Source organism: Macaca fascicularis, chromosome 3 (genome assembly GCF_037993035.2).
Source record: "Macaca fascicularis isolate 582-1 chromosome 3, T2T-MFA8v1.1".
NCBI lineage: Eukaryota > Metazoa > Chordata > Mammalia > Primates > Cercopithecidae > Macaca > Macaca fascicularis.
Genome location: NC_088377.1, coordinates 159,152,086 through 159,405,000, shown reverse-complemented (window position 1 = coordinate 159,405,000; position 252,915 = coordinate 159,152,086). Strand labels below are relative to the sequence as shown.

General features: G+C 38.7%; 1 protein-coding gene across 11 annotated transcripts; it reads left to right on the top strand.

The window, feature by feature from the left end:
- The first annotated feature begins 89,724 nt into the window (after positions 1 to 89,724).
- Positions 89,725 to 252,560, top strand: CTTNBP2 (cortactin binding protein 2). Of its 11 annotated transcripts, none has more exons than XM_005550602.4 (24): positions 89,725 to 89,831; positions 101,512 to 101,619; positions 150,977 to 151,201; positions 170,135 to 171,625; positions 176,551 to 176,590; positions 178,536 to 178,739; positions 180,053 to 180,152; positions 182,428 to 182,578; positions 185,232 to 185,486; positions 196,057 to 196,174; positions 202,541 to 202,816; positions 205,290 to 205,385; positions 206,609 to 206,688; positions 217,163 to 217,249; positions 217,332 to 217,431; positions 228,244 to 228,396; positions 228,564 to 228,751; positions 235,026 to 235,204; positions 237,964 to 238,169; positions 238,493 to 238,678; positions 242,088 to 242,145; positions 243,598 to 243,730; positions 245,105 to 245,206; positions 251,425 to 252,560. In XM_005550602.4, the coding sequence occupies exons 1-24, from the start codon at positions 89,751 to 89,753 to the stop codon at positions 251,668 to 251,670; spliced, it is 4,863 nt and encodes a 1,620-aa protein (XP_005550659.3). In that variant the 5' UTR covers positions 89,725 to 89,750; the 3' UTR covers positions 251,671 to 252,560. The 11 variants fall into 11 exon arrangements, 8 of the variants coding, with proteins under 8 accessions (XP_005550659.3, XP_065398573.1, XP_005550656.3 ...); XM_074035862.1 differs by lacking the exon at positions 89,725 to 89,831 and adding an exon at positions 90,829 to 90,924; XM_065542501.1 differs by lacking the exon at positions 176,551 to 176,590.
- The last annotated feature ends 355 nt before the right edge of the window (positions 252,561 to 252,915 follow it).

The window sequence follows — 252,915 nt, the reverse complement described above, 5'->3', positions numbered from 1 at the left end:
CTACTACAAAATGATCAAAGTTTTAATTCACCAGAAAAAATATAACAATTCTATGCTTTTAACAACAATAACTTGAATTATATTGTACCACTGATAAAATACATTATATCATTAATAAACTAATTATACTATTAAGAAAATAAAATAAGTAAATGTAACTTGGCTGTCAAAAAATCAGTGGATCAATATTCATAAGTGAGACTGGCACCTAACTGCCTTTTCATATCATGCCTGTTTCTGATTTGGTCATCAAAGTTATTAAGCTTCATAAGATGAGTTGTAGAATGTTCTCACTTCCTCTATGCCAAATATAGAATTATGTCCCTCCAATGACTGGAAGAATTTATCTCTAAAAACACATGTGCATGATGTCTTCCTTCTGGAAACATTTTAAAAGATACTTATTTAATGACTTTGATAGTTACAAAGATACATTTTCTATTTCATCTTGAGTCAATTTTGATAAATTTTGTTACTCTATGAAAATATCCATTTCTTGAAAGTTTTCAAAATTTTTGGCATCAGAGCATTTTTTTTCTTTTATTTATGCAGTATCTGTAATTTTTCATTGTTTTAAGGATTCCTGTGAATCTTATCTCTTGTTTTCTTGATTATACTTCCCAGAGAGTTGTCTGTTTTTTGTCTCTTCAAAAACAAGCTTATTAATTTTCACTTTCTTCTTTTATGATAAAGCATTTAAATCGTAAAAGTCCTCATACATACCACTGACCTACCTCTCTAAATTTTTAAGTTACACTATTTTCTTCATTTTTAAATTTTTCCCTTTTTAATGTTTCTTTAAACCACGAGTTATTCAAATATATATATTTTTAATTTCCATTTTTTTTGTCCTGCACATGTATGCATGAATGTAAAATTTAAGTTTATTTCCTAATTTAATCTAGTTTGGGTCAGAGATGGAATTCTCTGCAAAATGAATTCTTTGGAGTTTACTCTGACTTGCTGTATAGCCTAAAACATTGTTATATTTTGGTAAATGTTTCAAAGTTTTGGTAAATGTTCCTTGTAACTTGAACTGGGTCCAGAGTTTTTTATGTTTTCATTAGATTAGTGTTCACTAAACCTCCTATATGATAATCACCCAAGGAATACAGCTTTCTGGGTCTCTTTCCTGGAGAGTCTCATTCAGTAGGTCTGGTATTAGGCCATTAGAGAGGTTTGGAAAATTTTGCAGTAGACTGAGCAATTTGATTGTTCTAGTCAAATTTTCTTTACTTGTACTGATTTGTGTCTGTTTGATCTATCATTTATTGAGGGAAATGTGTTCAAATCTTTCAGTTCAATGGTGGATTTTTTACTTTTTCTTTTATTGTTTTCATACATATATATACATATTTATACACACCTATGACAGGTATATTAAATTCTTCTGTTCTGTGTCCTCATTTTATAAAATATAGAAGAGAAAATAAAGATAATTATTTTAAAGTCTTAGGACAAATAAATGCAATAAAATTATTTTAAAGTCTTAGGACAAATAAATGGAAATATTTTAAAGTCTTGGAACAAATAAATGGTATGTAAATAAAATGCCTGGTCCATAGTAACTGCTCAATAGGTCATCACTAATATTTTCTGTAAGATCACTTTCAAAACTAAAATTATCTACACATATGTGCATGCAGTCCATCTATTTACAAACAGGCATAGTGTGTTTTATCCTTACATCAAACTGCCCATCAGAACTCTTCCCCATGAACATGTGAAGAACTGTTTCTCCTGGATTGAAATGAGAGATAATGCTCTTGCCTTTCCTCAGAACACACTACTAGAAGTGTATTTGTTGTGGTGATGTTCCCGAGGACATTGTCCTTTTTTTATTTATTTTTATTTTTTGTCAAGACGAGGTCTCCCTATGTTGCCCAAGCTGGTCTTAAACTTTAGGACTCAACCGATCCTCCCGCCATGCCCTCTCAAAATGCTGGGATTACAGGTGTGAGCCACCACACCTGGCCAGCACATTGTCCTTTACAGTCACTAGCGTCCCCAGTACAAAGACCTGTGGGAGAATAGGAGCTAACTGTTAAGTAGAAGCTGTGATTTTCCTAAGAATTTTCTATGCCTTTTTCGTGACATTCATATATAATGAAAACAATTTAATGGTCTGTTTTTATTGTTACTTTGTCAGTGGTAAAGTTCAGAACTAAGTGCGTTGTTCAGCTCTGGGAACTAAATAGAAATTTACAAGTTTCTTAGGCATAATATATTCTCTCTGACACTTTCCCTTAGCCCATTTACATCTCCTATGCTAATTTAGATTTTCCCTGTCCTATTGTTTTGTTGTGTGTGTGTTTGCTTTGCAAATTTATTACATGTATTTACTGTTAGCACCTAAAGTCTTTATGGAATAAACCAGAATATAAGCACATGCATAGAAACATAAATAATAAATACTTGTATAGATAGAAGCATGACTTTCTACATATGTATGAATGTAATTTAGAGACTAAATGGGGAAAATAGCTGACTCTAAGGCCTTCATGTCAGTATCAAAGACCCTCTACTAGAAAAGACAAATGAGAGAGATATTACACAAAATATTTATATTATTCAGAGAAAGAGAAAAGAAATGCCTTCCTTAATTCAGTGCTATACTGATATGATTATAGTTTATAGAGCAAGGTTTAAAAAGCACAGGATTTATGGATTTTCTACTTCTGTCAGTCTTGCTTCAACAGTCTTAGGAAAATTACATCACCTTTTGTATTGAAGGCTTCCTTATGACTCTGTGTTTAGTCAAAATGTCATTTTAAAAAGAAATGGCTTGTTTTCAAAGCAATATCTTGCTTGCATAAATTCGCCTGCCGGGAAAAAGAAGAAAAGCTTGTGTGCATTGGTAGAGTCAGCATTATTCTGGCAATTTCTCTAAATACATTTTTAGAGGACTGCGGAGCTTACTTCTCTTGTTCCAAGTCTAAGATACTCTCCTCCAAAATGTCCTAGTGCTGCTTATGGAGGCCCAGCTGTTCAGGGTGGTTTACTGGAAACATTTGTAAAACAATTAAAACTTTCTTCATGCCTGCTAACCTCCTGTCTTCTTAACATTAAAACTACCCTTTGTAATTTCCTTGTTTTTCTCACATTGACTGGATCTGAAGGGAACATTTATTTATGCCATAGCGAACACAGCTTAACTGGTATTTTGTCTGACAGAACAGCTTTGTTTATGTGCTTGTATAACCTCCTCTTCTGACAGCAGAACTTGGGGAGTTAGCCTTCTTAACAAACTGCCTATGCAATGCCAGCAGAAGACGTAGCAATTTTGTTATTACAAGAACACAACATTGGTTGAGGTTACTTCATTTTTCATTTATTGACTTAAGCAAAAATAACACAGTGTTAAAACCTGAGTATTATTTCAGAAATCAAGAGAGATCACACTCTAGCTAGCTTTCAAAATTAAAGACAATTATTTTACTTGGTAGTAATACCTTCAGGGCACTATAAATTTTCTTCAATTTCTTCATATGGTCCACAAAGACTGAGAAGGGTAATGATGCATGTCAGTCCTGGGGGAGGCTAGATAAACGTAGTTTAAGATTAAATTGTTTCCTAGCAAAACAAGAATCATTAGATTACAGCTTGCAGAATCAACCAATTATGCAGATATATGAATGGAACAGAAAAAGCAGTGGGCATTCTCCCCCAAATGGAAACAACTGTGGTTTTCAATTTTTGCTGAAAAGGGTCTTGATTTTAAAAGGAATAAAAAGTAAAAACCCTAATAACCAAATGAAAATTATGAAAGCAGGCATTGCTCTTCTTCAGGGACATAATGCTGTTTCAGATGTCTCTGGAATATTTCTGGGGAACAATATTCTGGTTTGAAAGTGCATTGTTAGGCTGTTACTCATCTTGTTTATAACTGCCCTCCCCTCTCCCAGGGAGTTCAGATGACTGTCCTAAGAACAAAAGAGAAGATGTACGACTCTTTTAAAATGACATCTCCTTACTTCCCCGTTATGCCCTAAAATATATGTTATACTCTCTTTTCTATATTTTGAGCAGAAAATTATTTAGAAGGAGTAAATGGTCTTTGAGCCCCTCCATGAATTAAGATTTGAAGTTTCACTGAGAGCCCCTTTGGTAGCCTTCCTCATGGCAAGCTGACAAAAGGTTGGGCAAGGGAGAAGGAGGAAGCCTCTAGGTTCTTCTAAAGAGTACAGGAGCTGACCTTACAGGCAGAGAGAAGAGCTGTGGGTTCATTTAGTCCCTGTTTTCCCCATAACTGCACTGCAAACTTGCTATCACATTTGTCATGTGGTTGATGAGTATCTGTCTTTATACCAAAGGTACTTAATAAAATTCTATAGAAAGACACATGACCCCGGAGACAGATTATATTAACTTAGGAGTCTGCGAGCTTGGCCAGGTCCTGACTGCTCCTGCGCAATCTTGAGCCTCAAATTCTCCAAACATAGCAAAACTAATCCTTACCAGCTGCTTACAAGGAAGGGAAAATCAAATTCACGAAGTAATTTGAACTTCTTGTTAACAGAAATCATCTATCAATGTGTATTACTCATTATGGAAAAAATAACCTGTCCACAATTTGCTTTCATTTTGCTTTTGATTAATTGTATGTATCATGCATTGTCAACCAGGACTCCACAAGGAAGTACAATTTGCATTACCTATGTTAATCAAAACTAATGGTTAACAGGAAGACAGATGTCTATGCAGAATTCAGAAAAAAACTTGCTGACTCTACTAGCATGATCTAATTTAAAGAAGGCAACAATTGCTCAATTTCCCTAAAATTTATAACTTCAAAGAGCTAGTGTATAAAGCAAACAAAAATGAGAAGTAAAGATGATAAAGGTGCAAAAATATATATATATATATGCATGAGGAAAAGTGAAAGAAATAAAATGTTTGCCAAGGGACATGCAGAATTGAGACTGACCTAATAAAAATTGTTTGCAGGCTTCTAATGATTCCATTCTTTAGGCCAGAGTTAAGTCACTCTGGGCTACTTTTTGTTGTTGTTATTTTCATCCCATGTCCATTCTTTTGATTAGATCCAAACCACCACCTTCAGTTTTCCACTTATGCACTCATTTCATATTATCTACTGTAAAAACTATCCTAGATGTTATGCAGGATAGAAAAATATACAAGACAGCCACCTGTTCTCAAAGAATCAAAGAATCCAGATTAAGACATAGACACAAATCGCTCCTACTTAAGGAAGTGTGATTTAAAAAAAAAAAAAAAAAAAAAAAAACTAATACAAGAGCACAGAGAAAGGAAAAAGATTTATATCCAGCCAGTGTGATCAGGGGAGCCTTTTGAAGAGTGTTCTATCTATGTGACTCATGATATTTCCCATTACTGCTTAAAAAAAGAGAAAACAAAAAGCACTCATTACCTCTTCTACAGATAAATTGAGTAATGCAGAAATTAAGATAAATTGGTATGACAACATCAAGGGTCGGACTATCTCTACGTCTTCCAAGCAGCAGAAAACAGAAACATTCTGTCCTCTTGGCTGGTTTCTATTTTGTGAAGTCAGTCTTCAAGCCCACTGGACATGTCTCAGTAAACAAGTGCTGCTTCTGGCACAGGGATTTGGGTTGCTTCCCTTTTAAATCTGAATGTTGAATGACTTCTTGCTTCCTACTGGATCTTGTTTGGGAGCTAACTTAAAAGGTTAATGTTCCTGGCCATCCGTAGTTATTGTTACTTAGGGTTGTGCTGGATGTCTAAATGACACAGTCAGTTTTTGCCTTTGATGGTGTGAGGGACGGGGACATGTAGCCACTAAGCATCTTAATGAGCATAAGATCTGATAAAGTCCCCCGGTGATAGTGAACTGAGATCGCATATCAAGTATCTAGAGAGTACAATTTTTCCCCCTTAAAAAGGTCTTTCTTACTTCTTTTTAAAAGGAAATACATGGCAAGATAAACAATTCAGTGCAATGATCTTTCTAGAGTAAAAATAACATGGTTTCTTTGGACTTTGTTCATATTCTCACTCATGTCAATAAACACGAGTTTACTGACTAAGAGATGGTGATCGGAAAGGTGCTGCTTAAGATGTCAAACAGACTGAGGAAATTATGAAACAAGGCTCATCACCATAACTATTCGAACAGGAATTTTTTTTCCCATGGAAAGGTTATTCGTCTTCTTTCTGAAGTTGATATTTCTTCTCTTTGATTGAGGAAAATAAGAAACTTCTGATAGCAATAAGGAGCTACTGTTTATAGAGTGCCTACTATGCTAAGCACTTTATATACTTCATTGAATTATTAGATCTACTGTACAACATTATCTTCATTTTACAGATGAGGAAATAGAGGCTCAGAGAATGAGTGTCTCAGTTGAGGGAATAAATGCAGCTAGTAAGTGTTGGAGGCACTACTTGAAACCTGTCTCAACACCTACACATGTTCCTGTAGGATGCCATGCCACAGAAACCCTACAGGGGAACAGCTATACCTGGAAGTTACCTTGCCAGGAAGAGCATTCTCCCAGGTCAAAACTCTGTTAGCATTGTCTTTTGCTAAGTGTTTGTAATGGGATAATGGGATTAAGATATGATCACGGAGAAACATAAATTAAAGAATCAAAGAAATCTGGGCACAGTGGCTCACACCTGTAATCGCAGAACGTTGGGAGGCCGAGGCAGGAGGATCACATAGGTCAGGAGTTCGAGACTAGCCTGGCCAACATGGCAAAACCCCGTCTCTACCAAAAATGTAAAAATTAGCCAAGTGTGGTGGCACATGCCTGTAATCCCAGCTACTCGGGAGGCTGAGGCAGGAGAATCACTTGAACCCAGGAGGTGGATGTTGCAGTGAGATGAAATTGAGCCACTGCACTCCAGCCTGGGTGACAGAGTAAGACTCTGTTTCAAAAAATAAAAATAATAAATGAAAAAAGAATCAAAGAAAATCAGGCCACCAAAAGTGGAAATAAAACCAAGGGAATGGCTTGTTAGCATACAATAACACTTAATTAGGTAGGAGGTATTGTACAGCATTTTTATGTTTTCATGTGCCTAAAATACATTGAAGTATAGTGTTTATGACCTCCTATATATTCCTGTGACCTTATATATTTACTCTGGAAGCCTTCCAGGACAAGCTGAAGAGCCTCAATATTTGTGATGTTTCTGAGGTGTTTGGCAAGGATGAAGTTCATGAGCAGGCTGTTTCAGCTGTCCTTGCTCTGCTGACCTGCTTTTGTTCTGACTGGCTTTCAAATTTCCAGCCTTGAGTTCCATCTTCTCCGTGGCAGATGTGTAATTTTACACAAATCACTTACCCATTTATGATTTCAACTTCTAAATTATAAAACAGAATGAAAATTGTCCTTCAAAGTTTTTGAAGCTCTAACATTTGATTAATTACAACTTAAAGTTCTCTTTACATTTTTATGGAACAGATATGTATGTATTAATTTCAGTTAAATAACGTTTTTAAAAATCATTAGTGAAATTTCAGCAGCCATAGAGTCACTATGAAGAATTTAAGAATTTGGTTATTTAAGAATAACCAATTTAAGAATTGGTTATTCATCAATTATCCAAAAATTAATTATTCAATGGATTTAAACTCAGTTTATTATTTTAAAATCAACTTGTATGACTACTAAAGATAAAATATTGTGTTAAAATTAAGGTACTGTTTTATGTCCATAGAGATTTTTCTGCATACACAAATCCACTTTTCTGAGGCTAAAAGATAGCACACTCTAAATTGCAATGTTATATATTTAGACTACATATAAAATATATTTTTTATATGGGCAATTAAGAAAAATAATATGAGAAAATCTTTATGTAAGGTTCTGCTTTTCATCCTACTGTCTTCCTTTCTATTGTATTTCACTTTTCCTTCTAAATGAAAATAAAATATTAATAATATCTTACACATGCATGATTTTTAAGGTTTGCAAAAACACTTTCATAGGCAGCAGAGTCACATCTTATATGGGGATTGTATTGTGAAGCCATTTCATAAGGTAAAAATCACATATGGATACAATTACCCATAGCCCATAAAGAATACCACACATAGTTTTATACAAACAGCCTTTTAAAATATACGTATGTATTAAGACAATATCTACAGAATAAAGAAAGTATAGTATACAACAAAGGATAGTTTGCAAAATTTATTTCTCAAAATATTAAATTGTATAAAAGAGGACATATAGTTATGTATTTTAATTTCATGGGAGAATGCACATTATTTGTATAACATAGATGCAAACATGATGCTATTCCACTGTGTAGCTCTTACAACATCCTTGTGAGCTAGAATTAGGATTTCCCTTTATAAAGAAAATAATGCTTGGAGTAGTTTTAAAACTTGTCCAAAGCCCCAAAACTCGTAAGCAGCAAAGCTAATTCAAACCTTCAGAACTGCAGGCCCAGCTGTCTTTCTGCTTCCTCATAATTGGCTCTGACTTTATGCTTCTCTCCTGCTGAAGTATCTAAAAATTTTTCAACTTTACTAAATTGAGCAGTGTTTTCAAAACAATTAGTTTTCCCAGATAAAGTTATCTTCTTCAATTCATTGATAGAATGGGAGGAAAATGCTATTATGTTTGATTTAAAAAGTATCTGTTAATTAAATGTAATCTGACCAGCTCATAAACTAATATTGTCAATCTGCTACTAAGCTGCTTTAAATGTATGAGACTTTATTGGGGAGAGGTTTTGTTGATAATATGTGCATTTTAAGAGAAAGTAGATATTTAACTGTCAATAAAAAGGTCACTATTTGTTTTTCCTTGACTCTGGCCCAGAAATACATTTTAAAGTTTCTAAGAGAATCTGTATCAGTCAATATAGGTAAGCTTTAGGGGTGAATATTGTACTGAAAGACTCAGGGGAATGATGAATTTTAGTCTGTCCAAAGACCAAGACTTGGGGTTACAGACCTTAACCTCATTCTCCAATTAACAGTCTGGATGTGAAACCAGATAGTTATAACCTAACCTCTTTAGCCATGTCTTCCACACAGGAACTAGCATAGTGGCAGATTTAGACATGTAGAATAAATAAATAATGCAGCTAGAAGTATATTAATGTGAAAGTTACAGATACATACCTTAACTGATTATGTATTCAAAATTAAGAAGTTGTGCTTATATAATTTTTCCTATTCTAATGTTGCTTTTCCAAAGCACAGAATAGTTGCTAGAAGTAAGCCCTTACCATCCTCTCAGCTCTTTCTCTTTTAAAATCTTTCTAAATGTTGAACTATACAAACACTTTTAGACTTGATCGTTACTTCATCCCCATTGTTCTTCAGAAGAGAAATTGAGGCCTCCCAATGTTAAATGATTTCCCCAGGAACATTTAGAACTGAGACTAGAATGAAATTTGTATTAATTCGTTGATATATGAAGAGGTACTGAGAACCTACTGCGTGCCAGGAATTTTTACACTTTTCACTACACTCACTACTGCTGTTTTCATGACAACAATCAGGTTGGAATACAGTTTTACTAGAAAATATGAAATAAGGCCTGGCACAGTGGCTCATGCCTGTAATCCTGACACTTTGGGAGGCCAAGGCAGGAAGACTGCTTGAGACCAGCAGTTCAAGACCAGCCTGGACAATGTGGTGAAATCCCATCTCTAAAAATATATGCAAAAAAAAAAAAAAATTAGCCAGTGTTGGTAGTGTGCACCTGTAATCCCAGCTACTTGGGAGGCTGAGGTGGGAGGCTTGCTTAAGCCCAGGAGTTTGAGGCTGCAGTGAGCCATGATTGTGTCACTGCACTCCAGCCTAGGTGACAGAGTGAGATGCTGACTCAATTAAAAAAAAAAAAAAAGAAACAAAACAATAGAAAAGAACATGTGACTGAAATAATAAGCTAATGATATTTGAATCCAGTATATGACAGATTTCAGATCTCAGTCAATGTGAGTCTTGCTAATGATGATTTTCAGGAAGACAGTTTGCAGAAGCTGCCTTCTAAGCTGCCTGGCTGAAGTAAGACAAAATAAGTGGTAAACAAAGAGATTTGGGGCAAGTAAGCCTTTATTGTCTCACTGTATATTTCCTTTAGAAGAAAAGAGTCATTTTCCCCAAAAATCGAGCACTAAAAGAAGAGAAAAATATGCAACAAGGCACAGGAATTATAGACTTTATCCTCCTAGTCATGGGCATGTCATCTGGGCAGCCACACAGGATCCAGTGCTTAGAAGGGCCCCACACATGATTTAATGCTCTCCAGTTGCCATCTTGGAATTCTTAATAAGTCCTTAACAAGGGGTCTCTGATTTCCATTTTTCACAGGATCATATAGTCTTCCTTGCCATTGCTTAGCGGGGTCTGTACAGCCTTGCTCGGCCACACCTCTGACTCTCCTCACCCTCTCCTGCTTTCTTTCCATTTGGGCGCCATTGCTAGGACCTGTTTCTTGTATCCGAACATATCCTTAATGTAGATCTGGTTTGTATAGTAAATTCTCCCTCTGATATTTAACCTCCAGTGGACTTATTTGGAAAAATGGGAGACTGTTATACAACTTGATTTTTCTTTTTAATAGACATGTGTTTGTATTAGTAAATACAAATCTGCTTTGTTTGTTTTTATAGCAGTAAAATCTATATGTAGCCCACATATCCCCACTGGGGGTCCCCTGGACCCCTAGAAATCTGGGTGAACTTAGTCCAAACCCCAGCTCCACAGTCCCGTGAGAGAAATTCCATGGTTTCTGCTAGTTCCTCTCCTGAATTCTCCAGGCTCCTCCGCTACCACGCATATGTCATCTGCACATGATACCTCTGTTTGCCATGTATTAGTCAGGATGAAGGTCTCAGCTGCTTCAACTTTTCCACAGGATATGTAATAATATGCATTTTGTGCTTCTTGTGTGTATTTTACTGAAGATTTGGAGATACCCAGGCTCAGGGGAGAAGTTCATATCAGGGATAGACGGTTCTCTCCAACCTATCTGATCTCTGTTCTCTTTCTCCTTCATCCTCCTTCTTTCTCCAAAGTAACAAGTAAATTTGTATTATTGTTTTGCATAGACATTTTCAACAGTATTAAGGTCTTGTCAGGGTCTCATACTCTACCTGAAGCACTTTCCCAATCAAATGTAGTTCCTATCCTAAGAGAAACGTTTATTACAACCCATTTTATAACAATAGTTTACATTGTTAGTAGCAGTTTTCAAAAAAAGGTAAAAATGCAGAGGCTTTTTTCTTATGATTTATACTTCATGATTTTTGGAATTTTTATACAAAAGAAAAAGTGGTATTAAAATCACCTATATTTTCCAAACTGGGCATGAATATATAGTCCAGATATTACTGCCTCATTCTGAAGTCCTTTGTTTTCCTTTTTTTCCTTTGTCTCTGAAAATATTTGTTAGTTATAAAAGAAAATTCTTTTCTAAGTTACAGAGAAACTTATTTTTTATTTTTTTTAAGTGTGAATAAAATACTGCATTTTTCAATCTCACAAGCTTGGTGGGAAAATATATTGAAGTTCAAAACAATATTAGAAAGCCCTTTACCTGTCAGTTTCCATCATAACATGTATACTAATTAAATATTTTTCATCAATGTTATATTTTGAAGAGATGCTTTCATCAGCTGGTAGCATATTTTTAATTTACTAACCACCATTGAACTGATTTATTTAGACCTCATTGATACTTACTACTTAATTACAAATAGACATGTGATAATATAGGGGTTTGATCTCATTACACAAATAGCCTTTCCAATGCAGTTGTTTAGGAGAATCAGGCAGTCTGCTGAGAGTCAGAATGCATGATTTACATATCTGTTCCCCATTAGCCAGTACTTCATGCATGGCCAGTCATTTCCTTCTCTTAATTGGAAACTAGCCAATTAGCCTATATATAATTAATTTGCATATCAAACAAATGAACTATTGAATGAAATGCTGTGTAATATAGTACCAATTAGGGTCAATTTTCTGGAGTAAACAAGCTCATAACCAGCCCCCTTCAGTTCCAAATAAAAGAGAAATACAATATTTTTAAATACTAAAAATATATGTTAACCTCACATCATATCTAAATACTAAAATGAATCATAGACCTAAAGTTATCAGACTTTTTGAAAAAGAAAATTTTTGTGACTTTAGGCTAGGCAAAGATTTCTTAGATACAACATTAAAACCATATCTATAAATGAAAAAAATAAGTAATTGGACTTCAGTGAATTTTAAATTCTGTTTTCTGAAAGACATTAAGAGAATGAAAAGACAAACCATACTTGGAGAAAAATATTTGCAAATCACATAGTTGATAATGTGCTAGTATGTAGAATGTAAGAGAACTCTAAAATCACAATAATAAAAAAACAACCCAACTTTTAAGAATTGGGCAAAAGATTTGAGCAGACATTTCCCACGCCCCCAAAAAAGTGTACAGAATGCACACAAGCACATGAAAAGATGCTCAACATCATCGATTATTAGAAAATGCAAGTTAAAACCACAGTGAGCTGCTCCCATGCACATATAAAAATGACTGAAATTAAAATGTGCCACTTATCTATGGCCCAAGCAGAAACCCTTCAAGATAATTATAACTGAAGCTGTACTGCAAGAGCGCTAAATATCTAGAGGTTGTGTACCCCCACAGTATAAAAACTCAAAACTCCTCACTCAGAGTTCTTAACTGGAGGTCTAAGTACCCCTACAAGATGTATGACTGGGCTTTGAAAGGCCCATAAACTTTCTAAGGGTATAAATAGAAGAGTGTGTGTATATGTGTATTTGTATTTCTTAGGGAAAAGGAAACAGGGATATCATCAAGTTTTCAATGGAGTAATTTAACAAAAACAGCAACAACAAAAAGTTTAAGAATCTACCCCAACCAATAGCTTAACTGGGCTAAACAACACAGAGAGCTCAATGAAGCACCGTGAAACCACTGGATAGGAAGAGGTGTAGGTAAAAATAAGCACCCTGGGAAGATAAACCCGTAACTGAAAATTATAAAGCATACAGGAAAATTTCTACTATGTGAGATAGTCAAAAGACCATATATTGGCAGAATTCACAAATGATAAAATATAACTAAGACAGCATTCCTCATTTAATACAAATGTTTAAATTTCTCAGAGAGATATTGCAGTAAATAGCATCCCAGAAACAGGAACATAAAGTTATCAAACAAGAGCAGAAATGCATGAAAATGGGCCAACTAGAAATCATACAAATGAAAAAAAAATAAAGTAGGAAGGATCTTAATAGATGAAATAAAGAGTAAACTAGACATATTCTTTAATACTGCACACTAAACTGTCTTAGAGTCTGCTTCTCAGGGAACACAACTTGTGACAGACAGCAATCACCAAACATGCCTGTTTGCTCAACTATCATAGAACATAAGGGAGATTGTGAGAAAGGACTACACTCAGAATAGTCAATGGGAAATAAAGAGAGAAGAGGAAGATAGAGCACATCAATTGCTAGGATACACTTCTCTCCCATTGGCCAAAATCTGCTCCACTGGGCAACAACACCTCAACACTACTAAGTCAGATAATTCAACCACTCTAGGTGGCCACTAAGGAAGGCAGATCCTTCTCTTGTTCAGTCTGCCCAGTACATAGGTACAGAGAGTTCTTGTCAAGCAGGAATTCACAAGGGGGCTCCTAAATGGTGGTGGCAACAGCAGCCAGAATTTCTGACCATAGGAATAGCATGATTGATTGATACTGTCACTCCAGTCAGAAAGAACAGCAAGTGACTGAATAGACAGGGTTAGAAAGAGATGGAATGGAAACTAAACTATGATTAGTACAATGAGTAGGAATGTGCCTATGCATATACTGTTCTTTCTGAACAATTATATGTTTATATATACAGTTATATATAGACCTAGTTATCTATTTATCCTAACATGAAGTACTTACATCTCCCAACCAATTGTGGGAGACGGAGAAAACAGAATAGTGAGAGTGGTAAGAATAATAGTAGTAAGAATGACAATAAATTGTGTACTTGTATAGTACTTTGCAGCTAACAAAAATGGAAAAAGATGCTTTCATACAGAAAGCATGTGAGATATTTTATTTCTATTCACCCCAAGGCATTTAAACTTATTATTTCTCTCAGCAAACAGGAGAATTTGATGACTGGGATAGATTTTCCCAGGCCAATGGAAAACTAGGAAGAAGCCATAGAAACCCAGATTTTGAAGACATTGGAAGGGAAACATAATCTAGCTACCTCATTTTACAAATTATGAAGCAGATCCACAGACAGAAAATGAGTTCTGTGTCAACTTTTGATTTAGGAGGAAATGATTATGAAAGAAGTGATTGTATTCGTGTTAAAATTAAGTGATGTCCTCATTAAAACTCCATCTCTTAGGACAGGACAGACATGGGTGGAGACTTACATTTGCTGAATACCTATTATGTTCTATGGATTTCACATTCATTATGTCCTCTAATTAACTTATTAATCTTCACAAAATCCTAGGAGGTAGATACCATTTTACTTATTAATTAAAAGGTTTAGTGGCCTGTACAAGGCCAGGTTAATAATTAGCTGCTTCTGGAATCAAATCCTGATTAAGAACCTCACACTGACTCCAGAGGCGAAGCAGTTAAAGAATACTGAAGCTAAGAACAATGAAATCATATTTTCATTTTAAAATGCTGTTTCCATTTCCCTTTCATTTTAAATGAGTTAGACACATCAAATATTATAGAACAATGGCTTGCTCCAAGTAAATAAATGTTCAATTTTATGTTTGAGTCAGTAAAATGCTGACATATATACAAGCAAAAACATTCAGGAGAGACATATTTCTAAATCTCCTCACCACTGCCTGACTCAGAGGTGCCAAAGTCCTCCTTCCTCAGTATCTCTCTGTGGAAAATGAGAGCATTCTGCTCCTGGTCTTTGGACTCTAAAAAACAGAACAAAACCCAACAAAACAAAAACCCACTACAGGCCTGCATTGTCTCCCCCATCTGCCCCTCAAGGCAAACCTTTAAAACATCCAAGAATAGAAAGACAAATAGGTAGTGGGCACAGATGCACTGAAATATGACCCAATTCAAACACAGGAAGTACAGTTGCTTCAGTGGGTTGGAGCAAGTCACAGTGAGCATTCTGACCCGTTTGCCTCTGGTGTTGAGATTAATTGGTGTACACTGGCCGGTGGCACTGCCCATGGGGAGCTTGGATACTATTGTTTAGTATTGTACAATTTAGTTATTGTACAGTTCAGATCTAATTCTTTGTATAAATTCTAGGAGTCACTCCTTCAGGGCACTGGTGCACTTCTTTTTCCAGAGGAAATGTGAAAAGAGAGAGTTAATAGGGTGAACTACAGCTTCACTGCTGCGGCTACTCAATTTATACTCATCATCTCCCTTCACATTGTCCATTCGAGATCTCCTTCACCTTCAGCTAGCATCTGTGCTGGTCTCAGTGGCTCACCCAGTGGCATGACTCAGTCCCGCATTTTTTAGAAATCTGAGCCCCTTGAGCATTGTACCCTTTGCAGACCATGGTTCTTGTCTAAAGAGACACTCAAGTGAATCATGTAAGAACAATTGTTTAGCGTAGTCATAACTCAGGTATTCCTTGGAAATCATGTAAGAACTATTGCTTAGCATAGTCATAGCTCAGGTATTCCTTGGAAAAAGGATGAAACGATAACTTTAGTTATGACTGTCTGATCACTCACAGGGAATAATTTTTCTCCTTGCTAACTCATTGGCATTTCCATTCCTTCCATCTCCCATCTCGTCTCTTTTTCTCTCATGCTTAATATGTATCGAGCACAGTTCTAAGTACTTCACATATAGTAACTTACTTAGTTCACACAACAACCCTGAGATAGGCCTATGTTATCCTCATTTTAGAGATTAGCAGTGGTGTGCAAATAAGTTAAATAAGTATCCTTAGTCACACAGTAAGTACATCTGGGGACCAAGATTTGACCCCATACAGCCTGCTCCAGAGTCCATGCCCGTAACCACAGATGCTATTCAGGTATCAGTTAAAATCATAAACTGCACATACTTCCTACTTCCCAGTCTTGGTTAACAATGTGCTTGTGTATTGAAAAAGGTCGCTAAAAATATTTGGCTCAATTCAAAGCACCTTAGTCAGCTTTTAGCTAATTTACAAGTCTGTAAGATAATTGTGGGTGATATTGCTAGTTCCAAACAGCACTGCTTTACTCTGGACTGAATTTCACTTGTGGCTGGCCCTGTGGACCTATTTGATTGACTGATTTATTCTTCATCTCCAGCCTGAAGCTCATCTGCAGACTTTCAGCACTCCCTGTTCCAGCCACACCACATAACCTGCTGCATGTTTCTGCCTCTGTGCTTGGCCTGTGCTATTCCCACTGCCCATAGTGCCCTTTTCTTCCTCCTGGACCTTGGAAACATATTTCCATCCTTCCAGCCCTACCGTGCCAGCCACTGGGGAGTGATGGTAACATTACAATAACTTACTTATGCATCCTTTGCCCCCTCCAGATTGAACTTCTCCAGAGGATATAGCAATGCTTTATTCTTTTAGTATCATTTCCCTATTTAATACCCTAGCACTTTGGGATGCTAAGGCAGGTGGATTGCCTGAGCTCAGAAGTTCGATACCAGCCTGGGCAACGTGGTGAAACCCCGTCTCTACTAAAATACAAAAAATTAGCTGGGCATGTTGGCCTGTGCCTGTAATCCCAGCTACTCAGGAGGCTGAGGCACAAGAATTGCTTGAACCCGGGCGGTGGATGTTGCAGTGAGCTAAGATGGAGCCACTGCACTCTGCACTCCAGCCTGGGCAACAGAGCAAGATTCTGTTTCCAAAAGAAAAAAGATTTAATACCTTAAAGACACCAGGTTAATGTATAAAAATTTTCCCACGATAATTTTAAATGTGATGAAAACCCTTTTGAAGGTGTCTGGCATTAAAACACATTAATAATTCCTTTTAGGAAAGAGTTGTCCTGAGTCGAGTTCATAATCCTCTTACTTTCACTGTAAGACCTTCAGCCTCTAAGGAAAGAAGCAGTGTGAGCAGAGAAATTAGCTGGGTTGTGATACACTCTCGAGTGACGTGTCAGCCACACCCACAGGAATCTTTGCAGCTTTGATGGCCCTCCAGAATGATGCCAGGTTGGACCATAGAGGCTGGATACTTTTTACTCCTTCATCAACCAGTCATTGGATGTAGGCTATCCTAAGAAGAGAGCATGGCATTGACAATGGCAAATGCTGAACAAAGGTGACATCCAGGGCTGTTTTCTGATAATAATCCCAGCAGGTAAGGGAATAAGTCTGCATCACTCCTGAAGAGGGAGGTGGAGGGCACATCAATGTGCCCCGGTACAGTTCAGATCTAATTCTTTGTATAAATTCTGGGAATCACTCCTTCAGGACACTAGTGCACTTCTTTTTCTGGAGGAAATTTAAAAAGAGAAAGTTAATAGGGTGAACTACAGCTCCACTGCTGCTGCTACTCAATTTATATTCATCATCTCCCTTCACATTGTCCATTCTAGATCTTCTTCACCTTCAGCTAGCATCTCTACTGGTCTCAGTGGCTCACCCAGTGGCATGACTCAGTCCTGCATCCTTTAGAAATCTGAGCTCCTTGAGCATTGTGCCCTTTGCAGACCATGGTTGCTGTCTAAAGAGACACTCAAGTGAATCATGTAAGAACAAAACATATTTCTTCCTGCCCTCATTGTGAAGCATTAGCCTAGTTAGGCTTCAGTTTCAGTTAACCCTGACAAGATGATTACTTCACAGTGCCCAGGTGGCAATATCAGTTAGAGTTCAGTGTGACTCTTGATGTGTCCTCTGGTAGAAGGGTTCCTCCTTTGGAACCAGGACCTCTAGACACATGGAGTTCACAGTTGTGGGGATGGGAAGCACAAACTCCTCAAATGGGTGCTGGGGAGCGATGGTAAACAAGCCACTCCTGCTTCTCCCTCCCAGCCCTTGCCCATGCATTCTACCTGTTGAGAACACAATCTCATATCATACTTGCTGGTTCAGAGTGTGCACTGTATCCTGGAGGATGGTCATCCATCCTCTGAGCTGGTGCTTCAGCAGGATAATCCTCTCAGCTGTGCCTTTAGCAGGGTGAGCCATTGCTCTTCTAGGTCGGCACCTGCTAGGTGGTGAAGTATGTGATATGGCCTCACCCTCACACCTTTTTTGCTGCAAAGTAGGTCCCTTGGTCTGATTCAGGGTTCTCTGGAATCTCATGCTGGTGGATCAAACACTTTGTAAGATCTTGGATAGGTCCTGTGAGCAGGAAAAAGAAACCTATACCAGGAATAGGTCTACTCTTGTCAAAATGAATCGCCAGCCCATCCAGACTGAAGGGGCGTAATGTAGTCGACTTGTCACCGAGTGGCTTATTTAGTGATGATGTTACAATAAAGACATAGAGTTGTTCTCTTTTGCTGGCACATTTGGCAATGGCAATAATAGATCAGCCAAGGTAAGCAGACGTGGATGCTATTGGGCCCATGTTGTTAGGCCCGGCTACCATGGCAACTCCACTCCTGTGCTCCTTTTGCCAGTGTTAGATGGCCAATGACAGTGGCTAGTTGGTGTCAACTGTCTGAGTTGTTTTTGGCTACCTGGCTGTGAAGTGCCTCTTCAGTGATGGGTACTTTCCAGTAGATATTGCATGTGACAGAAAAGTCTTCACATAATGTGCTCACTCCCATATATTCATCCACATGCCTCCTTGTTTCCAATCTTACAATCTTTCTCTTTCCAGACCCCTTATCAGCTGGCCAAAACATTTTCCACTGCCTGTGTGTTTTGTGCCCTTGCTGTAGTTCTCTTTGCTCATAAAGTTAATAATCTGTTGCACCAAACTGTGACCCATTGACCACACCCAAATCAGGCTACAAAGTAACCACCATCTGCTTCTGACTTACACCTACATGTTGAGCCATTCCATCTGTGAACCTCTTCTATCAGGTGAGCATGAGATGCCCCCGGCAGCTGTGAGAGTGAACTCAGGGGCCGGGCACAGTGGCTCACGCCTGTAATCTCAGCACTTTAGGAGGCCGAGGCAGGTGAATCACGAGGTCAGCAGTTCAAGACCAGCCTGACCACCATGGTGAAACCTCATCTCTACTAAAAATACAAAAAATTAGCTGGGCATGGTGGCGGGTACCTGTAATCCCGCTACTCAGAAGGTTGAGGCAGGAGAATTTATTGAACCCGAGAGGTGGAGGTCACAGTGAGCTGAGATTGCGCCACTGCACTCCAGCCTGGGTGACAGTGCGAGACACCATCTCAAAAAAAAAAAAAAAAAAAAAGAGTGAACTTCGGGGAGAGGCACTGGAACACATTGATGGGTGACATGGGGGTTCTGGGCCACCTGCTGTACAGCTTGCTTTTACACTCTGGTCTCGCTTGGGCTCAATTCAGGATGTATCATTTCTGTCTTAAGATAGATTGCTGTGGGACCTTTCTGAACCTTAGTAGGTTTGACAGGGTTCAGCTCATAATGACAATTCCAGCCATAGGATAACAATGCTCCATGATCAAGTGTTCCAACTCTACCCCATAGTATGACAGGAGCTGTTTCTGGATAAGTGTATAACTGTTCTCTGCACATGACATGGCATTAGGAGTCTGCATTGCCATTTCCATTGGGTCTTGTCATGAAAGGAATCATCAATCGTGGCCCCTTTCCCACAATTAATGTTGTTAAGACCATAGGGTCTGCTAACTTGCATGACCCTTATAGCAGGCCACTTGCCTATATCATCTGAAGAGCCCATTCCTACTCTGGGCCCCATTCAGCCCTGGCAGCCTCTCAGGTCCCCTGGAATGCAGGTCAGAGCAGTATGCCCAGGTTTAGGATATGCTGGTTCAGACTCTGAGCAGGCCTGTCAAACATAACCATTCTTTCTTTTTAGTGGGAGATGAAAGATACAATAATTTCTCCTTTATATGAAGGAAGTATTTTAGACCCCTGGATCCTAAAAATGTTACTGATGTAATAGGTCCTTGAAGTCTGTGTAGGGATTATCTTCCATCTGATAGGGTCAAAGCCTCCAAAATATTTGCCACTTTTTGTTTTTCTGGTCATATTAGAATGATGTCCTCAGTATACTGAACCAGTACAACGCTCTAGAGAATGTTCAGATGATCCAGATCTCTCTGGACTATATTATGAGGGCATAGGAGTTAACACAATCCTGGTACTAAATGTAAATGTATATTTTTATAAGTTGAGTTCCTTGGGAAGCAGACTGAGACAGATTAAGGTGCAGGAAGTTTATTAAGAAGCTATCTTGAGAAGGAATGAAAGCAAAGGCAGGCAAGGGGAGAAGTTGGGCTGTGATGAGCCATAACAAAGGCCTCAGCTGACTACATGGGACCTCTGGCATGGAGCTAGTCCTTAAAAGTTGTCTTGAATTCAGGCAAGGGGACCAGGACTTTATACTGCTGTTTCGAGAAGTCATTGGTTGAGGCTGCTCTGGGAAGTGCATGTTACCAGCATGAGGCATCTCTCTTCAGCCAAAGCAATTCCTGAAAAGGGCTAACAGCTTGTCTCCCAGCAGCAGTTCCTGTAGCTGAGCGAGTGATCCCATCATTCCCGAGGTGAGGCCTGAATGCTGCATCACAGAATCCACTAAGCTTTCCTTCCTTCCCTGCCTCACTCCTTCTTTCTTTTACTCTTAATTTCCTGGGGTTGCACCCCTATTAAAGCATTAGCATGCGAGTTTTTGCCTCAGGCTCTGTTTTCTAGAAGACTTGGGCTAAAAGAATAAAGAGTTGTATGTGTTTGTTTTGGCTTCTATTTCACAGCCTTAAATGAACATGTGGCAAAATGGAACTCTGTACAAAAATGGAATATATAGAATTAATACCCCCCCCACCAAACACACACACACACACACACACAGACTTAATGCAAGATGGATTTTGGGCCGAGACACTTGATTTCTAGTGGGGCTCAACTATTCCTAGATATTAGGAACATGGCTTGGTCTCTCAGATTTAGTTTCTGGTTTAATATAGTGAGCATAATAATGCCTGATCTTTCCAGCCCCCAAATAACATCAAGTCTGAAAGAATATAATGTATGTCAGAGCACTATGCACAATCACAAGATCCCTACTAACAAATTCTCTTCTCCCCCTCATATTCTCTAGCAAAGGTACGGAATGACGAAGCAGTGATGCCATGCTCCAAGGATCGTTGTCAGGACCTTATGGTGCAGGGACCTTATCCCTTAGAAATGTGTTGATACTAGAATAGCAGGAAGCTACTAATTCAAATGTCTCTCTTGTCCGCTGCCAAATTTCCTAACGCCCTACCACTGGACTCTGAGGTTCTTCTCTCTTGTGATCTCTCAATGAAAGCCACAACGTCATAGTGTTGCCCAAGTCCAAGCACCATTGCACTTAAATCTCAGAATGGGGCCTTGAAGGGTTAGGCTGGTAGACAGATCCCTGAGAATGAGACAGGCATCTTCTCTGTGAGGAAGAGAAAAGAATGGCAGGAGAGATACTGGGAATCAAGGCAATGAAAGGGGAAACTGAAATGTGAAGTCAGGGGAAAGATTTCACCTACTTCTTGATTTCAACAAGGTCTCATCCTGATTATACATAGGTCGAGATCTCTACCAAGGACCACAACAATATACAAGGCTGACACAGGATAGCTAAACCATAGCTGCACACTCCGGCCTATGGCCACTTGGCAGTCTACTCTTTCCATCTCCTTACCTCTGAAATCATCAATGGCTTCCCTCAGTGGGGCTTTCACAGGTCTCTCTTTTGACCTGTGTATGAGAGGGTGATGCTCACAATTATTAGAATAAAAATTTTAGTCCCTTACCTTGAACCCTACAATTAAAAAGACCTTCATCCTGACTAAGGACAGGAAATGAGAACATGACCCACTCTTGCTTAATTAGGCCCCTCTTTTTCTGCCAAGATTTAATTCTATAAGTCTTTTGAAATGCAGTATGTTAGAAATTAAATAACACAGAGTCCTCGAGTACTCTCAGGGGAGGAATGGAGAAAAGTCTTTGAAAAATAGCAAAAGTAATGGGAAAATAATTAAAGGAAACATCTCTGACATATTAAAACTAAAATAAACCATATACTATGACAGAAAATTATTTCCTATAGCCCTAGATGAAGGCTGAAAGGGGAGGTCCAGTCTGGACCTAGCGGGCTAGTCTGGGCTAGCTCAAATTGGAAACTCAGGGCCTTATTCCTCCTGACTTGAGGGCTCTAGGTGGCTGTCCCGCTCCTCAGTATCTGCCACTGAGCCTGCCACAGCACTAGTAGCAATTACTGGAATGTTGGGCACCGACCTACTTTCCAGTTTTGTGAACCAGTAAAGCTAATTTAGTGCTCTCTTTTCAATTGCACAGACTTCATTGATTTTTCAGATAGATCAATGCCAGCCACCCTAGACCTAGGCAGCATTGAACAGTCTCTAAGCAGTTATGCTGTGGTGAACTGAATTGCATAGACAACTACATATGTGCTTCTATAGTGTATCCTTTATTTGATCTATGCATTCACTCTGAAATGAAATATCTCTAGGCAAATCAACAGAGTTACAAGTGTCATTTATAATCCATCAACTGAAAGGAAATGGCAAGATGCCAAGGAGTCGAGCCTGGGGCCTGTCAGTTCTGGCCAAGTAGGTGGCTGCAAACTTCAGGTAATTTGAAGAACATCCAAATATTAATTCTGCTCAAATCAGAGAATCGTAAAATATTTTAAAAGGAAGGAACCATAGAAACGATAAGGTTCAGTGATCTTCAACTCTCAGGTAGGCTGTGGGGGTGGAACTGTTCACTGTAATCACTAGGGAGCTTTTTGAACATATAAACAGGCTACGTAGACCCTCCTGGCTCAATCTGAGAAAATATTAGAGTCTGGGAGGGTTGTGGGGTGGCCTCACAAGTGTTTTAGAAGTTTGTTGGGTAATTCTGATAAATGATTTCCCTCATCTACCTAAAGAACCCACTATTTTAGAGAAAGAAACCCCAGAGAGGTATGGTTTAGCAAAAACCACACATCTAGTAACATGTAGAACTGGGACTCCCTACCCAGATGTTCTGATTCTTAATCCAAAACTCCTTTTATAAATTTACTTCATTCTGCTTAGAACATAGTCTTTTGTTAAATTTAGGGACAGGCCAGGTGCAGTGGCTAACGCCTGTAATCCTAGCACTTTGGGAGGCCGAGGCAGGCAAATTGCCTGAGCTCAGGAGTTCGAGACCAGCCTGGGCAACATGGCGAAACCCTGTCTCTACTAAAAATGCAAAAAAAAAAAAAAAAAAAGCCTGGTGACGCACGCCTGTAGTCCCAGCTACTCAGGAGGCTGAGGTACAAGAATGGCTTGAGCCCGGGAGATGGAGGTGCAGTAAGCCAAGATTGCACCACTGAACTCCAGCCAGGGTGACAGAGAAAGACACTGTACAAAAAAAAAAAAAAAAATAGGGACTCTGTGCATTGAGTAACCATCTGTTCATCTGAAAAAATTGATTATAACATTCTTTCAAATATTAAGATTTTATATGCAAAGTGTGTTTCTTTAAAGCAGCATATAGTTGGATCCTTCTTTTAATGCACTCTGACAATCTCTACCTTATATTTGGAGTGGCTAGACTATTTGCATTTTATGTAATAATAATATAGTTGGGCTTAAATTTCCTACTTGCACTTACCATTTCAGTTTTTCTTCTGTTCCTGCCTTTTTAGGGGATAATGAAATTAATTAATTCATTTATCAGTTCTATTTTCTGTCTATTTCTTTCTATTTTCTATTTCTTTCTATTATTGGTTTGTTCTCTGTACCTCTTTGCTGCTGCTGTTGTCATTGTCATTGTTTTTTCATGGTTGTCTAGGGTTTAGGTACACATGGTTATTATTTCCACTTTAGAAAGTCAATTATCTTTTAAAGTAAAACATTTTAAGTAGAAAAAGTATTTTATATTTGCCTACATATTTTCAATTTTTAGTGCTTTTTCTTTCTTTATACAGATCCAAATTTTCTTCTGGTATCATTTTTCTTCTACCTGAAGGGCTTCCTTTCATGTTTCTTATGCTGCAGGCAGCAATGTGCTGGAGCCAGCTGACAGAAGTTTGCAGGAACATTGTGAGCATCTCTTCCATACTCTGTCTTCAGAAATGATAGGTTGTTAGCATAAAATTGGCCACTGAAGGAATATTTACAGCATGGAAATCACAAAATGCTACAAATCTAGATTTATTTTTCTGGAAAGCTACTTGTTAAACATTTATCATTACACAACTTAATATAGGCCTATTTGGTAATAGATTATCTCAGCTTTCATATATCTAAAAATGCCTTAATTTCATATAAATGTTTTGAAAAAAGTTTATGAGAAGTTTAAAAAAATAGCATAACTGTACATCATACTCAATTGCTAAAAACTACTAATGAAAGAAAACCTTTAAAGTTCACAAAGTAAAACAGATACATTACATATAGAGGAGCAGAGATAAAAATGATAGCAGACTTATCAGCAAAAACATTGTAAGCCTCAAGAAAATGGAATGATATCTTTAAATTACTGAAAGAGGTAAACTATCAATCTAGAGGTTTATACCTAGCAAAACATTCTTTTAAAAATGAAGGTGAAATAGGGACTTTTACATTTATAAAAACTGAGAAAGCATACTAATATCTAAGGAGGAATTCAGAAATAAGCTCGTGAATTTGACCTGTTGGTGGGGGTAGGACATCCAAAAGTCTGTGTACAGGAGGAACTGAGGTATCTTTTGGTAGAAAAGATATCTTAAGAAAAAAGGGAAGCAGATCCATCCAGTAATAAAGTGTAATGGTAATGGGGGAAGGGAGAGTGCTATTATATAAGTGAAATATAAAGTCATTTAGATTTTGCACAAAGCCAGGCCCTGAGGGGATTTATATATGAAGCCAATAATAAAAACACAGGCTTGACTGTAATTAAAAACTGAAAGATATGTTTTCCCAAAAATTCTGTGAGACTTTATGGAGTAATCAAGACCATGTTGACACTCTTTTAACAGACTGTTGCACCAGAAGAATTGAAAAACACTGTCCAAATTTACACCCATGTCATTATATCTAGATTTGTTTAAGAACGTGGAAAAGACTCATCTGGAAATCACCCAGAATATTAAAGGTATCTTTGCTGAGGGCTGAAATTCTGTATTAGCTGAGGGAGGGAAGTAAGTAAGAGCATTTTATTTGCTGTTGCCTTTTGTCATGAATGTGGCTTGCATCTTTTGAATTCTCCTCCCATTGCTTGGAGTCTATCCCTTATCATGTTTCACCTCTCTGGGGATAGAAGTCAGAAACTCTTTTTTAGCCTTTCTTTCAGCTTGTGTGCAAACAGTCAGATAAGCCATTGTGAAACTTTTATATAGAAAGGAACCAACTTGAGAAGCAGGTACCAAGAGTAATTCATTATCTGGAATGAATGACCACAGAGACAGGTGGCTAGCCAAGACAGCAGAGATGAAAATTCTGGAATCAAATGCCAGGTAGCAGTGAAGCAAGTTGTGTATCTGCACTAAGTAGCAGCAGCAGCAGGATCTCTGTTGGATTAACCTCAATGTGTGGTTTAGTCATTGTTCCTGGTTCCAGAGCTTCCAAGGCCCATTCTATAGACCTCTCAGAGAGTCTGTGAGTTGCCTAATATCCTTTAATAAATTCCTTCACTGTGTAAGCCAATGTGATAGGGTTCTGATGTTTTCATCTTAGATGACCAGCTGATACAATTGGTCATACTCATCCTGATACTCATGGTCATAATCAGTACCTCCTAAAGCATTCCAACCCTCTCTCATTCCCCCACAGTGCTAAATTTTTCAGGATTCTGACTTTGCATACTCACATGCAGTCAACTGGCAGGTAAGATATTTTTCCAATGTATTCCTGACATAGCTCCAAAGAGCCTTGTAAACCCCACAAGACCTCAACTTGGCAAAGATTGAGTATCTTTCCAGGGGCACTAGAGGAATATTGGATAAAAGGACTTATTCAGGCATATCTTCAGGAATCAGATTGTTTCATTTCCTCTCCTTAATGGAAAGAGGACCTTTGATGGGAATTGTATCATTCTCTTGTACACCAGGATACCTGGTGAAACCCCCATTCTCCAACATGAAGACTGCCGCAGGTACTTGGAAGAACAATTAATGTTTTGGTCATCTAAGCGGCCACCAACTATCTTTTCTACAATGTGCACTCCACAAAAACAGGAGAATAATTTATCAAAAAAGCAATCTGGAGTCCTCCCTACAGAGTAGGGAGGGGTTTTGACCAATCAAGGAATTGTATTGAAAAAATTTAGCTATTCAAGTTTATGATATGACTTACATTCCTCCTCTGTTTTTAGAAATATAAAAAGATGTCTTCTTCAACCTGCAAGTTTTTCTTATCATGTTGAAAATAAGTTTGTAATTGACCACGATTTTATATATGTAGTGGCACAATAACTGGAATTAACATCATTTTATCTTTTAATAGCTTTTATCTCCTAGTGCTCCTGAGATTGTCTTTCTGTGATCCTTCTCCCCTCCAGTTGCCCTCCTTCCCTTTTCCAGCACTCAGTAAACCTTCTGCCCTTCACTACATTAGTCTCTGGCAGGAGAGGAGCAGATGCCTTCATGCATACAAATGTGATTGATAATGCGTAACAACTAACTCTTTGACAGGTGTTTGCATTTCAACTTTAAGCCAAGAGGATGGATTGATATGAGAGTCTGCCTGTGGCTTTCTTGTCACTTCTGGATTTATGTCCCTTGTGAGGCAGCCGACCCTACTCACAGCTAGTACGCAGAGCAACACCATAGGTTGGCCCTGCCTGTCTACCTCAGAAGCTAAGTGTACATTTGCAGGTGTGCATTTCCTTCTCTATGGTTTTCTTACTAAGTAATGGGTACAAGAAGTACAAAAATTGAAAAACTATAAAAGCAAGTCTTAGAGGTCGTTATAATGCCTATGGGGTATGCTACTTTGTACACAATATGCTATTTCGTACACATGCACCTTGCTGTGATGTTATCTGCCTCCTGTAGGAACTAGACCTGCTGCAAGGAACATTCACCTTCAGGAGTGGTCTGATAGCTCTCGTTGGTGAGGCCATCGGGGTACTTAGTGATCAAGAAGGTGCACCAAACAGTGTCAGGAGCGGAGCCATTTCACCCTGTGACTCTAGGCATGCAAGAACAGTTATTTGCATTTGTTATATTGCCTAATAATTTCAAACACTCTCATATACAGCTGCTTTGGGAGGACAGCAGGAGAGGAACTTTTCCTATTTGGTAGGCAGGTTTCAGAGTTAAGGCAGTTACCCAGGTGACACATATAGGAATGCTAGAGAAGGAATTCAAACTGATTATAAATCTATCACTTTTTCTCCCACATCCTACCCTTTGTCATGCATCTCCCTTTCTCTCTTGTGTTTCTCCCCCCGCCGCCCCTCACACACACAGTATGAGAGACTGATGAATACCAAACTAGCCCTTGTACAAAGACTGTGTTTATAAGGATCTACAAAAATATCACACTGGCTTGGTAAGACAACAGAACTCCTTCTGCAGAGGGAAGAATTCAGCCCTTCATCCCACAAATATTTATTGATATCACCTATTTAATATGAGGCATTAAAAGAAGTACTGGGATACAATAGTACATGGAGTTGATAGGATCCCCACTTTCCTGGAGCTAATTTCACCATAAAGAAAATTAGAGCAGTTGATCATGTTATAGCAGCTAATGTTTAGGCTCATGTTTGCTTATGATCCTAACTGATTCCTTGTACCACTCACCCGTCACCCATCACATTCTGCCTTATGCTGTAATTTTCCTATTAAAAGCCTGTTTTCTAGCTCATTATCAATCCTACAGGGCAGAGGTCATAGATTTTTATAACCACCAAGTCAAGGGAGGGGAAGGGAGGATAATGTGTGAAAAATTCCATGGATAGCTCCCTGTGAAGGGAGTTGACGGCCATTGAATGAAATGTTAGTTTTTACTTCTAAATCATTCCACCTTGTCCCTCTAGAGTCATATGTTTTCTTTATGTAAAAAAATAAATAAATAAATAAAATAATAAATTAAAAAAAAAAAGTTGCCCACAAAAATATAGTGAGTTTGCCCCTTCAAAACATGTTTGGGTCTATCAAAATTGCTTGAGCAAAACATTAGAGTTACTCGTTTCATGTAGGCAAGACATAGATATCTAGCAACTACTATCTAAAGAAAGATGTCTGCATGCTTCACTGTGGTATATATGGTACAAACACCTGCATGTGCAGACTTCATTTCTCTGTAAGCAGGTGATAGTGAACGGTCCAGATGCTCCGTCATGAGGGAGGGCTAGCTTGCCTTCTGCATCTTTTCCTCCGCTCTCTTTCTGGCATCTGCCACATTTGTGTTCTATAACAAATTAGGAAATAATCTGATAGGAGTATTCTACACTCTAATATTTACATTCAACAAACATTTATGCATGTATACTATGTGCCAGCAGCCATGATACTGATCGCTTTTCATAAAAAGCTTCTAATCTGTAAGGGAGTTAGGAGACCTGCACACAAAAGTATACCTGGAAAGTTATTAAGAAAGTGACACGGAGGCACATAAGAAAGGGATGGGAACATTGTTAGAGGCAAGTAAATTGGGTAACTAATAGATAACTGATGAATTTTGTCAAACAATAATGTATAATTACACCATGTTTTAGGAACTTTGGAAGTTGCTGGGAATATGGAAGAAAATAAAATAAGCTAAGTCCTTGCCCTGATAAAATTTAAATTCTAGTGAAAGAGATAGGTAATAAATAAGCAAGGAAGTAACTAATGTCATAAGATATTTTGTTTCCAACCAACCCTAACATGTTCTCTATGCTACAGCCCTCCTGAATTACTAGTTATGCTACACGTGAGCCATCTTCATTTGCATCTCTCAGATGATGTGTCCTTACACACAAGGATTTCCTATACTTCTAGTTTGATTTAGATGGTTCCCTCCCACCCTTCAAGGCTCAGCTCAAAAGTCAATTGTCCATTCAAGCATTTCCTCGTAATTCCAGGAAAAGTCAACACTATCTCCTCTGGATTGCCATGACACTCAATACATTGGACCTTGATTTCTGCAGATGTAGCAATGAAGTGCAAGTATTTGCTTATATGCCTTTCTCCCATTAGACAAGAAGTCTCTCACAAGAAGGGGCCATGGGTAATTTATTCTTTCCACGCCTTGTGCCTAGAGATTACCTGCACATGGAGATGAACTATACCGTCAACCACAGTGACAACAGTGACACAAACTAAAAGTACCAACAATGCACTGGGCATTCTGTGAAGCAAGTGAATTCCAAACATTCCTCTGAGTTATATATTTTATTACTCTCTTTATTTTATAAATGAAAAAATTCAGACCCATGAAGGTTATGTGATTTGCCCAAGGCCAGAAAGCTGGTGAGGGATAAATACCTGATGAATGACTAAACAAATTGATTTTTAAGGTATTATTAACAAAGAACTCTGTGCACATGTCTGATCCACAAAACTTAGATATTCATAAGGCATAAGTATCTGCTCAAATCTTTTTTTAAATTTGAGAAATATTGATTATTATCATTAACATAGCTGCAAAATCCAGTTATATAGAATGTTCCATGAACCTGAACAACGTATACGATTTTAAAACTTAGAGAATAAATGATCCACATGAAGGACTTCTGATGCATATAATTTCCAGAGGAGCAACTGAAGATCTTAGCCTTTATTTTTTCTGGACACATATTTTCTCCAATTCTCCAATTTCTTGAAGATAGCTGTTAGAAGGAAATAAGGCAAGGGATTTAGGGGCAGTCATGAGACAAAAATAGAAACTTGCATTTTTTTAAAGCATGCAGTGTCTTTTTTTTCTTCCACAGCACAATGTACTATATCTGTGACCACATAGCTGATACTCATTACATCTGGGACAATCATCGTGAACACCGTGGCTCATTTTCGTAGTTTACACATAAAAGTTGAATCAGAAATATTGACATTGTCTGACTTACTCAATTTGCCTGTATCACAGAGGCCCAGGGTTCATTGGATTATTGTGCACTCTTGTGCTCATGAGCTTCAGTAGGGACAATAAAGACCAAGTCTGAACATGTTTATTCCCATTGGTCTGAAGTACTACACTCAATTTGTTTGTAGAAGTGTTGAGATCTGTATAGTAAGGATAGCATGAAAAGGTAGGATGTTCTTTTTTTTTTTTTTTTTTTTTTTTTTTTGCGACTGAGTTTCAATCGTTGCCCAGGCTGGAGTGCAATGGCATGATCTCGGTCCACTGCAACCTCTGCCTCCCAGGTTCAAGTGATTCTCCTTGCTTCAGCCTCCTGAGTAGCTGGGATCACAGGTGCCTGCTGCCACGCCTGGCTAATTTTTTGTATTTTTAGTAGAGATAGGGTTTTTGGCCATTTTGGCCAGGCTGGTCTCGAACTCCTAACCTCAGGTGATCCACCTGCCTCAGCCTCCCAAAGTGCTGGCATTACAGGCGTGAGCCACCACACCCAGCCGGATGTTCTTTTTAACAATGTCTTCCTGATATCTGTTTCTTTGCCACAAAATTATCTTTCATGACAGAAAGATGGAGAATAAATGAAATTTTGACCATTCTCTCCAGGGTCATTTTAATCAGCCTACTGCCTTAGTATTTACAATATCAACAGTATTCATTTTGAAAAGTTCCTTTCAGTCATCCTAAATAAATGAACCGTCAGAAATGCAATCAGGGATGATGAGCTTGGGTATTGTCAACAGCCATGCTTTCAATCTTGATATTTTTAAGAATATTCATATTTTTGAACTAGAAAAATATTACTTATTAGCAGTATTAAACTGGTTATCATTTCAAATTCATATAATTTTTCCTTTCAGCTAAAAACGTGAGGTAATAGTCAGGGACTGAGCCATCTCTTGGCAGAATGAGGACTGGCCACACAAGACAAAGAGGAATCCATTGTTCTGCCTTGGGTCCAACTTAAAATTAGTAAGAAAGGCCCTAACGAAGTGAAAGATTCTTAGAAGGGACATTTATGAGCCCCTATCAAATCAATAGAAGCCTCAAAGCATTCCTCTTTGTTTCAGACAAAGCCAGGACCTGTAAGTCAAGGGCCACGACTGTTGAGATTTTGCAACCTTCAGGAAATGTTTGTAAAATATGTTAGTTACATTTATTAGCCCCTGTTCGTTTCTTATTCTGAGTTGTGGTGAAACCCTTAAAACTAAATGGGAGGCATGAAGGACGCTGGAGGGCTATGGAAGAGCCTCCAAGGGTAAGTGATGGCAAGGAAAGAATGTGACTGAAATCTACAAGGCAGACCACCAGGAAGGGAGGCTGGAAACTCAAGCATGGGCTGATACTGTGGTCCACAGGTGGAATTTCTTCCTCAAGGAAGCCTCAGTTCTGCTCTTAAGGCCTTTCAACTGACTATATCAGGACTACATCAACTATTGAGGATAATCTACTTTACTTAAAATCAGCTGATTATACATATCAATCACATCTACAACATACCTTCAAAAAACACCTTGTTTAGTGTTTGATTGAATAGCTGGGTATTACGGCATAGCCAAGTTGACACACAAAATGTCCTTTGGTCGGGTACAATGGCTCACACCTGTAATCCCAGCACTTTGAGAGGCCAAGGAGGCTGGATCACTTGAGGTCAGGAGTTTGAGAACAGCCTGGCCAACATGGCAAAACCCTGTCTCTACTAAAAACACAAAAATGAGCCCGACGTGGTGGTGCACACCTGTAATCCCAGCTACTTGGGAGGCTGAGACCGGAGAATTGCTTGAACCCAGGAGGCAGAGGTTGTAGTGAGCTGAGATTGTGCCACTACACTCCAGCTCTGTTGCTCTAGGCAACAGAGCAAGACTCCGTCTCAAAAAAAAAAAAAAAAAGGGGGGGGGGCCTTCATAATGCACCCCTTGTCATCTTGGCACCCATACACATCTCCTTAAACCATACCTAACCTTCAAATAAAGATAATAACAAAGTCATCCTTCCACTTAACTTGATAAAATTATCCTGAATAAAACTGAAAACATAAAAATCTTTTTCCACAAGAGGATGCAAAGTCCTTGTGTGAAGTTCACTTTTCTCTTTGATATGCTGTTACTTAAATACAGTGAGGTAAAGTTAACTTATTAATATATCTTATGTTAGATGATAAGGGATATAGATACATATATATGTATGTTTCTTCTCTCCCTTATCTATATACATATATACACACATATGTATGTACATATACACATATATATATCCCTTATCTATATACCTATATATACATATATATATGTGTATAATCTCCTACTGGTTTTGTTTCTCTGGTGAGATGCTAATCCAGATTTTGGTGCAAGAGTAGCGTTCTGGTATTTAAAATGACAGTACATTTCCTGTAGCCTGATAAAATATATCTATTATTATACTTATGTATCTGAGAGCTTTAAACTACTTCCCTGTTTTTATGCAATCATTTTAAAAATTATGGCTAGATCTAATTTAGGTTGGTTGATCATTGAATCTAAATTCAAGAGAAGAAAGCAACATTAATTCCAAAGGAGAAATTTTATATTTAGAGGTGGAAGTATGAGGGGTATTTTATTATAATGTCCTTGTTATCAAAAAGTGTCTTTATTCGTGTGTGTGCTGCATTGAACAGCAGTGTCTCTCAAAGTTTGTCAACCGGAAAAAAAAAAGTTGAAACCTATTTTTCTTGAGGAAATTTCGAGATGTCATTAATAATTTATGATTGATAAAAGGTCTTGTTTGTTTGTTGATGATTTGAGCTCTCTTTAACAGTTTGTTTCAAAGGAACAAATACTTTGAATAATAATTACCTGGGTATGTTAAACTAAGCCAGGTGAGGAAAACACGGTGGTGTTTAATTGTCAATAGATTGATACAAGATTGGACCAACACTTGATGTGTATAATTTTAGTACATAGAGGTTTTGTGGGCTTTTTGAAGTTCAGTTTTTCTCTCCAAAAAAAAAATACCTAAAATTGTGGAAGTGCGTTTGGATACAGGCTGGAGGAATTTTGAGGACCATGATAGGAAAAAACCTAGGTGGTGGGGTGCAGCAGCTTATGCCTATAATCCCAGTACTTTGGGAGCCCAAGGCAGGCAGATCACTTGAGGTCAGGAGTTTGAGACCTGCCTGGCCAACATGGTGAAACCCCATCTCTACGTAATACAAACAATATGAAAATTAGCCGGGTGTGGTGGTGCATGCCTGTAGTCCCAGCTACTCGAGAGGCTGAGGTGGGAGAATCTCTTGAAACTGGAAAGTGAAGGTTGCAGTGAGCTGAGATCGAGCCACTGCACTCCAGCCTGGGCAACAGAGTGAGACTCTGTCTCAATAAAAAGAAAAAGAAAAAGAAAACAAAAGAAAAGAAAAGAAAAGAAAAGAAAGGAAAACCCAGATTATATTGAACAGACTATTGATAGAAATATGGATTTCAAAGATGACAATGGTGACGCTGAGAAGGAAGTGAAGAACATCATAGAGAAAGCTTTTATTGTCTTAGACAATACATACACAATCATAAACAGAATATTGGTTAAAAATATGAACATTAAAGGCACTGCTAGTGAAAACTCAGTCAGAAATGAAGAATGTATTATTAAAAGTTGGAGGAAAAGAAATGTTTGTTATATAGTGGCAGAAACTGTAAGTCCGAATTGTGTTCTATAGTTGTGTGGAAAGCATAACTTTTATGCAATGAACTTGGATATTTAGCTGAGATTTCCAAGAAAAGTGTTGACAATGTGACCTTGTTTCCTCTTGCTGCTTTTAGTAAAATGTGTGAGGAAAGAGAAATTTGAGGTAGGAACTATTAAGTAAAAAGGAACCAGCATTTGGTGATTTGAGAGGTACCCAGCCTATTCATATTGCAAAGGACGCTAAAATTAGGAAATTCACTGTTGAGAATACATGCTCTGGAGAGAATTCTAAGAGTTTACTCATGAATTCACTCAATCACTCAGAAAGAGCTAAGAATAGAGACAGGATTATCCAGGAAAGATCTGTGGAGTACCCTGCTCTCTAATGGCATAGATCTCCATAACATACACAGGAGATCCACAAGGTTTTTGATACTGTTGTATAAGCAGAAACCCTGCCAGCACCAACTGAAGGGAAGAGAGGTAGGGCAAGTGAAAAAGGACTGTTGGACTTTTGAAATTCTGTACTCAGGAAATGAGTTGATGGCGCTACTCAGCTTAAATTTGTTTAAACATGAGTCCTTCAGGAAAAAAAAAAAAAAAGGAAGGATAACTCTGAGTGCAGCAGCCTGAGTACAGAGGCAGAGGTCAGAGGTGTAGAATCAGAGACGAGAGCTATAGGGACAGAAGTCTGCAGAGTTTCTGAAGGTCCAGAGGACAGAGCCTTGAGCCCCAGAAACTGAACAGAACTTGCCCTGCTGGATTTCAAACTTGCTTGGGGTCAATTACCCCCTTTATTCCTTCTATTTTTTCCCTTTTGAAATGGGAATGTCTATTCTATGCCTGCCCCACCAATGTATTTTAGAAGCAGATAGCTTGTGTCCTAGTTTCACAAGTCCACCGATGGTTAGGAATTTTGCCTCTAGATCAATAATACTCACCCATACCTGACTGGAGGATTTAGATGACGACATTTGGAACTGTTTGAGCTGATAATAATTGGATAGGATTTTGAACCTAGAGTAGATACCATAATGGGTCAAGATGTTTGGAGGTATTGGAATGACATGAATGGATTTTGTACATACGAAAGATGTAAATTTGGAGGGGGCCAGAGAGTATAGTGTCGTTTGGGGTTAAATGGTGACTCCCCAAAAGTTATGCCCATACCATAATACCTGAAGTCTGGGAATGTGATTTTATTTGGAAGAAGTGTTTTTGCACATGTAATTAAGATCCACCTGATTCTCCAGATGTGACCTAAATTTATTGACAAGCATCCTTATAAGAGGCACACATAAGAGAGACAGAAAAGAGGAGGAGAGCATGTAAAGATGGAGACAAAATAGATGATGGCACCACAAACCCAGGAGTGTCAACAGCCACCAGAAGCTGGAAGAGGTAAAGAATGGGAGCCTCTTCCTAGAGCCCCTGGAGGGGATCAACCCTGCTGACCTTTTGATCTCAGACTTCTTGCCTTTGTAATTGTGACAGTGTACATTGTTGTTGCCTAGAGCCACCAAGCCTGTGGCAACTTGTTACAACAACCCTAGGAAACTAAAAAATCATTGCATAGTATAAAACGTGTAAGGGGTTCCCTGACGCAATTTTTCAATAACATTCTGGAATATACACAAAAGAGTGATTTCCTCTTTTCAGAAGTCACCTTGGATCTCAAAAGCATTATGCTAAGTAAAAGAAGCCAGGCTCACTTACAACATACTGTATGATTCCATTAAGGTAACAGTATGCATTTACTCTGGAGAAAGCTAGAAAAATTGTAGTGCAAGAAAAGAGATTAGTGGTTGTTAGGGGCTCAGGGAGGAGGGAAAGGATTCTCCACAGAGGGGTGCAAGGCATCTTGGAAACTGAGGATGATGAATGTGTTCCATATTTTGACCATGATGGTAGTTATACACTTGTATAAGTTGGTCAAAGCTTACAGAACTGTATGCCTACAAAGGGTATATATTACTGTCTGTACATTATACCTCAATAAACCTGACCTTAAAACTTATTACCTTCTGCTGTTATACACTTACATAACTCTTGTTTTAACTGCTTGTAGCAAGTAATTTGAAAACATATAAATGTAAGTCTCACATTGATATTTATATATAAGTGCAACAGACTTGGTTTTACATGAATTTTTTAGTTTTCTGATGTGAATCTACTTACTCTCAAAGGGCAATGATTTTCCTACCCTTGAGGATATACTAAGAAACATACACATATTCTGCCCTTAGTTCCTAAATAAGATTTTTAAAAAATGTTTTGCTAATTAAGTATATAACATCCAACAATGACTACTTTGTTTAGTTTAACTTCACAAAATTTTTTTTAGTATTTTATGTAGAAGGCACTATGCTAAGTGTAGGACTGGAAGTAAAAGTGGTTACAGAGAAAATTAAGGAACAATTCTTCAAAACTTAGGTGTATAAAATAAGAAGCAAGTAACTCTAAAAAAAAAAAAAGATTCAGGACAGGCATGGTGGCTCATGCCTGTAATCCCAGCACTTTGGGAGGCCGAGGTAGGCAGATCACTTGAGGTCAGGAGTTTGAAACCAACCTGGCCAAGGTGATGAAACCTTGTCTGTACTAAAAATACAAAAATTAGCTGGACGTGGTAGTGCACACCTGTAATCCCAGCTACTTGGGAAGCTGAGGCAGGAGAATTGCTTGAGCCCAGGAGGTGGAGGTTCCAGTGAGCCAAGATCGGGCCACTGCATTCCAGTCTGGGCAACAGAGTGAGACTCCATCTTAAAAATAAATAAATAAAATAAAATAAAAACAGATTCAAACGAAATGTTTTAGGGTCTTGGAAGAGAAAGCAATTATAACCAGTGAAAGTATCTCTTTTAAATAGGTGAAATGATTTTTAAAATGGATAATGTGTGATGTGAATTTCAATAAGAGGGGGCATTTCAGGTAGAAGGAACTGCTTGGGCAAAGGTGCAGAAATAGCAACATGCTCTGGGAGCAGTGAATAGTCTCTTTGACCAGAAATTAGAGTACATGCAGAGGAGCGAGAGAAAAACTGGACAGTGGATTTAAAATAGTGTTCTGCATGTCTTAAATGCCAAGTTGAGGCATTTATATTTAAGTAGGTGGTCAGTGGGGAGTTATTAATGCATCTATTTAGCATTTGAGAATTTGAAGAATCTGATAAATGCTATGAGTATATTTCTTTCAAAAAGCACACAGGTATATAAAATGTTGCACACCATTTCAGGAGGTTCAGACATCTGGATCTCCTCCAGATTCTCCCCTCCCTGGATTAAAAAATTTTTAAGAAGGAGCTTATATGAAGGGAACTATGATTTCATGTTATTTTGTTTCATTCCTCCATACATGATCAGAATGGAAAATTGGAGACAGTGACACAGCTTAAACTCCAGTTTGAGTTTAAAGGTGTGTACATTAGAATTACCTACAGGGCTTATAAAACATCAATATCCCCAAGTCCCACCTCAAATATACTGAAAGTCTCCAGTGGCGGGGCCATCTGAGATACATTTTTAAGTACCTACCTGACTGTGATGCACATTTAACTTAGAAAAATGCTGATTTTGTGATGAAGAGGGCATTGTAGTGGACAGCCGTGTCTTTTGACTTTCCAGCACCACATGGAAGGGACAGGAAGAACTAAAGCACAAAATTGTAAAAGATATTTTTTTCAACTCCACTGATTCTCAAGATAATCCTGCCATCAGTACCAATTTAGGCCAAGCATAGGAACATCTTCAGCTACAGTGTGTTAGACAGGACTGATTTTACCCTGGAGAAAGCTGTCTCCTTTACATTAGCCAGAACATTTAAGAGGAACATTAGCATCATATATTCATAGTGTTGAAAGCTACTGATGGGTCCCAGCAGACTAAGATAAACAGTAATCATCCTTAACCTTAAATGATCACCTGCCACAGCAGCCAGAGAAGCTTCTGCTCTGTGTCTTGATCTGAGAAAAAGATCCACAGTTACACTCACATATCAGTCAATCTTTCCAGGAAGGATTTTGCAAACTGGCAGTAATTGGCAAGGTCCTGGAAACAGTAGGGTCTGCTGCTTATCAGGATTTTATGGGATTCTGTTATCTTTTCATTTTTATAAAATAATCCATGACTGTATTCTTAAAAAATACTATTGATCCCTGACATTTTGTTTTTCTTCCGACATTCCACACATTCATTTCCAGTTAGGAAGACAACATTTTCTTCTAGTTTAATGATTTAATATTAAACTACCAAATCAATGTATTCTGCATCCTGATCATTTTTTAACCAAAAAAACAACAATATGTGTGAGAAATATGCTGATTAAGGAGTTAGCTGTTAAATGAAACTGCCATTTTCATTTTCTAGAAATTCCAAGCTTGCTCACTGAACATTTACATAGCAAGCACATATAATAGTGTCTGTACCTGAGTTTTCAGTTCATCTAACAATAGTCATAGTACCTGCATAAACAGCCATTTTTATTCTTCCTTGGGCATAGGAGAATGTATACATTTATTGTTTCAGAGTTCCTAGTACTTCTTATCCTCTTTTTAAGAAACGCTTCTTCTTTTGAAGAGCTCTTCCTTCCCCACTCTAGTCATAAGGATTTTTTTTAAGCTGTCAGTCACAGAACCCCACTCTGTCCTACACTAAATGAATTGTGTTATCTCACCTCATTAATGGGCCATCTGATTGACCTGAAAATGGACAGTCAGAGTTTCCTCCAAATATTTTTTTGAATTGGAGCTGGAGTAGGCAGGGAGAGCTTGATGGGAAGATGAAGAGTTCTGTCCTCTCTGATGAAGCTGAGAATGTCATTCTAGAGAGGCTAGCAACCATGTGCCCAGGCACACTGAGAAATCAGAAGTGTACAGTAATGAAACCATCTCACAGAAGCAGAGGTGGTTCTTAAGGAACTCTTTCAGTTCTAAGAACCACCCTAATATGCTTTAATACTATGCTATTTAATATCATAGCCAATGGCTACAAGCAGCTACTGAGCACTTGAAATATGACTAGTTCAAATTAAATTGTTCTGTATGTATGTGTAAAATATCACTCTATTTTAAGGACAGTATGAAAAAAGAATGTAAAATGTCTAATTAATTACAATGAATATATATTGAAATTATATTTTTATATACTATTTAAATAAACTAAATCTTAAAATTAATTCCACCTATTACATTTTATCTTTTTATGTGGCTTCTGGCAATTTTCATATTACATATGAATCTCAAATTTTATTTCTATTGAAACAGCACTACTCTCTGGTGAACTTGTGTTTTTTGTTTGTCTTTTTCTGTATTTGTTTAGCTACTTTGGGTGGGGTTTCTGCCTTTGGCAACCAACAGAGCCCTAATTGATGCCATAATTGGTAACAGGACCACAGGCATTGCTGGGGACAGATCCAAAATGTGGAATTGTCTGTGTCCAGGTGTAAAGAGGACAAGGAGGTTTCCTCCACTCTGAGTTAGAGAACTCAGTAGCAAAGCAGTTAGTTAATCATTGTTCATTGTTCATTGTTATGTGGATCCTGTGCCTATTCCCACTGAGTTTAGAACTTTATGGGACTTGGTAGAAAGAAAACAGGAATTTGGAAGTATTGGTTACTTCTCACCAACAAAAAGTACGGCTTCAATAAGGCATTGCAACAACAACAACAACAATAACAACAAAGGACCAAGCAGAGCCATCTAAAAGTGGAGCAGGAGAAAGACACAGCTCTACTCAAAAGGCCCTTTTCTGCTACTGGACATGCTCTGGATTGCAAAAGGCAACTCACTGGACCCAATTCCAGTAAATGTTCAACCAGAATGGAGAAACCAGATTCCCTAGATGTTTCCAAAGCACTTATACCTGGCAAACATCATTCTCCTTTCCCCAGATTATAAAGCATATTGGGAGTACCTGGGGCAGAGGGGTCCTTAACCTTGCCTCATCTCCAGTGCCATCATGCAGTCAGAGATCAAATCAAGTCCCATAAGGATGGGTAGCACCCCTGAAGAGTCACCAAGAAACCACAACCATGAAGGGGCAGAAGCCCAGATTCAAACATCTTGCTCTGACATCAGTTACTAGCAAAAGGAATTCCTAAACAAGCAACCCACTGGGATTTTAGGGAAGTTCTATTGTCACCATCATCACTCCCAAACAAATAAACAAAACACAAAACAACTCTGACTGAAAGAGATACAAGACAACTCATTGTTTAGGGCAATTTTTGAAGCTCTATATCACTGCCAACAGGAAATGCACAGCTAACAAGTTGTCAGTCCTATGGCAAAGATGCCTGACTGTCCACCAGAATTGTTTCCCTTCTTCAGGCACACTGCTAATCTCCCTTACACTTAGTTGTGGTCCTTTGACTATCTTCAATGGCATATGAGAAGAAGCGATGTCTCCCTCTTCCAGTCCTAGCCTATGAAAACTTTGCACACGTTCTTCATGCTCTTTCTCTCTTCTAGTTAACAGGACTTGAGAAGATCACCAGGTCAACTTTGTAAATCATGCATTGAAGGTGGTAAACGCTACAGCCTTCCTGGACTATGATGTAAGCAAGATATAAACTTCTGTTTTGCTGAATATTTACATGTTTGATGTCACAGCCCAACGAAATATATCTCCCAGAACATAAATCCTCCCAAATATCCTTGATGACCAAATCATGTAGGACACTGAGCAAATTAAACCTTTTTGGTAGATAACAGTCAAGCCAACCCAAAATGACTACCTACTAGATTATTTATTTCCATAAAGGGAAGTCTGCAAATAGAGGTAAATTGCTTACCTAGCAAGATAAAGATAGTGTCACTAGGGGCTGCTTCTCTGGCTCCTAATCCTAATTTTAATTTTTTTTTTTTTTTTTTTACCATAGGTTACTGGAGAGCAGGTGGAGTTTGATTTCATGAGTAAGTTCATTAGTGGTGACTTGTGAGATTTTTGGTGCACCCATCACCCAAGTATTAGACACTGCACCCAATTTGTAGTCTTTCATCCCTCACTCCTTTTCCACCCTTTCCTCTTGACTCCCCAAGGTTCACTGTGTCATTCTTATGCCTTTGCATCCTCATGACTTAGCTCCCACTTATGAGTGAGAACATAAGATGTTTGGTTTTCCATATCAGGGATACTTCACTTAGAATAATAGTCTCCAGTCTAATCTAGGTCACTGCAAATGCCATTAATTCATTCCCTTTTTATGGCTGAGTAGTATTCCATCATATATATATGTGTGTGTGTGTGTGTGTGTATATATATATACACACATATATATCTCTCTCATATATATGCCACAATTTCTTTATGTCCTCATTGGTTGATGGGCATTTGGGTTGGTTCCACATTTTTGCAATTGCAAATGTGCTGCCATAAACATATGTGTGCAATTATCTTTTTTGTATAATGACTTCTTTTCCTCTGGGTAGATACCCAGTAGTGAGATCGCTGGATCAAATGACAGTACTACTTTTAGGTGAGGAATCTCCGACTGTTTTCCATAGTGGTTGTACTAGTTTACATTCCCACAAGCTCTGTAGAAGTGTTCCCTTTTCACTGCATCCACACCAGCATCAATTATTTTTTAATTTTTTGACTATGGCCATTCTTGCAGGAGTAAAGTGGTATCGTATTGTGGTTTTGATTTGCATTTCCCTGATCACTAGTGATTCTGAGCATTTTTTCATATGTTTGTTGGACATTTGTATATCTTCTTTTAAGAATTGTCTCTTCATGTCCTTAGCCCACTTTTTGATGTAACTGTTTGCTTTTTCTTGCTCATTTGTTTGAGTTTGTTGTAGATTCTGGATATTAGTCCCTTTTCAGATGTATAGATTGTGAAGATTTTCTCCCACTCTGTGGGTTGTCTGTTTACTCTGCTGACTGTTCCTTTTGCCATGCAAAAGCTCTTTAGTTTAATTAAGTCCAAGCTATTTATCTTTGTTTTTATTGCATTTGCTTTTGGGTTCTTGGTCATGAAATCCTTGCCTAAGGCAATGTCTAGAAGAGTTTTTCCAATGTTATCTTCTAGAATTTTTATAGTTTCAGGTTTTAGATTTAAATCCTTGATCCATCTTGAATTGATTTTTGTATAAGGTGAGAGATGATGATCCGGTTTCATTCTTCTAAACATGGCTTGCCAATTGTCCCAGCACTATTTGTTGAATAGGTGGCCTTTCCCCACTTTATGTTTTCATTTGCTTTGTCGAAGATCAGTTGGCTATAAGTAATTGGGTTTATATCTGAGTTCTCTATTCTATTCCATTGGTCTATGTGCCTACTTTTATACCAGTACCATGCTGTTTTGGTGACTATGGTCTTACAGTATAATTTGAAATCAGATAATGTGATCCCTCCAAATTTGTTCTTTTTGCTTAGCCTTGCTGTGGCGATACAGGCTCCTTTTTGGCTCCATGTGATAATGGTGGTGGTATTTTTATGGGAATTGCATTGAATTTGTAGATTGCTTTTGGCAGTATGATCATTTTCACAATATTGATTCTATCCATCCATGGGCATGGAATGCATTTTCATTTGTTTGTATTGTCTATAATGTCTTTCAGCAGTGTTTTGTAGTTTTCCCTGTAGAGGTCTTTCACCTTCTTGGGTAGGTATATTCCTAAGAATTTTCTTTTCTTTCTTTGTTTCTTTCTTTTTTTTTTTTTTTTTTTTTTTTTTTTTTGCAGTTACTGTATTGAGTTCTTGATTTGATTCTCACCTTGATTGCTGTTAGTCTACAAAAGAGCTACTGATCTGTGTACATTAACTTTGTATCCAGAAATTTTGCTGAATTCATTTATCAGTTCTAGGAGCTTTTTGGAGGAGTCTTTAGGGTTGTCTAGGTATACAATCATATTATCAGCAAACACAAACACTTTGACTTCCTCTTTACCGATTTGGATGCCCTTTGTTTCTTTCTCTTATCTGATTACTCTGGCTAGGACTTCTAGTACAATGTTGAACAGGAGTGCTGAGAGTGGGCATCCTTGTCTTGTCCCCATTCTCAGAGTTGATGCTTTCAACTTCTCGCCATACAGAATGATGATAGCTGTGCATTTTTTATAAATGGCTTATATTACATTGAGGTCTGTCCCTTGTATGCTGATTTTGCCAAGAGTTTTAATCACGAAGGAATGCTGGATTTTGTTGAATGCTTTTTCTGCATCTATGGAGATGATAATGTGATTTTTGTTTTTGATTCTGTTTTTGTGATGTATCACATGTATTGACTTGTATATGTTAAACCATCCCTACATCCCTGGTATGAAACCCACATGATCATGGTAAATTGTCTTTTTGATATGTTGTTGGATTTGGTTAGGTAGTATTTTGTTAAGGAGTTTTGCATCCATGTTCATCAGAGATATTGGTCTGTGGGTTTCTGTTTTCGTTATGTCTTTCCTGGTTTTGAGATTAGGGTGATACTGGTCTCATAGAATGATTTAGGGAGGATTCCCTCTTTATCTGTCTTGTGGAATAGTGTCAGTAGGATTGGTTTCAATTCTTATTTGAATGTCTGGTAGAATTCTACTGTGAATCTATCTGGTCCCTTCTTTTTGTTGGTAATTTTTGTATTACCACTTCAATCTTACTGCTTATTATTGGTCTATTCAGGATATCTGTTTCTTCCTGATATAAGCTAGGAGCGTTGTATCTTTCCAGGAATTCATCTATCTCCTGTAGGTTTTCTTGTTTATGCACATAAAGGTGTTCATAGTAGCCTTGAATGATCTTTTGTATTTCTGTGGTGTCAGTTGTAATATCTCCTGTTTTGTTTGTAACTGAGCTTATTTGAATTTTCTCTCTTTTTTTCTTGGTTAATCTTGCTAATGATCTATCAGTGTTATTTATCTTTTCAAATAACCAGCTGTTTGTTTCATTTATCTTTTGTATTTTTTGCTATTACAATTTCATTAGTTCTGCTTTGATCTTGGTAATTTCCTTTCTTCTGCTGGGTTTGGGTTTGGTATGTTCTTGTTTCTCTAGTACCTTGAGGTGTGACCTTAGATTGTTTTTGTTCTTTCAGACTTTTTGATGTAGGGATTTAGGGCTATGAACTTTCCTCTTAGCATTGCCTTTGCTGTATCCCATAGGTTTTGAAAGGTTGTGTCACTATTGTTATGTGGTTCAAAGAAGTTTTTGATTTTCATCTTGATTTCATTGTTGATCATTCAGGAACAGGTTATTTAATTTCCACATTTCAATCAATCTGGAGTTTCAAATCAATTTGGAGTTGATTTCCAGTTTTATTCCACTGTGGTATAACAGGGTGCTTGATATCATTTTGATTTTCTTAAATGTATTGAGGCTCATCTTGTGGCCTATCATATGCTCTATCTTGGAGGAAGTTCCATGTGTTGTGGAATGCAATATAGATTCTGTGGTTGTTGGGTGGAATGTTCTGTAAATATCTTTTAAGTCAATTTGTTCCAGTATATAGTTTAAATCCATTATTTCTTTGTTGAATTTTTGTCTTGATGACCTGTCCAGTGTTGTCAGTGGGGTATTGAAATTCCCCACTATTATTGTGTTGCTGTCTATCTCATTTCTTAGGTCTAGCAGTAATTGTTTAATAAATTTGGAAGCTCCAGTGTTAGGTGCATATTTATTTAGGATTGTGATATATTTAGGATTTTATCATTATGTAATGTCCCTCTTTATCTTCTTAACTGCTGTTGCTTTAACGTTTGTTTTGTCTTACATAATAATAGCTATTCCTGCTCACTTTCGGTGTCCATTTGAATGTAATATCTTTTTCTATTCCTTTACCTTAAGTTTATGTGAGTCCTTATGTGTTAGGTGAGTCCCTTAAAGGCAGCAGATAGTTGGTTGTTGAGTTCTTATCCACTCTGCAATTCTATATCTTTTAAGTGCAGAATTTAGGACATTTACATTCAACATTAGTATTGAGATGTGAAGTACCATTCCATTCATCATGCTATTGGTTGCCTTGGATTTTTGTTTTTTGGAGTTTTTTAAATTGTATTTTTGTTTTATAGGTCCTGTGAGATTTATGCTTTAAAGAGATGCTGTTTTGATGTGTTTTCAGGATTTGTTTCAAGATTTAGAGCTCTTTTTAGCAGTTCTTATAGTGCTGACTTGGTAGTGGCAAATTCGCTCAGCATTTGTCTGAAAAAGACTGTATCTTTCCTTCATCTATGAAGCTTAGTTTAGCTAGATACAAAGTTCTTGTCTGATAATTTTGTGTTTAAGGAGGCTGAAGATAGGGCCCCAATCCTTTCTAGCTTGTAAGGTTTCTGCTGAGAAATCTGCTGTTAATCTGATAGATTTTCCTTTATAGGTTACCTGGTGCTTTTGTCTCACAGTTCTTAAGATGGTCTTAACTTTAGATAACTTAATGACAATGGGCCTATGCAATGATCTTCTTGTGATGAATTTCCCAAGTGTTCTTTGAGCTTCTTGTATTTGGATGTCTAGGTCACTAGCAAGGCCATGGAAATTTTTCTCAATTATTCCCCCAAATATGTTTTCCGAACTTTTAGATTTCTCTTCTTCTTCAGGAACGTCAATTATTCTTAGGTTTAGCCATCTGGCATAATCCCAGACTTCTTGGAGGCCTTGCTCATATTTTCTTGGTCTATTTTCTTTGTCTTTGTTGGATTGGGTTAATTTGAAGACCTTGTCATCGAGCTCTGAAGTTCTTTCTTCTCCTTATTCGAGTCTATTGCTGAGACTTTCCAGAGCATTTTGGCATTTCTCTAAGTGCATCCATTATTTCCTGAGGTGTTGATTGTTTCTTATTTATGCTATCTGCTTCATTGAAATGTCTCCCTTTACTTTTTGTATCTTTTTTGTTTGTTTGTTTCCTTAAATTGGGCTTCACCTTTATCAGGTGCCTCCCTGATTAGCTTAATAACTAAGCTTCTGAATTCTTTATCAGATAAATCAGGGATTTTTTCTTGGTTTGGATTCATTGCTGTTGAGCTACTCTGATTTTGGGGGGTGTTAAAGAACCCTGTTTGGTCATATTACCAGAGTTGGTTTTCTGGTTCATTCTCACTTGGATAGGCTGTGTCAGAGTGAAGGTTTAGGGCTCAAGGTTGCTGTTCAGATTCTTTTGTCCCACAGGATGTTCCCTTGATGTAGTACCCTCCCCCTTTTCCTAGGGATGTGTCTTCATGAGAGGTGATTGTTATCTCTCTTCTGGATCTAGCCACCCAGCAAGTCTACCAGGCTCCAGGTTAGTACTAGGGGATGTCTGCACAGAGTCCTGTGATGTGAACCATCTGTGGGTTTCTCAGCCATGGATCCCAGCACCTGCTCCAGTAGAGGTGGCAGGGGTGTAAAATGGGCTCTGTGAGGGTCCTTAGCTTTGGTCATTTAATGGACTATTTTTAATGGACTATTTTTGTGCTGGTTGGCCTCCTGCTGGCAGGTGGCGCTTTGAAGAGAGCATCAGCTGTAAGATGCTCTGAGAGAGCATCAGTATGGGGTGAAACAGGCAGTAGATGGGGCCTTAGATCTTCCAGGAGTATATGTCCCTTGTCTTCAGCTACCAGGGTGGGTAGCAAAGGACCATCAGGTGGGGCAGGGTTAGGCGTGTCTGAGTTCAGACTCTCCTTGTGCGGGTCTTGCTGTGGCTGGGTATTTGCGGTGTCTCCTGGGTCTTGCAGGAGCAATCCACTTCCTTCAGAGGGTCTGTATGTTCTCTCAGCTTTCCCAACTTATTCCTGCAGTCATTCTGGAGCAAAATTTCACTATGCAAGCCTCCACACATTGCTTTGTCCATCCGAGTGGGACCTGCAATCTAGTCCTGCCTCCCATTTACCATGATCCCCCCATGTAAAATATATTTTTTATTAAAAGCTTTTGTTAACCACTGTGTGATGGTTAATTTTATGTGTCAGCTTGATTGGGTTAAGGAATGCCAAGATAACTGGTAAAACATTATTTCTGGATGTGTTTGTGAAGGTGTTTCAGGAAGAGAATAGCATCTGAATCAGCAGACTGGGTAAGGAAGATCTGCTCCCACCAGTGTGGGTAGGCATCATCCAATCTGTTGAGAAGCTTGATAGGACAAAAAGGCAGAGGAAAGGTGAATTCTTTTCTCTTTCTTCTTAAGTTGAGACATCCATCTTCTCCTGCCTTTGGACATCTGAGCTTCTGGTTCTTGAGTCTTTAGACTACACCAGTGTTCACCCCCATCCATGTTCTCAGACCTTCAGCCTCAAACTGAGAGTTATATCATTAGTTCCCCTGGTTCTCAGGCCTTCAGACTCAGACTGTAATTACACCACCAACATCCCTGGTTGTCCAGTTTGCCAATAGTATATAGTGGGACTACTTGGCCTCCATCATCATTAAGCAAATTCCCAACGTAAATCTCCTCATATATATCATGTTGGTTCTCTTTCTCTAGAAAACACTGACTAATACACAAAGGTTTCTTCCACTGATTGGCATACTAGATGTGTTAAGGGTGGCTAAATTTCTTATTTGGAACATAAATAACAGGGATCACAAGAAGCCATATCAAGACCTGAGAAGAATGGACATTAAACAGATATCATGGGCTCAGAGGTGGCTACAATAACTGGGAAGAAATGTGGGTTGTGTTCCACTACAGAGAGAGTGAATGTATGTGTAATTGTAGGTGTAATCATTGCAATAGGTTAGAGGAGGGAATTTGGATAATTGTTTATAACTATAGGAGAATGTACTTCTATTTAGACATTAAGCTAGACAGAATCCAATCTTACGGGTCAAGATCCACATATAATTTCTAGACATCATCAAGAAACAACTTATGGTACACATGAAAGGACTAACCAAGGTTGAAGACAATATTTTTAGCAAATGTCCTTTTTTAAACGTTTTTTATTGTACCTGAGTACAATACATTGATATAATTATCTAGCTATATTCCAAAATGTTACAACATGTGGTAAGTTAGAACCAAATAAAACAAAAGATGGATCTATAGCACTCCTGTCAAACTAGTCTATTCAATGTTTTAAGGCATATTTGGAATACGATGAGGAAAATCACACTATCACCATTGACAAGAGATTATTGGAGGCATCAGCCTCTATTGGCCGCTATTTAATAGAACTACTTTCTGTTGCTTACATATTACATTAAATTTTTACAAAAGAGATGTATATCGTTCCAACTTAAAAACAGTTTATTATAGCACAATTATCATCAGAGATTCTAAAGAAAAACATCTTATAAAAAATTACTATAAACCCTAAAGATAATTAAAAGGATAAATAAGGGAATGCAAGAGCAACCCTATAACCATAAGCTTGACAATGCAGATGAAATGTGCCATTTCCTTGAAAGACACAAATTACCAAAACTCACTCAGGAAGAACTAGATAGCCTGAATAGTCATATTAATTAGAGAAATTTAATTCATAGCTGACAATCTTTCAAGAAAGAAAAACCCAGGTCCAGATTGTTTTCCTGATGAATTCTACTAAACATTTAAGAAGAAAAATGACCAACTACACATAATTTGCTCCAGAAAAAAGAAGAAACATTTCCCAACTCATTTTATGGAGCCAACATTGCCCTTTCTATACAACCAAGCACTCCCATTCCTACGTATTTACTCAAGTAAAATGAAAATCAGTGTTCACTTAAAATCTTACACCTGGGTGTTTATAGCATCTTCATTTGTAATCACCAAAAACTGGACACAATATGGATGTCCACCAACTGTTATGTTCATACAATGGAATACTACCAAATATGCAACATTATGGATGAATCTCAAACATATTATGCTAAGCAAAAAAAAAAAAAAAAATCAGTCTCAAAAGGCTAGATAGCATACAATTTCAGTAGTTTCCATGGGATTAGGGTGAGATTGGATACGACCATAAAGGGTGACCATAAGATAATGGGAAATGGAGTGGATAATCACATAGAGATTACCCAACTCTATGCATGTGTCAAAATTCATAGGACTGTATACCTAAAAAGTATGAATCTTACTATGTGTCAATTATATAAATCTCAACAAAAAGTATAAAGATTAATATATATAATTTAAAATATATTTAGGCCAAGTGCAGTGGCTCATGCCTGTAATCGAAGCACTTTGGGAGGCCAAGGTAGGCGGATCATTTTAGGTCAGGAGTTCAAGACCAGCCTGGCCAACATGGTGAAACCCTGTCTCTACTAAAAATACAAAAATTAGCTGGGTATGGTGGCATGTGCCTGTAGTCCCAGCTACTCCAGAGGATGAGGCAGGAGAATCGTTTGAACCTGGGTGGCAAAGGTTGCAATAAGCTGAGATCACACCACTTGTACTCCAACCTGGGCAACAAAGAAAGACTCCATTAAAAAAAAATATTAAATAAAAATTCAAAAACATCAATCAGTGTCATTGACCACCTTTGTAGTTTAGAGAAGACAAACCATACATCACCTAAGTAGTTGCAGACCAAATTTAATAAAATTCAGCAAATTTTTATCATATTTTTGTAAACTGGAAATAGAATAGAATTATATCAGCCTAAGAAAGAGCATCTACAAAAAGCATATCACAAGAATCCTACTGAATGGTGAACAGTCAAAATAGTTTATGTTAAGATCAGGGAAAATACAAAATACTCACTATCACCCCGCTTGTTGAACATTACACTATAGGTCTGGGCCAGTACAGATAGAGAAAAGCAAGAAAGAAGAAAAGGGTATAAGAAATGAAAGGTGTGTAACAATGAAGAAATTCCGAAGAAAATTAAAGCTATATCATTACAACTAGTAGAGATTAGTAAGGTTTACTAAATAAAAATGAATGCATTAAAGTCAAATGCATTTCTTATATATCAGCAGTAATCAGTAAGAAAAATATAATTTTTAAAAGTACATCATTCACAATAGCAACAAAACATAAAATACTGAGAAAAAAGATATAATTTTCTACAATTTTGTACCATATTTTTCTAGATACTTTATGTTTTGGTACAAAACTGTAAAATTTTATTGAAAATATAAAATATATATAAATAGATGGAAAATGAATATAATTCAGTTGAATAGGAAGACTCAACATAATCAATATGTCAATTTTTTCTTTCTTTTTTTTTTTTTTTTTTTGTTTTGTTTTTTTGAGATGAAGTCTCACTCTGTCACCCAGACTGAAGTGCAGTAGCAAGATCTAGGCTCCCTACAATCTCCACCTCCAGGGTTCAAGTGATTCTCCTGTCTCAGCCTCCAGAGTAGCTGAGATTACAGACACACATCACTATGCCCAGCAAATTTTTGTATTTTTTGTAGAGATGGGGTTTCGCCATGTTGGCAAGACTGGTCTTAAAATCCTGACCTCAAGTGATCTGCCCACCTTGGCCTCCCAAAGCACTGGGATTACAGGCATGAGCCTCTGGGCCCAGCCAAGATGTCAGCTGTTTTTAAATTTAGTCCAGATCCAATTTGGATTGCAATTCCAGTCCAAATCTCAATAGGATTTTTTTGTTGAAATTGACTGGCTTATTCTAATATGCATTTGAAAGGACAAAGGACAAAGAATAGCTAAACATTCCTAGAGAAGAAAAATAGAGCAAGGTGGGAAGACTTACCCTGTCAGTATAAAGATTTAGTATAAAGCTATAGTAGTTGTTAACATGATATTGCACCATGGTTGGAAAAAAATAGGCCAGAAACAAACCACAAATATATAAATCCTCTATTTGTGACAGAACAGACTTTGTACATCCGTGGAAAAAATTGATTATTTAATATGATAGTGCTGGAACAACAGATGAAAAAGTGAGATTGTATCCTCACCTCGTACTGTACACAAAAATCGGGGTGGATTAAAAACCTAAATGCACATAAGAATATGGTAAAAACTTTTAGAAGATCATTTAAAAATAATTTTATAACCTTAAGGTAGGGAAATATTTCTTAAATAAGATGAAAAAAGTCAAAATATATAGGAAGAAGATTGACAAATTTGACTGACTAATAATTAAGAACTTAGTTCATCAAAGGACACCAAAGAAAGGGAATAAAAAGACAAGCCACAAACTATGATAGATATTTTCAACACCTAAATCTGAAAAGAATTACCCAGAATATATCTTTGTTAAAAATTCATATAGAACAATAAGTAAAAGACAAGTAATCAACTGAAAAAAAAATGAGCAAAGGACTTTGACAGGCATGTCTCAACAGAAGAAATATAAGTGTCTTTTATGAAACATTTGTATTATATAATATACAAAAAAATCTGGATTATATTTGCATGTAATATATAAGAGTTATGTGTCCCATTAGGGAATTAAGACATGCAAATTAAAACTACAATAAGAATCCATTTCAAACCCACAAGATTGAAAAAATTTTAAAGTTGAACAATTCAATTTCGTTCTAATTTGCATCCAGATGTGGGGTTGTTGGATCTTATGGTGATTCTATTTCTATTTGATTTCTATTTTCTTGATGATTAGTGATGCTGAGCATATTTTCAGGTGCCTGTTGACCATTTGTATGTCTTCTTTTGAGAAATGTCTATTCAAGTCTTTTACCTGTTTTTTAATCAGATTATTTGCTTTTTTGCTATTGAGTTGTTTGGATTCCTTACATACTCTGTATATTAACCCCTCATCAGAATCAATATGTTGAGGGAATATCTCTACTCCCATGTTTATTGCAACACTATTCACAATAGTTAAGATATGGAATGAACCTATGTGCCCATCAACAGCTGGATGGATAAATAAAATGTGGTATATATACTCAATAAAATACTACGCAGCCATAAGAAAGAATGAAATCCTGTTGTTTGCCTCAACATGAATGAAGCTGGGGAGCATTATGCTAAGTGAAACAGACCAGGCACAGAAAGACAAAGACCATATGATATTACTCATATGTGTAATCTAAATAAATACATCTCTTAGAAGTAGAGAGTAGAATAGTGGTTACCGGAGGCTAGGGAGAGGAGAGGAAAGAGAATACAGAGAGACATTGAGCAACAGGTAAAATGGTAGCCAGATAGGAGAAATACGTTCTGGTGACTATGGTTAAAAATATTGTACTGTATATTTCAAAGCAGCTAGAAGAGAAGATTTTGAATGTTCTCATCACAAAAAACTGATAAATGCATGAGGTAATAAATATGCCAAGTACCCTGATTTTATTTTTATGCAATGTATACACGTATCAAACATCACACTGTAGCCCGTCAATATGTATAACTATTATGTGTCAATAAAAACAAAATTTTAAAAAGTTTAATAATTCCAAACCTTTATAAGGATACAGAGCCAGGAAAATTCTCACCCACTGCTAATGGTAACATGTTATAATTTACTAGAAAAAAAAGTATGGCATCACCTAGTATATTTGAATGTGCCTAGGGATCTGGACACCTTTTCTTTCCCTTTCTCTCTCTGACTCTTTTTTCCTCTCCCTTTCTCTTTTAAGCACACGCACACACTAAAGGGTGACATGTTTCTTTTAAACAAAGTATCAAATGCACACAATAGGTTTATGTGTGATTATTTTTTAATGATACAAAAATGCCATAAGAAAGAAATTTTTTTTTTTTTTTCCTATCACAGGAAGGCTGGGGCACAGACTTACGGGTAATGAATGATAGTGAGCATGTGGAAGCTGTTTGTAGACTGTGTGATCATTTATTTGGAATAACCAAAAGGCTTCTACCTTAGTATTCAAATCAGTGTTCGAATTCAACATCCAAATTCAGGTTTTCTTTTTATTTTTAGTAAAGCAGAGACCTAACCTGTAGGTGGAGGAAGTCAGGGGGAAAAATGACATTATCATTTTTGCAGCTATTTGTTGAGAAGTTACTATGTGCCAGGCCTGTGCCCAGGCTTATAGATGCTTAAGAATTTGTGCACACAGCTAGGAAGTGACAGAGTGAAACTACCAACTCAAACACTTTGTTTCCATAGGCTTCTCTACCCTTCTACATCTATCTAAAAGACAGTAACAGCATCCTAAAATAGGCTTGCCTTTATTTGTTTGTTTGTTTGTTTGTTTATTTATTTATTGAGACGGAGTTTCACTTGTGTTGCACAGGCTGGAGTACAACGGTGTGATCTCAGCTCACTGCAACCTCTGCCTCCCGAGTTCAAGTCATTCTCCTGCTCAGTCTCCCAAGTAGCTGGCATTACAGGCGCCGGGCACCTCGTCCAACAAATTTTTGTATTTTTAGTAGAGACGAGGTTTCACCACGTTGATCAGGCTGTTCTCGAATTCCTGACTTTAGGTGATTCGCCAGCCTTGGCCTCCCAAAGTGCTGGGATTACAGGCGTAAGCCACTGCGCCCAGGCTTGCCATTTCTCAAATAAACGAAAACGTCATAAAGATCCATGAAGTTGAAATTTGCATATAAGGTCTGTTTTTCCTTGTTTCTAGTATTTTTCAAGAAAAATTGCAGTTTATTAGTTGGGCCATAAAACTGTTGTGCCCAACTTTGTTGATTACACTACAAAGATTTATAGTACATGTTCGTATTATCTGTATTGAGTCTGAATGTATATCCTCCCAACTAAGATTGCAGTTCCAAATTGTATGAACATAGTTCCACAGCTGTCAAAAGCTTTTCTAAGACTTCACAGTTCGATGTCATAAATTGCCAGACAGCCTGCTTCTAGAGTTTAGATTATCTCTCTTTGAACTTTTATAATATCCAGTTTAAACAGTGGGGCTTTAGCTATGTAGCACAAAAATAATCTTGATAGACCTCAAATGCTATCACTGTCCTGTAATTTATCTACATTCTGCTCATCATCTAGGCATTTCTAAATATGTAGATTGATAACACAATATAAGAAATGTAGTTGGATGCTTTAAGCATCAACAAACTATGGTTAGTGGGTCAAACCTGGCCTGCTGCCTGTTTTTGTAAATAAAGTCTTGTTGGAACACAGTCACACTTATTTGTTTGCTTATTCTCTGTGTCTACTTTCACATTACAACAGCAGAATTGAATAGTTGCAATAGAGGCTGCAAAGCCTCTGCAAAGTCTAAAATACTTGCTATCTCTCAGGAAAAATTTGCCAATGCCACTTCATCTGAAATATCTCTGGTTTCTCAGGTTTCCCTTTGTTTTGTTTTGTTTTTTTTTTATTTCTCAATAATATCATGTAGATGGAGAAAACTTCCCTCCCTGCTGCCTTCATTTTCTTTGGAGCATCTAACCTCTCTGAACCAGTTATTACATCTTACAAACTGGAATCAACATCACTAGCTGTAAAAATAAATAAATAAATAAATAAATAAATAAATAAAATAAAATAAAATAAAATGCCTACTTTATAAAGTACATGTAAAAGGCAATGTGATAATAATGAGATACATGCAATTCTTATTAAACAGAGTGTGAGGTGATTCAAAACAGGCTGGAATAATTTTCCATCTCACAAATGTTACCCATGCTTTGGATGACACGGGCCACCAAGGATTGCAGGCAAGGTTGTGAAATCAGACCTGAGTTCCAGCCTTGGCTTTACCAGTTATAAGCTGTATGACTTACTCTCTGCCTGCATCCATTTCCTCCTCTGTTACTTGGAGATGATAATAATAGTATCCATTTCCATGCGTTGTTAAGAGGATTAAATCCTATTAAGACATCATGCTTAGCCTTGTGCCTGGCACATAGTAAGTCCTCACACCCTGCAATTGGCCACTTTAGAAGGGAACTGAAGAGACTTAAAGGAATGCATGAAGAAGGGAAGAAAGAATTATTACCAGAAGAATGTGGGCATTTTTCTGCTTTATTGCCTTACATTTCAATTTCCAGAATTAAAAAAATTAGAAACAAGAGCAAATGCTTCAAATATGAGATGCCTTCATAACTCAAATTATTTAGAAACTTGAACATTTGCTTATTAATCTGAGTAAATGGAATTTGTAAAACCATGAATGTCTTGCTCATGCTTAGGGCTGATTTCAAACTTCATGGATATGAATGCATCCTCAATGCATGTGTAAACATAAGCAAGGGCTGATTTCATAAGCTCAGGAACCATATTTACTTTCAACTAGAAAAGAGCTCTTGCTTGGAAAATTGGCCTGAAAACCCATTACTGCAGTGGATTCATTTTCATTTATTTCCCAACAGGTAATGGAGTTTATTTGGAGGAGTGAGGGATAGTGCTTCTCTGAGGTTGGGTATTGTCTCATTTACATGCAAATATATTTATCTTCATCTTAGGAAAAAATATGAGCATGCTCTATAAAGTCTGTCATGCACCCAGAATTTAATTAATGATGTGTCTATGCAGAATCAAGATGAAAAGCTGAAATGAAAAAAAGTTTATGCAAGTATATTTGGCATCACATAGTTTCAAACCTTCAATTGTTTTGTAATTTCATTCATTTGTTCATTCAGTTATCTTTCGATTTAATGAACATTTGTTGAGTTCCTACTATATGTTAGACCCTTGTATGTGACAGACACATAGATGGAAAACCGTAACTTTTCCTCCAAGAAGGCTACAATGTAATAGACAGAAGCAAACAGAAAGGATCCTTCCTGTTCTGATGAAAGTAAGGCTTAAGTACAATGACAGCCTGTATGCCCAGGGACAAAAAGGAAGCTTCACAGACAGATAGTTCCTAAACAATCCTTGAGAAATGAGCAGACATATGCTGAGGGCATGCCAGCCAAGGAACAGAATGCGCCACATCTAGCGGTGTGCAGACAGTGGAGTGTTTGAGGCACTAGAAGTGGCCCAATTTTGGCAGAATATAAAGTGTTAAGTGGGACGGGCTAAAGGTACAAAGAACAGGTGAAAGTGGAGGCTGGATAGAGTCTTGATCATGGAAGACTTTGTCAAGCAAAGCACTGTAGATTTCATCTGAAGAGAATAAGAAGTCACTGCAGAATTTTGGGCTGGAGAGGGAGTAATCAGATTTTCACACTGCAAAATTGCAGCAGCTTTGTGGAGATAATGAGATAAGGCTAAAAGTGGAACAATCAGAAAATGCCCTATTATGTCAAATGGGCAAACAATGCCATTTGCATGGGCGTGAGTCATTCCAGTGACCATGGAAACAGATATGGGGGACTGAAATGAGAATTATTTAGGAGATGAAATCAATGGAGCACAGAGATTGACAAGATGCAGGATTTAAAGGAAAAATTGTAATCTGAGATGATACCCTCGTCTCTGGCTTGGGCAGTGGGATTAAGTGTCATTTATAAGACAAGAAATTCAGGAAGGCATTTATGGAAGCAGGGTGTGAGATTATTGTAGATGATGAATTCTAGCTGGACCACCACTGCTGTGGATTATCTAAGCAGAGTTGCCTGGTAAACAAACAGAAATAAACATTTGAGGCTCAAGAAAGAGATGTGGGCCAGGGGTGGTGGCTCACTCCTGTAATCCCAGCACTTTGGGAGGCCGAGGCAGGAGGATCACGAGGTCAGGACATCAAGACCGGAGAATGGCATGAACCTGAGAGGCGGAGCTTGCAGTGAGCCGAGATCGCGCCACTGCACTCCAGCCTGGGCGACACAGCAAGACTCTGTCTCAAAAAAAAAAAAGAAAAGAAAAGAAAAAGAAGAAAGAAAGAAAGAGATCTGGACCAAAGTTCTAACCCTGGGAGCTATGGACATTTAAGTGACATTTGATGTTGCAGGTATGAATGAATGCATGCAAGGAAAGTGTACTGCAAGAACAGAAGAAGAACTAAAACGGAAAACTGAAAGGATTCGGCGGCCCCCACCTACCAATACAGTGGAGAGAGAGCAAGATACTTGATTGTGAAGAGAAGATCCGGGGGAACAAAGAATGAGAAGAGGCTTATTGTGGAAAGGAGAGAAAGAAAGAATGAATGAATGATGGGAGAGAAAAATGGAAAGGGAGAGGTTGAAGGCTAGGAAACAACAGCTATTTATTAAAGTCCTATGCATTTTGTTTAACTCTTTAAAAAAATAGATACACTCAATTTAAAAATAAACATTTTCATGGAAAAAAGTGGTGGGTGGTTCTACCTGATGTTAAATAATTATATAGAGTGGATTCTCACTTTTAACTGGAATTTTTTGCCTGATATAAATAGCATTTTTAAGTTAATTTTCATATGAGGTAGTGAAAAAACTAGAGTTGATTTACTAAACACCAGGAGCATTCGAACAGTAGAGTCTCCTTCAGTTGAGAAGGAAACAAATGTGTTCTTTCTGAAGCTCATAAACTCTTTTTATGGAACACAAGATCCATCATAACCTTGTTAATGCATGATGAACTTGCTTTCAATTGAGGATTATCCTTTAATGAAGTGTGTTGTTTAATGTGTGTGGGATGCTTACCTAACACCAGAGGCAAGGTCTTCAAGAAGCAACTCTACAAGCCACAATCTTCTAAGAGAAAAGCTTTCTCAGGGAACCTAGTTTTTCAGATACACTGCTGCTGCTGTTGCTGCTGCTACTTCAAGCAGCTCAATGCTGGTCTTGTTCTTGGAGCAGAAGTGCCCAGTGTACAAAGCAAAGGACAGAAGCCATGGCTAATGACTCTCTCCCCTGGGGCCAGGCCTCGATAGTTTCAAGACCCTAAGATGAGTTTGAGCCAGCAATGAATGGGTTATGGTAGGTAGTAGAAGAAATCAAGGGAAGCAGTACACAGAGAAAAAAACCTATAATTCTCACAGATCAGGAAGAGGACACAGGATGTAGCTGAAAGAGAGGGGGAGGATGAGAGATCCAAGCAGAGAACATTTAGCCATTCAACCAGCAGTTACCAGAAAACTATTGAGTTAAATAATTTGCCTAATATCAAATAAATACAACTGCCTAAGACACATCTCCTAGTATAGAGAATATAAACAATCTACCCTCAGAAAATATGTGTAAAATTTTAAGTAGCAATGCATTTATATATTGTTCAATATACTATATATATTACCTGGCCAACCCAACAAAAACCAGATTGTCTATTAACTAAAGGTCTACACTTATTTTAAAATATTCTTGATGAGCTTAGTATTTCTGTTAATACTTATCTATATTACCTCATGCATTCTATCAGTAAGTGCAAAAACACTTCACCACAAATAATGGCTGCTTCTAATTTAAATCAAATTGAATGACTATCTCCAACTAAAATCTCTTCATATGTATGTTATTCATGAAAGATTTAATAAAGATTTTAAAAGATTTCCAAATCACAACCTGGTTAATATTATACCTCACGGTAGGTAAAAACATTTTTTATTGTAGGAGCAGAAAAATAAAATGTCAACCAAAATGGAGATCCTACTGTTTCTTTTTAAGCCTGATTGAATTAAATTTTTGAAAAATTGAATTCAAAGATGTGAGGAGAATATGAGAAATCTTTAGACGTTAAGGCTAGGTCTGAAGCAATATAAGAATCAAATTTATATTCCAGTTATATATTTTTGGAGGGCAGATAGCATATATTATCTCAGTACCTAGAAAAGCAGAAGCAACTAAAATGGCAACTGAGGTTTTCTAGACCTGGGGAAACTAATTTGAATGATTCACATCTATTTTTCTGAAAGCTTGGTCATCAAAACAGAAAGGATAAAAGGTCTTTGCCATCTTCTTCTGAACATCCTGTGCTTCTGCAATAAATCATATCATTAAGACATTTCTCTTATTCATACTCTGACAATTTGAGTATGCCAAGAAAATCGCTCTAATCAATGGGAAAACTGGAAATCGCAATAATATTAAGGGTAAAGATGTAGGTTACATATACCTCTATCTTCTCACAGATTTATCAGACTAAGGATACAAAATGAAAAATATTCAATTAGGGGCATGTGTTGTATTTTAATTCTCATCAAAGGTCACCCAACCAATTTACAATGCCAGCATGTCTTGTTTATTAATTACCTGGACATTATTTTGAGTATGTCAAACAGCCTTCTCGCCCTTTCTTATTCAACTCAGACAGCGCTGGGTGGGGAACTTCTCTAGCCTCATTTATTTATTTGTGTTTTAGCATGAATGTTTGCTCTTTTCCCAAATATGCCTGTCTCCACCTCTCCCTCTACAACACACGGCCTAATAGTGCATTTCAGGTCCATTATTAGAGAATCTCCTTTATTGGAAACCACAATTTCAAGAGTAAGGGGTTAGAGCTAAGTGTATTAGGATGATCCCAAACACTGACTAACACAGTGTATCTGGTTGAATATGACCCCCATAAGTTGCTCTTGGTCTTGGAAAGACAAATAGCTGAATTTTTTAAAAGAAAAAGAGAAGAGTAGCAAAGAGAAGAAAGAAAAAATACAAATGAAAGAATGAACAAAGACAAGAGGAATGTCCGTGCTCACAGAGCAGCAATACTGAAAAATTCTGAAATTGAATTTATAGCACGATAACTGCAAGTATTGTTATACAACATGAAACATTTTGGGTTAGCATATTACTTGTGCCAAGGGCAATATCTGGTGCTATGTTTAAGTCATAACTAGTGGAGAATTACAGAGTTGTCTCGGTCTAAAAGAAATTAGCTTCCTTGTAAAGAAACCAGTCCTTTTGCAGACAAAAAATGCCTAACTCTGTAATAGAAGGATCCCAATTCAACCTCAATTAACCCTCCTCCTTGGTCAGCTGTCCAAAACAACCAAATACTGCTGAAATCTTACATATTCTATAACTACTTCAAGTAGGTTTTTATTGTACCTAATGCAATTAGAATCATTTTTAAAAATTTGTATTCTTACCAGTAAGTTGAAAATAGTATTGACAATACTATTTCCACTGGACTTTCTGGGCTCACTCTATCTCTTTAGACTGGGCTTCTTTGCGTCTGCTATTTTCTCACCAGATGCCCACATTTCTTGGCTTGCAAGACCCTCTGTTTCACCTATGTTGGTTGGTTTCTAATGACACAAGTTATTGGCACGATATCTAAACCTCCTTTGAGGAGGTTAAATGTGGTACCTCTTACCACATTTAAACAGATCAAAGAAATTGGGTGAGTCCAAGGTCAATGTGATAATTTTGGTTTTTCTTAATATTGACAAATTTCATTTGTGCAGCACTTCACAGCTTACATAGTAATTCTTCATGCATGATCTCATTTGTGCCTCACAGCGACCCAGTAAGAGAAACACTATCATGCCCATTTTCCTTACGTGAACTTTGAGGTTCAGAAAGGGATGTAAGCTGCCCAAATTCACAAAATCAGTAAGTGGAAAAGCCTTCATTCAAATCTACAACTCTCAGTCCTTTCTTCCTCCCAGCAAAGTTGGCCTCACTGAACAATGAGGCCAGATAACCAGATAAGACTTGTTCCTGGGTTACCTAAGTTGCTGAAATCATAGGAGCGTGTTCTGGTCACTTCAGGTACCCTCAGTGTCTATAAATTGAGACATTGCACTTATAATAATTGCATCACTGAATATCTTTAAATATGCAGTGTCCACATCTGGCCATCTTTCCACTTTCCACTTCATAAAACGCCATTTTCCTTTGGGTCTCTCATTATGGTATTTTTCTGCTCTACTGTGCAATTTCACTGCAGAGGCTGCAAGGCAAAATTTTCTCCACGGGAGTCTTCTCAGACCTCACCTGGATTTGTCCTGGTTGTTCAAGTCTGTTGTTTTGTTGACATCACTGCAATTCAGAAAACACTCACCCTGGGGGAGGATGGGGATAGAGGAAGAGAGGCATGAGGGGTTGAACATCACGATGCAGTGACATGGACTTCCATCTCCACAGAGCTACCACGCGTGTTAAAGAATGGAGGATGGTGGGGGTGGCAGAAATGAGTGGGAAGCACCACGTGGCAGAGCGGGGAGCTGTGATATGGATCAAATGCAGGGAGAGTCTTTATGATTTCTAACACTCCATACCATGTATTCTTTCTGCAAGCACAGCTATGCAGACAATGCATGTCTCTCTAGGATTTCTGACTCCTGACAAGATGACAAAAGCACCAACAGCCACATGGGGCCCATTTTTCCTTAATGCATATCATTTAACTTTCGCAATTTGACTACCGTAAGTGGATGCCATAAAGGAATTTTCAAAGCTGTGAGTGGGAGCTGTGAATACTGGAAACTAAAGAATCAACTCACACATTTAACAATTCTATTCTAAACAACCAAGGTGTTTGGAAAGGAACACATAGCTCTGCTTTTAAATTGCCCAATTTTACATAAACATACAATTTTATTAATAGTCCATGTCGCTGGACTGTTCTAGCAACAATGCCAGCCACACTGGGCCTGACTCTGCTCCCTAAATGCACTGCATTCATTGGACATGGGACTCAGGGAAGGAAGAAAAAGAATTATCTGTGATTAAGATGCTTCTAGAAACCTTTTATTCTTTCCAGGAACCCCTCAGGTACACAATGTGCAAACTCATCCCCAAACTCTCCATCTTTTAGCAGGGAATAATGCAACATCTCAGAGCTAGAGAAAAATAACTAATATATGCAAGACAAAATAAAGGCACTTCTGGTAATCACTAGTTTTCTTAAAAAGTTGCCAATCAAATATCAGAAAACGTGTGTGCACGCACGCGCATACCAGAGAAACTTACGATTATAAAGAAAGCTTTGGATGATGTTTTGCTAATACAGAGTGTCTTCTCATGGCACAAATAAAGTCCCATTTTTCTGTTTTGAAAATTCATATTAGTCTGAATCTCTTTTATTGTTTGATAACAAGGTACATTTGCAACATTGTATTACTGTTTTACAGATAGTAAACGAACAAAAAGGTTGCCTGACTTAATTTTAGTTACATCACAGCTGCCTAAACCCTTAATTTTGTTGTCAAATGGGAAACTGGTAGGAGGGCAGCTATTTGGGCCTTGCTCCTTGTGCTGTCACACTGACATGTGGCTTCTGAGTCACAACTGAAATTGCAACTCAGAAGGATATTGATATTTTGTCCAGGATCTTCTCACTTCTCTAAACCAGAATCATCAGATTCAGTTCAATATTTGCTCTTTGAGTCATACTTAACTTTTATGAGCCTCAGTTGCTCAACCTTAAAAACAAGGCAAATAATAGTACCTACTTTATCAGGTTGTTGTTGTATGAATTGAATGAGCTTATCCATGCAATCCTGACATTGCCTCCTGGGCCCTGTATACCTGTTCTGGCCCGCTGCCATCCCTCTGATCTTTCCACTGCCATAATTGCCCTCTCATTCCAATCTGGACACACTCTTTACCATTCTTTAAGCATATCAAGTCAACTCCCCGTACAGCGCTTTTGCATTCACTTCCCCTAGTGCTAGAACCCCCAATCCCCTGATAGCTCCATGGCTGCCCTGCACCTCCATTTGGTCATTGATCAAATGTCACCTTGTCGGAGAGTCCTACATAGAATAATGACCCCCAAAGATGTCCATGTCCTAATCCCTGGAACCTTGAATATGTTCCCATACATGGCATAATAGACTTTGCAACTGTGAGTACATGTGAATAAAGAATATTGAGATGGGGAGAGTCTCCTGGATTATCCAGATAGGCCCAGTGTAATTTCAGGGTCCTTATAAGAAGGAGGAGTGAGAGGGAGGGAGATTTGAGAATATTACACTACTGGCTTTGAATGTAGAGAAATGGACCATGAACCAGGGAATGCAGACAGTCTCTAAGAGGTGAAAAAGGCAAGGACCCTTCCCTAGAGCCTCCAGAAGGAATGTAGCCCTGCCAATCCATTTTAGACTTCTGAGCTCCAAAACTGTGAGGTAATAAATTTGTGTTATTTTATGCCACTACATATATGACAACTTGTTGCAGCAGCAATAAGCAGATAATAGACCCTTCTCTCTCTCTACGTAAAATTGCTCACAGCTTTGCCCCCACACCATCACTTTCTATCATGTTTGCCTGCTGTATTTACCTCTGTAGCACTGTCACCGCCCAACATAGGTTTGGTTTTCTATCTCACCTTCCTAGAATGTAGTCTTCATAAGAAAGGGGTCTTTGTTTTACTGTTCTGTCTCCTACTTTGAGAAGTGCCTGGCACATAGTAGGTGCCCCAAAATATTTCTGGGATGCATATAGAACCTAGCATAATATAAGCCTTCCATGGCTGATGAAAAATGAGAACACATCTGCCAGTGCAGAATTTCTAAACAGTGGACTGCAGGCTAAATGTTCCATCTCAAATGAGTTCCAGGTGTGCCTGACATACTGCTCTCCTCTGCCCCCGAGTTGGCAGGTGGAGCAACCATGTCTGCTTATTCAAGTGTACCACACAACTATTATAATTTTCTATGTGTGGTGTGATACACAAAAGGTGTGGTAAAGTGCATTTGAGAGCTTCGGTGATACAGGGGTTAAGAAGAAATCACTTAGGCAGATAGTAAGGGTATGGAAGCCTTGGTAAGGCTTTCCTTTGTAATGAAAAGCAGCCCCAAATCATTTTCTAACAAAGAGCAGCCTGTAAAGTTGAGCTGCAGACATAGACAAGCAAGTTAGGAGGTTGCATGGGTGAATGCCTGCAGGAACTAGAGACTAGACATGTTCAAGATGGCGGCCCCATCTTCCCTTCTCTGCCAGCCACTTGTACAGGAAGGAGCAGACAAGATGGCTCTGCTCAAGGAAAATACATTTGCATAATAATATTAGGATGGGGCAACCAGCCTTCCATGCCTGCTATGTAAACATTTTACCTGATGGAACCAATCTGTGAGCCTTGCATAAATCAGACACTGCCTCCTCAAACCACACTATAAAATCTGGGTCTTCTGTCTGCAGCTGGTCCTTTCTGCTGGAAGACCCTTCTCTCTATAGAGAGAGCTGTTTCTCTTTCTCTTCTCTTCTGCCTAATAAACCTCTACTCCTAAACTTTTCATGTGTGTCTGCATCCTAAATTTTCCCTGCACACGATGACAAAGCCCAGCGTACCTACCCCAGACAATGTAGCTGCTTCATTGGCAATGACTACCCTGTGAAAATCAGGTTCTTACTTGTTGAGAGTTAAGAATGCAGGTAGGCTCTCCTCCCCCACCACACAGTTGTATACTGAGCATGAAGCAAGTTTTAGTTTGAAGGTCATGATGTCAGCAGATATTCCTCTTTGAATCTGGAATGTCTTTATGATTGGGAATGACTTCCTAGAGTAGAATACCTGTGACCGATAGTAGACAAACGTGAACTTCAGGGATAGGACCACATCTGTGGTTTCCATTGGGCTTTCTGGGCTCACTCTGTCTCTTTAGGTTGGGCTTCTTTGCCTCTGCTATTTTCTCACCAGATGCCCACATTTCTTGGCTTGCAAGACCCTCTGTTTCACCTACATTAGTCAACAATTTCAGTGAGCTTCCCTGCCACTGATGTATGATTTCTTTTCTTCTTTGACTTTTTTTTTAAATTGCTCTTCAAGAGTAACAGGATTATTGCTCATTAGCCATTTCATTTGTTCTATTGTTACTATTGTCACAGGAAGAGCTGACTGCTCTAATAATCAGAACTGTTTAATCCTGGAATTTGCTGACCCACACGTCTATGCTGATGGTCAGTGTGCTGTTGGAGAAACTGGCTCATTAGAGTAAAGCCATCTAGTGCTGGCCTTCTATTTTGATTCACTTGTTCATTCATAGTTCGATTAATTAAATAAATAGTTTTTAAGTATTTACTACATGCTGGAATAAGTAGAGAATAAGGTAGACACCATCCCTGCCCTAATGAATGTTACAGTCCAGAAAGAAAATTAGACATAGACAACTAAGGACAAGCATGTTGAGCCTACAAAGGAGAAAACCAGGATTCTAAAATAATATATAATCTATTCAGTATTCAGCAGTTATTTAATTAATGGCTTTTATGTATGAAGGACTTTTTTGGAGAGTTGGTGTTCAACAGTAAATAAGACTAGCAAGGTTCTTGACCTTCTGGAACTTTTAATCTAGTAGAGGAAAGAGAAACAACAAATAAACAGATACACAATGTCAGGGAATTATAAATACTATGAAAAAAGATAAGAAAAAGAGATGAAGGAAATAGTGTGTGGGTAGTCATAAAAAGCCATTCTGAGGAGATTATATTTGAGCTGGTCTCTTAATTATGGAACAAGCCTTATTTTCTCAGGCTTCTTGGGAGACAGCCTTAGGCAGAGAAGGAGTATTCAGAAATGTCCTCAAATTTTCATGTTTCCTTGCAATATCGGTATCATCATCACTTTAAGATGGGTCTCTGCCCAGCCTGCAAATGCTTTTCATGTTCCCATTAGTAATCTAAGAGCATGTTGAGTCCTTCATGTTCGTACAATAATCACACAGTAATTTCAGCTTTCACAAAAACCTATGGAATAGGTTTTAAGAAGTCAACAGTCATCAGACAAGAGTACAAAAGTTAATTCCAAGGAAAAAAATTCAGAGTTAAATATGAATATGCAGGGGGCTTCGATTAGATACAAATGTTAATCTACTAGCAACCTCCTTGCCTAGTCAAACTTTTTTCATGCCCATTTAAGGATAATACTCAATGTGCAGAATCACTGACTAGAGAGCACTATAATGAAGGAGCAGTGGGTTTAAGGTTGACCAAAGAATAGGTATTTAGCACCTACTGCATGCATGGTTATATAGGCTAGGCATCTAGAAACAGAAGATGATTTTCTCCTGTTGATTTTCCCTACCTAGAATGTACTTTTACGCCTCGTACCCCTGGCTAGTTGTATTTATGCTTCAAAATCCAAGACAGATATCATCTCCTACATATGCCCTTCTCTGAGCTATGCCTCCTAGCCAAAATAAGTAAATGATTCCATCCTTTATGCTACATGCTAAGCTTCTACACACTTATAATTTTGCTTTTATCATCGTGAGTTATCACTACTTAATTACACGTCTTCTTGAGGAGCTCTGTCTTATTCATCTCTGTATTCCCTTTGTATTACCTAATTTTTTCCAAACTTCCCTGATTATAAGAATTACCTGGAGACACTTGTTAAATATCTGAATTACCTGACCTTTCCCTAAAAATTTGGATTCATTAGTTTTGGATTACGGCCGAGGAATCTGTTATAATTCCAGGTGATTCTTATCAGACAAAATTGAGACATACTAGTACATAATATCACTAAGGAAATGTAATTGAGTGAATTAAGAGACTGTGGATGAACAGAAGTTCCTATCTTCCATTAGATTAGATAATCATCAAATAAATATAGTATTCCAAAAATGTGTATCAGGTTTAGCTCCTAATTTTGATGAAATGGGGAAGAGGGAAAGATGATGAATTGTTTTACTTCTTTGGCCATGAGTGGGGTAAATTAAGAAATGAAGAAATAGACTACGATTGCTGATAATAACGTAGTTATTTATCAGTCCTTCACAATTTTGGCTTTATATTATGCAGTGCTTCTCAATAGGGCAATTTTGCACCCCAGGGAAGATTTGGCAATGTCTGGAGGCATTTGGTTGTCACAAATGGAGGAGTGTTACTGGTGTCTGGAGGGTAGAGGCTAGAGATGCTGCTAGACATCCTACAATGCACAGGACAGTCCTCCTCAGCAAAGAATGATCTGTCCCCAGATTTCAACAGTGTTAAGCCTGAATAACTGCATTTGACTCACCTGAAAGCTTTAAAAATCCTGATTCCCAGGCTACTTCCCATACCAATGACCTCCGAATGTCTTGAGGGTGGGACCCAGGCATTAGCATTCTGTAAGCTCTTCCCATGATCTCAATGTACAACCAGAGCTGAGAGCAATGGCAGACCATAGAGGATGCTAGAAAGAGAAGTAAACTCAGAAATTCAGTTTTAGGTCTGAAGTTTGCCACTTGTTAGGCTGGGAAATTAGACGTGTGACCTTCAAGTTTCTGTTTCTTCATGTGTAAAATAAGAATAACTCTTAATCAGGTGCTTATTAAAAGGATTAAAGGGATAGTGCATGCGGTAGTACTTTGTAACTTTACAAGCAAAAGTAAGGTATCATTACTGCTCCTTGTTTGGGCACCAATCCAAGTGGCAGAACTGGGTTGGTTACTTGCTCAACACCACAAATACATGCCTACTCAGTCTTGCATTTTTGCCTGAAATATGTTCTGCATATGCCAAAGTGAGAAAACTCATGTGCTTCAGTGCATTTTTTTCATGTAATGAACAACCTTCTCCTATTCTTCCTACTTGTTCTGTTTGATATATTTGAATTTCTGTAAGATTTGGTAAAGCAATGCCTACATTGTTTCAAAATAATACAGTTGGACCTGCAGTCCACCAGCTACTACATATAACCTAGTGACAGACCTCACTTGGGAAGGCCACCACTGATCTGATACAGCTGAAGTTGGGCTAAGGGTAGGAGAGGCTATAAAGTTGCAAAGACTCCACATGTTTAAGGAGGGCAAAGATGACATTAGCTTTGGCGCATGAGTTAGGATTGCTGAGTTATAGTAAGAGTTCTCAAGAACCAGATTGCTTTAGCGTGTGGTCCACAGACCAGCGGCGTCCACATCCCCTGGGTGATTGTTAGAAATGCAGAAACTCAGGACCCATCAGATATATTGAATCAAAATGTTAATAAACTTCCCAGGTGACTTGTAGGCACATTCAGTTTACAGAAGCACTGTTCCAGCAAATCCTTCATGGGAAATTAGGCAACTCCATTCTCCCAAACATGTAGCTTGCAGTTGCCCTTCCTGAATCCATGTCGATTTTAATTCCTTGCACCTCTCAAAGGTAGTCAGACTGCATACTTAGGGATGCTGCCAGTTTGTTAATTCTCACATCCTTTGCCACCTCTGGGTTTTTAGAAGCCATTCTAGGTTATTAGGTAATGATCTTAGAGTTTCCAGCTTACGTTTAGCCAGAAAATAATCATTAATTTCATCATTAAATTATCTGAAATGTTATTTTTTTTGTTTTCATCATCCTGGAAAATAGTTTGCCTGGCAAAAGAAGGGTTAATTCATGAGCTGCAAAACTGGTTTATTTTGTGCTGAGAGAGTGAGGTGGATCATCCCTCTTGCTGAGAGAGGCAGTTAATCAGTATATAAAGGCCTGTGATTGATGTGGCATAACTTCAAAAGGTGCATGGTTTATTTCTCAATGCCAGTGCCTACTGTCTGAGAAGCAGACCAAGGGAGAGCTGGAGTGGGTCTCTGGGAAGGCCACACTCTCTCATTTCTTCCTCTGCCTTTGTTCTTTCTTTGTTTGATCATCTACAGCTATAATCCTGCAAGTTCTCTGACTTTAGATTCACAATATCCTTTTAAGAGTATGTTTGTATTGGTGAGGCAGTTTGTTTTTAAATGACACTGGTACCTGTAAAAGAAGAAATTATTGATGACAATTGTTGAAGACAGTAAGAAAGACTTTCTTCAAGAGAGTACCATTGTGATAAGTATAGGGACTACTGCAATGGGGTCTTGCAGTCAAGAAGAGAGTTTGGGCTTAACTCTGATTCCAACAAGGACAAGTGGGGACTTATGGCCAAGGAGCAGAAGAGGGGTTAGTGGATGAAAAATCACTAAGAGGAAATATCAGGGGTAAGGAGGGATTCTAGCTTAACCAACCTAACAGGGTTTTTTGCTGAAGGAAGGCCAGGGTGATCAGACATCACCTGGGGGGTGGGGTGGTGGAGGATGAGAAGTCTGATAAGATATTGAGGGTGATCAGATATGGAGGGTGAGAGATTCTGGCAAAACTGACTTAGCAGGTTCTTGCTAAAACTGGACAAACATAAAAGTCCAAAATTCAAGACCTAGTTGACAAGAGTTCAGGAGAACCTGAGTAAATTTTGGTCAATGAGAGAATCTTTGTCATACCCAAACTTAGACTCACTTTTAATGAGCTAGGAATTCCTTTTATTAATTCCTATTTCAATTTTTTTCCAAAAATATTCCTACCTTTGCAATCACATGACTTAATATTGTAAATTATATACAGTCATTCAAATCACCATCCAAGAAATTAAAACAAGTTTTCAGCTATTTGGTAATTGTTTGGAGAAAGAATTATTCTGATGTGAGGGAAAGATATTTCACATGAAAAACCAAATCTAAAAATACTCAGTTGAGAAAGAAAAACATAAATCCCTAAAGAAGACCGGGGAGAAAAATAAGATTTACCTTGTCAGCAATTAAGTAATAAACACCAGAACAGACCTTTGCAAAGGGAGACTAGCTTAGGAAGCCCAGAAAAGAGTTGTTTTTTGAAGTGTTCCAACCTCTTGAGTTAGGAACCCAAACCTTGTCTTAAATTCCTAGCTAAATCACATTTATACTAAGTATCAACAAGGTGACCTCCTATGCAGTATAGTATACATGAGTTAGAGTTCTTACAGCCCATTAAGCAGAGTAATCAGCTCCTAGTCAAATTAATAATTAGCATGATGTAACAAATACATTTCAAATTCAGTGTCTTCCATCTTATTAACAATGCTAAATGCATCAATATCTGTAAGATGTGACCGTGAAGTTACAGTTGTGTTTGGTATCAGGGCTCAGTCCATTATTGTGAAGCCACAATTCATGACAGTTTTAAAACGTAATTATTGCTAAACTCTGTGAGATGCTTTGAAACACAGTCACTAAATAGTTAAATAAAAAGAGTTTATCTTTTGTAAAATATCAACTTTTACCTCAATGAGACTGTTTTTTGTAGAAGATCCTGAAGAGAAGATACTGAAAACAGTTTTGCCATGAACTTTGGGGACTTGAGGGTAAGAGTAGGAGTGGGGCAAGGGATAAAAGACAACAAATGCCAGGCGCAGTGGCTCATGCATGTAATCTCAGCACTTTGGGAGGCCGAGGCGGGTGGATCACGAGGTCAGGAGTTCGAGACCAGCCTGACCAACATGGTGAAACCCTGTCTCTATTAAAAATAAAAAATTAGCTGGGTGTGGTGGTGTGTGCCTGTAATCCCAGCTACTTGGGAAGCTGAGGCAGTAGAATCGCTTGAACCCAGGAGACAGAGCTTGCAGTGAGCCGTGATGGCACCATTGCACACCAGCCTGGGCGACAGAGCGAGACTCCGTCTCAAAAAAAAAAAAAAAAAAAAAAAAGACAGCAAACATTGTGCAGTGTATACTGCTGGAGTGATGAGTGCACCAGGTTCTCATAAATCTCCACTAAAGAACTTACTACTTACTTATGTAACCAAATACCACCTGTACCACAATAACTTATGGAAAAATACAATTAAAAAAAAGAACTCAAGTGTCCTACTAGGAAGTTAACAACAAAAACGTGATGGTAGAAGCAAAATGAACTTTCACCCCCTAAAGTTTCAATAATTCCAGCCTACAAAACAAACTGACAATAGGCAGATTAACAGAGAAAAGGCATACACATTTATTAGGTGCAAGCACAAAGGAATCCCACAAAATATAAGACTCAAAGAAGCGCCAGATGGTTGAAGCTTAAATGACCTCTTCATAAAGGAGAGAAAAGTGGGGAATGCAGGCAATTCTCAAGGAGGAGTAAATGATATTTAGGGAAGATAAATGGACCCGAAGAACAGACAACAGCCTGGGACAAAGCTTGTCTGGGCTCTGGGTGTGGGGTAAACTCTAATCTTCCTTTCTGTGAGATGCATCCATTTCCTCCAGTCGCTGTCCTATCTGGGGAAGGGATTCATAGCAATTGAGTATCTTCTGGAGGATCTATTATAGCTTTCAGGTAGATCGGCAAACTTCAGAGAAAGCCAAAGCTCATTTTGAGCTATTGTTTTCCAAGCCCCAACATGGCATGAATGTAGCACAATTTGAATTTTTAAAAACAGATGTTATGTTATTGTGTATGAGAAAAAAAGTGTTCAGAGAAAGGAGAGATCATGGTAATTGGAATTTTCAGAGTATGTTTAATGGAGGAGATGGAATGTACAGCTGGAAACTAAAAAAAAAGAGTAAAGTTTAGAATAAGGAAGGCTGGAGGGAGAATTTTAGGCAGGGAAGACTGTATGCAAAAACATGGAGGCAGAAATTGTTCAATATGTATGCAACAGGCCATGTTGGATGGCTTAGCTAACATACTTTTGTAGCCTAGTTGTCCTTGTCGGCCTCTACTTAAGATCTAGAAAATCTAAGTACTTGCACAGCCTCCTTTGCAGTTAGGTGTGGTCATATGACCATAGATTTAACTCTGACCAGTAAGTCGTATGAATAGAATTCTGCTTGAAGTTTCTGGCCAAGTATTTGCTTTCTTGATAAAAGGGACAGATGGTTCACACTATCCTTTCCCCTTTCTTTTCTGCATGCCCTGGCTATGAATATGACCGCTGGTGCTTCAGTACTCATCTTGTGACCATGAGGGGAAAGCCTAGAGAATTCTAAAAATACAAGCCTTGACACTATTGAGTTACTAAATCAACACCACTTACCACCCAGTCTCTCACAGTGTTGGGGGAAAAAATTAACTCTTATTTGCTTAAGCTATTATAGTCAGGTTTACTTGCAGACAAGGTCATTTCTCCCTCATAGAGTACATGAGAAGAAAAGAAGTGAAAAATTCTGAGTGACAAAGAAAAGAATGTCATGGAGTGATAGAAAATAAGATTGTCTTAGAGAAACTGGCTAGATTCTGGAGAGCAAATGAGTCTGTTCTAGAAACCATGGATGACAGGAAGTCATTGAGTATTATCAAAGGTAAGAGAGAGTATAAAAGAGTTACTATACAGCAGATGCACCTGACTGCAGTAACAAGCATACTCTGTACCCTGAAAATGACTCTGTGGTCTCAGAAGAATGTCTGTTTAAAGTTCCAAGCTACAGAATCTGGGAATGGCCAACCTGGAGATTCACTCCTTATCTATGAGGAACATCTGAACTCCCAGCCCATCCCATGGAATGCAGGCCATATAAGAGAATAAGGTTCCTTGTTTTGGGTCAAATGAAGGATGTTAGCGGGAGGAGGCTATGTGAAAATGCTATATAAACTTCATGCTTTTTACAAGTGATCATGGTTCTCTTGTCCAGCCCACCATCACTGAATGAACCTATATATAAGTCCCTTCAATAAACTTTATGCCTCATTTGCTGGCTCCAGCTCTCTTCTTTGGCCTCTCAAACATGGTGCCATCCCTACTTAAGTCAATATGGGTCTGGTTTGGCATGACAGCCACTTGTTGGAAATCTTACCAATAAATAGAAAGATTATCCTGACAATAACATGCAAGATAATTTGGAAGAAGAATTAGAAGCAGCATTGTCAATATTGAAGATGAGCTTATATATAGTAAAATTTAAACTATTAATATTTTTCATTCCTCTAAGTCAGAATTTGAGATAACAGATTAGGTGTTGTGATTTCATATTATATATATGGCATAGGTTCTAAAATAAGTGTGTTAAGATGAAAATTGTATATAGCTTAAAACACCATGGGAAGTCCCTTAAGAATCGAAGGACAAAACTCCTTGTGTTTGTTTTCACATTTTTGCTGTGGTCTCACTTTCCCTAGAGAAGTGGTCAGCAAGTTTCTTCTATAAAGTTCTAGAGAGTAGGCAAGTTAGGCTTAGCAGACTGTCTCTGTTGCAACTCATCAACTCAACTGTTGTACAGCAAAAGCAGCCATAGACAATACATAAGTATTAATGAATATGGCTGTGTCGCAATAAAAGTTTATTTACAAAAACAGGCAGCAGGCTGGATTTAGCCTGCAAGGCATAGTTTGACAGCCCCTAACCTAGAGCATTGGAAGCTAATCTTCTTTAAAGTGGAGAAGGGCAATGAAGTAAATTAAGAGTGAAGCCTGGCAGGGCATGGTGGCTCACGCCTGTAATCCCAGCACTTTGGGAGGACAAAGCAGGCAGATCATTTGAGGTCAGGAGTTCAAGACCATCCTGGCCAACATGGTGAAACCCCCTCTCCACTTAAAATACAAAAATTAGCTGAGCATGGTCGCGCGCACCTGTAATCCCAGCTACTCCGGAGGCTGAGGCAGGAGAATCGCTTGAACTTGGGAGGCGGAGGTTGCAGTGAGCTGACATTGTGCCACTGCACTTCAGCCTGGCGACAGAGTGAGACTCTGTCTCAAAAACAAACAAACAAAATAGAGTGAAGCCTACGTAATTTAACTTACAAAATGTACATGCACATGAAAATCAACCCTATTGTTTATGATGTAAATAGTTGTATGTATTTCTGTAATTTTTAGGGCCTCACTGAGAATAAAATAAACTTTTTCCAGGGTCAGTAACTTTTTTAAACAAAAGGCAATGAGTTTTAAAGAATTCTTAAACTCACTTCAATTTCTAAAAATGTATTGTTTGGATAATTTTTATGCAATGTAGACATTTTGATTTTCCTTATTAACATAGTTCATTATTCCTACATAATGAATATCGCAGAATGTATTTCTTTTAACATATTCTCTAATTAAAATTTAACTGCATTTTGTTTTTATAATTTTTCCCAGTAACTTAAATAAAAAATAATTATTTCATTTTCAGTGTCAGTTTGCATATTAGTCAGGATAGGCTAGATGATGCTATGGTAACAAATTACTGCTCACCTCTCAGTGGTGTAACACAGTGAGCATATTTTCTCATGCCAGGCAGCTTTCTAAGGCACTTGTCATCCAGGCAGTGACTCAAGGGTCCATCTTATAGCTTTGCCATCTGGAATTGTTGAAGTCTAGGTCCCTGAGCAAGGGAAGAGAGATCACCACTGTTCTGTGCTTCAGCTGGTATTTATTTATTTATTTATTTAGAGACAGAGTCTCGCTCCGTCGCCCAGGCTGGAGTGCAGTGATGCGATCTCGGTTCACTGTAAGCTCCACCTCCCGGGTTCACGCCATTCTCCTGCCTCAGCCTGCCGAGTAACTGGGACTACAGGCGCCCGCCACCACGCCTGGGTAATTTTTTGTTTGTTTGTTCTTAGTAGAGATGGGGTTTCACAGTGTTAGCCAGGATGGTCTCGATCTCCTGACCTTGTGATCCACATGCCTCGGACTCCCAAAGTGCTGAGATTACAGGCGTGAGCCACCGCACCTGGCCTTCAACTGGAAGTTATATATGTCACTTCTGTTTGTAGCCAAGTACCCAGAACTAGTTACATGACCCCAACTGAACTATCTGGTGACTTGGGAAATGCCATCTTCCTGTGTGATCACAAGGCATTTGGAGAATATAGAGCATGGCCTCAACTGCACTTTTATTCTGTTGTATAAAAGGCCATCTAAGAGCCAACATTTAGTATTTTGGCTGAGGTTTAAGATTTATGCAGGCTAAATATCCAACATAATATATAATGACACATGGAGACACAATATGAAGGTTGTTAAAGGTCAAACATTATTACCCAGTTTTGTTCTCCAGTTTAGATAGGTAACTATGTTATAAAGCTTTCCTGAATTATCAAAAGAATAAGGTGAGAATTAGAGAACCGACACTGTAGAAGGACATTTTTTATTCCAATATCATGTTACTTGACAGCCACAGATAAACATGTGGTGGGGCAGTGCTGGGTACTCCAGTCCATTCTTTATAAGGATGTAACGATCATCCTGAGTGAGGCATAGCTAGGGGAATGCCCTTCATTCCATGCCGTCTTTCTGTTTTACCCCTCAATTCCATTAAACCAGCTGGGAATCTCACAAAATTATTATCCCCGATCTGCACTGTAGTGCTGTTTCTTCAGAGAAAAGCCCTTACTGCTATTGCTGGATATCTTAAATCTTTGATTATGCACATACTCTGAGATTACTTTATGCATCAAAGCTTTGTCAGTAGGGGCACCAAGGATACTTCACTTCCCTCTAATGAACTATCTAAAATTGGCTGCCTGCTTTGCATATAACTCCCAAAGTAGCAGAATGTTACCATAATCTGTCCGTTCTCTCTAATCTGAGCCTTCTCACTCTGTAAATTTACCCTGAGTTTTCTGCCAGAATTAGAACTATATTCAGCATCTTTTGGCTCAGGAATTCTCACCACGGATGCATGGATTTCTGGGTTTGAAAATGAAAATTAGAATCTCTGGAAGTAAGAACAGTGGGTGTAAGGTGTTTATAGTAAGAAAAAGCATATTTAGCATAACAATGCAGTGTGATATTTTGGAAAACAATTGTTTCTATAATTCAAATCCCTAAAAGTAAAACTCAACCATCTTCTTGGCTGCTGTGAATACACAAATGTTGATGACTTTCATCAGGATTTCGAGGACGCATTTCTGAATCAGCAGGGGGTTGGATTTTAAAATTTATCCAAAGAGGAATTGGGTTGAAGATGTGGAGACATTTTTTATTAAGGCAAAAGCTGAGCATAGATCGACCCTCCATGAGCAGAAAAAAGAAAACCATGCCATCATTGTGAGATCTGAGCGTAAGTGGGTCAAAAGGAAGAATTCAGAGCAGCAAGTGAGGAGATAATGTCAGGGAACTGAAGATACCTCTAGGAAATCTTTAAGAACATAAAGGAACGGACTGGACATACCATGGTTGTGTGGATGGAGCTGAAATTATTTCATTTGAATGTTAATAGAAGTCTGATAAAGTTGGGATCCCTAGAGTTGCATTTATGTTTGGAGAGATAACATGTGACCTGCTGTATATCCAAAATAATAAGCCCATCTGGGCCTTGGTTTCACTTCCAAGGATGGGTGACAGACAAGGTCTTCTCCATTCAAAAATTCCATCATTTTATGACACTTTTCCCCACCAAATTCCACCCCCCTCCCACAGCCACACACACACACACACACACACAAAATAAAACAACTAGCTAGTCAATGACCATTCATCAAGATCAGAAAATGATCCAAACATTGTGGCTAAGTTCTACAGGTGTTGCAAAAACAGAATATAGACATTCCTGTCTGCAAGAAACTTACACTGTAGTTGGGAAGATATTACTGTAAATGATGCAAAAAGTACATAATTTTGTATTAGAACAGGGATAGGCAAAATGTGGCCCACAGGACAAATCTGGCCCTACACCTGTTTTTGTAAATAAAGCTGTGTTGGAACACAGCCATACCCTTTCATCAACATTTATGGGTGCTCTCACATGGCAAGGGCAGAGCTGAATAGTTGAGGCAGAGGGTGTTTAGCCCACAAGCCTAAAATATTTACCCCTGGCACTTTACGGAAAAAGGCTACCAACACATATTTTAAATAGTCAAATAATGTCATGAGATCAAAACGAGACCAATTCCGAGAGGGTAACAGGGAGGTTGAAGGTATTGGAGTTGAGAGACCCAGGCTGTGCAAACTTCAGATGATTCCCCAGCCAGGTCCTGGAGACAGGCAGGAGGGAAAGGACTTTGTTTCTGTAAAAAGAAGGTGGGGAATGGGAGATTCTTATAATTAGTAAGAACATGCTAAAAGTAATTGCATATTGTTTTTGTTACATCCTTTTCTTCTCACTTTTACTATGCTGGCCCTCAAAATAATTAATTTGGAAAAGTCTAATCCTTTTAAATATTTTTCACAATGTTGTTCCAAAGTCAATATTGATTAAAAATTCACCACCCCCCTCCTGAGAAGCAGGAAATATTGCTGCATAGTTACTTTTAAATACATGACATTTTGTGATTCACTCTAAAGATAATTAGAGGAATGTATAAATGAGTTGCAAGGGAAATTAAGATAGGAAAATCTAGAGTTAGAATTAAAATATCAATATTTATTATATATTGGTTGAGAGAGTTCTGTTACTATTTGTCCTTAATTCACAGACGTATTTTCTTAACCACCATAATTTTTACAAATAAAAAGCAAAGATAAATAGTCATGTTACAGTTTCAGGGCCTAATTATTTTCCACTGTTTGAAACTGCTATTGTGGTGAAACAGATACTTTTTTTGATTCCAATAGTTTTGGAAGAACAGGTGGTGTTTGGTTGCATGGAAAAGTTCTTCAGTGGTGGTTTTTGAGATTTTGGTGCACCCATCACCCAAGCAGTGTATACTGTACCCAATATGTAGTCTTCTATCCCTCACCCTCCTCCCATAGTTCTGCCCAAGTCCCCAAGTCCATTACATCATTCTTATGAATTTGTGTCCTCATAACTTAGCTCCCGCTTATAAGTGAGAACATACGATGTTTGGTTTTCCATTCCTGCATTACTTCACTTAGCATAATGGTCTTCAACTCCATCTAGGTTGCTGTGAATGCCATTATTTCATTCCTTTTTTATGGCTGAGTAGTATTCCATGGTGGATATATATCATATTTTCTTTATCACTCGTTGGTCGATGGACCTTTAGGCTGGTTCCATACTTCTGCAATCGCAAATTGTGCTGCTATAAACATGCATTTGCAAGTGTCTTTTTCATATAGTGACCTTTTTTTCGTGGTGCCTGTAAACATTTCTCAGTGCCTTAGAGCCCTTTAGATGGTATGGAGTCAGTCACCCACTGTGGGCCACTCTCAGTCCTGCCCTCTCCACATAATGTCCCATGTTCCACAATCCTTACCCTTCTCCCCTACTCCAATCCAAATTTATCTCCCTCTATTTGCTTAGCATCTTGTATCTTGGGGGCCTTGCTACTCAAGGATAATTATATCTTTTTATTAAATATCTACTAGTGATATGATACAGCACTAGGATGTGGAAGAATTCATTTACTCCTAAAACTTCCTGTGCTTGGCAATGTGCTAGGCTCAAGGGAAACAAAGGTAGATATGAGCTTGCAGGAGCTTGCTGTCTCCAGCAGTGTATCCCAAAAAGGGTCCTTGAGTGATCTCTAGATGAAACTCCCGGGCTGCCTGTTAAAATATGCAACTGTTTAGGCTCCAAAAGGGACTTCCTCAGTGGGGATATCTTGGAATCCACATTTAGCATGCTTTCATTTTTCTGTGTATTAAGGACAGAGGGAGATAATTTCTGGATTTAAGGCATCCTTTGATCAGTGGTTGAAAACTGGCAGCCATGGGCAGCTTTGACTTGCAGATATATTTGTTATATTAGGAAATATCACATAAATATTTGATTTCTTCCTTCTCTGAAAAAATTAGAAGTTCTAACATCACTAGGTCTGTATATTTTTGACTTAGTGTGAGGATTTTTTTTCCTCTTTAGTTGGACATAGCCTATGCACTGCTGTTGGCTCAAGTCTATCATTCCCTATTGTCTTACATCCTAGCCAGCCTTATTCGGATATCTTATACACATGGCCCCTATAATCGTTTAATACAGTGACTCTGTGATCTACATTCAAGTGGATAATTAAAAAGAAAAAACTCTGCTGATGCCATCCAGTTTCTCTGGTCTCAAATACTGCTACACTAAGACTTAATTTCATGCACAACCTCTGAAAGGCCTTAGGAAGTGAGAATTTAAGGTTTGGAGCAGGGAGTGTGGTCAAGATATATGGGGCAAACAGTCATTTTCAGTCTTGTAGCTAGCATGGGCTTGATTTAGCCTATTAAACATGGATAGCAGGAAACAGAATAGAAATCTCTTCATTTCTTTCCAAATCTAGCATTTCTATAGCAATTGTCACCATGGTATCTTGATGTGTTTTGACAGAAGAAATTTCACTTTTTGAAAAATGTGGTAATGAGGGAAAGAGAAACTCCTTCTATGCTTAAACTCCAGAGGCATTTCCTTAATAAAGAGCTCAGAAATATGTGTATATAGAACAGAAGTTCCAACATGGTCTGACCCAACTAAGGGCTGTTGGGGTTTCTTAATGATGAGGCTGTCTATATCCAACTGAAAGAACCCTTGAATGCAAGGGCTGGAAGGTAAATCAAGCCCATAATACTACTTGTGTAGCTGTTTTCAGCATTCAGGCATTTGTCCATATTAATCTCACTGAATCCTCACAACAACCTTGTAAAGTGAGTATTGAAATTATCATTCCCATTTTGTAGAGACAAAACTAGACTCACTGAAGATCAGTGACTTGCGTCAGGTCACAGAGAAATTATGCTCAAAGAGGTCTTCAAGACCAAGTCCCTTGGACTTTCACCATACCAGTGTTTCCTGAGTTTTCCTATTCAGATTTCTGTGGAGCATGAGGATGCCATTTACATAGACTATCAGATGAGTGGCATCCCCTGAGTTGTGTAGTGTGGGTGATTCTGGGCCCTGCAACCTTGTCAGAAAATGTTTGCATGTAGGGTATACCGGAGGCATAAATAAAACATGCAGCAAGCTTTGCACAATTCATGATGGCCTGGCTGTGAATCTTCTTTTTCTTAGACCCATTAAAGTTTGTTCAAAATCAGGTGAATGAGATGGTACAGAAATGAACTTGAATCTTGTAGGACTGAGTGGTCATGTCCCCCTAATATTCATATGTGAAGCCCTTACCCTGGATGTAATGATATTTGGAGAAGGCTTTGAGAAGTAATTAGAGTTAGATTAGGTTGTGAAGGTGAAGTCCTTATGGTTGTACTATTAGTGGGTGGCAGAAGAGAAAAATCTCTCTCTCTGCACATGCACTGAGGAAAGGCCATGTGAGGATGCGGCAGGAAGCTGGCCATCTATAAGCTAGGAAGAGGACCCTCATCAGGAACCATAGGTGCCAGCATCTTGATTTTGGACTTCTGTTTTTAAAAAACCTCTAACTTAAGAGTGCAGTGTTTCTTTTTACCTGATGGCTTGTGTTTCATAGCAGCTTTTAAGGACTGCTTGTGCAACTTAGCTGCATGCTGTATTCTAGTTATGGGAAAAAAAAGTAAATCTTACTTCAATTTTTGCCAGTTGTTTCTGTGTTAAAAAAAAAAAAAAAAAAAAGATCACACTTCTGCTGGGCAGGATTTAGAGGTTTATTATCGGTCTATGTGTAAAGTTCAAAGCAAACTCAATTTTGCTTAAGGGAACATTGTAAAGTACAAATTTTTGGTATTTCATGTCTCATATGATCCATTTCAAACCATAGAAAATTACACCTTTGTGTGTCACGGTTTCAAGAGACAAACAAATCTGAACAACTAAAACATCTTTAAAATGAAACAAGTTTAAGAAGTTTCAAATAAAACTTGAATTTTCTGTATATACTCCTGTCAAATGAAGTAATTTCCTGTACACCTCTTCTCTTGCAAACTGGTCGTATATTTCCTTTCATTTGACCTAGATCTGCTATGAGACCTAGAGAAGGATCGGGACAACTTGTGATTTCTCTCCCAAGACAGTGGTCTCTCTCTTCTCCTGTTTCTAGAAAGGAAACTGCTCTGGCTGTGAGAGAAGCTTCTCCTTCTTAGAGATCTGCAGCAAAGTGGCAGACTCCTTCTACGATAATCATCTTGAGGGTGAGGCCCCCAAGAGGCAGGTGGGCCACGATTTCTACTTCTTACTTTTTTGTTTTCACCATTTGACACTTCCACTCCTTTTATTTTATTTTATTTATTTTATTTTATTTTATTTTTGAGATCGAGTCTTAGTCTATCACCCAGGCTGGAGTGCAATGATGCCTTATCTTCTCACTGTAACCTCCACCTCCCCAGTTAAAGCGATTCTTGTGCCTCAGCCTCCCAAGTAGCTGGGATTACAGGTGCCTGCCACCACATCTAGTGAGATATATATATATATATATATATATATATGTATGTATTTTTTTTTTTTTAATAGAGACAGAGTTTCACCATGTTGGCCAGGCTGGTCTCGAACCCCTGGCCTCAAGTGATCTGCCCACCTTGCCTCCTAAAGTGTTGGGATTCCAGGCGTGAGCCACTGTGCCATGCCAGTTCCACTCCTACATGGTAGTCACAGAGTGTTCTTCCACTGAGCTCTCAGATAGCATCAGCTGCATCTCAGGGCTCTCCAAAATTCAAGAAAATCAACCCACATACTTCGGAGTGGTCCATAGTAGCCTAAAGCCTGTTCCAATTTCTTTTTGCCATTGTTTCAAAGATTACCTACATAAACTTCACTGTCCAATGGACAGGAATCATGATGTATTTCCAGATCTAGGGAAGGGGTTCCCACAGCCTGGGTGCCTACCAGTACTGGTCCATGGCCTGTTAGGAACTGGGCAGCACAGCAGGAGGTGAGTGGCCATCAAGCAAGCAAGCATTACCACCTGAGCTCCGCTTGTGTCAGATCAGCCACAGTGTTAGATTCTCATAGGAGTACCAACCTTATTGTGAATTAAGCATGCAAGAGATCCAAGTTGTGGGCTACTTATGAAACTCTAACTAATGCCTGATAATCCTAGGTGAAAGAGTTTCATCCATGAAACCACCCCCCACCCACCCCTGTGAATGACTATCTTCCATGAAACTGCTCCCCGGTGCCAAAAAGGTTGGTGACTGTTGATTTACTGTAAAAATGTGCAGGCTCAAATCCACACCCTCCAATTCGTCTTCCCACTTCCCTCTATCCCAGCACCCACTGATGCTGTCACTCAGCCAGCAATCCATGAAATGGCAGTGACTTTCCAATTTATATGATTCATCCTGAGTTTCTCTATTAAGACTTTTGCAAGCACTTATTGAGAGTTTTAATATTTAATCTAAAATCATGGAATATTTGGTTTAAAATTAAAAATTTATACAAATAGCCTTGTTGGGACTGTTGTGTAGTTGTAGAATCATTTTTATTAATTCAACAAGTTATTTCTTTCTGAAACTCCATGTGTGTATTAGAGTGATTATTAATTATTTAATAAGTGTATGAAGAGCATGAAAATGGTAATAAGAGCCAAAACTTACTGGGGGCGAGGCGCTATTCTAAGTGTTTTAAATGAGTTAATGTAATCCTCTCAACAACCCTGTAGAGATAAGAGCCATTATGATTACCACTTAACCGAAGAGATAACTGAGACATAATACTTGTCCAAGGTCACACAGCTAGAAAGAAGTTTTAATAATGTAACCTTGAATTTAACTACTACTGTAGAGTATGCGACCTAAGTTGTATTTGTTTGGAGGACAGAGCATTTGGTGATCTTCTAAGCTCTCTTTTACTTAGCATACCCTACTTGACCTATCACATCTAAATTTTAATCTCTCAAAACAATTTAATTAATACATTTAATATGTACATTTTATAAACATGAAATTTTTAAACATGAACTTTTTTAAAAAATTAAAATTAAATATTTTCATGCTTCCTAACCTCTCATAGTGAGCATTTATTTCAATTACAACTTAAGGCAACAGGCCATAAAAGACCTTGTAATATCTGGGACTGTGTCATAGCAGAAGTTACAGATATGTTTAAATCTCGATACAATTGTTGCAGATATCTCAAAATATAATTTACAATCATGGGGTCTGATGCAGTGGCTCACGTCTGTAACTCCAGCATTCTGGGAGGCTGAGGCAGGCATATCACTTGAAGTCAGGAGTTCGAGACCAGCCTGGTCAACAAGACGAAACCCCCCCTCTACTAAAAATCCAAAAATTACCTGGGCATGGTGGCAGGAACCTGTGGTTCCAGCTACTTGGGAGGCTGAGTGGGAGAAGTGCTTGAACCCAGAGGCTGAGGTTGCAGTGAGCTGAGGTCACTCCACTGCACTCCAGTCTGGACAACAGAGTGAGACTCTGTCTCAAAAAAAAATTACAATCATGGAAACTTCAAAATTATATTAATTATGGAGTTCACCACTATATCTTGTTATTTACTGTGCTAATAAACATTTCCACACTACATTACAAATTTGTTTTTTGTATGCAGAATTTTGATCACTGGATTTTAATATAATTGTTTCCTTTAAGATCTTGTGTGTTTTATTTTATATATTTAAAACTTTTTTCTGAGAAGAAATTCATAGGCTTCACTGCAGTGTCAAAGGGGCTCATGAGAGAAGGTAAGAAAGGAGTAACATTTACTTGATCCATTGAGTCATCTATCTTTCCATCTATCCACACATCTGTTCCATTCAATTAATCTGAATAAATATTTCTTGACTGCTGGTTATGTGTTGGGCTCAGTGTCAGATATTACAAGTGTAGAGTTCATGTTCTTACAGACCCACTAATCTTCATTTGACCTCATAGTTCAGAAAATCTGCCAAAAGTTTTCAGAATGTACTAGAATCTTCACATTTGAGATGGCTTTGTTCTACATGTATTATGTATTATATTCCATGAATGCAATGTGGTCCTTTATTGCTAGCCTGGTTTTTCATGTCAACTACAGATGAGGTAGCAGATTTGTGCCTGGGCTCTATTTGTCAATGGCAAATAGAGAGTCTAAGTTGGGTTCACCTCACTCCCAGGATACAAAAACAAATAATACAGTCCTGTTTATAATTCAATTAGACAAGGAAACATTAGGAAGTTTTCTTATAAATACTCTCTAAAAGTAAGTGTGATTTTCAGTTCTGATCATGACAGAGAAGCTAGTATTGGGCCAAATCTCCTGCTGAAATAAAAAAGTGGAACAACCTGTATAAAACAACTGTTAAAAGGCATTGGCAAGCCGTGAGTGCAGATAGGACTTTAGGAGCTATGATTCTTTTCTCTTTTTTTTTTTTTTTTTTTTTTTGAGACAGAGTCTCACTCTGTTGCCCAGGCTGGAGAGCAATGGTGTGATCTCGGCTTACTGCAACCTCCGCCTCCCGGGTTCAAGTGACTCTTGTGCCTCAGCCTTCCAAGTAGCTGGGATTACAGGTGCCTTCCACCACGCCTGGCTAATTTTTTGTATTTTTAGTAGAGACAGGATTTCGCCATGTTGGCCAGGCTGGTTTCAAACTCCTGACCTCAGGTGATCCACCCACCTCAGCCTCCCAAAGTGCTGGGATTACAGGTAGGAACGACTGCGCCTGGCACTAAAAGCTATGATTCTCGAGGGAAGAGCTAGGATGGGAATGGGGCAGTTGGGGAATAAAGATGACTTTTACTGGGCTAAGAAGATAGAGTTCAGGCTTCAGTAGTTGCCCAAGAGTCTCGGACTTAAAGGACAAAGTTCCAGAGGAGGAAGACACTTCAGAAAAAGAGCCCAAAAAGTATGCATGCAATTTCCTCTCAAAATTAGGCAGAATTCTAAGCTGGGCATGTGTGGGATGAGACTCTAAGAAAACCAGCAGAAAACAGCATCTCAGTGACTTAGGAGCTCAGCAAAAATTTCATAAACAGGACACAAAAAACACTAACCATACAAGATAAAGATAAGTTGGATAACATGAAAATTAAGAACTTATGTTCTGATTACAAGTTCATGAAAATATTTTTCTTCTAGCAGCTTTGTTTCTTTACTGCTCATGTTTGAATCTACAATTCTGGGCCAGGCACAATGGTTCATGCCTGTAATCTCAGAACTTTGGGAATCTGAGGTGGAATGATGGCTTCAGCCCAGGAGTTTGAGACCAGCCCGGGCAATATACTAAGACCCTGTGTCAACCAAAAAAAGAAAAAAGAAAAGAAATTATCCAGGTGTGGTGGCGCACACCTGTGGTCCTAGCTATTCAGGAGGCTGAGGTAGAAGAGTCTCTTTAGCCCAGGAGGTTGAGTCTGCAGTGAGCCATAGTCACATCCCTGCACTCCAGCCTAGGTAACAGAGCAAGACCTTCTCTTAAGTAAATAAAAATAAAAACACGAAACTGGCCAGGCGCGGTGGCTCACGCCTGTGATCCCAGCACTTTGGGAGGCTGAGGTGGGCAGATCACCTGAGGTCAGGAGTTCAAGAGCAGTCTGGTCAACATGTGAAACCCTGTCTCTACTAAAAATACAAAAAAATTAGCTGGGCATGGTGGCAGACACTTATAATCCCAGCTACTCATGAGGCTGAGGCAGGAGAATCACTTGAACCTGGGAGGCAGAGGTTGCAGTGAGCTGAGATCGTGCTATTTCATTCCAGCCTGGGCAATGAGAATGGAACTTCGTCTCAAAAAATCCCCACAAAACTATGATTCTGGTTATGTTTTCTTCTATAGTTCTAAAAATGTTTCTGTACAGAAAATAGAACAATGCAATGTGCTCTTTGAATATGGGTGCCTTTACCCACTATTCGAAGTCAGGTAATGTTTAGCAGGTTCAGTTCAATTCCTAACCTGCTGCCACCTCAAATTTTAAAGTCTGGGAGTGGGGTTCCCCTCTACCATTCTAATGGCATCTGTGGCCACATTGGGTGAGGATGGAGGGCTGGTCAAGGCAAAAGAGTGTCAAGCAAATGTGTTTTGTGAATCAGATGGCATGGTGTCCTTTGGATGATCAATTATCAGGAGGTGGCGGCTGCAAGCCAACAAAGTGAGGTCCTTAACAGACGTCAAAGGGAGGAAAAAAGTAGTGGTAAAATCCTTCCAAACTGAACTGATTCTTAACAAAGATGCTAATGCTGAAACGGATAGTGAGTGAGGCTGTCATGATGATTATGATAGTAATGACCAGTATGTGGCTATTTATCTTTTGCCATAAGAAAAAAATATTGATTGCATTGCTAGCATAAAACATTTTCAGTAAATTTTTATTTAATTGCCAGAATAAAACATTTGAAGCTGCTTAAACCTTAATTATGATTTGTTAGAAGTATTTTTTCTTATTATTCTACAAGTAATTTCACCTTCCTCAGAATGAAAATAGCAATACCAACGCTTTTTTTCCCTTCCGTTCTTGAATCAAGAAATGAAATAAATTAATCCTTCAAGTCTAGCCATGACATTGTTTTATAAATATTATGAATTAAATTATATTGTATACTTATCGGTTAATTGAACAGCTCCTACTATATATATGTATATATTTTCAAATGATGTCATCACATTTCCAGGTGATTTTTAAATAACCCCAACTAATTTGGATTAATATAAAAAGTCTTGATGGTAAAAAAAAGACAACTGCAAACTATTGCCATCAAGTGAGATTTGAGGAAGGGTAAGGTGAAATTTACATCTCAAAAATTCCAAATGTATTTGAAACTCTATTAATTTGGTATATGACAATTGATTATGATTGTCTAGGAAGTGTTAATGTATTGGTTTAATCCTCACTGAGTCAATCATAAATGCCATATGCATATTTATTAAAATCCAAAGACAACATCTTTAGTGTTCTTATTAATTCTTCAAACACTAAATTTCCTTTTGTGTTGAACAGTGCGTATTCCCAAATGAAAGAAAAATCTCAGCTGTAGTTTTACATCTGGATCCACACTTCTAATCAGAGGAGAAAAGGGCCTGATCTCACAACCTATTTATATAGTTTTTAAACTTTCTAAGAAAAATGAAGCTCCACTGTAATTAATGCCTAATGGTATAAACACCCTGCTTTAATGGTTGCCTAGTAACTATATACTGCAGGCTTGTGAGGTTGCTAAAGACGCTGAATAAAGAGAAATATTCAGGTCCATTTCCAATTCAGGTGGATAAGGGGCAAGAGCGGAACATATTTTTTTGTTGTTGTTAAAATTATTTTTCCATAACGGTTTTGTACTAAAACATCTTTCTGCACTAAAATTTACTCTTGTAAATGACTTCTGCAGATAAGAGTCCAAACCAACAAGTAATGATTTAAAATGTGAAAACCATGCAAGAGAATGGAACCAACACTACCTCATTGTTTGGTCTTAGCTGGTTTCTGTTCTTAGAGTGACTGCACTGGGGGATGATTTTCTTAATGTGGCTCTAACCTTGCAGTCAAATCTTATATTTGGACATTATTTCAGCAATTGAATGAACAAATACAGTTCCCAGTTAAAGGTAGTATTAAAAGGGCCTGGGAGTGACTGTGATAATTATTTATGTTTCGCTTTGGCTTGCTTCCTACATAGCAGATTTAATTCCCTAATTATGTTTTGCTTTAGCTTAGGTAAAATTAGCTTGCATTCCTTTGGCACACACCAACTGCAGTTGGTGGAGGAGGCCTTCCAAAACCATAGATTGTTGACAAGAGTGGCTAACTATATTAGAATTAAATTTACTGAGTAAAATCCACAAAAAGCTTGAGGCACATGTAGATAATGACAACCTGACTGTGAGGGAATGTAGTCAGGTCATAGGAAGACTCGTTTCTGGCAATGGACACTCAGAGCTCATCTGCGGAGTTCCTGATGTCAAGATTTGGGGCTTCCTAGGTTGGTCACCGTGCTGCAGACAGGGACAAGCATGGTCTACAATATTTAAATTGTGTAACTATAGGCTTGCGGATACAGTCAGAAATGATTTGCTACTCAGTAATTTTGTCATTTGGCAATACTAAGACATGATGACATATGGTTTGCTCTTTGGAATTAACATAAATGTTGTCATTTGACTGAAATAAAGAATTCTCTTACTCCATGACAGAAACAGTTTTAGACTCTGTGTATATTACTTTATCTTTTCACATGGAAGGAAGCGTCCTGTTTTATTATTATGTGTAACTCTCTGGGTTTTTGGTTTAGTGGGCTGGAGGATGTGGTTGACGAAGCCAAGGACATGGTTTAATCAGAAAACCACTTGGCACCCAAACATGTGTCTGCGTTTCTACCTTCAAGAACTCATTTCCCTCGTCATTTCACCCTTAGAGAGTGTACTATAGCTCAGCACAAATACTTCTATTGCAGGGTTCGGAAAATAATTACCCTCAAATTCTTTAGTCAGTGGGTCATCAGCATCATTATTATGATCCAAAAAAAGGATGTAGATAATAGTTTTCTCTATTTGCAATATATTCAGTATTACTCCTTCCATTTTAATGCCAAAAGGAAGTTACTGATTAAGACTCATGATTCATTTTTGTTGTAGGGATTTATTTTCCTTTCGTTTATACTTCTGTCACTCTCCTTTTTTTACCCTGCCTTTCAGTAACTTTCACTGTTGCCCTGGGATATCTTTTATTATTATTATTATTATTATTATTATTATTATTATTTAGCTGTTTAATGAAGCTTCAAAAGATTTAATTTCTGGAGCCATCAAGTCACTACCCTTTCAGATCTATTTGCTTTGACTGTAATAGAGCCTGCCTTTGTGCAAAGAAAGTCTTAGAAAGAGTTAATTTGCAATCCTAGCAGAGGCTAATTCTCAAGAGGGAATTTAAACATGCAAGTGTCCTCCCGGTGGAGAAGCAGCCCCAGGCCAGGCTACTGGTGAGGAAGTTAACTCCTAGTGTGCCCCTTCCGTGCAGTAGGTGAGATCCTCAGCCAACCTTCAACAGTGCTGGTTTTAAGGTGGAAGCAGAAGGCTGTCAATTCTCCTTCCAAGGTCCTGGATTTTGGAGGTTAGAGAATGTGGTGTCCTGTGATTTTTATCACTGCTTTTTATTTGTATTTTTTCCATTTCACAAAAACAAACAAAAAAGGATGGGTAGGGGGGTGGTTGCGGGGGGCGGGGGACAGGGACTGATTTCCTTGTGACATGATCCTGCTTTAATTGTATTTAGGTGAATACAAGCTATTTTTTTCCCAACATTTTTTTTTTTTAATTGGGCTGCATGTACAAAAGGGATTTGCTTCCCAGAGATAGTGTCATTTCATATTTCTCTTAACCCTGAGTAAAATGTATTGCTATTTTTTTTTTCCAGAAGTTTGCCAGTTAATTGCTTGGGGAGTATTCAACATCAGAATCAAGAAAATTGATTGCCTTGCAATGTGTGAAAACGCGTTTTGAAAAGAACAAGGAATGCTCTTGGACTTTACATTTTTACTATCAGTTTGGCATCTAACTTTTACCGTCCAATGCTTTTCTTTCATCTTAAAGAAATCTAGTTATTCTAATATTGAGTAGTTTTAGAGAGTATACTTAATAAAGGAAAGTTGTATAATGAATAGGAATGGATATTAAAGGGATACGTGAGGAAGTAACTATCAGAGTCAATAAAAATAAATGAATAAATAAGTACCTGTACTCACAGGATAACCTGGAGATGATTTCTAAGTCTCTGACTTTTAGCCCCAGAGTTCTAGGTAAAGTTCTTTCTTGACCTCTCTTCTGGGAGGGAACTTTTCAGTTTATTAATCAATCCCTTTTAGGGTCTTTGCAGAAAAGATTTTCTCTGCCCTGGTTTATGTCATATTTGGGTCTACTTTGGAAAGTGGAGCAATTAAAGAGTCAAAATCTATCATTAGGAGCCTGCCGAAAAAAAAAAAAAAAGAAAAAAAAAGAAAGAGAAAGAAAGAAAGAAGAAAGAGAGAGAGAGAAAGAAAAAAAAAGCTTTGATCTGTAACCCTTGGACTGAACATTCCAGTCATTCATCTTCCAAAATTTCAAGTGCAGGATTTGGTTGTGGTTTGAGTTTACGTCTTTGAGACACAGCTTGAATGTCTCGATTTGATTTTATGCATTCGACACATTTTTAGGGATCTGGTGATTTCACAAGGGCTGTACCATATGGTCTTGGTGAGGTGATAGATTTTCACATTCTGGAAATTGGCAGCAAAGGGTAGGAACCGAATTAGATGTGGGAAGGGAAAATTAAGAGTTTGGGCCTAATTCACTCATCTCACGAAAAATCTTCTGAGACGTGTAATTCCCATAAAATCTATTTTTACAAAGGTGGCTTTTGTTTGGTTGTTTTTGGTGTATATGTGCACGTGTCCTCACACTACGGAGTAATTTTTTAAAATTGTCTCAGAAGTAGAGGGCATGACATTTAGCTTTTAAAGCTATGACATTTAACACTTCTTGGTGAGTCCTTCAGGAGAGACTTCAGACTTGGGGGGTCATAGGATATAAAACAGCCCACTACACGTTCCCCGAAAAGGAGATTGTATAGAAAGTTAAGAGCTGAGGGGCTGGTGCCTCGTACTAAAAGAAAACAGGACAGACAAATCGTTTTCATCTGAGAATTGTTTTTGGAGAAGGACTAGAGTCAACGATAGAATAAATCAGAGCCAGGTGTGTATATATATTGGGAGGGTAAAAATACCCTGGCGGCAATGAAATTTAAGAAAGAGCAATTTAAGAAGAAAGGGGTGCCCTATGTGATTCCTCGCGGTGGGATAGAGGGAGCTGAAGTGTAGGATTTTCCCTGATCTTTCACAGAATTCAGATTCAGGAGGCCTGACATTTAATCCGGTCTGTGCACGGATTTCTCCGGCTTGGTGGGGGTTCTGCGGAATGCATTGCTCCTCGGGCGCTTTCTCCCTTCACCTCTGCCGTGGTCTTTGATCCCCAGTCCGCGCGCAGGGCCGCAGCGGAGCCAGGTCGTGCGCCCATTTCTCGCACCTCCACGAGCCAGCGGCTGGCCCAGCCGGGCGCGGGGCGCGGGGCGGGACCGAGGCGGGGCGCTGCGGCGCGCAGCGGGTTAAGCGGCGAGGGCGGTGGCGAGGGGCGGAGGGAGTGCGGCGGCTCCCGGCTTCCCGCGCCCGCGTCCCGGACAGCAGTGGGTTAAGCGCCGCCCGCGCGGAGAAGGCTGAGTCCGGAGCCGGGGCTCCGAGCTCGCATTCGGATCCGCTAGAGCAGGAAGATGGCGACGGACGGCGCGAGCTGCGAGCCCGACTTGTCCCGGGCCCCGGAGGACGCGGCGGGGCCCGCGGCGGAGGCGGCGGTAACCGAATTCCTGGGGCGGGCGCGGGGCGAGTGTAGACGCGGGCTGGGGGCGGCGCCGGGGTCCCAGCCGGACCCGGCTCCGCACCCCCGGGGCGTTCCGTAAGCCCGGGACCCTCCGGTGCCCCTTTCTCGGGGTGCCCACACGGCGGAGGCCGGTGGGAGCGGAGCGGCCACCCAGGCTAGGGATCCCTCCTGTCCCTTCCGCGCCCACGGGAAGCGGCCCCGAGTCGCTCGGTTCTCCCAGCTCCCTGCGTGCGTCCAGTGCGACCCCTATGCTCACTCCCTCCGCTGCGGTCGCTTCTGACCGGGGGCGAAGGCTGGGACGTGTTTCCTGGCGAATTTGACCCCCCATTGTTCACCTCTCGCTGCGCGCGGGGTTGCGATCGCTTGTCTCAGGGGTGCCTGGTACCGCTCAGCGGACCCGGGAGAGCAGCTTGGGGGAGGTGGGCCATCGCCCAGCAGGTGTGGGGATGCCCATTGTGTGCATCTGTTCCTGTGCCTTCGGGAGGCCCATTGGGAGAGGGCTCTGTCCTGCTGCGGCGCTGCTGCCGCTGAGGCCAGCGCTTTAGGTCCTAGCAGCCTGCTGCCCCATCACTTGGTGGTGGTGATTGGGGTCGGGTGGATGGGTTAGTTCTTCCCAAGGCGATGCCCGGGAGAGGTGGAGGTTCTGCACCTGGTTTCAAGACATTGTTCTTCTCTGGAGTCTAGAAGCTGAATGAGCTACCATTCATGACTGGTCCTTCCTTTCACCCCCCTGAATAACCCCGTGTAGAGACTCGCTGGTGGTTTCCAGCCTCTACCTTGGGGAAGGGCTGGACCCACATTTCCTGGGTAGAAAACGTTCTGAGTGTTTGGGAAGCAGCTTAGCAGGAGCTGCAAGGAGCTGCAGAGAAAGGCAGATCTAGGAGCGCCTCCCACTCTGGCCCGATCTGGCTGCTCCCGCCGAAGGATCGGGGTGGGATGGAGCGAGCGGGGCGTGGACGCCCCCTTTCTTCCTCTCAAGACCTGAGCAGAGTCCGTGCAGGAGCGGGAGAGGGCAGGGCCGGGCGTAAACAGCCGGGGCCGCTTTAACTTCCTCCCACCCTCCGGAGGTAGGGCTTTCTGGAGAGGGAGAGGAGAGATGTGGAGGAAGGTACTTGGGGTGAGAGGAGCTGAGCCTGGGAAGGGAAGGAGAAACCGAGAGGGGGAGGAGGACTGCTGATTTCCACTTGCAAAACTGGCAAGTTTTGATTTGAACTTTTGGGAAAATTGAGTTTCCATTCTTTGCATAGAAAATGAGAACTTTAAGATTTCAAGCGAAACCTGCCCACTTATGTGAATCAGCTCCCCACTGTGGGGCACAGTAAGGAAACTAGCTATTGAGACAAGGCTCTCTGGCAAGTGGAAATGATTTGGTGCCTTCATCCCCAAAAGGTGGGAAGGGGAAGGAAGAGGAAAAAGAAAGAGGGTGTGGGGTGTGTGTGTGTGTAGGGGTGTGTGTGTGTGTAGGGGTGTGTGTGTGTGTGTGTGTAGGGTGTGTGTTTCCTGTTCCCCAGGAAGTTTGAATTTGTTTACTTAATCCACTCAGGATGGGTTTCTATTACCCTCAATATTTTAATCACCTGACAACCCAAACACAAATATCTGACTGATGGTCTGTAGAGCTGATATATCGTTTTGTTTGGTTAGATCGTAAACAGAACCCAGGTCGCCAGGAAGATTTCTGTGTTAACAAGGTCAGTGTTCCCTCTCCTCTGTTTAAAATTTTCAAGTCTGATTTTCGCTGCTGATAGTTGGGGATTTGATAATTTCACCCTTGTTAATGGGCAGAGCCATGGAAAATCTGCGAACATGAACCTTCTTTGCTATTTCCATAGAATCCTTTAGGGTTGCGAGATGCAATAAGGATTCTTCATCTAGTAGTTTAAAAAATAGTAATAATTTCTGACTTTTTACTAAAACTTTGATGATGGCTTCTTATGTAGAATATTGGGCATTTTATTTTACTCCTCCAAATAGTTTTGACTTCATAAGGCATGGTTCTCTCTTATCAGCCTCTTTACCTATAGACTGATTTTAAAGTGAAAGGAAAGCTAGTGTAGAGGAGTGATATGTGTCATCATAATTGCTCCTTAAAAATCAAAGGCGTTTTAATGCACTTTGGGTTCTTGTTGACTGATAACTTAATTTTTATTTTAGTGAACAATTCACTTTGCATTTTGGAGATTTGTTGAATTTCAAGTTGGTTTACATATTGTGATTTTTATGTATACATTTGGCAGTAAGGAGTCAATGGAAGCTCTGAAGCAGTAGGCTATTTTTGAAAGTGAGTGTTTTCAGTAAGCTTTGACTATTTAGATTGTTGCTTAGAGACAAGCTTAATTTATAGTTTTCAGTTTAATATCATTTTTAGTGGAATGTTTTAAATTTAGTTTGTGATCCTCATTCTTAGCTGTTTAAATCCTGAAAGCATCCCAAGTTTAAGGCTGGGTAACAGCTACATTATTCAATAGGATCATATTAATAGTCTTTGCTGTGAACCATGCCGGGAAACCTGGGTTATTTTCAGTGCCCTGGCCAAATGTGATGACTTTTATAGGCCATATTGCTGTTTCTACTCTGAAAATAACTCCTAATGGATAAGGCAGTATGGAAAACAGAAATCTTCATGCTTTTTATTGTCACCAAAGAATTCTGGAGTGAAAGGAAAATGGAGATCTTTTGAGAGCTATATTTGGGAAGCCAACCAACATTCTTGTCATTCTGAGCTTTTCTGGAGCAGCTAATATGCAAAAAGGTATAAAATTTGTTGTCATGGTGACAGTGACAAAGAAAAACTTGGACAGTGATTTAAAATGCACAACAGTGATGTTAAACAAATTAACAGCTGGCAACTTGAAAGTTTTGTTTTCCAGGTGACAGTATTGCATGTAAATGCACTGGAAAGATCTTTCGTAGCCAATTTCACTAAGTGTTTTTTTAAACTAAATTATAGTTATATGGCAGCTATAGAATGTTGAAAGTTTTGTAGCTTAATTTTTAAATAGGAAATAACATAGATTTAACACACATTACTGAACACTTACTGAGATACAGGCATCATGAGTGTCATCTTTGCTGTGCTAAAGTAATACATTCCAGTGATAGAAACTGCCATGTGCCAAGGAATCAAATTGGAGATGATGGTGTCATGAGAGGCACAAATGATTTTGCATTAGAAGTTTGGAGAGAGACAGTCATAGAGAGGGTTCCTAGTGGATGGATCTAGAAAATTCCATAGAAGGATGACATTTGAGGTAGGCCTTGAGATTGAAGGAGGATTCGGACCAGCACTGCAGGAAGGAGTGTGTGAATGTGGCCATATCCTAGGGAGACACACGCGAAGGGCTTTCAGCGATGAGCGAAGAGGTTCCCATTCTGGTCGCAGTTATATGGTTCAGAAAAATAGCTTGGAAGTTGAGGAAATTGACTGGAATATTTTTCCAAAGATGAGACTATAACTGTTTCCAGTGTCCTGCATTTCACTCTTTTTTTTCTTCTTCTTCTTAAATAATAGGTTGTAGATTTCTGTTTGCCCCAGTTTTTGGACTTGATTATTATTGTCGTTGCTGTCTTTGTTATTGTATTTCTCACAGGAACAATTTTGTTTAGAGAACAATTGTCCTCAGTGATTGAATCCATGCCTAGGCTAGATTGCCAGTTGGTTCTATCCTTGTGTGTTTCACATAACTTTATGAGGTGAGAAAATGTTTCACAGCCTTGGTACTTAGACATTTACAAATATCTAATGTTGATCATGTGGGCAGCAAGGCTGTGGCTGGGAGAGAGCAGCCTCCACCTCCGAGGAGAGTTGTGTGAAGCTTGTAAAGGAAAGCAAAGGTGCTTAGCACAATGCCAGGCACATGCTAAGTGCTCCACAAATATTCACTGAATGAAGAAAATGAAAGGAAGCTCACCAAGAAGTTGTGTCATAAAACTTAATGTTGAGTGGCTAATTGGAAAACTCACTTTGTGTGTTACCAGCTAGCTTATAGTGAAACTATTGGCCTGTGACTTGTAATAATTAACATTATAGACATTATGGATCTTGATCCAAAAAGATGACCCTAATTCTTACTTGTAAAAATTTTCATCTTAATACTGCCCCTTTCCAAGCTGCTTTTCTTAATGACTTCTTAGATTCGTTATAGAGGTTTTTTAAAAGTTTAATTTGCAACACTATTAGTTTTCTCTTTGGATTCTCTCTTTTCAAAATGATGATTGAGGCTGCACCCCTGCCATCCTGCATCCTTCCAATAATAGAGTCAAGGCCACATCACCCATTGGGGTGTGGAGGAGAGAGAAGATGATTGATAGGGGATTAAGAGAAATGTGGGGAAGTTTGGAAACAGGAAGAGGGAATAAAAGGAAAGATTGGGCAGGAAAAAGGAGGTCAGGCAAGGCTTTAGAATAGTCTGCAATTGCACAGAAATGTGGAACTGGAATTTCAGCATTGAATGTGCCTAGGAAGGATGGAGCAATATCCCCCAGCTCCATTTACTTTGCCACGGAAGCCTGTCTGAGTATTGCTTTAGAAGGATACTTTATTTGAACACACTTGATTACATTGTTCTCTGTTGGTGCTCCTTTGCAAAGCTTGTATAACGTGGAAAAAGAGATTTGTCTTTTCTCTTGGTAGTTAGGTAAGGAATCAGAGGACAGGTACAAGAGAGGATGATGATATTGATATTGAACGATTTTTAAAATTTTAATGTTTTAAATAACTTACACAAATAATGAGATCATATTATTAATGCTGTGTACAGTATGATGCCTTCCATATATAAATCCTGATTTTAGAGTAGGGGGAGATACTCTGTTTAAATAAATTGTTAGTAACCAACTAATATGTTGGAGATCATTTTAAAAGGTTATAGTAAAGGTAGTGTAGTCAAGGTAACATTGCTATGTGGAGTGGATACTTGTTTGCAAATGATTTGGTTTTGACGTTTTCATATTTCATTGAAAAGACAAGATGGTTCCAAAGGCCTGCCTGTTAATTTGGCCCAGCCTCTTCATTTGAAAATCAGCATGCAGACATTTGCCACCTACAGATAATCAAGACTATTCTTTAATGCATTGTAAGCTTCCTAAAGGATGGTTATTACATCTGAATGTCTGCTTGCCCGTGGAGCTGATCCATGTCCCATGTCGGGCTGATGTATCATCGAAAAACTGAGTTAGAGTGAAAATAGATGTTTGTATTGTTTGAGGTATGGTCCTTTTTTTTCCCCTAAGGAGGAAATAGAGACTGCAGGGAGATCTGAAAGGAGGAAAAGGGAGGTAGCTGGGCTTAATTATCAGAGGCTGTCACCCCTGACTGAGCCACTTTTCTGCCATTCTTTCCAGCTTTCTCTTAGCTAAAATTAGTCACATCCATTACCAGGTTTCCTTCCTGACATTATTTCCTTGTCAGTATTACCTCCTTTCAATACATTGAATTTCTTGTCTTGCATGGAAGACCCCAGACAGTGTGGTTGATTTGAGGTGCATGACCTTGGAGAACTGACACCAAATAGACCCCATGTTCTCTGTGCTATATGTTGTTTTAAAGCAGAACATCAAGCAGCTTCCCTAGTTTAGGTTACTCTAGATGATTTTTGAAACGCTGAGTCAATGATCTAATACAGTTACTTAGTTGCACCTAGACTGGGCTGAAACATTGTATCTTAGTAAGATGGATGTACCTGAGACATCCTTTGCACACTTTGTTTGCATACTGTGTGCAGTACACATTTTATACCCAAAGTGTATATGGTGGGTTGGGGCAGGGGGAGCACGTTGGATAAAATAAGTGAAGAAGTAATATTCTTACTGTCCTGACACATCTAGTAGGGGTGAGAAAATAGAGTTAATAGAGATAATAAGTTTACTATGAGGAAATGCACAAAGCTGGACATGATTAACCGCCAAGTGAAGTAATAGAACAGATTTTAAGACTGAATGGAGAGAACAAGAGATTTCTGGAGTCTGGAAAGGCATTCAGAAGTGGCGTTTGAGCTATGTGCTGAAGAAAGATAGTACCCAGATGAATCAGAGGAGAATCCATTCTCTTAGGAAGAGCAGCATCAGACGTAGGCAACCCCATCACAAAAATTCTTTCCTCCTTGAAGAGAGAGAAACCAGGAAGATAATCTCAAGGCAAGAAGTAACTTCAGAGATTTGAAAATAGTTTGAGATATTGAGAAGTATGTACTTTTCTTCATGAAAACCCTTATAATTAGCTGAATTCTTAACATAGTGCATGTTCTTGTGTACCTAGAGAGGTGGATTTAATTTTTTGCATGTCGGTGATACAGCCTTTGCATTGTGATGGTGAACTTTCAAGATGATTTCATTGCTTTTACTTCTTGATAGCCCTTATTCATCCCCAAAGCATAAAGCTTGCTTACATAGAAAGTTCTAAATGCATTATTAATTATTAGCATGCACTATTAAACTAGGAGGAAAATACATTTCTGTAACTTCTGAGCAAAGAGGCAAAATCAGTTTCCTCAAGTACCTCACAAAGGCTTTTAGACTCAGGAAATGACCTAAATAAATTTCCTCAGTCCAGTAATCCAGTTACCCTGATGGTACTTATGAAATCAGGACATTTAGGGGCTGGAGGAGATTTAAGAGATCACTTACTCCAGCATCCTTATTTTTACTGATGGAAAACCTGAGATTCAAACAGATGAAGTGATTTGCCCTACTTTGCTGATTGTTTCCTACCACATCACTCATCACCCCACCTTCCAGTCTGCCTGCTTTCTCCTATGTAAAGCTTACTGATGGAAAATAGGCACAACCTGCTGGATATTAAACTGAAGGAGAGGCTCTTGGTGTTGCTGGGAAGAGCCAGATAAAGTGCCTGAGTTTGTATTTAGTTACCAACATATCCCCCAGCAACCCTGATAGGACGGATGTATTTGAGGAAAGATCTGAGGGGTGTCTCTGCCACCGTGGCTCATAATGTCTCCTGAAGGCATTCTGATAACCAATCAATGTTGGTTGGTTCCACTAATTCTAAAACGATATGGGTAAGACTTTTCTATTAATATTTAGCCGTGTCTACTGAATTCCCCACATAAACCTAGTGTTTTAGATTTGGGGAGGGGCAAACTTGGTATTGGCCTGTGTTCAATTCTGGAAATTCAAGATGGCTTGATTCAGCCAGGGTCTGTTTTGTCTATTCTGTCTCTTTCTCTCTCTCTCAGCCTGTATGAGAAAAAATCCTCAAGAGTGCTCTCCCCACACTTGCCCCAAGTAATTCAGAGCTGTTCAAAACTACAGTGTTGAACAGTTGAGTTTGGGATTATTTCTCCTTTCTAATTTATACATATCATATATATATATTATATATAATTATATGAGTATAATTTTAAATTTTAAATAAATTATAATAAATTATAATATACAATAGATTAACATACAATAAATAAATATATGTGACTTGTATCCCAAACAAGACATACTTTGTATTTGATGACCAGATTCTGGATTGGTTGAAGCTGCCATGTCAGATTTTTAAAACCAGGTGTTAAGTGTTTTTTCTGGAATGCTTTTCCTGGCAAATGTAACAGGCGGAAGAGTGACCTGTGGAGTTGAAATCTGTGTTTTTGTTTTGTTTTGTTTTGTTTTGTTTTTTCTTCTTTGGAGATGGAGTCTTGTTCTGTCATCAGGCTGGAGTGGCACAATCTCTGCTCACTGCAACCTCTGCCTCCTGGGTTCAAACAATTCTCCCACCTCAGCCTCCAGGGTAGCTGGGACTACAGATGCACGCTGCCACGCCTGGCTAATTTTTAATTTTTAATTTTTTTTTTTTTTTAATTTTAGTAGAGATGGGGTTTCACCGTGTTGCCCAGGCTGTTCTTGAACTCCTGAGCTCAGGCAATCCGCCGGCCTTGGCCTCCCAAAGTGCTAGGATTACAGGCGTGAGCCACCGTGCCTGGCACAGATCTGGTTTTATTTTGTTTTTAGCTTCTTTTCATCACTAAAAAATAAGAACTGGATTTTTCTTTTTTAATTGGCAAAGGCAAGTTCAATAGTAAACCTCGGTCTGTGAACATGTCTGCTCTAGTTATTTTCTGGGGGGAGATGGGGATTTGGGAGTCATGTTTTCATGAGTGCCATGACAGAGACCTTAATTTTTTGTGTGAGTGGCAGCATTTGGATCTGTCCTGTCTTCTATCCAATTTGAAAATTAGATTATCAGTGCAGTCTTTTATAAACATATGACTTAATTCGTTTGGCTTTTAAACCAAGAAACTTTAATATTTTTTCTATAAGTACTTTTGTACCATATGCATCTAACATTAATGCCACTTCATTCATATATATGTGTGTATATATATATATTCTAACAAAAATACAGTTTTTTTGTTAGAATTTTTGCTTCTGAGGTTATTTTTCTAAAAATACTAAAGTGCTTTATATTTATTTATAAAATACTTGGAGTCTTAAGATCTCCAGCATCTTTTCATGCACAGTACTTTGTTTTTACCTTGTTTTGCCAGAATAGAGTGGAAATGAAAGGTGTTGACGATTTGAAAATATTATTACAATATTTGCACTATGAAAGGCCAGGAATTAGTAGAGAAATTTTACTATGACTAGTAGCGGAGAAATGGGGGTGGAGACAGAGAGAGAAGAAAGACAAGCAGACAGATGCACTGTATGTTTCAAACAGTACATCACTTCATACGTTGTGATGGGAGACAGATTTATTTTTTAACATTCTGTGTGACATAATCTATGGTTTAGCAAGAACCCTTGTACCAATATTTTTTATTTTAATGAATTTCCCTCTTTATTGATGGTAGTGTATAGAAAAACAGAAGTTTTGGCTGTAGGTCACATGTGTTGCTGCTGCTGATGGAAGCAGGGCAGGCTCTCCTGACTCTAATATGAATCAGGATCTTGGCAATGTCTTTCATAATTTATTAGTTTTTAAAATGGAGCACTTTGCTTATAAAGCTTTGGAGAAGCAGGACAATAAAATATACAATTAATTAAAATCCTTAGAGCAACCAGCAGCATCATTAATAAAACATTACCCTCTAAAGCACATAAGAATTGCAGCTTACTCTCCCATCTCAGTGGGAAAAACCAGGATAAAAGAGCCTGTCTTTCATCATAGCCAATAAACTGAGTTTATTGGACTTGGGCTGGTAGATTTTCAAAGAAATAGGCTCCTGGCCAATACCCTACTCCTCTCTACATGAAACATCTGGGTTAATAATAACAACCTCCTGCCTTCATTTGGCACTTACTTCATTGATATGTTCTTGTTTAATCCTCACAAGAATGCAGGGTAGATGTTAGGATTTCCATTATACAGATGAGAAAACAGAGGATGGCATGAGTTATAGAAGTGCTCCTCAGCATGTAGTCTGTGGACCAGCAACATCAGCAGGAGCTTGTTAGAGGGGCAGATTCACAGCTCCACCTCAGACTCACTGAATCACAATTTCCAGGGGTGGGGCACCGCAGCCTGTTTTTTCACAAGGTCTTAAGGTGATTCTTATGCATGCCAAAGTTTGAGAACAATTGGTTTATAAGACTTTATGGACACTACTGTGTAGTGGGAGCAGAGATTGGGACTTGGTACATTGGATTTTACTATTCATAGGGAGCATCTCTAAGAAATCTTTGAAGTAGGAATCCCTGAGAACTACACATGATTTATGCTTGCTATAGGTTTTCCTCTTCTCTTTATCCTTAGCCCTTACCTTTCCAAATAACTTCTCTGTCTAGTGTGTATGCAAAAAGAAATAATTTTAAGAGAGAGATCCTTTTAAAATCTTTCTTGAGAGAACCCCCTAGCTCTAGTCTCTTTCCCCTTTGTACCATCATATCTCTTTCCAGAAGATTCTTTTGAAACTTAAATGTTACCGTTCTGGTCATGCCTGTTTGAAAGCCTCTGAAATCGTTTACTGTCTTTACTATGTATACTTTTGTGTCTTCACAGAAATAGCCCAGTGTTTATGTTGGCTGATTGATAGGATGGTACCATTTTTATCTCATCTCAAAGAGCTTATTCTAGAATGTTGGTGCCATGCTGGTAAAGTGTGAAGATAAGTCATGGCATTTGGTCATATATCCTCGTTTTACCATTTACTGGTTGCATGCTCTGCATATATTATCTGACTTTTCTGAGTTTCAATTTTAAAAATGGAGATGGCAATATGGTGTAAATTAGTCAATTCTTTGAGACTACTTTGGAAGCCATTGGGTGCTATGCAAGTGTGAAGTAATATTCTGGCATGTTTTGAACAATGGCTTCTGAGGGTGAGTGTACAGACAGATTTGGGGATAAATGTTGTTTTACCCTTCTCTATGATGGTGACTGGGCTTGTCAAATGAGTCTGTGTACAGAAGGGAGGAGCAGAGTGTGCCCGGTGGAAGGAGCTCAGGCTTTGGACTCACCCAGGCTGACTGTGAACTCACTTTCAGCTTTATCTCTAAAATGAATGCTGGAGAACCTACTTGTAAAAGTTGCTGTGAGGAAGGAGGTTGGAGCGGAAGACAAAATAATCGAGAGTCAGTGATATACCTATCAAATTTAAAGCCTTAAGAGGTTGGATGCAGTTGCTCAGGGTAGAAATCTACAAGAGAAGACAAAAGGGCTGGAAGAACCTTGTGTGAGAAATTATGACCCCCTCCCTTCCCCCCACCTCCCCCCCACACACACCTAGGGCCCTGGTGCTGACTTCAAGCTATAGCTAGGTCCCTGGAAGTCTCACTTATTCCAGTCTCAGCTCCCTCCCAGGCCTGCCAAGAAGCTACAGAGGCGTTCATAAGAAGGCACTTTGATAACCAAACAGCAGGGGTTCCAAACTCACTGGACTTTGTCCGCCCAGATGACCACATATGAGTGGCAGTCCTGGTTTCTTAAAAGTGTGTGTGCCTGTACTGTGTGTGTGTGTGTGTGTGTGTATGTGTTGGTGGGGGAGGGTTGGCAACATGAGGAATGTGTTCCTTCTAAAGGGGCAGCTATTTCCTGGCTCTGTGCATTATTGCCGTGAGGAAATATGAATCTGGAGTTACCCAGTCATCTGACATTTGAAGACAAGCCAGGGATCTGGATTTTTTGGTGACATCTTAAGATTTTTTAAATGTTGGCTAAATGAAAAACAACAACGACGACAAACCCACTTTGTGACCCAAGTAACACACATCTGTAGGCCAGATTTGGCTGCCAGCTGGTGGCCTCTGCTGCAGAGTGTGTAAACATGACCTATTATTATTGGATGTTCTGGAATTTATAAAAACCTCCCAGGAGTCTTTATGTTGGGGCCCTTCTAGGAATACATCCATGCTTTCTTTGCTTCTCTTGAAACTCCCCCATTCCCCCAAGATATACCAGACCTGTTTTGCTTGAGACTCCAGGGACTTTAAATTTGTGCTGTGTGATTTGGAGAGATTTTGAGTCTGGGTGTGCAGGCAGGCTGGGGAACTATAGCTCCTTGGAGAGGAGAGTTGAGAGACTGGCGTTACAGTTTTTACCTCTCCTCCTAGAAGGTCAGGGCATAGATTGTCTGCTGCAAATAGTACCCCAGTGCCTCTTGGATCTGCTGAGCCACTGGGATAAAAATGATCCATTGCATAACTCTTAGGATGTGTGTGTCTTCCTTAGGAAAAGATTTTTCATTGCCTTGTTTTTTTATGTGTTACAGAAAAAAGAGTTTGACGTGGATACTCTCAGTAAATCCGAGCTGCGGATGCTCCTCAGCGTGATGGAAGGGGAGCTGGAGGCCAGAGACCTCGTCATCGAGGCCCTGCGGGTAAGAACGACACAGGACTGGGTCTCCATGCTGGGTCATCTGCTTTTTTCAAAGAGCCATTGGCAAACCTTCTTTTTCTTAATTTTTGAATCAAGTAGATATAAAATGTTACATCAGGTCAAAATGTGCTCTTCACCCCAAGCACTAACCCATAACCTTTATAAGCCCAAACAAACACTGAAGTCAGATGGTCATTGAAATGCTGGGAGCTGAGAGTAGACTGTGTAATGTGGGAAACTTGAGGAGTCAGCTGTACTCGTTCAGAAATCCTTTTATGTTTCACATGTTTATTTGGTTAGAAACACGCATTTTCAGAAAATTGCTGATTTGGTATCCTACATGTATGTGAGGGCAGTGAGGAAAAGTTGAGGTTTATAAAAAAAGATTGCTGGTAATATATATTTTTTCTTCCTATAAAAATTATTATTTTATTTTTAGAAACTCATGAGTTAAAAAGTAAATGTTTATCCATACCTTCAAAGTGTTAATTTTTTTGATCTTGCAGTAATTTTGAAATATTTCTGTAATTGCTTACAAAGAATTTATTACTTAAATGCCTCAATAAAATTTTCTTTTTGAAAAAACAATGGTTATTAGACTTTCTTGATGCAGTTTTCCAATTGAATGTTCTGGATCTTGCGTTTGTTTTGGTATGTAGATCAAACAGAATTTGGTGCTTGTTTTTGTCCCTCTTTTCTGTTTAATAGTTTGTATGTAATTAGTTATCTTTTTGGCTCTTGGTCATTTGACCAAGAAGGCTATATTTATTAGGTATGGGTTTATCTTATTTCACCAGGGAATTGTTTCCCCAAACATTGTCTTGGTAAGTTTAATTTCATGTACGTATGAAAATCTGTGGAATATTAACACATTGTTGCCTGTGACAGGAGCTTATATGGTAGAGGAGGGAGGTGGTAGTGCTGGATGGTCAGACATAATAATGGAAAAGGTAGACATGGGGAGAACTCAGTTGTGTGGGAAGAAGAGATAGCTCCTGAAGTCTTGTCTTCAATGTATTTTCATAAACCAGAAGTTGGCATAGCAGATGTAATGATTATCGCTCAATTTGATTGCAGGAACAAATTGCCACAGAAAAATGGTAGTATAGTTGTCGGCAAGCCAATATTGAGTTGAAGGTGTTGCCTTTTGAATGACAAGTTCTGCTAAGTAGACATTTGCAGTTTGGTTATGTTCATCCTGTTCCACATTTAGAACATCTTGTTACTGGCAGATGTATATTTTCCTGAATGAAATTTTTGGGAGAGATGCTGAGGCAGCATATAACTAACATATGTGCCCCTTAGCCCAAGGACAGAACAAGGGCATAGTCAGCTGCTGAGGCCAGTAGTATAGCCTCTTGTGGTCAGATAGAAGTGAAGGGCTCCAACTGTGCCTTAGAATCTATTTTTTTTTTTTTTGGTCCTGTGTTAACCTGTTAAAGGCATCAGCACTATGGAATTCCCCACTAACATCAATGTTTGAACGTTTAATGAAGTCGGTGTTTTTATGTATCACCTTAGCGACCACAGGTATTTCTCTTTTTAATTTAATTGCAATACTTGGAAATGTTGAAATGTAAGAGTAGAGGTAAAAGCTTGCTAATAATCAGCACTTGCTGAGTGGACATTTTTCACAGAATCAAGAAATGTTAGAATTACGAGGAGCCTTAGATGATGTCGTAGGTCAGTGTTTTGCCTCCCTATCAGATGTGATGTCTCCTTTTCATAAAATATTTTATCACCTTCTTACTATCCTGCAATGAAATTTGTGGAGAATTGCATGTATAAGTAGGTTCTGTTAAAACCAGTACAAAGATAACAGGAAAATAGTTAAAATAAAATATGATATGCTCAATATATAAATGCTCAGACATGACTGTACTGAAAGACATGATAAAACAAACACGTGGCTATTTGAACCTATTCATGGCATTGACGTGAATATAATAGTTGCAAAAGAATCCTGATCCCATCCTGCTATGTTGTTTACTCTGAGTCAGCAGATTTGTGGTGGGCGAGGTGATTTTCTGAAATGGTGAATGACTTAGTAAAGTGGCAAACAAAAGCACACACATACACAGGAGTTGAATCCCTGGAAAATTCAGTTTGTTAAAAATTAAATTGACTTGTTTAATAAGTAGAAAGGAGTTACTCTCTAACCTGGTCATCTAGAAGGTTCAAGTGAAAGGAATGAACAGAGAAATATTTGAACGTGACAGAGAACACGGCACAGTTCCTTTAATGTGTGGAAAGGAACCACATCTTTGCCGTGCCTCCCCTAAGTGCCCATCACTGCGAAAATAAAAAATGCTAGTCTGTTTCCAAAACACATCCTAGGGTACTGCTCCTGTGGAGAACCACTGGCCAAGACCAGTCTCCTTTGTGTATAGATAAAATCAAACAGAAAAGCCTGGAGACTTCTGACTTATCGAAGGCCACAGATATGGCATGCATAAGAGCTTCCAGTTCATTTTCACACAGCCTCCCACGTGGAATATGGTGTATATGCGGTGTATTGGTTTAAAATTCAGAATTGTGATTTCTTTATTTGGATGATTTTTTTTTTACAATAGGTAATAATGTCATCTTCACATATCTGTGGTAGCCATCATAGACTCACCATGGTGATGTACTAATTGAATGTTCCCTGGGACATTCACGGTCCCAGTGTGTCATCTGTTTGCCTTTTCCTGTAGTGGTGGAATGTAGCTGAGTGACTAATGCCCCAGAAAGAAATTGGGAAGGAGAGAGGCTGTGAAAGTGTCATTTTAATTTTGTTTTACATTATGAGATCAATTTATTCCGAAATCAAGAATCAAAATCTCCTCACTCGGTAATTAGTGTGCTGCTATTCAACTGTGAAGGAAGTGCATCTTGGGTTTTTTTTTTCAGCCAAAATTAATATTCCTCTGAAAATAGTAAATAGTTTTGAATTTAATATATAAATTATAAAGATACCTAGTTTGTACACTGAACTTTATTACATTTAGAAATGATTTTGTTGTGAGACGTTCAAATTCTTTAGAATTTTAAATCTTTAAACATATATTTCAGATGAAGCTATTTTACTTTTTAAATTATGCTATCTTGATGCTTTGATTTCAAGTTTTTAAAAGTTGCATACATCATTGAATTAATGGCAACGGACTTTTCAAAACAATCCATAAATATAATTTGGAATGGGGAAGATGTTAAGAGATTGCAATGTATGTCTTGGTACCTTTGCTATTTTCATATATTTAAGGTATAGATACTTCCTAGTATAAAAAGTCCATGACAGTAGTGAAGACATTAATTTTTAAAAAGAGCGATATTGATGGAAAAATCTGAATTGCATAAAGCTGATTAACCGAAGTATATTTTAATTGATTCTCATGGGAAATATTTAGTTTGTCAACAATTCCTCCATATTCACATAGAGTAGGAATAAATCTTTGAACAAATAGATACATTCAGATAAAACCCAAAGAAAAATACTTTGTAGTTCAATAAAGAATGTGCCCAAAGAGAAGCAGCCACATTTTCTGAATACCAAGATAGGCACAGAAGCTTTTGAATTAAATTTAATTGACTATTCAAAATCTGAGTACACAATTCATACAGAAATCCGTGATTCAAGTTTGTTTACTTTGTGGAGTCATCTGGCCTTTGTTTCTTTTTTCCTCTTGCTACTGGTATTCTTACAGGTATCTTAGTCAAAGAGAGACAAAGTCAAGATGATGAAAATGCTATAACTAGATGAAAATGCTATAACTATAAAATTTTAAAAGTCAAAATTATGTGCTTAAGCCTACATTTTACAAGGCCCAGCCTGCTATCATTAGCATGAGTTTACATAAATATCATTTAAACAATGAATTCCTTTGGCAATTATCTTCAGATTTTTTCTGTGCCTGTTTCCTTTTAGACTGGATAACTGAGATTGACTATAATAAACCCATGGCAATTCTTCCTCCTAATATTCATATAAAGTAACTATATAATCTAGACTTTCAATTATTATTTGCATTGCCATGTTTAAAAATTATCCAGTTTAACATTTCTTCAGATAGAATGCATTTATCACCCCAGTAACACAGGACACTATCAGTTATAGAATTGCCTTGTACAAGTGGCTGTAAGAAAGAGACTCAACATACAGTGGATTAAATAAGGTCATTTCTCTCACATGACAATCTGGAGGTGAGTGATCCCAGCTGGAGAGTCAGCTCCATGCCAAGTGGTCATTCAACAACCCAGGTTATTTTTGTTTTACTACTCTTCTTAGGGAGTTAACCTCATCGGCGTGCTTGAAACAGGATCAGTGCCAGCTCTGCATCCCAATATATGGTAAGGGGGAAAGATGGGAAATGAAGGGCAAGCAATTCCTCTAAGTATGGTCTTTCTTCTGCAGAGTGCACACAGTATATCGGTGAGGCCTTTCATAGACATGCAGCTTTTCGTAGTTGCATAGGAGCCTGGAAAATGACCATGGCTAGCTGGCTACACTGTAGTACTATGGAAGATGGGAGGACTTGGGAAAACATTAACAACCTGCCGAAGTCCAAGAGGGAGGGGTCCTATCCTGATTTCAATATTATCTTTCAAAATATCCTGGGCTAAGATATAGGAAGTTAGATCTTTCTCTCCTTCCTTCCTTCCTCAATAAGGATTTGATGAATACCTACTGTGTAGCAGGCATAAAAATAAACTTTGAAGTACATATAAGTGAAGATGTATTATGCCAAAATTGTAGCTGTTTAGAAAATTGTATTTCTTGACTTTACATGTTTAAAATTAGTGTTCTGGGTAATGCCATCTAGGCCTAGGTTTTACTTTTCTCAGACCGTGACTCAGTATATTGAGTTTGCCTAGAACAATCTTCCTTTTCAAAAACTTGGCTGTTCATGGGGTTCAAAATTAAAAATAAAATTTAAAGCTCTTAAGTAATTTTGCTTTAAAGCAGATTTTCTCAACCTCAGCACTGTTGATATTTGGGAACATTTTATTTTTTGCTGTTTGTGGGGAGCTGTCCTGTACATGTAAGATATTTAGCGACATCCTTGGTCTCTACCCACTAGATGCCAGTAGCAACTCTTCAGCTGTGACAACAGGGTCTCTCCATGGGGGACCACATTGCTGCTGCTTGGGAAACGCTGCTTTAAGGAGGTAATGCTAGTCAAGGAAGGACTATTTTTAAAACTGATTTTGCTAAAATTGGCCAGGCGCGGCAACTCACACCTACGATCCCAGCACTTTGGGAGGCTGAGGCAGGCAGATCACTTGAGGTCAGGAGTTCAAGACCAGCCTGGCCAATGTGGTGAAACTCTGTCTCTCTACTAAAAATACAAATATTAGCCAGGCATGGTGGCAGGCAAATTTGGGATGAGGTCCCTGTATTTATGGCTGTTAATGCAAACAGTCCACCTGCGATGATAGCTTGTTGACCCCCATCCTCTCTATAGAACTGAGCCCACCCACGTGCAACAGTGAGCCCTTGCCTTGGGACAGGCAGATTTAATTTGCCAGTGATTATAAGATGTATCTCAGGCTGGGCTCGGTGGCTCACGCCTGCAATCCCAGCACTTTGGGGAGCTGAAGCAGGTGGATCACTTGAGGTCAGGAGTTCGAGACCAGCCTGGTCAACATAGTGAAACCCTATCTGTACTAAAAGTACAAAAATTAGCCAGGTGTGGTGGTACACACCTGTAATCCCAGTTACTTGAGAGGCCGCGGCAGGAGAATTGCCTGAACCCAGGAGGCGGAGGTTGCAGTGAGCCAAGAGCAAGCCACTGCATTCCAGCCTGGGTGACAGAGCGAGACCCCATCTCAAAAAAAAAAGAAAAAAAAAAAAAAAAAAAAAAAAGAAAAGAAAAAGAAAAGTCTATTTTTGCTAAAAATAAATGTAAAAACTCTATTCAAATATGTTGCATAATGATACAAAGATTTTCTTGAAAAAGTATGCCTTTAAACTAAAAGTATTCTGAAAATGCCCATTTTAACAACTTCAGGACACTTTCAAAATGTATTACATATTTTACTATTTAAAATTGAATTACAGTTCCTTATGCAGAAATTAAATACCGTAGTTTTCAAATTAAAAAAGCCTTTATAGTTGTATGGTTCAGTGCTAGAATCTTGACATAGAACAAAGACAATCACTTTAAATAAAATAATGGTTCCACTCTAGTTTTAAAAATAGCTACAGAGTATGCTACAGAGTATTGTGAATGTTTTCCTCATATGACATGTCTGCTAAATCCTGATAAAAGAATAACAATCTGCCTTTTTATTGGTTTCAGCTAAGTAAAACATGCAGTCTTTTGTATGTCAAAATTCTCCTGTGAATGCAGGCATTTGATAGACCAAAACATACCCTTTTTGTGCTGTTCATTATAATTAATGAATGAATGAATTTGCTGAGCAGAGCTGAATTTATGAAAACATAAATTAATTTAAGTTTCCTTTCCTGTCTGTTGAGATAACACTTTTGTGCCATGCTAGAGAAAGGAAGGAGGGTGTTGACCAGATTTCGTATTGTTTCTGCTAGCAAATCAGTTTTCAGAAAGAAGAAATAGCTGAGGAATTTTAAGTAGCATTGTATTTGTTCCAGCAGGACAAACACTGAAATGAGCAACTTTGATTCTTTACTTCTGGTCAGTTTTTTCTCTGATAAATATTTACCATTAGTAACAAACAAACAAAATATAGAATACCATGCAAAACGTTGCTTTTCCGTATATTAGAAAATTTAGGTGATGAGGTCGTGAAAGCAAAATGTTTATGATCACCATTTCTAGCCCATATAATAAGCAACTGAAGTAACTGTGTAGCATCTGCCTGCTGATTATTAAGAAGTTATCAAGATACATGTAAGGAGAACAAACTAAAGATGAGGCTTTTCCCAGATCAATCTCCCACATACCATTTGATCTGTTCTGGTGCAGGATAGAATCAGGGTTACAAATAGGATGAAACAAGGAATATATTTTTGTACACTTTGAACATGATCACAATTGTGGGGACTGTCAGTCTAATTAGCAATTCATTTTTAGAATTCCATGTGATCTGAAAATACAAGATATTCCTTTGAGGCATTCTGGTTACATTTTAGCCACCTCGTCCTGACACTTAGTGGCTAAGCTACAAGTCATGGGTTTTTGCAGAAATTTCTTTTGCCACCTTTATGCTGAATTCTATGTTTTGATTATAAGAGGAAACAAGGTTCTAAAGCAGTATGCTCATACAGTGTGCAGCATGATCTTTAGTATGTAAATTTTTGAATTTTGTGTGGCATTATTTTCAACTTTGCATAAATAATTCTGTTTGCAACCACCTCTTCACAACCAGTTAAAAGTAAACAAAAAAATGAAAAAAGAAGAGGGTGGTTTTATCATTTTAAACTAAAACAATTTCTTTTCTACAGCCACCTTCATCCATCCCATGATGGTGGATTAGGCAGTAAACAAGCCAAAATCAAGACAAGGGTAATTCCATTTGGCTCATGCTTTGCGGGAATCCTGAGGTTAACTGCTGTTTACAACAAGCTAGAGTTTTAGCAGGGGGTGGAGATGGAATGGGGCTTAATATTGTTAGGTTTTGGTTATATGTCAGGCACTTCATAGGCATTATTTCTTATCCCTATGAAATCTCTTGAGATCAGTGATAGTACTCCTACTTTAGGAACAGAGAAAGTAAAGCTAATAGGATATTTGCCATTTTCTGTCTGACTCCTAACCTTAGCCCTCACCATGTCTCTCCCCCAAAGGCAACATTAATGAAACTAAGCATTCTCCTAGAGCTGAAAGTTGTCATTTATGGATTCTTTAATTGCTATGAAGTCTCAGACCATTTCTACACACCTGTAATCAATTGTAAATTTCAAAAGCTGCGCAGAAATTGAAGCTACAAAGAAATTGTTAGTGTTCTATGTTTAATCATTCATTTGCTCTTCCCTTGCGATTGAGCACAGGTAATTATAAACAGAAGTAAAGCCTTGAAGGTTTCTAAGATCCTTTTGAATGGCAAGAGTGATAATGTAGAAGAACATCATTGGTTTTTAATGTGTCCTTCTTATTAATTATCATACTAAAAGCTTGTACTTTTCTGTAATTGGGATATGATTCTGTCATCCTCTGGATGACAGGGAACATGCTGGTGCATGTGAGAATGCCGCATGACCTGAGTTTAGGGAAGTGATGGAGATTTCTGAAATACACGAGGACACAATTACTGAGGAACTGCTCTTTCCACCCTGACCATCTTTGCATATTTCAGTCGTTAAGTCTGTCTCTTATAGTTGCATTTTGTTTTTAAATTTGTACATCTTTTAGTTTTCATATTTGATCTTGTTTTTTTGTTTTGTTTTGTTTTTGTTTTGCATCTGCTCATGGTTAAGGAAAGCAGGTAGTAAATTGAGTCCTTAAATAGAAATTTGGTTTGGTTTCCATGAAAGGCTGTTGTATGGATTTCCTTGATATTATAAAATTCTTTATTTTTTCCAATCAATAAAAGTTGAAGTGAATTTGTGAGGGTAGATTATGTAAGCCAGGGTCATGATAGAGGCACTACCTAGGAAGAGTTCAGTATTTTAAGTAATTGATATATTAAAATGCAGATGTGTCACTGGCCTTGTTAGATAGTTCAGGTTTCCTTTCATGAAGTCTGAATCAACAGAATCTAGTTTTAGATTAGGTTAGATTTGTCTTTTTTAAGACAAACTTTTAAGTAATCCCTACAAGTTAACTTAAGAGTTGATTATTTTCTATTGATGAGTCTCTTTCCATGAGTGCCTGGGAATACATTTTTCATAAAAAGTCTCAAAAGTGTATTGGGCTTCCTTCTGGAGTTTCTTGACAAAATAATGAGACTTGACTGGTGTAACTGAGAAGCAACCTTCCAGCATGTCTGCTTGGCTCCATCAGAGGTTCCATGTGTTTTTGTGCCTGTATCGGAATAGTAACAAGTTGTGAGTTTGGTTTGGTGGACTGTAGGTAGGACAACTAATGGAAGAGCTTTAGAAACTCTTAATAGATATTGTGAATATGTTAAACTCTTAATAAGTTTAGATTTCAGACAGTTGACAATTGAGATTCACTGTAGGCTCTGAGGTAGGAAACAGATGTGATAAAAACAATGTTTAAGGGAGATTATGTTAACCACTTTTGGAAATAGATTGACAGTAAAAGGGAAAGAAGGAATCTGAGGAAGCAATTACAGTTGACGTTAATTAAAGTATGGTTCCATGAAGCTCTGAATTCTGGGTGATGGCTCTAAATGTAGGTAATTTGTTGTGTGTGGGGGGAGGGGTATTAACAGGACTTGAATAGACAGGAGAGATTGGAAATAAAATTATCTCCTCCAGCATGAGTGCATTATTTTCCTTTATTTCCTCTCTTCTTTTTCTTTTCTTTCTCTGTTTTATTTTCTTTTTTTCTTAAATAGAGACAGGGTCTTGCTATGTTGCTCAACCTGGACTCAAACTCCTGGGCTCAAGAGCTCCACTTACCTCAGCCTCCCAAGTAACTAGGACTACAGGCATGTACCACCATGCCAAGCTTAACAGTGCATTATTTTCTACCTGATGACAGCAAATAGTTGTTCCTAATGCAATTTCTGTGTTAGGGTAGAAACTTTGTTTTTTAAGGACATTGTGTCTATACTCCATGTGAATTCATGCCCAATTAAATCAGGCATTTGTTCTAGTTCTTCCAATGGCCTTTTTAGTGCTTAGCTGTTCAACATTCACCTAGTAAATATTTTCTGTGTATATTTATCATATCAGGTGTTGCAATGGGAAGAGAGTGTATGCTAAATAGTCCTGGTACTTCTAAAATTTATTGTCTAGTAAAGAACACTAACCATAATAAGTTCCATTTGTGATAAGTGCGACAATGGAAAAGTACTGGGCTGTTATGATTCTGTACCATGACTGATACGGTATTTTTCTCAGACCCACTGTGGAGAGGTGTGTAATAATAGGGCCAAGGTAAGAATACAAAATATTTGCAAAATATTAATATTTATAATATATCTAATAAAATAAAAATAATCATGTTTCTCTTGTTTGGTCCCCACCTGCTTAGGTTTCCCTGGATTTTGTGCAACTCCCTCAAAGTTGTTTTATTTTGTGCAGCTGCTTTGCCATGTCTCCTTTGATCTCTCCTTATATGCAGATGGTGGCCTCATGAATTTCTTGCTTTTCAAAGTGACTATTAGTCTCTCTTCTTTACCTGTCATTCTTTGGTTACTTGAAATTACAAAGCAGTATGACTATTTTGTACCAATGACTATAGAGGCGGTTTGTTTGTTTGTTTGTTTTGTTTTGCTTTAAGAAGGGGTCTCTGTCAACCAGGCTGGAGTGCAGTGGCACGACCATAGCACACTGCAGCCTTGAACCAAACCATGTATATAGGTCCCATCTGTGGTTTCAGGCATGCGCTTAGAGTCTTGGCACATATTCCCCATAGATAAGGGGAGGCTATTGTATATTCCATTAATCAAGCAGTCACAGAACTCAGATTCAAGGTGAAGAGACATAAACCTGACACGGGAGAAATGATGAAGAATTGGAGGATGTTCTAAAACCTCTAGGAAATAGTTGCCCTTGTTTGCTGAGCCCTGACTGCTAGGCATGCTATTTAGTATTTTATGTGGATTATGTCATTTAACCTTCATGAGTATCCCTGGAAGTAGGTACTGTTGTTATTTCGCTTTAAGGCTCATGGTTAAGGAAAGTGTTCTGTGTCACACAGTTAAGTGCCAAGCCAAAGTTTGGACCCAGGTCTTTCTAACTACAAATGCATCTTCTTAACTACTCTTCTATATAATCTCATGGAAGAGAGCTAGGTAATAGCTACTAATTATAATGCAGAGCTGGCTTGTGTAAGTGTTTTAGTAAAGCCCAGAGAAAAGAGTTCTAATGAAGATGAATTATGGATGGCTTCTGGGAAGAGGTGGCATTCTTGCAGTCTTTTGAAGAATGAGTACCTTAATGAATAGAGCAATGAGAAGTTCGTTCTGATCAGAAAGAGCCAGAGCACAGGATCTGTGTGTGCTCTGGGCAGACTGAGGAGGTAATGGATGAAGGCACAGGGGTATGGACTGATGGAGTAGGAGTTCCAATGGGCTCTATCCAGGAGGTTTTGAAAGCCAAGCTGAAGTATTTATGTGCTTAACCTGATAGGCAGTGCAGAGTCCCTGAAGATTATCAAGCAGGAAAATTGAATGATCTGAGGCTTTTGTTCTCCAAGTGTGGTTTCCAGACCTGCATCATCAGCTTCATCTCATTAAAAATGCAAATTCTTAGAACCTCTACTCTAGATCAACTAACTCAGAAACTCTGGGGATAAAGCAAAGTGTTCCATTCCATGTTTCCACAAGTCCTCTGGGTGATTCTGATGCATGCTGAAGTCTGAGAACCGCTGATCCAAAGGATGGTCACTCATAAAGCTGGTGTATTTGTGTAACATCACATCAGGGTGTGCGGTGAAATCGCTGATGCTGATTAGGTGTCAGGGCTGGAAAGGCTTTCTGCTCAGGAAGCAAGATGGCCACCAAATTGGTCTAGTCTTTTTCTTTTGCCCATCTACTTGATGAGAAAAAGAGGCAGTGGCTCTTCTCAGGACAGCTTTTTCAAAAGCCATCAGCAAGTGCCGCAAAGTGACTCAGCCTGGAAACTTTCTTAAAGAAGCCTGTGGAAATAGCACTAAAGGAGCTTTCTTGAATTGTTGGATTAAAATGAAACATGAATTATTAAGACATTAAGAATTGTATGCAATCAACTGATTGCTATTACAGTTGATGTAATTACTCACTTACACCTCTAATGGTTTCACATAGGAATTGAAGTGGTTTACAGGAAGAAAAACAGCAAAATGGGAAAATGCAAGTCTATAAAAATTAGGGACTAGAACAGTGGTTTACAAACCTTTTAATAATAAGACCTCTTCTTCTAATGAAATCTTACTTGAGTCCCAGTACGTAAACCAGAAGCTGAGCTCTTGGGTTGGAGCAAATGATTAGAGTCCTAAGTTTCCTGAATCAACTAAAAGAGAAAATAAAATAGGAGCAGCTTGAGTTACCTATGATTTGTTGTTGTTTATAAGGTAGAAAAAAGCTGTAGCAATTACTTGCTCAGGGAAGGGAAACTTTTCCTGATACTGGGCTCTAAAGTTTTTCTTCTCTGCCTCCTCAAATTGGAGGTATTGGGTAGTGTGGTCATGTGTTCCACAATATCAACCTAAAACTGAAATGGTTGGGTATAAATAGGTGCTTTTGCATAAAATTCATTGACATAAGTGAGAGGCAGGATGCTTGGGCAAAGTAGCTGGGGTGGAAGTGATGAGGTGGGGTGGTGAGGCGTGGGCAAGACAGTGGGATTTAGAGAGGGATGGGCACCACAGCAGGGTGGTCTGCCGTGAACTGGATCTTCAGCAGATCATCTCAGGAAGCAGATGGGCTGTGTGACCTTCAAACCATTTACCAGTTTGATATCATAACGTTTGCTATTGTTCCTTATTTAATCATTTTATGTACATGTTTTCTAGACTGAACAAGTATTCAAATATGGTTAGGCAGGTCGGGCGTGGTGGCTTATGCCTGTAATCCCGGCACTTTGGGAGGCCGAGGCGGGTGGATCACGGGATCAAGAGATCTAGACCATCCTGGCCAACGTGGTGAAACCCTGTCTCTGCTAAAAATACAAAAATTAGATGGGCATGGTGGCACACGCTTATAGTCCCAGCTACTCGGGAGGCTGAGGCAGGAGAATCACTTGAACCTGGGAGGCGGAGATTGCAGTGAGCCAAGATTGCACCACTGCACTCCGGCCTGGTGACAGAGCAGGACTCTTGTCTCAAAAAAAAAAAAAAAAAAAAAAAAAAGGTTAGCAAAGAAGATCTATAAAAATTTGAACATGGAACAAAAGCATGGAAAACAGTTATATCAATGCAAATAATTTTGGCTTATAACACTCTTTGTCAGAATGTATGATGACTGCTTATAACACAAATTATGTTATGAATTTATGAATATATAGTTCTTAATAGTTTAAGTACTGGTAGTTGACAGTAAATAATATTTTTCTATATCCCTGAAATAATTTGGCTAGTTATTTTCTCTAATCAACTTATTTCAGTTTAGAACATTCTTTTTCTTTGGAGTCTTGCTCTGTTGCCCAGGCTGGAGTGCAGTGGCGTGATCTTAGCTCACTGCAGCATCTGTCTCCTGGTTCAAGCAATTCTCCTGCCTCAGCCTCCCAGGTAGCCGGGATTACAAGCGTGCACCTCCACACCCAGCTAATAATTTTTGTATTTTTATTACAGACAGGGTTTCGCCATGTTGCCCAGGCTGGTCTTGAACTCCTGGGCTCAAGTAATCTGCCAGTCTTGGCTTCTTAAAGTGCTGGGATTACAGGCGTGAGCTATCACGCCCGGCCCAGTTTTCTGCATTTTTGCTTTTGGACTTTCCAACTCTCTTTATTGTCCCACTTTTCATTGCTTTGAAAACCAGCTTGTGCATTCTTTTTTCTGGATGCCTCTGAAATGATTTAAAATGTTAGAAGCATGTTGGTAACCCTGTAATCTAAAATTTTGTTATTTAGCTCCTCTTCCTGTTGGTGAATTGAATGTGGATTTTTGCAGGGCATTGTTGCTCTTTCTGTGGTGTCTCTTAACAGTCTCAAAATTGTCTCTAAGTCAATTTGTCTTTACATTGTAACTAACCAAGTGTAACTTCTGGTAAACATTCACTACCATTTTTTCTTCATAACAAGTGAAACCGCCCCTTTAACATGAGAGTATATATATATGTGTGTGTATATATATGTGTGTGTATATATTTTAGTTACAAAGTGACATTAAATTATATAAATATTAGCTTAAGGAAAAAAGTCACAATATTTAAGAAGCCAGTTTTTAGATCTTGATACATTTAACTAAGGAATGAAGATGGTTAGATAGTAATAATAATAGAACAACTTTTAACACTTTTATTAGTAATTATAACTATGAGAATTGAGTTTATAACAGTTTTGTAAAATATAACAATTTGATTTATAGGCAATTCAAATGTTTCTTCATTAATCCTTTTCTTAACTGTAAATAGCATTATATGATATTTTAAAGTATATTTCCTTTTTTTAATTTTTCTTTTGGTATATGAACAATGACTCTGGGTCTATGTGGGATTAGTCTCTCTCCATGGGTTATTTTTTCTCACTAATAACAGAGTTCTAATTCTTTATGTACCAGAAAGTTGTACTTCCTTTTCTTAATGGAAACATATATCATTTGATTGTTAAATTACTGACTTTAAGATTTACCCATAAACCTAACACCATAACATAATTGTAAACAAGTTATACAACAGTTTTGTATTTCTCATTTCTTATTAAGCATTTTAACTATTTTTAGTGTTTCTAGTATTAATAAATTATAACCTTCTTGACTATACAGTATTTCACACGGTTGAAGAACCAAAACCTTATTATTCTTCTATATTCTGTCATCAACTGTTTTTCCATTAGCTATTAGTAGGGATGGTATTCAAAATATTTAACAGGGCCGGGCACGGTAGCTCACACCTGTAATCCCAGCACTTTGGGAGGCCAAGGCAGGTGGATCACGAGGTCAGGAGATCGAGACCATCCTGGCCAACACGGTGAAACACCATCTCTACTAAAAATACAAAAAATTAGCCGGGCGTGGTGGCAGGTGCCTGTAGTCCCAGCTACTTGGAAGGCTGAGTCAGGAGAATGGTGTGAACCCGGGAGGCAGAGCTTGCAGTGAGCCGAGATCGCACCACTGCACTACAGCCTGGGTGACAAAGCGATACTCCATCTCAAAAAAAAAAAAAAAAAAAAAAAAAATTAACAGAAACCACGCAGGCAGCAGTAAGTCAGAAAGGATGCTTAAAATACCAGGACAGATCATATTCATTACACCATCTTGATGTGTACTGGCTGAACCACAACCCTTGCTGTGGATATCCTTTGGTAATGTTTTAATTTTGAAAACCCTCCATAGAGAAGCACAGCCCAGTCAAATGTATTTGCTTATAAAAACCTGTGTCATCTTAATGAGCACAGGTAGTGCCTGCTAGAATTTAGGGCAGCCTGAAATGTGTAATTTAGGTAGGTACAATTTTAAATGACATAATCTGCAAGATATTTTAATAGTTGTGCTATTTAACATACCTTTTTTCCTAATTATCAATGTAATAAATGTTCTTCATTGAGTATCTTCAAAGACACAAAAGAGGAAATTTTCCCATCACTCAGAAGTAACCATTTTTCTCTGCATTAATGAACACATATAATACAGATCTCTCAAAAATGGGAACATGCTCTACACAGTAATTTGTGCAGCCTGTTTACATTCTTAATATATTGTGAGTGAATATATCCCTAGCTATTCTTCAACTTTGAGATTTTCAATCACTGTGTATCATTTATTTACTGAAACCTCAGTTTTTGGACATCTCCTTACCCATCTTAGACCCCATGAACTATTGCTGCAGTTCCTCCTTTGCAAATGCCCCCAATTCCCTTGGTCCTCACTTGGCAAAACCCTGGCGCTGGTGAAATTAAACTCTCTGCTTACCTTATGCCCACACCAATAGGCTTGCACAAGGCTGGAGAAAAGCCATCCAGCCTTGCTGACTGCCCTCACTTTAAATTCACCATGTCCTCCTGTTGGTCCTTTTTGTTGTCTCTAGGGATAGGATATACCTTAAATCCTACTGCTTCACCCCGTCTCCACTGACCCCAACCTGTATTAGTTTCCTATTGCTGATACAACAAATTATCACAAACATCCTGGCTTAGAAAGAACACAGATTTATTATCTTGCAGTTCTGGAAGTCACAAGTCTAAAATGAGTCCTCAGGGCTGCATTTCTTCTGCAGGTTCCGTGGGAGAATCCTTTTCCTTGTCTTTTCCAGCTTCTAGAAGCTGGCTGCATTCCTTGGCTTATGGTCCCTTCCTCCCTCTTCAAGGCCAGCAGGGTAGCATGTTCTAGTATCTATCCCTCCCGCAGAGTCTGTCTGTCCCTGTCTCTCTCTCCTTTCTGCTTCTCTCATTATGCCTCTTTCTCTGACTCCCAGGCTCCTGTCTCCCTCTGACGATGATCCTTGCTGTTACATTTGACCAACCTATATCTGGGATAGCCTTCCCATCTTGAGATCTTTAATTTAATCACGTCTGCAACATCCCTTTTGCCATGTAAGGGAACATATTCACCAGTCCCCGGGATTAGGATGTGGACATCTTTGGGGGCCATTATTCTGCCCACTGCAACCCTCTTGTCTGAATTATTTTAATACCTTCCTAACTGGTCCTCCCACTTGTGTAGCTGCCCCACTCCAGCTTCTGTTTTCCATAGCCATCGAGTTATCCTGTTAAAGCAAGAGTGGGATCATGTCACCCTTCAACTCACAGCCTTCAGTGGCCACCATCTTGCTCGGAGTAGAAAGCCAAGGCCTTTCTGTGGCCTCAAGGCTGCATAATCTACCTCCCTTATATTTCTGAATCACTTCTTAGCATCATTCCTATTCTTCTACAGCCCTACTGGCCCCCTTGCCTGTTCACCCCTAGAGCTTTTGTGTTTGTTTTCTCTGTCTGGAAAGCTCTCCTAAATGGACCTGTAGCTCCTTCCCTCACCGTTTTAGATGTTTGCTGAAATGTCATCTTAGTGAGGCTTTCTCTGACCATCTATTTAAAATGGGCACTCCTGCCTACACCACAAGCAATCTCCATCTTTTCTTGCTTTATTTAGCTCCAATACATTTATCACTATCTGATAGGTAGTCATCCCTCAGCATCAGTGGGGATTGGTTTCAGGACCCCCTGGAACACTGAAATCCACAGATGCCCTGATATAAAATGGCGTAGTATTCGCATGTGACCTACACATATCCTCCCATATACTTTAAATTTTCTCTATAATATTTAAGTCAGTGTAAGTGCTATGTAAAAAGTTGTTAATACTGTATTGTTCAGGGAATAATTACAAGAAGTCTGTGCGTGTTTAGTACAGATTGCAACCATTCTTCTTTCCCCGTCCCCAAATATTTTCGACAGTTGAATCTGTGAGTGTGAATCCCCAGCCCATGAATACAGAGGGCTGACTATATTATATATTTTTACGTGTTTATAGTTTGTTTTACTTTTCCCACTAGGATGTAAGCTCCACGAGGGCAGGAATTTTATTCTGTTCACTGCTCTGTCATACCTGGCTCAATAAATATTTGCTGAATGAAAGTATTTAGATTGACTCCAAATTTTCCTTGTTAAATATAGATGCATCTTTATATCATGGAGTTTAGATTAATGAATATTGTATAGACATAGAAACAATTTCTTTTGTCTTTTTTGTTATACAGAAATATCCATTTTCTGATTTTAGGTGAATACATTTTTTCTATCTCTATTTTCTTCTTCCATAGATGAAACTGGAGCCAGTGGGGAGGACACTTTTACACATTACCTACTTCTGTTGTTGGTTGAGTATATGTTTCTATGGACCCTGAAGTACTTTACTATACTTTACAGTGATGGATCTTCTTTTCTTTTTTTCAATGCAAGACTATTTTGCCAGGCACAGTGGCTCGTGCCTGTAATCCCAGCACTTTGCGAGGACAAAGTGGGTAGGTCACCTGAGGTCAGGAGTTCAAGACCGGCCTGGCCAACATGGTGAAACCCCGTCTCTACTAAAAATACAAAAAATTAGCCAGGCGTGGTGGCAGGTGCCTGTAATCCCAGCTACTCAGGTGGCTGAGTCAGGATAATTGCTTGAACTTGGGAGGCAGAGGTTGTAGTGAGCCGAGATTGCACCATTGCACTCCAGCTTGGGCAACAAGAGCGAAATTCTGTTTCAAAAAAAACAAACAAACTATTTTTTAGAGCAGTTTTAGCTTTATAGAAAAATTGAGTAGAAAGTAGAGAGGGTTCTCATGTGCCCCCCTCCACCAATTTCCTCTATTATTCACCTATTTTTTAACCCTATATTACGTAGAGTGGTTAGTAGTTAGTGTGGTGCCATGAAGCCTGGAAGAGCTTGTGAGAAACTGGGCTTCAACCCAGGTGTCTCTTTTTCCAACCATCTCTCTCATGCTCTTCCCCAAGCCAGGGAACTGCTGTTTCTTTTGTCTCTAGGTTCTAGTGTGTTTCTAGTAGCATCCCTGATATTTGCTGTCCTGATTATGGATTCTGATGGCAACTTCCTCTGGTTGTTACTGTTCCATTTTTTTCTCTTTTATGTTTTGACTTTCCATTCTTTTTAGTACCTCATCTTTTTCAGCCATCATGCAAAAGAGAAGTAATCTTTTATCTGATGACACCAGTTAGTAGTGTCTCTGCCTGTTTAATCATGTGTTCATCACACCTATTTAATTCCCCTGCATTCCTATGCACACGATTTCTGAGGGAGGAGAAGAGATTTAACTGAAAGGTCATAGCTTTCTATCTGAGACTAATTTTATCTTTGGAGAGGTACGGGGAAGACCCTTTGGGTCCCGAGGCAACCACCATATTGGGATTTGATGTGTGGGGGATGCTGTACTTTCATTAACTTTCTGGTGTGTGTGTGTGTGTGTGTGTGTATAAAACTCTTCATATATATAACTCTTTATATATAACTTCATATATATTTAATTCTTCATGTATATATTTAACTCTTCATATCTATATATATTACACACACACACACACACACACATATATATAACTCTTCATCCTCTATAGCAAAGCTGATACAAGGCTAAAATGTTCCAAATGGCTTAATGAAAGGATGGAGATGAAAGGAATAAAAAAAAGACAGAAAGTAGAGTCTAGTCTCTCAAGGTATGGTCCAGGATTCAAGATCCCCAGGACCCTACCAAGTAGCCCATAAGTTCAAAACAATTTTCTTAATAATAGTAAACATTATTTTCTTTTTTTCACTCTCATCTCCCGTATGTATACATTGGAGCTTTCCAGAGGCTACAATGACAGATGATTTTTTAACAGCTCAGATGAAAAAGCAGATACTAGACTCCAGATGTCTTCTGTGAGGCCAGATAGTAAAGAAATTTGCAGAAATACAAAGCAATGCCATTCTTCTCACTTATTTAGGTTTGGAAAATATAGTGCTTTTTTCCATAAATATGTTGTTTAAATTAACACATAAATGGATTTATAATTATTTTAAAAATAATGCATTGATTTAAAATTTCTTGGTTTTACTTTTTAATAAGATAACTAGCAATAGCTGTAACCCACATAAACAAAATCTCTGTGTTTTCAATAATTTTTAAGAGCATAAAGGGGTCCTGAGACTAGAAAGTTGGAGAACTGCTTAATTTGGCTTTTGAAGTACAGCTGTGTTGCACTACCCAGACCCATTCTTCCTCCAGAGTCCATGCTGGGCTGTTTCAGTCCCTCATGAGAAGATGAGCAGTCTCTCTACTTGAAGTTTGCCCTCACCATTCAGATTTTCTGCTGGAGAACATAGCTTTTCCCAGTGATACTGGAAATAATTGCCTGCAGGAGAGACCCAGACTTCTTCCTGAAGAGATAGTAGTCATATGCTTCGCAGCCACAGCAAGCTAACTGTATCACAAATGCATGTGTGCTTTACAATAAGGCACTTGTGTGGTAATGGTTTACATGTGTGGAGAGGACATTGGAGGAGGCTGGGAAAGAAGTTTTGTTGTTGTTAAGACAGTGGCTCAAACCCTGTCACCCAGGCTGGAGTGCAGTGGCGCCAACATGGCTGAATTGCAGCCTCAATCTCCTTGGCTCAGATGGCCTTCCCCAGGTGGCCTCTCCAGTAGCTGGGACTACAGGCATGCCCCACTGCACCTGGCTAATTTAGGATTTTTTTTTTTTTTTTTTTTTTTTTTTTTTTTTTTTTTTTTTTTTTTTAGTTTCTATTATTTTCCTGACCCCAACTTGATGCTGGGGATGCTCACAGATATCAGAAATATCCCCTTACTTTTCAACTTTTTTTGGACAGGACTATTGGTTGTTACCAAGTGTCCTGCTTTTCCACAAAAGATATTTTTCTCCCTTGTAGGCTATTTCTGGAACTAGCAATGATTCAGAAGCCCATGGGTTCAATAAAACTGTGAGGCTCAGTTATTGTTTTGTACTTTGTAGCCTTCCAAAACCTTTAAAATATACACTAGATATTCATGGATTGTTTGAACAGGTGTGCATGTATGTATATGTATATATTTGTGCATGCGTACATAGAAACATGTGTATTTATTAATCTATATACCCCATGTAAATTTGGAGTAGTGAATCTTTCAAAATCAGGAAAATAATTTCAGTCTTTAGACATTTATGTTAACCAGATTTGATTATTTGGTAGTTTATTGTTATTAGGGAGAGTTATAGTCATAAAAAGTTTTATAGATAAAGCCTACTTTAAAACTGTTTGGGGGAAATTTTGGAGGAGTAAAGGTGAATTACGCCATGGGGCCCTGTAGATGATGATAAAGCTAAAGTAGGAAGCTGGAACAATGTGTGCGGAGTTCTGAAAGCTGGTCAGGCCCACAGCAGGAAGTAGAACTAAAACTGGGCTCTGGTTTCCTGCCATTCTTCAGTCTGGAGTCAGAGATTTGACCTTGATTCTTTCTTTGACAGAAGTAGCACTTTTATTAAATTCCCCATGGGACTGAAATGCTCCTAAGAATCAATTACCAGAAAGTACCTGTATTAAAATGAATAGTCCACTAGCATATTAAATCTAACAATTTGTCACATTACAAGTGTGTTGAAGTTTTCTATTGATTATGATCCCTTAGCTATGACTAGAGGATTTTGCCAAATTATTAGAAGCATTGTTAAGGCAATTCTGTGGTTCTGACACAGGGCTTAGGAACTAAAGTCCAGACTGCCATTATTGGCTGTGTGAAGTTAGGAAATTTATGCCTGTTCCTTAAATCTCAGTTTACTACTCTGACTAATGGCATATAAAGAGCTATCTTAACATGATTGTCAGGATTCAGTGAGACTACATATATAAACTCAGATAGTTGTAGGTAACTCTTGATGACTGGGTGCTTATCTGCCAGACAGGTGAGGAGAACACGCTATGAAAATAATTATAAACTGTGATGAAATTCTGTACTAAGAAAATTACAGGCAGGTTCCTACTTTAGGTAGGGTGGTTGGGGAAGGCCTTAACTTGAATATTAATGTTTCTAGGAAAGGACCATAAACCTGTGGAAATTGCACTTTGGAGGATTTTTTAAAAGATTTTAAAAAAATTCTTTGGAAGATTTTGTTTAAAAGCCCCCTCCCTTTGCAATGTTACTATACATTATTAAACAAAAATGTGGAAAGCACTTTGAAGAAATAAGGAAATTCCAAATAGTAAAATGGTACCGTGGTTTCCAGGTGCAGCTACATAAAGGCACATTATTAAAAAGATTAATAAGAACAAGCCCAGGAAACTATAGTAAATCCTGAAATCTTTATTTTAGTGCAGGTTTCTTTCCGTATTTTATATGCCACTATTTGTATTAACATTTTTGTAAAGGCAAAATCAAAGGTGATATATGACTTGCCCTCATAGATTAAAAAATGGAGATTTTGGAGATTCGTCCATCTCAAATTTTCCAAGCTAGATCATTTGTTAAATAGCTGGTCAATTGTAAAAATGACTGAATTCATGTCTATTAATTTTTTGAATATCTGAGGTAGTTTTTACAGATTCGGCGTGTGATTAATGCAGAGTTACTCTGTTAATGAATTTTTAAAAATTTTCTCTCCTTTTTCTTTATAATAACAAATAGTGTCTAAAGAGAAGAATTGGCTGTAGTCTAAGTTATCCCCCCAAACAAGGTGTCACATAACCACATTAGACTCCTTGATGATATTAGCATTAGAGACCATGCTCATGTTTTGTGCCATGCATTCTTTATAACAGGCCCCATTTTATGAAATCAGAAATTGAAGCTCAGCAGCCAAACCCTCCACATGGTCTTAGTGGCAGAAATACCATCTTTGGAGTGAGAGTTTAGTGTTTTTTTTTTCCTGGTGATTGCTAATACGAAAGATGGGCTCTGCTACTTAGGAAGGGTTTTATGGAAAGCATTCAAATATTCAGTGCTGCCTAGCAACTTGGTAGGTAGTACTTATCTCTAGGTGAAGACTATCTCATCTCAGGAGATTACATCCTGGAGGCTAATGTTTCATGTATCTGTGGTCACGTAAGAAACTACACCAACCAGTTTTGTGGCTTTAACCACAAATTTTGAGGTTTTAACCCATGAGTGATTAACTCGCAGATCTCTGTCTCCAGGGGTTGGCTAGTGTAAGGGATAGGGTAGTAGGTAGTGAGGCCACAAATGCAGGTGGGAGCCAGATGACGAAGGGTACTGCAGGTTACACTGTCAGGTGGATGTCACTTTTCTAGGGTATCTGAGCCATCCTTCATAGACAGGTATGGGTTGAGCATCCCTAATCTGAAATTCAAAGTGCTCCAGAATCCACAACTTTTTGAGCACCAACATGATGCCACAAGTGGAAAATTTTATACCTGGCCTCATGGGAGGATCACAGTCAAAACACAAAACTATGTTTCATGCACAAAATTATTAAAATATAAAATTACGTCTAGGCTTTGTGTGTAAGGTGTATGTGACACATAAATGAATTTCGTATTTAGACTTGGGTCTCATCCCTAAGATATCTTATTATGTACATGAAAATATTTGAAAATCTGAAAAATCTGAAATTCAAAATAATTCTGGTTCCAAGCATTCTGACTATGGGATCCTCAACCTGTAGTTGGTATTTTCTTAATTGAGAGAGGCTGACTAGGGCAAATGACAGGGAGGAAGAGAGAGCAGAGAAGGTAGCAGGGGTATACTGAGAGAGGCAGAAATCAGAAAAAAATCTGCAAAGAATGCTGTCCAAGTTAGTGGTAGTGAGAAAAGTAGTAAAAGTTTATTAGGTTGGTAGATGTTAGCAAGTGAACGTTTTGTTGTTATTGGTGGTTTTGTTGTTGTTGCAATAGTCTGGCATTCAATGGCATTCAATGGCTTAGGGAAATATTTGGTTGCAAATGGCAGAAACCCTTACCTCCCAAGAGATATATTGGCTGATGTAACTGAAAAATTACAGGACTAAGTCTAGCTTTTAGGTTTGGCTAAAAATAAGGGCTCAAATGATGTCAATCAGAACTCAATCTCACACTCCTTGTCTCTCAATCCCGATTTCTTTTTTTTCTTTTTTTGAGACGGAGTCTCGCTCTGTCTCCCAGGCTGGAGTGCAGTGGTGCGATCTCAGCTCACTGCAAGGTCCGCCTCCTGGGTTCACGCCATTCTCCTGCCTCAGCCTCCTGAGTAGCTGGGACTACAGGTGCCCACCACCATGCCTGGCTAATTTTTTGTATTTTTCGTGTTAGCCAGGATAGTCTCGATCACCTGACCTCGTGATCCGCATGCCTTGGCCTCCAAAATTGCTGGGATTACAGGCGTGAGCCACCGCTCCCGGCCACTCTCTTTAGTTTTATAAAAAGAAACGTGGGGTGGGAAGGGACATGAAATGCTAACAAGGTAGCAACAGTTCTTAATTTACTACTCCAAGAATGGGCTTGTGCTTAACACTTGAGGTAGCTTGAGAAAGTGGAAACAACTGTCTTGGTAATGAAGCCTCCTCTGTCCAGTCCTCCAGCTCAGACTTAGTCTGGGTGGTAGTTATAGGGAGATGTCAATTATCCTATTCTCTCTTCTTGAAAGTGACAGAACTCGTCACTTTTCCTTGTGTCAGGCAATGTGCCCCGTGCTGTACATTACTTCTTTAAGCCTTACAGTAATCCTGTGACTTAGGTATTAGTTGTAGGTGTTATTACTAATATTAGATATTACCTAGTTTACACATGAGAAACTGAGGCTTAGAGTGGTTAGCAACTTGGCAGAGATCACAAAGGTAGGAACTTTAGAGCCAAAACTCAAATCTAGGCAGTTGAAAACCAGAGCCCCCATTGTGGACTGAATTATGTGGCTCTGCGTCCTTATAATCTCCAGTCTCTTTCCAGATGCACCACCAGACCCTCTGGCTTTAATCAAGACAAGCGTGTGTTAAAAGGAAAACTTCAAACAAATTACGTTTAACAATTCAATTGAGCAAAGAATGATTCTCAAATTGGGCAGCCCCTGAACCAGCATAGGTTTGGTACAACTCCAGAGTGGCCACATGGCCAATAACATTTACGGACAGAAAAAGGAAAGTGACTAGAGAGAGAAAAGGGAAGTGAGGGAAACAGCTGGATAGGTTACAGCTGAGTGTTTGCCTTATTTGAATCTGCTTCTAACTGTTGGCCCTCTGTGGTTGACTGAAGTTTGGCTGCTGTGATTGGCTGAGCCTTGGCTACTTGTTAGAAAAGTAGGTTCCAGTCTGTTTACACATTAAGTGGGGTCACAGTTCACTACATACAGAGAAATCTTTAGGCTGAACTTAAAACATGCAAGATGTCAGCTTTGGGCCAAACTTAATTAAACATGAGTTAGTGTGCATATCTTTCATGTGGACAAGACACACTGATAATTCACCGTGCCATCCTTAGGGCTCAGACAGAGGCTCATTCCTGTTTCTGCAAACACTTTTAAACTGCAACTTCAGCTGTCCCCTGTGGGAGGCTTAGTGTTGAGAGCATATATTCATGTGTGGCAGCTGAGCTGCTCAGGTTTAGAATTCCACCTACGGAGGTGTGCACTGCAAGCTGTTTTTGCTTTTATTGATGCTGGCAATTATCTGAAGAGTATAGGAAAATTGGAACACTGCTGCATCATTTCGAGGCATTTCCAAGAGGCAACTCAAAGTAAACAAGTGAAACCTGAAGCATTTTTCTTGTGCAGCTTTTGAAGGACCAGAATTATTTTGTTTTGAGTAAGTAAACCCAACCTAGCACCTTTGGTGTGGACTAAAGAATTAGTACGGCCGGGCGCGGTGGCTCAAGCCTGTAATCCCAGCACTTTGGGAGGCCGAGGCGGGTGGATCACGAGGTCAGGAGATCGAGACCATCCTGGCTAACATGGTGAAACCCCGTCTCTACTAAAAAAAATACAAAAAACTAGCCGGGCGTGGTGGCAGGCGCCTGTAGTCCCAGCTACTCGGAGGCTGAGGCAGGAGAATGGCGTGAACCTGGGAGGCGGAGCTTGCAGTGAGCCGAGATCGCGCCACTGCACTCCAGCCTGGGTGACACAGCGCGAGACTCCGTCTCAAAAAAAAAAAAAAAGAATTAGTACATGCATTTCTATCCCTACGTTTAAACAAAATAGAATAAATTATAAAATCTCATCACTTCTTGAAAGCAATATTGAATGTTCTAAATGAGATTTCTCTAAGTGTAAAATGGACAAGTTTATGACTCGCACTAAAAAGTAAAGTGTGTTCCTTTATCAATACTAAATGTATTAGAGTTCTTTTAAAAATGACTTAGGTACATATTCTTTTCTTTATGTACTTATCTAGAATTCTAACAATTTAAGATTTAAATACTAAACTGCCATTCTTGAGAATGGAGAGAGATTAGTTTGTTTAGATCTACACTTTCCCATCATTTCCTAACTGGGGTGAGTTGTAAAGGAGTCATAAATAGGGAGGAAAAAATGATACTAGCATAAGTTCTCAGTTAGTTTAGAGTCAGATTGTATTCTCTGTTTTTTTTTTTTTTTTTTTTTTTTTTGCAGGTATTGTATTGCAAATTCCAAAATTGTATCACATACCCTTAGTCAAATATACATATGAAAATACATCCCAGGCCTGGCGCGGTGGCTCACACCTGTAATCCCAGCACTTGGGAGGTTGAGGTGGATGGATCACCTGAGGTCAGGAGTTTGAGACCAGCCTGACCAAAAAGGTGAAACCCCATCTCTACTAAAAATACAAAAATTAGCCGGGCATGGTAGCAGGTGCCTGTAGTCCCAGCTACTTGGGAGGCTGAGACAGGAGAATTGCTTGGATCTGGGAGGCGGAGGTCACAGTGAGCCAAGATCATGCTACTGCACTCCAGCTTGCGCGATGGAGTAAAACTTCATCTCCAAAAAAAAAAAAAGGAAAAAGAAAATATGTTCCGAAGTGAATGTATTTTACTGGTGAAGCCACCATTAAGATGTTGTCTATCTATCTATATATTTTTTAAAGGACTGTCAGTAAGCAGCATCTAAGTTTATTACTGATTAACATTTTTTTCTTTCAGCTGAGAAATTCTTAATTGAGAAGCTCTATTTCAGAGCAGCAAGGCTGGTCATTAAGTACTGCTCAGTACTGACATTAGCAATGGACACTTAAACTAATTGAAGAATTCATTGAGTGCTTGTTGTATACTAGGTAAAGTGCTCACAATAAACATGAGTATGGCTTGGTCTCTTTTTTTGTAGCTCCCAGCCTAGCCTTGGAAGACAGAGAGGAGATGGAATTGCATGGAATTGCAAACAGATAACTAGGTTGTAGTGGAATATGAAGAATTCAGTGAGGAGCTATGTACAACATAATGGTGATCAGGGAGAATGGGCTCAGCATTAGGGTGGTTGGCAAAGGCTTTTTAGAGAAAGACAAACTAGACACTATTGCTCTTGAAGGATGGATGCAACTCAGCAGCTACACATACACAGGCATGAAACCACATGGCGAACTCAGGACTCAAAATTGCTCTGTAGTTGGAACTTGTTTTAAAATGCACTCAGGATTTGTTTTAGTCAGATAAGACAAGACACACAAACACAGAAATAACTATCATGAAGGAAGACCTTTTTATTCTCAGAGATAGAAACAAGAGGCAAAGTATGCCAATAGGACCGTGCGGAAGCACCAGGGTCGGTCAGGAGGCAGAGAGAGTGAGGAGAAGCACGGGCCAGCGCCTTATTGTGGTTTCCATGGGAAGGAAGGAGTGAGGCAGGGGAAAGCAGGCTTGAGATTAGCTAGTTTGAATAATTTCAGCAGGCTTCTGGGCTGTAGGGACTGCCTCTGGTTATGGGACTTACGGGATACCTGGACCTGAGGGTGATTAGTGCAGGGAGGTAGTAGGTTGATGTATGAGTTCCATGAAAAAAAGGTTGATGGGCCAGATGCAGTGGCTCATGCCTATAATTCCACTACTTTGGGAGGTCAAGGTGGGTGGATCACAAGTTTAGGAGTTTGAGACCAACCTGGCCAACATAGTGAAACCCTGTCTCTACTAAAAATACAAAAAGAAATTAGCTGGGCATGGTGGCAGGTGCTTGTAATCCCATCCCATCTACTCAGGAGGCTGAAGCAGGAGAATTGCTTGAACCCAGGAGGCAGAAGTTGCAGTGAGCTGAGATTGCGCCACTGTACTCCAGACCCAGCGACAGAGTGAGACTTCATCTCAAAAAAAAAAAAGGGTTGATGAACGAAGGGCTGTAGATTGGTAGTCATTTGCTGTCTCTAAGAATTGGCTTCCCTGGAAAAGACAATCTCTCCCTAGTCAGTGATATCTCAGATAGTAGAGCATCAAGAATACAGAAAAACAAACAAACAAACAAACAAAAATATAGTTAATACAAAACTTTGCAGGGAGAAAGGAGGAGATGAGTGGTAGTATGTAAAAAAAAAAAAGAGAGTAGAGAGAGAATAAAGAGTCAGATAATGGAAGAACTTGCTCGGTGAGGGTTTGGGCTGTATTATTAAGTATTGGAGAACTCCTGACAGATTTGGAGAAATATGGTAATACCTTAGACCTACGTTTGAGGGCAGTCCCTCTTAGCAGAGAGGAAAGTTGACTGAAAGAGTGTTAGGTCTGAAGACGTAGGGAATGAGCAGGAGGCAGCTGAAATTGTCAGTGTGAAAGATGCTGAGGTGTAGAGTCGCATGGTGGTGGCTGGGATGGAGAGGAGGGGATAAAGATGAGTGAGATTTGTAATAAGATGTAGCCATTATAGTCCTTGACTGACTAACTGTGGGCAGGGGGGAAGTGATCTCTCTGTGGACACTCAGGTTTCAGGTGAGTTGTAGGATGGCAGTGTCACAGCCAGGGCATGGAATGTATGAGGTAAAAAGTGCTGGGTGGGAAGGATGAAGAGTTCAGTTTAATTCTTGTTAAGTTTCAGGGGGCTTGTTGAAACGTCCAAACCAAGTTGTTTAAGAGGTAGTTGAATTTAAGTGTTTGGAGCATGTCATTTTGGTCATAGAATACTGTTTCTAGAAGCTTAGGAAAGGAAGCAGAGAAGGCAGCACAGATAGAATTAATAACCTTAGAGAGGGGCAAAGAAACCCTTTCCTTTAAGAAAGAGAATAAGGTTGAGAGCAGAATGTTGAAAATACTTGAAAAAGAAGCTGATCCCTAGTTTGAAGAAGAAAGCAAGACTGAATGTCAAGAGGAGGATAAGGGTGGGTTAGGAGTGCAGTGAAGGTTTGGAATGTCCACCCTGAGCCGCAGACACAGGAGAGAATAGGCTCCTTCCAGCCAACATGATCCATTGAAACTGTCAGTCTTGGCTCCTGGGACCCAGGTGAGTTTGGAGACCTCAAATGTATACAGTCTTTCAAATGTGCTGTTGTGTACTTTAGAGAGAGCACAGATGGCAGATTCTGGATGGACCCAAGCTCACAGTATTGAGAAATAATGGCTTGAATCATACTGGCAAGAAGGAGCCTATCCTCTCCTGTGTCTGTGGCTCAAGGTGGACATTCCAAACCTTCACTACACTCCTTATCCTCCTCATGACATTCAAGCTTGCTTTCCTCTGGAGCAAAAGATGATTCTCCAGAATCATCTGGAGAAATGTTAAGAGCTCTGCACTGGATGGAGAGAAAAAGTGGTTGGACAGTGGGAGATGAAGTTGAGGAAAATGCTGAGATCTTTATGTAGTCATGATGAAGCCCACAGACATGAAGTTGTCAGGGAGTTCTAATGAAGGCTGTTGGAGCCTAGAATATTAAGAAATAGTGAGCTCTGATTCTTTTGCTTATCCACATGATTCAGGGACTCCTGGATAATGACAGAGTTGTTGGTGGATGAGGGGACTTAGGTCTTTAGATAGCCATGTTTATGTTTTATCTCTAAGTGCTTGAAAAGTTTAAAGTGTAGGTTTAATAGCCAATAAATATTTCATACACAGTTAGAATTACACTTTAACCCTGAGGTTCATTTACTTTAAGAAACAAAAAAAAAATATATATATATATATATAACTTATATGTGAAAACATTATCTTTTTTCTAGCCAAGAGGATTCTTTGACTATTTGGTAGTCTAGTCATCTCCAAAGTGGAGTTCAAATATAAATCCTTGTTGTGACCTTGTGAAACAAAAACAGTCATTACTTTCTCAATTAATTCAGCCAGAGAAGTGTTTATTTTCTGTGCAGAGCAGGCAGCTTCCAGAAGTGCCAAATAGCCAGGGAAGGGTGGCGTTCATTCTAGAGAGGGAGACGTTCCTAATAAAGAAACAACAATCAAACAGGGTTGCAAAACCATCAGCTATTTAATGACTCTAATGCTTCTTGAGTCTCTTCTCCCTCCAAATAGTATATCAGCGTTAAGGATATTTCTCCCAATGGCCATGTATTTGGCTTTCTAATTATTTACTTTCATTTCCAAATCAGTTTGAGTGTTCATGACACTCAAAGAGCAAGGAGAAAAGAATAGGAATTCCAGATGCATTGATGTTCGGTATGTCTCTGGCTGTTCACTCATTCACAAGCTAGCAGGTTAATTGATCTTAGGGTAGATTCTGAATATATCATGGTGCTAATGAATATTTTGACCTTAGGAGGTCTCCATGGAGCCCTTGCTGTTGGCCTTGTAGTGTGACTTTGTAGCTCAACAGAATTATAGTGAAACATTGTAACTTAGGTCACCTTTAGAAGTACATTCAATTAGAAATAACTTGATTGCCTGTTGTACACTCTGTACATGTACTTGTGCGTGTATTTTAAAAATCTATTATTAGAGTCATTTTAACTTTGAAAAATAGAAATAAAATTAAGACTGTTGCTAATAATAAATTAGCTTCCAAAGTAGTAATTTTGGAAATGGGCTATCAAGATATTTACTTGCCTAAATTGATTTTTTAAAATCATTTTGGTGGACTCTTCTGTTGATACTCCTATTTCTATGGAATGGGGTAGGAATTGTTTCTATGGATGCCAGTCTTAATTCTCAAGTACACGTTACCCTTTACTTCTCAAACACAGCTGCAAGAATCCATGTGCTTGGTACCAATATTTAAAAATAGACTACACAGGCAAAGCAGTCTGTGCGTTCACAGGCAAGCATGATATTATTTTAGAGGTCTCTTCTAAATGTACGGCTGCACTGAGACAGCTCAAAGTATCAGGATGCCTCGTATATACTCTGACACCTCTTCTTGTATGAATTCTGATGTGCAGTTGGTCAATCGGTTTGAGCATGGAGTGTTGTGATCAGAGTTATGAATGTAATTCCTACTGGGGACATTTACTACAGCACAGAGGCAGTGAAATTATACCTGGGTCCTTTTCCACTGGCTGGCTACATGGGAAGATAGTGACTAACAGGAACAGGCATGAGCATATGTGGATCCCTCATTGCTAGTCCCTGTGTCCTGAGAAAGTCCGCAGCATCATCTTCCCAATACAAAGAAAAGGTGTGCAGGTAAAAAGGAAATGAGTACCTTTAGTTTGAACTGGTAGTCCTGTCTGCCCTAGCTGAGAGACTGACCACAGGCTTTAGCCTTGCCTAAACCGACACTTCCGTGTAACTGATGAGTCTTAAGAACAGACATATTTTGGGCAGAAGCTACGGACCTTAGTCTCATGCTTACTTTATTGTTTTTGCCATCCTTGTGTTCTCTAGGAATATTGATGAGAGACTAAGGACATTAAAGGACAGAGGCAGATGCCTTCAGTAGCTGCTTCAGAATAGAGGGGGTGGGAATAGTCAGGTCCTGACCTCCTTCCTGCAGCAAATTCCAACAAGCGCTGTTATGTGCCACCTACACAGAAGAGTGGTATCATATGCTCTGAGGCCACCGAGGCCTGCAGGCTTGTGCTCCACTTTCAGTGAGAAAGTGGGTGGTGTAGCTTGGAGAAGAGAAAACAGATTCCTACAAGAATAGATTTTAAATATATAATTCAGTTTTAGTCTTTTCAGAAATTGATCACAGCCAGTCATACATCATGTTGGAGAGTCAGGAAATGATTAGCATCTGTCTTGGGCTAAACTCCTTTGGAGCAGACACTACATGTCACTGTTTTATAATGTGTAACACATGTTTACAGTATTCTAGCATTTATTCTGTATTACAGACTATTTAATAGATACCACCCACTTCCCATTCTGCCCCCAAATGCCCAACATAATAAGGAAGACAAGGGAAGCTGATTACTGGAGAAAAATTGTATACACATAGACAGTTCTTGATGAATTTTCATTGAATAAATGATATAATATAAAAAGTCTAGCAGAAATGTAAATAGTTGAGCATTTTTACCAATGTGAACAAACACAAACAGGCTTGTGACAAATGGCCTGTTCAGTTTTACATTGCTGATACCAATTAACCTATGCACTACACTTGATGGTTTGTAAAGCATTTTTTACGGCAGTTAATACATTACCTACAATGAAGGAAGACAAAATTACGTGATCTAAAATAGATTCTTACCCTGTTCCTGCAAATGATACTTGTCCTGCTGAGATGTGCCTACTCTTTAAGCAAGACCACCTGTTCCCTTCACCTTTTGCCTAGGTCCCTGTACCTCTGACTTCACGGTAGCCAGGAGTGCCGTACCCACAGTTTGCACATTTGCCACCCATCTGAGGGGCATACATGTTCTTTATTGTGGGGATAAGATGAAGTTACCCTCAAAGGACTCTCTTTGCTTTCTGGACTGCCCCATGATCCTTTTCTGTCAGCCTCCAAGGTTTTCTGGTTTGCTCTGGGAGTAGCAGGAGGTATACCTTCTCTCAAGTACGGGGGAACATTTATTTAATGGTGGCAAAATTACTGGCAGGGTTTGAATAAAGGCTGCTTTCAACCCGTTGACATTCCTTTTCCCTTGATTGTTTTTGATATGGAGTGAGTCATCTTCAGCTGGTAGATGGTGAAAATGTTAAGATCTTTCTGTTTATTTTTTCCAGATGCTCAGTGGTTCGTGCAGTTGGCGAGTTACTCCTCAGGGGCCAAGGCTGGTTCTGTAGGGAGTTTGGGGCGGGGGCGTAGGGGGAGTACAGGAAAACAACTGTCCCCACCATTCGCTCTTAATGTCCTGGGGAATTTTATTTTTAACCAAGTCAACTTATGTTTCTTGGAGCTATAAAAGGGACTGTATTTAAAATTTTAAATCATAACTTCTGCCCACAGAAATTATCTGTTGTATTATACCCAGTAGACAAGAAACTACCTTTATTTCTGTGTTTTTCACTTTTTAAATTTTGTGTGTGGGAATGCTTCTGTTAACTCTTGTTTCCACATCCATTACTGTTTCCCCATTTCTTTTCTCAAGTCACATACAAGTAAGCATTTCTGGAATTATCATACTGCAAACTACATTCTTCCTGAAACATTGAAACACCTCAGGGAAACTTCCTGCATTCTCCTAAGGGTCTTCATTTGCTTGTTTGCTTGTTTGTATACCTGCTTATGTGTCTATTTTATATGAGAAGCTTAATATTGGGAATCTTTTTTCTGTTATGAGTGATTAAAACCAAACAAACATGATCAAAGCCAAATAAGAAAATGCTTCTGTGCATTCATAATGATGAGAACAACATGCAAGTGGGGGAAACTCCTGTCTGAAAATTTCCAGAACAGGAATTTGGTCTAGCAAACATGAAAGCAGTACCTGCTGAATCCTGCATGAGCCCCCACTCCCAGTATGCTTGCTACAGTGATATTCATCTCCCACAACATGATGATTGCTTCTTTGGACAGTATCAAACCCTTCTTCAGAAGCCTTATTTTGTAAACACTTACTTTAGAAGTAATGATCAATTGGCCAGGCACGGTGGCTCATGCCTGTAATCCCAGCACTTTGGGAGGCTGAGGCAGGCAGATCAATTAAGGCCAGGAGTTCAAGACCAGCCTGCCCAACATGGTGAAACCCTGTCTGTGCTAAAATTACAAAAATTAGCTGGGTGCAGTGGCATACTCCTGCAATCCTAGTTACTGAGGCTGAGGCAGCAGAATTGCTTGAACCTGGGAGATGGAGGTTGCAGTAAGCTGAAATCGTGCCACTGCACTCCAGCCTGGACAACAGAGTGAGACTCCATCTAATAATAATAATGATAATAATAATAATAATGCTCAATAGAAATTTCAACTTTCTTTTAAATTATTGAAAGAACATTTTCTTACAGATGTTCTAAGTCATCTATAGGAGCTATTTCTATAATTAGCTAGTTTGTTATAATATCACAAACTTTGACAAGTTTTATGATAGGATTGCTTAGAAAATTGTAATCAATTCAGGATTTAGAAGCTTGAGAAAACATAAAGGATATGATTTAGAACTTCAGTAAATGAAGGACTTTTGTACATTAGTTATTTTAGGGCTACAAACAATATTTATACATTCATATCTAAATTTACCCTGAAGGCTGAAAAACATTTATTAATAAGGGCAAGCCTTGGGCACCTGGATTACATTTGACATAATTGGCTGTGTTTCATGAATGCCCCCATAGTTCTTGGCCCTCCAAAGATGATGAGGGGCTCTAGAATAATGGATGGTTAGGAGCGTTGAGGTTTTCTCTTCTGAAGTGTGATGCAATTAAAGAGAAAGAACAGTTGTGACTGTGTGGACACACACATGAGAACAGTCACCCAGCATGCTAGATACCTGATAAACTGCAACTGGGAGTTCTAAATAACATGGAAACTTTGGCACTGGCACCTGGTTTCCCACTTCCTGTCTACATCCTAAGGATATAAGAATAGGGAAAACCTTACACCAACGCTACAAACTAGAAAGAGCATCATCATTATCGTAATGATAACTGTGATTTGTTGGATGCTTGCATTTGTTTAGGCACCCAGCTAAGTGCCTTACATGTATTATTCCTTCTTCAAAACAACAACAAAATTCTGGTTTAGGTACACTACTCTCTTCATGTAACTGGTGATGGCTCAAGGGGAGTCAAGTAACCAACCCAAGTTTGCATAACTTTGAAGCAATAGATTCTATATCTAAATCCAGTTTGACCTCTGAGCTCACCCCTCTACTGTTGTACTACCTATATCCTGAAAAATTAAGGAATGCCTGCTAGATTTAATGTCTATATGACCAGGCTGAAGGATAAATGAGAACTGAGTCTTCCTGAAACCCTGTGATGCTCTGGAAAAGAGCCAGCCAATGCCTACCCTCTTGTATTTGGAGAGGCCAACGTAGAAAGTGGGATAGGTAGGAGATGCTGATTGAAATCCCTTCTGTGACTGTGAAGGAGACGTTACAGAAAGCAGCATGGCAACAGTGCATGACTCAGACAGAAGCAACAACCTGAGAGCTGGTCATTCCCTTATACTCTGCAAGGACAGACAATGACAGACTTCCTTGTACCCAGTAAGCAGACACAGCCAAAGAGACTGCATATCCTTAACACAGACGGGGGAAAAAACCTAACTAGGAGCCCATTTATCTTGAAAGGCCTGTCATTGGCCTTTACTCTCTCTCACTTGAATGAAAGGGGCAATGAAATGTACATTTGTACCAGTCTACCTGCCTGGTATTAAAGAAGCATTTTAATGGCAACCAGCTGGACAGTAAATATATTCAGGAAGATTCTACCTGCATGCCCTGCTTGTGGATAAACACCAGATCTGGGTTAACTCCTACTGGTCCAAGGATGGAGTAAACAAGAAAAAAGAAAACATAAGGCCCATGAAAGATCTTGCAGCATAGAACAAAGAAGATAACGTAACATTTAAAATGCAAAGGAACAACTTATATTTGACAAAATTATTACAAGAAACAAATTTTAGAGTATCATTTTTAGATACCATCTGTCTTGTGTCTTACAATTTGAAGAAACCTAGGCGTTGAAGTGAAGGAAGCCAGATTGTGAAGGGTGGACTAGCTGTGAAGCTAGGGAAGAGAAAGCACTGAATGGGGCATAGATCTTGGAGGCAGATTGCTGGGAGTGAGTCCAGACTCCCAAACTTCTAGTTATGCAGCTGTGGGCAAGTCCCTTGCCCTCTCTTGGTGCTACAGTTTTCTTATCTTTAAAATGAGCATCACAGCACCTACATAATATTGTTATGAAAACTTAAAGTGTATCAGCAGAATTAAAGCATGTATTGAAAGTAGTAGAAAAAATCAACACTGTAAAAAAATTGGATCAGTAACAAACTTAAGAAGATCTCCTGGAACTCAGTGGAAAGGATTAAAGTGATAAAGTAGAAATGAAGATTCATGTATGTGCAAGATACAGAATGGAGGTCCACCAGGAGAAAAATTGATGTTCCTCAAAGAGACCGGAATGAGTGGAATGAATGCTACCACCAAGATTTCACATAATTTTTAGATTAAAAGGGCTGTATGCCCAGAATATACCAGCTGCCACCAAGAGTAATCTTAAATATTATGTATTTTAAGGTAAGAAAAAGAATTGACTTAGTAAGGTAGAAAAACAGAAGGTTTACTGAAAAGGAAAAAAATCCACCTGACCTCAGGCTTGGTCTTGCATACTCCTGAATTCAGGAGATGTTGAAATTAGTATCTACTGTTGTGAAGGTTACCACCTAAGCATGTTTTTTACCAGACAAGGCAGTGTTTACATAAGAAGAAAACAGAAATCATCCTCAAAGTGGAAAGGATATAAAATATTTCCATCTAATAGCTGCTTGAAAAAAAAAAAAAAAAGACCTGAAAGATTCCCTAGTTGAAAATAAGCATAAAGAAATTAGGTGAGCCTGGGCAACATGGTGAAATGCTTTCTCTACAAAAAATACAAAAATTAGCCCAGGAGTGGTGCTGTGTGCCTGTGGTCCCAGCTACTTGGGATACTGAGCAGGGACAATCACTTGTACCCAGGAGGTCAAGGCCGCAGTGAGCCATGATGGCACTCCAGCCTGGGGGACAGAGCAAGACCCTGTCTCCAGAAACAAACAGAAAGTGTCCAAGAAGAGCAAGAAATCAGTTACTAGTTCTTATCCTTGGTTGGGGCATCAAAGGACTTAAGAGTATCAAGTGGACTTGCCATTGAGTGTTGACCCGACTCTGAATGTTTGCAGAGTTATGCAGGTGATTCTTATGAGTGGTCAGGATTGAGACCTACTGCTTTAGCAACTTTATTCAAGATAAAATAAATACAAAGAAAATTAGACAAGTGAGGATATTACCAAAGATATCTGAAAATATTTCTTTTATTTGCAAATTTATTTGAAAATATAAACCTTTCTAAGCTATAAAAGCAAATTTTAATATATTAAGAAACAATTTTTTCAACCACAAGACTTAATTTCATGAAAAAGTCTTTTAAATGTATCTCTAATTTACATATAATTCCAATCAAAATTATGATTGCTTATTTTTCAAAGCAGATGAAATCTAAATTGCATCTAGAAGAATAAGCTGGTTGCATAGCAGATTTTAAGAAATGAACATTGTGAGAGAGTGTTGTCCTACTGGTTGGTAGCATTTGCTAATATAAATTAAAACATTAATATTGTTGAATTATGAATAGAAAGACAAAGGAAACAATAGAAGATTCAATAACAGGCCCAGTGTTAAAGAGATAATACAGTTTATAATGATAAAAGGGACAATTTATCACAAAGACATAAGTGCTTATGTGGCTGATAACAGAGCCTCAATTATATAGGAAGCAAACAATGACAATTAAAAAGAGAAATACACAATTTTATAATCATAGTAGCTTTTAATAGCTCTCTCAGTAATTAATAGAAGAGCTAGAAAACAACTCAGTAAAAACATAGAAAACAGAAACACCCTCAGCCACCTTGATTAATTGACATTTGTAGAGTATTAGATCCAGTAATGCAGAAAACACATTCTGGTCAAGTGTATGTGATACATTTACTGAGGCAGACCATATGCTGGGCCATAAAACAAGTCTTAATTTAAATAATAGGTATTCAGTGACCTTAATAGACTTAAATGAGAAATCAGTCACAGTTAGCTATTTAGGAAAATTCCAAGTATCTGTGGATTTAAAAAAAAAAAAAAAAAAAAAAAAACTCTCATGTGTCCAAGACAAAATCAAAAGGGATTTAGACAGTAATTTGAACTGAATGGCAGCAAATATACAACATGTCGAAACATTTGAGATGCAGCTAAACAGTGCTTAGAGGAAAATTTAGAGCTCTAAAGGTTTATATTGAAAAGGAGAAAGATGTAAAATCAATGACCTATGTTTCTACTTTATGAAATGACATAAAAGGCAGGAAAGTAAACACAAAGTAAGTAGAATGGAAAACAATTTTGTTAAAAGCAGTCAATGAAATGCAAAATAGACATACAATAGGAAAAATAATAATAAGGATAAGAGTTGATTCATTGAAAAGAGCAGCAAAATTGAAATACTCCTAGCTAGAATGAACAAGGAAAAAAGAATGCAAATCACCAATATTAAGAATGGAAAAAGTGATTTATCATTATAGATTCTGCAGACATTAAAAGGATATTCAGTAAATACTATGAATACTTTTGACAACCTAGATAAATAGGCAAATTTCTTGAAAAAAATACCACTTATAAAACGAATACAAGAAGGAATAAAAAATCCAAATAGCCTTGATTCTATTTTAAAAATTGAGTTCACTATCAAAAACTTTTCCCAAAAGGAAATTTCAGGCCTAGATGGTTTCCCTGGTAAATGGGTGAACTCATTTTATGAGCTCAGAGTATCGTAATCCCAAAACTGCAAAGGTATTTAAAAAAAGAAAATTACAGAGTAATACTCCTCATAACTATAGATATAAAAAATCCTAAAAAGGCCGGGCGCAGTGGCTCACGCCTGTAATCCCAGCACTTTGGGAGGCTGAGGCGGGCAGATCACGAGATCAGGAGATCGAGACCATCCTGGCTAACACGGTGAAACCCCATCTCTACTAAACACACACAAAAAATTAGCCGCGCCTGGTGGCAGGCTCCTGTAGTCCCAGCTACTTGGGAGGCTGAGGCAGGAAAAACGGCATGAATCCCAGAGGCAGAGCTTGCAGTGAGCCGAGATCGCGCCACTGCACTCCAGCCTGGGCGACAGAGCGAGACTTCATCTCAAAAAAAAAAAAAAAAAAATCCTAAACAGAATATTAGCAAATTGAATTTCCAACAATATATCATAATCAAAGAGTTTAATATTCAAGCATCAAACAATAAAATTCACTGTATTAACAATATAAAGGACAAAAACCACATGTTTTCATTAATAGATGCAGAAAAATATTTGAAAAATTTCAACAGCAAACCAGGAATAGTAGAGAACTTCAAAGTGATAAAGGGTGCAGCTACAAAAAAAAAGAAAAAAGAAAAAAAAATAAACGAAAACTGAAAAACAACAACGAAAAAACCACATGGCCAGCATAATAATTGAGGGATGCAATTTAGACAGGAATAAGAAAAGCGCTTAGCACTTTTACAGCACTTTTGTTCAAGGTAGTGCTGGAAATCTTAGCCATTGCAAGATGGAAATAAAATAAAAAGCATAAAGAAGTAAAACTGTCACTTCTGCAGATATTATTGCTTATGTAAAAATTCTAGGTAATCTTCAAAGACAACTACTGAAACCAAAAAAGGAATTTATAAAATGTGTAGAATTTAAAACTTTGTATTGAAAAATCAGTTATATTCCTACATACTATTAGAAAAATAATTAGAAAGTGAAATTTAAATAATTTATTTGCAGTAGCATAAAAAATACAATACTTAAGAATAAACCTAACAAAATATATTCAAAACAAAGCTTTTATGCTGAAGACAAAATGAAAATTGCTGAGAGAATATAAAACGACTTACCAAACTCAATTAAAATTTCAGGAGACTTGTTTAAATCTTACAAACTGATTCTAAAATTTATGTGGAAAACAGAGATCCTGGAATAACAAAAGCAATTTAAAAAAAGAAGAGTTTTAAAGAGTTAGCCTGCCTGATTTCAGCACTTATTATAAAGCAAAGAAACATACATATACCTCACAGAATAGAACAAAGAATCCAGAAATAGAGTCACGTATGTGGTCAGTTGATTTTCAACAAAGGCATCAGAGATATTCAATGGGTAAAGGCTAGTCTTTTCAGCAAATGATTGAAAAATTGGATCTATATGTGGAAAAATTGAACATCAACCTTTTTTTTTTTCTAACACCATACACAAATATTGCCTCAAAGTGGATCATGAACTTAAAAGCTAAATACATACAACTTCCAGGAGAAAATCTTTAGACTTCAAATTAGACAAAGGTTTCTTAGCTGTTAAATAGAAGATGAAAAACATGAAACCTTAAAAAGTGGTTAAATTGGATTTCATCAAAATTAAAAACATACTCTCTAGAAGTAAAGACCTAATGGTAATATTTCAGTGCCCAGGGCAGAAATGGCGAGTTGGTTCATCTGTGCTCCAGTTGTTACTGATAGGTGGTGGCTGTCTGGAGTCTTATTAAGACAAAGTTGGAGGTTGTTCAGGATTCAGCTTTAAGTGCACTGATAATTTAATAATATCTACCTGGGCAAGAGAGTGGAACAGTGCAGCATTTGTATACCATTCTTGACCTAGTTAGGGAATAAAGGTGGTGTTATTTTCTACAGATGAGCATGGGCTCCCACATCTGGCTGAGATGAGCACTAATGAATGTGTGCAGGATGGTAAGTGGCATACAAGGCAAAAAGAAAGTGGTGGGAGATTTCAGAAAGGAGACAGGTTACTTCTGGCTCTGACTTCTGTGAAACCAAGCCTCTCATGAATTCTGTTAGTATGGTCTATACTTTGAGAGAAAATTGGTGGTTTATCGAAGTATGCCTTCCAGATTTTAGCTTTGGGAACAAAATAAATCAAAGTCTTGGTATGATTCATGATATGCATTATGTATATTCCTGGCATGACAATTTCCACACCTCCAGATTATGATGTCTATGAGCAGGTAGGACATTGTAGGTGGCAGAAAGGTTGGGAGATGAAGGTGGGAGGCGAGAGGGAAGAGGAAAAGCTTACCTCTTCTCTGACATTCTCAGCATTGCACAGAAAATCATTTGACACCATGACACTCTCCTTCACTTCTGTGGCTCAAGTGTATCTTCACACATAGATGCGGTGTCTGAGATGCAGACACTGAAATGAACTCAGTTCTTTTGGCATTTAAGTCGTAATTCTAGAAGTTATTTTTAGTTCCTGGCCAGTTAATTTCTAAGGCTTTCTGATCATTGAAGGGCATTGGGCAGTGATTATCCTTCTCCAGACGACTGTGTAACTTTTATATTGTTATTCCACTCTGCAGTCACCCAGCCATTCCATATGTGTGTGTGTGTGTGTGTGTGTGTGTGTGTGTGTGTGTGTGTGTGTGTGTGTGAGAGAGAGAGAGAGAGAGGGAGAGAGGAGAAAAGAGAGAAAGTACGTGAATGTGTGAACTCACTCCTCTGCTATTCAACCCCTCTTAGAGCTCTCGAGAATGAGTTCTGAGGACCATGGCGTATCTCTGGCTTCCCATTCCCTTTTATTTACAAGTAGGAATTTCCCCCTTCCTTCTTAAAAGAGCTTTTAATGTTAGTGTTATTTAATGTTGCTCTACTTGAACTCCTTAACACTAAGACAGAGATTTACAGCTGGATAGATAAATTTTTATGTTGACTGTTTGGAAAAATCTCTATGTATTTTCTCTCCTTTTTGATTTTGAGTCATAGAATTTCAGGGTTTGAGAGGAATGTAACAGTTTAGAAGCCAAGGACCTTCCTGACTTTTGAGACTTCTGAGTTACATTTCTATCACGTGTTTTTTTAGCCTGTGTTTGAAACACAGCTGGAGACAGAGATTTTTGTTCCAATCAAATGCAGCTCGTTGTATCTGTGGAAAACCTTTGACCCTTAAAAATTCTTTATTATATTAGCCATAATTTTATTCCTTGGGAATCACATAAATAAATCTTCAAACACCTCTTTAAACATAAAATGCTTTCAGATATTGAAAGAGCACCATCATGCCTCTGGAAGGCTTTTCCTCTTTCAAGTGTCCCTAGTTCTTTCTGCTCTACCTCTTCAGTGTTGTTTTCAGATCCTTTTGCTATTGATTGTTCTTTGAATACTTCAGCCAAAAGTGAGTCCATAGGTCCAGTTCTGATACCTGTTCTCTACTGAGTAATGAAGTCTGGGTTTGAGTTGCTGGTTTGGAGGAGGAGCAGTGTCTATTTCATGGTTTGCTGGCTCAATATCTTGTTGATTGACACCCCTACGTGTTTTTCATGCTTGCTTCTGTGTTTGTACTCAAGAACTGACTCACATTTCTTCCTGAAAAAGTCCATTTTGTCAGACTGGACTCAACATTTCGACCCTCCGCTGTGGCTTTTTGTATTATTGGCACCCAAGATAGTGACAGCTGTGTTTAGCAGGTTAGAGCTGAGTACAGAATTCCTTGGCAGTCTTCTTGCAGTTAGATCTATATTAATGCTGGTTTTTTGTTATTTTTTGTTATTCTTAGGTAATCAGTGGTTTGTGAAAGCATATCTAGAAACCATTTTTATCATTGGATTTTAAACTTAAGTGATACAATATATTCTGTGCAGAATCTTAAAAAACTGTTTAAGTCTGATTAGATCATGTTAGTATATGGTCAGTAATAATGGAAGTACAAATACAGCATATAGAAAACTAACTTTTGAGAACATTGTCATACTTTTGTCTTTCTTTTAAACCTAATTTCTTGTACTGGTTTAAAAAGTGTTGTAAACAATAATTATTTTTGAAGCCTTTTCTAGCATTTCAAAATACTCTAGTCATAATTGTCTTTCAGTGCTTAAAAATGTAGGCTTTAGAGTAAGACTTGCCTGGGTTGAGTATCAGCTGCTGTTAAAGTGACCTTCGGCAAGCACATTAAGTTTTCTAAGCCTTATTTATAAAATGTGAATTAAAATAATGGCTATCTTCTGGGCCTATTTTTACGACAAAATGAATAAAAAGCACCTAGCAATAAATAATGTCAATAAAAGTTATCTTTTGTTAGTATTGTTTTTAAAATTGTTACAGAATTATTTTGGCTTTTCATAAAATGAAAAGCTTATAAGCTTGTCCGTATGTTTTGAAATTGATAGTATGTTTTATAATGTTTTAATTATGACTCACTGTACAAGTTCTAGTTTCTATTTCTCAGAGGATTACATGCTATAGGAAAGATTGTATATTTTAAGTATGCTTTCTTTTATTTTTACTAATCATGTCAAAACTAGTTCAATTGATTATATCAAACAAGGAAAGCCAAAGTAGGAACCTCATGTATGTGAAATCCTCGGTAATAATGGTCGTCTTTCAACTTCCTGCTTGCAACATTCTCAACAAGATCTTCTAAAACTTCACATTCTGATGAAATTATATATATGTGTGTGTGTGTGTGTGTGTGTGTGTGTCTATATATATATTTTTTTTCTTTTCTTTTTTTCCAAGGCAGAATCTCACTTTGTCACCTAGTCTGGAGTGCAGTGGTGCGATCTTGGCTCACTGCAAGCTCCGCCTCTCAGGTTCACGCCATTCTCCTGCCTCAGCCTCCCGAGTAGCTAGGACTACAGGCACCCGCTACCATGCCCGGCTAACTTTTTTTGTTTTTAGTAGAGACAGAGTTTCACTGTGTTAGCCAGGATGGTCTCAATCTCCTGACCTCATGATCTGCCTGCCTTGGCCCCCCAAAGTACTGGGATTACAGGTGTGAGCCACCGCACCAGGCCAAACTTATATTTTTATACATCAGTGTGGATAGGTTTAAGAGTTCCTTTAAGAGTCTGTTTTTATTATTACAACTAGTTCGTGTCTTCATAATGACTCATTTCCCTAAAGTGCATTTCATTCTCAAGTAACTCTGATGCATAAACCAAGATATTCTCTACACATTCATCTCTTCCTTTTTTAGGGTCAGGCCTCCTCAAGCCCAGCATAATAAACATTTCAAGTCATTTTTTGTTAGATGATCTCCTTACCTATTAAAACGTGTCTATATTGTTGATCTGCCTTTATTAAACATAATGTAATACATTAAAAATTAAAAATAAGCACTCTGTTGCAAAGTAAGATTTTAAGAACAGTAAACTTTTTACAAGAATGTTAGAAGGAATACACATTTTGTTTGTTGAAAAGTAGGTAAACTGAAGAGATTTCAAGTGGCTTGGACATATGTTTCATTACAGATGTTTCCTTGAATCCAAATTAAGCTAAACTCTGAAACTTTTGACATGAGCACAAGAAGAAGAGCTGGCAGTGAGGGTTGGCAGTTCATGGGGAGATACATGGGTGAAGGAGGGGAAGCATCCCAAGCAACACAAAGGCCTGGGGCAGAAGAGTGCTGAAAGGCTTTGAACAGAGAAATGATGAGAAGGTTTCCATTTTAGAAAGACTACTCCGACAACTGTGTAGTGTACAGAGTGCCTCCATGCTGCACAATTCAGGGGGTGCAAAGAAAAATGATCATTACAAAGCACGGTGAACCATAGAAAACCAACTGATATACCCTGTAGTTCTCCTGGAACTGCTGTCACCTGGCTTTAGGCTGGAGAGTTGATGAATCCTTCCTGGGATCCCAGCTTTCTGTGTTGGGCAGTGGGTGAACTGATCCTTAGCTATCATTTTCTCTAGAATTAGTCCTGCATAGAGGAGTCTGATATTGGCCTAACTTCCTCTCCAGGTTCCTGAGAAGATTGCCCCCCCCTGGGAAGGAGACTTCCCTCCAACAGGGAAATGTGGTCTGAGCTCTTTCTTCAAGGATACATCTGCTATTTTCCTAAGTCTGTTAGATGCTACCTTTATTCAGTCAACAAGTATGCGTTATGCACCTGTTTTTTGCCCTGTAGTGGGTTGGATGTGTCAGTTAAATACAAGTACCCCCACTTAAAAGAAACTCAAGGCAAAATGCTTAAGAGACGATATAGGCCAGTGAGTCCCAGAGTGACTGGTCTCTTCCCATAAATCACAGATGATAAACTGGGTGTCCTGCTATCCAAAGCAGTCCTGCCAGTTTTATTTTGTTTCACTGGCAAAGTGTCATGATTTAAAAAACAAAACAAAACAAAAAAAACGTGGATGCCTTTTGCTAGAGCATATCATCTCTAGTTCCCCAAAAGTCTGCCATTTCACACTGATTAGTAGCATGCCAAATATACACACTGATGCTGGCTACCTGTCTCCTGCCTGTGTTTGTGGGAGTCAGCACTGCCCAGCATCTTAATAGTGGGGAACCTGTTGTTGGATCTTGAAATTTCCAAGTCACCAAAAGTTCCTAGATAGATAATGGATCTACTATATTTTCTATTCCTCCATCTGGGAAAACTCATCCACTGGTGGTAGGATATATGCATATAGAAAAGTAACTCTATTTCTCTCTGGGAGTAATTTTAAAAATACATGAGTATATATTATTCCAACATTAAATATATCAAAATATTTTTAAAAATTAGTTATTAGTGGATAATTTGTCATATTCTATGTTGTGAGTACACTGAATTTATATTATAGCATCGTCTTCATGTCCTATTGTTATTTAATCTATGACTTTTCACCATGGAATCAAAATGGTCAACTGCATTCTAATTTATAAGCCTGATAGAAAGCCTGATCAAAAAGGACATTTTAATTGTTAGAATTACATATTTCTAGAAACCCTTGCTATAAGACAAGAATATCAAAAGTATGGGAGGGATTGCATTGGGAGTTATACCTGATGTAAATGACGAGTCGATGGGTGCTGAGGAGTTGATGGGTGCAGCACAGCAACATGGCACAAGTATACATATGTAACAAACCTGCACATTATGCACATGTACCCTAGAACTTAAAGTATAATAATAATAAAAAATAAATTTAAAAAAATATCAAAAGTACATGTTGAATATATGTGGTATATACAAATAAGTACATATGTGGTCATAGAACAACAACCTGTCATCTCTGAAAATAATAAATATGTGTTTAGGAGTCAGTTTAATGTTAATGAAGAACATGTAGTCTTTGACATTCATTTTGCCTGGTTTCCATGCTTTTAGGGACTTAAAAATGAAAGAATGAGACCAGGTTTATTGTCTAAACTCAAGGTGTCTTAAGCAACAAATGATACTGCTTTATTTCTCTCATTTTGACAACAAAAGATATCAGCAGCAAAGTTGCATAGCTAGTTAGCAGCAAATACAAAACCACAGTATCTATCCTTAAAGGAATCTAATATACATATTTTATACTTCATAAAGGCTAAATGTCAGCCCGTATTTGTGAAGCAAATAAATTGGCGATTTTAGGCTGGCACGGAGGCTCACTCCTGTAATCTCAGAACTTTGGGAGGCTGAGGCAGGAGGATTACTTGAGCTTAGGAGTTCAAGATCAGCCTGAGCAACATAGTGAGACTTCATCTCTACCAAAAATTTAAAAATTAGCTGGGCATGGTGGCACATGCCTATAGTCTCAGCTACTCGGGAAGCTGAGCTGTGGGAAGATCACTGAAGCCTGAGAGTTCAAGGCTACAGTGAGCTGTGATCATGCCACTGCACTCCAGCCTGAGTGACAGAGCAAGACCCTATCTCAAATAAATAGGCAGTTTTATGTTTATCAACTGTACACGTATCATTATACAACATTTTCAGCAGAAAAAAATTCATCTGCGTTTAACAGTGTCACAATGTGACTCAGTTAAAACTAGTAATTTTAAAATAAAAACAAACAGAACAAAAATACACATGTAAAAAACTATTTCACACCAGTTAAAAAAAAAAAGAAATACTTTTTGACAATGAAATCTGTTGGGTAAAACTGGAACTAGGTCTGTGATATATGTATTTACCTCTTTTATTATACAATCAATTTTAACCCACTTATCAAAAAGTTTACTCAGGCTTAAGAATAACCTGCATGTTAAGAAATTGCTTGATTAGTGTTACAAGTACAGTACATCATAAAATATGTTGTATGGGTGAGTAGACATCAGGCAATTACAATGGGTTGTTAAAATGTCAGTTTCAGCAGATAACTCATTGTAATGAATATCAGATACTCAAGTGAGGACCAAGATGCAAATTTTCATAAGAAATATTTAAAAGCTAGTGTTGACTTTTAAACCTTTCATCCACATTGAGGGTATAAAATAATGTAGTTTTTGGACATTAAAGAAAGATTTCTATCAGAGAGCATTTCTCTGCAGAGAATTCTGCTGAGTCCTGCCCCATTCAGTTGCCTCTCCCTTCATCTGAAGAGAAGAGGGGTTCAGAGAGACTTTTGAATGACATAATAGGTTTTTTCCTGCAGATCTTGGTGGGCTCAGTGAAGGTGGGGCTGAACAAGCAGCCATTCTGTGGACGTGAAGGAGAGATAGATGTGGGGATCATCTTGTGGAGACTCCCAGCTTTTGTTTAGATAAAGATCCATGAGTGTTTCCTGTAGACCAGGTTGGGCCATGGTCTTGAAATGGTAGGAATGAGATCGATTAAAGTCCTCTTCAATAGGGAAGTCTGTAGAGAACATGGGACCTCAGTTGTCAAAAGGTGCATTCCCAATGCTGATAAGGAGAGTATGCAGGGCTGGGCTTCATGGGTGTGCAACCTGAGAAGTCACAGAGGCCGTGCATTTAGAAGGGTCCCTTGTCTGGTTAAATGCTGTGTTGTTGCCATATTGAAATGCTTAATAATTTTGAACAAAAAGCCCATATCTTCATTTTGCAGTGGGTCCTGCAGATTATGTAGCTTGTCCTACATTTATGGCCTACATTGAAGAAACTGTAGATGAAGGGGTCCCAGCAGTGCAAGAGGGGGTTTTCCTCTAAGAAGACACCAAGTACTTCATGGGAAAAGAGTAGACTTTAAATATTCTTCACACTGGGTTGGTAAAGGTAGCTGACCAACTGAACCAGTCAGGTACGGCATTCCTGCTCCCTTCACCACTCCTTTATCATCTACCTCCAGTCCTTTCCAACCCAGAGGTGACTACAACACCTTAGAATGAGGGGGAGAAGGTTTTGGGAAAAGGAGAGAGGTTTTCATATATACCTCTTTGCCGGGTGGTAAATGTTAGCCTGCAGCAGATGCTAGCTGAGGAAGGGAGGTTGCCGTACCACTGAATGAATATGGACATTCTAATAACCAAATTAAGGCTGTTTTGACTCAAAGTGACTGTAGGTCTTTTATTAAATTAAAACGATTAGAAAAAAACCATAGAGTTATCCAAGTGTTCATCCAAGGGTGGAAGAAGAACTACTACACTGAATAATATTAAGAAAAATGTGAAAGACAAAATGAAATTGCTTTTGAAATTGCATCTCTCAAGTGATACTTATTCAGCGTATTGATTACATAATTGAATTTAAAGAATCTAGAAACACGAAGTGCTTTTAACTCATAAACTTTATCTTTTAAGTTTAAAGTGGTCTTCTGAAAGCTAGCTTAAATTTCATGGTGAAACTGGACTTTTTGCAAATTTTATTTCTTAATCTAAGTTGATAATAAGGAAAGAAATGTTAGATTTTTCCCATTTGTCATTAGATTTGTGTTTATCTAGTTGTTGGCTTGCTGATAGTGGACTAAAATGGAAAGGTGTAGTTTTCCAATTCAGTTCCCTTTAAAATATGGAACTGTATGGATTAATAATATTTCTTCAGAAAACATGTTTAATGTTTTGGACAAATAAGCTTGATTTATTTTAACTTAATTTTTCTACTGGCAGTGACATAGATTTTTTCATTCTAATGGCTATTCCAAAATGACCTGAATTAGGAAAATGTTGCTAGTTTTTAATACATTTCTACTGCTCTTTTCCACTTTTATGCAATGACTTTGTAGGCTAATTATAGAAAATTGCATTTGGCCCTCATTACGTGGGTGTGAAATTAACTTTGTCGCTGATGGACTGACATTTAGAGTATAATTAAGTTGCATTCTTTCCTGGGATTCTGTGAACTATATTTTAATGCCCTTCAGTGAGAAGGAGATAGATGCCTTTTTAAATTTTCTGCAGGCTGTTGTAGTTAGTCAAATTTTACAAACTACAAATATTGTGATTTATTTTTACATTAAAAATTTTTATTTTTTCAATTAAAATTTTTACATTAAAAATTTCACAAAGAATTTTCTTCTTACCAGACATCCATGTGATTTCCTTCTGGCTATAAAAAAAACTTATAGGGGATTTTTTCTATGAGTGATTTAAGCTGATATTATTTTAAATATAAGTTCTATCAATATAGAGATAATTTTATTTTTGAACTTTTGCTAAAAATTATTTTAATTGTCAATATTTCTGATTTTACATTAAATTAGAAAAGACTAGGTAGAGTGTGGCAGCTCCCAGCACTTTGGGGAGGCCGAGGCTGGGGGATTACTTGAGCCCAGGAGTTTGAGACCAGCCTGGGCAACAAAGTGAGATCCCATCTTAATTAAAAAATCAAAAAAAATAGCTGGGTGTGGTGGCTTGCACATATAGTTCCAGCTATAAGACAGGCTGATAAAACAGTAAATATCCTTACTTAGTAATATCTATATCTATGTCTATATCCCTATAGATACACTGACTTAGAACAGAAACCTATAGAAAACAGTAACTATAGAACCCATAGGTAATACATCCTTTGAACACAATTAGAAGTCAGTTAAAATACTCAGTAGTATCAATTAAGTTTCATACATTTGTAGAGAAAAATGTCGAATTTGGACTAAGAAATCCTTAAAAATTTTTAATTGTTAAATTCCTTTCTAACTCTTACTGAAATTTTCTACACGTCCATAGATTTTGTGCTTATAAATAACATGGGTACAATTTTGATTTTATATCAAACTGTGTAAATAAAGATTAATATGGTAAAAAAAAAAAAAAAAAAAAAAAAAGACAGGCTGAGGCAGGAGGATTGCTTGAGCCCAGGAGATTGAGGCTGCAGTGAGCTGTGATTGTGCCACTGCGTTCCAGCCTGGATGACAGAGCAAGACCCTGTGGGGTGGGGGGAGTGGGGGTGTGTGGAGGCGGGGGTAAAAAAAGACTGCTCCTTAAATTCTGATCCTTGAGGAGTAGGACATCATGGGAAATAACTATATTTGCATAATTTGCAATATAAGATACAGTATTCTTAATGGAAGAAAATTTGAAAGCAGATGGAATGGCATTCCAGGCTAGTCGGAGACTGGGGGTCACATTTGCCTCTCACTCACCGCTGACATCATAAGCCATTACTCATAGCAGTTGGGAATACCAAGTGTAATCACAAAACCTTCTTATAAATATCTTTCGGTATATTTTCATTTCTTTCTTCAATACTTTTCTCTAACTTTGTTCCAGGCTCGCAGGAAGGAGGTATTTATCCAGGAACGGTATGGGAGATTTAATCTAAATGACCCATTCCTGGCACTCCAGAGAGACTATGAAGCAGGTGCTGGTGACAAAGAGAAGAAGCCAGTGTGTACCAACCCCCTCTCCATCCTTGAAGCAGTCATGGCCCACTGCAAGAAAATGCAAGAAAGGATGTCCGCACAGCTGGCTGCTGCTGAGAGCAGACAAAAGAAGGTATTGAGACGTTCAAATGGTCATTTCCCCTACAACATGATGTTGAATGAGGAGATCATCTCCAAAGTTGTTGTTTGTTCTTCAGCATTATATTTTCAGACAGGATTGCAGTAAGTACTTAGAAGTACAAGAGGCTGACAGATTCTTTAAGCCAATGTAACCTAGTGTTTAAAATGTAACTCAAAATAACACTAAACCATAAAGGAAGTATAATAGAAAAATTATGTTCCTGATAATTGTTACTTTGATACTTTCTTTAAAATCTTTGATACTTTCTTTAAAATCTCTCTCTATATGTTTTTGGACTTCCTAGTGCCTTCTAGAAAACATGCTTAGCTGCTAGGTAGGTTAATCCAGTGATAAACCAGCACTCTTTGATTGTATGGTAACATCCCAACTTATTGTATATAGCTTCTGTCTAAAATAGTTATTTGCAATTAGAAATTATTTTATTTTTCTTATTTTTGGTGGGGGAAAATGAAAATAACATGAAGAAAATGGAATGCACGTTTGCGTGGTATATCCAGTCTCAATGTGTCATCTGAAAGTCCTGGTTAGTGTCAGACTCACCTCTGGGATGTGATAGCTGTGTCAGCTGCAGACCTCAAGCCTCCTGGTCACATGTGTTTCATTTAAACCAACCTCCTCCTCCTCTGCCCCTCCCCCACCATCGCACACATGTTCCTTTCACTTAAGTATCTGCTTCAAAGAGTACAAAGTTCAATAAAACTTATGATGATCAGCCATAAGGAAACAGAAATTTAAATTTTGCCCTTCCAATATGCTGCCAAGACTATCGATGCCTTTTATTAGAAAAAAGAGTGAGAAAGCTAGAAGCTCATGCTGTGTGGTTTGATTAAAATTAAAACTAATGTGTTCTCTCCACCATTATTATTAAAGCATAAATTAAAATGTTTCTTTTATTTGGCCTTTTCAGATAACTTCTAATATATGTAACACTAGTTGACGGTTAACCTGAATGCACTATACTTATAAATATTTATGATACATATTGTCATTTAATGTGTGTCTTTTCCCTGAAATTTTATCTTTACATTAACATATAAATGTCAGTGTTCTGGTGTAGGTGCTGCAAAAAAGCAAACATTTTTCTCAGCATGTTGCATGGTAGGAAACTAAAGCACTGAGTAAAATAAGAAAAATAGAAGGCTTTCCATAGATGTAAGGCAAAATCAGAGTTTTACTCTGGACTTTGCAAGCCCTCTACAAAACCCTGCAGACAACCACTAAGATATCTGGAGGTTTTCAAAACTCCCCACAAACCACATAAACAAGAGCCAGTGAATTTCAGCTGATGTCACTGAAACTCATTTGTATTTCTTGGATGGGATACATTTCAATTATGCCTGTAATGTGTCAAATGAGTTATTTCATAATAAATTATTCCTGCTGGACTTTATACTGCATTATAAAAAATTAAGAAAACATTTTGTTGTCATTGAATATATAAAAAATACTTTCCTAAATTTTACTTCTGTTCTGCCTTTAACAAAACTCATTTCTCTTTTAGAATTAAAAAAAAACGAACACTTCTAGTTGGATCAAAGATTTTATTATCTAGCTGATTTTTTTTTTAAATCAACTTACATCCTGTTTGTTTCTGAATGGCTGGGTCATTTCCAACCTGGCTGATAGTGAAAGGAAATTGTTTCTGTCCTATGGGTCCTGAGAGGCTAATATAAAATGAGCCAGTGGTGTGTCTCCCATGTATAATGGGAATACAGGAGTCCTTTATAGCCAAATTCATCGGCTGTGTAGTCTCAGTGAAGGGTTTCTCTGACAGGGAGTGCTACATTTTGTCCTTAAAAAATATTATATTTTAGTAGATTATAGTGTATGAGAAGAGTTACAATTTGTACTCTTACCCTGTGTCTTCGCTTAAAAAGAAAATACCGTATCAGCTGATGAAAGCAGAAACACCAAAGTCATCTCTTTAACAACAAAATTACCTGTCACCTTTAGTCCTCTGAAAGCAAATATTTTAACCGAATGTCTTCAGTTCCCTCGCATATAGAGTAAATTGCAGCTTTCAACATCTAAAAGCCATAAGGAAAAAAATCTATTATTTTAAATGAGTTCTATTCTTTAAATCACTGCCAGAGCAAATGTCTGGGAAAGCAAAGGCTCCATTATCTATGATTCAAGTATTTATTATCTGACACTGGGCATATCTCTTTGGTAATTCTAAGACACTTGGCCTGAGCGCTGCTCTGGTTTGCCTCTCAAGGCAGGAGGACAGGGTCTGTGCTCATTCATGCGTTGGCTCCTGCTGCGCCTACGAATAGGCGGGTTAACTGTTTGGTAATTTGTGTGCCAGGGAAATTTGGGCAAGAGTCAATTTGGCAAATGGACTGAGCCTGTAAAGCCACTTTGAATAAGCTAATGAGTAATCATCATGGGGAACTTCGCCTCCGGTAATCCACTTCCCATTTTGAGCCAGTAACCCAGGATGGAATGATATTTGGAGGTTTTTTTTTTTTTTTAAATCTTGTCTATCATCTTTTAATAGAATTTCCATTCTAATTTATTTGAACAGTAGGGAGGAAATCTATATATTTTCAGACATTTTCTTCACATTTAGGAAGTATAAATTCTGGACCTGAAGTAGGAAAGACCTTTTAACTTGATCAGAACTTTGAATGTGTGTAGCCAAAATAATAACCTGGAAATTCAGAGAGGGAGCAATTCTTTTCACCAGTGCAAAAACTAAAAATAACTGTATATATTAGATACAGCTCCTTCTACATGTCAGCTCAATATAAATAGGTGAGTTGCATGGCAATAGATGCCTCAAACAGGATTCTTAGTTTTGAGGAGGTGAAGCCAATATTCATTGAAAAGGCAGAAAGGGCATTTGTTGACTGGTTTACAGAAATAGTAGTTGGCTTACATCGTGGTTCAGCATGGCTAGCAAAGCCTAGAGGACTAGCTGTTCCCAGCCAGCATCACAGACAAGTACCCTCTGCAGAGCTAGTCTGCAGCAGGAGATGCGTCTGCTGATCTGATGGGAAATGGATGCTGCAGCTTGCTTTTCACCCTGTTGATGCCAGACAGCACCGGTGCCCTCACTGCTCCAGATCCTGAGTGGTCCCTCCCCGGGTCCTTCTTTTTTATATCACTCATTTCCATTTGAAGCCTAAGACAGGTGTATGTCATTAGCCAAGCTTAGGCTACACAGAAGGCCAGGAAAGCAACTGTTGGACGTATTTAGCTTCTATAGGGAAGAATCATAAAATAGAGAATTCTCCTAACATAGGAAGGAGTTTCCAGTGCTAGACAACCGAAGAAATGGAAATGGGTCAGAAAAGAACAAAATATTTGTTTTGTTCCCTTGATTTCATATGCCCATTTCTTCTTACAATTGTACTTTATTCTGCCATTTTTATTCCATATTCTTCATTATATATTGCTTACTACATATATGAATGTATTTTCATTTTAAATTACTTTCTAGACTTTCATTCAGTAACAACATGGTAGAGAATCATATGTAATAAAATTTTCAGGAGAAGATTTAGGACATTTTGCACATGAATGATTATTTAGCTCATCCCTGAGTCTTTTTTTGTTGCATTGTTACATTACAAAATGCATTTTGATTCCCCAGGAGCATTGCAGAGCCATTATCAAGGGAGAGTTGGAGATTGAGGTCTGTGGTTCTGAGTAGAAATTTCAAGGAGAGAGCAGTTTGCCTGATCCATGTAAATAGAAATGAGCTAGCTGGGCATGGTGGCTCAAGCCTGTAATCCCAGCACTTTGGGAGGTCCAGGTGGGCAGATCGTGAGGTCAGGAATTCAAGACCAGCCTGACCAACATGGTGAAACCCCGTCCCCACTGAAAATACAAAACTTAGTCGGGTGTAGTGGTGTGCGCCTGTACTCCCAGGTACTCAGGAGGCTGAGGGAAGAGAATCACTTGACCCCAAGAGGCAGAGGTCACAGTGAACCAAGATCGCGCCATTGCACTCCAGCCTGGGTGACAGAGTGAGACTCTGTCTCAAAAAAAAAAAAAAAGAAAAAGAAAAAGAAAGAAATGAGCCAAACCTCTGCTTCCAGGGCTTACCTTCCCACTCTTGAAACTCTAGATTAAGCGGGAGGGGCAGATGAGAACTGTATAGCCCAGATCACTGAATGTTAGCCACAGCTCCTTTGAAATTAAAAATGAAAGAAAAAAAAAAGAAGAAGAAAAGATCTCTTAATATATTTTGTTGTTAGGTATTTGTTTACCAGATTGAGCAGATGGGTTGGGGTGCCCAGAGAGAGAAGAGGACAGGGATGCAACGAGCCTTAAAAGATTTTGGGAGAGCAATAAAGAATACAGTTAAATGTCATAAGAGTATTTTGTGGTGTGGCAGATATGCACTCTGCTTTCTCAATTTATAAATGGCCATAATTGCTATCCTCTCAGTTTGCCACTTTGAATTAGAACTAATTGCCTTTACATTGCTGCTTTGGTCCCACCTACATAGTTTTCCCTTTCATTCTATAAAAACATGTGCTTGGTGCCTCTTCATTCATAGCTTCCAGTTTGGGTGCTATTCTTGGAGCAACCACCCACTTTGTCACTACCAGTGAAGCTGTGTTCATTCTTCTGAGCTCTTCCACACAATCCACTGCTTTTTGCAAAAGAGTTTGGTGATACTGCTCCATGCAAGTTTCCCTCAGCCCCTACTTGAAAGTGGTTCGAAGGAGATTTAAATTCAACAATAACATAACAAAGTCACCTGGAACTCCATAATTTAGGTGTACTGTGGTTCCTTTTTAACTTAGTATGTGGTCCTGCCATCTGATCATCTCTTTAAAATTTGTGTAGTCCTACAATCAAGTAAGTGGAATGTATGGATTTTCACGTCCTTTGTAGTTTCTAGTGTGGTTCCTTGTACGCAGTTTAGATATTTTCTCTTCAAAAGTTCTAAAGACATTGCTTGTGATAATGTGTGAACAAATTAATACCAAGGTGACTCAAATTTAAACAAGTGCACATTCACTGCTGTTATACTGACCTGAACAATTCTTTAAAATATTTGTTCCTGGAAACTACTTTATTGATGATAGGAAAAAATATAGGAAAGAATCAATGACTCTTGATGGTGATAATGACAGGAGGTTTCAAAATTATACAATTAAATTCAGAGAGCTTAAGGGATTCCCCTGAGATGTAATGAGCCCACAGTGTATGCCATTCCCTATTAAATCAACTCATTTGATCCTGAGGATATTGTTATTACATACAGTAAAGGCTACTATATTTGCATTTTAAGCATAAATAAGGTCACAGAGAACTTGAACAGCTGTGCCTGTTGGCTTGAAGACAAGCAGTCTGCCTTCAGAGTCCACATACTTAACTGCTGTGCGAGGGCGACTTTCCTATAGCCACTCGGTGGTAGAACTCAGATCTCCTGCTTCTCAGGCTTCCTATATGTACTGTATTTCTTCCTTACTGCTAGAAAAGTTGAAAATCCTTAATACCTTGGATTCTTTGTGATTTTTATGTCATTCCCTCAAGCCACTTAAGATTGAGAGACACAGATATTAACACATTTATTCCCCCATAGCTCTACAATCAAGAGAATATCCCAAAGTTTAGAGGGAAAAAATGCCTATATGATATTGGATCAAAAGACCAGCTCTAAAACCCTTATCATTAAATGTATGATTGATCTAGTTCATGCTTCAAAAAGAGCTAAAAACATGAAGGTTGGGTATTCAAAAGACATTCGAAATGTATTAATAAAGATTGAAACAATCAAGAACAGAGGTCACAGAAAAGATTTTGCTTGAAATGGATCATTTTTCTACATATTATGGAGAATGAACATGCAGGAAATTTTTTAAGTTCCAGGGCACATGTGCAAGACATGCAGGTTTGTCACATAGGTAAACGTGTGCCATGGTGTTTGCTGCACCCATCAACCCATCACATAGGCATTAACCTCAGCCTGCATTAGCTATTCTTCCTGATGCGCTACTCCCACCCTGCCCCAACAGGCCCCAGTGTGTGTTGTGCCCCTTCCTGTGTCTATGTGTTGACATTGTTCAGCTCCCACTTATAAGTGAGAACATGCGGTGTTTGTTTTTCTGTTCCTGCATTAGTTGGCTGAGAATAATGGCTTCCAGCTCCATCCATGTCCCTGCAAAGGATGTGATCTTGTTACTTTGTATGGCTGCATAGTATCCCATGGTGTATATGTACCACATTTTCTTTATCTGGTCTATCACTGGTGGGCATTTGGGTTGATTCCATGTCTTTGCTGTTGTGAATTGTCATATATGAAATTTATAATAATGAGTTAGGACTTCTTAGTTTGATCACAGTTTGATGAGCTTTTGCATTTTTGATAGAAATACCATGTCTGTGATGTTTTGGTTTTCATAGCACATAAGATTCAAAAGGCATATGATCACCAGGAAAAAAGATGTTTATTGTATATACTGGTGGCTTGAAATACTTACTGGCTCATAACATTTATTAAAATTGAAGCCAGGCTTGGCTGGGTGCAGTGGCTCAAACTTGTAATCCCAGCACTTTGGGAGACTGAGGCAGGTAGATCGCTTGAGATCAGGAGTTCAAAGCCAGCCTAGCCAATGTGGTGAAACCCGGTCTCTACTAAAAATACAAAAATTAGCCAGGCATGGTCTCGCATACCTGTAGTCCTAGCTACTTGGGAGGCTGAGGCAAAAGAAATCTCTTGAAGCCGGGAGACGGAGGTTGCAGTAAGCTGAGATCACCCCACTGCATTCCAGCCTGGGCAACAGAGCAAGATTCCATCAAATAAATAAATAAATAAATAAATAAATAAATGCCAGGCTTTTGAACATCAAAAAGCAGTTATTCAAATATTAATATACCATAGGAAATTATTAAAAATCGTGTATCATGATTTGATTACTGTTTTGGTTACTGTAGCCTTGTAGTATAGTTTGAAGTCAGGTAGCATGATGCCTCCAGCTTGTTCTTTTGTCTTAGGATTGTCTTGGCAATGCGGGATCTTTTTTGGTTCCATACGAACTTTAAAGCAGTTTTTTCCAATTCTTTGAAGAAAATCATTGGTAGCTTCATGGGGATGGCATTGAATCTATCAATTACCTTGGGCAGTATGGCCATTTTCACGATATGGATTCTTCCTATCCATGAGCATGGTATGTTCTTCCATTTGTGTCCTCTTTTATTTCACTGAGCAGTGGTTTGTAGTTCTCCTTGAAGAGGTCCTTTACATCCCTTGTAAGTTGGATTCCTAGGTATTTTATTCTCTTTGAAGCCATTGTGAATGGGAGTTCATTCATGATTTGGCTCTCTGTTTGTCTGTTACTGGTGTATAAGAATGCTTGTCATTTTTGCACATTTATTTTGTATCCTGAGACTTTGCTGAAGTTGCTTATCAGCTTAAGGAGATTTTGGGCTGAGACAACGGGGTTTTCTAAATATCCAATCATGTCATCTGCAAACAGGGACAATTTGACTTCTTCTTTTCCTAACTGAATACCTTTATTTCTTTCTCTTGCCTGATTGCCCTAGCCAGAACTTCCAACACTATGTTGAATAGGAGTGGTGAGAGAGGGCATCCCTGTCTTGTGCCAGTTTTCAAAGGGAATTTTTCCAGTTTTTGCCCATTCAGTATGATATTGGCTGTGGGTTTGTCATAAATAGCTCATATTATTTTGAGATACATTCCATCAATACTGGATTTATTGAGAGTTTTTAGCATGAAGGACTGTTGAATTTTGTCAAAGGCCTTTTCTGCATCTACTGAGATAATCGTGTGGTTTTTGTCTTTGGTTCTGTTTATATGCTGGATTATGTTTATTGATTTGCATATGTTGAACCGGCCTTGCATCCCAGGGATGAAGCCCACTTGATCATGGTGAATAAGCTTTTTGATGTGTTGCTGAATCCGGTTTGCCAGTATTTTATTGACGATTTTTGCATCGATGTTCATCAGGGATATTGTTCTAAAATTCCCTTTTTTTGTTGTGTCTCTGCCAGGCTTTGGTATCAGGATGATGTTGGCCTCATAAAATGAGTTAGGGAGGATTCTCTCTTTTTTTATTGATTGGAATAGTTTCAGAAGGAATGGTACCAGCTTCTCCTTGTACCTACCTCTGGTAGAATTCGGCTGTGAATCCGTCTGGTCCTGGACTTTTTTTGGTTGGTAGACTATTAATTATTGCCTCAATTTCAGAGCCTGCTATTGGTCTATTCAGGGATCCAACTTCTTCCTGGTTTAATCTTGGGAGAGTGTAAGTGTCCAGGAATTTATCCATTTCTTCTAGATTTTCTAGTTTATTTGAATAGAGGTGTTTATAGTATTCTCTGATGGTAGTTTGTATGTCTGTAGGGTCGGTGGTGATATCCCCTTTATCATTTTTTATTGCATCTATTTGATTCTTCTCTCTTTTCTTCTTTATTAGTCTTGCTAGCAGTCTATCAATTTTGTTGATCTTTTCAAAAAACCAGCTCCTGAATTCATTGATTTTTTGGAGGGTTTTTTGTGTCTCTATCTCCTTCAGTTCTGCTCTGATCTCAGTTATTTCTTGCCTTCTGCTAGCTTTTGAATGTGTTTGCTCTTGCTTCTCTAGTTCTTTTAATTGTGATGTTAGGGTGTCAAATTTAGATCTTTCCTGCTTTCTCTTGTGAGCATTTAGTGCTATAAATTTCCCTCTACAATTTATAGAGGACACTGGGACACTGCTTTAAATGTGTCCCAGAGATTCTGGTATGTTGTATCTGTGTTCTCATTGGTTTCAAAGAACATCTTTATTTCTGCCTTTATTTCGTTATGTACCCAGTAGTCATTCAGGAGCAGGTTGTTCAGTTTCCATGTAGTTGAGTGGTTTTGATTGAGTTTCTTAGTCCTGAGTTCTAGTTTGATTGCACTGTGGTCTGAGAGACAGTTTGTTATAATTTCTGTTCTTGTACATTTGCTGAGGAGTGCTTTACTTCCAACTATGTTGTCAATTTTGGACTAAGTGCGATGTGGTGCTGAGAAGAATGTATATTCTGTTGATTTGGGGTGGAGAGTTCTGTAGATGTCTATTAGGTCTGCTTGGTGCAGAGTTGAGTTCAATTCCTAGATATCTTTGTTAACTTTCTGTCTCATTGATCTGTCTAATGTTGACAGTGGAGTGTTGAAGTCTCCCATTATTATTGTATGGGAGTCTAAGTCTCTTTGTAAGTCTCTAAGGACTTGCTTTTTGAATCCGGGTGCTCCTGTATTGGGTGCATATATATTTAGGATAGTTAGCTCTTCCTGATGAATTGATCCCTTTACCATTATGTAATGGCCTTCTTTGTCTCTTTTGATCTTTGATGGTTTAAAGTCTGTTTTATCAGAGACTAGGATTGCAGCCCCTGCTTTTTTGTTTTGTTTTGTTTTGTTTTCCATTTGCTTGGTAGATATTCCTCCATCCCTTTATTTTGAGCCCATGTGTGTCTCTGCATGTGAGATGGGTATCCTGAATATAGCAAACTGATGGGTCTTGACATTCTATCTAATTTGCCAGTCTGTGTCTTTTAATTGGACCATTTAGTACATTTACATTTAAGGTTAATATTGTTGTGTGTGAATTTGATCCTGTCTTTATGATATTAGCTGGTTATTTTGCTCGTTAGTTGATGCAATTTCTTCCTAGCATTGATGGTCTTTACATTTTGGCGTGTTTTTGCAATGGCTGGTACAGGTTGCTCCTTTCCATTTTAGTGCTTCCTTCAGGATCTCTTATAGGGCAGGCCTGGTGGTGACAAAAATCTCTCAGCATTTGCTTGTCTGTAAAGGATTTCATTTCTCCTTCACTTATGAAGCTTAGTTTGGCTGGATATGAAATTCTGGGTTGAAAATTCTTTTCTTTAAGAATGTTGAATATTGGCCCCCACTCTCTTCTGGGTTTTAGAGTTTCTGCCCAGAGATCTGCTGTTAGTCTGATGGGCTTCCCTTTGTGGGTAACCCGACCTTTCTCTCTGGCTGCCCTTAACATTTTTTCTTTCATTTCAACTTTGGTGAATCTGACAATTATGTGTCTTGGAGTTGCTCTTCTCGTGGAGTATCTTTGTGGCATTCTCTGTATTTCCTGAATTTGAGTGTTGGCCTGCCTTAGTAGGTTGGGGAAGTTCTCCTTCCTCATATTCAAGTGATTACCATGTCTATTTCTTATGTAATTGTAATTTCCCACTATTGTAGTGCTGCTTACATTTTCCAAACTTTTAATTTTGATATAATTTGAACCTTACAGAAAAGTTGCAAGAATAGTACAATATCAGCATTCTTTACCCAGAATCACAGTTGTTTATATATCTGATCTGCTTTATCATTTTTTCCTTCTCCTTTACACACATGCATGTGTGAGCACACACACACAGATTTTTTTCCAAACCATTAGAGAATAAAGACATATGCTTTTTTATGCCTAAATATTTTGATGTATATCTCCTAAGAACAGGGACAATCTCTTACATAATCACCATACAGTTTTTTAAAATCAGCAAATGTATCATTGAGACAGCATTTTTTCTAATCCACATATTCCTTTCCCCCCAGTTGTTCCAATAATGGTCCCTGTAACAATTATTTTCCCAATTCAAGATCAGGCATTGCATTTAATTGTTATTTCTCTTTAGTCTCTTTTAAGCTGTAACAGTTCTTCAGTCTTTCTTTGCTTTATTTACCTTGGTATTTCTGAAGAGCATGGGCTAGGTATTTTGTAAAACATAATTCAAGTTTGTCTAATGTTTCCTGGTGATTTTATTCAGCTTTTGCATGTTTTTCTCACTGTTTGGTTGTTATTGTTCCTTTTGTGTTAGTAACTAATTTGTGGAGAAATATGTTGATATTCTTTAAATATCTTATTCATTAAATGTTCACCTGCTAGTTTTAGAATCCACTGATGATTTTCCAACCCCATTATTCCTTCTGCATTTTTTTATGTGGCATACTACTGTAAGGAAAAGCTTTTTCTTCTCCCCCGTTTACTTGTTTATTACATCAGTGTGGAGTCATGGATGCCTATTTGGTGAGTTAGGAACTTACCATCACCATCTGTCCCAGATTTGGCCACTGGGAGCCCTCTTAAGCTGGCTCCTTCTAGATATTCTCGTCATTTTTGAGCACTTGCAGCAAGATACTCCAGCTCATTTTGTGTTTTCTTTAACCCAATGCTTGGAATTAGCTATTTCTTCCAGGAGCACTACGTTTCCTATTTAATGAGAGATGGTGCATAGCAGCAAATCTGGAGCTAGGAAATTACATATATTTATCATGTTCATATGTACACAAAACATAGCTATATCTTGTCTTTCTATGTATCAAGCTGTCAGTATACTGACACTGACATTCCTGAATCTAATTCCGAGCCAGAGAGTATATGCCAGTCTTTTTTCTATTTATGACTCCTTTTTTCCACCAGTGAGAAACCCGATTTTCACTGTACTTCAGTATATTTACTCATTTATTCAAGTGTGGAACATACAGAGTAGTTTCAGAATCACTTACTCATACTGCTGTATAAGGCCAAAATGAAAACCTAGAGTTCAATATTTGTTTACAGATTCTTAAGGCAAAGTTTACAGGAAGTACAATTCACATATCTTAAGTTTAAAAATTAATGAGTTTTGAAAATGCATGCATGTGTGTAATTTGTGCATCCCCCACCCCACCAACAAGATATAGAATATTTCCATCACCACATAAAGGTTCCTGGAGTACCTCCCCAATAAGTCTCTCCCCCAACTCAGGCAACTAGTGAGCACTATTCTGATTTTTTCATCATGAATTAGTCTTACCTGTATTCAAATTTTGAGTAAATGATGACTATTGTCTTATAGTTAGTAAGCCTTAAATTCAGGAGCTGTTAGTCTTCCAGCTTTGTTTTGCTCTATCAAAATTGGTTTGGTTAGTCTAGATCCTTTGGGCTTCCCTACAAAAAAATTAAAGGCAGTTTGGTGTCTCCAAAAGTTTGCAGGGATAGAAATTTCATTTAATCTGTAGACTAATTTTGTGAGAACTGACATCTTAGTAAAATGGAGTCTTCCAACCTGTGGTTGTAGTACATTTCTCCATTCATTTAGATCTTTAATTTCTCTTAGGAATATTTGGCTTCTCTCAGTGTAGTGGTCTTAGTCATTTGTTGCTGTTACTCATATTTTTTGATGCTATTGTAAATAGCATTATTTGTTTAAGAATTTCAAATGTTTGTTGTTAATGTGCAGATATTCAATTGACTTTGTATGTTCACACTGTATTCTGTAATCTTGCTATATTACTTAAATAGTTCTAGCCAATATTTTGTATATTCATGATTTTCTAGGTTAAAAATATAAAACATAATGATCTGTAGAGAACATTTTACTTCTTCCTTTCCAAATTACTTGCCTGCCTGCCTTTTTCCTCTTCTTCCCCATCACTGCCCTGGAATTATTGCAGTGACTAGAACCTCCAGTGCAATGTTGAATAGAAGTAGTGAGAGTAGACTTTATTGTCTTTTTCTTAGGGAAAAAATATTTCATGTTTCATCATAAAGAACAATGTTGAATAGAAGTAGTGAAAGTAGACTTTATTATCTTTTTCGTAGGGAAAAAAATATTTCATGTTTCATCATAAAGTACAATGTTAGCTGTGCTTTTCATAGATGCTCTTTATCTCATTTGAGATTTTATACTACTCTTTGTTGAAAGGTTTTTTTAAATCATGAATGGTTTTGATTTTTAAAAATAGCTTATTTGCATTTGTTGACATAATCCTGGTGTTTCTCTTTTATCTTTTAATATAATGAATTACACAGATTGATTTTCAAATATTAAACCAACTTAGACCCCTGAGGTAAATATCACATGGTCACCTTTTTAATACTCTTTTTATATATTGGTGGATTTCATTTGCCTGTGTTTTGCTAAACAGTTTTGTGTCTGTGTCCAAGAGAGATGTTTTTTCTGTAAATTTTTAAAAAATATTTTGTTTTGTGTAATGGTAGTTTTTTGTTCATCAAGTGAATTGGAAGTCTTTTCTATTTTCTGAAAGGGTATGTGTAAGTTTGGCATCACTTTTTTTTTCTTTAATGTTTGCTAGAACATCAGTACAGCCTTACAAGCTAGGAGTTTTCTTTGGGAAGAAGTTTTTAATTGTGAATTTAGTTTCTCTTAAAAAATATAAAGCCATTGCAATTTTCTAGTCATTTTGTGTAATGTCTGAAAGTGTACGTTTCAGAGGACTTTTTTTAATTTGTTGAACTTATTGGCACAAAGTTATCCTTTTAATATTTCTTTATTCTGTAGTGATATCCCCTATTTCATTCCTGTTGTTTGTAATTTGTATTTTTCTCTATTTCTAAATCTGGCTTTCTACATATTTAGCAATACTATTAATCTTTTAGATGAGACACAACTTTTGGATTTGTTCATTTCTCTGTCATTTATTTCTTCTGTTTCATCAGTTTCTTTGGTATTTGATTCCTTCTGCTTTGAATTTAATTTGCTCATCTTTTCCTAGCTTCTTAAGGTGAAGCTAGGATGATTGATTTGAGGCAGCTCTTCTAATGTAAACATTTAAAGCCATAAATTTCTCTCTGCCCTCTGCCTTAGCTGCTTTTAGATTCTCTGCCTTCACTGAGTCCCACAAATTTTGGTATGCTGTGTTCTTATATTCATTCAGCCCCAAATATATTCTAAATTACTTTGTGATTTCCTCTTAATCCTCTTTACTATTTAGCAATATATTGTTTTATTTTTGAATTTTGAGGTTTTCTTAATATCTTATGATTTATTTCCAGTTTAATTCTGCTTCAGTCAGAGAACACATTCTATAAGATTTTAGCCTTTTGAAATCTGTTGGTTTGGTAGTTCTCAATAGCTCAGCAAGTGCATTTGAAGAGAATATCTTTTGTAATTTTGGTATATTCCACCCTATAAATATCAATGGCTAGGTGATTTTATAGTGTTTTCAGATATACTATATTCTTGCTGAGCTTTCTAATTTAGGTTTTTTAAGTGAGATATTGTTATTATTGTAGATTTGTCTATTTTTCCTGCATTTCTGTCAGCTTCTGCTTTGTATATTTTAGAGAAAATTAACACCATTGCCATGATTTATGTTGCAGGCTCTCTGTATGTAATATGTCTTTAATTTTTTGGCTGATTTCAATATTATTTATCTTTGTTTTCAGCAGTTTTACCACAATGTGCCTAGGTATAACTTTCTTTATATTTTTCTGCTTTGAAATTGCTGAGTTTCCTGGATTTGTAAGTTTGCCTTTTTAATCAAATTTGTAAATTTTGGGGCCATTTTTTCTAAGATATTTTTCTTCTGCATTCTGTTTTTTCTCTTTTTTGAAATTCCAGTTCATGGAATTTAAACCAGTTTACATTGCCCTAGATACGAATAAGATGCTGTTCAATTTTTTTTCAATCATTTTTTTCTATGCTCTTCAAATGGGATACTTTCTTTGGCTTTATTTTCAAATTAATTATTCTTTTTATTCTGCTTTCTCAAATCTGCTATTAAGCCCATTCTGAACTTTTTGTCAGTTTAGGTATTACACTTATCAGTTCTATTTGTACATTTGGTTCTTTTCTTATAGTTTCTATTTGTATGCCAGGATTCCCCTTCCCCTCATTTATTATGACTGTATTTTCTTTGAAAATGGCTGCTTTAAAATCCTTGTCACTAATACCAGTGTGGATCATCTTGGGCCAGTTTTTATTGACTACTTTTCTCTGGACTGCGATTCACTTTTTCTTAATTTCTTTGTCTAGTAATTTCTTATTGTATACTGAACACTGAGGATGATATGTTGTAGACTCTGGATTCTGTTACCTGCTGAAAAGTTGTACTTTGTTCTAGTAAGCAGTTACCCTGGTTAGATTCATATTCTGTCTCCTTGCAGTTGACAACATCTGAGGTCTTTGCTCAGCTCTGTCAGACATTCAGCAGCCACCTTCTGTCATTCTGTGGGGTCTTCCCCATGAATGTATAATTCAAGGATCAAACAAGGATGCTGTTAAATCATGGCAACCTCAAGCCCATATCACCAGTGCATTGTGCTTAAGCTTCAGCTGCCAGTGCTACCAGAATAGGGAATTGCCTCCAGCTGAGCAGCTACACAAAGGCCAATCTCATCCAATGCTGTTGGCTCCTTTCTTACAGGAGGGTCTACTCCTCTCTCATTTCTACCTCTTTTATTGCTCTCACGAGCCTTTAAATCACTATGTTCTATATGTTTTTCAAGGGGTTGTAATTATTATCTGCAGGAGAATTAGTCTAATAACCATTGCTTATCCATTACTGGTAGCAGAACTTTCTCTGATATATTTTATAATTGCTAAATTGTAACCCCTATCTAACTTATAAAAACATTCATCTACATGTTTAATATGGTGTATTCTCTAGATTTTTGTATGCCTCTAGTGTGTTTTCAGAGGAAGAAATATAGTGCAAAGTTACACACATTTTAAATTAATACAAGTAGCTATTGTATTATGAATTGAAAACTTAGTATTTTTTAGTGCCAGGCACTATGCTATGTGATTTACACGTGTTGTCTTATTTAAAACCATAAAATAATGTAATTATTAGGACCATACAGAACCAATTTTTAGAGAACTTACCAAGGTCACACAGTAAGTTTGGGATCAGGATTTAGTACTATATAAAAATTATTTTTAAGGTACGGGAGTATGTTATTTAGTACTACATCTCTCATTCTCTTAAGTACACATCGTTTGACTGAAATGGTCAAAAATTTTTTAATATAAAAATGTTTATATACTGTGTTTGTATACTGTTATCGGAAGGCTCCTGTAGAGAAAAGGGTGTTTAATATTTTAAAAAGAGCAACATAATAACTGATGGAATGAGTCCCAGAGGTGACGGGAGAAAATGAAGTTAATTGCTGAAGGAAAGTCCACCACTGAGCAGATGGAAACCTTTCCCCCTTTGATTGAAGGGAAGGAAATATGGATTGGTGTTGCTATGATAAAGCTTAAAGGAGGAGATAAGATGAAGAGGGGAAGTGAGTGAGTTTGAATGTTTTCGATAAAGGAGTCTGTAAAGAGAGACTAAGTCAGTTAAGAGGTCATTGGGTGAAGATTTGGGGAAAAGCAGAGGTTTGAAATATCCCCTGTAGTAAATGGCAGAGGAAGCTAAATGAAGTTAGGTAGAGTGATTGATGGCTGGGAGTCAGAGGTTGAGTTTGGAGCCATGTGTTTATAGGTATATCAACTGTGAGGTTTCCTCTGTGCTCTGCTATTTGTGGTATAATTTTTTTAAGACATGTATTAGTTTGAGGTAGGATTTACAAAGCACAAGTGATGGAGGACAACGATAGAAAGGAATTACAGATGCTCTTATAATAGTATAGTTTTCTGTATAAATATTTGAGATTAGCTGAGTTGGTCTCTGCTTGGAACTCCTTCTTCGATTTGATTCTGAAAGATGACGATCCATAGTGCAGAATTACTGTGGACAAGATGTGAGATATGCCGAGAAAAATCTGAGACAAGTAGAACCCTGAGTGATTGCCATGACTGACACTCATTAGCTGGATGACACTAGGAAAAACACTCATATGGCCTCTAGTTATTGTTTTGTAAAATGAAGGTAGCTCTTCAAATTCTCTACCTTCAGAAGCAAATGATGAAATTTGTATTTTAATAGTAAGCAGAAAATTGGCCTAGTTTATGTTTTTCTTACATTGCTGTAAGAATTTTTTTTTCTTGGGGTTAGCATAAAATAAGATTTAAGTTTTCTTAACAGTTCTAACTTTGCATATGCCTTCTAATACCAGTGTGTTATTTGGTGCATCTCAGAAGAGTTCAATGTGTTTTAGTTAATAATATGTCAAATTTGTGCAAGGCACCCACGTGAATAAGATATACATATAAAAACAGTATATGACAACACTATTGTTCCCCAATCTTACCTAATCTACTTATGAATTACTCCCAAAATTTTATCCAGTAGAATAAAGTATATGTGTAATTATGCTTGAGGAATAATCTCTATTCCTGATCATCTATTTATGAGACATATCCCAATGCTGTTTAGCAATCGTTTGTCAAAGCAGGAAGCATCTCAGAGTAAAGAATCACTATCTCTGACCATCCTTTTGGTCCCATGACTGACTGTGAGGGGAATGGAGTCATGGATTTTTGTAACAGGGCAAGAAACAGGAACATCTTCATGACTTACAGGTCGTGAGAGTATCTTCTTCCTCTGTTATTGATGACAAAAATTTGACTCAAATAAGTAGTGACTCTCTTGAGAGGATATTTGTGTTTAACATCTACATGAGAAAGCAAGTCCTATTCACAGCTTTATAATCAGGTAGATCTACTTTAACCTTTAGGAACCATAAGGCCCATTATGGACTGCCAGTGGAACATTTCACTAGTTGGGGAAGTGAGGCGTGTGGGCCAACCTGGCTTCTGTATCCCAGTTTGGGGTGTGACCTTTGTCCTTCAAGAGCCCCTCATGACAGATGCTCCCCTGGAGAGAAGTGAGAAATCTGCAGGAACATGTTAGACCAGTGCCGCTGTGAGGCTGCCCACGTAGCCAGAAAGCCCATTAGTAACAGAAGTTGATTGTTATCAGTGGAACTATGTTAATTTTAGCTAATTCCTTCAATTTACAATTTATGAAGCACCACTGTGTGCCAGCCACTATTCTAGGTCTTAACGACACAGTCCCTGCCCTCAGTGAAGTCACATTCGGGGTAGGGGGTGCAGGCATGTAGTGAACAAAGGTTGATAAACGCAGGGGTGGGAGGGACTGTTATTTCCCATAGGGTGGTGAGGGAAGACCTCACTGTAAAGGTGACAGCTAAGCAGAAGCCTGGAAGAAATGAACGAGCCAACCCCCGTGCCATTGGGAGCTTTTGTGTATATTAGAAAGCCCCATCTGGAGAGAGAAAGGCTTTAAAAGCTCCCTGTCTAGGTTGATCAGTTAGAAAAATGATTTTACTCTGGAAAGCACCAATCCTAAGGGCCCATGGCTTGGTGAACAAACAGTGCTTTTCTGTGAAGGAAAAGGCACCCCGTCTTCATGGCTGGGCAGGCGACTTGGGTGAGTAGGGAAGTTCAAGGAAGGGAGGGGGAGCTCTGGAGTTTTGCTCCCACTCACCCTCCCATGGGTCACTCTTGTGCCGTGCACAAGTGGCTTATTGTGGGAGTGCTATGGGAAGGTGTGTGGTGGGAATCCCATGCAGAAAGAACAGTAAGGGCAAAGACCCCAAGACAGAACCATGTTTAGGAAACTCCAGGCGTCCAGTGAAGCTAAGGGAGCAAGTGGGATCAAAGTAGGAGACAAGGTCAGGCTCCAGGTTCACTGACACCAAATATAGTTCTAATAAGATCGTTCTTTAGCTCTTTAGAGTTTTCAAAGAACTTTCTTTCATGTGTAATTTTATATGATTTCCACAACAACTCATCATAGGAAGCTCAAAGAAGGTACATTTCTGAGATAGATAATACAATTAGCAAACATAGTGGCTTAGAATTTAACTGAAGTCCTCGGTTTTCAGTACTTTTCATGATACTTTACCTCAGAGATTAATTATTTTAAAGCATTAAACCTTTTTTAAAAATATCACCAGTTCCATCACAGAGCTGTGTTTTTACAAAAATAGATCTTTCTGATCCCTGTGATTTAAAGCATCTGGTTATTGTTCTGTTTTTCTGTAGTTAACTTCAGTAGACTTTAAAAATTCTCTGTTGTTGTAATTTAGATGTTTTTATAAAGCCATTTACATCTATTTTCTCATTTTAATGGGCCTTTAAAATATTTCTTATCACAACACTTTTTGAAAATGTGGCGTTTTTGCTAACCCGAATATGTCATTGTTAGAAAATTAATAAAAATCTCACAAAAAGCATTTCCTTGGTGAAAAGAAAATTCTGTATATTAATCAGGATTTTCCTGTGAATTTCTTTCAGCTGGAAATGGAGAAGCTTCAGCTACAAGCCCTTGAGCAAGAGCACAAGAAGCTGGCCGCCCGCCTCGAGGAAGAGCGCGGCAAGAACAAGCAGGTGGTCCTGATGCTGGTCAAAGAGTGCAAGCAGCTCTCCGGCAAGGTCATAGAGGAGGCCCAGAAGCTCGAAGACATAATGGCCAAACTGGAAGAGGAAAAGAAAAAGACAAATGAATTAGAAGAAGAACTCTCTGCTGAGAAACGAAGAAGCACAGAAATGGAAGCTCAGATGGAAAAACAGCTCTCTGAGTTTGACACCGAGCGGGAACAGCTTCGTGCCAAGCTGAACCGGGAAGAAGCACACACAACTGACCTCAAAGAGGAGATAGACAAGATGAAGAAAATGATTGAGCAACTGAAAAGGGGAAGTGACAGTAAACCAAGCCTCTCTCTTCCACGGAAGACAAAAGATAGGCGTTTGGTTTCCATATCTGTGGGAACAGAAGGAACTGTGACAAGGTCTGTTGCATGCCAGACAGACCTAGTGACAGAAAGTGCTGACCATGTGAAAAAGTTGCCTTTAACCATGCCTGTAAAACCTTCCACAGGGAGCCCCCTAGTTTCTGCAAATGCAAAAGGGAGCGTGTGCACTAGTGCCACAATGGCCAGACCAGGTATTGACAGGCAGGCTTCCCACGGTGACTTGATTGGCTCTTCTGTACCCGCTTTCCCACCTCCAAGTGCAAACAGAATTGAGGAAAATGGACCAAGCACTGACTCAACACCAGATCCAACCAGTAGCACACCCCCACTTCCCAGTAATGCTGCCCCTCCCACCACTCAGACACCAGGCATAGCTCCTCAGAACTCCCAGGCTCCACCTATGCACAGTTTACATTCACCATGTGCCAACGCCTCTTTGCATCCAGGTCTAAACCCACGAATCCAAGCAGCTAGATTTAGATTTCAGGGCAATGCTAACGACCCAGACCAAAATGGAAATACTACCCAAAGTCCTCCGTCAAGAGATATGTCACCTACAAGTCGTGACAACCTAGTGGCCAAACAACTAGCTCGGAATACTGTGACCCAAGCACTGTCAAGATTTACAAGCCCTCAAGCAGGTGCTCCCTCAAGGCCTGGAGCGCCCCCAACAGGGGATGTTGGCACTCACCCTCCAGTCGGTCGGACCAGTTTAAAGACTCACGGTGTTGCACGAGTTGACAGAGGAAATCCTCCTCCTATCCCTCCAAAAAAGCCAGGGCTCTCCCAAACTCCTTCTCCACCACACCCCCAACTCAAGGTTATTATAGACAGCAGCAGGGCCTCGAACACAGGGGCCAAAGTTGATAACAAAACTGTGGCTTCGCCTCCTTCCAGTTTGCCACAAGGGAACAGGGTGACCAATGAGGACAACCTTCCTAAGTCATCCTCCCCTCAGCTGCCACCAAAACCATCCATAGATTTAACTGTGGCACCTGCAGGCTGTACCGTTTCAGCCCTGGCCACATCTCAGGTGGGTGCCTGGCCTGCTGCAACCCCCGGACTGAACCAACCTGCATGTTCAGACAGTTCCCTTGTCATTCCTACCACCATTGCCTTTTGCTCTTCCATAAACCCCGTTAGTGCCTCATCCTGTAGACCAGGTGCCTCAGACAGCCTCCTGGTAACAGCATCAGGTAAAGGGATCGAACTGTTATACCCTTTTTAAAGAATATGGCCTCTCTTCTCACTTGCCTTGATTTTCTTCACATTGCCTTGAAACTTTTTTTTAAATTTTATGCTTCCCCCACCCCCACCCATTTCTTTTCTCTCTCTCTCTCTCTTTTTTTTGTTTTTTGTTTTTTGTTTTTTGATTTTTGTTTGTTTGTTTTTAAAAGCTCCAGGGTATGGTGATTCATCTTGCTATATGAATTGCGGTTTCACTATGCTAAGTGCTTTCTTCTTTTAAAATAACCTGAAAGTAGTGGCTTAAAGCACATGGAGACCATTAATTTAGAGAGACTAAAGTATTTACATGGGAGAAAAGAGTATTCCTTCTTATTAAATATTTATCTCGCAAGACCTCAGTGGGTCATCATCAGACAGTACATGTTTAATTCTGTTCCTTCTGAGATGATATTTTTAAAGGCCTTTCAAGTAATTATTAACACTATATTGGATTACCAAATTGACTAGATTTGTTCTGTAATTGGTATATTTTAAGTTCTAATATCAGTTTGGTGTTTAGAGGTTTTTTTTGTTGTTTTCTTTTTTACCCTCAGAAATGGAGTGTGAATATTTATAAATCTGTTCTAAGTTTATTTCTAAAAGCTATGTACCCTATTTAGTGCTGCCGTCTTCCAGCACTTGGGCACAGATGGTTAACATAGCATGTGGGCTATGTTACAGAAGGTTTCCATTGCAGGTGTGGCTTATGAAGTCACTGAATCTGGGACTCTTGAACAAAGAAAAGGTGGATTTTTCCTTTTTGTTATACAGTGCTAGAGAAAGCATTGCTTTTTATTGACATGACTGGATTAGTTCTTTACTAAGCAAATGTGGCTCTAAAGTAATGTTACCAAAAACACATAATTATAAATAACAAGAGACTAGATTCCAACACCCATCTGACTAACTGCAAAGTCCATGCTGTTTCCAGTTCCCAATTTTACCCCTCAAAATGTGGAAGACAAAGTTCTGTTGAAGCTTTGGAGAAGTCTCTCCTACCATGGGATCTCAGTGGTTGGTGGAGATTGTTGGTTCTAACGGGAGGAAACTTTTATAATTACAGGAAGGTTTGAATAGTTGTTATATTGAGTACTTTGAAGGGAGAGAGAGAAAAGCAAATAGCATCATATTTGCTAATTATCAGGTGATGGCAGCAGTACTTTAGGATTTATTTGTCCAACTATAAGCTATCAACTTGAAATTAAGGTCTTTGAGAGGCTTTATCCATATTTTGAGGGGCAAAATAGGGAATTGGAAGCAGCATGGACTTTGAAGTTAGATCTATGTTGAAATCTAGTCTCTGCCATTTACAGTTGTGCATTTTTGGTGACTTCTTATGCTACTCATATGGGGGAGGGTGGCTGTTAGGAGGAGCAGATCCTCTAATCTGTCAGCATAGTATTGAGCTTAGAATAGCATGAGTAATCAATAAGTAGAGATGATATTACTGCTTCAATGATATTGTTGTTTACAGTATTTTTGAGAATTTGCTTTGGAATTGACTTTAGTATTATTTTGAGATATCTTTACAGGCATTCAGCGTTCTATATTTTTGATCCAAAATGGTATTACTGAGCTGAACAGCTCTTCTCGTGGCCTAAAATAATTTTGGCTGTTTCTTACAAATTAAATCCACCCTCAGAAGAGGAATTTTGCTACTCAGTAGAATAGAGAATGTACTATAAGATCTTTGGGCAGTCACAAAACACAAGTTCCAGAAATGTGTGGAGCAGTGGCAGTGCTGTTGCCACAAATGCATAGACTGTAAAATAGAAAACACTTCCTAGGATATAGAAGTTTTGTCACTTTAAAAAATACAAAGCCATCTTTACTCTGAGACCTTGAGGGTCTGCCACTTGTTGCCTTGGTCATGACTGTGGTCCAGGGTTTAGCTGCACATGCCCTTTGGTTTCGGCAGAGAAGCCTTAAAACCAGGATCTATGACTGAGGAACATTTTGTCAATAGGATTGAAAAGTTAATGGATTAAAATGTGTTAACTTCTAAAGACAGAGATTTACTAATCTGTTATCTATTCACCAGGATGTCCTGCCCTAGGATACAGTAAAATTTTAGATAAAAGAGCTATAACCCCTCTGAAAAATGCCCTTCACTTATGTCTGGAAAGCAAAAGACACTATAGACCAGAGACCAAAAAAATACCAGCCCCTGAAGATACAGAAAACGGATTCCTTATTTTCTACTCTCTGACTTCTGCAATTTTGCCAAAGTATTTTGTTTATTTATTCCTCTCAGAACTGCAGAATTACTTTTGGTAGAATAATAGGTTTCTATGTCATTTGCTTATAAGATGTGACTTATTAAGGGAGAAGGGAGGCACTGGAAGCCTTGAGTCATTCAGCAAGTGTTTACTGAGCACCTAGACTGGGAAATGAAAGTGTGATTACACTTACACAATGGAGGTCTACAACTCTACAATTCAACTATAAATGTTGCGTTGAACTTTCCAAATAAGATAGAGGATTTAAACTCTGTTTTGCATTGAGATTACCCCTATTTTTGCCACTATGCCCATTGCAACTAAGAAACACCAGAGCTGCCTCCACCCTGCTTACTAACCTGTGTGTCCCTGGGTGAGCTTGTGCCTCTCCAGGTCATTAGCCCTTTGAAGGGTATTAACCTTCCAAACAGCCACTGATTCAATTGTGGTTGCCAAAAGCAAGGCACAGGGACAATGCACATCTGTCAAATGCCTGACAGATGTCTCTTCCAATTTCTGTGATCAAACAAGCGCTGAACTAAGTATAGTAAGGCAGGATTAGTCCATTCCTGCCCCTTTCTAAGTATCACCCTAGAGAGCTAATTCCCTCTGAGCCATTAGCTTTTTCATTTAAAAGCAAAAGCATTGCGGGCTGCAGTGCTCATACCTGTAATCCAAGCACATTGGAAGGATGAGGCAGGAGGATCACTTGTGCGCAGGCGTTCAAGACCAGCTGGGTTAACATGGCGAAATCCCATCTTTACAAAAAATATAAAAATTATCTGGGCATGGTAGCGTGTGCCTTTAGTACCAGCTACTCAGGAGGCTGAAGTGGGAGGATCACTTGAACTCAGGAAGTCAAGGCTACAGTGAGCCTTAATCATGCCACTGTGCAACAGCCTGGGTGACACAGTGAGACTATGTCTCAAAAAAAGCATTGAACCAAAATTATAATAATATAATAATATTCCCAAACAATAAAAGATTTAAACTTGCCTGATAAATTTTCAAACTACCTCTCCCTCCTTGGAGAACTACTGGCCCATAGTACTTCCAACTCTAGAATCCTGTGTTCCATGTCAGCTTCTATCTATAACAATTATGACTAAGTTAGAGCCCCAAGGAAAATTGGAATGACAGAAGTTGCCCTTTCAATGAATTGTAGTATAAATTACCCAAACTCTATTTGGCAACCTTTATAGCCAAATGTTAAATTTTTAAATAACATTCTTAATTCTAAATGAACTAGAATTTCTTGTTCCTCCTGAATTTGCCAAATAAACACATTTCAAATGTTAGATGAACAGAAGCCTAAACCAGAAATCACTCCAGGCAACTGAGTTTCCATACCCTTGGAAATTGTTTTTTCTGTGGTTTTTTTTTTTTCATTTGATACATTTGATTTAATTTGGTTTACACCTTTTCCCTATTGAAACATGACTTTTAAAAATTATCCTCCATGTATGATTGGCTTAAAGGCTAAATCAGAAAACAAGAATGATCTGGGCTATGACATTAACCTTCTCCACCCTCTGAAGCTGATGCCGGAAGCTGTTCTCACTCCTTCCCTCTGCTATTGCATGTCCAGTCATTCCCTTCCTCCTGGCATGTTGTGCAGGATGCTTACCTTACTAATGTTTGCATATGACACTGCGAAACTGATTGACTTTTTGCTAACATCAGTAGAGTAGCTGTACGAATACCGGTCTGTTCTGTCTTAACCATTATTTAACCTCTTAACTAAACGTTACCATTTTTATCATTGTCGGTAATTTCAGATGAACAATGTAGTCTCATGGTGAAGTCTTATTTTTCCCACATTTAGGCAGGATTTATTAAAATAAGCTTGTCTGTGTGTTAGACAACATTGGAAATGTTAGTGAAGATGTAAAATGTATTTACAATTTTAAAATACTTGGTATTTGTAAAGCATTTTTCTTCTGTAAAGATTTTTAAAATATATTGCAGACCTCTAAGAAAATAAGGCAACTGATATATCTTCTGTAGTTCTGTATAAGACGACCCTTCAGTGGTCTAAAGATGGAAAACAAATTGAAGAAAAAAATTTGTTTTTCAGATAACTTATTAAAAATAGGGTTTCCCAGGAAATTACAGCTGCAATTGAGTATTTCTGTATAAAGCAGTTGAAAAATATATTTAAACTGTCTTCTCCCCACAAAAGCCTAGATTTATGGTGAAAAAAGAAAAATGTAAACAAAACCCAAAAGAATAGCAAGCCATTTACATGTATTGGTATTCATAAAAGAATATCAATAACCAAGACCCCTTGGATGAGATCTAAAGAGAGAATGAAAGAGAGAGAGGCTGAGTATGAGCCCCATTCCCTCCTGTTCCACCGAGGACTGTAGTGCGATGCCTTCATATTGCCTGTGTTTGCTTTGCAGTCGAGGTTTTATACCTTCATGTGTATAATTTCTCTGTTTATCCATTTCTAATAAGTACTGATTTAATTTTTGTGGGCCTGTTTTTTGTTTGTTTGTTTGTTTTTAAGAAAATACAAAAGGTAAAATGTACCAGAGAGGAGCCTTCTTGTAAGTATGAAGTAAAAATACTACTTTTGTAAGAAGAGCTAATGAGTATCAGTAGGAAAATATCATAAAGTTTATATAAATATTGAATTTTATGAGCATTTTGATTTTGTATGTCACTACATATAGTCCTAATAGGATTAAAAACAATAAATTATTCATAGACCCAAATAATTGATTATAAAGATATAATATCCAGCTTTTTATAAGCAGTGTAGTTTCATTTGTATAATTGGCTTTGTTTTGCCTTTTTTAATAAATAGTTTTTAAATACTGAGAAGTTCCTTTGATATGTACTTTGAAAATATTTATTAAGATAATTTAAGGCCAATAATTTAGGATTTCATCATAAGAATTGAGTATTACATATGTGTATTAATATGACACTTATATGCCTAGAATAATTATGCTGATACCAAATGTACAGAGGGTATAAAACATCCATCTGTTGTATCTTACTAAAGGGATATTACCACGTATCGTAATCAGGTGGCCATTCTGCCTTGTATTCCACTGCTAAGAAAGGATGTACAGGTAAATATGGCAAGATCTTATCTCATCATGCCACACACTTGCAAAAGGATGTAAAGTCAAAAGCCCATATGACCATTGTTATGAGCAGAAGGTTCAATATGGTTTTAATTTTCTTTTACAGGTGGTAGTGGATAGTTATAAAACATTTTAAAAATCCAAATGGTATAGTTCCTTAATGTAAAATTTTACTGCAGCTAGTAAAAGTAATCTTTGTTTTATGTACAATGAGATGTATTGTGCATCTAGAAATTTAGGGTCTAGCCATTGTGAAGCACTATTTAGAATAAAGCCCTCCATCTGTGATCACTTTGGTCAGGACAAAATAGACCTAATTGGCCTGTGAAAGTGTGCTCTTAGGGATAAATATATGTACATATGCACAATGCTGTTACACGTATTAGAACCCTATAAGGAAAAAGAGGAAAATGTCTTATTTTGAAAATTCACTGTATTTAAGTCTAAAATACACAAATACCTATATATCACATTGAATGTACATTTTTACTTTACTGTTTTTACAGCCTTTTGATCAAGGAAGAATTCAGAAAGTTTTTCATGCTATATGCAGCCGAATTCACACACTTAACAGATTCTCTTCTAAAGCTGCTAAATACTGATGAGAAATATCTAACTATGATAACTCATTGTTTTTGTTAAAATTACATATTGAGTGTCCTGTTTTGTTGGCTGATTAAAAGTTTGTTAGGCGTTTTGTAAAGGTGGCCAGATGACACCGTCTTCACAATTGTATATAGAATATTTGTGCTGGTGAACTCTAGATCCAGTTATATATGTTATATTTTATTATCTCTTAATACTGCATAGCAGTTGGCCTCCATTATTTCCATTCCCAACTAAGGGAATTCAAGGAATATAAATAGACTCTTTGGTCCATCTTAACAGTTTACATAAAATTTGTAATTAAACATTTTAGAAACATTGTTGAAAAAGAAAAATCTGTTTCTTACAATTATTTATCTTATACCTAAAAATATCAGTTCACTTTTCCAGATTAATATTGAACTAGAGGAAAACTTTACCTTGTAAAACCTTTACATTTTAAAATTCAAATTGTTTTAAAATCCTGAAGAGGAATTTGAACTTTTAAAACAAGACAGCCATCTTAAGTTTTCCTAAAACCAATCACCACTTTAACACTTACCTGTACAAGACTCATGACTAAAAATAATTTTTCACTATGTATGTTGATTTAATTGGCAGCAGATATAAGATCTGAAATAACAGTTCAGATTCATGCTAAGTAAATATTAACAGATTGATAATGTTAGAAACCACATAATCCTCTAGGGACACATGTTCATATGTTTGTGTGTGTGTAATTCAGAAAGGAATGGGTAATATCTATCTCTTGTCCTTGCTCCTACTCTCTAACGAGGGTCACTTTAACCTACAGGCTGGTCACCCTCCCTAACCCCTTTGCTAATGAGTGGTGGTCCTGCCCCCCTGGCTGGCAGGCCCACCCTTCTTCAGCAAGCTGCTGCCCAGGGAAATGTCACTTTATTATCAATGCTGCTTAATGAAGAAGGACTGGACATTAATTACTCCTGTGAAGATGGCCATTCTGCCTTGTATTCTGCTGCTAAGAATGGACATACAGGTAAATATGGCAAGATCTTATCATACCACACACTTGCAAAAGGAGGGAAAGTCAAAAGCCCATGTATCCATTGTTATGAGCCTAAGGCTCAATGTAGTTTTATTTTTCTTTTACAGGTGGTAATTGATAGTATTAAATGAGATTTAAAGATTGTATAAACATTTAAAAAATCCAAATTGTACAGTTCCTTAATATAAAGTTTTACCACAGCTAGTAAAAAGTAATCTTTGTTTTATGCAAAGATGACTTTGCATTTATGGTCCGTTAGAAATACCTGATATATGAGAAAGTCTAATTATGAGAACTTTAGTGCTACATGCTACAGTGAGGGAAAGTTTTAGTAGTTAGGAAAGGACATGGGCCTGAAATCGTTCCACAGTTGGAAGAATTTATGGTTATTTGAATGTCTTAAAAGAACCGAGAAGTTGTGTAACTATAAATGGTATATCGATGAAGACTGGGAATTATTCTTGTTCTTTAAAATGCAAATCCTGTAGTCAAATATACCAAAACATATGGGAGTGCAGAAAAAGAGAGGATTTGACCGCAAATGCAAAGTCAGATAGCATTGCATATGGGAGCCCATGTGACTGTCGATTAATTCAGATAAATGGAGGATTCTAGCAACCTCAGAGAGCCTATTATTTTTTAAGTATTCTAGAATTCTTCATAAACACTATGGAGATTTTCATTAATATAGAAGAAGTAAATCTAGTAAGTAACATGAGGAATGTGACATCTAGGTGGCATTTATTCCTGAGTTAGGTGACTTCCAATGGGCTGCCCTTTAGCCTCATTCATGGAGTTAAGGGTAGTATGCCCACCATCCAGAAGCAGTTTAAAGATTAAACATCATAAAGTAATAATTTATTTAAATACAAAGAATGGTATTTCAGTTTGGTAAGTGAATTTGGTTCTCCATCCAGGAACATTATTTTCTGGGATAGACTGGTAGAAAAATCTGGTAAAGCATTTTCTGGCACATGACATTTTTTTTACTCAGCAACAACTCTTCCCAAAATGCACGCGCGCATGGGCACATGCACGTGCACACGCGCGCACACACACACACACACACAAACACACACACCCATCTTAGTCAGTGAGTCTGGGGTATTATAATCTTTGGGAGAAGAGGCTGCTTTTCCTATAAATTAGTCTGCAGAGTCTCAGGTCTGCCATGATGGAATTGTGAGATGAACTGTGCAGGGGAGAGGCCCTTTGGGTTTAGAATCTATCTACAGCTTGCATAGAATTTGGCACATCTTAACTCCAAATGGGGAATTTACATGGCTTTCTATTAAAATCCATAGACTGTGTGAGATTGCTGCTGAGTGCAGAAGCCCAAATCAATGCTGCTGATAAAAATGGCTTCACACCCTTGTGTGCTGCAGCTGCTCAGGGACATTTCGAGTAAGTTGCTCTTAATTCCTTTTTTCCCACTGTGAAAGCCTCTTTTTATAATTTGCACACATATTTTAGTTCCGGCTGGATGTGTAAACTAGTGCTTAAAATCACTGGCAAATAAATTCACTAAATATATTTGAGGATTTAAATGCAAACTAGGATTCTAAATTTGCTCTTAATAATAGTTAATATTTGAGGGAAGTGAAGAAGAGAACTGTGCTGTGTCCCAACTGAATGTAAATGAACTTTCTTCAGAAGATAATCTATGGCATGTCAACACATATGTCATGAGATAAAAGACTGTTGAGAAGCTTGTTCACTATTTTACACCATTCCAACCCCCCAAAAGATTTTTTACTTATGATGTCACTAAAAGTAGAACATGGAATTAAATTGGTTGTAATAATCTGAACTTCCTAGTGGTAATGTATTCTAATTATTCATCTTGTTTTACCATTTAAAACAAAATTGAAGCATGAATTTCACATACTGAAAGAAGTTTGAGCATTAAGCCAAAGATACCTATTAATTAAAATATACCTAACTTTAGCAATGATTTATTTAGTAGCTTACTAAGTCAGTCAGATATAGGCATGACTTTTTAACATTAAAAGTCATATTTTAATTTTTAAAAAATAGAAAATAGCTAAGTTGCTTTTTCTGCCTGTGCTGAAATGTCGGGTTGTGGGAAACACAAGTTGCTTTTAACTTTTTCATCTAACTGTCCCGATAGAAATGTTCTTTAACAAATTACAGAATTATTGAAATGGGGTTTTTAAGGTTGAATCCATGTTATTAATCATAAATATAAAATTTTTAAAATACAAAATGAATTATTTATGTATAGCATGATTTACTTTTCTGCATATCGAACACATATTTCATTACCCTGAGTTTGTCATTGAGAACCCTAGACACTGATTTTGCTGTACTCTTTTGGCATATCCTGACTCCTTCAAAAGGAATTTCTCCTTCTGAGCTGTGCTTTTTACCTTTACTTTCACCAGGCAGCCTGTAGGGTCACTTTCTTGGAGAGTATAGCAGTCACAGGAATGGAAGCATGGATAACTCTGCAAAAAGGAAGGACCCTGGAGAAATCTGGGGATTGATTGATTGATTATTATTATTTTTTTTTTTAGACAGAGTCTTGCTCTGTCACCAGGCTGGAGTGCAGTGGTGTGATCTCAGCTCATCACCTCACTGCAACCTCCGCCTCCTGGGTTTAAGTGATTCCCCTGCCTTGGCCTCCGGAGTAACTGGGACTACTGGTACACGCCACCACACCCAGATAATTTTTTGTATTTTAGTAGAGATGGGTTTTCACCATGTTGGCCAGGATGGTCTGGATCTCCTCACCTCGTGATCTGCCCCCCTTGGCTTCCCAAAGTGCTGAGATTACAGGTGTGAGCCACTGCACCAGGCCGGATTGGTTAATTTAAATGTGTCTGATACACACATACATCAACATGTCACTTAATTTAAAATACTGCAAGGGAAAACTAGGAAAAACATTCATTGGAGTGAAAATAAAAGATGAAGTGGATTGCTTCTTTCTTTGATTATGATTTAGCCCTCTTTTTAAGTTTATTCTCAACTAATTTTACAACTTAAGCTCCGCATGTTTAGCTAGTAACTAAGTGTCACAAAGTCTTGACTTTACCTCATTTCTTTCCTCCTTGATTCTCAGGGCAGCGGAGTTTCTGCTTAGCTATCTTTTTCCTCATCAGCTGGCCTGCCTTCAGGAGACAGGACAACCTCTGCTGTCTTTTCTCCCCAAGGCAACCCTTTTCTCAGCCTTTCTGCTGCCTTTTATAGAGAAGGCACATGGTGCCCTGCTGTCTATGCTATTTATAATTATTTTCTCAAGTGAAAATCTCAGAATGACTCAGCAGCCTTTTTTCAATGTTCAAACTATTTTGAACCAAAATAATATATATTTATCAAGTACAGTTAAACCGTTCATCCCAGGAAGTTCAATTCTAAGGACTCTGCTTTCACAAGTTGGTTATAGGGAAGTATCATAAAGGAGGTATTAGCACTTTTCAAATTTTCATGGGAGAAATGAAATTTTGTCATTAGAATATATTTTCTAGCCTTATAAAAATAGTATTCATGTAATAAGATCCATAATAATTGATATATATATATATATATAAATAGAAACAGTTGATGTATATAAAGATGCAGCATTGCCTTCTTTTCTGTATTTAATATCTTGGTTAGGTGGTGCTTCAAAGGTCAAACCCAGGTTTTATGTAATTAATCCTAATCTTGTGTGTAGGTGTGTAGAATTATTAATTGCATATGATGCTAACATTAATCATGCTGCTGATGGAGGACAGACACCTCTATACCTGGCCTGTAAAAATGAAAATAAAGAATGTATTAAACTCTTGTTGGAAGCCGGAACCAACCGAAGTGTAAAAACCACAGTGAGTACCACTCTGGTTATTTTTTTCCCCCCTGTATACATAATTTGCCATATATTTGTAAACTCTACAACTAGAAAAACAAAATAAAGGTTAAAATAGAGGTTGCTTTATTTTGTTTTGCTCGTAGGATTTGGAAAGTGTCTGACCCTTGTTTGAATCTCTTTCCTGTTAATTAAATGTCTTGTTCATTAGCCTAACCAGTCCTTTAACCTCTGAGCCTCAGATTCATCTGTCAAACAGGAAAACAAATACCTATGCTTTGATTATTTTTAGAACTAGGGCAGACAAGGGAGGTATAATTTTTTATTCATTCAACAAATAATAGTCTCAGATCCTGTGTTTTCTTAAGTAAAGGAGAACCAATGGTCAATAATGGCCACAGAGATGTGGCCGGGTGTGGTGGCTCACGCCTGTAATCCCAGCACTTTGGGAGGCCAAGGTGGGCAGATCACCTGAGGTCAGGAGTTTGAGACCAGCCTGATCAACATGGAGAAACCCCATCTCTTCTGAAAATAGAAAATCAGCTGAGCATGGTGGTGCATGCCTGTAATGCCAGTTACTTGGGAGGCTGAGGCAGGAGAATCGCTTGAACCTGGAAGGCAGAGGTTGTGGTGAGCCGAGATGGCACCATTGCACTCCAGCCTGGGAAACAAGAGTAAAACTCCGCCTAAAAAAAAAAAAAAAAAATCATATATATAAGCAGAGATGTAATAAGCTAGATATAAACATTTTTAATGACTGTTATTGCTAGAGTTTTTTTTTTAAAAAAACTTCCTATTTTTTGAAAATCTGAGAAAACAGTTTAGTTTTATATTTTTCATGTTATTTATATATATTGAGAAATCTGTGGTGTTACACATATTCAGTATAAAATTCTATAGTGAAAAATAACTTTGTATCACTGGGCTGAATGAAAAAAAAAAAAAGCAGTACAGCATAAAAATTAGTCACATCCTAAGTTAGAGAACACAGAAATCCATTCTCTCCAGCTAGTTGCTGGTGAGCTGAACAAAATCTTTGAAAGTATGGATGCTCAAAAGTTCAGAGATAAACAGTGTAATTGGGAACAATTATGTCTGTGCCTTATAATAAGTATCAAAAAAGGATGGAAGATAGAAATTTATTTTTCCAGAAATGGTTGCATGGCCTTTCTAATATAAATCGGGAAAGGTCAAAAGCACTTATAGTCTTCAGTAGTAGACTACTTGTGTAGTATACTGTTATACTACCCAAGTAAAGGTGTCCACAACCCAGTGAAGAACACACCTGAATGGAGCTGATTGAAGCTCCCTACTTGTCTTAGCCAAGTGAACTTTATTTATCTGTTTGGAGCACCCTTGTCTTGTCTTAGCCAAGTGGATTTTATTGGTATGAGATACCAAACCAGAGAAAAAGCTGCATTGCAAAGGGACGGCTTTAGCAAATGATCAGATGACTTAACCCAAATTTAGATTGTTCTTATTAATTGTCTATTTATCTGTCTTCTACCCTATTATTTTTTAAAAGTGTACTGTAGCTTACTGAAATATATTTAGTATAGCAGTGTGAAATACTACATGAAAACGGTATGTCAAGGGGAAATTAAAGGTAGAAAAACATAGCCAAAATACAAATCACCAAAATAAGCCAGGTTCTTTTATGAAAATTTTTTTTAAAAAATAAAGAAAATGAGTGTCCGAATAGAATGCAGACCCATCTCTATATAAAGATGAAGAGACTATAGATAGAACCTAGATTTTTCCCAGAATAATACTTGTCAAGCTTTAGTGTATTAGAATCTCCTGGAGGTATTGTTAAGTTAGATTGGTAGACCCCATCCCCAGAGTTTCTGATTCAATAGATCTGAGATGAGGCTTAAGAATTCACAGTTCTATCAAGTTCCCAGGTGATACTGATGCTGCTGGTCTGGGGACCACACCTGAGAATCACTGCCCTAAAAAGGACTTCTATTAATACCCCTAACTCCATCTACCAGCTAAGTGGGTAATAGAGGCTCCAAAGTAATATATTCTAGAAAACAGACCCAGTAATTTTAGTTGAAACATTTTCTAAGCTTATAATGATCAGTATCCCTCTGCAGTCACAAAACACTCAATAGGGGCCTGTAAACCTGCACTGAAATTATTTGGCTTTGTTTTTTCTTTATGTCTACCTTTTCCCTGTTATTTAGGATCTTTCCTTCTGGAATGGTTGGCATAAAATTTTAAGATCGCAGAGTTAGGTCAGTGCCTTATAAGTAAAACTGGCTTATAACTGCATTCTTTCAGTACTCTACTAATAACATTCTTGCATATAAATTTTTTAATTCCTTTAAAGTTCATTCTCTTTCATAGTATTAAATTGAGATTTTGATTTACCATACATAATACTCAGTTATGCCCTGGGCAGTACCTGCTCACCCCAAATGTTTAACTGGTAGGTAGAAGTGATTACAAAATAGCAAACATGAGTCATAGCAGTTGGAAATATTGTTAACTGACAGAAGTCAGAGAACTTTACCCAGCTCATCAGTGTTGATGTTCAGGATTGGAATGCCTGCTTTTCCCAGCTCAGTGGTCCATGCCCAAGAACATTTTGAAGTGAACTTTCAATAACATTATCCTTGACATTAATGTTGTTATCAACCCTTTCCCCCTGGTCATTTTATTTTCAGGATGGCTGGACACCAGTTCATGCAGCTGTGGACACTGGTAATGTGGACAGCCTCAAGCTTCTTATGTACCATAGAATACCAGCTTGTGGAAATTCTTTCAATGAGGAGGAGTCCGAGTCAGGTGTCTTTGACTTGGATGGAGGAGAAGAGAGTCCTGAAGGCATATTCAAGCCTGTTGTTCCTGCAGACCTCATTAACCACGCCAACAGAGAAGGCTGGACTGCTGCCCACATCGCTGCTTCCAAAGGTTTTAAGGTGTGTCTGTTAGCAGCTGGCCTCATCATGCAGCTGTAATTTGATGAGCGGCAAAGTTGTCTGCTATAGATGAAGTGTACTTAAATTGAATAATTGGAGACTGAGTGATACAATTGCAGATGTTACCAATACAAATTGACATTATTCCTATGCAATAGTTATGGTCAAGGGCATAAGAGACTTTTAATAAAAATAATTTATTTGTAGTTTGTTAATGAGAAATATGAGGGTAATTTCAAACATTTTATCTACAATAGGAGCAAATCATTGGTGTTGATTTAGTTCATTGGGTTGCTTACTTCAGTACCAACACCACGCTGCTAGTGAGAGGCAGGGTGAGGATTCACATTCGTGCTGCAGAGCTCGTTCTCTTGCCCTGTACCCTCAGCTGCCAAACTTACCCCTGTCTGTGCTGTCTTACCAATATCTAAGAGGGAGCTCTAGATGCTCAGATAGAATACGGAATGTTTCTGAATATTAAAGAAATAGTGTAATATAGTAATCCATTCACTCATGTTGTTCTGATGTCAATCACTTTAGCATTAATTTGTGTTAGCAATAATAAGATATTAGGAAGTTCCTGAGTGCAAGCTACTGTGTGTGCTAACATTTGTAAGGATCATTTCTGCCATTAGGTAGCTCCTAGTTCAGTGGCAAGTGTGCAGGGTACAAGACAAATGTAGGACAAGAAAAGCACAAAAATGAACACAAGGAGAACAGAAATGCACTTGGAACAGTATAAAAATGCAGCAATTACAGGAAAAAGAAGGAGAACATACGTATTTCAAAGGGCAGAACTTCAGGAGTGTTAGGCTCAGGCATGGCTCATTCTGGAGGAGCTGGAAATTATTTTGAGCTTTGCAAGGAGGATTAAATTCACCATCCCCACTGAGAAAGGAGAGTGGTTCAGGTGAAAGGAGCAGTAAAAACAAACACATGGAAGTAGGGAGGTGGATAACAGGTCCCTGTTAATTGGGATAATGGAGAGTAGTGAGAAATAAGACCTGACTGGGAGTCTCACAGCAGGGCCTGGGGCCTTCAGTGACATAGCAAGGAGTTTGGTCTTAATTTACTATTCAAAGTGAAACCATTGAAAGGTTTTGTACAAAGGAACAAAATAATCAACTGAATAGTTTAAATAGATTCATTTAGCAAGAACATCAAGAAGATTTGAGATTACAAAGAAATTGGTGTCAGGAAGAGACACTACATGAAAGATGATGAGAGCAGTGGAAATAATGAGAAATACTAGGAATTCCCCAGGAATGAGCATGGATTAGATGAGGGAAATGGGGGAGCTGAATAAAAAGATAGTAGTAACATTCCCAAAAAGAACAAGGAAAAGGATCATTTTGGTCAAGAAGACAGAATGCAGTTTTAGACATGCTGAATGTGTTACGATTTGTTCATCCAGATGGAGATAGCTAAAGATGTGTATTTAGAGCTCCTGGTTGGGTAACTTCCTGTTGTGATCTTGGCAGAAGCTGTTCATCTTGGACTTTGGTGTTTTACAAAATGAGAAAAGGGCATGATACAGTTGAGTCTGGAGGTATGGTTTGTTAGCAGTAGTTTTGTTGTTTTGTTTCCCCAACTTCACCCTTTGACCAAAAAGATACAAAAATTCTGGGAACTTGATTTGTATGTATGATTTGAATGGAATGCAATAATATTTGACATAAAAGTTTTTGGGAGACAAAGATGGGAAATGTGAATAGTTTAAACCTGAATATGTACAGTTAATCTAGGACTATGAATCTCTTTTGCTGTTGTAGAGGTGCATGGAAAGGGTAGTTTGCAACCTGCCTCCACTCCTTTAAAAGAAAAACTCTGAATGTAATATGAGATGTTAATGATAGGAGTGTGTTAGGCCTGCACTCAGTCTAGAGGCAAAAAAAAAAAAAAAAAAAGAAAGAAAAACAAAACCTGAACACCCTTGATCTAGGATGTTCAGCTACTGCACCTCTCAGGCTAGGCAGAAAGGAACTCGCTCCCCAGGGTGAGTTACCTTTCAGTGTAGAGCAGTTGTGATGCCGCTCAACTCCTTAATTATGACTTCTTCATTAGTTCTGGTGTTTTTATGATCAAAGAGGGCATTGTCATTGATTTCCACACCTCTGGCATATTGTCCAAGGGAAATGTGACCTCTTTCTCCCATAGACTATGACTCTCGTGTATTCTTTTACTTTAAGAAGCACAAGATGAATTTTGGACAAGGAAAGAGAGATTTTTTTAAAAGTGGGCATGACTGACAATATTCACATGCTGCTAGGCTATTAATATATTTTTTAAGCCCTGGAGTGGACATTAAATCTTCTAGTCTAACCTTTCCATTTTATGATTAAGACATTTAAACCCCAGAGGGTTTAGTAGATAAAAGTTGGGAATGAAGCCCAGATTGCCTGAATCCATTAGTCTTTTCATTGTACCATACTTCCTTCTACCCTAGTCAAAGATATTGGAAAATGTATTAGTGTCATTTGTCTAATATTTATTTTCTGGCTGAGATAGTTCTACAGAAAGTAATCTACTTATAACTAAGATATTAAGGCCAGATTTCTGAAAAAATACAGCTCTGAGTTCGTCATTGCACTGGTAGAAAGATTCTACATTGACGACAAGTAGAGCTTAAAAATAGTTTTTTTCTTTACTCTAGCATACATTTGTCTAATCTACACAGAGTAGTAGAATCATTGCTACCCAAGAAGATGACTTCAGTTTCCACATGGTTTTCAGTAGAGAATTGTGGAATTTCAGAGCTTGAAGGGACATAACAGCTCAGTGGTCCCCAGCCTTTTTGGCAGCAGGGACTAGTTTCGTGGAAGACAGTTTTTCCATGGTTGGGGGTGGGGTGGGGTGGTAATGGTTTCAGGATGAAACTGTCCCACCTCATAAGGAGCACACAACCTAGATCCCTTGCAGATGTAGTTCACAATAGGGTTCACACTCCTATGAGAGTCTAATGCCACCGTTGATCTGACAGGAGGCGGAGCTCAGGCAGGAATGCTTGCCCACCCTCCACTCACCTCCTGCTGTGCAGCCTGGTTCCTAACAGGCCATGGACTGATACTGGTCTGTGACGGGGGTTTGTGGACCCCTGACATAGTTCATCTGGTCAATTTCCCTTGTGTTGTAGATAAAGAAACTAAGTCTTTATCTCTAACAAATGGGAAATGGGTAACTAATTCCTCAAGCTCCATTCATTGAAGATCAAATTCCCACATCTGTCCTTTTTCCATGTTAGCCCCTGGTCTTTTTCCCAATGGTTAAAAAATTTGTGCAGACCACCATTAAATGTCGTCGGAAAACCTCTCTCTACAGCTGGCCTGACTACTCCAGAGAGGCTGCTGAACTAAGGATAAGCCTTTGTTTCCATCGTTTCATCTGAATAGATAGATGAATTTCTTTTTTTTTTGTTTTTTTGAGACGGAGTCTTGCTCTGTCGCCCAGGCTGGAGTGCAGTGGCCAGATCTCCGCTCACTGCAAGCTCCACCTCCCAGGTTCACACTATTCTCCTCCCTCAGCCTCCCGAGTAGCAGGGACTACAGGCGCCCGCCACCTCGCCCGGCTAGTTTTTTGTATTTTTAGTAGAGACGGGGTTTCACCGTGTTAGGCAGGATGGTCTCAATCTCCTGACCTCGTGATCCGCCCGTCTCAGCCTCCCAAAGTGCTGGAATTACAGGCTTGAGCCACCGCGCCCGGCCGATGGATGAATTTCTTAATGAAACTTCCTATTCTGTCATGAAACCATTGACATGTTAGTTTCCTGCAACAGAAACAAATTTAAGAGATTGTCTGGATTTGAGCAGCTCTGTTGTTGAAGTTCATATACCAAGAGATTTTTTTCACTGGAGGGACTGCGTGAATTTTTCACTACAGGAGGTGGTTATACTTCTCGCTTACCAAAGCCAGTGGCTTCCTGTCACTTCTGCTTTTGCTCAGTCTCCCTGGGTGTTTTAACAAGTTGACGATTTAATACAAACTCCTCCCTCCCTGGGCTTCCAGACCACTGTCCTTTTCTCACTTCCCCTCCAACTTTGCTGACCAGGCTTTCTATTTGTTTTTCTGCTTTTTGTTTTTTGGGGGGTGTGTGTGTGTGTGTGTGTGTGTTTTAACTCTAAGCAACTCCCAAGTTTTATTCTCAGCTGCCTACTCCTGTTTTCTAAGAGCTTATCCAGTCTTTCAGGAATCAGCTGTGACTCCTGCAGTAACTAGTCCCAAACCCGTATCTCCATATCTGCCTTTTTAGTTGTCCTCCAGACATTCATCTCCAGCATCCTAGAGGTCATGTCTGGTTAGGCCCACTGCCCTCTGGTCAGGTAGTAGCCCTCTTGTTACCCACTTTAGATCATTTTTATGTGTTAGGATTGCGATCTGCCTGATGCATTGTTAAGCTTTTAGCCACATGAGGATCAGACGTTTGTACTCACACTGTAGCAGCCACCTCGGTCCTCCAAGAGGTCTCCATGAGGTATGTGCAAAGGTCCACATGATGCCCCAATATTTGGATTCCTTCTTCCTAGGAATTGGATACAAGAACAAGATAATAGGAGTCGCTCAAGTTATTCATTGTTGCATGGAGTTGGGTAGCTACTTTAGAAAAGAGAAAATTAGATGAGGTGCCTGCAAAGGCACGAAGTCATTGGAACTAGATTTTAATCATGATAAATAGAAATCTGTTCTTTGAACACTGTTGTAATGCTTTTGATTATGATTATTTCCTTTTTTCTTTTAATTTTTAGAAAAAAATATTCTGGAAAATGCCTTTCTATACTCATTCCCTATAATATTCAGTGAAGAGTACTGAATCCTTTCTTACTTTGGACAGCAATGAATGACAGAACCCTAAAGGGAATGTAAACTTGGCTGCCCAGGGTCATGCTCCACCTCTCCTCCAAGACATGAGTTGTCCAGTGTTTCCCACCAACACCTTTCATGGATCTGGGTTTTGATCCTTTTTCTCATCACTCTGAACTTTCTCACTTGAATGATCTTGTTGATCCGCAGAATATAATCTATACAGATTCTAAAATCTCATCTCTAGCCCTACTTAAGCATTTTCTGAGTCTGTCTAGGCAGGTCCTTTCCTTGATAATCAGGGGAACAAACTTTCCAGTTTGCTCAGTACAACCCTGTTTATGCCTGTCATCCCAGTGTAATTAACAGTGCCTCCTTTCACTCTCTAATGTGTTCCAGTTTAAACAACTGTAGGGTAATCCTGCAGTTTGGGGACCACATTCACTTTTGCTTCCACCAGATAGCTCTTCTAGCACATTCTTGGGCCCAAATGTTTATGCTTCTTAGCCAATCTGCTGCAATTCTTGCTTCTTCTCTCTTACTCCAATAGCATCACCTGGCATTTGTTTACTTGTTCCATCTTCCTAACTGAAAGAACTCAAATGATCAACACAACTCTAAATTTACTCTTTTATGAATAAATTTTGAATACCTTGTCTCCTCCATAGTCTTGTCAGCACTGTCCTTAGGGAGCCCTCATCATCTGCTGTCTGGTCACATTCACGATACTGCCGTGGTCTCATCATGTTCGGTCTCTCTGCTTCCCTTACATTGCCATGTGAGGGGCCTTTCTAACAGGTGAACATGGTGCTGTAATTACCTGCTTCATGTCTTCCTAAGCCTCTATCACTTCCAGGGCAGGGATGCCTATCATAACAGTCAAGTCCCTTCCTGATCTGGCCTTGGTCTGTTCCCCTAGGCACACTTCTGTCTCCTTCCCTTGTGCGTGCTAGGCTTTGACCACGCATACTGGTCAATGTGCAAACATCCTGTGCTCGCTCCCCTCCCTGTCTTTGTATCTGCTGCTCCCATTACCTCAAATGGCCTCTTTTCCTGTCTTGACCCCTCTCTGCCTGGAAAACATTTCAGCTTGTCTTGGCTTCTTGGAGTTAGGTGTTCCCAGGATACCTCTCCACACTTTGCTTAGAGAGCATGTACTTCATTGTAATTGTTTGCATGCCTCGCTGCCTCTCCATCTCCTCTGAACAGTTACTTTTTAATCCTTCTATATACTGTGTCCAGCAGAGTCTGTGACCCAAAAGTGCTAAATGTTTGCTGAGTCAGTAAGAGAATGGACTGCTTTCTTTTTCTTAACTGGTCTCCTTGCTGTCACTCTCTTCCTTTCCAATGTAATCTTTCATTACAACAATTGGTTTGCAGAACAGAGCTGAACATGGCGCTTTCCTTCCCAAACACATCCTCATGCCTACAGAAAAGCATGCAAAGTGCATAGCACTCAACCCTTTACAGCTGACAGCAGCCACCTTCATCTTTGGCCATGCACACCTAACTACCTTCTTGCTCATGTCATTATTTCCCACATTAACAGCTTCCATCTCCCCAGCCCTGTAAAGCAGCAGGTACACCCCAAGGTTGTTCTCAGCACTTGAGCTGGGCTTTCGATGTATATTTGCAAACTTTTTTCACTTTCTTTCTCTCTGCTCACTCTCAAACTCCTGGCTCCCTGCTCTGACTTTGATTTTTATCTCTAGCTCTCTGGACTCGGGGTTGCTACTGAATTTCCTGGACGCTGGTACCTTGCTTCTCAGCTCTGCTGAAAGGAGCCTGGCAGTTCCCTCACCCCTCAACCTCTCCTCTGTCCCTGGTCCATAATCATGGATCCCTCTGTTTCAGCTGGACCCATGGGCACCCAGCATAAAGACAGCATTCTCCAGTCTCGATTGCAGGGAACTATGGCCAAATATTTGAGTTCCAGCAAGTGGAATGTGAGTGCACGTGAAAGCTGAGGCCTAAGCTACTTCTTTAAAAAGTCTCTGTTATAGCAGATGTCTCTATATCCTAATAGGAATTTAGCTTAAACTCATCCATCTAGAGCCCTGTCTCCGTATCACTTGGGTAGGACATCCTGCCCAGTTTAGGGCCCCTGGGACTCTATTTCCAGAAGCAGAGACTGGAATCACAGCATTTGTCCTCTTCACACAATCCCATTCAACAAGGAGAGAGTATAGATACTTCTCTCCCTCTTTACCTCTTCCTGCTCCTCCATAAAGTAAAACTGTACTCATTGCTTCACCAGCCCCTTTTCTGAGTGTATCAGGTCACTTTGCATTCCTCCCTGAGACATGGAATTCCTCTACCTTATTCACCATCAGGACCCTCAGCCCATGTAATAGTCCCTGGCCCAAAGGGGCTTTGTGCCCTGCTTATAAAGTTGTTGTGAGGGCTAAACGAACATTGAATACTTGCAAAGTGTGGTATGTGCCTGGAACTTAGTATGTGCTCAAATAGTTGTTGTAGCTGTTGTTGTTAAGTGTCAGTGGGGCCAAAGTTTTCACTTTCTTTGAGTTCCCTATGCAGCCAGCACATGCTGCAGAATTTACACTTGTAGTAGTGTTTGGCTATGCGCTACCCTCATGGGGACTGACATTCATGCTTCCTTAAAGAGAAAGTCACTGCTTATGGTCTGGCCCCCTGACCTACCTGAATGTAAGAAAAATTAGAAATCACCTACTTTGAAGGTCAGAAATAAAAGACTATAAAAGAACAGGGTCAGGCAGTTCAGGAATATTGCAAACTTGTGTTACACCTTTTATCATTTCTGTTTGTAATTTGAAGTAACAGTACTTAAATTGTCTTGAGATTAGTGACATTTGTTGATGTGCTATGATACCTCACCAGTTAACTGGATATTTGGACTGTTTTCTAGCTGGTGATGGTGATGTTGATTATAGTAATAATAATAGCTACTAATAACTACTGGGAGTTTAGTACAGGCCATGAATATGAGAACTTTGTGTGCCTCTTTCATTTAAGTCACGTTAACCTTATGAGATATAGATACTTGAAATACAGATAGGGAAATGAAAGCAAGAAAATGTTAAATGATTCTGCAACAGTGGTAGATACAGTCATTTTGGTTGGCAGGATTCATCCAGGTCAGCTGTGGCTCTTACCTACATTTACTGCAAGTTCCAACTTGCAAAATAAATGCGTGATTTTTATCACTTATCATCTTGAGAATTCACTAAGTTTAGTTCTCAGATTGCTTTCTAGTTAAGTTTCTAATTAGAGTTCATTTCTCAATCAACATTATCTTATTTTTACTCATTTTGTCCAAATTAGTAACAACAAATTGATATGAATTGACATTTATTTATCTGACTTTGTTTTCTGTTAATTTCTTAGCGATTTCTTAAATCTGAACTGTAGACCTATGAAAGTCAGACTTCCAGACTTTTCTTTAAGATTTACTTTTTTAATGGCCACATAATAATTGTACAGACTGCCGGACTTAAATGGCAAGTTTTAGAGAGATTCCTCCAACCTGAACAGGGTCAGGCAGGGAGAAACAAATGTCCTAGTTGCTTCCCTTTGCAAGCAGGCAGATTTTCTTTACTCAGGAAACCCAAGGCCTAGTTTCCCATCTTTCCAACATCCAAGAAGGTTCTCTCTGTCAGCTTTACCCTCAGAGCAGCACTGGCTTCCTGTTAAAGTTTCACTAAATTGGTGGTTTCTGCTTACTCTTTGTTTTTTTTTTTTCTGGCCCTTGGGGACTCACTGTACTTTCTAGCGAACTCATTATGGCGTTTAAAAGTATGTTTCAGAGGCAACATGAAGCAACCGGAAGTCATGTATACTCCTTGTGGAAGTGCACATTGGTGTAGGCACTTTTGAAAGCTCTTTGCAGTATGGACTAACGTAGAACATGTGCATGCCCTGTGCACAGCAGTCCAGCCCTACCATATACCAAATACCCAACACGTGTCCACCACAGGACATGTACTAGAATGTTTATAGCAGAACACCAATGTTCATCAACAAGAGAATGGATGAGTAAATTGTGGTATACCACAATGGAATATAATGGAATCCCACATAGTTATCATTTTTTAATGAAGACAAATTCTGACTACTCCCAACACATGGATGAATCTTAGAGACATTATATTGAATGAAAGAATGCACCTACATACAGTATGATTCCATTTATATAGAGTTCACAAATAGGCCAAACCAATCTCTAAAATTAGAAATCAGATAGTAGTTGCCTCTGCGGGGGAGAGAGGAGTTAATTGTTGAGATGGAGTACAAAAGGGGCTTCCAAAGTGCTCCTTCCACAAATATGTTTGCTTTGTGATAATGCTTCAAGTTGTCCACTTCTGTGTACTTTTCTATGTGAATATTATATTTCTTTTTTTTTTTTTTTTTTTGTGAGACAGAGTCTTGCTTTGTCACCCAGGCTGGAATGCAGTGGCATGATCTTGGCTCACTGCAACCTCCGCCTCCCGTGTTCAAGCAATTCTCCTGCCTCAGCCTCCGGAGTAGCTGGGATTACAGGCGCCCACCACCATGTCCGGCTAATTTTTGTATTTTTAGTAGGATGGGGTTTCACCATGTTGGCCAGGCCAGGCTGGTCTCAAACTCCTGACCTCAAGTGATCCACCTGCCCCGGCCTCCCAAAGTGCTGGGATTACACACATGAGCCACCACACCCAGCCGGATATTGTATTTCTTATAAAAATATTTTATATTAGAAGACAAAAAAGTATATTTTAAAAGTGGATGAAAGGGTATGCTACAGAAAGATAAGAAAAAGCTATTCAAGATGACTTGATTTAATATGTTGTTAGAACTGCAAGACAGCCCCATGCCTCCGAGTGGGTGTGTGTGCGTGTGTGTGTGTGTGTTTAGGGGAGTGATGGGCAGGTCATTGCTTGTTTTGGTTATTAGTTCCTTTTCATGCTTTCTGGTCTATTCATTTTTCTCCTTAGCCTTGTGAGAAATTAGCAAACAAATCATCAAGTGGTAAACATTGATATAGGAGAGTTCCTTGGTAAATATCCTGATGTAATACCTTGCCATGTGATTATTTATTAGAAAATGTATGTATATATATTGTCTACTTTGCATTTGAAAAAATATGGAGGACTAAGACTTTTCAGTTCATAATTCTACTTTTTGAATGGAGATTTCCTTAAGCAACACAGAAGAAGAAAAAGCTGAAAAGGAAAGGGAGCATCACTTCAATATCTATAGGGAATGTTTTTCTAAAATCTCAATCAGCATGATGTGCATATTTTTCACATAAAATATGGCAGGGTAACATCTCAAATACAAATATGCTTATGAGGACTCTTAGAGTTTTTAAAATTAGAACCCTGCACTTATATTACCAGGAAAGCAGTTTATAGTCTAGAAGACAGCAAAGTACATCCTGTTATAGCAAAAGTCTTCTTTAAATTGCCAAATTACCATAGAAGGAGAATGTCTGCTGAAATTAATTTTGTTTTTAATTTCAATCTGCAGATTGAGTGATTACCAAGCTATTTTTTTTCTTGAAACCTAAGAAGCTGTTCTGTGGAACAGTGTTATGATCCTATCATTTGCATTTAAATAAGCACTCTTTGCTTTGCATTTCTAGACATTGTTTAGTTTAATCTAAGATTAATCTGTATATTGGGGTTGATGGAATTGGAATAAGATTTATAGCTGTGAATTCTTGATTTGATTGTATAGGCAACTGGCTTTTCCTTTGGGTTTTGCACTCAAGTTAATTCATTTGGACTTGGAGGTAATCGAGCTCTTGTCTTTACAGAACTGCCTAGAAATCTTGTGTAGACACGGAGGGCTTGAGCCAGAAAGGAGAGACAAGTGCAATCGGACTGTGCATGATGTTGCCACTGATGACTGCAAGCATTTGCTGGAGAATCTGAGTGAGTGATGTTCAGAGCTTATTGTTTATCTTTCCCCTCTGCTGCTGGGGCCTCTGGTACAATGGGAAAAACTATTTACAGTTTTTGCATCTCCTTTTTAACCTTTTTGGAGCCCCAACTATGGCAAAAATACTGACTGTAAGTCTGATAATTATTGTTCCATGTAGAATGACTTTTTGCAGAACTAATTGCTACTCAAGTGATGCGGGCTTCTCCTTGTATTTTACTGACCTAGGAGAGCAATCTAAATATTTATTGCATTTTTCTTCTGATTTAGATTGTCTTTCTAGACATTAGACTGGCAGGATATGAGAAATCCCAGCTGTGTACTCTGCATCAGTTGATTGTATGAGGCAGGCAAGTTGGTTGTCTCCCAGCACCTGGTTGCCTACTTTTCTGTGAAGATAATTGTTGATCTTTTGGGTCCCTTTCAGCTCCAAGAGTATATGCTCCTCAGCATATTTTATAAAGGCTCACTTGTGGGTTTGTGAGTGTGGAGTATAGACCTTACGAAACATTATGACCTCTTATATTAAGATTATCACTCTATCCATCCAGTCAGCCAGCTGTATCAGTAATTCAGTTTTAGGATAAGCAGATTTTTAAAAACTTAAATAATGTTTTTATCTTCAACTTAATACATACCTTCATATACTTTTATTTTGTGAAGAAAATTTCACAATGGCTAGGAAGTATATATGCAAACTGTGTAAGTAAACTTTAATATAAAAAGATAAAAGAGAATCATAGAAATTCTCTTTAAACCTGAGTGGTTTTTTTTTTTTTTTTTCGTTGACAGAAGGCTTTATTTATCATTAAAGTCTAGCTTTCAGGACCTTAAACTTTTGAATCACTGCTCAGTGTCTGAAAGAGTATCTTATATAGGATTTCTCTAAAATAGTTCTCTTATTATAAGCTGATGCTACCCTAACAACAAACATGGAAAACTTTCTGTTGGGCTAAAATTTTATTATGGAATGTAAATGCTATCATTTAATTATATTCCACATTTTGATATTAAACATTTAAAAATTGAATAAGTAGATATAGCTGTGATATCTTAGATGTGAAAAATATGAAGCATATTGGCATGGCTGGGATAGAAGTGTGATTAGAGGTGGGAAATTGGAAGGATGAGACAGCGCAATTGATGTTTTGGGCAGTTTAATGCTCATTTCAGTAGTTTTGACCTTATATGACAAAGATAAGTCAATGAGATTCTTGATAGTGCATAATATGATACAAACGGTGTTTTGGAATTTCGTAGGCAGCTCTTTGTGGGACACATCAACCTATAGAGAGTCTGGAAACAGATCAAGCATCAAAGAGTTTTAATGATGAGTCCTCAGTTGGACCAGGGTGGAAGAGAGGGAAATGGTATATAATGAGGAGAGAGATGAGAAATCCTAAAACTGAGGATTAAGGAGGACTTTATGAAATAGAAGACTGGTATGGGAGACCTGAGTATAATTTCTATCTCGGACATGTTGGCAGGCTTTGCAGGTGTACATCCTGTGGAAGACTGGACATTAGGTAGTCTGATTTAAGGGAAAGGGCGTCTGAATCCCAGCTCCCAGAGGTCTGTGTAATGTCAGGCAAGGTGCTTAGCCTTCTCTCACCTCAGTCTGCTCGCCTGTTAGTAGGGTTAACAATTATTCGTATACCTGAGTGCAAAAGAGTGGATCGTTTCTTAAAGTCTTTCTAAGATTCCAATCCTGACAATCAGAGAAGTAAAAAAGACAGGATATGCATTTAGATTATGATTACTTCCATAAGGCTGATGATAAAAGCTGTGAATGTAAATGAACTATAGAAAGTAAGTGGGGCCGGGTGCGATGGCTCACATCTGTAATCCCAGCCCTTTGGGAGGCTGAGGTAGGCGGATCACCTGAGGTTGGGAGTTCCAGACCAGCCTGACCAACATAAAGAAACCCCATCTTTACTAAAAAATACAAAATTATCTGGGCGTGGTGGCGTATGCCTGTAATCCCAGCTACTCAGGAGGCTGAGGCAGGAGAATTGCTTGAACCTGGGATGCAGAGGTTACAGTGAGCCAAGATGATGCCACACTGTACTCCAGCCTGGGTGACAGAGCGAGACTCCATCTCAAAAAAAAAAAAAAAAAAAAGAAAGAAAGAAAGTGAAGAACAGAATGTGTCAAAGAAGAACAAAGATGCACAATTATTTTCATTTGTTCAACAAACTACTCCTCGCCTAAGCACATAGCTAGAAGCACTCTTGCATGTGTGTACCAGGAGACATATGAAAATGTGTGTTGCAGCATTGTGTGTAATACTAGAAAACCGAAAGCATTCTAAAGTGAAATATATTAGGGAATGGTTAAATAGAATAAACTCTAGAAAATTCATATCTTAAAGGTACCAAGTAGCACTTAAAAATAAATTTTATCTGTATAAATCACCTTAAATACATTAAAAAAAATGTTGAGTGAAGTCAGTTATAAAGGACACATAATATAAAACCATCTGTGTAAAAAGTTTAAAAATACAACTCCAAGCCTATATTTGTCATAAGTACCACTAAATGAGGCAACGTGTAAAAATATGCATAAGGGAGGTAAGAGCTTCCCCATGGAAGATTTAAGTGAAAATTGAAGGGCTGAGCCAAGAAAGAGTGGAAAATAGAGACATTCCAGGTGAACTAGCAGCATATCTGGAGGCACTGAAGGGGACATGCTTTGGAGTCTTTAGAGATATTTAGCTATATCTGCAGTGCTGGGGAGAGGAGGGAGATGAGTGTGGAAAGTCTAGAGTCAGGTCATAAAAGGCCTTGTATTCCTTTTGATTCAATCCTCCCTGTAAGTTTTGAGGCAATCCCATGGACCTGAATGAACAATTGAATGATTGCAAGTGAGGACATAAGAGGTAGGTAATGGGGAAATAATTATCTTGACACACAGGGTACCATAGATGGGGAGCATGACTGGTACCTAGTAAGAGGGAAGGAGGCCTGAACAAGCAAGGGAGGAACAGGGCTGGAGGAACAGTGTCATGGTTCAAGTGATAGGTGTGCTGTGAGACAGGAATGATGTATAGGGTGAGGGGAGAAGTGAACTGAAGGCCAAGCCCAGAGAAACCCCTATCTTCAGGTCAGAGAAGATTTTTTTAAATGACTCTAAAAGAAGATTGGGAAATAGGAAGGAAAAGAGCCAAAAAACAATGGTGTATGGTCAGGCATCGTGGCTCACACCTGTAATCCCAGCATTTAGGGAGGTGAGGCAGGAGGATTGCTTGAGACCAGGAGTTCAAGACCAGTCTGGGCAACATGGCAAAACCCCATCTCTTCAAAAAATACAAAAAAAAAAAAAAAATTAGCTAGGAATGGTGGCATGCGCCTGTAGTCCCATCTGTTCTCTACTCCATGGGGACTGAGGCAGGAGGATTACCTGAGCCAGGGAAGTCAAGGCTGCAGTGAGAGAAGATGGCACCACTGCCCTCTAGCCTGGGTGACAGAGAAAGACCCCGTCTCAAAAAAAAAAAAAAAAAAAAGAAAAGAAAACAATGGCGTAATTGGATTCAAGTTAGGAGACCTTTCTAACAGGAAGAAGTAATTTAATAGTATCACATTCCCTAGACTGTAAGGAATAAAAAGAGTCCGTTGCATTTGGCAAATAGGAAGTTACTGCTAACAGAGACAAGTTTCATGCAGTTATGTAGACAGAAGCTGATTATTTTAAGCAGAGAATAATATGGAAAGGCAGTGGAGAAATCTCCGGTAGAATAGTTTTCTTCATCCATTGAATAAACCCCTTTTTATTAATTCATTGAACACATGCTTTTATTGAGCTGCTCTTTGTGCCAGTCACTATCTTAGCCACTTGATGTAAGTCAGAATTTTTAAGAAGATTGTTCTCATCCTGAAGCTTATAGTCTAACATTAAGAGATAAAATGAACAATAAACATAAGAAAAATTTATTTTTTGGCTTTGTGAGGTGGTGAGATATGCTATGGAAAAGACTAAGGGGGGATGGAGATTGTAAGGGTGGGTTTTAGCTTTTAAAATGGTGGCCAAGTTTGCCTCACTGATGAGACATTGAAGCCAAGGCTTGAAGGAAGTGAACAGGGCAGCTATGTGGATATCTAAGGTAGGAGCTTTAGCACCAGTTGGACAGAGGCCTGAGGTAGCAGCATTCCTGTTGTGTCTGAGGAACTGCAAGGAGGGCAGGGTGACTGGGTTAAAAGGAAAGAGAAGCAGGAAGACAGGTCAGAGCCCTAGCCATTTCAGTGTTTGAGTGCAGGAGAGCAGTTACAGGGTGAAGTGGGGCCTGATCTTGTTGGAACGTGTAGGCCATTGTAAGAACTTAAGGTAGCCATTGCAGTGTTTGACTGTAGGAGAGATGGGATCTGATGCACATTTTAACAGTAGCACTGGCTGCTTTGTTGAGAATCAACTATAGGAAGTCACAGACAAATCAGGAACACCTGTTAGTACATGAATGTAGTATTCCAGGTGAGAGACAATTGTGGTAGCTCAATGTAGGACTGTAGCAGATGAGGTGGTGAGAAGGACTTGGGTTCTGGATACAGTTGAAGGTAGAGTCAACAGAACTTCCTCATGGATTGAATGTGAAGTTTAAGAGAGGGAAGAGATTCATAGATAATTCAGGGTGTTCAGTCTGAGCAACTGGCGTGATGGAGTTGCCAGTACTTGTTAGGGGAAAGGCTGTGGGTGAAACAGATTTTGCTCATGAAGTTGGGGAGTTCAGATTTGGTTGCAGGAATTTGAGATGTTTTTTAGGGTATCTGTGTGGAGATGTCGAATCAGCAGGAATTCCCGAGACGAGTGAGAGCTGATGAATAAATGTGAAGGTCAGCAGTCTATCAGTAATATTTAAACTCATGGAACTGGATGAGATCACTAAGGGAATGAACATGCACAAAGTAAATAGAGAAAGGAGCCCCGAAACACACTATCGTTAAGAAGTCTGGAAAAGGTGAAGGGAACAATAAAGGAACAACATTAAAGAGCGACCAAGGAGGTACTACCTCCTTCCAGGAGAACTACCATCTATGGGTATGGAGATCCAGGAGGATTATACCAAGGAGAAAAGAGAGATCACTTGTGTCAGGTACTGTGGATAAGTAAGATGACTGAGAGTCAGCAAATGGAAAATAAAGTAATCCAGCAGGTGGTTAGTTAATGGAAAAATCCAGTTTAAGAAGAGAATCATATAAACACGTGTTGTTTTAAAACATTTTAATTGTAAAGCATACAAAGTAATTTTTTTAACCAACGTTTAGATAGAAGTCTTTAGTGTGGGTTCTGCTAATTAAAATTTCACATACTCTTGTTTAAAAAAACATACCTTTAATTCATCGTCTATGATTTCTAGTGTTTGACTGCTTAAACACATTTATGAAGCAAACTAAAGGTGATATCTGTCCAGAGATTATTAAACCCTTTCTCATTTCATATAGTTGTCCCATTTATACCTCATTAGATAACATTTTTTAGCAGTTCCTAAACTGTCTCTAAAGAATTCAACTTAGTTTTCACAGGAACGGTAACTCATATTTCATCAATTTATGGAATATTTAATTCACTAACTGTAGTCATCAGTTCACTGAATATAGAACATTTGGAAACAAACACACGTAACTCAGTATACAATTCAGCCATGAGAACAGAAGTACATGGGGGTGCTACCCACTGCGCTGGAGCCTCAGTCAGAGAAATTGAAAAGAGCTTTTCAGAAGTTCATTCGTACTACCCTGTTAACCATTTATCAAATACTTACTGGTATTTACCATATAAGAATATATAAAATCTATTACAAAAGTAAGTTCATTTATTCTTCATACCAACTCAATGTACATTCCCTCCATTTTATGGAAGAAATTGGGGTACAGAGAGATCAAGGCAATTTACAAGAATACCCAACTATAGGAGGCTGACGCTGACCCTGGGGCTCAACCCAAGGTTCTCAGTTACTATCCTAAGCATCCCAACCTGTCCAACTATAGCCTGCCTCATCCATGACATTATCTAAGAAGGAAAGGAGAATATAGAGAACTCAGGGTCAAGGGAGGGTTATAGTTATTTCAGATATTTTTTTAAAAACTTGACAATCTTGCTGATGGGAAAGAGTTAATGAAATAGAAAAAGCCAAAGATGCAAGGAAAGAGACAGTTCATGCAGCATGCTTCCAAAGAAACTGAAGAGATTGGAAGACAAAAGTTTACTCTGGTGTAAGAATGTTCAATATAATGTTATTTAATGGAGTAAAATAGCTATCCTTTGGTTTGTATTTTTATATGTTTGTATCTGCTTATTTTATATAATAGTTTTGCATTTTTTTTCTGTCCGGATTTTTTTAACTCCTAATTCTTTTACTCTTCTACCAGATGCTCTTAAAATACCCTTAAGGATTTCAGTGGGTGAGATTGAACCAAGCAACTATGGTTCTGATGACTTGGAATGCGAAAACACAATATGTGCTTTAAATATCCGCAAACAGACATCATGGGATGATTTTTCAAAAGCAGTGAGTCAAGCTCTGACAAATCATTTCCAAGCAATCTCTTCTGATGGATGGTGGAGTCTGGAAGACGTGACTTGCAATAACACCACCAATTCCAACATCGGCCTCAGTGCAACAAGCATACGATCCATCACGCTAGGTATCAGCAGTCTTATGACGAAGAGAAAGTGAAATTTCTGGGTTTATTTATGTTTATGGGTTTCATAACCTGATTCTTAGTTCATTGATTAAGCACATTCAAAGCTTATTGTGGCAGCTGCCAGTGATGAAAAACTTGAGTATTCACAATGTAGCCATTATGTAATGTTGCCTGTTAATATAAAAATGCTTTTATACCTCAAATAATACTGAAAGAGTAAAAAACATGAAAGCCCTTGATGAGGCTTTGTGATTGCACTTGCTATTCTAGATAAATGCAAGAAACTGAACACCCCACAGCTGCTTGCTTTTGCACAAGTAATGAACACAGCTCAAAATTTGTTCTCGGGTTGACCCAGGAGCACTATAGTGCATTAGTACCTTACCTCCAGGACAGGTTTTCTGATGAAGTCTAGACTTGAAAGAAGCACTTTAATAAAGATATATTCATTGCTTCCACATGGGATGAATCAGGGTGATAACTGGTTATTTCAATTTGATAGACAGCACAAAACATATTCCAAAGAACTTAGGAGATTTGCTTTCTGCTGAGCATAGTAAGTTCTCTGTAAATATTAGTTGTCCCTGATTAGTTCCTTTCTTCTTGGTCCAGGAGAACTACCATCTATGGGAAACCTGCTCCTTTGCAAGGACTGTGTTGGGTGCTTTATAAATGGTCCTTTCAATGGTGTCATTTTACTGATAACTCTGTACAAGATGACTTGCTTGAGGGCACAGAACCAGTGAGCAAAGCAGACAGGATTCAGATCATATTCTGTCTGATAGAAAAGCTTGTGTACTTTCAACAGCACCATACTGGAAAAGAATGGTCCAAGGTTGAGGGAAAGGTGGGCGTTTTACCGTTGCTATTTATCTGTCAGATTATTATATCAGAAAGTGTTTTATTCTGTTTACCCATATATGTTTATTTACTTTCAAAACGTGTTACTAGTTTTTAGAGAATAGTATTCATGACAACTTGATTTCATGGATCTTTGGTATGATCATTAAAATTACTATTATTGACTAGGCATGGTGGCTTATACCTGTAATCCCAGTGCTTTGGGAGGATGAGGCAGAAGGATCACTTGAGCCCAAGGGTTCAAGACCAGCATGGGCAACATAGTGAGACCTCATATTTACAAAACAATTTTTTTTAATTAGCTTGGTGCGGTCACATGCACCTGTAGTCCCAGCTACTCGGAGACTAAGGTGGGAAGATCCCTTGAGCCCAGGAGTTTGAGGCAGCAGTGAGCTATCATGCAGCCACTGCACTCCAGCCTGAGCCACAAAGTGAGACCCTGTCTCTTTAAAAAAAAAAAAAAATTATAGAATTGTTATAATGTACTTAAAATTGCATTAAGAGATGATTCAGTTCTTAGGAACACATTTTGTCCACACATGAAGTATTACTCAAAATATGGTTCTGGCCCGGGGTCTGATAAACAAAGTCAGTCAACTGTGTATTGAAGGAAATGGCCCTCCATCAGCCTTTGTTCAGCTAATGTAGAAACTGACAAAGGCAGATGGATATTCACTGCCAGCAGATAAGTTTACTTCTGTGAACAGTGCATGCTAAGGCTTGATTATTGCAGTGTTCGTGCTTGTCTCAGAGGTATCGAGCACCCTAGTAACACTTCACATCCAAAAATCATTGAGTTCTGTGGATAAAGGGCATAATTTAGTGCCTTGCTGTAACCACTTCATAACTGGTAATTATTAGTGTTATTATTGTGTGTATGTAAGTGAGTTTGCTGGATTCATACCCTAAGCTACATGAAAGGAACTTCAGGTCAGCAGATAAGCAGAATTACAGGTGGGTGTGCATGTATATTGGAGGCATGCTGAGAATAGATATTTAGGAATTCATCTGTGGAAGTTAGAGAAGAAAACAAATACGTATTACCAATCACCCCCTAGGGAAGATACCTATGGAGTGGCACCCTTTCGGAACAAGAGTGAGCAGAGGGCCCGCAATGGGAGAGGGCCTGCCTTATTCTGAGCACCTGAAATTATCTACTTTTTTTTTTTTCTGGAATCTAAAAATTTGCTGGAAAGGGGATCAGGGACCAGATCATAAATGATCTGATATCTCACCCAAAGTGCTTAAGCTTTGAGAAACAAGCATTGGAAGAACCCTGAAACAGTTTTAGATTATGGTCAGCTTTGTTCTTAAGAGCTTAACCCTGGAAATATTTGAGTGGATATATTTGCTTTCTAGATCTCTCCCTGAATCCCTCCTATGGGCTGCTTTGGAGAAGTCTGTAGGTTGAAAGCCTTCCTTTCAATCTTCAACAAGAATTTCATTAGGGAGCTAACCCCTTGTGTGGCCCTGTATGTGTTCCGTATGTGCCTTTGACAGTGTAAGCTCTGGATTCCTTCGGGTTCTCACAGAGGAGAACATACGTTTTACCCTTGTGAGAAAAATCACTCATAAGCTGCCCTTGACATTTTATTTCATTTTTTGGAACTAGGAAATGTGCCATGGTCAGTGGGTCAGAGCTTCACGCAGTCCCCGTGGGACTTTATGAGGAAGAATAAGGCAGAGCACATCACTGTGCTTTTGTCAGGTAAGGATGTCCCTAACTAAGGTAACGTTTAAAGAGTGTTTGCTTCATGGCTGCCTCAGAGCACCAGTTCTTAAATCTTCAAGTTTCATCCCATGTCTTCTAGCCACGCACATGTGACTTCCACCACTAGGTAATTAGATGTTTTTTGAAATGTTTGATTAAGGGGAGGAAAATTCAAAAGCTATGTTCTTGACACCCATGGTGATGTCTGTCTGGATCATTGATTCCTGTCATTCTGATTGCATCACTCATTGGAAATAAACCAGAGGCCAAACTGGCATGCTGAGAAGAGAGTGACAGAGACTGTGTTAAAAGAGAAATGTCTTTTTTTATTGTGCCTAATAATGCTTAATATGATTATTAAACTGGTACAGGCTGATGTTTAGTGGGCACCTACTATGTACTAGACCCTGTTGTTTATAGCATAAGTATCAAATCATTTAATTCTCATAACCCAATGAGGTACGCATTTCTGCTTATCCCTATTTTATATCCAAGGAAATGGAGGCTCTGAGAGATTGATATTCTTGCCTAAGGTCATGCTACTGCTACGTGGTATAGGAATACTCAATTTCTCAGCCCTTGATGCTAAACAGCTATGGAGTTCATCATGTATTTCCCATACTTGGGAATGGAGTCTGAAAATTCAATCTTAATTAATAAATATTTATTTTATTACTTGAACTGGACTTATTGAAGTTTAAAGAAAAGTGTAAGGCCACCCCAGAAAATTGCTTTAGGCCCAAACAATGTATTGAGAGAATGGCAGAACTTGGGGGGAGGGGTGGCAGAGTATCGCCAGTCGACCTAATGCAGGCCAAGGCCAAAGCTTTCTGAGATTGCAATGATCTATGATAACTTTTACTTATGAACTGTAAAACATTGAGCCCAGCAATCAGCAGATACTGGGCACAGTGTTGGGACTGGGATCTGGAGGCCCTGGCTGTGGTTGCTGGGAGGTAGGCGGGCATCCCAGGGGGTGGGGGAAGGAGCAGCTGGGAGCTCTCGGGAGGTCAGGAGCAGTGGCAGTTTATCAGCCAGAACAAAGTGTGACAATATTTTCACAACAGAAAGGCACATTGGTGCCTCCTGGCCAAATGTCAGCTCTGCCTACATAAGTCAAAAAACACACTTCTCTTTTATGATAGATTCTGTTGTATTTTGATCATTTATATTTAATAAAGGAGTGCCCATTTTTCTTCTTTATCTGTCCTTTCCTACAGGTCCTCAAGAAGGCTGCCTCAGTAGTGTGACTTATGCCTCCATGATCCCTCTCCAGATGATGCAGAACTACCTCAGGCTGGTAGGTGCACACTGTTGAGTGGAGGCCTGTGTTTCCCATCCCTGCCACTGGAAAACTGGGTGGCCCGTTTTGATGTTTAAAGGAGGAGTGCAAGCCCTCCAAACCCGCCCTGTGCTCTGACACCATTGCCTTCCCCACCAGCCCCCTCCCTGTCAGCCTGCCAAATACATAGTCTGGATGTCTGTCACTGTCATCCGGGTATCTATTGCCTGGATCCAGAGGCCACCTGTGACCTGTGAAGTGTTATAATTTGGGCAGGAGCAGGTTGTCTTCCTTTAACAAGGACTTGATGTCAAGTAAATGATGATCAGTATGGAAGGGAATGACCACAAATATTAAGATGTCTTACTATAAACTTTTATGACTTAAAATTGAGTAAAGATGCTAGCATTAGTGAGAACGTTAATTTGGCCACTTTAACAGAAACCAAATAATTACAGCTTAAACGGGATAGAAGTTTATTTTTCTCAAACATGTAAGTCCCAGCAGGTGAGAGGCCTGGGGAGGGAGAAGTGGCAGGGTGACCTCCCCAGGATCTCAGCACCCTTTCTCCCTGTTCCACTCTTCCCTGGGATGTTGTTTGTGTTGCTGGGTCAAAGGTAGTCACCACTTCCACTCCCACTTCCTAGCTGGAAGGAGACAGCCTGGAGGGCAAGCCTTTCCTTTCAGGGGAGTTGCACGTGTCATTCCTGCCCACATCCCATTCAACAGAACTTAAGACACCTGTCGCTGCCTAGCTGGGAAGTGGAACCTTTTCCTGGGCAATCGTGCACCCACCTAAAACCAGGTGGTCTATTACTGAAAGGAAGAAGAAGAATATGATCATCAAAAGAAAGTAGCAAATTATAAATGTAAAATGGATAAATGTAATGCTTTGCATTCATTACATACTTATTACATGCCATGCAATATGCCAAGTGCTGTTATGATTTATTTTATTTATCCTTCAAAACATCCCTATGAGATAATTTCATCCATTTTATACATGGAGAAACTGAACAGAGAGAGGTAAAATGCTCAAAGTCATACATCTAATAAGTGATGAAACCAGAATTGTGCAAGTCTCTGATGTGTACGAGATCTATCTAAAACTAATACTACCGGTATAAAACATCAAAAAATAATTTTGCTTGCTGCCTTAATTTAGATGACCTTTTTAAATAAATGAGTTGAAATTATGACCCTTGACAAAAGTTGTTTCCATAGACTGTGAATTGATGCCTTTGTTTTCACTCCTTATGAAAAGAAGTATTCAAAACCATTCCATTGATCATTTAGCCAGGCTCAAAGTTAGGATTAACTGTGGCTGTACCAGCAGCCCCAGTAGCAGAGAAACATTCAAAGCCTCACAATGTGGAAAAGGTGGATTCTCCTGAATCTGATACTTTGACTTCTTTGCTTTACTCTTTGTCCCCCTTCCTAAAAGCATCAAAGTATGCCTGTGATAGGAAGGAGATCTATATCATTACTTGGTTTACATGAAGGTGGAAGGGTGTGATCAACTGGTTTTCAGGAATGTTAGCCTCAGGCTTTCTGTAGAATCAGCTGGTAGAACCACTCCCTCCTCTCCTCTTCCCCATTCTCAGCTTCTCCATACAAGGCAAGGTTCTGACCCAGGGCTTTTCCTTCATCAATTAAGATGATAAAACATAACTGCAAATTAGCATTGACTAGCAAATCTGGAAAATGAAATGTCTGCTAGTCACATTATATGTAAAATATTCCAAGTACACTTATATGTGTGCCCCCTTTTACATAAGACATAGTTTTACTACCAGTTAACAGCAAATCAGAGACCAAACCCTGTTGTTAATTCTGTTCTGAATTCAGTGAGTGTACATAAAAGGCTTTTTTAATCCAACGATTAACTCTTGAATGAATACAATAAAAATGTATCACTTATTTCAGCAGTCACTGCAAAATTTAAAGTGACTGAGACAACAATATATCATAGTGGTTGTGAATGTTTTCTCTTCCATAAACAATTATAAGCCCCTTAAGAGCATAGGCCCTGTGTTATGCATTTTTGTGTCCTGTTATTTCCATTGTTTCACAGCTGTTTATTGAGAGCCTCTTAAATGCAGGTAATGCTTTAGAAACTGAGGATAGAGCCCTGGCCTTATAGAGTTTGCCTTCTAGTGGTAAGGAAGGCAGATTTTAAAAAAATCAAATGAATAAATGCATATGTAATGTGATGACCAGCACTAACACAAGTGTGAGGTAAAATAAAGCAGACAAGGAGATAAAGAGTGGGTGGAAGCGGAGGCAGAAAGCACTATTTTTAGATGGAGTTATCAGGAAAGATCTTACTATAGTGACATTTGGACTGAAAAACAAATGAAGTGAAGGGAGTCACCTTGTGGAGGGTGTTTGAGGTACAGGGAACCACAGATACAAATGTATCTAGGTTGACAGTGAAGTCTGGGAAATGATCAGAAACTAGATCATGCAGGAATATGGCAAAAAATTTTAATTTTACTCCAAGTGGATAGGAAGCCACTGGGGAAATTTGAGCCAGAGAATGGCATAGCTTCCCAGTTCCACAAATAACTACAGGCACATTGATGTGTGTTGAATTGTTGGAAATCTGTACAGTAGATATACAAATGTAGTAATAGTTGACTTTGTTTACCTTCAACTTTTATCTTATGTTCCGGGGTACTTGTGCAGGTTTATTAAATAAACATGTGCGATGGTGATTTGCTACACAGATCATCCTATCACCTAGGTATTAAGCCCAGCATCAATTAGCGATTCTTCCTGATGCTCTCCCTCCCCGCAACCCCCACTGTGAGAGGCCCCAGTGTGTGTTGTTCCTCCCACTCCACCATGTGTTCATGTGTTCTCATCATTCAGCTCCCACTTATAAGTGAGAACATGGAGTGTTTGGTTTTCTGTTGCTGCATTAGTTTGCAGAGGATTATGGCTTCCAGCTCCATTCATGTCCCTGCAAAGAACATGATCTCATTCCTTTCTATCGTTGCTTAGTATTCCTTGGTGTGTATGTACCACATTTTCTTTATCCAGTCTATCATTGATGGGCATTTAGATTGATTCCATGCCTTTGCTATTATCCATAGTCCTGCAGCGAACATACGTATGCATGTATCTTTATAATAGAAGGATTTATATTCCTTTGGGTGTATACCCAGTAATGGGATTGCTGGGTCAAATGATATTTCTGCCTCTAAAAATAAATGACGATTTGTGACACTCTCCCACAGTGATTGGACTAATTTACACTTCCACCTACAGTGTAAAAGCGTTCCTTTTTTCCCACAACCTTGCCAGCATCTGTTGCCTCTGGACTTTTTAATAATCACCACTGTGACTGGCGTGAGATGGTATCTCATTGTGGTTTTGATTTGCATTTCTCTAATGATCAGTGATGTTGAGCTTTTTTTCATGTGTTTGTTGACCACATGCATGTCCTTTTGAGAATTGTCTCTTCGTGTCCTTTGCCCACTTTTTAATGGGTTTGTTTGTTTTCTTGTAAATTTGTTTAAGTTCCTTGTAGACTCTGGGTATGAGACCTTTGTCAGATGGATAGATTGCAAAAATGTTATCCCGTCCTGTAGGTTGTCTGTTCACTCTGATGATAGTTGCTTTTGAATAGTTAACTTTTTATTGAGCATTTATTATACACCAACCTCTGTTCTAAATATATGGATAATCTCATTTTATCTTTCTGTGAGATAGATACCCCATACAAGTTACATTTTACAGGTAAATAAACAAAGACTCAAAGTAATTTACCCAGCATCTCCAGCAATTAAATGGTGAGACCCACGGAGTTGAAACTAGCCTTTCTGCCTACTCATGCATGTAATCATAGTTTATTAGCCTAGGTTATTAGCCTATTGATTAAGCATTGCAGTACCAGTCATTACTATTTATGCAAATATCTAAAATGCATGTGTTAAAACCCTTATGCAGAAAACCACATGTAGTGAAGACTTTAGATCAGGATTCTGTTTCTGTTTCTGTTTTTTAAAACGATGTTATTTTTAAATACTTTTGTTGTTAAAAATAATACAAGTACATTTTAAATCTCCACCCTTGATTTAATAGAGGAAATATTCAACCCAATTGAGTTTTGAATCGCTAGTAATTTATTGTAATTGTTGAATTTTTTGCATTAACTTAAACATTTCTCTTAACCATAAGTTGCAATTTTTTGTTAGGTTATTTGAAACCTCGTATTATAATAATTCAGTGACTATGAATAATTATTACATTAGAAAAAATGCTGGAGTTCCATCATCTTGATCTGAGTGCTCCTTTAAAATTAGGACTCTGAATGTCCTGGATGGGATCCTTGACAGATTCTTCTACCTGTTTTTCATTCACTCCAAAATGTGCCGTGCCAGTCATTGAGAATCATCACTAGGAGAGCCTAGTTATTCTCCATCCATTCCCAAAATAAATTCGCTACTTTCCCATAAAAATAAGGTTGTAAGTGATGGTTATGTGTCTAAGACATCCCACAACCCTGGTAGCAGAGGGCCAGCTCTAGCCTGATCTTTCTCAGGGAAGGGAGGAGCAAGCCTGGGTGAGGTCCAGTGAAAGTGGGAAGCAGCTGGTTGCGTGATATGAGGAAGAGGTGGCTCTGCCACCAGTGGAACATTTGGCTTCCATGGCAATAGTGGAAGAGGATCCTGGGCAGTAAGTGTCAGCCCAGAAAAGGTCTAAAGCAGAAAAACTTCATGAATTCCAGAGCTGGCTGACAAGGGAGCAGTTATGTCTAAAAGTTCCATCTTATAGTTTTATGTTTTTGAAATAGCTGTAATACCCAAATTATTATATCTGTATCAATAAATGGGGACCTGTCTATATTTGAAGTTAGTAACCAAGTCTGCTATGTATGTGAACTGTAATTTCTCTTAGATTCCTATTACTCTTATACCTATTCTTTAAAAGGGACTTCAGCAAATGATTAAAATGCTCTGTACCATGAAGAATTCCAGTTTTTTGTATTCCAAATGCTGGATGTACCAATATTGTTTGAGGAAATTTTATGTTAATGAATAGACCGTAATTGTGTCATCAGTGGCTCTAAAGTCACAAGTAAATTAGTTATGTAAAATCAGGTGTCAGATGTGGGTAGAATGAAATTTGTAGCTATAGAGCATGTGATTTTAACAATCCCAATTTTATTGGCTCTATAGTGCCCTTTTATTTTTCTTTTCTGTTTAGTCAGCACAAGCTGGCCTAGAACTGTCTCTGGACAGAAGCTGCTTTTCCTCGGACTATGTATGACAAGTGAAACTCCAAACAAAACTTAGGATTTATTGCTTTAAAATGCCACAGCTCTGCAAACACATTACAGGTGCCACATCAACAGTAGTGGAGATCACAGCTCTTCTGGTAAACCCCATTCTGCAGGAAAGCATTGTGGAGGGAAAAAAATAGAGATGCATGGTCTATTGTTGAGGTCACTTGTTTCCATTTAATCCAGAATCTGTTTGGCTCACAAAGCACTAATTGACATGTGATGAGCTTCCTGAATAGTCTGTGAAGACACAAGAATAAAAGGGATTGGTACCAATTGTGATAATGAGGCCAGTGTCCCTTTACCAATAAGCAGAAATGTCACACTATAAATGTGCACTTAGGGTATAATTCTGATAACTACAATTAAGACTGTAATTTTAAAAGTTTTGTTTGATCTTGTTCAAAGAACAGATCTCCTTTCAATACAATTAGAATATTTATACCCCTCTTTCCCCAAAAACTCTGCCTGTGTATCTATCTTTAGAGCCCTCTGCTGGAAGCATGGAGTATATATATTCATTATACCCAAGATTTTGATATTTGGAGAAATATAATATAACTTCAAAACAATATGTAATGTCTTAGCAAAGCTTTGCATGTTCGCCCCGGTTCTGATAGAGTAACAGGTTCCCAGTAACTGAGCTATTTTTGTTGTTGTTCAGAATTTAAATGGTAATCAACGCGACTATATCATTTGATAACAGAATACCATTTACAAAAAATTGGTAATACCTGAAATGAAGAGAAACCTACTAATGAAATGCATGCATTAAAATGTATGAATGATCTGGAAATATATCCATTTGTTTTTCTCTTTACCTACCTAATTCACTTATTTATTTATATTTCTACTTTATCCCGTGAAGGACTTTAGACTATGTAAATGCAAAGGGCTTACTTCTGGTGAATGGCCTTTTCAATGAAATTTTAAATTGAATGTTTCCTGCATGTGTTTGTAAAAACCTACAGTCTGAGAACAAATGAAGTGTTGAAACTAAAGACAGCTCCTTTATGAAACTGGGTCTCTTTATGTTATTTGATTCCAAAATCAATCTTAAGAAAGTCTAGGCAGTTTGACAGAGTGGCCATAATGAATAGAGCACTCTTGTTTTCAGAAGTGAGACAAGATTAAATAGCCACGCTAGCTGAAAAATCTCAGGGGTAAATCTTGAAAATCTTTAGCCTGTTTATTTTCAGTATATCTTAAAACTCGGTATTCTGATTCACTGGTGTGAAACAATCCATGACTTGTGAAAAAAATTCTACCCAATAAATCATAGCAATTTGGGATTAATTTAGAAAGCTCAAGAGCTCTGGTTTAAAATTGCACCTGGCTAGCAAATTGTGTACCTAATACACAATTTCCCACTAAAGTACTTTTGAAAATTGGCAAAACCTCACAGTCACAGAAAAATAGAACTGAGGTCTCTCTTCAGCAAGAATCTGGAAGCATTTTCTATTCTCGTTAAGAGTAATAGAGTATTAGGCCCACTTATGTGAGGCCTACCTGAAATTAGGCAGGAAATCATTATCATCCTTCCCCTACCATCTTCCTGGTGGTTAAAAAAAAAAGATTTATACCAGTTAGAAAATTGGGCATTTATCCTTTACTGCATAGTCTCTGCTTTTTGCAGCACTATGATATTCTCCTCCACTCCCAGGAGGCCTTTCCACATCCGTCTGAAGACTGCGGGTCCCAGAAATACCTGGACAAAAAGTTGGTGGGGATTAGTGAAACTGTGCTACAGCCTAGGAGGTGGATTCTCCATAAGCACTCAGCAGGGATGGAGACAGGAGCTGCTGGGCTGCGGCGCTTCCTGGGACTGTGGTTTATCCTCATGCATTATCTGCTGTGTTGGACAGCAGGAGTTCATTCCACTGCAGCCGTTGCTAGACCCAGGAGTTTAACCAGCAATTGCAGACACCAAGTTTTCATCCACCCACTGACCCAAGAAGGAGATTCAGCCACCCAATTTGTGGACAGTGAGTGAAGCCAGTGGTGGTCTACACATCCTGCTTTCCTGCAAAATTCTTCCTCTGGTTTCATAGCACATAAAGAAATAATAACAAAATAACCGTATACCTATAGAAGAATACTGCAGATCAGTTTTCAGTCTGCAAACTCAGGGAAGAACACACCCTTAAAATTATTTGCTAGTGTCTTAGTCCATTCAGGCTGCTGAAACAAAATATCATAGACTGGGTGGCTTATAAACAACAGAAATGTATTTCTCACAGTCCAGGGTATGGAAAGTTCAAGATCAGGGTGCCAGCAGATTCAGTGTCTGGTGAGGGCCTGTTTCCTAGTTCATAGATGGCACCTTCTCACTCAATCCTCAAGTGGTGGAAGGGGCAAGGGGTTCCCCTTAGCCTCATTTATAAGGGCACTAATCCCTCCTCACAACCCCAACTCCTAATATGATCACCTTGGGGGTTAGAATTTCAACATATGAATTGAGGCCAGGGGAAGCAACACAAACATTTTGACCACAGCAACTAGGAAAAACAGAAAAAGTTGGGAAAATTATGTTCTTTGTCTACAGAATGCAAGGTGGTAGACTATGAAAGCAGAGCAAGAAAGTCGTAGTAGAGTCTGGGCTTAGATTACAAGGAAAAGTTTAGGAGATGGATGAGGTAAGGAACTATAAGAACAATTGAAAATGCAATGGCATAAAGTTGCATTTGACTGTAGAGAATAGAAGTGAGATCGTGAATATTCTTTTGTGTGTTGTGCAAGACTAACTTGAGGAGCTCTCTCAATGCAAAGAGGACAGAGCTATAGCGGTGAGGTGAGATGACATACTCGCAGAAAACAGAGAACTTAAGCATTATAGGTGTTCATTATAAAGAGAACTAGAAGAGGAGAAATTACCAAAAAATTGGGGAAAAGTTTCCTAATCCAAAAAAGTTCTGACTATGCATATCAAAAGGACTTACCATGTTCCATTTAAGATTGGGAGAAAGAGGCTATAACTAGACATATCTGGGCAATATTTTTTAATGACAGGTACAATCTGTATATCGCCCAGGCTTCCCCATCTCATAAGTATAAATGGAAATGTATTATTCTTCAATAATTATTTATTATTTAATAATAATGTACCCCTGCAGACTTGTGGCCCCACTGCCTTACTGCTGCCTAGAGGCAGAACCTCAGCAGCACTTTCTAGGGTATTCTTTCCTGTGCCTCTAGGGAAGTTCCTGCTCCAGGTTTGGTCCTTGCCTGCACCTCTACCATAAGCCTTTTATTGAAGGCATACTAATCATTGAATAGTATTCCAACTCAGAGAATATTACTGGAGGCTACCAGACATGGTGTCTTTCAGAGCCTAAAACCCAGTCCCAAGCCCAACATCAAGGAGACCCTTACAGGATCACCGCCCCCTTAGCGCATGGTCTGACTCCTGGTGGTCATGCCTGGCTTTCCTCCACTTCCCAGAAGTGCTCACCAACTTTCCTTAGTCTCCTTACAGGCTAAACCTCATGTCTTTTTTTTTTTTTTTTCCTTGAGACAGAATCTCGCTCTATTGCCCAGGCTGGGGTGCAGTGGCATGATCTTGGCTCACTGCAACCTCTACCTCCCAGGTTCAAGCGATTCTCTTGCCTCAGCCTCCCAAGTAGCTGGTATTACAGGCGCCTACCACCACACCTGGCTAATTTTTGTATTTTTAGTGGAGATGGGGTTTCACCATATTTGCCAGGCTAGTCTCAAACTCCTGACCTCAAGTGATCTGCCTTCCTTGGCCTCCCAAAGTGCTGGGATAAAAGGCATGAGCCACCACGCCCGGCCCAAAACTCAAGTCTTAAAGGCCCCAGGTAAGGAAAAAGTTACCTCATCTCTTATGCTAAGAACTTTTCTTCAAGCCTTCCTTTTATATCCCACAATCTGCCTCCCTGTAATGATGGACTGGAGCATATTTACTATCTTCCCAGAAGTCCATCCCAGCTACCATAAAGGATGGGCCTTTTCCTGTGACCTCAAAGGGACAACCATGTCAGAGTACAAGAGAGAGACAACACGGAGATATACACACACGTTCTTACATTGTCCTGTTCTAGATTATAGAGAAAAACAAACTCAAAACTCCCATTAAGTCTGGGTGGCTCAGTCTTCACATGTGAGCAATATCAGTTGTATCAGTTAGGTTGGAGCTTCACCTGTCCAAGTCCTTTCCTGCAAGATCTTGCTGCAAGACCTGCTTTCCATTAAGAAAGCTTCTCCCAAGCCTGTGTGCTGGGCGGGGGCAGGGGTGTCCGCCCTCGAATGACAGAAGTGGGAGGCTGACTTTCCTCTCCACATTTTTCTCAAGACATCGCTGCCTTTGCCCTGTGTAGATGATCATTGTCTTTCCATCGAAGTGCTTGCTGAATCTCCATGTTCTCGGGCGAGGTATCCTTATACACGAGGATAAAGGTTAAAAAAAAATCCATAAGCATCCAGGCAGGAGAATTTCTTTTTGACAAAGCAAATGTGATCCATCTCTACCTAGATTTCTTTAAAACACTCAATTCCAGAATGGAATAATATATAAAGTTGATCTGAGTTTTATACTCATCAAAACATCTTTTACGGTCAACACAAAGACATTCTCTGATATATAACAGCTATAAGATTACACTCACATACCCATCTTTTAAACACACACACACATACACACACACACACACACACACACACAGCCACTATGCAAAGAAAAAACTGGAAGGAAACAAAAATATTTACGGTGACTGTGGGTGCTGACACTCAGTAATTTTTTATTCTTCTTTATATTTACCAAAATTTCCATAATGAAATGCATTACTGTTTTAACCACTATAAAGCTAAATAAGCATTGACAAAATTCCACATAAAGAACATCTGCAAAGGATAATATAGGAAAAGTTACAGAATTTCTGGAAGGGACAAAATGAACTTGGAACTGTGTTTCTCAGCTACCCTGCTGACCCTCGCTGTAGAAAATAGAGGGAAAAAAATGTGTTTTTTTATAAAGTGTCAGCTCTTGCTAAGTACCCTTTGCCCATGTTTCACATTCAAATGAGAGTACACGTGTCCAGTGAAAAAAGCTAACCTCTAAAATATTGTTTTTAATCTTTTGAAAGTACGAGGACAATCAAAAAAGAATTCCACACTTGTGTACCACTTTTTTTCTCTTCCCAACTTAGCATCTTCACCCTAGGTCTCTTCTTGGTTTGTTAATAGGTTGAGCAATATCATAATGTCATTTTCCACGGCCCAGAAGGAAGCTTGCAAGACTACATAGTACATCAGCTTGCCCTCTGCCTGAAGGTATTGGTTACTTGTCTACCATCTCCTTTTCTTTGAAAATTGGCAAGTGCGTAGAACTAATCACCCAATTTTCTTATCACAGCACAGACAAATGGCTGCGGGATTCTCCTGTGAAATAGTGAGAGCTGAAGTCGATGCTGGCTTTTCCAAGGAACAGCTGCTAGACCTATTCATCAGTAGCGGTAAGAACATTTCAGCAAATTGACTGTGATAACCTAAAGGCGGGCTCTTCAATGATGCCATTACAAGGAAATACACTGTGTTGCTTGGGGATACATTTAAGATAACTTTAATTATTCAGCAGCTGTGGGATAAACACTTGCACAGATTATCTTCATGTGCATATTGTTGCATTTGTTGAGCATCCTGCATTTTTTTCTTCTTTTTGTTATCTTTTGTTATGAATCATTAATTGTTGCTAACATACTGTCTTACTGGCACTAGTGGTATACCAAGGGAGGAGGTGGTAGGAGCAGTTCACCCTAGCTGGACTAGGTATCACATCTTTGATGCTGTTTAGAATTGCCGGAGCATGGTGGTGATACATAGCAGATCAATTTTTTAGTAAATTTGATTAGTCATAAATTCTCTACAACCAATACATCCCTTAGTGCTGCACCTGGGGCCAACCACTTTCTCTACCTCACTCTTGCTATGCCATTGACCGGCACTTAGTGAAATATATCACATGCACTAATTAACTCATTCAGTCTCCACAACAGCCCTGTGCAAGTAGGTAGCATTATTTCTACTTTCAAAGGTGGGGAAAGGGTCACAGAAAGGTCCAATAATTTGCTACAGCTATGTAGTAGCAGCACCAGGATCAAACATGTTTATTAATGTAATGTTATTAATGAGTTTTCAATCTTAGGCTCCAGGGTCTAGCACCCCACGCTTCATCACGGGTGGAATTAGCATTACCCTGCATTGCATACTGTAGAATAGCATAAATAGTGACTCTGACACAAAACTGAAATGGACCAGGCTTTAGTCTCCTAGGGCTCAAAGCCACAGAGACCCCTGGGGAAGGGGCAAAGGAAGCAGTTGTAAGATTGGAGGATAGGTTGAAATGCAAATTCAAAATCTCTTTATTGGGGAGGGGTGTTTATCTTGTGGCCAGGGCAAATGTAGCCCAGGCTTAGGACGATAGAAATTACCTGTGCTTTTTTTTTTTTTTTTTTTTTTTTAAGACAGGGTCACTATGTCACCCACGGTAGAGAGTGCAGTAGCGTGATCTCAGCTCACTGCAGCCTTGATTTCTGGGGCACAAGCTAACCTTCCACCTCAGCCTCCTGAGTAGGTAGGACTATAGGCATGCGCCAGCGCTTCCAGCTAATTCGTGTGTGTGTGTATTTTTTGTAGAGAAAGAATGTACCATGTTGCTCAGGCTGGTCTTGAACTCCTGAGCTCAAACAATCTGCCTACCTTGGGTCTCCCAAAGTGCTGGGATTACAGGCGTGAGCCACCGTGCCTAGCCAGCACTTTCTAAGGCAACAGATGAATAGATAAAGAAAATATGGTACATTTACACAATGGAGCACTATTCGGCCATAAAAAAGAATGAGATCCTGTCATTTGCAACAACACGGATGGAACTGGAGATCATTATGTTGCATGAAATAAGCCAGGCACAGAAAGACAAACATCACAGGTTCTTCATTGTTTGAGGGATCTGAAAATCAAAACAGTTGAATTCATGGAGATAGAGAGTAGAAGGATGGTTACCAGAGGCAGGGAAGGGTAGTTGGGGGGGTAGGTCAGGGTGGTGAATGGGTACTGAAAAAAATAGAAAAAATGAATGAGATCCATTGTTTGATAGTGACTATCGTCAGTAATAATTGTACCTATAGTCAGTAATAACTTAATTGTACATTGTAAAATAACTATAAGAATGTAATTGTTTGTAACACAAAAGATAAATGCTTGAGGGGATAAATATGCCCCATTCTTCATGATGTGACTATTTCACATCGCATGCCTGTATCAAAACACCTTATATACACACAAATATATACACCTACTATGTAGCCACAATTTTTTTAAATTTTTTAAAAAAGAAATGAAATTAAGAGGCAGGTTTAGGGAAGCACTGAGGATTTCACTGAGGATACCACAAACCTAGAAGCACATTTTAGGGGCAGGAAAATTCCAGTAGAATCTGAATATCACTGTACTACACAGGCCAGTCTTGGGCTAGAAATTAGTGACAGTTAGCTACAGAAAGCTGCTTTTTCTGATAATGTTACTAATCATAGCTAACATTTTTAAAGCTCTTACTCTGGTAGGCCCTATTCCTTTTTTGTTTCTTTTTTTTTTGAGACAGAGTCTCACTCTGTCACCAGGGCTGGAGTGCAGTGGCACCGTCTCACTGCAATCTCTGCCTCCCTGGTTCAAGCGATTCTCCTGCCTCAGCCTCCCAAGTAGCTGGGGCTACAGGCGCTCACCACCACACAAACAAATTTTTGTGTTTTTAGTAGAGATGGAGTTTCACCATGTAGGCCCTATTCTAAACACTGCATTTATTAACTCACAACTTTCTGAGGCAGATACAATCCCATCCCTGATTTATAAACATGAAAACACTTGAGATAAAAGGTTAAGTGTCCTGCCCAAAGATCCCACGGAAGAACATAAAATGGAACTCAAATCCCAGCATTCCAGCTCCTAAGCCTGACCTTAATCACTACTGGCCTTAACGCCCCAGTGCCAAAATATGTTTTTTCCCTATTATCTAACAAAAGTCTCCCACGGTTTTTCAACTTTCAGTCTCGCTTCTTCTCAAAGTAAGAAGCTAAAGTATTTTGTGCTCACCCTATGAGAGTAGCTAGCAACCACAGACTAAATTCTGCCCTAAGCTTAGAGAGCTAAGAAAACTGAAGTGCAATGAACAGGATCATGAAGGATGCAAAGGTGACCAACTCAGCATTTCTAGATCTACGGTGGGCATCTTCTGAAAAAGAGCTCCTCCTCCTAATTTCCCAGTTTGGAGAGTGGCCCGTGTCTCTTGGCTCCCACGCTGGAAACTCAGATTTCACTGGCAGGCTTGAAAACCTCAATGCCCCCAAGTAACAACAAGCCACAGGAAGAGGTGAAGCAGGCTGGGCGGGGCTGCAGGGAGAGGGAGGCATGCCCCCATCTCTAGGAGGGGCAGCAGCTCTCAGAACCAGCTCTTCGTTGCTGACAGAATTGTAGGTCCAATGTCGTCAGGTCTTGTGACTTTTAGGAGGAAGCCAGAAATCCAGGTTTTTATGTAAAAACTTTGGGGTTTTGTTCTTTCAATATTGCTAACTATTCTAATTTTTAAAAGCAAATGAGAACCGCATGGAATCCCAGGTGCTCTCATTTGTGGGCCTCTCACCCTCATCTCACAGTCCATGGTCACATCCTGCTAGTCAGGCTCAATCTGCTTTTTAAAATCCATTTCCATCAGCACCATCTTACTTTATGCCCCCCTTTCCTGGAACTCCTAGCTTTGACGTAAACGGTTTTCTGTCTCTTGTTTCTCCTCCCTGAACATTCTTCACAGGCCAGCAGACCTCTGATGAAAATCCCGGTGATTTCTGCCCCTCCCCATTCCACATCTCTCCATCGCCCAGTGCACCAGGTCGGTGCTGTTCAAGGCCTTCTATTCTGGGGCATTCATCCACCCAGGTTGCTGATCTGACCCTTTTAACATAGATACCCATGCTGCAGCAGAATAGGAGGTTTCTTCCCTATGTATCCTTTGCTTTTCCACTCTGCATGTCTTTGCTCATGCTGCAGCTTCCACTAGAATTAAGGAGTAAACACGTAAACGCCTCTCATCACACAGACACCATGGCTACCACGTGACTGGTGTGTTGCAGAGTAGTCTGTTATACACTAGTGATTAAAATAGACACAGTCTCTGCCCTTCTGGAAACTATAGAAAAAGCCGCTGTTGAAATACTTTAAGGATACCTCAAATAAAGCTTCTGTGATTCACTCCTTCTGGTAAACAGCAGTGGACTTTATTTATACTTCTGGGCCCCACCCAACTGTATGTCAAAGCAATGAGGGTATTATTTGGGGTTTTGCCTTGTCCCACACATGTTATATGATGAGCTCCTTGAAGGCTAGCACTTTAGCTTATTCTTCTCTTAGCTTGTATATAAATTGTCAATAATTATTTGTTGAAAGAGTTGGTGAATTTTCTGATGCAATAGCATAGGCAAAGAAAAAGAATTCTTAGTTCAATCAGGTGGCAACAAGTAGAAGAACTTGCTTAGAGTCAAGGTAGAAAGAAGTAAGATTAGAGAGACAGGCATTGATAAGGGATAGAGAAATAGACATTGATAAGGGAGTCATTGATGACTAGGCACAAAGAATAATTTGGATTTTAAAAAATGAAGTGTTTGAACAATAGACTAAGGACAAAAAAAAACTACACTCTAGGTTCAAGAAGGAAGAGTAGGAAATGGTATGTTGTCTCCAAATACAGAATAAAAATCCTTCTATACCCTTCGTATCACATGACTGTGATTTGGTAAGGAGGCTGTGACTGCATATTATAATTGGGTCAAATATTCCTCAGTGCAAGGTATGGAATTGGGTTAATAAGACAGATACTTTTTAAAATTGCAAATGATCGTAAGCAGTAAAGCAGAAAAGAAAATTCATACAGAAGGATTTTTATTCTGTATGTAGCTTAGTAACTTATCTTTCTTCACTTTTTAATAATAAAACTATGATACAAATACAAGGTTCATCTGCTAAGACCTTGACTGCAGTTGCCCAAGTTAGCAAGGTGAGCATTATCACTTCCTGTCTGCCTCACTCCCCGTATCTAGGCAGTCCCTAAGCTCTGTGGAATCTGCTTCCTCTGTCTCCTCCTGCTCTCCATTTCCCCCATCACCTATTATTTCTTGTTCAAGGCATTGTGGAGGCCTCATCATTAACCCTTTGTATTTCCTCTGGTCTCACTCCCTCCATGGGCCCTCCATAAGGCATCTGGGGGCTCACTGGAGGATACAAAACCATTCAGACAGTTCCCTGCTGTTATACTCCCAAGGCTCCAGAATGAAAGCTAAAGCTCTCAGAATCTACATCAGGAACATTGTTGACTGGCCTCTCATCCTTGCCCTGCCACAGTTCACCCTCATATCCTAAAACCCACTCTCCCTCCACTGCCATCCTCTCAATAGGACCCATGCTGTGGGCTGGAGGCTGATGAAGACATAGAGGAGAATTAGAATCAACAAGGACACCAGAGACTTCAGAGCAGTGCGGGGGAGCTCCTGCGAGCCAGGGGGAAGGATCCATCGACAGGCGTGTCGTCAGTTCTTTCACTGTGCGGAAAGCATGCAGCAGGGAATGATGCTTCAGTCAAGGGGCGATGGATGAGGCCACAGAGTAGAGAAGTCAGAGATCTGGATGGAGGAAAGGAGGTTTTTAGGCTGTTCCACTCAAGCGTTTAGAATAATGAGCATATAGGGATTATCTACCAGCTACTCTCTTTTTTCACCGAGGAATTAAAGTGGTCAAATGATAAGTACCACGACTGAAGAGTACACTGATTCCTGAGGTATTCTACACGTACTCCTGATGGTTAACCTTATTCTACACGTACTCCTGATGGTTAACCTTATTTTCTCTAAAGAGAGAGCCTTAAACTACATGGATTGAACGGGGTGAGAATGCTGAAGTTCTGTCTTCCACTGAGCAAGCACACATTGCCTTGTGTGTTCCTCTCTACAACGCTGTAGAAGAAAGCCAGGGAACAGTCACAGAAAAGAGTTAAAGAAGGGTGTGAACAAAAAGGACAGAAATGAAGAGTAGCAAAAGTATTTTAAATAATTGGCTTTAAGAATCTAAAACTTAAATGGAGATTAAAACGGTGCCAATGAAGAAAATAATAGAGAACAAAAGACCGTTTCAAAGAAAATGACACAGCACTTATTCTAGCATAAATTGCTTTGTGTTTATTTTAAAATAACATTTCCTTCTCATATTCCCTTTCTTGAGAGAGGGTCACGTCATTTGACTCTGTTATTTGGTAAGGAGGCTGTGAATGCATATTCGAATTAGGTCAAATTTCTCCTCAGTATAAAGTACGGACTTGGGTTAGCAAGATGATACTTTTTGAAATTACAGTGACTGTAAACAGTAAAACAGAAAAAAAATTAAAGACTAGAAGGGTATTTTAAAGTAATACTTGGAATTTTTCAAGGGAACTTTCCTTTGTAAAAGTCATGAGGATAGGATTGCTGTAATAACAGTAGGAGACTATGACAATTGGAGTCTCCAGAAATGAGTTTACCTCCTTGGACCCTGCATCCCTGGAGATTCTTTAAAGACTTGTCCTGTGCTTCCCACTGGGATTCTCCGAACATCGTTCCTCCAGAGCCGGGGTTTAAGGGCATTTGGAAAAGAGGGGCTGTTTTCTATCCTCAAAGGGGGGATTATAGACTTGGAATCAGTCACCTAAGACACAAAGCCATTTGGGTTTAGAAATGCGATACGCTAATTATTTTTAAACTGATAAGTTTGGCTGCAGAATTCACTCTCCGGGACTTTTAATATAAGGATGTACAAAACTGGGATGTAGCCCTGAGCCTCACAAAGACAGTGTCCAGTTAAAATTACTGACCTGCAGGAGAGGAGCAGGGCTGAGAGAGACTATAAAGTTGGAAGAAAACCGTCAAAAAGAGCAGACTGGTTTCAGAAATAGCGTTTTGAAGTAGCACAAAGGAAAGGGAATTCAAATGGCTGACTTTTGGGCCATAGGTAGAAAGAACCCTGCAGCTGTAACATGGGGTGTGTGGCCTTCTCTCACCCCTCGGTAAGTCCTGATCAGAGACTGAGTAATCCTTGAAACTGTAATGAGTTCCTGCTTCTGTGGCTGGTTAATATTTTAGACCTGAAACTATGCAGAATAACCTGAACTAGACACATACTATTTCTCAACTAAAATGAAATTCACCTTTGCCCCACCTGGACTAAGGATGTTGAACTTAAGTGGTCAGATGGAAAAGTAGGTACTAATGAAAAACTGAGGCGATGAGGCAAGCGAATGAAGACAAAGCTTTTCCCCAAAGAAACTTGTGCTGTTTGACCCTTGATTGCTACTTCGTGGGAGACCAAGACAGAGATGAAGTGGAAAGATAACCCAGCGGTTATGTATAGCAACCCTTCCCCCTTTTCCTCTAGGGCACAAACTGTCCACTGAATGTGAGATGTATTAGGTCATTAGCAATACAGTCTTTGCTTGTGGACCCAGGAGAATGAGCATATTGCCTCTTTCCAGGAGACCCCAGCATGCCTGAAAAGTCATTTATTTTATCTCCAGCATGGATCCTTCCTCGATGCCCTCACCCTCATGCCCCACCACCTGCTGGGCATCAGAGAATGCATCAAACACATCAAGCCTGAAGCATAACCCATCACCACCACCTCCTCCCCAAGTGCATGTGTGGTCATCTGCTCTCTGCCTCCGTTAACCACTCAGCCTCTTCTCTGGTGGAAACCTCAGAGTCGTCTCCAGTATTTCCTCTCTGCCCCTCTCTCAATAAGTCAACCACTGAGATGTACTGATTCGGTCTCAAAAGGCCTTTTCATTCTGTGCCTTGGTCCTGGGTGAGACTCCCATCATCTCTTTCCTTTACCGTAGCAGTAAGAGTCTAGGTGGTGTGTTCTCCTATTTCCTCCTCAGCCAATTCTCTGCACCAGTGAGGATCTCAGAGCAGGAGTCAAATCCTGTTTATCCTCCTGTTTAAAGACTTCCACTGATTCCCAGAACCGGTAGCTCCCTCCCAAGAAGACATTCTGGGTCTTCTACTTTTCATGTTTGGCTTGGTCCTGAGGCTTCCTATCAGCAAAGCCCACCCCTGGTTGCACGGTTCTAGTCACTAGGGAGCTTTTACGAAATGCCAATGTCCCAGGTCCAGCACAGCGCAATTAAATCAGAATCACTGAGAATCACTGGGGATGGGTCCAGCGATTTATGCAGCTCAGGATGAAAATGCAGACTGTCTTCCGGAGCTGTGACTGCTGGGCCCCCTGCCACTCCTGTGGCTCCATCCCAAGTTCCCAGCCCTGGCCCAACTTGCCATATGGATCAGCTTTGAGCTCACCATGATGTTGCTTTTGTAACTATTCTGACCTTGATCTGATACCCTATTCCCTTCTAGAATTGAGTCCTGCCCAGCCTCCATTCTTCAGCCAGTGCCATTTCTTAAACTTAGTTTAAAATGCTGGCCAGGTGTGGTGACTCACACCTGTAATCCCAGCACTTTGGGAGGGCAAGGCGGGTGGATCACAAGGTCAGGACTTTGAGACCAGCCTGACCAACATGGTGACTCCCCATCCCTATTAAAAATACAAAAAAAAAATAAATTAGCCAGGCATGGTGCGTGTACCTGTAATCTCAGCTACTTGGGAGGCTGAGGCGGGAGAATCACTTGAACCCAGGAGGTGGAGGTTGCAGTGAGCTGAGATCACGCCACTGCACTCCAGCCTGGGTGACAGAGCGAGACTCTGTCTCAAAAAAATAAGTAAAATGCTACACACCTCCAGTTAGAATGAGTCACTTCCGGCATGCCATAGCACTCAGCATGCAGTACCTGTAGCAAAGAGGCATTGGATAAACATTTGTTGAAATGCAAGGAAATAGTCCTTCCTTCAGATACATTCTGGCTGGCTGCAGCAGCTTCAGAGCCACTTAAACTGGCAACGCACTTAACACAAATCAGGGAAAAACTGGAGACCTTCAGTCCTCAGTTACAGAAAACCAGATACATAAACCATCAATCCTGTGTGTTTTTTTAATCACTGAATTAAAAATGTTTGTTAGTTTTCCATTGTCGTTTTAACCAACTACGGATTTCTCATATTTCCACAATACATCTATTTCTGAAATAATATTTGAACCCAAAGAAACATAGAATTTTAGCATTCTTTACCAAACAGCTGTGTTGAAAGTGATCTGACACACACTAGATGCTAGTGTTAACAGCCCTCCACAAGTACAACTAGATTGAGAGGTAGCTGTGATTGTTTCTAGCCTTCTAGTTTTTAAATTTTCATAGCATCCAGAAAAGCCATTTCTGTCTGAGAAGAGATTCATCTACAATGTTCAAGGAGCTCTTTTGAAAATGAAAATGCAGGGGCCGGGCGCGGTGGCTCAAGCCTGTAATCCCAGCACTTTGGGAGGCTGAGACGGGTGGATCACGAGGTCAGGAGATCGAGACCATCCTGGCTAACACGGTGAAACCCCGTCTCTACTAAAAAATACAAAAAACTAGCCGGGCGCGGTGGCGGGCGCCTGTAGTCCCAGCTACTCGGGAGGCTGAGGCAGGAGAATGGCGTAAACCCGAGAGGCGGAGCTTGCAGTGAGCTGAGATCCGGCCACTGCACTCCAGCCTGGGTGACAGAGCGAGACTCCGTCTCAAAAAAAAAAAAAAAAAAAAAAAAGAAAATGAAAATGCATTGTGTCTATAGTAACAAGAAGGAATTGAGAATGTACTATCATGAATATTTGTAAAAAGTCAACTGTTTGGTAATGTTACTCTCAAGTATCTTAAACTGGTCTCTTTTCAAGGTTGATTTGACTAAAACTATGGCATCTTAGAATCTTCAAGAAACTAAAGTGATTTTATTTTGTAATTGATTAGTATATGGGAAGTTCCATATATAACACATTTTAACTAAAATATTAATAGTTTTTGCTTGGTAGGTGCCAGGTCCTGTTTTAAGTATGTTTTGTGCCCTTATTCATTTCCTATATATAATATTAATTTTTCATTTACTTTTCCAACTTTCATTTTGGGTTGACACGAAGTCAGCCATTCCTATTCTGAGTGAAAGGAATGGGAAAATATGAGTCGGAAGTCCTGGATTTTACTCCTCCCTTAGCGTTGTTTCTGAGACCACAGTCAAATTACTTCAACCTCTCTGAGATCTGGAAAATGGAGAGAGGGATTTACTTATCTCTCTGAGGTCCTACTTTTTTTTTTTTTTTTTTTTTTTTTTTTTTGAGACAGAGTCTTGCTCTGTGGCAGTTCAGTGGTGCAATCACAACTCACTATAGCCTCAACTTCCTGGGCTCAAGTGATCCTCTCACCTCAGCCTCCCAAGTAGCTGGGAATACAGGCGCCCACCACCATATCTGTGTAATTTTTTGTATTTTTTTGTAGAGGCAAGGTTTCACCATGTTGCCCAGGCTGGCCTCGAACTCCTGGGCTCAAGTGATCTGCCCACCTCGGCCTCCCAAAGTGCTGGGATTACCAGCATGAGCCACCACCTGTCTGCATAATTTTATGAACATTTTACATATGCATAATTTAAAGGGCTTTTAGCCTTTTGTATTATGAAATAGATATACTAAAATACATACTACTTATGTTTACAGATTAATTAATAATTTAAAATAAAATAACCATGTAACCACTGACTAGGCCAAGAAGTAAAATATTCTCAGCTCTCAGAATGTGACTGTGTGGTCCATCCCTCTTATCGCAAACCCTTCCCTTTGGGAGTAACCACTACTCTTTCATGACAATCATTTCTTAGCTTTTCTTTATAGTTTTACTCCCTGCGTATGAATCCCTAAATTATAGATGTAGTGTTGCCTGTTTTGAACTTTACATGATGAAAACACATTGTATATAATCTATTGTGATTTGCTTCTTAATATATTGTTTGCGAGTCTTCCATGTTGTGCAAGTTGTCATTTGTTCGCTTTCTATTTGTTGTATGAACATACTCTTATTTATTCATTTATTCTATTGTTGATGGATGGGGGTTGATTCCGTTTGAGACTTGTTATAGAGCAAGGAATGCTGGATCATTGTGTGTTCAAACATATCAAATAATACCAAACAGTTTTCCAGAGTTGTTCACTCCCCAAGCAATTTAAGAACATTTCCATTATACCACATCTTTGCTAATGCTTTATAACTTCAGACTTTTTAAGTTTTGCCAATTTGTATAATTTTTTGTCAAAAGCTTGAATCACTGAATTTCCTTTTTTATTATAGCTTGTCTGATTCCAGTGAAACAATCTCCCAGTAAGAAGAAAATCATCATCATTTTAGAGAATTTGGAAAAATCTTCACTGTCTGAGTTATTGAGGGACTTTTTGGCACCTCTTGAAAATCGCAGCACTGAAAGCCCCTGCACTTTCCAAAAAGGTAACGCTAATAGAGGGACCATGCTGAGAAGCAAGCTTCCGTACTATTCTAATCTTTCTGTTTCCCAGAGTACCAGTTATACTTCATGTTCTTTAAGTTATTTTCATTTGAATTGGTCCCATAACATAACTCACTGAGGATGGGCCATTGCTTTTGGTTTGTTTCAGGAAATGGAATGTCCGAATGTTACTACTTTCATGAGAACTGCTTTCTGATGGGAACCATCGCCAAGGCCTGTCTCCAGGGCTCCGACTTGCTGGTGCAGCAGCATTTCCGCTGGGTGCAGCTGCGGTGGGATGGCGAGCCCATGCAAGGACTGCTGCAGAGGTTCTTACGAAGGAAAGTTGTGAATAAGGTAACAAACAACAACTGCAGCCCATTGCCAGGAGAGCAGGGGTTTTAGTCGTCAGGAGATCTCGGCTTGAGTTCCACCACTTACTAACTATGCAGCCTTGGGCAAGTACAGGTTTTTGACATTGAAGGGCCAAATAACATAATGAATGTGAAACCCATAACAATTTCTGCACTGCATTAAGTACGAGAAAAAGCAAATCAGTTTTACCATTGTTATCAGTGGTTCTCAAGGAATCTCACCAAGTTCTAAATGCCGTAAAAGGCTTGGTTAGAAAATTAATCACTCTTCTTAAGGAAAACTTCCTGTTTTCTTGAGGCCTTCAAAACATACGCCCCTGTGGGCACATTTTACAATAGGCCTGTTATACTACGCTATGGTAAATACAAAAAGCCACATGAATAAGTAGAATTCTATATCTTTTGACACATTTTCAAGAGTAATAATAACTTTTAGTGACTTTCACAGAATCACAAAATAAGTATTCTATATTCTCCCAAATGATAAAAATAATTGAGAGTTGACCAAATCGAACACATCATTATTTAATATTTTTAAAGTGGGCCAGTAGCTGAGTGTCAAGGTAGATTAGAAATCATAGAGCTTGATTTAGTAAGATTTTCTCATTTAATCCTGCACGATGGGCCACATTTGAAGAACAGTATTGTCATTGCATTATTGCAATATTTTAAGCTGCTAAAAACAGAACACTCCAACTGCTAGCTGCTTCACAGAAAGGATTTTCACCCTCGCATAACCAGATGTCTTGTGGTAGGTGTCCAACATCTCAGGTCCCAGGTCCAGGGGAGTCTGTTGACCCTCCCCTCAAGACTGCAGTGTGCCTAAAAGGCTGCAGACACTGTGCCCTTGTGAAAACATGTTCGGGGCAGGAAGCGGGCTGCAGTGAAGGATAGAGAGCTTTGGCTTCCTCAGTCTCCTCATCAGGGAGGAAAGCACTTTTCCAGAAACATAAGACTTCTCTTTAATGTTTCATTTACCAAAACTGGTTTCATCCCAGACCATGGCCAAACCTGCTTTCCAAGATTGAAGCTCTCCACCAAATGCTTGAACAAATTTCTGCGTCTATTATGTTAGAGTGTGTGCAGGCATGTGTGCTGGGGCGGGGGAGATAGTGGTGGGGAGAAGTGTGGGGTGAGAATGGCTTTTGGGAATTCATTAAACAGCGTCTGCCACTGGTAATTAGAATTAATATCTGAAATTCCTAACTTAATGAGAGAAATCTACCCCATGTTATATTTAAATCAGTTACTTGGTCATAAATATATGCTTTTGGGCAAAGCCCAGCCACTGTATGATCTCAACAAGAAGGAAGAATGGTGAGGTAAAAACTGTAGCTTTTCAAATTGCCGATACTTCCATTAACTTTATCACTGTCAATATTTAAAACTCATTACCAAAGATAATTCACATAAATAATCAGAAACGATACCAGTTCTATTATGTAGGATTGGCACTATTTCAGGTAAAGTATACCTCCCTCCCCCTGGCTCTCTGATAAAAATTGTTTTAACTTATTTTGAAAGGAAAGTTCCAAGTTTCAGGTTCACTCTCTTTTCCATTGCATTTGAGAGTGGGGTGTGCTGCAAAGAATAGAAAGTGGAAAAAAGGAAATGCCTTTCCTTTACCAACAAGCACTTCAAATAGCTGAATAGAACGGTCCCTGGGGTGTGTGTACAAGGGAATGAATGACTCCTGCAAAACATCAGGAATCTTGTAATGTCACAGAACCTCATCTTTGTGGACACTTACAGCACGCTGGTAATTGATCACAGTTTCTTCTTCTAGTTCCTTGGAGAGAGACAAGAAAATCGACCTCTCGGGACAGTACTAGGCTTTCTACTAGTATTTAATAAAAAACAATTATTCCCTTTTTAGTAGGAAATATTAACTATCATTAATTATATAATACATGATCTCAGAATTGTTGCTTAAAAAATATCAAAGAGTTATATAATGATCATTCCTCTTTTGAAGAGAAGGAAAATTGTAACAAATCCCAAAGCCTCAGATAATACAGTGATATCAATTTAATAGAGCTGCTGGTATCACAGAATCAATTTTTTTGTTTTTCCTTGGCCACATTATTTCCTTCGTGTAGAACATACCAATGTTCACAGCTGTCCTCTGTCTTAATGTCATAATTACTTGGTAAAGCAAAGATTTATGTGAATCTTCTTTCTTATAAAATACAAACTTAGTTTCTGTGCCTGGTTTCTAATCAAGAGATATTTCTCCTAAAAGTAAATAAATATTTATTTTTGTGTGAACCCTCCATACCACCAAAAAGGGATTTGATTTTTATAAAATATAATTCTAAAAAGAATTACTCCTTTTAGGTCATGTGTGTTATATGGTGTTATTTAAAATGTGCAAATTTGAAATTTTGGAAAAATGTATTTATGCTGAAAGAGCTCTGTACATTTTGGTGACGTTAGCATTTTATCTGAGACCTTACTTTTAGTAAAATAAAATTGTTTTTCATTACCATTAGTACCAGCTGAACATCCTACAAATCCAGATACAGCATCTCGTCACTTACCCAGAATATGAAATATGTCATTCGTATTAAGTTAACACATAACTATTTGTAATACCTGGTGAAGTACTATATATACATGTAAATAATGTTTCCTCCAGAATTCATGTTTTAAAATTCATCCAGCTTTCTCCTTTGTCTGCGTACCCCTCTATTTTGTGTTCAGTTCATGTAATCAGCTACAGATCTATATAATACAGTCCATCTGACACTGCACACATAACAAACTCAACATGTCCTGTCCCCAAACCTAACTCCGGGCTTCCCCTGCCGACTTCCTTTTTTGTTATCAGTCATCCAGACCTAGAACTTCTCAGCCTGTTCTTCCCGTGGGTCAGTCATAGCGTTTTCTAAATCCTCACTTTGTGGCACACCAAGGAAGATCCAGTACTAAGATTGAAAGGACATATAGCCATGCAAACTGATCATCAAAACACAGTGTGATAAGTGCATCAGAACAGTGTTAGCTGGTTATCCTGTAAACATTTGCCCCTGGCCTGGGGACTGTGGGACAAGATGAGGCTCCTCTCACCCTCAGAGAGCTAGTGTTCTCATGGAAAGACAGACCTTCACAACGAAATGATCTTTGTAGGGATTGGGACCTTGGAGGACAGCTTTTATTCAGGAGGCATTAATCAAGTGCTATTTTAAAAATGTATTCAGTGTGTTAAAGTTGTACATCCAAATACCCAGCTTTCCCTCAGGCATTTAAGTTAATTGTATAAGCTTTATCTTTCTATGTATAAATGTAGCAAGATTTAACAATCACCTTTGAAGGGACTCTTACAGCTTAATTACATTTCTTTAAATAGTTTGGTCTTTAAAACTTTAATATATTTTATTTCTCTTTATAAAAATTTCTGCTGTCTGAAAAATCTTCCCAAGTACTTAACTCTTATAAAACCAGAAAATTAAATTTATAAATGTTCTCTTAATTCTTGTACCATTTACATAAACTTAATAAAATTCTCTTACCCCTTCTTAAGGTCACAACCCTAAATCAGTAACTCAGTTACCATTTTAAACTGGACATGAAGCTATTCTAATATATGAAATTCCTGTAACATTTCAAGTAGTTAAAAACACCCAATATATGATTCTCTCATCCTAACCCATAACATGTTTGATTGTATTTAATTCTGAATATTAATGAAGATAAAAATATACCTCCTGCCCCCATACCCCCCAATTTTTTCCATCTCAAGAAACGTGGGTTCTATTTCCATGAAAATTCAGGGTTATGTTCTTGGCTGGCCAAGTCTGTGTATTGGCCAGGCTTGTCGAGGACTTGTGATCTGCCCTTAGGCTTTCCTCAGTAACAGGAAAATAATCAGTAGAGTCCCGCTAACAGTCACTGTGTGCAAGTATCTAAGTCCATGCCTTCCGAGTGGGGTAGATTCAGTTTACACATTACCTAGTTCTCAGCTTGTATTTGAATCTGTAACCTTTACCCATGCTATTTCACCACTGGACTGGATTCAACTATTTAAGCCTTGTCTTTTCGTGAGTGGCAGGGCCACAAATCTGATAAATGACATCAGATTAAACTCTGTGTTCCCTGTTCTGATTCTGTCCGACTTCATGGGTACAACACTGAAATCATGCTAATTAAACAGGTGGCTAATACGTGCCGTGAAAGAAACAGGTAAAGTACCACTATAGAAACTCGGGCGGAAGTGGGAAGAGTACTTATTTTAGGAATTTGGGGTGGAGGCCTCTCTATCTGTGGTCACATTGAAGGATCTGCAGGTCACGCTAATTTGTTATCTGAAGGAAGAAGAGTTTGCTGAGAATAGGGAGGCAGGGGGTCTGGGCAGAAGGAGCAGCACTTGCAACACATCTCAGGCCTAGGGAGGAGGAGGTTGGCATGTGAGAAAACTCAAGGACAACTATGTGGCTGTGAAGTCATTTGTTCGGGGGACTTGCTAGATGGGGGATCAGATCCAGCACCTTGAATTAGTAACAGGTACATAGACTGTTTACTTGTAGAAGTCTGTCATTTATTCATCCCTTTTGTTATCTGCAAACATCAGCATCCATTTTGACTGCTCCTGCACAGTTCCTTCCCTCTTCCATATTTGGGACACTCTTCCCACCTCCCCTCACCAATCCCGTGTCCCGGACATCCTGTGGGAGACCCAGCTGAAGTCCCACCTCATCGATTTGTCTTTCCTGACCGTGCTGTATTTAGTCAGTTCTTCTTTCGAATTACCATAGCAGCTTGTGTCTGTCTTTACTTCAAGACTGCCAGTCTGGAAGAGATCTGAGAGAGAAAGGGCCTGGCTCAAGTTCCTCCTTTTTCCAGCTGGTAAAATTCAAAAGAAAAAAAAAGGCAGGTGGCATCTTGCACTCCATGAAACCACACCAGAGCTGATCACTTGCTCTTCATTAGCTTTTCACACCTTTTATTTTGTGTCCTCTGTATTTCATGAGTATACTAACTAACATGGATTTTTCCTTCTTAGCAGCAATAACAAATAGGCATAGAATACGTAGTAGGCATACACACCTCTACACAAAAGTATCCATTAACACTGAAGGGATATATCTCTAGGGAAGGAAATGAAAACATGGAGTTACTAGAAAGTCTATTTGTTGGATAGATCTTTTAAGGAAACACCAGTTTTTAATGTACTGTCCAGTAACCACTTTTCCCATAATACAACCAACTTGCAAAAGGAGAAATTTCATATAAACAACATCTGCACTTTGGAGAGAAGGGGTGCCCACCTGTGGGTTCAGGTCCTTAGGAAAGACAGATTACATTCTGCCTTTGGCGACTGTGAAATGTGATTCTGTTACGATATCTAACGGTCTGAGCTTTAGAAGCAGTTTATTAGTCATTAAGAGAAGAATTCAGCCTTCCCAGAAAAAGGAACGTTTCCCTGGGGACCGAGTTCCAATGCGAGCTCTGCCTTCCTGCCTTCCTCTACATGCGGTCTTGATGAGGCAGCTGGGGGGGCCCCTCTCCCTCTGTCAGCTGCCCACAAAGCTAAGCCTGTTCTTTCAGCCCTGGCTGACCATAGAAAGTGAAGCTTGAACAGAGAGCTTCAGAAATGTTAAGCCTGAGGAAGAAGAGGAAGTTCTTAGCTTAATAGTGATTACTGAATTTATTTTAAACGTGATAAATGACTCCTTTATTATTTCAGCGAGATGCCGTATCCTATTTTTCTATTAAAGATAAACCCTATGTAGTTAACGTACACTTGCAGATTGCTGAGAGTAGATCTTAAATGCTCTCACCATAAAAAATAAGTATGTGAAGAAATGGACATGTTAATCAGCTTAATTGAATAATTTCACAATGTATACATACATCAAGACATCATAATATACACTATATATATATATATATAATTTTGTCAATTATACCTTAATAAAAAATATAAATAGACTCTAGCTCTGGCTTTGTCACTATTACCTGTAGGACCTTGGGCAAGTTATTTTTTCTTCCTGCCTTAGGCTCCTGATATGTAAAATGGGGTAAAAATGCCTAACTCAAGCTCATGGTGAGAATTAAAGGAGAAAAATGCTTATCACACTAACATGTTTGCACAACTATAGTGTGTTATTATCCCTCATTCAGCCATCCCAAGTAAAGTTACATAAAATTCAACTCGTTTTCAGTTTTGATTTAAAGCTTCATATTTTTAATTTTGGGCTTTTAAAAACAAAATGTTCTAAACCAAGCCCCTGGGTTCTACCTCCCTGTCTCTCTAGTTCAAAGGTCAGGCGCCCTCACCCTGCGATCCTGTGTGCAAGATTGTCGACTGGGCTCTGTCCGTCTGGCGTCAGCTTAACTCCTGCCTGTCCCGCTTGGGCACACCTGAAGCACTTCTTGGACCAGAATATTTCCTGTCTTGTCCTGTAGTTCCTGGACATGCCCAAGTGACAGTGAAGTAAGTGCCATTTGTTGTTAGTTTTCTGCTTATAATGGAGACATGGCCAATTCAGATGTTTGAGGGTGAGGATGCTGACCAGGCTGCCTTGCGCCACCTCCTGTCACTGATACAGAGTGCCAGTGCTCTCTGCTCTTCCAGAGGATGGCCACAGCTTGTCTACTGGGTGCTTCCCCTAGGGCAGCTGCATTTTTGCCGAGAGCTAGGTTTTTCCTCTATTAGAAAACTCTCATCCAAATTATGCTTGGCTTGCTATGCAGAGTCTCCTAAGTGAGGTCCCACATAAGAAGTTTCATCAAGTATTGTATGCACACCCTCCAAAAAACCTGCATTCTGTTAATGAATTGAAAAGCTTCTCCCTTTATTGAGACCTATGTTCAGTACTTACTGCGTTTTCCTTTGAAGCAGCTTATGAGAACAGACATATATACAATAAGGTTAATGAAACAGAAAATCAGGAGAAAATTGAAAGGAGAAAAAATCTGTTACCATCCAGTTTAGTCATGGTTCTGTGACCAGCAAGCAGATTTGATTCTGTAGTTTCTGGTGTCATAGGCAGAAGCCTGTGTTGGAAAGCAGGAGATTGAAATAATATCTTCTCAGCTGGGTGTAGTGGTTCATGCCTGTAATCCCATTGCTTTGGGAAGTTGAGAGGGGAGGATCACTTGAAAAATAATTAGCCAGGCATAGTGGCATGCACCTGCAGTCCTAGCTACTTGAGTTGGGAGGCTGAGGTAGGAGGATCAATTGAGCCCAGGAGGTCAAGACTGCAGTGAGCTTTGATTAAGCCCCCGAACTCCAGCCTGGGTGACAGAGCAAGACCCTGCCTCTAAAAAGTACATGTATATTTTCTCTGTTGTAAGACAAACCGCCATTTTTATAACAGCTAATTGGTGGGAAAGAAGTACTATATTAAATGTATATTTAGATTTTTGCTACAAAATAAATACACTTATTGATATAATTACCACTTTCTTCATTATTATGTCAATGAAATTAGTCTTTTTTACATCCAGAGTCTCAAGATTCTTAGGAACCAATTTTGACCTCTCCTATATGGAGTATAGTCTTTGTCAAGAACTGTGGAGGTTCCAAGATTTTTACCCTAGTTGCAAGCTACCATATTAGCCTGCCATGGTTGAGGATGCTGAGTGAGGGCGCAGGACTTCATCATCCACAACACAGCAGGCAGCCTGAGCTTCACTTTTACATAGGTTCCCGTTACCCCTGAAGTCCCATGGGGTGATACATAGAAGCCCATGTGGATGCTGGATTTGCCTCACAGCTGTGGAACTCCCCACTTCCCATCCCTCCAAGGCTTCTAAAGAGGGATGCTGCAACTCTGTCGACCCTTAGCCCTGGAGGATGTTATTTTTATTATCCTGGTCAGGAAACAATTCTGCCCTCTGCTCCTGAAGGAGACCTTTATCTCTGTCTTCCAGGACTGAAAAGATAGTTCCGAACAAAAACTAACACCAGATGTGCAGAAATGCCGCAGGTAATTGTCTACCAATGGCTAAGGAGTTGATTTTTTTTTTTTTCAAACCACAGCTTATCATATTTATGCTATAGCACTTTTAGGAATAACTGCATAATTTTGATTCATGCTGTAAAATACCAGAATTTTGTCTGTGTTCCCTATCGCACTTTTATTTTTCCCCGATTGCATAGCACTAGACATTAAGAGAGAAACTTGATGGATCGTAGTTTTTGACAATTCTTGAAAGATTCATGCAATGTCTAATAGCTTTGGAAACATTCCTGACCCGGGAGATGTGGTTTTGTTTCTATAGCCTTTAATCATATAAGTGTTTTTTAAATACTGTAACGAAGCATAATCTAGTTTTAATTTTGAGTGCTGCAAATTTGGGCTGAAGTCCCACTGTTTATGGCTATTAATGCAGACAGTCCACCTGAGGCGATAGCTGGTTGACCCCCATTCTCCCGATAGAACTGAGCCTACCCACACGCAACAGTGAGCCCTTGCCTTGGGACAGGCAGATTTAATTTACCAGTGATTATACAATAAATGTCAGGCTAGGCGCAGTGGTTCACACCTGCAATCCCAGCACTTTGGAAGGCCAAGGCAGGAAGATCACTTGAGGTCAGGAGTTTGAGACCAGTCTAGCCAACATGGTGAAACCCCATATCTACTAAAAGTACAAAACTTAGCCAGGCATGGTGGCACTTGCGGGTAATCCCAGCTACTTGGAAGGCAGAGGCATGGGAATTGCTTGAACCCAAGAGGCAGAGGTTGCAGTGAGCTGAGATTGTGCCTCAGCACTCCAGTCTGGGTGACAGAGCGAGACTGTCTCAAAAAAAAAAAAAGATCCCAATTTCAGAAATATTAAAATACAATATACGTGTACTTTATTAAGGAGATATAACAAAGAAGTTGAAGCTATTTAGACATGGACTTTTAGGAAATCTTTTCCAGATTTCTTCAGTCTTTATATTTACCTTCCTTTCCATGTATTTATTCATGCATTCATTCACTCAGCACTCAAGCATTGATTCTACATTGAGAGAGACATGTAAACAACCAGTTTCATTTGAAATACATTGTATTTTTGAGAAAGATTCAAACTACTTTTGTATTGGGTAATTTCACTTATTTGAAAACTACCTGGGAAAGGTAGCATATCTATAGAAACACTTAACGTTTTTTCCCCATAGTCTTCAAACTGTCCTTTCATAGAATTGTGTGTAATTATTGAGAAGCCTGCTCCTAAGGGATGAATCGGCCCCTCTCCTGCTAGGTGGATGTCTAAGCTGTGGAACGGCGTCATCGCGCCCAGAGTTCAAGAAGCAATATTGTCAAGAGCCTCTGTGAAAAGACAACCTGGCTTTGGACAGACAACTGCTAAAAGACACCCGAGCCAAGGACAGCAGGCTGTGGTCAAAGCTGCTCTCAGCATCTTGCTAAATAAAGCTGTACTGCATGGCTGTCCCCTCCCCAGAGCAGGTATGTGGGTTTCTGCAGAGAGGAGAGGAAATTCACACCCTTATAAAATACCTTTTAGAAGTTGTTTTTAGAGAGCTGTCTATCTTCTCTTTGTAATTAGAAAAGTATACATTTGATAGCAGTGTTCCAGAGCTGTGATTTTTATTACTGGTTAATGTTTGAATTCTAGACCTCCAAGTAAAGTTTGTGCTGGTTCACAAAACCCCAGCTTGGATATTAAACAAGTGCATGATTTTGAACAGTCCATATCTTTAAGAAATAGAAATGGATTTTGCTTTAATCAGTGAAACTGCATTATCCCTGTGTGATTTGTGTTGTTTCAGAACTAGACCAGCATACAGCTGATTTCAAAGGAGGAAGTTTCCCTTTATCCATAGTTTCCAGTTATAACAGTTGTAACAAAAAGAAAGGAGAGAGTGGTGCCTGGAGAAAGGTGAACACCAGTCCTCGCAGGAAGTCTGGCCGCTTCTCTTTACCCACCTGGAATAAGCCAGACCTAAGCACCGAAGGTAAGGGGCCGGGGTGGGCATGCTGCCTGCAAGGAGCTGGACATTCCCAGTCCAGTGTCTGAAAGCAAATCTGCTTTCATTTTTATCACTATGCATTTGGCAAAACAAAGTTTAAGTATTTCAATGCACATTCTCATGGAATAAACAAACTATATAGTAGGTACATTTCCAAAAATATATAGGAGATCCCTATATATGGTATTTTCAGGATTGAAAAATACCACTTTCAAACTAGAATTCCAAAATGAATCTTTAAGTTGTTAATGGTCATTTACTAATTTGTTTCTCTTGGTGTTCACAATTTGTATAATCATTGCATTATTGCATAATAAAATCATTGGCATATTTCTCTACTATTATGTCACTCCTAAGTTAATCTTACATTTAAAAAAATACGTGTAGAGACATATTGATACCCATTTAAGGCCTTTCCAGGTGAATCAGGTGTACACATTTATTTCTCATGGACGACATGTACCATGTGCCGGGTTCTAGTCTAGGCCCTGGAAATAGAGCGGTAAAAAAACATATTCCTGGCCCGGCATGGCGGCTCACATCTGTAATCCCAGAAATTTGAGAGGCCGAGGCGAGTGGATAGCTTGAGGTCAGGAGGGCAAAACCCTGTCTCTACTAAAAATATAAAAATTAGCTGGACCTGGTGGTGCATGCCTGTAGTCCCAGCTGCTCAGGAGGCTGAGGCATGAGAATTGCTTGAACCTGTGAGACAGAGCTTGCAGTGAGCCAAGATCACGCCACTGCTGGGTGACACTCCAGGCTGGGTGACAGAGTGAGACTCTGTGTCAAAAAAAAAAAAAATTCCTGCCTTCATTGAGGCATTGTAATAAATTGGACAGATTTCATATGATGGGACATCACGTGAAAAATAAGTGTGTAAGCTTTCATTCTAACAAAGAAGATGTAACACGTGTGTATCTTCTGGTGTTAGACCTATTCCTTTTGGCATTGATAATAGGATAATCAGCCATTATATAAATTATAAATGTCCTTCCCAAAAGAAATCCAAATTGGAATAAAAGTGAAAGGAAATTTCCACCTCATGTGCACCGTGGACTTCAGATTATGTCATTCATTTGCCTCCCCTCTCAAAGTATTTGTTTTGTAGAATTTTATGCCACCTTTTAGCAGTGGGGTTTCTAAATGAGGTGCTTAAAATCTTGTATTTTTAAAAACATAAAAAAGTTGCTTTTAGTTATGAGTATATTTTTCATTTTAAGCTTGTATTTTGTTAATTTTAATAACAATTTAATGTTTTTTAATCCTATCAATATATGCTAGGGCTCCCCAATTACCCTAAGTGCATGATAGCAAATTGTGACCCCCTTTTTTAAGTGAATGAAAATTTACTGAATAAAATGAATTTTCTTATACTTTTAAAAAGATAAGCATTTTATATTGATAATAGATACTGTTTTGATCTTCAGAGCTTGTCATTACTTCCCAAAGTTGTCAGAGTGTTTGATTCAGGGAGTAAGAATCACTGGACTCCAGCCCGTCAATTTAATATAGACCCCCAGGTGACTTTCTGTAGCAAAGATTATACCATTCATTTGCTCTTAGTCCTTTTGGTATGCAAGAAAGCTCTAAGACAATGATAATGATCTCCATTTACAGAGAACAAAACTCAGGTTCAGAAACCCTAGAACACCTGCTCCAAATCACCTCTCCTGGAAATATGTGGTTCTATAATTTTTTCTTGCAAGCCCAGTGCTATTTTCTGTAGTCCATGCCACCCTAATCTTGTTAGACATGCAATGATCTGTGGGTACTTAGATAACTGGACACCCATTGAGGCTTTTCACTGTGTCATTTCTAAGTTTATTAGAATCTCTATAATGTTTAAGACCAACTTTTTGAGCTAATAAGTGTTTGTATATGCTTTAGAGTGGACAATCAACAAAATGAATATGAATTTAAAGCAGTATCATGGAAGAGGCTGGCTCAGAAAACTATATTATGTTAAATGTAAAAAACGATGAATAGATTTGAAATTATTTGTATTTTTAGTAATTTGTTTTAGAACTATTTGATATCAAATGTTATATTCTTTAAAGCATGAACTTCTTTGACAGAATGAAACTACGCTACAAGAGTTTACACAGACTTCAAGGAAGTTTCTAAAAGTTAATTTTACAAAGTATATAATTCATGAGTCAGTAGTTGGGTTAGAAACCATGACTGACATGCCTCTCGTTATTTTTATAATGGTAAATTTTTCTAATAATTCCATTGTATATATGATTATTACCATGGTTCCAGTGACCTTGGTTTTTGTTTAAAAAAAAAAAAAAAAAACCCAACACAGGAATCCCTTTGCATGCAGATCACTATGGAAGCTCATAAAATTTGATAGACAGACCATTTCTTTTCTGATCTAAAACAGAAAGGCCTGTTGTCAGATCCCAGGCCTTTAAGGCAGAGCCCAAGGCTGTGCGCTATGTAGTGATTAGTAGAAGCCACTAGTCAGTGCTTTGGATGATAATGACAAAAGTATGAGTAAAGAAACTTGACAGTGATTTTCTTTGATCTTCTTTTAATGAGGATATATTTACTTTTCAAAAACATTCTTTAGAGAAAATTTGTGTTGGCAATATTATATTTTTAGAATTCACTCAAAAGCAACTGTTTTAATGCATTCATAATATTGAGTCTAAAATGGTTTATAAGAGTGTTTCTCAAACTTTAACCATAACCCATAGTGAGAAATACATTTTATACCATGACCTGTACACACAAACCTCTGCATTTGTATGTTTGTATAACTGATAATCAATACAGGCTATTTTCCTTTTTTTTTTAACTATGTCATAATCTGCAGTTTAAAAAACATTGATATGATTTTCAGCATTTTTTAAATTCCATGACTTTTTGTACCCTGTTCATATTTTCTCTATAATGCAAAAGTTGTTAAAAGTTAAATTTCTACAAGTGCATGGCTAATGCCACATATCAAAAACTATTCTTGATTACATAGTAGTGTTAGTATGCACACAAAGGTAGAGAAAGGGTGATTACCATCATCCAAAGGCAGGTATTAAATCTTCTTTGGTCCTTCGAGAACAAGGGCCTGAGGAACTAGGGACTTGACTAGAGAGAAGGGCCATCTATAAAAGCGAAATTAAGGATTCTTGACTTGAGCTTCAGGTAGTGTTAGTAGTACCAAGTTCCACCAAAATGTACTCGAGGGAGTTGGCTATTCCTTGACTTTCCCACAATGCCTGTGCAGGAGGCTATGCCCAAAGCCTCTGTCCTGGGGAAAATCTCAAATGGTAGATACTAATCCAAGAACAGTGTGAAAGTGCTGCAAAGTCCACAGTCTGTTTCTTTTAAATACGGAGTTCAAGAGGCATAGGGACAATGATCTATTGAAAATGGTTCTCTTTTTTAACAGGTATAAAAAATAAGACTATATCACAGCTGAATTATAACAGGAATCTGTCGAAACAAAAGTAAGTTCCCCTTTCAAATTTAACTCACAGCAAACAAAGATAAATCAAGTAACTTCAATTACTATTTTAAATGTTCCATGTTCTCAATTATTTGTATGAATATTATGCTGTTAATGTGCTTTTAAAATAATGTATGTCATTCAAATGCTGATATTAAACTGAAATCTAATGAATGGTGTCTTTGGATGACATCTAAACTGTTCCTTAAGATTAATATAATACAATATAAAGACTATTTTGCTTGTAGTTTGTTGAATAAGGTTAGAAATATTATAGGTTTCATTTGATCAAATTGTGTTTATACATTTGTGAACTTTTAGACAGTCATTAGATGACTTTTCCACAGATTTACAGAAACAGCATGACTTTTTTTTTTTTTTTTTTTTGGAGACAGAATCTTGCTCTCTTGCCCAGGCTAGATAGAGTGCAGTGGCGTGATCTCGGTTTACAGCAACCTCCACCTCCAGGTTCAAGTGATTCTCCTTCTGTGTGGCTGAGATTAACAGGGGCCTGCCGCCGTGCCTGGCTAATTTTTGTATTTTTAGTAGAGACGGAGTTTCACCATCTTGTCCTGCCTGCTCTCGAACTCCTGACCTTGTGATCCATCCGCCTAGATCTCCCAAAGTGCTGGGATTACAGGCGTGATTTTTAAGTGCTATATATTTACAGTGATAATTTCTTATGTTATTCCTAAGAAATTGACTATTTCAGCTTGCACATATCAAGGTATAAAGGATGATTTGTACAATTATAGAATAGAATGTTTAGGCAGTTTGTGTGCCCTGTCCCTTGGCAGGTAACATTTAGGATCATGTCCGCTGGTTTGCCGCATTAGAGAAGAGGGGAGGGTGAAGAGAGAGAAGGGAGATGAAGGAAACTGCATGGCATGCTCTTTTCTGGCAGGACCACAGCTAGATCCATGACATGCAACAGCCTGTATCATTTTTCCAGCAACCTTAGGATGTACACATAAGGGTTATTTATAGAAAAGGGAACTCAGGAACTGAGGTGCTGAGAAAACCTGGTGCATGATCATATTGCTAGCTAGCAATAGAGCCAAGTTTGAAATTCGTGTTTGTGTCCCATTTTATCACACTGTCCCCTATGCCAGTGTTTAGCATCCTATCTGGCCTGGGAGACAGAAGAAACGGCAATAGGAGGGAGCCTGAATATTGTACATCAAAGTGAAGTTCTTTGTGAAACAAAATTTTATCCTCTCAAGAATTTGAGTAGGAGTTATCAAAATCCTGTAGAAATTTCTTACCTTAGTATTCCAGTCTCTCAGGATATGGGAGTGGGTTGTTGCATTAAATGACATTTATGAAATACTTTAAAGGATATTAAAAACATTTTCCCTACCCCACACCAAATCCCAAAAAAGGTACAGTGTCTAGATTTCCAAATTGGGAATTGTTCTCACTTTGAAAAACGTTTTTCTGAACTTTGCGTTAGGTCTTTAGAGAATGATCTGTCACTGACGTTGAATTTGGATCAGAGACTCTCTCTGGGTTCGGATGACGAAGCAGATCTTGTCAAGGAACTTCAGAGCATGTGCTCCAGCAAGTCTGAGTCTGATATCAGCAAGGTGAGCAGTACAATTGGGGGCCATTGAATGGCTCTACTCAATAGCTGGGAGACTTTTGGGGGACCACAATTCCCTAAAAGAAATTCCTTATTGAATAGCATGGTTAATGCTCCAAATCAAACCATCCCTCACCTTGCTTAGAAAGGCCGTTTCTTCCGAAATATCATTTATACAATAAAGGAGCTCTACTTTGTGAAGCCTGCTTTTCCAAACTCCTCCAAGACCTGAAGTTAAAATTGTGTGTTAATTGCATTAGTACGAGTCACATCAATTCATTTGGGCAGCTTTTTTTTTTTGGGGGGGGGGGGCGGGGAGAGACGGAGTTTTGCTCTTGTCGCCCAGGCTGGAGTGCAGTGGTGGGATCTTGGCTCACTGCAAGCTCCGCCTCCCAGGTTCAAGCAGTTCTCCCTGCCTCAGCCTCCCGAGTAGCTGGGATTACAGTCACCCACCACAACTCCTGGCTAATTTTTGGATTTTTTAGTAGAGACGGGGTTTCACCATGTTGACCAGGCTGGTCTTGAACTCCTCACCTCAGGTGATCTGCCCGCCTCAGCCTCCCAAAGTACTAGGATTATGGGCATGAGCCTCTGCACCCAGCCTGGGCAGCTTTTTATATAAGCCTAAATTTGAGTTTCCTCAGATCTTTTTCCTTTCTACATTCCTAACTTTGGCATATCAGTCATCTATCAGTAAGAAAATTATAACAAGCATCACAGCAGACTTATGTTATAGACCAAGCAACAACTTTCTTTGCAAATGAGAAAAAGAATTAGCTTGTATAATGCATATCATCATAATCTTTAAGCTGTGAAATTTGAGGCCAAATATGGAAACCAGTGACCTGACATCTCAGTGACCTGAAATCTCAAAGAAAACATGGACAGCATCAAGTTCAACCTGTTTTGGCACTCTGGTATGTGCAGCAGGTTTCACAGAGCTGCCTTGATGGATGCCTTTTGAGTGGCTGTAACTTTTTCAGCTTCCCCTGAAACACTCAACTGTGTTTTATTTGAATCGTCATGATATCCACAACAAAGTAGAATTCACTATCTTATTTAACTGTGTTGGAAACAAAATATATATCCACTGGAAAAGGTAATGATTAAAATCTTGCAAATTTTATATCCTTTCTTTACTTGCAAAATGACTTGACTTTTTAAATGGATTCTTTTTCCTTAGAGGATGTTTCTCATGCATTTGCTGTCAGTTTTACATGAAGACTTCAAGTCTTTCATGTGAACAGTTCAGGTTTTGAGGGGCAGGGAGGAGGAGAAGAGTAACACTTCTGCTGTGGTTTTTCCACCATTTAGCTGTGCCTTGAGTATGCACAGTGTGACTGTGGAGACATGACTGGGTAAATTCTGTATTTTCCAGATTGCTGATTCCAGGGATGATTTAAGGATGTTTGATAGTTCTGGAAACAACCCTGTACTTTCAGCAACTATTAATAATCTGAGAATGCCAGTGTCACAAAAGGTAAGTGTCCCTTTCCCCCCAAAGTGAGCAAAGGATGATTGCTATGGAATTGACTTCACAAATCATCTTTCAGTGTGAATCAGAGAGTTTTTTTTTAAACCAAAGCTAAGAACTGAGAAGTAGGATAAAGGTAAAATTGTTCATCAGTTTATCAAGATTAGAAAGAGTGTTTATAGAGTATCTTGGGGAAAAAATGACATAGAAAAGCATTACTTTTTTCCCTTCTCTTTGATTCCAAAATTTTGGGTGTCTGTTGATATCTCCATTTTTTTTTCATTTGTACATGACAAAACTAGAAATACAGTAGTTCTGCCTCATCAGGTGATGCCTGAACCCCAACCAAAGTTTATATACACTATATTCCTTCAGTCCGACAACCTAGAGGGCTACTAAGCGGCCAGTGGGTGGGTAATGTAGACAGAATGGGTAAGTTGATTCACATCCTGGGCAGAACACAGTAGGATGGTGCAAGATTTCATCATGCTACTTAGAATGGCCTGCAAATTTATGAATTGTGTATTTCCAGACCACAGGTAACTGAAATCGCAGAAAACAAAATTGTGGGTGAGGGGGGTACTATGGTAACAAAATTGTCATCTTGGTGGTTCTTAAGATTTCCTGTATTTTAGAAAATTAGAGTTAATTATAACAAAGCAAAGCACTGAGTGATAACATAAAGGTCTTATACATTGCAAAAAAATTTCTATAACATGCATTACATTTCAATGATACTTTAAAAACAAATCTGAATGGCAACCAGAAGAACCAGGATTCCAGTAGACTTCCTTAACCTTTTGAAATAGATTCCATGACTACAACACTGCACCATTATCAGTTGGTTAATAAATGGCAAGAGCTGGCACAGCATGGTATTCCTGGGTGAGCAGAAACAATAGGAAACGTCTCACTCATTAGTAATGTTGTGAGGATGCAGACTTCACAGAAGCACTTTGTAATAGATGGTTTGTTCACCAAACCATGTTGATTGATTGCCATTCACATCCTGTTCTCATCTACTCCCAAGGTGGCTTACAAAGACCTGTGTGTGGGTGGGAGGGTGGGGCGCAGAGAGCAGGATTATAAAGTAAGCATGGTAAGACTATTAAGTTATTAAGCCTTATCTGATCACCTAGCAGCACTGGGCCCCACAGCCCTGCTCCCTCACTGCTTCATTAGGTTTTGGTCCTGGCTATTCCATGTGGAACTGTGTGAGCTGCATGCATTGGGGGAGCAGGTATGGGAGTGGGAATTTGCACGGCTGGGGCTCTAATACAAAATATTAAACATGATGTCCTGTGAAGAAAAGCATGGCTTTCACGCCCATGCTAGCATAATGTCTGCCTTTTTTTGTTCAATTGGGAACAATTTAGAAGCCCAGCAAAATTTGGAGGATGGCCTAAGGAGGTGACCTGGAGTCAGCACTGAGCATTCTGGTTGGAAAACACTTTGTCCAGGGCCCATTCCTTTGCCATCTTTAAAGCCTCAACTCCTTCCCCCTGTATTTATGGCTTGCCCTGAGCTGTGCTTGACTGGAGGCCGGTCTCTAGGACCCAAGAATTTAGGATTCCTTGTGGAACATGGTCAGTGGAAGGATCTTAGCAAGAGAACAGTGAGCCACCTTCCCCATAAGCCCAGATCACTTTCTTGTGTAAAAATATTGTTGGCTGGTAGACAACTGTCTAATGGAAAAACATGGTCATACCACTACTTCTCTGTCACGTGACCGTATTGAATTGCTACAGTAAGGTACTGTCCACAAATAAAGTAGTACTGAAAGTCAAAGTTCTAGGCAGCTTTAAAAGATCTTTTTTAAAACGAGTCCTTTTACACTATATGGGCTCTTATACCCCCCCCCCCAAAAAAAACCTATGTTATTGTTTAAATGTGCAATTTGATGTGGGGATCAGGACCACTGCCTCCTAGTCTTCTCTCCCTTTGCCCACTGAAGACACCCCTAAGAGCTAGAAGATGTTTTTCTCAGAAACTGCCAGCAGAGGGCAAAGTGGTACTTACTGTTGGCAGCCTTCTGAAACCTTGGCTGGCTCATGCCTTTTCTCCTACTGAGCTGGTATTTCTGGGTTAGATGCCCAGTTTCTTCTGTTATCAGGAAGTATCTCCATTTAGAGGTAAGAGCTCCCTGGGTTAGTTGAAATCATTTTCTCCTTCATGGCCAGAAGGCTGGCAATGCCTCCATTGGAGAGGGGCCATGCAACCATCATTATCTGTTGGAAAACAAAAATGAGTAACTTATCTTTATTATTTGCCACAATATAACTCCTCACTACTCTAACAGTAAGGGAGCGTAATTGGGTTTACTAATTTAGCCGGCCTTCTAAATTAAAAACAAATATGCATATTTAAATCAACAGGAAGAACAAATGCTAATAAATGTTTTCCTTTTATGTAAATCCAAACTAATCCTCCGAAAGGACAAGTTCACATCTTTGGTTGCATGAAATCCACTTGAGGTTTTTTTTCCCCCCTCCCAACCTCTGGTCTGAGGGGAAGCCTGGACAGTGGGTTTTTTAAAGCTCCTTGGTGATTCTTACATGCAGCCAGGGTTGAGACCCACTACTCTAAAACATAGCCCTGATCAGTCGTCTTCATTTTCCACCCATTTCTTTTTTTCCAAATGTATCTTTAGAGGGATTGATACATGATGCCTTCATGTATCTTGTTTTCTACACGTTCCTTTTTTACATGTAATTTACTACTCCCCTCTGTACTCCTCCCCACAGAACCCTCTCTCTTCACCTGTCACAGTCCTGTGCCTCTTTAAAGACTCACCCCCAGTGCCACCTTCCCTACATGTTTTTCTTTTCCTCCTGCCCCCTACTTTCCCACCTAGAGGAATTATAGCATCTTCTTAGCTTCTAGTAGATGCTGTGTGTTGAATGAGTTTCACTGAATGAATTGCTCTGATTTACCAATTCTTTAAGGCTAAATAAAACTTACTTTAGGTCAGTGCCTTTCTATATGAATTAGTTTCTCTTTGAGTTTAACATGCACAGCAACATGGATAGTCAACGTTATACATTTAATACAGATATTTTGGGGGTTTTGGCCCAGGAAGCATTAAACACTCATAACTCTCCTGTTCCTAAACTCCGCTGCCTCCCTAGGCTTGACTTCTAGGGTGTCAGGAGTACTTTTCAGTCAGGACGCTGTGCATCGGCCACTTGCTCTATTCTTGCACTCCTGGCCTTGAATTGCTATGGCTCACACTAAGCCCTCGTGATTCTCCATGTTCTCATCCTACCTCCTTCCATCCTAGCCTCACACTTCCAGGGACTGACCAAACCACACTGTGGTACTTCATTTCATGTGGACATTTCCTGCCTCAGACCATGAAGGTACACTCCCCTCACCATCATGCTGCAGGTACAGAAACAGACTAGCACACAGTGTATGTCTCCTTTCCTTCCTCTGGGCCATGGCATTAACTCTGTGGATTTGATGATAATGGCAAAATTCAACAACTCCCCTCACCACCGGATTCTGTATAGCAACTAGCTGTTATCCTTATTATAATGCCATAGTTCATGTTTTCTGAATACTATGTATGTGTTGAATTTGCTGGTGTGTTAGACCAAATTACAAGTTGTAATTGGCCCATGACTAAGTTCCATTTTGCAAACTTAACAGTAATTTCTTGTTAGGAGAAATGAGATTGGATCATGGTACCTGCACTGTTTTTACAGTTGTGGCTCCATCACCATCCAACTCATGACAAGCAATATAGCTTCTCATTTTCTTTCTGGTAACTTGACAGCATAAGCATCCTTACAAAACAAAAGCAGAACATACTAAGCAGGTTCACCCTTCACATACCATCAACTACACATGGAGGTGACAAGGATGGACTAGGATGTGTCCCCTCACCAGATGTAGCTCAGCTTTTTTCCAGCCTTCCTTGGACGTAGTTAAAACCGATCCCATCTCTTTTTTGTTATGTCAGGAAGCTCTTGCCTTTCTAAGCTAGCTTCTTGCAGTCTAGACTTCTCTTTCCTTTCCCTGCAAAGGCAGGTGATCTGGACCCCGGATTTGTCCCCTCTTTATTCTCCATTACACATTTGATGTTTTAGTGTGTTTATATTTTCCCAAACCTCTAGCCAAGTGTATATTAGAGTTACATTGCTATTCCATTTATGATTAGCTGAGTCTAGAAATCTGACACCAAGAGATTTCACTTCAGTGATTTAGGGGTGGTTTAATGGACATGTTGTGTTGGGCCTTAAAGAATTAGGACTTTAATAGGGAAATAAAGGAAAAATGGGATTTAAAGGGGATTGGAGCCAAACTTTATAAAAGAACTTTAGTGACATGGTTAAAAGTTTGGGACTTGTTCTGTGCAGTTAGTGAGGACTTTACCTTCCTATTTGCACCGATACAGCCATAATTCTCTGCCCATTTTGTGGGTGACATTGGATTAGGTTGATGAGAGAGAGAGGCAGCTGCTAAAGATAACTGAGGGTTTCCTGTTAAATTCACTGGGAGAGCAGTCTTAACCAGTAATGAGCCGCCAAGCGAAAAGGCTTTAGAAATGAGTAGTAGTGAGGAAATGCAATAAATACAGTTTTAGAAAGAATTTCAAGTGTGACTAGACATATAGGTGAATTAGTGGGGTGGAAATGCAGGAGATAAATGAGGGCTAAAGAAAGAATTTTGGGAAGTATTTAATTAGAGATTGAAATACTCTGAAGGGAAAGATCACCAATGTGTGACTTATAGAGGGCTAAGAAAAATACTACCATTTAGGACAGCAGTCCCCAGCCATTTTGGCCCTAGGGACTGGTTTCTTGGAAGACAATTTTCCACGGACCTGGGTAAAAGGTATGATTTCTGGATGAAACTGTTCCACCTCACATCATCAGGCATTAGATTCTCGCAAGGACTGGGCAACCTAGATCCCTCACTTGCACAATTCACAAGAGGGTGTGCACTCCTATGAGAATCCAATGCTGCTGATCTGGCAGGAGGCAGAGCTCAGGTGGTAATGCTGGCTTGCCCCCGCTCACCTCCTGCTGTGCTGCCCAGTTCTTAACAGGCCATGGACTGGTCCACAGCCTGTGGGTTGGGGACCCCTGATTTAATTGGTCAGTGGAGGAAAAGGATATTGAGGAGTTAAGCTAGGGGTTCTTAATTTTGGCCACATATTAGAGAAGATTTTTTAAAATCCTATGTCCATGCCACACCCCAGAACTATTAAATATGAATCTCTGGTAATAGGGCCCAGCCAATGACTGTTAAAGCTCCCCCAGGTGATTCCAATATCATGTAAGACGATACCCAGGAGAATGCAACTGCCAGGTGAAGTTAGATTTTTCCTGTTAAATTTTAGTTTTGTTTTAAATCTTTTAATGGTTATATTGCTGTTGGCTGCATTATTACCTGTGAAGAGGGGAAGTTATTAAGGTCAGCTCCTTCAGAGGCTTTCAGAGTAGCTCACTTAGTAGGAGTCATATCATGTTTGTTAGTTTGCAGAATTTGATGCAATATAGGGGAAAACACCTTGAGTGGAAGTTGGGAGACCTGAGGTCTTGTCCCAGCTTCACCACTCCGTTCACTGTGGGCAAATCATCTTACCTATCCAGCTTTCAGATTCTTCATGGGCAAAAAGAGACATTGACCAGGTAATCACAGGAGTTCTGAAACACTAGAGAAAGGAGATACATGCAGCTTCCAAGTATGGAAGATCTTGAGCAACCTAATCATAGATGAATGTAGGCTCTGCTAGGGAAGGGATGTTTCTCTTATGTTTTCTGCTCTATGCCCCCAGATTATTTGATTATTGAGTAATAGGTCACTTTTAGGACATGAAAGTAGAAGGCAGAAAAGTTAGGTAACTTACCCAAGGTGACAGTCTGCAGAGCTACCTACAAATTGGACTACTCCAATTTGGTGATTTCCTCATGCCTGTAATTTTGTGAAGTTTCTGCTGGTAAGGAGAGCGATGCCTTAGCACTTGATTCACTGACTCCTATATTTAGCAATTTTGTAACACCAGACGGGGACTAATGAAAATCATGCAGTAAATCTATAGGAAATTAATTACTCAGCTTGTCCTCTCCATTTTCTTTTGATTTTTCATGAGAACCTATAGTTTTAGAAACTCCTGCGCATTTGCTCAAAGAGGAGGCAGGGGTAGGGCTCATAACAGGAGAAGTTGGTGACAATGGCAAATGTGATAAACTTGTGTGGTTTCTCGTCTCTTACAGGAGGTCAGTCCTCTCAGCAGCCATCAAACTACTGAATGCAGCAACAGTAAATCAAAGACTGAGTTGGGTGTTTCAAGAGTTAAATCTTTTCTTCCTGTTCCTAGAAGTAAAGTCACCCTGTGTTCCCAGAACACCAAAAGAAGCAGCAGCAGCAGTAATACAAGGCAAATAGAAATCAACAACAACTCAAAAGAAGAGAATTGGAACTTACACAAAAATGAACACCTAGACAAACCTAACAAATAGGCCTGCCTACAATATTCTCACTATTAACTTCCTCTGTTTCACACAGAAACCAAGGACAACAAGATATAAATACCTTTAAATGGATAAAATGTTTTCACTGTAATATAAGTTATGAGTGCGGGACCACTATTCAATTTTTTTTGTAAAGAATGTATTTATAACCAACATTTTGTTGCTTTTTTTTTTTTTTTAAATTCTGTAGGATTGAACTTCGATACCAAGAAGTTATGCCAACTTTTCAAGTAGTTTTATAATAGAAAAAATTGTAATAGTTTTAATCAAGATGTTCAGGGGTATTAAAACAGAACTGTGTACTGTATATCTGTATATATGTATATATGTATGTATATTTAAGGAAGTCCACAAATCATACTACATACATGCTACAAAATGTATAACTTTGGCTTAGATAACATGTACCATTTTAAATGGAGATCATAATTTTATGTTCACTTGATGGGGAATGACTAGAATGGGGCAATAACAAATCATTTCTAAACAGTTATTTTCCATTAAAAGCCATATTAAGTATTTTGCTTGTTAAATTCTAGTTTTATGTTTTAAATCTCTTAGTAGTTACATTGCCATTTGGTAGCATCATGTATATATTTATGCTTATGAGTTTGCATTATGACTCCTGTAAAATATGAAATTATAATGCAATAAAAGTGTTATCTTTCTTACAAAAGTTTTGTACCTAAGTGGATATAAATAACTGCATAAATGAATAAATTAATTCAGAATTAACTCCTTCAATATTATTTCTAGCAGCACAACTGATAATAAAATTGATATTTTCTACAAGTGTTACTTCTAAAATTACAGACAAAATTACTTATACAACTCAGTTAAGATGCTTTGACACTGAATAAAATATTGATTTAGTGAAATCATTTTGCTGTACTTTTTATCTATAGCTCTTTGTAGTCTATGCAACAGATAATTTGTGTTCAATTTAGTAATGCTCATAAAACTTGCCTTCCATGTTAGTATTTCACTAGCTATTCACAAGATTCAACCCTATTAGAAATATCTTAAATACTTAAATGGAGCACCAGGAATTGGGTGCTCAGGGGTTAAAACATCTTCTTTTTCATAAATACCAAAGAAGTATGATTGTACCAGGAATCATTTACTTGTCCAAAGTCATTGAAAGCCTTTTTTTGGCCAGAATGGTTATTTACAATGAAGTATACATACCTGCATTGTATTGCTATTACAAAACGGCACATACCTTAAAAATAA

Coding starts and splice junctions, on each gene's coding strand:
- CTTNBP2 (XM_005550599.4), top strand. CDS start 89,751: ATGGCGACGGACGGCGCGAGCTGCGAGCCCGACTTGTCCCGGGCCCCG. Junction 180,153..182,427: donor GCTGCTCAGGGACATTTCGA/GTAAGTTGCTCT, acceptor TCTTGTGTGTAG/GTGTGTAGAATTATTAATTG. Junction 243,731..245,104: donor CTGAGTCTGATATCAGCAAG/GTGAGCAGTACA, acceptor TGTATTTTCCAG/ATTGCTGATTCCAGGGATGA.